Source organism: Macaca thibetana, chromosome 5 (assembly GCF_024542745.1).
Source record: "Macaca thibetana thibetana isolate TM-01 chromosome 5, ASM2454274v1, whole genome shotgun sequence".
Lineage (NCBI taxonomy): Eukaryota > Metazoa > Chordata > Mammalia > Primates > Cercopithecidae > Macaca > Macaca thibetana.
This window is the reverse complement of record NC_065582.1, coordinates 173367059-173655416: the sequence shown is the minus strand read 5'-3', so window position 1 is coordinate 173655416 and position 288358 is coordinate 173367059. Positions and strand designations below refer to the sequence as shown.

Below are 288358 nucleotides of genomic sequence, written 5' to 3'. Positions count from 1 at the left end.
AAGGAAGTACAAAAAATAGAAAGTAAAAACTGCTACCAGCCACTGCAAAAACACACTGAAGTACAAAGACCAATGACACTATAAAGAAACTGCATCAGTTAATGCAAAAAATAACCAGCTGGCATCATGATGACAGGATCAAATTCACCCATAACGATATTAACCTTAAATGTAAAGGGGCTAAATGCTCCAATTAAAAGACACAGAATCACAAGCTGGATCAAGTCAAGACCCATCCGTGTGCTGTATTCAGGAGACCCATCTCTCATCCAAAGATAAACTGGCTCAAAATGAAGGGATAGAGGAAAATTTACCAAGCAAATGGAAAGAAACAAACAAACAAACAAACAAACCAGGGGTTGCAATCCTAGTTCCTGACAAAACAGTCTTTAAACCAACAAAGATCAAAAAAGACATGACGAGTTGATAGGTGCTGACGAGTTGATGGGTGCAGCACACCAACATGGCACAAGTATACATATGTAACAAACCTGCACGTTATGCACATGTACCCTAGAACTTAAAGTATAATAATAATAAATAAATTTAAAAAAAAAAAGACAAAGAAAGGCATTATATAATGGTAAAGGGATCAATTCAACAAGAAGCGCTAACTATCCTAAATATATATACACTCATTACAGGAGCACCCAGATTCATAAAACAAGCTCCTAGAGACCTACAAAGAAATGGAGACTCCCACACAATAACAGTGTAGACTCCCACACAATAACTCCCACACTTTAACATCCTACTGTCAGTATTAGAAAGGTCATTGAGATAGAAAATTAACAAGGATATTCAAGACTTGAACCCAGGTCTGGATCAAGTGGACATGATAGATATCTACAGAACTCTCTACCCCAAATCAACAGAATATACATTCTTCTTGTCATCACATGGCACTTACTCTAAAACTGATCACATAATTGGAAGTAAAACACTCCTAAGCAAATGCAAAAGAACTGAAATCATAACAAACAGTCTTTGAGACCACAGTGTAATCATATTAGAACTCAAGATTAAGAAACCCACTCAAAACCATACAACTACATGGAAATGGAACAACCTGCTCCCGAATGACTCCTGAGTAAATAATGAAATTAAGGCAGAAATCAAGAAGTTCTTTGAAACCAATGAGAACAAAGACACAACAGACCAGAATCTCTGGGACACAGCTAAAGCAGTGTTAAGGGAGAAATTTATAGCACTAAATGTCCACATCAAAAGCGAGAAAGATACTAAATCAACACCTAACATCACAACTAAATGAACTAGAGAATGACGAGAAAACAAACCCGAAAACTTAGACAAGAAATTACTAAGATCAGAGTGGAATTGAAGGAGATAGTGACATAACAAAAACCTTAAAAATCAATGAATCCAGGAACTGATTTTTTAAAAAAATTAATAAAATTAAATAAAATAGACTAGCTAGACCAATAAGGAAGAAAAAATAGATGAATCTAATAGACTCAATAAAAAATGATAAAGAAGATATCACCACTATCCGCAGAAATACAAACAGCCATCAGACGATACTATAAGCACATCTATACAAATAAACTAGAAAATATAGAAGAAATACATAAATTCCTGGACAGATACACCCTGCCAAGACCAAACCAGCAAGAAATTAAATCCCTGAACAGACCAATAGAAAGTTCTGAAATTGAGGCAGTAATAAATAGCCTGCCAGCCAAAAATAAATAAATAAATAAACAAAATAAAAACCAGGATCAGACAGATTTACATCTGAATTCTACCAGAAATACAAAAAGGAGTTGGTGTCATTTCTTCTGAAACAACACCAAACAATTGAAATGGAGAGACTCCTCCATAACTTATTTTATGAGACCAGCATCATGCATCATCCTGATACCAAAACCTGGCAGAGATACAACAAAAGAAGAAAACTTCAGGCCAATATCCCTGATGAACATTGATATAAAAATCCTCAATAAAATACTGGCAAACCGAATGCAGCAGCACATCAAAAAGTTTATCCACCATGACCAAGTTGGCTTCATCCCCAGGATGCAAGTCTGGTTCAACATACACAAATCAATAAATATAACTCATCACATAAAAAGAAATAAAGACAGAAACCATATTACTATCTCAATAGATGCAGAAAAGGCTTTAGATAAAATTCAACATCCCTTCATGTTAAAAACTCTCTATAAACTCGGTATTGATGGAACATAATTTAAAATTATAAGAGCCATTTATGGCAAATCCACAGCCAATATTATACTAAATGGGCAAAAACTGGAAGTGTTCCCCTTGAAAACTGGGCAAAACAAGGATGCTCTCTGTCACCACTCCTATTAAACATAGTATAGGAAGTTCTCGCCAGGGCAATCAGGCAAGAAAAAGTAATAAAAGGTATTCAAATATGAAGAGAGGAAGTCAAACTTTCTCTGTTTGAAGATTACATAATCCTATATCTAGAAAACCCCATAGTCTCAGTCCCAAAGCTTTTTAAGCTGATAAGCAACTTCAGCAAAGTCTCAGGATACAAAATCAATGTGCAAAAATCACGAGCATTACTAAATACCAACAAGAGACAAGCAGAGATTCAAATCATGAATGAACTCCCATTCACAATTGTTACAAAGAGAATAAAATACCTAAGAATACAGATAAAAAGGGAAATGAAGACCTCTTCAAGGAGAATCTAAACCACTGCTCAAGGAACTCAGAAAGGACACAAACAAATGGAAAAATATTGCATGCTCATGGATAGAAAAATCAATATCATGAAAATGGGTGGTAAGGGCTATTTTCTATAAAGTAATTTATAGATTCAATGCTATTCCCACTAAACAACCATTGACATTCCTCACAGAGGAAAACAATAATGAACATTGGAGACTCAGAAAAGTGGAAACTGGGAGGAGGGTGAGGTATGAAAAACTACCTATTGGGTACAAGGTACAGCACTTGGGTGATGAGTATGCTAAAATCCCATGGTGCACCACTATACAATTCATCCATGTAACCAAAAACCACTTGTACTCTGACATCTATTAAATTAAAAAATTAAAATAACTTTAAAATAAAACAAAATGAAAAAGTAAATTAAATGTGTGTGAAGCACTGGAATGTCTATTTAAGTATAGAAATGTCTATTTCTCAAAAGAAGACACATAAATGTTCAAGTATATGAAAAAATGTTCAACATCATTACTCATTAGGGAAATGCAAATTAAAAGTGCAATAAGATATCACTTCACACCTGTTAGAATGGCTTTTACCAAAAAGAAACAAGGTGTTGGTAAGAATGTGATGATAAAGGATCCCTTGTTCATTGTTATTGGGTGTAAGTACAGCCATATGGAAATAGTATAGAGGTTTCTCAAAAAATGAAAAACAGAACTACCATATGATTCCTACTTCTGAAGGAAATAAAATCAGTATGTCAAAAGATAGCTATACACACTCCTATGTTCATTGCAACACTATTCACAATAGACAAGATATGGGCACAACTTAAGTGTCCATCAGTGGATAAATGGATAAAGCATATGTGGTATATAAACATAATGGAATACTATTCAGCCTAAGAAAAGAAGAAAGTCTTGTCATTTGTCACAAAATGAATGAACCTGCGGGGCATTACATTATGTGAAATAAGACAAGCACAGAAAGGCAAATATTGTATGACCTCACTTACACGTGAACTCTAAAAAAGGTCAACTTACAGAAGCAGAGCATAGACTGATTGTCACCAGAAGCTGGAAAGAGGGCAAATAGATGCTGGTCATAGGGTATAAAGTTTCAGTTAGACAGGATGAGTAAGTTCTGGATACCTATTGTACAGCATGGTGACTACAGATAATAAATAATGTAGAGTGTATTTGGAAATTGCCAAGAGTGTAGACTACAAATATTCTCACCACACACACAAAAAGATAAATATGAGAGGTGATGGATATTTTAATTAATTTGACTTAATCATTCCACAATGTGTGTGTGTGTGTGTGTGTGTGTGTGTGTGTGTGTGTGTGGAAACATCACATTGTACTCCAAAAATATATATGATTTTTAATTGTTAATTATTAATAAATAAAAGTCCATATACTTCACAAATCAATTCTCTTTTTAAGAGAAACTAAGTTTCATAGTGGTCCACTTTTGAGAGAATAACATATTTGGAATTCTAAGGGAAATGGCCAGACTTATCAAATGTCACCCAAAGATCCTGGCTTGAAAGTAGCACAGAAGCATGGGGAAATCCAAAGTTAGACTAAGTGTGGAGAGCAGAGCATCTCTCATCTGTTGGTGGTGGAGTTTCCTGACACGTGGCTACAGCAACAGATCAAGTCACCCTTGCATAGATCTGCCACCTCCCAGAGAAATACAACTTCCATCAATTTACGTTCTCATGATGGGAGGAGGGAAATCTTTTCCAACAATTATTGGGTGTAACTCTGCAAATGGATGTCACAATACATGAAATGGGAAACTGTTTAATTACTGCTGTTAGCTCTGATACCTTCTCTCTACAGATTTCTCACCAAGACCAAGCCAAAATAACTTAGCCCTAGCAGATCAAGAAAAACAGCCAGCACCAAATAGCCTCAGCCCTTCCCTAGCACAACCTTCAAATATTCATGTGCTAGACCCTGGGTGCTTCTCACCACCCCACACAGCCAGGCATCTCTCTGCCTTATGAACATTCGCTGTTTCCAGGGCTCCCTTGAAACACATTCCGGGAAGTGTACCCCATAGATGCCCTGATGTTGTGTTTTTCAATCAATGTTCAAACAAACCAAGACATTTTTGTACACTAGTTACGAGTGTGCTCTATGGAGTCATACTGGCTGTACCTCATCAGCTATGTGACCTTAGAAAAACGATTTAACAGGCCGGGTGCCGTGGCTCACGCCTGTAATCCCAGCACTCTGGGAGGCCAAGGCGGGTGGATCACAAGGTCAGGAGATTGAGACCATCCTGGCTAACACAGTGAAACTCCGTCTCTACTAAAAATACAAAAAATATTAGCCGGGCATGGTGGTGGGTGCCTATAGACCCAGCTACTAGGGAGGCTGAGGCAGGAGAATGGCATGCACCTGGGAGGTGGAGCTTGCAGTGAGCCGAGATCACGCCACTGCACTCCAGCTTGGGAAACAGAGTGAGATTCTGTCTCAAAAAAAAAAAAAAAAAAAGAGAGAGAAACAATTTAACATCTCTGTGTCCAGTTTGACCACTGGTAAAACAAGGATAATAGAAGTATCTAATAATAGCATAATTTTCAAAGAAAATTTAAAAACATGACACATACAAATTTAGATTGCATAGCTCTCAAAGCTCTAACTCATTAAGTAGGAAACCAACAGGGTAAAAGTAGTTCAAAGAGCATTTGAAGAACTGACATTTTATAGACACTAGAATATCAGAATAAGATTGTTAGATTAGATACAAAACTGGTTAATGTCATAGAGGAAATATGTTCATAAACTTTGGATTTATCTTTTCCACTAGACCGAAAACATTTGCATCTCAATCAGACAAAAACCTACACATTGATGAATAAGTTAAAGAGTCTGGGCCCTATTTAGTCAATAGTAAGTGATACACAGGTACACACCCTACAGTTGCACTGTCAAATATGGTAACCACTAACTTCATGTAGCTATTTAAATTTAAATATAAATTAAATAGAAATAGATAAAACTGAAAATTCAGTTTCTCAGTCACTGTAGCCACATTTTATGTGCTCAGTGCCAGCTGTGACTAGTGGCTTCTGTGTTGGAGAGGACAGAATGGAGCATTTTGGCCATAGGTCAATGTTCTAGTGGACAGCACTGGCCCTAGAGAGTTCTCAAGTGAGTATATTAGCTTTCTGTTCGTGCTGAAACAAATTACTGTAAACAGCAGCTTTAAAAAACACACACACACAAATTCATTATCTCACAGCTCTGTAGGCCAGAAATCCAGGTTGGTTCAATTGGTTTCTCTGCTTCAGGTTTCCTAAGGCCAAAACCAAGGTGTCAGCCAGTTGAGCTCTAATCAGGAGGCTCTAGGAAGAAAGCACTTGTAGGCTCCATGATACTTAGTTGTAGGACTGTGGTTCCTGTTTCCCTACTGGCTTTCAGCCAGGTGGCCTTACTCTTAGAGGCTGTTTACATTTTTTTTCTCCTGCTTTCTATGTGTCCCTCTCCAACAACACAACTCAGGTCCCTCCTGCCCTTCAAATCTCTGAATTCCCCTTCTGCTCTTGATGCACACCAGCTGAAGAAAGTTCTTTGCCTTTAAAGGGTCAATTGATCAGACTGTGTCCACATTGATAGCCTAGGATAATCTCCCTATCTTAAATTCTATCAGCTTTATTACATATGCAAAGTCCTTTTTACCTGTAACACAACAACTTACAGGACCCAGGAATTAGAGTGTGGACATATTTGGAGAGGTCATAGCGGTCTCATTTGACAATGTTGAGTGTGACTTTAAAAGAATGTGCAACCCTCTTTTTGCCTTATTTCTAAAGGTTGGCTAATTTTTTTTTCACAACCTCCTAGGGCTATTGTAAAGACTAAATGCATATAACATATATATATAACATATAACATATTGTAAAGACTAAATGCATATAACATATATATATATAACATATATTGTAAAGACTAAATGCATATAACATATATAACCATATAACATGCTTAGAATAGATCTTGGTGTTATATGATCATTAACCTTTCTGTATCTACCAGCTGTTAGGTTGGAGTAGTAATCGTTTCTTCAGTATGAGGCTGTTGTGAGATTTAAAATGTTAACATATTAAGAACATATTACAGTGCTCTACACATAAAAATGCCTCCGAATTCCTTTGGTCTTGGTGAAGAACCAAAGGTGGCATGCTGACAAGCAGTGTTTCTGCCTGCTGGAGGGGTAGAAGAAAGAAGTTCCAGTACGTCTCCTCTCCACCCACCCTCTGGTGTCCTATATTCTAGCCACACACAGGGATGATACTACAGTCTGAAAATTTGTGCCATCAAAATTCACGTGTTGAAGCCCTAACCCCCAATAACTACATTTGGAGATAGGGCCTAACTTAAAATAATTAAGGTTAAACAATATCATAAGAGTAAGGCCCTGATCCAATAGGATTAGTGTCTTTATAAGAAAGGAATGAGACACCAGAGTTCACAGGTCAGGTGAGGACACAGTGAGAAGGCGGCTGTCTGCAAGTCAGGAAAAGAGCTCTCACCAGCAACAAAATTGGCCAGCACCAAGATCAAGATCTTGGACTTCCCAACCTCCAGAATGGTGACAAATAAATTTCTGTTGTTTAATCTGCCCACTCTATGGTACTTTGTCATGGCAACACAGGCTGAATAAAACCAAATCCACAAAGCCTCAACGAGGATGACTCAAAGTGAACACCACTCGCCCTCAATGAGCTGTTGTTCTCCAGTGAAATATCCCTCCCACAGAGGAAAATGGGAATCTGCTTGACTGTAGGCCAGAGAGGACAGAGGGAATAAAGACGAGCAGAATAATGCCTGTGTATTTCCTCCCAGGGAAGCCAAATCCACCATTACAGGTTTAAAGTCATCCTATTTGTATGTAGCCTTTTGAGGTTAACATAAGGGCCAAAGGGCAGATTTTTATTGGCATCGTGTTAAAACCTAAGCTGAAGCCATCTTTTAATCTTGATTTTGGCCTTGTCTGTGACGCCTTTCCATCTTTAGTGTCCCTGAAACACCCCCCTGGGACTTCCAGCCACTGCAACTCTTTCACTTCATTTTACTCATTTTTGTTGCAGATGCAAATCAAAAGACAAGAATCCATGTATGCAAGAAATGTGCCTTTCTCTTGTAAAATTCTATGTAGTTTTTATTCAAAGCCCCTATTCACACCATGAGGCTCATATCAGTCAACATAGGATTCCCTACCCCTCTCTCCCCGGTATCTTAAGCACAACTTGAGTTTCACATTGAACCAAGGCTATAGGGACTATGTAAGGTTGAGAGGGTAGCAGGATAGGTGGCCTTTGACTGCCACCTAACCACACCCCTTCAGCTGGCATGTTCAGCATCCAGGTTCATTCTCAGTAGCTTTTCCTGCAGGACCCTCGTTAGCCATCAGTAGTTGCCTCCTAAGAGTGACTTTCCTGTAAGTCTGTGCTATCCTGAGCACATAGAATCAGTTTACAATTCCTCAGTCACGCTGGCTCTAGGTCTCTTCAGAGTTATCTGAGACCCATCTTCTGGGGAACCTCTTGTAGTTGCTTTTACTTGACTCATGAACTGTCTTCTGGAAACAGTCTCCAAGCACAAGTATATCCATGCACACAGTCCTCAACACTCCTTGCTGTTTCTCCTTAGAATGTAGCCAGCCAAGCCTTGCTTTCCTGGCCCAGAAAGGTGAGTGCTCCAAGACTGGTCACATGGATAATCACTTAAAACTAATTCCTCAATTGTGTCAGATAGATAGCCCCTAAACATCTGGTTCAGATAATCCTCCCCTCACCCCAGCCCGAAACATTCCACCAAATGTTGCAAAGAAAAAAATACAACCTGTGCAGCATTGCAGCTGGTCGGTGACCCAACGCTGCAGACTGACACCTGGGAACAAATCCACACCAGGAAGGAAGATCTGATTTCAGTGTGTTCATTTCCATGATTCAGGAATAAAGTCTTCTCTCACCTCTTGTATCCCCAAAACCTTGAGAGAAGAATGTCACCCTGAAAACAGACAAAAACCTTAGGGGATGCTGCCACCAGTGAGGCTGCCCCAGGGCTTTGTGATATGAGCACTTAACATCTTTCAAGTGATCCCGCCAAGGCACCTGGCTCCATTTATTTATTATTGTGTTTCAAACCTTTATTGGTATTCCCAATGCATGCCAGGCTAGATCCGGAGTGACAAAGAGTAAGAGTTTCAGAGAAAATCTAAAAGAGCACTGACTACAAACTCCTGTTGTTACAGATTCATCCTGAGAGGGAAGGTTACACACCCAGAGTCACAAATTGCTTAAGTAGCATAGCTAGGACTAGAAGAACCTAGTATTGCTGACGATTCACAACCATGGGAAAACTGAGGCCTGAGGCTTGCAAGTACAGCTGGCTGAGAGGTCAGCTTAGATGTACAGACTTTCCATCCTCTTCAAAACCAACATTAGCTTCCAGGACAAAGGGAAAAAAAAAATGTCAATTTTATTTTGTTCTGGGTGTTTTTGTAAGAAGGGCTTCTGAAAGCCAAAACAACTCCCTTGTTGCCAGAAAAGAGATCTTTGTTAGTAATCTGTTTGCTAGTCAGCTGATCTTAAGATCTTCCAGAAGCTCCAGGGTGTCTACTATGTTGAGATTTATCCAAGACTTATTGGCAGTTGTCACTTCACTTGCTTCATCAAGAAGGCTTCTGCCCATGAGGAGCTGCTTAAAAAGAACCTCACCATTAGGGGTGTTGTGCCTCTTGCATTCATTTTAATTCTCTGTGTTTACTCCAAACTCTATTACAGTTAATCATACACATGTCTATTTCCTCTTGTGGATATAGAGTGCTCTCCCTTCATCATTTCCTGCTTCACTCCCACACCCCTCTTTTCACACACCACTGCAACCACTTTCTATCTGATCTCTTGGTTTCCATCCACCACCAGTTATCAAAATGATCTTTGTAAAATGCAAAGCAACTCAAGTCTTCACCCCACTCCATCCTTGCTTAAGTGCTCCTCATGATCTCCTGCAGCCAGAATTAATTGAAGAATTTACTTCGAAAGACCCTCCATGATCTTGCACCAAGCAGATCTAATCAGTTTTATCTTCTAATAATGCCTACATCCTCCTCCTAACCCTATGGACCGGTGAGACTAAAGACCACACCATTCTTCAAAACCATCACCCTTTTTTGTATTATCATACCATGCCACATGGCTAGAAAGTCTTCCTTCCACACCATCACATAAGTGTCTCCAAATCAACCTTCACCCAGTTCAACTGTCACCATGTTAGTTAACTATTTCTCACTGCCCTTGGAAAGTGACTTACTTCCCCTATTCCTGTGATACTGTACCCATTTATCCACCATATTCTACACTGTTGGCTAAAGCAAACTGAGAGTTCTCAAAGAGTAGGAACTGGGTGTTGTTCATTACTCATTACCTGGGTTCTTGATAAAATTCTTTCAATAAGTCTATGGCAAGACTTGCATCATTAATCTTTCTATTCGTAAGTCTTAACATAGTATCATGTCATACAGTAAACACTCAAATTACATCTAAAAAAAAAAGAGAGAGAGGAAGGAAGGAAGGAAGGAAGGAAGGAAGGAAGGAAGGAAGGAAGGAAGGAAGGAAGGAAGGAAGGAAGGAAGGAAAAGAAAATGGGAGGGGAAGGGAAGGGAAGGGAAGGGAAGGGAAGGAAGGAAGGGAAGGGAAAAGAAAGGAAAGGAGAGAAGCCTGTCACCCAAGCTCACCTATGAGTTCTTCCCTTCATTTCCACTCTCTGCCTGGGTCAGTAACACTACTTGTTCTTTGTGCAATTCCCTAACTTTGGGCTTCTCTGGATGAAGGTGCTGAAGCCATATTTGCAGTACATGACAAAAAATTTTCCTGTATTCTCCCATTAAGAGCATCAGTAAATTAGATTAGTGGTTTTGACATTTTTCTGCCTGCTTGTTGACCTAATCCTCTAAATAGAGCCTCTATATTCCTTTCTCATGGCCCATCTCAGTGTTTATAAGGTGGTAGAAGTTGTGGGACTTACCTGTCGCTGGGCCAAGGTCAGAGAGAGCAAAGCACAGCTTTATTAGACCTTGGAAAAGTTCCCAATAGGAGGCTCCTTCTCACATACATAGGTTGTAACTGGTAAAATATCCTGTAGCAGCTTCTAACTCCACTGAAAAGGCAGACCACGGCCAGTAACCCTCACCTAATATATCAATGTAAATCTTATTTCTTTCACCTTTTATTCCTCACTCCTTTCTGTGCCCAAGCTGTATGAGGTCACTAGGAAATTGTTTGAGTTTCCTTCCCCAAGTATGGAGGAACCCACTTCACATTGCCTCTTTTTTTTTTCCTCTGCTTAGATTCACTACCAGTTGGGGATTAAAAGTTTTATGTCAATGTTATGGCAGAATTGGAGGCTTCTAGAACTTGGGGTACCTTAAAAAGTTATTTGTCTGGGTTTCTCATTACAGTGGAGGATGCAGAGGGTGTACAAGAGAATAAGTCCACTGTTGTCATTAAGCAGAAGTAAACTGGCTAAAGAAGTACTCTGAAAACTGCTACCCACATGGTTTTCCTCACTCTGGCGCCAGAATCTTAACTGAAATAGACAGTGCTGTTCAAGCAGCTCAGGTGTCTGTATAGAGCAATGCGTGGAGGGGTCTTAAACTCAGGATTTTTATAATAACAGTTAATTTTAAAAGATTGACTTCCATGCTTTATGTTGAAAACTAGCTATAGTTGTCTCCATTGACAATCTAAGCTTGTATTCATTAAAAAAAAAACCTATCAATTTTAGTTCTTCCTTGCTAAGAAATGTTAGAAAGTTTCTAGCTGGACAGAGTAAAGAAAGACTCCTAGCTCTGGTCCACTCTGGATTTTTCGTCTTCCTCCAGGCTATGTTAACCCTCTTAGGGCCCCACATTGTTTTCTTCCCTTGTGATCTGCCACTTCCTTTCCTGAGTCAAGGTCATATTTTCAGTTTCAGCTTGTGCTTTTCTCTAAGCTTTTTTGCTATGGTAATAAAAGGCCAGTTTTATATTTGACAACTTTTTGTAAAATGGTCAACTGAGGGGGGTCTAACATACAAATGGATTTGCTCCATTGGCTGGAAGCAGGGTGACTTGATATTTCCTGTGTAATGTTAATAAGTATTTGCCTTGTGTGGAGCAAGTCAGAATTTTTCCTATTTAACTATTTCATGCCTCTGCTCCCTGGATTACATTAGCAGGGAGGAATGAGTCCTTTGGGAGTGGTTAGTACAATAGGTTTTCGTTTCTAATATAGCTTGACCAGTTGCAATAAGATTCCAGAAGAAAAAAAAAATTGCCTAAATTAAAAGCATGATTTCTCCTGGACAGAGATCTAAATCCCAGTCTAATGAGGCTTAGTTCCTTTAAAGAACATTTAATCTGGGTAAGGATATTAACTCCTTACACAAAAGACACTCAGCTAAACAGTTTACATTATTATTTCATTTAATTCTCACAACATCACAATGAGATAGATATTATTATTATTACAAATAAAGATTCTAAGGCTTAAAGAGATTAAGTTGTGCAATACTACACATATATTAAGTGGCAGAATTAATTCCATATATACATGTGGTTCTACAGCAAAAACTTAGCATTTAACCATTGTACTAAAATGCTCAGGCACCCATAGGCATGGATAGTGCTGAATCTCTGTATTGCAATGGGAAACAAACCTATGCTTTAGATGCAAGCCAGGGTACTTAGAATACACTGGCAGTTTCTGGACTGCCAGTTTAGGTGCCATCCTTTTAGAACTGGCTAGTAATCTCTTAAATACTTCCAAATTTGATATCTCTGAGCTATTTATCTTCAGTCTTTCAAAGTCTCAACACTTTTGCAAGCTTACCTCTTGATGAGGGTAGAGATGAAAGTAGAATGTGTTAGACACCAGGGTTTATCTGTAAAGGGGAAGGAGAGATTATGACTTGGGTGATTAAGTGGGGGTGGGGGGTGTATCCTGATGAAAGAAAATCATATCAGAAAGCTCAGCTGAATGTCTTCAAGATCTGAAGACACAAACATGTGAACCGCTTTGCCTTTTACAAATTCCTTTTGCTTAAACCCATCTTGGCTTCCTATTTTCTATTCTCTAATTATTCTCAGTCCCAACTCATTATACTTTTCATACGGGATTCCATACTTCAGACTTATTTTATTCTGATTCTTTTTGTGCACTGTTCTGTGTATGCCTATTAAATCTAGTTGAATTTTAGCATTGATGAAGTATTCTAGTCCCATACTGATTTTCTTCCCAATTGTCCTATTCAAATTGAGGCACGAAAATCTCCAACTATTATTATTGAATTGCCTATATCTTCCTTCGATTCTGTCAGTTTTTGTTTCATTTGTTGTGGGACACTGTTTTTAGGTTTATTTTAGTTATATGTTTATAATCATTATATCTTATGGTAAATTGACATTTTTATTAATATATAATGCCATCATTTGTCTTTTGTAACAGGTTTTTACTTAAAGCCTTTTTGTCTGATATTAATATAGTCACTCAGCTCTCTTGGTTACTGTTTGAATGGTATAAATTTTTAAATTATTTTACTTTCAGCCTACATGCTTCTTTGAATTTAAGGGTGTCTTTTGTAGGCACCATATATTTAGATAATTTTTATCCATTCTGCGGATCCCTGCCTTTTAATTGAAGTATTTAATACATTTACATTTAATGTATTTACTGATAAGGTATGATTTATGTATGCCATTTTGCTATTTGTTTTCCATTTCCTATGTTTTTTTTGTTTCTCTATCCTTAAATCATTGCATTCTTTTGTGTCAAGTAGGTATTTTTTTAGTCTGCTATTTTATTCCCTTTGTTTCTTTCACTTTTTTTTAAGTCATGTATTAGTGTTGTTCCGGTCATTACAATATTGTATTTTGACATAACATTCCAGCTGAGATTAATATCAACCTAATTTCAATAGTATATAAAACTTTGTTCCCTCATCTCTCCTTTGTGCAGTTATTGTCATACGAATTGTCCTTATGTGTCATATGACCATCAACATAGATTTATAATTATTGCTTTATACAGTTGTCTTACAAATTATACAGAAGAAAAAAGTTACAAATAAAAAATACATTTATACTTTCTTTTGTATTTACCTATTTAGTAACCTTTACTGATGTTATTTCTTTATGAAGATTTGAGTTACTCTCTAGTGTCATTTATTTTAGCCTACAGCATTCCTTTAGTATTTGTTGTACAACAAGTCTGATAGTGACACATTTTCTCAGTTTCTGTTTATCTTGTAATGTCTTAATTTCACCTTCAATTTTGGAGGATAGTTGTGCTGGACACAGAATTCTTGGCTGACAGTATTATTTCTCATCACTTTGAATAAACATTCAGTTGACTTCTGGAATCACAGTTCCTAATGAGAATTAGCTGTTAATCCTACTAAGGGTCCCTTGTACATGGCCATTCACTTTTCTCTTGCCACTTTTAAGAGTCTCTCTTTGTCTTTGATTGTGATGTGTCTAAGTGTGAATCTCTTCAAGTCTGCACTACTTGGATTTCATTGAGCTTCTTGGGTGTCCACCTTAATATATTTTTATCATATTTGGAAACTTTTCAGCCATTATTTCTTCAAATATCCCATCTGCCCATTCTCCTTTCCCTTTTTCTCTCCTCTCCTCCCCCTTTTCTGCTGACACTTCTCATCCTTTTCCCTTTCTTTCTCTTTTCTTTCTTTCTTTCTTCCTTTCTTCTTTTCCTCCTTCTCCTTCTCCTCCCCTTTATTCTTTTTCTTCTTTTTTCTTCTTTTTTCTTCTTCTTTTTCTTCTTTCTTCTTCTCCCTGCTTCCTCCTCCTCCTCTCCTCCTCCTCCTCCTCCTCCTTCTTCTTCTTCTTTTCTCTCTCTCTCTGTCTCTCTGTGTCTCTCCCACTCTTTCTCCCCACCCTCCTCTTTGAAGACTCCTACTATGTGAATACTGATATGGTTGATGGTATCCCACAGGTCTATCCAGCTCCTTTCATTTTTTGTTGTTCTGTTCCCTTTCTGTTTCTCAGAACAGATAATTTCAATTACTTGCATTTAAGTTTGTATATTATTTCTCCCACCTGTTCAAGTGTCCCTATGGTGACTTTTTATTTCAGTTATTGCACTTTTCAACTCCATGATTTTGATTTGGCTGCTTTTTATTATTTTTATCTTTACTGATATTTTCAATTTGTTGAAAACTCATTCTTCAGCTCTCCTTTACTTCTTTAAACATGTTTTCCTTTAGCTCTTTAGATATACTTTAAATAGCATGTTTAAAGTCTTCCTCTAGCAAGTCCAACATTTGAGCTTCCTCAAAGACAGTTTCCAGTGACTGCTTTTTCCTGTGTAAGAGTCAAACTTTCTGGATTCTGTGCATATGTCATAATTTTTGTCAAAACTGAACATTTTAGGTAATATGGCAATCCTGGATTCTACCCTCTGCCCCTAACCAGGGTTTGTTGTTGTTACTGTTTGCTGTTATTTCTATTGTTTGTTTAGTAATTTTTCTGAACTAGTGCTGTAAAATCTGCACTCTTTGACATGTATCGACACGGAAGTCTCTGCTCTGTTAACATAGTGGTCAACTGAACAGAGATGTCCTTAAGTGCCTGGAACCAATAAGCCCCCAAGTCTTTGACAAATGGTTCTATGTGCATACTGAACATGCCTTCAACATTTAGCTAGACAGTTAACTACTCTGTTTTAATTTTCAGTTTCCCCTAAGTGAAGCCTCAAAGTCCGACACTGGTGAGAGCTTAGAACCTTCTAGGCCTTCCCTGAGCATTCATACATACCACAGCATGCACATGGCCTTCTAGATACTCAGGAATGTGTCAGAGCTCTTTAGAGCCCTTTATGGACATCATTTCAAGCATTTCCTGTTAAGCTGTTATTTGCCCCAACTATTATTCACTACCACAGGCAGCCATGATATTAAACAAACGCTCCTAATTGTTTTTCATAAATGACCCTAAGAAAAAAGCTATTCATACTAGGTGATCTCTGAATCAGTTAAATAAGACTGCTTTGAGAATGGGGTCTTCCAGGGAACCACCAGGCAGGTCAAAAAAAATAACAATTCTCCAGAAACAGGATTTTGAGAGTTCCAACCCTCTTTTGCCCCCTCTAGTGGCAGCCAAGCCTGGGGTTTTTACTGTGTTCATAGTCTGTTGGTTTTCAAGGTTACCATGGAGCTGGAAATGAAGGGATGAGAATAGGAAAAATTAACACTGCACTGTTCATATCAGGTTTTAAAATTCAGCTGTTCTTCTTAAATGTTCCCTGAATTTTCCCCAAAACTTTTATTAATTTCTGCAGTTTTTAAAAAGTTAATTCTGAAAATGTTTGCGCTTGTTCTTATTGCTTTTACGGAGGAGAGGACTTTCAGAGGCCCTTATTCTACCATTTTCACTGATACCCAAACCAGACTCACTTTATGTCAGTGTTTCTTTACTCTGTTTGACCCACTTAAGCTTCTGAGTGCTCTTTATATTCTTTTTTATTCCAATTTATTCATTGCCCATTTTCAATCAAGACTTGTTTTTCCTATCTAAAGTCTTTCAAATATTTTTTTGCTTCTACTGCTGTTGGCCTTAAGTAGGAGTTTTATCATCTGTTACCCAGATAACTTCAACAGTGTCCAAACAGGTCCCTTTGCAGCATGTCTTATACTATTCTAATCCATTCACCACCCCAGACACATTGATCATTTTGAAACATAAAACTGACTTTCTCTTTTCTTATGTAAGCTCTTCCATAGATTCACATTATCTCCAGAATAAAGTCCAATCGTGGCCACGGCAGAGTATACAAGACCTGCTTGATTTGGCCCTAAATCTCCCCTCTGCCCTTGCAAAACCTAACCCAGACATACAAATATGTGCAATTCATATCAATTCTGCACTGTCTCGTTAGTATTCTTGTCCCTTGTTCCCTTAGTGAATCAATCAATCAATTAATTTGGTACATATTTTCTAAGCATTTACTATGTGTCAAGCCCTACACAAGGCACAAGAGAAAAGAAAGTGAATAAGAACAACAATGTTCTTCTTCCTGTGGATTTTATATACAGAGTTGGAGACAAGTAAATAGATAAACAAACTGAATAATTACAGAATGCTGTAACTGCAATGCAGAGAGTAAATGGAATGGTTCTATGGGCATACTGAACATGCCTTCAACATTTAGCTAGACAGTTAACTACTCTGTTTTAATTTTCAGTTTCCCCTAAGTGAAGCCCCTAATAGAAACAGGAGAAACTTTTTTATTAATCAGTGTGAAAAGCAAATTTCTCTCTAAAGAAGAAACATTTGCACTGATACCTAAAGGATGAAAAGGAATCAATAAAGCAAAGACTCCCATGACAAAAGCCTGAGACCAAAATTAAAATCAAAGTGGGACAAAGGCAGAGACTAAATGAAAGGCAGATAAAAATAAAAGTAGAGAAAAGTTGTCCCAGAAACCCCCACACATTCCAATGAACACATACACACACACATGCATACACACACACATGCACACACACACATGCACACACTCCCACACATGCCGCACTTAACTTAGATTCCTCAAGTGAGTAACTGCTGGATGCACCAGCTGACAGATGGGAAATCCTTGCACAGAGCTACGACAAGGGGAAGTCTGTGGGGAAAGGTGCTGTTATTTAGCTAGCCCACCCCTGCTGAGTGAGTCCAAAGTTTCCCTTGGATTCATTCCCACCTGAACTTCCACCCTCATGAGTTAAAAAGGCCTTTTACATGCATGTTTTACACAAAGAAAGAGATGAGGATTAAGTAGCAGCTGCTTAGGTTTGGGTGTAGAGAAGAAACACATACATATATATGCTTGGCTGTAAAATGATTATATTTTGAAACGAAACTTAAAACCTTCCAGCTATGCTTCTCGGAGTTGTGATCCAGCTAAGGAGTGTTGGGTAAGCAAAGCCCTTTATGGGAGATGGCAAGAGGAGTGAGAACGTGTTCCACAAAGAGAAGTGTTGATGGAGGAGGTGATAGACTCTTGCCACTGACTGAGTATCCAGCCCTCAGAAGCAGATCCTGCTGACGTTGGGGATTTCTTGTAGAAGTAGATCCATGGCCTGATGGTCCTGAGTAAATTCTTCCTGGTTCCAGTACATTCTTCATTCATTCACTTAACAAATAACTACTGAGTACCTACAATGTGCCAGCCCTTGATCTAGGTCCAAAGATACATCTGTGAACAAGTACAGATCCCTTGTTGAATTACGTTCTAGTGAGGGGAAAGACAGATGGCAGGTAAATAAATGGGTAACATAGAGAATGTGTTGGATGTTAATAAGCACTATGGAGAAAAGCTAAAGCAGGATAGTGAATTAAGAAGTGCTGAGGGGTTCTGCATTTAGGCAAAATTGTGTAACAGGAACCAGATTTACCCTTCCATTTAAAATAACTGAAAATCTGGGTAGGGGAGAAGTATATGAAACAATGGTTTTCAAGTCACTGGTGATAAATGGCAGTGATCCCTGAGTGACAGAAAACAAATTAAGTGAGGTTACTTCTTGGAGAGAGTCCCTAGACTGGGGTGCAGAGAGAAAGAACACAGGCAGAGCTGATTTGAGAATGTGATGCTGAGAGTTTGGCGAGACCAAGGCCATGAAAGTTTTTAGGAAAGAGTATCAGAAAGAACAGAACTGTCCAGAGAGAAAATTCTGAAGATCTTCAAAGGATGCATGTTGAGAATTTAGCAGAGTACTGATCACCACATGCATGTGAGGAAACTATCCAAGGCAGGGGGAAGAATGACCTTGAGGTAAAATGTGCCTGGTGTACTCCAGAAGCCTAATGCAGCTGTAGTGATCAAGGAGAGAATAGGAAACACAAAATCAGAGAGGTATTGGGGAGCAACTCAGGTGGGGACTTACAAGCCATTGGAAAAACCTTGGCTTTTGCAAGTGAGACAGGGATGATGGGAGGATATTAAGCATAGGAGTGGCATAATCTGACTTATGTTTTAATTTAAAATAGTTGCTCTGGATACTGAGTGAAAAATAGATTTTCAGGATAAGGGCAAAAACAATGGAGCACTGTGGAGGTTACTGTTATAATACAGGCAGGAGGTGATAGTTTCCAGGGCCAGGATGGAATAGTGGAGGTGTTGAGAATATATCAGATCCTGGACATATTTTTGAAGAACCAACAGGATTCATTAACAAATTTATTCCAGAAAGTGAGACTGCTTAATATTAGGAAATCTTTCTAATAAACTTGCCTTGCATTTTATTCCTTTCGATCTCCACAATAGAACTCACAAGCTAACTTAGGCCTTTCTCCAAAGAACACCATCTATTCTCTTCTATGTTTTCTTTTCCTGGGACCAGAGGGTAAAGATCTGATATGTGGTCTGGGTGTTGAGTACAATAAAATAGAAAGAACAGTTGCCTGCTTTAGCAGGCAGCCTAACTAGCTTAGGAAAAGTTGGTGTTTACTATGACCCAGGCTTACCCTCCAGGGTTCTTTAAATTATCATATGATCTTCTTTGTAATTATTCCTTGTGCATATTTTCTTCTTAGAAACTTCATTAGGAAGAATGGAAATAACTTGAGATAAGACTCTGATATTCCCAGTTCCTCAAACCAATTCCCATCTAATGTTACTCCAGATTCATACATTACCTCTAACAACATGTTGTTTATATATAATTGATCACCTTAATAAATTAATAGAAAAAAATTTATTTCAACAAATGTTTAAACATTATGTGATAAAATTTTAAATTCACTGTTTACCTTAAATCTTAATTAAAGAGAATAGAATATTTTCTTAACAAGATATATGGTATTGATCTTAAAATTAATTAACAGAATCATCCCCAATTGTGGTACCTCAGATAAATTCCTATTAAAGTCAAGCATAAGACAAGAACAATCAGTACTTCTACTTTTATTTATCATTCTTATGGAACTTTTAAACAATACCATACACTGCAATAAAGAAATAACTCACAAATGTTAAACATAGAGGGCAGAGCTGTATTTATTTACAAAATATATCATAGTATACCTGTAAAGCACAAAAGTAATTGAATGAAAAGCTGTTGAACTAATAGGATAGTTCAATAATGGGACCAATTTTGAAAAACATATTTTTAAATAATTTTTTCTATATAACAAAAATAATATATTATAAAATATAATATAAAAATCCCTTTGGCAATAACAAATAGATTGTAAACTCCAATGAATAGGCCTAAAAATAAATGTGCTGGGGTCATATTATGAGCACTTATATGCTGCTTATAAAATTTATCCTATAGTTGATATAATACAATGTGTAAAGTTAACACTTTGAGCATGGAGGAATCAAAGGAAAAGTGACAGTATTAGAGGATGGCAGGTCAGCTGAAGGTCCACTGGTATATTTTAGGCAAGACATGCTAAGGCTCTGAACAGAGTGACAATAGGTAAGGTGAAGAGGAGAAAAATTGACCAATATTTAGTAGCTAGAACTGACAGCAGGTGGTAAGCAATTAAATGAGAAGTGAAGGGAGTAGTCCAGGGCAGTTTCTAGCCTTCTAGAACTCATTGACTGAGACAGGAAACACAGAGGGAGGAATAGGACCTAGGGAGGAAGAAAAGATGACTCTTTATTGAGATGTGCTGGATTGTAGGTGCTATGAGATATCAAAATGAAAGTCCAAGTACCTTTGATGTTTGATTCTAGATGTAGAGTAGAATTTATTTTCATTCATTCCATTTATTAAATGAGTATTTATTGAGATTTTAGCCAGAAATGTAAACTTAATAGTCATCAGCCTATAGAGTTTCAAGAATAGAAGTGATTATGGAGGAAGAATGGATACAATGAGAAGAGAAAATGGGGCAAAGGACAGATCTCTAAGACTCATCAATATTTAACATCAAGCAGAAAAGAAGGAGCCATACAGGAATATAAGAAGGAGTGATAAATGAGATATTTATCAAGAGATAAAATGGAAATTCAGGTTAACATAGTGCCACTGAAACTAGAGATGAGAAGGAAGGGGCGATTAATTGTACCTAACTGTAGGGAGTGGTTAAGTAATACGGGATTTTAAAAGAGCTTGTTGTATTTCAAAATCAGGAAAATATTGGTGATTTTCATTTAAATACTTGTAAGGATAAATAAGAAAAAAAATAAAAGAGAGATCAAAAGATGAAGAAAGCAAAAGAAAAAAATGAGGTATGTCTGTGAGAAAGAAAGGAAGTTATAAGACTGAAACCATGTGCAATAACAGTCAAGGGAGTTTTTAGTATAAGAATCATTGTCTCATGGTAGTTTTATGGGAATCCTTGTTCAAAGATCAAAGGCGATTCCATTCTATTTACCATGCTTCCAATCAATTAATAAATATTTCTAAACTAAGGTAGCAAATAAATAATTTAGAACTCATAAAGGGAGACATAAGTGATATAGAATTAATTAAAAGAAAGTTTCCTTTATTTTCCATTTAAGATAATGTTATATAATATCCCGAAGTTGCCCACAATGGTTTCTAGAAAGCTACCAAAACTTTCAAATGCAAGCCCAAATCTTGAGAGAAAACTTCTATTTTAACTCCAAAAGCTTAGCTTTGAATATCAAGAGCGAGGCCTTTAAATATTTATATTCATAAAGTTAATACTGTAAATTAGTGTTTTTTAAAATCAATGTAGTAGGTTACAACTAGATTTTTTAAATGAGGGACAAGAATAGAATAAAACACCAGGGTATGTTATACATAATGATCATTATGTTTCTTGATTTTTTTTACTTTAAGTGTGGTATGTATATATGTGTGTGTGTGTGTGTGTGTGTACTGAGCCTTAATGTGAAACATATTACTTACTGTGAGCTGTGTCAAATTAATTTGGGAAAACTTTGAAGAAAAGCCTGATTGCCCAGCCTCTCAATAGATAAATGAGCCCCAACTGAGAGAATGCATCAAACAAGAGGTGACCAAAGTCATGAAAGAATTGAAAAAATGGAATAGCAGGAAAGATGCAGCCGTAGGCTAAACCTGAGATAGACATTTGGGAGAACGGAGAGTATTCCCAGAAAAAGGAGCAGCAGATATAAAGATGAGAAGGTATGTGTCTTAGTTTATTTGAACTACTATAACAAAACATCCTAGATAGAATGGCTTATAAAGAGCAGAAACGTATTGCTTACAGTTCAGAAGGCTGGGAAGTCCAAGAACAAGGCACAGTAAGATTCAATGTCTGGCGAGGGCCTCCTTTCTGCTTCACAGATGACACCCTTTAGCTGGGTCCTCACATGGCAGAGAGGTGAGACAGCTCTCTGGGGTGCATTTTAAAAGAGCACTTATCCCATTTTTGATGACTCTATCATCATGACCTAAGCATCTTCCAAAGGTCCCACCTCCTAATACCATAACCTCAGGAGTTAGGATTCACATATGAATTTGAGGGAACACAAATATTCAGGTTAGAGCAATGGAAAAATATAATGTATACACAGAAGTTAAAGAATAAGTCCATCTAGTTGGAGCCAAGTTGGACTGAATGATGGAGAACTGAGGTGATCAAATTGCAAGCTCACATAGTAGGTAGGCTTTTTGGTGGTCAATAGGGAATCATGGAATACGTTTGAGCTGGCAAATAATATGAAGATAATAGGGTGGCCTGGAGGGAAAAAAAAGCTGGAGGCAAGAACTTTTAGAAGTCTGGCAAATATCCAGGCCCAAGGAAATAGACAAGATTTGCAGCTGGGACCAAATAACAAATATGATGTGTCTTAGGATGAAAGCCTTCAAAGTTCTTGGAAATGGAAATCATTTCTAAGAATAAAAGTCTCCATCTCTTGGGCATTGCAAATAAATCTACTTATTAGTATTGCTAGAATAATTAGCTAGCTCCATTAATATCATAAATAAATATTTTATGCTTCTCAATGTGCTTTTGTATCCATTAGTCATTTCATTTTCATAATCACCTTAAGAGGAAGCAAGATGATATACTAATATCTCCATTTTAAAGATGAAGAAACTGTAGTCTAGAGGGGTTATCTAGTTTCCCAAGGTCACACAGTTAATGACAGGATTAAATTCACCAGATCTTCTCACTCTGAGGCCAGGATTCTCCCACTTGACAATAGGTGACACCACTCACGTTGTCATTCTCTAATAATGACCCATCAACTTGTTGACTAAAATTATTCCAAGAATTGAATTGGCTCAATATTTCAGGAAGAAAGCCTATTCAAAAGGTCACTGTGGCTTGGTGTAAGTTTATTTAATAAATATTTTTCTTATTTGGAGGTTTTAATTTTAAGTATGTGGTCTACTCTTTTTGTATGATTATTTGCTCAAAAAAATTTTTAGTCAGCAACACACCTCATAAAAATTTAATATGTTTCAGAGCTCTTTTTACTGTTTAAAAAAGCACAAATCAGGCATTCTTGCATTTTGAATGTGGCGCCCCTATAATTGGGCCCTCTCTAAGGAAGGCCCTTCCACACTCTGTAGGGGAATTGCTCTTTTAAAATAGAAACAACACTCAAAGAAGGGTTGTCCGAGATGATTCCTCCGTTCACACCACAAGTCTCAATACCAACCACTCCGATGTGCCCTGGCTTTCCTGGTCACCTGTATATTTCTTTCTTCAACTTGAAAAGACCTGCTGTCAAGTGTGTCTTTGGCTTTCAGGGCAGTAGAGCAAGATGATGACTCAAGTAGAATGGCCCTGGGTTCGAATCCCAGCTCTGGCTCTCACTAGACACGTAACTGTGAGCGGGTTAACTCGTGTCCCTGAGTATCATTTTCTCAGCTCTACCATAAAGTGGTTACATTTCATGTCACAGAGTTATTACCTGGATTTAAGGTAGCAAACTTGCAGCCACTGAACCTGAAGTGGCTTCTCATTGAATATTTATTACCTAAGAGCCAGTGACAAGATTTACCAATAGAACACTCACTAGGTTCATAATGGAGAGTTAGTGCTTTCGCCTCTCAGAGAGTTAGTGCTTTCGCCTGCTCCTTTATGAGGCCCAAAGATTTATGCACATGGGCTCTGACCTGGTCAGATTCTATAACCAAATGCTTTAAGCAATGAGCAGGTAAAGTTTATTCGAAGTTGGAGAGCAACAATCCTGACTTCTTTATTTCATTCCATCAAAAAATATTTATTGGGAACTTACTGTTGTTCTGGGCATTGAGGATACAAAGATTAAAGAACATGGCAATGTTCTCACTCTCTTGAAGCTTATCTTACATTAGGGAATACAGGCAATAGGTAGGCAAGCCAGTAAACAAGACAGAATATCAGATAGTGATCGGTATACTGCAGAACATTAAAATAGGGTGGCGTGATAAAGTATTAGAGTCTACTCTAGATAGGGTGGTCAAAGAAGGTCTTTCTAAGGAAGTGACATTAAATCTGGGAATCAGGTGATAAGAGGGTTCAGGCCCAGGTAAAAATCAAGGGAAAGAGCAACCCAGGCAGAGGGAACAGCTCATTCAAAGGGCCTAAAATGGAAATCAGCTTGGAGTTCTCATGGACCAGAAAGAGCACCAGTGTGGCTGCATGAAAGTGTAGCTGTAATCTCAGGGAGAGGAGGGGATAATAGAAGATGCATGTAAGGAAGGAAGTAATCAGCTTATGCAGTACCTTGTAGGGCATGGGAAAGAGGTGGGATTTTGTTCTAAGAGGAATTGAGTTATTTATAGGATATTAAACAGAGAAGCACAATGACTTAAGTTTTCTCAATGTTCACTAAGTCTGCATTTTGGAAAGCAAGGACAGTACCAGCACATCTCTTGGAGGGTAGTACAGAGGTCCAAATGGGAGAAAATGGTGATCAGACTATGAAGGTCACAGTGGTAATATAGAGAACTGGATACATTCAGAAATTATTTAGGAAGCTGAGTTGACAAGATCTGGGAGGTAAATGTGATAAAAGAGAAACCAAGGCTAGCCCTAGAATGTGGGTTTGACCAAGTGGTTGAACCATGGTGCTGAAGAGAAAGATAGGGAAGGACTGGATAGAGGAAAGGAGAGAGGAAGAGACTTAAATGTTCTCTGTGGGCTTTATTATAAGACTGAATCTCAGAGAAGTTGGGACTAAATCTATATATTCAGGATCGGTCCTCTTTGTATCCCCAGGACAGAGCCTAGTGCAACACATGGCCCAGGTATTTCAGTAAGTGCATTCATGTGATGGAGACAAAAAAGAGCATTACTTGAAACTGAGTCTGTTGCTTTATCCACAAGCCTTTTAATTTCTTGGAACTTCAATTTCTTCTCTTATAAAATTGGAACAGGAAGACTTACCTTGCCTAGTCCATGGAATGCTGTATGAAAATTAGATAAGTATGTAAGCATTATGAAACTATAAGCCACTTAGCAAACACTGTTTTGTGAAAGGGATTATTATGATTCCATGTTAGAACATCAGCATCACAAGGATAGGGACTCAGTCTACTTTGCTTATTATCTCCAGCACGTAGAATGGAGGTTCTCAATAAATAAGTGTTAAGTGAATGAATTAACGAATTATAGTAGATCCTATGAAACACAAGACTGGAGGTTGTGAGCACCAAAAATCCCATAACATTATGGTATAATTAGTTTGCTACACATCTGCCTTCTCCAGAGCCCAGGAACCAACTTCATTCATCTCCAAAGTTTCACTATTAAGTCCAACACACAGCAACTCTGTGAATAACTAATGAATTGAATTCTCTGCCAACTAGACTAAGAGCCACCAGCAGCTAACTAACAAGTACAGTGCCTCAGCAGACAGGTGCATTGGTCAATGCCCTTGGACATCTCCTGCTTCTTGAGATCGGCAGCCTCAAAACAAAAATACCCCATCTCTTAAGTCTGACTTGTTCACGAATATGTATCCAGTGCTTGGGCGTAGTTTGTCCTCAAAAAAAATATTTGTTGGCCGGGTGCAGTGGCTCACGCCTGTATTCCCAGCACTTTGGGAGGCCGAGGCTGGATCACCTGAGGTCAGCAGTTTGAGACCAGCCTGACTAACACGGTGAAAACCCATTTCTACTAAAAATACGAATGAATATATATATATATATATTCGTTGTTGCAAAAATTAGCAAATAAATTCATGAGTGCATATTAAAAACACATGGAGAGATTATGAAGCAGGAATTATATATTTTTAAAGATAAATAGTATTCTTTTTGTTCTCCATCTGCTTGGTAAATCTTCCTCCATCCCTTTATTTTGAGCCTATGTATGTCTCTGCGTGTGAGATGGGTCTCCTGAATACAGCAGACTGATGGGTCTTGACTCTTTATCCAGTTTGCCAGTCTGTGTCTTTTAATTGGAGCATTTAGTCCATTTACATTTAAGGTTAAGATTGTTATGTGTGAACTTGATCCTGCCATTATGATATTAACTGGTTATTTTGCTCGTTAGTTGATGCAGTTTCTTCCTAGCCTCGATGGTCTTTACATTTTGGCATGTTTTTGCAATGGCTGGTACCGGTTGTTCCTTTCCATGTTTAGTGCTTCCTTCAGGGTCTCTTGTAAGGCAGGCCTAGTGGTGACAAAATCTCTAAGCATTTGCTTATCTGTAAAGGATTTTATTTCTCCTTCACTTATGAAACTTAGTTTGGCTGGATATGAAATTCTCGGTTTAAAATTCTTTTCTTTAAGAATGTTGAATATTGGCCCCCACTCTCTTCTGGCTTGGAGAGTTTCTGCCGAGAGATCTGCTGTTAGTCTGATGGGCTTCCCTTTGTGGGTAACCCGACCTTTCTCTCTGGCTGCCCTTAAGATTTTTTCCTTCATTCCAACTTTGGTGAATCTGGCAATTATGTATCTTGGAGTTGCTCTTCTCAAGGAGTATCTTTGTGGCGTTCTCTGTATTTCCTGGATTTGAATGTTGGCCTGCCCTACTAGGTTGGGGAAGTTCTCCTGGATGATATCCTGAAGAGTGTTTTCCAACTTGGTTCCATTTTCCCCCTCACTTTCAGGCACCCCAATCAGACGTAGATTTAGTCTTTTTACATAATCCCATACTTCTTGCAGGCTTTGTTCATTTCTTTTTCTTCTTTTTTCTTTTGGTTTCTCTTCTCACTTCATTTCATTCATTTGATCCTCAATCGCTGATACTCTTTCTTCCAGTTGATTGAGTCGGTTACTGAAGCTTGTGCATTTGTCACGTATTTCTCGTGTCATGGTTTTCATCTCTTTCATTTCGTTTATGACCTTCTCTGCATTAATTACTCTAGCCATCAATTCTTCCACTTTTTTTTCAAGATTTTTGGTTTCTTTGCGCTGGGTACGTAATTCCTCCTTCAGCTCTGAGAAATTTGATGGACTGAAGCCTTCTTCTCTCATCTTGTCAAAGTCATTCTCCGTCCAGCTTTGATCCATTGCTGGCGATGAGCTGCGCTCCTTTGCCGGGGGAGATGTGCTCTTATTTTTTGAATTTCCAGCTTTTCTGCCCTGCTTTTTCCCCATCTTTGTGGTTTTATCTGCCTCTGGTCTTTGATGATGGTGATGTACTGATGGGGTTTTGCTGTAGGTGTCCTTCCTGTTTGATAGTTTTCCTTCTAACAGTCAGGACCCTCAGCTGTAGGTCTGTTGGAGATTGCTTGAGGTCCACTCCAGACCCTGTTTGCCTGGGTATCAGCAGCAGAGGCTGCAGAAGATAGAATATTTCTGAACAGCGAGTGTACCTGTCTGATTCTTGCTTTGGAAGCTTCCTCTCAGGGGTGTACTCCACCCTGTGAGGTGTGGGGTGTCAGACTGCCCCTAGTGGGGGATGTCTCCCAGTTAGGCTACTCAGGGGTCAGGGACCCACTTGAGCAGGGAGTCTGTCCCTTCTCAGATCTCAACCTCCGTGTTGGGAGATCCACTGCTCTCTTCAAAGCTGTCAGACAGAGTCGTTTGCATCTGCAGAGGTTTCGGCTGCGTTTGTTATTGTTTACTGTGCCCTGTCCCCAGAGGTGGAGTCTACAGAGACAGGCAGGTTTCCTTGAGCTGCTGTGAGCTCCACCCAGTTCGAGCTTCCCAGCAGCTTTGTTTACCTACTTAAGCCTCAGCAATGGCGGGCGCCCCTCCCCCAGCCTCGCTACTGCCTTGCCGGTAGATCACAGACTGCTGTGCTAGCAATGAGGGAGGCTCCGTGGGTGTGGGACCCTCCCGGCCAGGTGTGGGATATGATCTCCTGGTGTGCCTGTTTGCTTAAAGCGCAGTATTGGGGTGGGAGTTACCCAATTTTCCAGGTGTTGTGTGTCTCAGTTCCCCTGGCTAGGAAAACGGATTCCCTTCCCCCTTGCGCTTCCCAGGTGAGGCAATGCCTCGCCCTGCTTCAGCTCTCGCTGGTCGGGCTGCAGCAGCTGACCAGCACCGATCGTCTGGCACTCCCCAGTGAGATGAACCCAGTACCTCAGTTGAAAATGCAGAAATCACTGGTCTTCTGTGTCGCTCGCGCTGGGAGTTGGAGACTGGAGCTGTTCCTATTCGGCCATCTTGCTCCGCCCCCTACCGATAAATAGTATTCTTAAGGAAAGATTTTTAAGTTTGAAGTAGGCCACATCTAGCTATGCTGCCCAGATTCTCATGGGAACAGAGGGTCTAAAAATTATCAGCACTTTGAGTGGCATAATGTGTGTGAAAGGGGATTGATATGGTTTTGCTGTGTCTCCAGCCAAATCTCATCTTGAATTGTAGCTCGCATAATTCCCACGTGTTGTGGGAGCGACCTGGTGGGAGATAATTGAATCATGGGTGTGATTTCCCCCATACTGTTCTCATGATAGTGAATAAGTCTCACGAGATCAGATGGTTTTATAAGTGGAAATCCCTTTCACTTGGATCTCATTCTCTCTCTCGTCTGCTGCCATGTAAGATGTGTTTTTTACCTTCTGCCATGATTGTGAGGCCTCCCCAGTCATGTGGAACTGTGAATCCATTAAATCTCTTTTTCTGTATAAATTACTGAGTCTCAGGTATGTCTTTATCAGTAGCATGAGAATACAGGGATGAAAAATGCAAAGCATCAAATACAGGTGTAACCTAGAGGCTGAAGTCCGGTCATACTCTCTCTCAAGACTATCCCCAGCCCCTCCTAACTTGGCACTTCAGGAATTCACCCTCCAAAACTGAAGTTCTCTAACTCAGCACATAGCATGATGAGGAAATAATGGGCCATGCTTCAGGGCCACAAGATAGTCTACTTGGCTGGAACTCAATGCATTTCTGAACATTTTCTCATCTTAATATGGGGAACTTTTCTCTTATGAGTCATAATAGTACTAAAATTATATTGGAAGATCCCTTACTCCTTAGAAATACATATTGGGATATTTAGGAGTGAAATCTCACAACAACTATACTTCAAAATAATTTAGCAGGGGAAAAATGAATGTAGAAAATTGAGCATTACTGCTAATCTAGATGAGGAAAACATGGGTGCTTATTATGCTATTTCAAGTTTTCCATATGTTTGAAAATTGTCATGCTAAAATTGAAAACAACATAAAAATGGCATACTGATTTGGTAAGATTATTGATAGGATTAAATGAGATACTTATCACACATTCATAGTAGGTGTTCATTAACATTATGTTTAATGTTTTATTTAACATTTATTTTTATTAATTATATATTATTTTATATTAATATTAATGCCACAGCTCATGAGCTTACACATGGGCACACATTCAGCACCTTCTCCTTTCAAAATGTACAGAAACTCTTCCTTTTGGACAACATGATAAATCATGTAACTTAATCCTGTTTCAAAAGATTGTATGTAGATCCCCTTGGGCATAAGGCCTGATGGCATTGGTGACACTAGTTCATACATGTATTGTATTGTTCATTTCTTTCTGGAAAGATGGATAAGGCAGAGATGACAGTTGTACCTTTGAGGTTAGGCAGATGTGGGTGCACCCCTTAGTTCCACACATATTAATAGCATGAGCTTCAAAAACGTACTGGCTTCATGGAGCATTAGTGTTTTCAGCAACACAACAGGATCATTATGCTATCCAAGGAACCACCCTGGAGGTTACGTAAGAGCTCATGCACAAATGGGCTAATATGTTCCACACATAGTAGGTGTGAACTATTAACTGCCTCTCATCCCCTCTTAGAGACCCAAAGGATGAGCAAAGGCCTTTTTGGGGTAGCTTCTTAAAAAGTTTGGCACTGAGTAATCACTGTACCCATCAATCTTTGGTTAGCATCAATCATTTGCGCCTTAATCATTTAAGGAGAAAATCGGAAATGACAAGAAAAGTTTATTGAAACAAGCCACTTTTAGACATGTCCTGGAAGCAAGAGTAATTCTAAAGAAAACCAATATTTAGCATGATGGGTAGGACAAGTCTTGGGGTGCTTATTTTACAGTTAAAGAAACTGAGTCATCAACTGGCCAGAAAGTGGGAAAGTAAGGCCAAACCCTAGGTAGTGGGAGTAGATCCAAGCAGTCTGAGTTTTCCAGACACAGGAAGAACAGGCAGGACAAAAGAAAAGTGGATCTTTTTCTCATTCCTTCAGCATAGAAGTGGCAAAGCCACAGCAAGGAAAAGCATTCCAACCATGCAGTTGCAAATAGGGGTGATATTGTGAATGCATGGAGCAGCCGATTAATTGGGACAGGAGATCAAGTATCAACAGTCCTTTGAAGATCTGGAGCAGAGCAGTGAGGACCCCTGGGATTTGTGAAGCTCTGAAGCAGGCTGGCAATAAATAAGACCAGGCCTGAGGACTGGAGTTCCCAGAGATGCCCCTTCTCTGAGAGGGACAGTTGATTTTTTATCGCTAGCCTGTGGGGTAGAAGATTCCCATATACAGCCCCAGGAGATGGAGGTGGGGAGAATGTACTTCTGGGAGGCTCAAGTCACATTCCAGGTCTGCTTTCCACAAAGGAAAGATGTTTCTGACAGGTGTGTGTTCCTGCTGCCCCACTGTGTGTGCTGAGCACAGGGAGGCTCCCAGGCACCACAGGTGAGCCTTCTACTAGACTATCAGAAAGAGTCAACAATGAGCCAAAGACATATCCTTAGCTGCAAAACCTGGAGGTGAGTGCAGAGAAGTGAGCACAGAACTTCCAGCCCCCATGTCAGACCCTCAGAGAGGCACCCACACATTTCTTTATTCACCCATCCTTGCAGCAAATACCCACTGAGCATTACTGCATGACAGACACCAGGCTAGGTGCCGAGGGATTTGAACACTGCAGCTGATCCTCACTCAGTCAGTCGTTCATCCACTCATTCATTCATTCTGCAGGCATTACTGAGCACTGCTCCACACTACTTTCTGAAGTTGCAACAATCAGCAAGACAGATCTTATTCCTGACCTCATGGGTTGACAGTCTAATGACTCTCTGGGGCATTCTGGGGGTCAATGGACCTCAACTTAAAGCCCTTGAACAAGTAGCTTGGCCTCTCACAACCTGTGTTTCTTAACCTATAAAATGGACATTATCCTACCTCTTTACTTATAAAATAGGCATTATCTCACCACAGGGATTCTGTGAGGTTCAGAAATAAAAGATGTGAATGCATGGGAAAAGCCTCAATCCAAGACTCACAGTTGGTGATGACTGTTCTTGGGACATGGGGGAAAGGCTTGTAAACTCCCCCTGAGCTATTTACCTACAGACAAAGAAGGCACCAAAAAGCTGTATCAAGTTACATACTCATAAATGCAGGATGGGGAATTTCATAAAGAGACCACTGTGCATGCAGTGACTTATTGAGTGTAGAAGACGGTTGGGGCCCGGCAGAAATAATTTCCAATTACATTTGAACAGCATTAGGGGGTTTACAAAGGCGTTTTTGTAAACTGTAGAGCACCTCAACAAGAGTTGGCCTTGCTCAGGTGTGATTCTGTCGGGGCAGAAGCTGCTTACCTGGTTTGCCCACTCTGGAGGCAACAAAACAACTCCAGTAGCCAGAGAAGATCTTTATACCTGATAGGAGTTGTTAAGAATAAATAAATCCATGGAAAACAGAACTCTATACAGGTCTCTACACATGTGATGTAAAACAATGTCTACACTACAAAAATCCATGAGTTCTTGGGCTTTTTCATGCCACCATGCTGCTACAAACACACACATGCCTATGAGTAATACTCCTTTGCATGTAGTAATTTTCAGCTAGTTGAGATAAGGGAAAAGGAGGTGGGGAGAGGGATGACACAGGGGGGAAATTCACTAAAATCTATCAGGGTTGGGGAAGCAGAAGTCACTTGATAAAGTCTTCTTGGAAGTTGCAACACTTACCCCCGACCACTGCAGCAATTTGGGAATCATTGCAGTACAGAGGACCTTTGACGTTAGCCCTGCCTCTCTGATCACAGCTTGTTCAGTGCCTGAACCTTTTTGCTGCCCTAATACTACATCAGTCTCAAGTCCTCTCAATGTCCCATCATAATCTGTTTTTAACCCAGTCTGCATAGGAACAGATGTTTGATATAGAAACAGACCCTGCGACTGAAGTGCCTAATTGATGAGAATTCTGTCTCTTTGTCTGAAATTGCTTAGTTTTATTGTGTGTTTGTTTGTTTGGGATTTTTTTAATGTATTTTTATGGTACTTACTGTTGCTTTCCTAATATAATAGCTGTAGCATAGCTCCTTATAATGACAAAACTCAGAGACACCCACCATCCTCCAGTAGACACTCCACAAAGATGCCCGCTGCAGTTATCAGCAACCTGAGGGTGACGTCTCACTATTCATCCCTGTGGTGCAGCAGCAGGAGGCATAATATGGATTTCCTCATTTTCAGCACCAGCAGAAAATTCCACCCAACTGTATATACATCAACAATTCTGTATTATTTCCAGTACCGAAAAAAGAGAGAGATAAAGACATGTTTGTTCCCTGCCTAAGGCAGGCTGTGACTTTCTTGTTGACCTTTTTCCCACTCATGTGTGGGCCATTTTTAGTCCACTCATGTACCCATCCATAGCTGATACCACAACAGAACCTCAAGAAAACACTATGTGGTGACCAAGAGACATAGAGCCATACCAGTTAAAAAGAAACAAAATTGATCTTATCCTTCCATGTCATCTAGTTCCAAGCGTACTGAGAGCCTCTAGTCAATACTTAGGTTCTGTCAGCAAGCCTCCCTGACCCTCGGTGTCTTCATCTTTATATAACCCAGATGTTCACTGTCTCTTCATCCACACATGCTGTTTCTGCTTTGACTTTGGCAACAACTTGATGAAGAAATCAGCTTCTGTGCCAGACTCCACAAGAAATTCAGTAACAGCTGGAAGTTCATGGCTTTGCAAAGAACTTATCCAAAGATTGGTAGAGCCCTGGGAAGGAGGTCAGATCATGCAAACATTCCACTACAGAATCCATACTCTCCAAGGGTTCCTTTAACGGTTATCTCTCTCAGCTTTTTCCCTCCTCCATACAGCTTCAGTGGACTCTCTCCACACCCAGGCACCTGCCTCCCACAACACCTTCTACCTGGAGAAGATGGTAACCTGTTCCATTTGTCCTCAGAGCATGTCTTCTCCAGCCACCCTTCCCAGGACTTACTTAAATGTTTCTCCGAACAAAGACAGTCCATCCTAGAAGGTGGAGTTGTGGATACAAGTCTTTCCTCTACCGCAAGAAGAACGGAAAGAGTAATAACATATTCCTCCCCATCCTAGGTTATAACAGAGGACTATGTGAGGGAGGGGGTATAAACAGTTCTTGCACAATGTAAAGTAGTAATCAAATATAAAATATTATGGGCCAGACGCGGTAGCTCACGCCTGTAATCCCAGCACTTTGGGAGGCCAGGGCGGGCGGATCACAAGGTCAGGAGATTGAGACCATCCTGGCTAACACGGTGAAACCCTGTCTCTACAAAAAATACAAAAATTAGCCGGGCGTGTTGGTGGGCGCCTGTAGTCCCAGGTACTCGGAAGGCTGAGGCAGGAGAATGGCGTGAACCCAGGAGGCGGAGCTTGCGGTGAGCCGAGATGGTGCCACTGCACTCCAGCCTGGGCGACAGAGGGAGAATCCATCTCAAAAATAAATAAATAAATAAATAAATAAATAAATAAATAAATAAATAAAATATTATGATGGTGGTAGTAGCTGTAATGTAATATTAGGAATAGAAGGACCAGTCCACTGTTTTTCACACATTTTTGACCACAATGAACAATAAGAAATCTATTCTGCCACTTGTACATACTATACACAAACATACATGCATGAAACAGTTTTCACAGCTGAAACAGGTTTCACAAAGCAATCCCTACCTTGCTATGTGTAGTTGACTTTAATTTTTTACTCTACTACCTTCTGTTGCATTTCAAATGCTAGTTATGGCCTATAAAATTCATTTCACAACCGGCCAATGAGTCACACGCCTTGCTTAGAAGAAACCTGAAGAAGTCCCACTCTCATTCCTTTTTTTTCTGAGACTGAGTCTCACTCTGTTGCCAGGCTGGAGTGCAGTGGCGTGATCTCAGCTCACGGCAACCTCTGCCTCCTGGGTTCAAGCAATTCTCCCGCCTCAGTCTCCCGAGTAGCTGGGACTACAGGCGGCCACCACCACACCCGGGTAATTTTTGTATTTTTTAGTAGAGACGGGGTTTCACCATGTTGGCCAGGCTGGTCTTGAAATCCTGACTTCGTGATCCACCCGCCTTGGCCTCCCAAAGTGCTGGGATTACAGGCGTGAGCCACCGTGCCCAGCCCCTACTCTCATTCTTTAACGATGGAGAAGTTGCAGTTCGTGCATTTTTTTAAAGCAAACATTTACTGACAATCTACTCACAAACACGCTGTGTTGAACTGGGGGAATGAAGAGATAATTGCTGCCCTTGAGGGCATCATAGTCTAGTAAGGGTGAAGAGGCAAAGCTGGATAATAACCTGATCAAGTTTATCCTATACCAGGGAAAGAACTAAAATTAATACTAATACTACCCATCTTTTTAAATTACATGTCTATAGTTTTTAAAAATAGCAAAACTCCTCTTTTAACTGTATTCTTACTATTTTTTTTATTTTTAATTAACATAAAAACTTGGATATATTTATGGTATAAAACTTGATGTTTTGACATATGTATATAATGTGGAATGATTTATCAGTTGAATTAACATCTCCATCACCTCATGTATTGACCAGTTTTTATGATGAAAACATTTAAAATCCACTCTCCTAGCAATTTTCAATTGTATAACACATGATTATTAACTATAGTCACCATGCTGTAAAATAGATCTCCAGTCTAACTGAAACTTCCTATGCTTTGGCCAACATCTCCCCACAGTTGAGGGGAAAAAAAAGAAAAAACCATTTTCATAAATGTTCATGACTTTTGCTCTGTGAATGTAAATCTGCTAGAGGGGGAAGACAAACCTGAGTAGCATAAGACAGAATGCCTGGACTTTAGGAGCCAAAGAATACAAATTCCTAGTTTTTTATAGCATTTTATAGCTTAAAATACTCTTCCATATAACAGTGTTTGTTTTATTTCAGTCTTCACAACAATCCCATTGTATTGCTATTCCCATTTTATGGATAGGAAGCTGAAGCTCAGACAGTGACTCACCTGACGTCACTCAGCCAGTGAGTGCAAGAATAATAAATCCTTCATGGATTGTAATGGGAAATAGGAGGCAGCGGAGTTAGGTCCATTTTACAGGAGGCCTCGGTTTCTCTTGATGCAATCGATATAAAATGCTTCAATCCTTCCTAAAAATCAATAAACTTAAAATTATTATAAAGATCACCTCGATGTGTCAATATATCATAAATGGTCCCCATAAACTCTGGTTTATCACCCCTTTCCTGGCACGGATTTCTAGTCTGGGGGTAGATGTCAGGAAGCAGGACTCCAAGACCACTCCCAGCTTCAAGTCTTAAAGTAAGAAACCTACAATGTAAACTAAAAGTTCATTTCTCCCCCGGCCAACCATGGCACTGACTCATATTCTCCACTCCCATAGTGGCTTTCCTTCTCCAAGCTGTTTATTTATTTTCAGGAATTCTCACAAGGCTAATGGCAAAAAAACTGACATTTGTCTAAAAGAGCTCAGACTGAGAAAAAATGCAAAGCCCCTGAAGGGACAGTTGTGTGAACTTGAGAGAGGGGTTTTAAACCCCAGTGGCAAATCAGAGCAAGGGGTCATTGTTAGAATCAGACAGGAGACAAGTTTGACTACAGTTGATCTATGCAAGGCCTAGAATACTTGTAGAAAAAAATGTAAATAAACAGAGAATATATAGTACTTCTATTTGTTGGCCTTACAGAATAATTTTCTTTCTAAATTCCTTTGTCATTAACACACACACCAATACACATATTTACACACAAACAGTACAAATGGAATTTGAAGTGGACTTTATTAAGAATAGTTTATACATTTATAAAGGCCATCTCAAGTCCAATAACTTGTAAATTGCTTTCTTTGTGGAAGTAGCTGCAATAGTTATTTATAATATTAAATGCAAGATTATAATCGTGTTTTAAATGCCAAATATTTTCAGTACAGGATGGAAAAGAAGACTGAAAAGGCAGGCAAATGTCAAATCAAAAAATGTTTTATGTGGCACATTACGGAAATTATCTTGTAGAAAATAAGCAGTCATTGAATAATTGTAAGCAATGCTACTTGCATGACACTACTTGCATTATGAAAGATTACCCTTGCAGCAGAGGGAGGATGTGCTGGAAGAGGGTAAGACTAGGAAAAACTTGGGCATTTGGGCAGATGTTGTAAAATTCCAACAGTAAATGTCAATTGTCCTGAGGAGGTGAGGAGAGAGAAACCTTCATGGGTCTCCTTAAGTGTCTACAAGTCTTGTAAATGAGGCTTTGATTGCTCTCTATTCCAGACCATCTCTTCAAGGGTTTTTGTATATTGAACAGCATTGGGAGATAATAGATCGTGTCTCCTCCAGAAAAAAGAGGAGGTGTGCTTACAACTGTGGAGGATAGCGGTATTATCTAACTCCTACCCTGCTCTCCAGCAAAGAGTAGGCATGTTTACGACCCATTATAAAAGACTTCGCTTCCCCAAACTCAGGGTGTCTCTCCTGCACTGCACCTCACTGTGTATGCAGGTGTCTTCTGGCTCTCTGTGCATTATCCTGTGGGAATCGGTGCTTGGGAAAATGACACAATAATGCTGACACTGGTGATTGCTTATACTGTGAACAATAAATTGTCCTTTGTCTTTGACTCCTGGGTCTTGAGTCTTCTACCAGCATCCATGAAACTGTGATGGTTTGTCTTGTTCACCTACAATTAGGAGGAAATTTCAGTCCCTTCACAGTCCTTGACACTGGGCTATAATTGCTACAGCCAGGAATGGAGAGAAGGGAATGAACAGGAAAGAAACTTAACTGGGTTTGGACAGTAAATAAAGAAAAATATTAAATTTGAAATAAATGCATTTTTCCTCTTTAATACTTCCCTCCTTCCCAAGGACATGTCTGTGAATCTACTCAATTCTTAGTCTTTTGTGTTGCTAAAAGAAGTAGGAATGAGAGAGAAATCTGAGAGGTACATAAGGTTATGGAATTGATTTACATCAGAAAGAGTCCAGAGTAAACCATGAAACAACAAATGAGAAGGGGTAGTAAAAGATCTTGGGTTTGAGGATAGTTGCAAGCTGGGTTTGAAGAGAGGAAGTTTTTCAGGGAAAGGGGAAAAAGGAACTCTTCAGGTATAGGATAGAGGAAGAAAGACATGTAGCTATAGATAAAAATAAAAACAGAGAAAGGCAAAAATGAGAAAAGCAGATTTCAAAGTTCGCTGTGCATTATGCGTGGAATATTTTGGGGGGATTCTTTAGAAGATTCAGTAATAGTTTAAAATGTTTTCATTTTTATTTGTTCTGCTTTTTTTTGTTGTTTGTTTCCAGACTGCTGTTTATTTGTCTATGTTTACAATTAAAGGCTCACCTTGAGACAAGAGCTAACAGGCCAAGATATAAGTGGGTTACAGATGCAAAACTGATGAGACAGTGATTGAGTAGCTGAGCCAAACTTTTTTAAAGGAGGAATCTGTTATAGCACTCAGGTTTCTATCTTAAATATATGATTTTATAGGGTGCCATTTACCACACTAGATTATACAGGTGGAGGAGCAGGTTTGAGGTGAATGTTATAGAGAATGATCTTGAACTTGTTGAGGTGGGCGTGCCTAACGAACATGCAAGTAGAGTAGCCCGAGCTGGAGTCAGTAGCAATGATAAAGCACCTGCAGCAGTGGAATTGGGTGAAAGATTGTTGCCAAGGGTGGATCTCTGGATCATTTAACAGAGACTGAGAAAGGCCAGGGAGGTAGAAGAAAACTGGGAGAAATGGTATCATGAAAGCTAAAAGAAGACTGCATGTCAAGAAAGAGGATCAAACACCGCAGTAGGATCCAGGAAGACAAAGACTGAGATTGTTCCAATACTTGCCAATCAAGATGACAGTGAAGTAATATTTAAACACTCATTCTTATCTAAAAAATAAAAATAGCAATAGGAGATATAAAAGATATTTTTAAAAATTTATTTTAGACTCAAGGTGTACCTCTATGGGTTTGTTATATGGATATATTGCATAATACTGGGGTTGAGGCTGCTATTGAACCTATCACCCAAATAGTGAACATAGTACTCAATAGGTGGTTTTTCAACCCTTGCCTCCTTTTCTCCTCCCCCTCTGTTGGATTCCCCAGTGTCTATTGTTTTCATCTTTATTACCATGTGAACCCATTGTTTAGCTCCCACTTATAAGTGAGAACACACAGTATTTGATCTTCTGTTTCTGCATTAGTTCACTCAGGATAATGGCCTCCAGCTGCACCCATATTGCTGCAAAGAACACAATTTCATTTTTCTTATGACTGTATACTATTCCAGGGAGTATAGGTACCATGTTTTCTTTATCCAATCCACCATTTTGGGGCACCTAGGTTGAATACATGACTTTGCTATCATGTTGCAATAAATACATGCGTGCAGATGCCTTTCTGATAGAATGGCTTATTTTCCTTTCAGTAGATAACCAGTAATGAGATGCTGGGTCAAATGGTAGTTATACTTTAAGTTCTTTGAAAAATCTCCAAATTATTTTCCACAGGGTTTGAACTAATTTACATTTCCACCAAAAGTGTATAAGCATTCCCTTTTCTCCATATTCTCACCAACATTTATTGTTTTGTGACATTTTAGTGATAGCCATTCTGACTAGTGTGAGATGATATCTCATTATGATCTTAATTTACATTTCTCTCATCATTTGTAATGCTGAGCATTTATTCATATGTTTGTGGGCCACTTGTATGTCTTCTTTTGAGAAGTGTCTATTCATGCCCTTTGCCCATTTTTCAATGGGGCTATTTGTTTTTCTCTTGTTGAGTCGTTTATGTTCCTTATAGATTCTAGATATTAGTTATTTGTTGGATGTGTAGTTTGCAAATAATTTCTCCCATTATGTAGGATGTCTGTTTACTCTCTTGATGGCTTCCTTTGCTGTGGAGAAGCTCTTTCACTTAATTAGGCTCCAACTGTCTTTTTGTTTTTGTTTTTGTTGATTTCATTTTTGAAGTCTTGGTTATAAATTATTTGCGTAGCCTGGTGTTCAGAAGAATTATTTCTAAGTTTTCTTCGAGGATTTTTATAGTTTGAGGTCTTACCTTTGAGTCTTTAATCCATTTTGAGTTAATACTTGTGTATTGTGAGAGGTAGTGGTCTAGATTTTTTCTTCTGCGTATGACTCACTAGTTATTCCAGCACCATTCATTGAATAGTGTCCTTACCTCATTGTTTATTTTTGTCAACTTTGCCAAACATCAGTTGGTTGCAGATGTGTCTTTGTTTCTGGGTTCTCTAACCTATTCCATTGATAAATATATATATATAAAAGCAGTTACTATAGCCTTGAAGTATAGTTTGAAGTTGGGTAATGTGATACCTGTGGCTTTGGGTTTTTTTGTATTTTTTGTTTTTTTTTGTTTGTTTGTTTTTGTTTTTGTTTTGCTTAGGATTCCTTTGGCTATTCAGGCTCTTTGGTTTTACATAAATTTTAGAATTACTTTTTTTAATTCTATGAAAAATTACATTGGTAATTGGATAGGAATTGCATTAAAACTCAAGATTGCTCAGTGAAGTCTCAGGATACAAAATCAATGTGCAAAAATCACAAGCATTCCTATACACCAATACAAGATAAACAGAGAGCCAAATCATGAGTGAACTCCCATTCACAATTGCTACAAAGAGAATAAAATACCTAGGAATACAACTTACAAGGGATGTGAAGGGCCTCTTCAAGGAGAACTACAAACCACTGCTCGACGAAATAAGAGAGGACACAGACAAATGGAAAAACATTCCATGCCCATTCATAGGAAGAATCAATATTGTGAAAATGGCCATACTGCCCAAAGTAATTTACAGATTCAATGCTATTCCCATCAAGCTATCATTGATTTTCTTCACAGAATTAGAAAAAACTATTTTAAAGTTCATATGGAACCAAAAAAGAGCCCATTTAGCCAAGACAATTCTAAGCAAAAAGAACAAAGCTGGAGGCATCATGCTACCTGACTTCAAACTACACTACAAGATTACAGTAACCAAAACAGCATGGTACTGGTACTAAAACAGATATATAGGCCAATGGAACAGAACAGAGGCCTCAGAAGTAACGCCACACATCTACAACCATCTGATCTTTGACAAAGCTGACAAAACCAAACAATGGGGAAAGGATTCCCTATTTAATAAATCGTGTTGGGAAAACTGGCTAGTGATATGCAGAAAACTGAAACTGTGTCCCCTCCTTACACCTTATACAAAAATTAACTCAAGATGGAATAAAGATTTAAACATAAGACCTAAAGCCATAAAAACCCTAGAAGAAAGCCTAGGCAATATCATTCAGCAAATAGGCATGGGCAAAGACTTCATGACTCAAACACCAAAAGCAATGGCAACAAAAGCCAAAATTAACAAATTGGATCTAATTACAGCAAAGAACTTCTGCACAGCAAAAGAAGCCATCATGAGAATAAACAGGCAACCTTCAGAATGGGAGAAAATTTTTGTAATCTATCCATCTGACAAAGGATTAATATCCAGAATCTACAAGGAACATAAACAAATTTACAAGAAAAAAGACAAACAACCCCATCAAAAAGTGGGCAAAGGACATGAACAGACACTTCTCAAAAGAAGACACTTATGTGGCCAACAAACATATGAAAAAAAGCTCATCATCACTGGTCATTAGAGAAATGCAAATCAAAACCACAATGAGATACCATCTTATGCCAGTTAGAATAGTGATTGTTAAAGAGTCAGGAAACAACAGATGCTGGAGAGGATGTGGACAAATTAGAATGCTTTTACACCGTTGGTGGGAGTGTAACTTAGTTCAATCATTGTGGAAGGCAGTGTGATGATTCCTGAGGGATCTAGAACCAGAAATACCATTTGACCCAGCAATCCTATTACTGGGTATATACCCAAAGGATTATAAATCATGCTGCTATAAAGACACATGCACACATATGTTTATTGCAGCACTGTTCACAATAGCAAAGACTTGGAACCAACCCGAATGCCCATCAATGATAGACTGGATAAAGAAAATGTGGCACATATAAACCAAGGAATACTACGCAGCCATAAAAAAGAATGAGTTCTTGTCCTTTGTAGGGACATGGATGAAGCTGGAAACCATCATTCTCAGCAAACTAACACAAGAACAGAAAACCAAACACTGCATGTTCTCACTCATAAATGGGAGTTGAGGCCGGGCGCAGTGGCTCAAGCCTGTAATCCCAGCACTTTGGGAGGCCGAGACGGGCAGATCACGAGTTCAGGAGATCGAGACCATCCTGGCTAACACGGTGAAACCCCGTCTCTACTAAAATACAAAAAAAATTAGCCGGGCGAGGTGGCGGGCGCCTGTACTCCCAGCTACTCGGGAGGCTGAGGCAGGAGAATGGCGTGAACCCAGGAGGCGGGGCTTGCAGTGAGCTGAGATCCGGCCACTGCACTCCAGCCTGGGCAACAGAGCCAGACTCCGTCTCAAAAAAAAAAAATAAATGGGAGTTGAACAATGAGAATACATGGGCACAGGGCAGAGAACATCACACACTGGGGCCTGTCAGGGGGTGGGAGACTAGGGGAGAGATAGCATTAGGGATACCCAATGTAGATGACAGGTTGATGGGTGCAACAAACCACCATGGCATGTGTATACCAATGTAACAAACCTGCACATTCTGCACATGTATCCCAGAACTTAAAGTATTAAAAGAAGAAGAAAAAAAAAAAAAAACCTGAAGATTGCTTTGGGTTGTAAAGACATGTTAAAATTATTGATTCTTCTAATACATGATCATGAAATGTATTTCTATTTGTTGGTGTCATCACTGAGTTCTTTCATCAGTATTGTCAACAAAATAGCACACTGAATTCAGCAATACCTCAAAAAGATAATTCATCAAAATCAAGTGGGCTTTATTCCTGGAATGCAAGGATGGTTCAACATATGAAAATCAATAAATGCAATTCACTACATAAACTGAAAACAAAACGAAAACCATATGATTATCTCAATATATGCAGAAAAAGGATTTGATAAAATCTAATGTTCCTTCTTGATAAAAATTCTCACAAACTAGGCATCAAAGGAACATATTTTAACTTAATAAGAGCCATCTATGACAAACCCACAGACAACATTATACTAAATGGGCAGAAGCTAAAAGCATTTTCCCTAAAAACTGGAACAGGAAAAGAATGACCACTCTCACCACTCCCATTCAACATAATATTGGAAGTCCCTGACAGAACAATTAGGCAAGAAAAGGAAATAAAAGGCATCCAAAGAGGAAAAGAGGAATTCAAATTATCTGTGTTCACTGACCATATGATTATACCTAGAAAACACTAAAGATTCCTCCAAAAGACTCCTAGATCTGATAAAAGACTTTAGTAAAGTTTCAGAATAAAAAACCAACATACGAAAATTGGAAGAATTTCTATACACCAACAGTGTTCACAATGAGAACCAAATCAAGAACACAATCTCATTACAGTAGTTACAAAAAAAAATACCTAGGAATGCATCTAACCAAGGAGGTGAAAGACTTGAAAAAATAATCATATTTTTAAACAAGGTATGCAACCCTGTAGGCCACATGTGGAAGAGAAGCACCTAGCAATAAGTGGTAAGAGAAATGAGGTCTATAGAGCACTGGATCAAAAGCCAGCAGGGGCAGTCCAGACTTCATAACTGAGATGGGCAGAGGCCCATGGAGTGTGATGGGATGGGATCCAGCATCAAACTCATGAAACCTGGGGCTGACCAGGAATCTGCCACACATAGAAGATGACTAAGAAAGCTATGTAGCAGATATCAAACTGGTGTCTGGGTCAGCCAGGAGCAGAGGCAGCCCTGAGGCCAGCTAGGTCCACTGTAGATCACCAGTATATTATCTCCGTGCAGTTCTCCCTTCTCCAACGCAAGCATCCATTCGCCTTGGCCTTCCAGAACTCCCAGCTCTGTTATCTCAACTAGGGAAACCACAGACTCTGCTCAGCTCACCCATCCCTTCATCACATCCTGGAAACTCTCTCCAGGGAGTAAGCAGAGAAAATCATAGCTCACCTCACATGCCTCCCTACTCTTAGGGATCACTGCCCTGCATTGCCTAATGTCTAGTATGTGAAAAACATTTTCTTATATTCTCTACAGTTTTCCATTTTCTTATGTGTGAAGGTAAATCTGGTCCCTATTATTCCACCTTGGCCAGAAGCAGAAATTGCTCCTAAATGTAATCTGTCTGTACATGGTTCACTCCCAAATTTATACTTCCAGCCCTTGCCTCTTCCTCACACTCTAGTTATCCATCTGACAGCTTCATTCAGATGCCTAATCATTACCTCAAACATAGAATGCCTAGAAGAGTCTCGTTGATTTACTGCCTGAAGTCTGAACCTGTTTTTCCCCTCCCTTGCCCCAGTTCTCCTCTCCTTAGTCTGTGGCATCCTTGTCTTCTGACTTAGGCAAGGAGTTCATGATCCTTTCCATTCCCTCCACCAAACCCTCCCCACCATACACACATACATACTCACAGTCAAATAATCAACAATGTCTGAACAATGAAATCAATATGTATTTTTATTTCATCACAATACATATTGCATTTGTCCTCTACTTCCTGCTTTCATGCAAGTTCAGACTACCAGCATCTCTCACTTTGAATATCACTGTGGCCTCTCACTGGTCTTCTTTGTTCAACTCATGCCCCTTCCACACTATGTTCTACATAGCTGATGGAATAATATTTTTAAAATATTTATCTAACCATTCTAACCATATCGTTCCTCTGCAAAAGCTTCCTCAACATCTTTTCACTGTGCTTTGAGTAAAATCTGAAGCCCTTGCTGTGGTCTCCAAGGCACTGCATAATCTGGACTTTGTTCCCATCTCCTATCTTTCCCACAGCACACCAAATGCACTGGCCTCTATTCCATTCCTTGAGCATGCAAGGCCACTTCTGCCCTAGGGTCTTTACATGTGCTGTTCCCTCTACCTTAGAATGAGTACTTATTTAAATGCAATGCCCCAGCTGCCTACCTTGCCTCACCCTTGTCCTGACCCTGGGCAGCAAGGATACTGTTGGGGAAATTAGGAAAACAGATCAGATAAGAGGAGACAGTGCCCGAGGTAACAGACAGAAGTAGGCCAGTCTGGAGAAATGGAGAGACCTGGAACTACCAGTGCTCCCTCTGCAGTTCACATTACACCTACCTCCTCACTCACTCTGCCTACAAGCACCTTAGCCTTTCTTTCTGTCTTTTTTTTTTCTTTTTTTATTATTATACTTTATGTTCTAGGGTACATGTGCACAACGTGCAGGTTTGTTCATATGTATACATATGCCATGTTGGTGTGCTGCACCCATTAACTCATCATTTACATTAGGTCTATCTCCTAATGCTATCCCTCCCCACTTCCCCCACCCCACAACAGTCCCTGGTGTGTGATGTTCCTCTTCCTGTGTCCAAGTGATCTCATTGTTCAATTCCCATTTATGAGTGAGAACATGCGCTGTTTGATTTTCTGTTCTTGCAATAGTTTGCTGAGAATGATGGTTTCCAGCTTCATCCATGTCCCTACAAAGGACATGAACTCATCCTTTTTTATGGCTGCATAGTATTCCATGGTGTATATGTGCCACATTTTCTTAATCCAGTCTGTCATTGACGGATATTTAGGTTGGTTCCAAGTCTTTGCTATTGTGAATAGTGCTGCAATAAACATCCGTGTGCATGTGTCTTTATAGCAGCATGATTTATAATCCTTTGGTTATATACCCAGTAATGGGACGGCTTAAGTGGATTGTTTATCATTTTTTGTAAGTCTTCAGAGTCAATTATTTTAGTCATTTATCACCTCACTAGTCACAAGTGGCATTTTTCGCTAAAAGGGAGCTCCAAAAACACGTTAGGAAAGGTTTGGGATTCACAGACTCAGAATTCTGGGGCATGATAGCAGAAAAGAAATAGGAAATCATTCATATAGTCTGGAAATTCTTGAATCACAGCCCTGCAAAATGCTTCTGTCTTGGTGCTAGGCAAGGTGTTCCAGTAGGAAATCTAAAAATTCATAAAATCTTCCTAGTCTGTAGGTAGTGTGGTTTGAGTTAGGGGGAATTAAATAAGTATATTAATAATTACTGAATTTAAGTTTTCCTAAAAAGCATTTTTCTACCATATTTAATGTTTGTCTCCTGTCTTTATTTCATTTTAGATAAATGAGACTTAGCAGAATATCATGAACAGTTATTTATCATTTAACACAATAACTCCTGAATTCTGCTAGGAATAATAGGACCTTCAAGAGCTCTGTCTCCAGAGCATGACTGAGAAATAGAGATCTATCCCTCCTTGATTTCCAATATAATAAATTGAGATGCCCAAGTTCACCACATAAGTTGACAAATCTGGGACTCCCACTCCAACCAGTACTATTCCTATTACAATCCATCCTTTTCCCAGTTATTGCTTGTCCAAGCAGGTTTGCTTCTCCTATCAGTCAGGATGGCCTCAGTTATGCTGCAGTAACAAACAGCCACAAAATCTCTGAGGTACAAACACATTAATATTTTGCCTTTATGCCCACCTCCAGTGCAGGTAGATATGGGAGGAAATGGAAAGAGGGCTCTGTCATCCTAATCACTCAATGATCTAAGTTGAGGGATGCTTCACCTAGATCCATGCTTGCAAACGTGAAAAGGGAATGTGCAAAATCTGCACTGAATTTTTAAACTTCTGCCCAGAAGGGACACAGGCCACTTCTGTTCAAATTGTATCGGCTAAAGCAAGTCATGGCCATAGCTGATTTCAAAAAGGACCAGGAAGTACACATTTACCATGAGGAGAAGCATTTGGTAAACAGCTCTAAAGATTATCACACTTCCCTATACACTTTTTTTTTTTTTTTTTTTTTTTTTATATATATATATATAGAGTCTTGCACTTGTTGACCAGGCTGGAGTGCAGTGGCATGATCTCAGCTCACTGCACCCTCCACCTCCTGGGTTCAAGCAATTCTTCTGCCTCTGCCTCTGCCTCCCAAGTGGCTCGGATTACAGGTGCTCACCACCACACCTGGCTAATTTTTGTATTTTTAGTAGAGACAAGGTTTCACCATGTTGACCAGGCTGATCTCAAACTCCTGACCTTGTGATCTGCCCGCCTCGGCCTCCCAAAGGGCTGGGATTACAGGCGTGAGCCACTGCACCCGACCCCCTACACACTTTATAAAGGAGGGAGGAGGAAGTAAAACGGAGGAAGAAGAAAAAGAAGGAGGAGTAGAGGGAGGAGAGGGACACAGACAAGGAAGGAGGGCAGCAGCAGAGGAAGAAGACAAGGGGAGGGCAGCAGCAGAGGAATAAGAAAAAGAAGTAGATGGTGGTGGAAGAAAAAAAGAATGAGAAGAAAAAAAGGAGAAGAAAGAGGAAGAGAATAAGAAAAACAAGAGGAAAAAAGGGAGGAAAGATAAAAACTGATGCGCTAAAGGATTAGAAGGGTTATATTAATATTTTCTTAGTAAAATGTATGATCCTGGATAATTTGCTGAATCTCCCAAAGTCTCAGTTTCCTCACCTGTATAGAACTAATAGTACCTACCACATACAGTTATTGTGGAATTCAATTAAATAGTTTCTGCAAGATGCTTCCCATATTTCCTGGCACAGAGTGCTTAACAAGTATCATTTGTCTCATATATTAAAGTTTTCAAAGCACTTTCAAGTACATCAGCAACTAGCCTGTAAATGCAATAACAGGAGATTATTGTTATCCACAGTTCACAGATGTGGATATGGAGGTCAGCAAAATCGAGGTGCCCAAGTTGTTACATGTAGGATGAGGCTGGGGAGGAGCTCAGGGCCCAGGTCTTTGGACTCTAACCCAGCACTCTTGCCTGTATGTTTTTCTCCTCCCTCTCTTTTCAAGGGTCCTATTTTTAAAACTCACTTACGACTGATGAATATTAAGCATATATCAAAATGAATGACTGAAAAATTAAAATGTAAACTTGTGGATTTGACTCGGGCCAGAAGACATAACACCTGTGTTAGCAGAAGTCAGTGGAAAGCCTCCGGACATATTTCAGGAACATTTTTCACACATGTTAACAAAAAACTCACTTGGCTGCACACAGAAGACAGACATGCCCAAGGACTTCAAGGGTCCCCGAGTGAGATCATACCCTCCCAGGAAGGAGGCCCTGGAGACAGGGAATCAGGCTGTTGTGTTTTCCATTCAGGGCTGCATGCATTGTTGCATTTGGTAAATATCAAGCCATCGACTGTGTAAAAGGATGAGCTATGCTGAAAGGCAGCTGGAAACAGATGTGACACGAACACATTTGCCTTTCTGTCTTAGTCTGGGGAGAGACTGATTTCTTAGTTCTGAAAGTGAAAGTAAGTAAGTAAGAGAGAGCTCAGCCAGGCACGGTGGCTCACGCCTGTAATCCCAGCACTTTGGGAGGCCAAGGCGGGTAGATCATCCAAAGTCAAGAGTTCGAGACCAGCCTGGCCAACCCGGAGAAACCTAGTCTCTACTAAAAGTACAAAAATTAGATGGGTGTGATGGCAGGTGCCTGTAATCCCAGCTACTCAGGAGGCTGAGGCAGGAGAATTGCTTGAACCCGGGAGACGGAGGTTGCAGTGAGCTGAGATTGCACCATTGCACTGCAGCCTGGGCGACATAGTGAGACTTTGGCTCAAAAAAAAAAAAAAGAAAAAACCAGAGAAAGCCCAGACCCTCCAGATAGACAAATGCAAGCTTCCTTGCCACCTCCTACCATTCCCAGCCAACTGCTCAGGGAGAGAAAAGTCTCTAGGCCAGGACTGAGTAAGAGTTGCAGCTCTTACCCTCCAGCCAGGATCTAATGACACAGAGAAAGTAGAGCATGGGTTGGGTATTGTCCCAGCAGCCCGCACATCCTAAGAAGCACATTCTGCCTCCCTTCTGAGACCTCCGGAGCTCTCGAGAAACTCATCTCTGGCGCCACCTCCTCCAGTGTTCCTGCCCCACTGGCTCCCATCATCCTCATTTCCTTTTGCCTCACAGTGACCTCATCATTGATACCTTGGTGGGTCTCTGACTGTTTCATGTGTAATGAAATATGGGAAAATGCATTTCCCTCAATATCAGGAGATCTGGGGAAGGTTAGGCCAGCCAGGTGAGGTTGAGGTTCAAGTGAAGTGAGCTTGAACCTTTTACACTAGAGGAGCCATGTACAATGGGGTGTAGACCTGTCTGGGGTGGGTGATTTAGAAAACATCAGACCTAACGTCGGAAGCCTACAAGGTGGGAAAAGCTGGGTGCTAAAAACCAGAATTCTTATCCTTTACTCTCAAATATTTCTTAAAGTTACTAAACCCACAAAATGTACCCATACGAGTAGATATTTTTTAATAAATAAAATGGCAAAGGAGCCAAGGTCTGTTTCCCAACTGGCCCAGATCCAATCCCAGATGGTACCCAGAGTTGCAGGAACAGAAACAGAGGAGGCCATGAGAAAGATGATCAAGAATTTGCAGAAATTTCAAGAAAACGCTCTGGATTCTCACCACCAAAAAGACTGGATGTTCAAACTAAGTCTACCTGAAGTCCCAAGGGACAGCTGAGTTACTTTTGTGTATTTTCATTAATTTAGTTTTCCCATAAGCTTTTTGAGGATAGAAATCAAATCTTGATTAGCACTGAATTACTACCTCCCCAATACCTTTGCACACAGTTGGTGTTTAATGACTACTGATGCATTCAATTGTTTTCAGAAGCCCCTATGCACCCAGCTCACTAAAGTATTGACAATAGACAGGAAGATGAAATAGCCACCAATGCCCTGAATTAGGAGAACAGACAGCTGGGGTTTTCATTGCTGCTCAGTTCTTTGCTAGTTATGCCACCTGGACAAAGTGCTTAGCCTCTCTGAGCCTCAGTTTCCATAAGTAAAATGAGCATTAAAAATCTAATTAAAAGATTGAGTAAAACAATGATGAAATTAAAGAGATGCATAAATCATAAATGGCTATACAAATAGTTTCTTCATCTTATTATAATATTGCTAACATTTTGAGGGTGCCACTAGGAAAGAAATGAGTTTCAGTACAAGCCCTTTGCATGTCTGCATGTCTTTGAAACATACTTGCTCGTAACTACCATGCAGACACAGAAAACAAAGGCCTCTAATGCAGGGTTCCCCAACCCCTGGGCTGTGGACCGGTACCGGTCTGTGGCCTGTTAGGAACTGAGCTACACAGCAGGAGGCGAGCAGCAGGTGAGCAAGCATTACTGCATTACTGCCTGAGCTCCACCTCTCCTCAGATCACAGAAGGCATTAGATTCTCATAGAAGCATGAACCCCACTGTGAACTGTGCATGTGAGGGATCTAGGTTGCATGCTCCTTGTGAGAATCTAACTAATGCCTGATAATTTGAGGTGGAACAGTTTCATCCCAAAACCATCCCCACCTGCACCATCCATGAATAAATCGTCTTCCATGAAACAGGTCCTGGGTGCCAAAAAGGTTGAGGACCACTGCTCTAATGTGTCTTGCAAAAACGTTCTTTGCTCAACATCATCCCATCCTTGCCTCTCTTGCCAGCCCTATCTCTATCTCCATCTCTCTGTGTCTCCAGATCATCTCTGGGTCTGAGCATCTACCCTACTCTCCAGCTCTTCCGTCCTCTGCTCTTGGTTACAGTGTCTCTGTGTCCAAAGCTCTTGCCTTTCTAATCCTGTTGTTGCCAGTCAGCACCTGTCTTGCTGCCTCTTTTGCTTCCATCTTTGCCTCTCTTTCTCCATGGCCTTATAACTCCCTCCTCTGTGCATCTCTGTCTCTCTTATGTTTCTATCCTTTCACTGTCTTTCTTTCTTGCCCTCCCACCCTCAAGCACCACCTCTTTTAGAGCAGAAGTTTTTATTTTTTGTAACATTCAACTTATTTTTTTCTTTCATTGACTTTGCTTTTGGTATTGTATTTAAAAACAAATCACAAACCCAAGGTTATAAAAATTTTCTCCTGTGTTTTCGTTAAAAGTTTCACAGTTTTGCATGTTATGTTCTCATCTATGATCCTTTTTTTTAGCTTTATGGAGGTAGAGTCCATATACCAAAAAAAAAAAAAAAAATGCACACGTTTAATGCACACATCTTGATGTGTTACCTCTCTATTTAGTTCTGCCTCTTTCTCTCCTTGTCCCTCTCCTTCCTCTGTTCCTCTCTGTGTCCTTATCTTGTTTCTGGATCATTCCTGCCCATTACTCTGTGTCAGGGCCCACCTCTCTTTCTTTCTTCTTTATTCAGTGGCGCCCACAGAGACTGAGCTCTCCTCAGCAGTGTAACTGTTCATGCCAACCTCTCCCTGAATTCCCCACACTCCGTAACCATCCCTCACTAGATCTCTCAGGTCTGTCTAAATCTCTCGTTTTCTTTAGGCAGGAGTGAGGCTTGTGTTCAGACATATAGCAGAGCCCTGGTCAAGACACAGAGGGAAGGCACATTTCAGCCCCCACTCTGCCTGGGGGAAAAGCCCCAAGAGAAAGTCAGTTCAGGATGGGTCCAAAACCAGGCCACCCAGAGGCTCCACAAACTCGTGGATAGCATTTATCTTTCATCAACCTCAAGATATTTTTTCTATATTTTTCTGACACCCCAAATCATATGTGCATACAGTAGAAAATTTAGACAGTATAACAGGCTGGGCATGGTGGCTTATGCCTATAATCCCAGCACTTTGGGAGGCCAAGATAGACAGATCACTTGAGGTGAGGAGTTCGAGACCATTCTGGCCAACATGGTGAAACCCTGTCTCTACCAAAAATACAAAAGTTAGCCTGGCATGGCAGTAGGCACCTGTAGTCCCAACTACTTGGGAGGCTGAGGCAGGAGAATCACTTGAACCCGGGAGGCAGAGGTTGTAGTGAGCTGAGATCACACCATTGCACTCCAGCCTGGGCAACAAGAGCAAAACTATGTCTAAAAAAAAAAGAAAAAGAAAAAGAAAAGTTAGACAGTGTAAGAAACAGTAAAAGCATAGAAAGAAAAGTGACTCATTTTCCGACCACTCAGAGGAGACCACTGCTGTCATTTGCCATTATTTTCCTCAGGCTTTTTCTCATGCGTATTTTTTATCCTTACATAAAACAGATCACAGTAGATACAGAATTATGTAATCTCTTTGTTGTTTTAATATCCTACCATATTTATTTTCTTTTATCCTTGAAACTTTTTCACAAATATGGTTTTCTTTCCTCATGGGAGGGGAAAAAACGAGAAACTTTCAGTGCTTCCCCATTTCTCACAGGAGAAATCAAAATATTTTATCATGGTTACCATTATAGCACCATCCATTATGATTCCAAAACACCATAGTCTGCACTACAGCCACATGAGGATCTTTCTGTTTCCAAAATGCCTAAGTTCACCTTTCCCAGGGGGCCTTTGCAGAAGCTCTTCTCTCTGTCTAAAATACAAGTGCCTGCATTTCCTCTGGAAATCTTCCCTGATCCCACAAGTTTTGCCTCTCCCACCTTGACATCTGGGAAAGATGCCCCATAATATTGCATGCTTCCCCACTTGGGAAACTTGTCTCTGTTCACTTGATGTTGCTCTCACAAAACCATGAGACCCTGGAAGGGTATCTGTACTAAATGATACCCTTGGTCATTTCCACATGGCTGCTTGGGCTGCTCCACTGATGGAAGATGAATTCCAAAATAAAACATTCCAAAAGCAATCATACCAAGGACATGGCCAGCACTGAGCAGATGCTCAGTTTTAGTTAATTCATATATTAGAAACTTACCCAACCATTCCTTAAAGTTGGACTTGTAGGGGACTTTTGGTTTTTCCGGATGATAAATAACACTATCAAGTGGCTTCTACAAAAATCTTTGTCTGTGTTTCCACTCATTTACATAAGCTAAATATTTCCTGATTCTGTAAAATATCATAGTTAATGTATCATCATTATTTAATGTTATAAAACATTCTCTTTGACAACTTAGGATCCCTGCTACAGATCTTTTCCTAAAAGCTCTCTGATGAATTGACAGGAGGTAAGAAACATTAAGTCCGTGGAATCTAAGATTAGAAAGATTTCACTAAATTTAAAACAGTTATAAATAAGAATGCTTGAACTGAGAAAGATTCCACAGATCCTATGCCTCAATATGAGGAAAATGAGCGTTCCCTTTTCTTCACAACCTTGCCACTGTTATTTTTTGCCTTTTTAATAACAGCCATTCTGACTGTTGTGAGACGACATCTCATTGTGGTTTCGATTTGCATTTCCCAGTGATTAGTAATGCTGAAGCATTTTTTCATATGTTTGTTGGCCTCATGTATGTCTTCTTTTGAGAAATGTCTGTTTATGTCCCATGTCTGCTTCTTAATGAGGCTGTTTTTTACTCATTAATTTGTTTGAGTTTCTTATAAATTCTGCATATTAGACCTATGCCAGATACATAGTTTACAAATATTTTCTTCTATTCTCTAAGTTGTTTCTTTACAGTGTTGATAGTTTATTTTGCTGTACAGAAGCTCTTTAGGTCTCACTTGTCAATTTTTGTTTTGTAATTGCTTTGGGAGTCTTTGTCATGAAATATTTGTTAAAGCCTATGTCCAGAATGGCATTTCCTAGTTTTCTAGGGTTTTTAGCTTTAGGTTTTACATTTAAGTAATTAATCTTAATTAATTTTTGTATATGGTGAAAGGAAGGGATCTAGTTTCAGTCTTCTGCATTTAACTAGCCAATTACCCTGGCATCATTTATTGAATAGGGAGTTCTTTCCCCATTGCTTATTATTGTCAACTTTGTCAAAGATCAGTAGCTGAAGGTGTGTGATTTTATTTATGGGTTCTCTAACCTGTTCCACTGGCCTATGTGTCTGTTTTTGTACCATGCTGTTTTGCTTACTGTAGCCTTTTAGTATAGTTTTAAGTTGGGTAATGTGATGCTTTAAGCTTTGTTCTTTTTGGTTAGGATTGCCTTGGCTATTCAGGCTCCTTTTTCATTCCATATGAATTTTTAAATAGTTTTTTTTCTAATTCTGTGAAGGATATCATCGGTAGTTTAAAAGGAATAACACTGAATCTGTAAATTCCTTTGGAAACTATGGCCATTTTAAAAATATCGACTCTTCCTATACATGAGCATGGAATATTTTTTCATTTATTTGTGTCATCTCTGATTCCTTTGAGCAATGTTTTGTAATTCTTATTATGGAGATGTTTCACTTCCCTGGTCAGTTGTATTCCTGGGTATTTTATTCTTTTCGCAGCTATCATAAATGGGATTGCATTCTTGATTTGGCTCTCAACTTGGATATTATTGTTGTATGGAAATGCTACTGATATTTGTACATTGATTTTGTGTTCTGAAACTTTGCCGAAGTTGTGTATCAGATCTAGGAGGCTTTGGGCAGAGACAATGGGATTTTCTAGGTATAGAATCATATCATCTGGGAAGAGAAATAGTTTGACTTTCTCTCTTCCTATTTGGCTGCCTTTTATTTCTTTCTCTTACCTGATTGCTCTGACTAGAACTTCCAGTAGTGTGTTGAATATGAGTAGTGAGAGTTGGCATTCTTGTCTTGTTCTTGTACTCAAGGGGAATGTTTCCATCTTTTGCCCATTCTATATGATGTTGGCTGTAGGTTTTTCATGTATGTTTCTTATTACTTTGAGGTATGTTCCTTCAATGCCTAGTTTGTTGAAGGTTTTTAACATGAAAGGATATTGAATTTTATCAAAAACCTTTTCTGTATATTTTAAGATGATCATATGGTTTTTGGTTTTGGTTCTGTTTATGTGATGAATTATATTTTTTTGATTTGTGTATGTTGAACCAACCTTGCATCCTAGGAATAAAGCCGACTTGAATCATGGTGGATTAGCTTCTTGATGTGCTGCTATATTTGATTTGCTAGTAATTTGTTGAAGTTATTCATCTACGTTCATTTGGAATATTGGCCTGAGGTTTTCTTTTTTCATTGTGCCTCTGCCAGGTTTTGGTATCAGAATGATGTGACCTCATAAAATGAGTTAGAGAGGACTTTCCTCCTCCTCAACTTTTGGGAATAGTTTCAATAGAAATGGTACCAGCTCTTCCTTATACATGTGGTAGAATTTGGCTGTGAATCTATCTGGTTCAGGAATTTTTCTGGTTGATAAGTTTTTTATTACTGATTCAATTTTTGAACTCATTATTGATCTATTCAATGTTTCAATTTCTTCCTGGTTCAATCTTAGGAGGTTTTATGTTTCCAGGAGTTTAGCCATTTCTTTTAGGTTTTCTAGTTCGTAATAGTCCCTGAGGGGGTTTTGTATTTCTATGGGATCAGTAGTAATGTCTCCCTTGTCATTTCTGATTGTGATTATTTGGATCTTCTCTCTTTTTTACTTTATTAGTCTAGTTAGTGGTCTATCAATTTTATTTATTCCTTCAGAAAACCGATTTTGGGTTTCATTGATCTTTTGCATGCTTTTTTGTTTTTGTTTTTTGAGATGGAGTCTCACTCTGTCTCCCAGCCTGGAGTGCCATGGCACGATCTCAGCTCACTGCAAGCTCCGTCTCCTGGGTTCACACCATTCTCCTGCCTCAGCCTCCCGAGTAGCTGGGACTACAGGTGCCTGCCACCATGCCCGGCTAAGTTTTTGTATTTTTAGTAGAGACAGGGTTTCACCATGTTAGCCAGTATGGTCTCCATCTCCTGACCTCATGATCTGCCCACCTCAGCCTCCCAAAGTGCTGGGATTACAGGTATAAGCCACCACACCAGGCTGATCTTTTGTGTGACTTATCACACCTCAATTTCATTCAATTCAGCTCTGGTTTTGGTTATTTCTTGTCTTCTGCTTGCTTTGGGGTTGTTTTCTCTTGTTTCTCTAATTCCTCTAGATATGATGTTAGATTATTAATTTGAGATCTTGATGTTAATATTTACCACTAGAAACTTTCCTCTTCACACTACTTTAGCTGTGTCCCAGAGATTCTGGCAATGTTTACTTTGTTGTTTTTTTTTTTCATTAGTTTGAAAGAATTTCTAGATTTCTGCCTTAATTTTATTATTTACCTAAAAGTCATTTAGGAACAGATTGTTTAATTTCCATGTAATTGTATAGTTTTGAGAGATCTTCTTAGTATTGAGTTCTATTTTTACTGCACTGTGGTCTGATATTGTGGTTGGTATGAATTTGTTGAGAACTGTTTTATGGCCAAATGTGTGATTGATTTTAGAGTACATGCCATGTATAAATGAGAAGAATGTATTATTTTGTTGTTGTTGTTGGATGGAAAGTTCTATAGATATCTCTTAGGTCCATTTGGTCAAGTGTTGAGCTTAGGTCTAGAATGTCTTTATTAGTTTTCTGCCTCAGTGATCTGTCTAATAATGTCTGTGTGGTGTGGATATCTCCCACTATTATTGTATGGTTATCTAAGTCTCTTCACAGGTCCCGAAAAACTTGTTTTATTAATCTGAGTAATCTGAGTGCTCAAATGTTGGGTGCATATACACTTAGAATAGCTAAGTTTTCTTGTTGAATTGGACCCTTTATCTTTATGTAATGCTATTCGTTGTCCTTTTTTTATTACTGTTGGTTTAAAATCTGTTTTGTCTGAAATAAGAATAGCAACTCCTGCTTTTTTCTGTTTTCTGTTTGCTTGATAGATTTTTCTTCATACCTTTATTTTGAGCCTATGAGTGTCATCACCCATGTAAAATGGGTCTCTTGAAGACAGCATACAGTTAGGTCTTGCTTCTTTATCCAATTTGCCAGTTTTTCTGTCTTTTAAGTGTGGGGGCAGGCAGGGTAGCCAATGTTTGTTAAAGGTTAATATTTACATGTGTGAATTTGATCCTGTCATCATGTTAGCTGGTTGTTACATAGACTTCATTGTGTAGTAGCTTTATAGTGTCAATGGTCTATGTACTTAAGTGTGTTTCTGTTGTGGCTGGCAATAGTCTTTCATTTCCATGTTTAGAACACCCTCAAGGATCTCTTGTAAGAAAGGTCTGGTGGCAATGAATTCCCTTAGTACTTGATTGTCTGTAAAGGATTTACAATTAAAAAGTATACAAATGAGGTGCTTTACAAGTTGCCCAGTTTTCCTTTTCCATAATGTCTGCCAAGTTGCATTGAGGTCTGTAAAACTTGTAAAAGGTCATGTAATATCAACTCAGTCTAAAGTGAAACTATCAATGAGTTTCAGATGATGGTTCTTCCAACTGGATTAGTGAAGATGAGGGAAAAAATGTGAGCAGGTATCATAAATTATTGATTTCATTGACAGCAGCTACTTTGCATTAAGTCCTTGCTACATGCCACACCCTGTGTTAAGTGTTTTACTCACAGACATTTTTTTCCAATAATCCTGATTCCAACCCTATAAAATAAATGGTGCAATTATTTCCAATTTACAGGTGAGGAAACTGAGTCCCAATGTCACATAATTACTACATGGAAGAGGTATGATTTTAACAAGATCCTAACTCAAAATCATGTGCTCTTCTATTCACAATAGCAAAGACATGAAATCAGTCTAGATGCCCATCAACCGTGCACTGGATAAAGAAACTGTGGTACATATACACCATGAAATACCATGCAGCCATAAAAAAGAACAAAATCATGTCCTTTGCAGCAACATGGATGCAGCAGGATTATCCTAAAATTAACACAGAAACAGAAAACCAAATACCACACGCTCACTTATAAACGGGAGCTAAATATTGAGTACCGTGGACACAAAGAAAGGAACAATAGACATAGGATCCCTTTTTTTTTTTTTTTTGAGTTGGAGTCTCGCTCTGTCGCCCAGGTTGGAGTGAAGCACCTGAAAGTCAGGCAAAATATCAAGAAGTGGTTTTACAGTTAATGAGACTTTACAAACAGTTCTAGGAGGAGAAAAATATACGTGTTCATGAAACTGAGTCTCACCCAGAATGAGAACCCACAGAACCCACAGAGGAAGTAGCCATCACAGAGGGTATGGGGGAGCGGAACCTTCATCCTTAATCACTCACTTGCTACCCTCTCATTTACTTTGCTGTCTGTAAAGACTTGCAAGCAGACATTCAGGGAGGTAAACAGAGTTTTAGGAAAGATTATATAAGAAAGACTTACAACTAAGAAAAGCTCGTCCAGCAGAGCACAGGGCTGAGAGTGAGACCTCCTGAACTCCAATCCTGGTTCTCCAACTTCCAAGCTGACTGCATAGCTCAGTTTCCTCATCTGTGAAGTGGGAAGAATATTTCTAAATACCTTCAATAGCTATTATGAGGATTAAGTAACACATGTAATGCAATAGAACAGAATACCTTTAATGTAAGTAACCAATAAACAGTAATTATTATCTAAATAACACATGTAATGCACTAGAACAGAGTACCTGTAATATAAAGGTACTCTAAAAAATACTGTTAATGTAAGAGTATCTTTAATATAAATAGTCAATAAATATTAGCTATCATTTTCTTATCATCATAAATTTGCTTTTCCCTCAAAATTGTATAGGCCTGCCATTATTCTTGGTTTGAACATCCATGTTCTATAGGATCATGTATGAGGACATCACTCTGGATTAATATGTATACAGTACTACAAAGGATTGCCCTGATTTGATATTGATGATCTCAGGGGTTTAGGACTAAACAAGGGTATAGGGAAAGATTAGAAATTTTCTTCCAATAATTCTGTATTTTTGGTTTGTTAAAACTGCATATATCACTGTTGTAATTTTTTAAATCTAATAACATAAAAATCAAGTTACCATGACTTTAAAAATCAAAAAGTAAAATCATGATTACCTTTTCCAACACATCCCATATTCAATAACATCAAGGTTTGTGTCCGTGGGGATGGAGAGGTGATAATAATAATAACAATGGCTGAAAGCACAAGGCACTGTGCAAAAAGCCTAACACAAAAAAAGCTTACTGGAGTTGTGACACATTACACAGATCTCAAGATATAAAGCCTCCATTGCTGTGTTTGCAAAAAATAAATAAATTTTAAAAAAGTAAAACAATAACAATAAGACATTTCTGCATTTCTGACAGAGTTCTCTTGTTCCTGCATTTTCCTTATGATTGGTGGGCTTTGCCTTCAAGCATCCCCTGCTCCCACCCATTCCTTCCCCTCCCCTCCTCCCTCTCCCCCTCCCCTTTCTCCTGCAAACAAGTCAGAGGAGGCAGGGAGTGCGAACACAGTACATGGGAGGGGGAGGATAGAGTTCACTCTGTTAAAAATCATTAATCATCTTGAGGTCACCAGCCCTGAACACATTTCCTTCTCAAAGGCTGTCCTGTGGGCGATCTGTCTCCTAACAGGTTTTGTAATGCTGAGTTGTAAAGCGTTCCTGATGAATTATTGTTGGCACTCAGTCCAAAGGCTTGAAGTCTCAAGTCCATGAAAAGAAAAAGCAGACCCTCTCTCATGCGCCTGTTGTCCATGGGGCCAGCACAGGGCTTGCATTGTGCATGTCAGTGGATGGCCTGGAGGCCCCTCATCCCTCCAGCACAGACTCCTGGAGGGGACTGAGACAGATTGGCTTTTATCACTACACATAGGAGCTGGGTGTTTCAGGCAGGTCACGCCTACTCCATGCCCCCTCATAGCATACCTCTGGGAAAGGACAGGATTTGTATTCCCATTTGACAGACAAGGAAACTGAGGCCAGGGCTATATTATGGCATGTCCAAGGCAACCCAGCTACTTTGTGGCAAAGCTAGGATTAGAACGTAGCTCTCCAAGCTGCTACCTATTTCCTTTTCTCCGCGCCACTTGCCCTGGGCTACATGGCCTTTGGCGATGTGGGGTTCTTTTCCCTATAGGATCTCAACTGACACCACTGCTGCCTCACCTGGAGCCTCTGTTCCAGCTCTCCATCTGCCTGAACTGCTCTGCTCCTAGACCCTCCCATCTGCTTCTAAGACAAATGTAAGGTCCCACTCAGAGAGGCCGTCCTGACTACCTGGTCTGAAATCGCCACATCTCTCTTGATTGCAACACCCTACTTCACTTCTTCAGAGCACTCAGCACTTTCCAACATTCTCTTGTTTATCTGTTGTATATTTGTCCTCTTTGTCTCTTCCTCTGCCATCCAGCTCCACCTCATTCAGATTATCAGCTCAGGAAGGTGGCCACATGTCTCTCTTGTTCTCCACTTATGGCCAGCACTGAAATAGCAACTGCCTGGTGCTCAATAAAACTGTGGTTAATTAATTAATGAATCAAAATGAAATGCAGATCATTAACAAAGCCGTACTTTTGCATAAAGCCTTTTGAAATGTGCTTGTGTGTGGGGGGATGGCTCTTCTCTCTCACCCCATATATTTATATATTCTAAAGCACTTTCACAATAACATTTTATTGTCACTTATCCCACATGAGGTAGGAAGAACAGGCATTATTATAACCATCTTACAGATAGGAAATTTAAGCCTCAGAGAAATTTGGTAACTTTTCCTCTCGACCTTAATTTCTTTTCTTTTTTTTTTTTTTTTTTTGAAACAGGATCTTGTTCTGTTGCCCAGGCTACAGGATAGTGGCATGTTCATAGCTCACTGCAGCCTCAACCTCCTGGGCTTAAGAGATCCTCCCAACCTCAACCTACTGAGTAGTTGGGACTACAGGTACACATTACCATGCCTGGCTAATTAGTTGATTTTTTTTTTTTTCTAGAGACAAGGTCTCACTCTGTTGTAAAGGCTGGTCTCAAACTCCTGGCCTCAAGTGATTCTCCGCCCTCAGCCTCCCAAAGTGCTGGGATTATAGGAGTGAGCCACTGCACCTGACCTTTGACTCAAAAATTAGAAGACCAGGATGCTCCTACAAGTTGCGTGTTAGGTAACCTTACAAAGGTCATTTTCCTTGCTGGCGCCTCAGTCTCCCTATAATAAGGGATTGTAAATTAAAAGATCTCTAAGGTTCTCTCTGGGAATAATATTCTTGGATAATGTTTCCCAAACTGTGTGCTTAGAACCCTAGTATCTGAGGAGATGGTAACATGTTTTCTGTGGAACAGTTTGGGAAACACTGTTCCAGTATTGGCTTTAAGTTTACTTCAGGCAGGGACTGGATCCCTGGGTAAGATGTGCCAAGGCCTGGAGCAAAGAAGTGAAAAAGGAACTAAATATCTCAGCTTCTATACTGTCAACCACATGTGACTACTTCCCTGGCATAATCTCATTTGACATTCAAAGTCCCTAGAAGTAGGTATTCTTCTTACTTCCACTTCACAGCTTGGCAAGTAATTGAAACTCAGGAAAGTCAGTGAGATCATGTGTATGGCAGAGGATGGTTGTTCAAGGAATTGACCTCAAAGGGTCCATTCATAAACTTTAAAGGGGAAGTAGAAAGCTTTCTTGACTTGTGTTTGATTTGCCATCAATTACATGGAGCTGCTGCTTCACTTCCACCTTCCAAATGTCAAACGAGTGTATCTACTAACTGAAACATAGCTCACACTCTAGCTGCAAGGGAGTCTGGGAAGTGTAATTCTTTATATCCCTGTAGTGCAGGATAGCACACATAAGAAGGGTGGTATTGGTGTTGAGTGCCAATGACCACATTCATCATTTATCCTACAGTGAATTTGCTTTCAAAGCTGCTCTACTCCCGGACTCTAAAAGTCTGAGATGTGAACTGGAGAACTGAGGACAGGGAATTGGTGTAGGAATAAATTTGGGGTAGAGGTGGCAATCCAGGTCAAGATGAAAACACAAAGCTCCTGCCCAGCATTGCAGCAAAACAAAAGAAAATTGAAGAGAAAGAAACGGAATCCAAGCAGCAGTGAGGGAAGGATTCGTTGTCTCAGATGGAAGCCACCTGAGGGGTTTCATCTGGACTCCTCCCTTCCTCACTGTGTGATCTCTGGCATTCTCTCTCTCTCTCTCTCTCTCTCTCTCTGTTTCTCTCACTCTCTCTCTCTCTCTCTGAAACACACTTCCTTTATCTCTTTTCTTTTCCCTTTGGTTTTAAGAATCAACTGGGTCACAGTACACAGACATGATTTGTTTACTGTTAAGGAATGCACAGATGAAAAAAAAAATGATCATCTCCCAAACAGCAAAGCCAAGTGGACTCACCCATTTGTCTTTTAAGCTGCACTCATTTAACCTGGAAAGTCCTGTAAGTGGCAGAGGCACATTTCAACATAATTTCAATTCAGAAGAGCAATTGAAATCTGATTTCTAAGAATCAATATGCCTTACCTTTATAATTTAAAAAACTAAGTTAAAAATACAATGTCTTGATCAAAATAAAATGCCCAATTGTAATCTGTAATCTCTCTCTCTCACACACACACACATACACATATTTTTACAATCACAACTGTGACTTAGCATTTATAGCATGTTTATGGGATCACAGAATGTTTGAGCCAGAAGGATCTGAAAGCTCATCTATTCAACCATGTTCTGAGGACCCAATAAATCCACAGAGAATGTGAAGAGCCCCCAGAGTAGAAGGGATGGTAACCCAGACCTCTCCTCCTGCCTTCCCCAGAAAGTTTGGCTTTCATCAATTTTATATTTTAAATTTGCCTGCATGACTCCATTTCAAAAAGAAATCTCACTGCAACACACACAAATATGAAAACCAGTGGATGGGCTCAAAGCTTCATAGCTCTGCCGTTTCTCCAATGGGGAAGCCGAGGCCAAGAAAACTAAAAAGCCCATGTGTAAGTCCCACAGAAGCACAAAACGGGGTCTGGAACTGGAATTCTGAGGCCTAACCTGCTTTCCCCACCGGAAGAATCCCAGGCTGGGTGACCAGACAGCCGTGGCTCTGATCCGAGGGGCAGATCGTTATTGGTGCTGCTTGTCTGCACAACATATAGTATTGTTTAAGTCCTGAAGCTCAGCGACATCCCCTGGCAAGAATCTCTGAACTGGAGCCCAAAGGAGAGCGCTGTGGTGGTGGAAGGAGAGAGCCCCGGCGAGGAGAGGGTGGCTCTTTCAAGGGGGCGGTGCGCTCTGCCGTTCCGCGTCATATCCCTTGGCAGTATTGTAAACACAAGTCCACTGTATGTTTTTAAAACGTGAGAAGAAGCAGGATCCTGCCCTCGTGTTTTGACATCGCCTGCAGGGAGGGAGAATGGGACGAGCAGATCTGGCCTGTGCAAAATGTAATTGTTTTTCCCATCTGATGGTTAATCTCAGGCGGGACGGGCTGTCCCACAGGCTCTCAACCTGAGCCGCCCACACCCGGGCGCAGGGCGAGGGCCCTGGACTCAGACCCGCGGCCACTGCAAAGTTGCCACTCGTGTGCTCTGGGAATTTAGGGGTCGTTATTCTCAGCTGAAAAATGAGAGTTGGCCTAGATCAGGGATTTCAAGCTGTCAGAGAGACTCTGGTTGGATCCATGTTACAAAATGGGTGTCCTGGTAAGATTTAGGTTGAAGTTTCCGCTACGAAAAGGAAGATGGAAATCCAGGAGACTGAATGTTTCTCACAGCTCTTTCTCTCTCAAGTATTCTAATTCAAAACTTGTCGGCCGGGCGCGGTGGAAGCACTTTGGAGGCCGAGACGGGCGGATCACAAGGTCGGGAGACGAGACCATCCTGGCTAACACGGCGAAACCCCGTCTCTACTTAGCCGGGCGAGGTGGCGGCGCCTGTGGTCTACTCGGGAGGCTGAGGCAGGAGAATTTTGCAGTGAGCTGAGATCTGGCCACTGCACTCTGGGCAACAAGCGAGACTCCGTCTCAAAAAAAAAAAAAAAAAAAAAAAGATTCTACTTGTCTTTAAGGTGAAATATGAAACTAAAAGAAGTTTCATCTCCACCCAAGAGAGATGAAGAAGGCATCCTCAGTGCTCCAAAAGTCCACTGAGGAACTCGGGGTCTGTGCAGCTGAACCCTGCCAGCCCACTGACCTCCCCGGAAAACCCACAGTTAGTTGCCCCCTCCTCTCCCCTGTGTCAGCACTTCATGCCTTGCACCAATAACACTGCTACACAGCTACTGTGTTGCACTGTCCCACCTTTCCTGCCACTTCCTACCTTCATCCTCTATGAGCTGCCTGAAACCCCTGGCTGTGTCTTATTCCTAGATGAAACCCCCATATCCAGCATGTCAGGCCTCTGAGCCCAAGCTAAGCCATCATATCCCCAGTGACCTACACGCATACATCCAGATGACCTGAAGCAACTGAAGATCCACAGAAGTGAAAATAGCCTTAACTGATGACATCCCACCACGGTGATTTGTTTCTGCCCCACCCTAACTGATCAATGTACTTTGTAATCTCCCTCACCCTTAAGAAGGTTCTTTGTGATTCTCCCCACCCTTGAGAATGTACTTTGTGAGATCCACCCCCTGACCCCAAAACATTGCTCTTAACTCCATCGCCTATCCCAAAACCTATACGAACTAAGGATAATCCCACCACCCTTTGCTGACTCCTTTTTCGAACTCAGCCTACCTGCACCCAGGTGAAATAAACAGCCATGTTGCTCACACAAAGCCTGTTTGGTGATCTCTTCACACGGACATGTGAGATACAGCACAGTGTCTGGGACATTGTAATTGCTCAATAAACGGATGTGGAATTGAATTGCATTCTCAAAAATTGGCCTGACTCTCAAACTCAGCATTCTAGGGCTCACTTTTAAATATATGCACTTTCAAAGAAACATTATGGCCTGGTATAGAGACAGAATTTGTTCAACCACTAAGCAGATGTTGAGTGTCAAGTATAAGCCAAGTGCTGCTCCAAAGTAGGGGATACATTGGAGACTAAAACAGTTTCAGTCTCTGGTGGAAAACTATTATAAAAGAATAACAGAACTGTATATCTAGTGAGGGTTGAAAGGGCCTCTGTGCCCAGAGAATATATCTTTCTGCTGTCATGGTTCACATGCAGAAGCTGAGGCTTCAAGTCCAAAGCCTCAGGGAAGGAGACGTCACCAGCTTTGGTTTCTTACTGACACAAGAGGCTCCCAGATAGGTGCACTGAAATATTGAATGCAGTTTGGTTGAAGAGGGCACCACAGAGAAAATACGCAAAACAAGAGAGAAAGACTGGGTATCTCCCATCTCGTTTCCTATCCCAAAGTCTGTGGCAAGTGGCAGAAAAACTGAGGATTTTGACAGTCCAAGTTGCCTTAACCTCTCTGAGAATGTTTTGGGGGAAAGGACGTGAATTTTGTTGGTGATGTGTTGAGCTGGAAGTGGCTCTAGGATCATCAATGATGGGATCCAGAAGGCAGATAAACAACCAGATCTGGAGTTCAGCAGAGGTGTTTGAACCAGAGAGAGGGATTTTGGAGTTGATTTGCATGTATGGGCTCCTTGAAGCCATTGTTTTTTGTGATGACATCTAGGGGCAAGAGGATGTAAAGAGAAGAATGGAGGCACTGTAAGTAAGGAGCCAGGAGGAGCACTCTCATTAGAAAGGCCCAGAAGATAACATTCCTAGGAGAAGAACTTTCTCCTCTGTGCTCCTGCAGGGCCTCGCTTGAGCAGCAATTGTATCACTCCTATCAAACTGCCCAGGGAATCATTGTTTTGATGCCTTTCTCCCTCTAACTATTATAAAATCTTTGATGGCAGGCCAAGGTTTAAACCATCTTTGCATTCCCAGAATCTAACCCAGTGTTTTTTTGTTGAATGAATAAAGGGATGAATGAAGTCTAGAAACCACATCCTGTGAGAAACAATAAAAGGATCTGTAAATGTTGTCTTGCGGAAGACTTGCTTCAGGGAACCCAGAAAGAGCTGACATATGGGAAAAGGCAGAGCATCATCATGTTATTGATGAAAGAAAATTATTTTAGCTCAGGATTGGAGCTGTCCAGTGATGGAATAGGCCATCTGGTGAAGTAGTGAGGTCTTCAATACTGAGAGCATGTAAGCTGTATTAGTCCATTCTCACACTGCTACCCAAAGACGTACCCAAGACGTACCCAAGACTGGGTAATTTATAAAGGATAGAGGTTTAATTGACTCACAGTTTAGCATGGCTGGGGAGGCTTCAGGAAACTTACACTCATGGCAGAAGGGGAAGCAAACATATCCTTCTTCACATGGAGGCAGGAAGAAGTGTGGAGCAAAGTGTGGAAAAGCCCCTTGTAAAACTATCAGATCTCATAAGAACTCACTCACTATCACAAGAACAGTATGGGGGAAGTGCCCCCACGATCTAATCACCTCCCATGATGCCCCTCCCCCAACACATGGGGATTACAATTCAAGATGAGATTTTGGGTGGGGACACAGCCAAACCATTTTATAAGCAAAGATAGGTGTCATTCTCCCAGGATGAGTGCATTGAATGGGAGCCCGACCACAGCTTCTAAGAAATGTAGCTCTGAGAGTCTGTGATTCCAACATGACACTCAGACAACTCCCTCAACTTTGCCAGTTGACTTCACAAGGGAAAAATGAAGCCCATCATTAGCAAACAAAGAAGAGAGCTCTGAAGGTTGTGGAACTCATTCTATGGAATTTCCAGGCCAGCTGACCCAACTTTTCCCTGAGCATTTGAGGCCCTGAGAATATGGTCCCTGCCAGTCTCTTCAGCCTTCCATCCCACTAAACATCATGATACTGGCATATGTCTACTTACATATCTCTTCCACTCCCAGCCCTGACTCACATTTGATGGGAAGCCCTTTGAGAGACAGGACCAGACCTCAGGTACTCATCAAACAGCTGTGTTGCAATGGTGAAGAGCATGGTGCCATAATTATATTATCTTCATTCCTTAGTCTGTGAGTCAGACACTTGTAAGACTATTGTGAGGATTAAAGGGTTGATACCCATAAAGTTCTAGCATGGAGTAAGTTCTCAAAGCTCATATTATTATATAAGTTTCTTCCGTACTTGGCAAAGTGCCTGTCAATAAAGGTTTACTGAACTTAAAATAAATATACATATATAAACAATTAAATATGGTTGTTGCCATCACTGACCAATCAAGAAACATGTATTAATCTGTAGTATGCACCCAATACCTCACTGGATACCGAAAAAAAAAAAAAAAAAAAGAAGTGAAAAAAAAATACACAGTTTTTTATTTCCAAAGATTTTGCAATCTGGTGATAAAGACAAATATCATTATTTTTTAAATTAATAAATCAAAAAACAAAATCTAATAAAGCCTTTTAAAGTAACACATACTGAGCACATACCATGGATCAAGCTCTACAAGCCTTCATAGGTTATCTTATTTGATCAAGTTTTGAATTGTGAGGAACCTTCAATTAGTGCTTTGAGAGAGAAAGGGAAAGTCATGTGGGCTTCCTCAATAGGGAAGGTTTGGACTTTCTTGAAAAGTGCCCTTCATTTATTTAATATTCTTCCAGTTGCCCTGAACTATCCCAACAATGTAAACAAGGCAAGATGGGGATGTGAGGAAAGGGGAACTATGCCCTGGCAATGCGATTCATATTTAGGGCTTAAACCCTTTATCAATGTTAGTTCATTTCATCCCAATCTTAAAGCTATTAAGTAGGTATGGTTTTCCCCTGGGGGACCCCTGAAGTCAATCTTCTCACTCCTCACCAATGTGAATAAAGATCTACAGAATTGGAAATAAGAGGGAAATGTCAGGGGTCCTGTCCTCTGACCTACCAAGAGCCATAGAGCACAGTGGGCTTTGGCCAGTCACACAGAAAAGATTCCCTGCAGACCCAGCTGGTGATAGGATTAGTGGGAATTCACCATCAATGTCCTCACAAAAGAAAACATAAGCACCATTGATTACCTTCTAATAACTATTTTATTACCCATTTTATATTTATGAAAGGGCACTGGGAGAGGGCTGTTACTATTTTTCTAATGCAAAGCAGATGGGCCTGACAGAGGTAAATGGGGCTTTCTGGGTGTGTCCCTGAAAGTTTGTGTTTTCCCGGAAGGTTTTGAGCCAGAGCCAAGCCAGACCCAGAAGTTCCCATCCAACCCTGTCTCAACACATGACTTTCATTAACAAAATTGCATTGCTCTTTTTTGCAGAAAGTGGTACTATTACTATAATAAAAACATGTCTATTATGGATCAATTGCCACCTACGTGGTGGTGAAGGGTACTCAGCAAGGAGAGGACAGGAACTGAGGAGAACAAAGAAAGGCTGATCTTGCAAGAAGGCCTAGCCACTGGGGCTGGACAAGAATGAGATGGATCAGATTCCACCTCTAGCATGATCACCCTGGGCTAATCTACTGCAGAGAGAACTTGGCCCTCAGAGAGCTTTCATTCTAATCATGAAACCAGCCCACCCCACTTGTGTGCATCTTGTCAATGGAAGTCAGTGCAAGCACCACCAGTTGCCTTCCTTCTAGGTCCACCTTCTGGCCCCTCTTGGACTTTCTTGCTTTGTTCCTGACTTTGCTTTCTTGCTGTATCCTAATAACAGCCCATTCAGTTTCTAGCTTCATGCTCACTTTTAAAAATTTAATTTGCATTACTTGACTTGGCCATGGTCATGCTTTGTACCACTAACAGGTTCTACCACCCCTGATCTGCTCAGGTTGACCCTTGCCTGACTAATACCCACTCCTATGCCCCCACCCAGAGGTCAGCCTGCCCAAGTCTTCCACCCATTCCTAACTTAGCCTGTTACCTTTGCATGGTAGAAGACACTGATTATCCTCTAAGCATATTCACTTCTTAAAGAAGATTTCCTTAGACTCTGAAGCAACTTAAACTTTTTATAATCTAAGATGTCCCATGTTGGTGGAAGTGTTTTTCTCTATATACCTATAATTCTTAAGCTTTTGGGTGCATGAAAATCAGCCAGGGAGAGGCAGAAAAATGAATTCCTGAATACTATCTTCAGAAATTCTGATTCTGTAGGTCAAAATGGGCCAAGCATCTGCATTTCTTGTGGAGAAATTTTTAAAAATCTACATTTCCAATGTAGGCAGAACCTGGGGCGTACTTTGAAAAGCACAGCTTCGACTGTGCGTGGTGGCTCATGCCTGTAATCCCAGCACTTTGGGATGCCAACACAGGTGGATCACTTGAGGCCAGGAGTTTGAGACTAGTCTAGTCAACATGGTGAAACCCTATCTCTACTAAAAATACAAAAATTAGCCAGGAGTGGTGGCATACACTTTTAATCCAAGCTACTCAAGAGGCTGAGGCACAAGAATCACTTGAACCCGGGAGGCAGAGGTTGCAGTGAGCCAATATTGAGCCACTGCACTCTAGCCTGTATGACAGCAAGACCCTGAAGAAAGAAGGAAAGAAGAAAGAAAAGAAAAGAAAAAAGAAAAGAAAAGAAGAGCCTTAAATTGACCTCACTTGCCTGCACTGGTAAGTGGGCAGATGGGGAAATAATGACAATCTTTTGCATTTGTACAAAGCAAAACCTTTTTAAACATCACAGCCATCTGTCCTTTCTATCCTCTCTCTTTCTCTCTACTATTAAGGGTACTATTATGTTTATTTTACAGATGAGGAAAACAAGGCTCAGAGTATGTGAATCTCCCAAATGCTGGTACTAGAATCCGAGCACAGGTTCCTGTCTCCAATCTGGAGCCTCTCCTCTGAACTCTACATAAATATACACCCAACCTGCTCAACATCTCTGCTTGAAATAGCTAATAGGTGTCCAATCTTAACATACTCACAAATAAGCCTCTGTTCTTTTCCCCAGATGTGTTCATCCTGGTATCTTCATCTCATTAATGGCAACTCCATCCTTCCATGGTATCAGCCCAAATCCTCAAAGTCATCCTTCATCTGCTGTTTTACAACCCATATCACTCCCTTCCAATATATCCAGAATGAAACTTCTCACCACCTACCTCCCAGCTACACTCTATTCCACCATCATTTATCTCCTCGTGGGTTTCCCTGCTTTCAGTTCTGCCCCACTGTCTTAGTCAGCTCTGGCTGCCATAACAAAATGCCATGGAATGGGTGGCTTCAGCAACAGACATATGTTTCTCACTATTCTCGAGGTTGGGAAGTCAAAGCTCAAGGTGCCAGCAACCTCGGTTCCTGGTGTGGGCTTTCTTCTTAGCCTGCGGACAGCCGTCTTCTGTCTGTCTCACCGGGCTGAGGCAGAGAGCTCTGGTTTTCTTCCCTTGTTTTTAAGGACACTAATCCCATCATTGGCACCCCATCTCCATTATTTCATCTAAATCTAATTCCCTCCCAAAGGCCCCATTTCCAATAACTATCACATTGGAGGTTAGGGCTTCAACACATGATTTTTGAGGGGACATAACTCATTGCATAGCACCACTTATGTCCATTCTTAACCCAGCGGCCATAGTGAGTCAGTTATATCATGTTCCTCCTCCACTCAAAGCCTCCAGTGACTCTCAATCACTCTCTGAGTGAAAACCAAACTCCTCAAAGGGACTCCCAGGCATGGAGCCATCCGGCCCTCATCCCTGCCCTCATCTCCCACTGTTCTGTCTTTATGTCCTCCAGTCCAGGCACACTTGCCTACCTGTTCCTCCAACATGCCAGCCACAATCTTGCCACAGGCCTGTCCTACCATCACTCCCCTCTGCCTGGAATGTTTTTCCTCCAGAGATCCCTGTGGCTTGCTTTCTCACCTCCTTCAGTTCTTTACTCAAATGCCATCTTAGTGAGGACTTCCTGAACTGAAAATTGTTGCTCCCCCTCCCCCTACACACTTACACATTCATGCACATATATATGCCCTTTCCCTCTTTATTTTCCTCCACTACATATCAACCCCTCATGTAGAATATGGTCTGTTTAATTGTGTTGTTCCTGATCTTTCTATCCATTCCAGGCCATCAGCTCCAAGAGGATGTGGAAATGTACTGTTCCCCACCATCTCCCCAGTGCCAGGAACAACCTGGCTGACATCAGGCACTTACTCAGTAAATATCTCTTGAATGAATAAACTAAAGAATAACCCAGGACTTGACCAGTGGCCTCTCTGCCTGCCCCTGTCTCTCTGTCACTTTAACAAGGGCAGCACCCTCTCACTGCCCCTAAAGCAAATGCTCAGGAAAGAACCTACTCTGAGCCCTTGACCGTGGGCTCCTTGAGGACAGAGACCATGTATTCACCTCCGTGTCCTTCCAAACATCTGAGATGGGACCCAGTCCCCATTAGGTGCCTGAAAACTCTGTGTTGAAGTGTTGAATGTGACTTTTTGTAGGGTTATTTGCATTAGAATATAATTTCTTACCCTAAATGAAAATCTACTGTCTGTTGGAAGAACCTCAAGCCACAGAAAGAAGGTAGGAGATGGCCCCATGGTGACATGAGAGGCAGCTTTTGTTGGGAGCCCACAGTAAGTTCAGAAATGTAAAGAATCCTGTGGCCCCAGGGATATGGACTTTGGAGCCAGGCAGGGTGTGACTTCCGGCTCTACCCATTTGTATTCTGGTCACATTTACAGTCAACTTCCAAATTTCAGTTTTCTTGTCTATAAATAGAAACAATCCCTCCCTCATAGATTGAGAGCATTAGGAAGCAAATTTTTATAAAGACTAGCACTGAATAGGCACTCAGTAAATGGAAGTTTTATTACATTCTGGTCCCTGACTTTAAAAATATAATCTAATTAGAGAGAGAAGACTAACATACAGGAAACCATTTAAGAAAAATGCAAGTCAGGGCTTGGCCCAGGACTAAGCAGAATGGTGCTCACTAGAGGAGCTGCAGGAGTTTGGAGGGCAGCAGCAATTCGGAAGGGCTCGTGGAGGACATGGGACTTCCTTGGCCCTCAAAGTGGGAATTTAGGAAGCCAGAGAATGGAAAGGATTCTGGCCTGGGCCACAGCAGGATGGCATGATTCATTAAGAGGACCATTTGGGAAAGTGAGCTTTAAAAAAAAAAAAAAGAAGAAGAAGAAGAAGAAAGAAAGAAGAAAAGAAATGTATGCCTGATTCAATACAGAAGGGGTTTGAAAAAAAAAAATCAGGACTGGAAGAATTTTTTTTTTCCAAATGGAAGTCAAGACTAAAATAGGAAAATCCAAATATGCACATCATGAAGGCTATATTACAGTTGTTTGGGGGACAGGGGTTGTGGATTTTACCCTGAGCATCCAGGCAACCAAAGGAGAAAGGAAACTAAAGGCAGTTCTATAGTGTTTTTATGTCAAAGAGAAGTAAAAACACATACTGTTTTTCAGAAGATGGAATAATTTTTCCTAGTATTGGACTGTAAAGGAAATTTCTCATTGGACTTATTTCAAAGCTTTAAATCTTCAACATGATTCATTATATAGAATGAGGTCTATAAGGCTAATATTGGAGAGTTTCTCTATAAAAGATGCAAATATAACTCAAAATCCAGCAGGACAGAGAGGACAAGATGACATAGCCTCACGTCCGTCTTCCTGGTGTTTGGGATTAAGTCAGCCCCAGTGGAGCTGCATTGCCCACTTCTTCCTCCATAAGCACTGGTGTTGATTTCTTTTGGAGGCTTCCTGCTGCTCTTTTCACAGAAGTCCAGTCTCCCTACCATGGCCTGCAGGGATCAGCACAGTCTAATTCCTGCTCACCTCTCCAGGGTCTTCTTCCCACCACACTCCAGCCACACTGGCCTTTGGAAAAGGTGCCAAACTCTTCCCCACCTCCCACCCCTTGTACTTGCTCACTCTCTGAGAGGGTTCCATCCTGATCTTTTCATGTGGTCGCTGCCGCCTTACTCTGCAGGTCACAATTCACTATCACTTCCTCCAAAGAGTCAGCCAGCCCCTCTAAAACAGGTCTCTCCAGCTCACCTGTCATGGCCAATGACAATCTGCACACTATTTATGCATTTATCCATGTATTGGTGTCTCCCCACCAGAATGGAAGAGGATAAGGATCTTACCTGCTTTTTCTCCATCATATCCCTAGGGCCCAGTATAGCACCTGATGTACAAGTACTTAATACAGATTTATTGAACAAATGAAAAATGCAGTGCTCTCCAGTGAGAGCCTGGAGGGCAGGTTTTTTGGCATTAAATCTTGGCTTAAAAGATCTAACTTCAAGAAGAGACCCTTCCAAGGAAATCAAGGAACCCAAAAACAACATTCACTCCAAGAAGAGCTAGCCAACTCTAGCACAAAGATAGCTCACAGATCCCCACAGATGAGGTCAGATGCCTCTCAAAAACGAGTTCTGGGTAGGGCCAAGTTTGCTCTTCACTGCAGGCTTTGGCAGGGGTGGGATGGGGTGCAGCACACAGAAGGACAGTGGGATTCTTTTCTTGTATCCCTTCCAATCCAGTCCCCAAAGAAAAGTTTCCCCAGCAGGATGAAAACATACCTCTATTCCAAAGACACCAAAGAGTACTACATCGTGTAACAAAATTAAAAAGAGACACTGTCTGGATACGAATGAAAAAAAAATCCTTCATTTGGCCCTTTTCTGGTACTGGGGTCTACTGACATTAATATGCAGGTAAGGGCAGCAGCCTCTCTTGAAGCAAAGCTTCTACCCCAGCCCCGCAGAGAGGAGCGTTAACCAGGGGAGAGGCCACCCACCGGTGTTAGCTGTCCAGCTGAAACTGAAGGCTTATTATCACACCCCAGTCCTCTCTGTTCCCTTTGGTTTCCTCTTTCTTTCCCACACTCTTCCACAGCTCCAAATGGGACACCTGGTGCCTACACCCAAATTCCTATGCTCCAGTCTGTCCTTCTCTCTGCAGCCACCCGGAGCTAGGACCGTGTCCCAGAAAGTTCTCCAACTGGAAACCAGGGTGATGTGGTCAGAGACTTAATTCCTGCTTGGCCACTCTCAAGCTCTGGGACCCTGAGTAAAACTCTTTCTTGCCTTAGTAGGCATCTATAAAATAAGTAAACTGTTCTCATTCATGTACTGCCTTCATGATTTCTACCATTCCTTCCTATTACCCATTCTATTTTTAAAAACATAATTATCTAATGTTTGTCTTTATGCTTACACACTTGTTAAAAAATGTCTGTGAAATCATAAGTATGCCATGTATATTTTTCTAATGTACATTCAAAATAAATATTAAAAAATTAATCCATCTTCTACCAAAAGTTATTTTGTATTCCATCAGTCTAACATAAGCACATTTTTAGAAATATTGGATTAATTAACTGATCTCTGAAAGAAGTTCCTATAAGCACATGACTCTAAGTATAATTCCAGAATGTAGAGGAACTAGTTCTAATTTGTGAGGGTATAAATTTAGTCACCAGATCCACCACTGATGGTAACAAGACTTAAGGGTGAAGGTCTTATTCTTAGCATAACTTGATTGGTCTTGTGTGTAAGCCCCTAATATGTGTCATGTCTGATGCTAGGTGCTCAGAAGAAAAATATTAGAAGGCAGAGGTCTGTCCCCATTAGGTGTAGCAGGAAGCAATTTAGCAAGAGTTACCCATATATGCTAAAAATTCCATTATGGCATAGTAAGAAGACCAGGCCACAAACTTCTTGAGAGCAGAAACCAAATATTACTCACCTGTGAGTCCTAGGCCCTGGCACAGTGCCCTGCACATAGTGGAGATTCCCTTGGCTTATCTGCTGAAGTTCTGCAATGGGATATTTACTAAGCACTCCCGGGAAAGAGTGAAAAGATTCATTCTTTATAGGGAGCATCATAGAAGGCTCTACTAAGCAGGCTTTTGAAAGATGAGGTGTACTCTTATGAGAAAGTCCGTCCAGGAAGACAAAAAGCCTATGCAAAGACCTAGAGGAGACAGAAACAAAGGCATGTAGAGACCTATGAGTCATTTAAAAGATCAGGACAGTGGTCTCTGTGCAGGGGAGGTGGGTGGGGATGATGAGGGCTAAAGATATCCAGGTAAGTTGGTCACATAGCAACCTGGAGGTGAGCTAAGGGGACTTGAACTTCATCTATTGACCAGGCATAGGGAGTGTTAAGCAGTGGGGCGCTAAGTGGAGATAGTTTCCTGGCAACTGAGGGGTGATGCATTAGAGAGCTGAAACCCCCTCAACCACTGTGAAAACTGCTTCAAAGTCAACATATAGCAATTCTCCTGGGTAAACAACAAACATGTCACCATCCCTATGCTCTGAGTTTAAATTTGAATGTTTCATTTGCTGAACAACACTGTTAACTGACTTGACCTAATTGGCATTTACCATGTCCAGTAACATCAGAATATACTTGCTTTTCGGGAACACATGGAACACTGACTAAAATAGATTATATGCTGGATCATAAAACAAGTCTCAATGAATTCAAAAGAAATAATGAATTTAGAGTGCATTCTCAAACCACACTGGAATTAAATTAGAGATAAGTAACAAAAGACATCTAGAAAATCCCTAAATATTTGTAAATTATTGCTAGATAATCCAGAGGTTTAACAAGAAATCAAAAAAATGGAAAAACATTTTCATTTAAATGATAAGAAAACATAATTTATCAAAATTTATAGGATTCCACTAAAACAGTCCTTAGAGGGAAATTTATGACATTAAATGAACATGTGTTCTCAATGAGTATTGATGCAAAAATCCTCCACAAAATATTGGTGAACCAAATTCAGCAGCACATAATAAAGCTGATGCACCAAAACCAACTCAGCTTTATCCCTAGGATGCAAGGTTGGTTCAACATACCCAACTCAATAAATGTGATTCATCACATACACATAACTAAAGACAGAAACCACATTTTCATCTCAATAGATCCAGAAAAGCCTTTCAATAAAATTCAACACCCCTTCGTGTTAAAAAAAAAAAAAAAAAAAAAAAAAAAAACCTCAATAAACTAGGTATTAAAGGAACATACCTCAAAATAATAAGAGCCATCTATGACAAACCCACAGCCAACATCATACTTAATGGGCAAAAGCTGGAAGCACTCCTCTTGAAAACAATGATGCCCTCTTTCACCACTTCTATTCAAAATAGAATTGGAAGTCCTAAACAGGAAAATTAGACAAGAGAAAGAAATAAAGGATATCCAAATAGGAAGAGAGGAAGACAAATTATCCCTGTTTTCAGATGACGTGATCCTATATCTAGAAAATCCCATAGTCTCAGCCCAAAATCTTCTTAAGTTGATAAACAACTTTTAAAAAGTCTCAGGATGCAAAAATCAATGTGAAAAAATCACTAGCATTCCTATACACCAACAGTCAAGCCAAGAGCCAAATCAAGCACACAATCCTATTCACAATTGCCACAAAAAAATAAAATATAATAAAATACCTAGGAATACAGCTGACTAGGGAGGTGACAGACCTCTACAAGGAGAACTACAAATGTTGCTCAAAGAAATCACAGATGACACAAACAAATAGAAAAACACCCCATGTCCACGGATAAGAAGAATCAATATAATAAAAATGGCCATACTACCCAAAGTAATTTATAGATTCAATTCTATTCCTATTAAACTGCCATTGAAAGTCTTCACAGAACTAGAAAAAACCTATTTTAAAATTAATATGGATCCAAAATAGAGCCCAAATAGCCAAGGCAATCCCAAGCAAAAAGAACAAAGCTGAAGGCATCATGCTAGCTGACTTCAAACTATACTACAGGGCTATAGTAACAAAAAACAGCATGGTACTGGTACAAAAACAGACACTTAGACCAATGGAACAGAATAGAGAACTCAGAAATAAGGCCACACACCTACAACTATCTGATCTTCAACAAATCTGTCAAAAATAAGTAATGAGGAAAGAATTTCCTATTCAATAAATGATGCTGGGATAATGGACTAGTGATATGCAGAAGATTGAAACTGGACCCCTTCCTTACACCATATACAAAAATTAACTCAAGATGGATTAAAGACTTAAGTGTAAAACCCAAAACTATAAAAATCCTGAAAGTCAATCTAGGCAATACCATTCAGGGCATAGGAACTGGCAAAGATTTCATGACAAAGATGCCAAAAGCAATTGCAACAAAAGCAAAAATTGACAAAGGGGATCTAATTAAAGAGCTTCTGCATAGCAAAGGAAACTATCAACAGAGTGAGCAGGCTACCTACAGAATGGGAGAGAGAATGTTTGCAAACTATGCCTCTGACAAAGGTCTAATATCCAGCATCTATAAGGAACTTAAATTTACAAGAAAAAACAAACAAACAACTCCATTAAAAAGGGGCAAAGGACGTGAACACATATTTTTCTTTTTTTTTTTTTTTTTTTTTTTTTTTAATTTATTTATTATTATTATACTTTAAGTTGTAGGGTACATGTGCATAACGTGCAGGTTTGTTACATATGTATACTTGTGCCATGTTGCTGTGCTGCACCCATCAACTCGTCATTTACATCAGGTATAACTCCCAATGCAATCCCTCCCCCCTCCCCCCTCCCCATGATAGGCCCCGGTGTGTGATGTTCCCCTTCCTGAGTCCGAGTGATCTCATTGGAACACATATTTTTCAACAGAAGACACATACGGCTAACAAGCATATGAAGAAAAGCTCAATATCACTGATTATTAGAAATGCAAATCAAAACTGCAATGAAATACCATCTCACACCAGTTAGAATGGCTATTATTAAAAAAAAAAAAAAAAAAAAAAAAAAAAAAAAAAACAGATGCTAGTGAGGTTGCAGAAAAAAGAATCACTTATACACTGTTGGTGGGAGTGGAAATTAGTTCAACCATTGTGGAAGACAGTGTGACAATTCCTCAAAGACCTAAAAAGAGAAATGCTATTCCACCCAGCAATCCCATTACTGGGTATATACCCAAAGGAATATAAATTGTTCTATTATAACGATACACACACATGTATGTTTACTGCAGCACTATTCACAATAGCAAAGGCATGGAATCATCCTAAATGTCCATCAGTGACAGATTGGATAAAGAAAATGTGGTACATATATACCATGGAGTACTATGCAGCTATAAAAGAGAATGAAATCATGTCCTTTGCAGGGACATGGATGGAGCTGGAAGCCATTATCGACACCATTCACAATAGTAAAGACTTGGAATCAACCCAAATGTCCATCAGTGACAGACTGGATAAAGAAAATGTGGCACATATACACCAAGGAATACTATGCAGCCATAAAAAAGGATGAGTTCATGTCCTTTTTTGGGACATGGATGCAGCTGGAAACCATCATTCTCAGCAAACTATTGCAAGAACAGAAAACCAAATGTTCTCATTCATAGGTGGGAATTGAACAATGAGATCACTTGGACATAGGAAGGGGATCATCACACATCAGCTCCTATTGTTGGGGAGGGCGCGGACAGCATTAGGAGATATACCTGATGTAAATGACGAGTTAACGGGTGCAGCACACCAACATGGCACATGTATACATATGTAACAAATCTGCACGTTGTACACATGTACCCTAGAACTTAAAGTATAATTAAAAAAAAAAAAAAAAACTCTTGGAGGAAGAGAAAACCAAATACTGCATGTTCTTACTTTTAAGCGGGAGTAAAATGATGAGAACACATGGACACAGAGGGGAGCAACACACGCTGGGGCCTTTCAGAGTGTGGAAGGTGGGAGGAGGGAGAGGATCAGGAAAAGTAACTAATGGGTACTAGGCATAATACCTGGGTGACGAAGTAATCTGTACAACAAACCCCCATGACACAAGTTTGCCTGTATAACAAACTTGCACATGTACCCCTGAACTTAAAAAAGATTTAAAATTTTAATTCAAAATAAATAAACAAATGGATATGTTAAATGCATTCTCTTAAGATGCAGCATGTGTATTCTTCCCTATTTCTCCCACTAAATATAGCCAAGCCCCTGGATATTATATAAATTTAAAAAAAAATGAGAAAACTCTGAATGGTGGAGAGAAGAAGGTCGATTGCCGCCTCTCCCACCAGAGTGGTGTCAGAAGAGTTTAACTATAACTGATTTAATTAAGATCCAGACTGTCGTGATATAACACTTAAGATGTCCAACTTTTCACTAGGAAATCCCTGTTTCAAGAACCAGGAACATCTCAACTTGAATGAGCAAAGACAAACAACAGATACTCACATCAAAATGAATACCGATGATAAAATTATGTGACCAAGATTTTAAATCAGCCATTGTGAATGTGCTTCAATGAACAATTACAAACTTTCCTGAAAAAAAATGAGAATCTCAGCAGATAAATAAGGAAATAGAAAAACTACATGGAAATTTAGAACTAAAAAAATGCAATGGCCAAAATAAAAAAGAAGGAAGATTCAGAAACCAATGATCTAATCCAGAGGTCAGCAAACCATGGCCTCCAAATCAAATTCAGTCTGCTGCCTATTTTTGTTAATGGTTTTATTGGCACACTGCCATACTCAGTTGATTACACAGTGTCTATGACAGCTTTGCACTACAATGGCAGAGTTGAGCAGTTGCAACAGAGTGTATGACCCCAAAAGCCTAAAATATTTACCATCTAGACCTTTATAAAAAACGTTTGTCAACCCTAATCTAAACCACTACTTCTAGAAGCTGGAAAAGAAGAGCAAATTCAACACAAAGAAAATAGAAGGAAATAACACACATAATGAAATAATCAAAACAATAAAGGATTGTCTTAGTCCATTCCTGCTGGTATAAGAAAATATCTTAGACTGGGTATTTATAAATAACAAAAATTTATTGCTTACAGTTCTAGAGACTGGGGAGATTAAGGTACCAGCAGAGTGAGTGTCTGGTGAGGGTCCATTCTTCATAAACGGCAATTCCTGCATCCTCAAAAGGCAGAAAGGGTGAATAAGCTCTCGCTAGCCTCTTCTTCAAAGTACTAATCCTTTACAACAGAACTTTGCCCCCATGACCTAATCACCTCCTAAAGGCCAAACCTATTATTCCTATCTAATTGGGTGATTAGGCCTCCACATATGAATTTTAGGGTGACACAAATATTCAGACCATAGGAAGGGTAATGAGAGAAATTTAGAGTGAGGGAAATGCTCTATATCTTGACTTACATAATGGTCTCATAGATTTCACATTTTTCAAAATATGTCAAATGATACTCTGAAGACCTGTGCGTTTTACTATAGCTAAAATATGCCTCCAAAATTTCATAGGTCAGATCACGTCACTCTTCTGCTCATAACTTTTCAATGGCTCTCAATTTCACGTCAAGTAAAAAAGACTTTCTAGTGGCCTCAAAATCCCTAAATGATCTGCCCCACTTCAGTGCTGTCCGCCCACCCTTTCATTTATCTGAATACATCTTAGACACTCCCTCTTGTTCACTGCACTCCAACGACATCAGTCTCCTTGATGTTGCTTGAAGATTACAGTCACTCTCCCTCTTCCGGGCATTGGCCTGGCTGTTCCCTCTGCCTGGAACGGTCTTTACTCAGGTACTCAAATCATTTCCTCCTTTATCTCTTATAAATCATTGCTAAAAGTCATCTTCTCTATAAGTTCTACCTTGATGACCATGTTTATTTTTATTTATTATTTATTTATTATTTTTTGAGGCGGAGTCTCGCTCTGTCACTCAGGCTAGAGTGCAGTGGCGTGATCTCGGCTCACTGCAAAATCCATCGGCCTCCCAGGTTTAAGCAATTCTCATGCCTCAGCCTCCCGAGTAGCTGGGATTACAGGCACCCGCCACCATGCCCAGCTAATTTTTGTACTTTTAGTAGAGACAGGGTTTCACCATGTTGGTCAGGCTGGTCTCAAACTCCTGACCTCAGGTGACCCACCCACCTCGGCCTCCCAAAGTGCTGGGATTACAGGCATGGGCCACCACACCTGGCCTGATGACTATGTTAAAATGCAACCCACTCCCCTTTCTACCAAAAGGACTCCTGATCCCCTTAACCCACCCTACCTTTTTCCCACAGCATTACCTTGAAATATGTATGACATAATTTACCTATTCTTTATGCTTATTGTTTGTTGTATGTATTCCCCCACGGTGTCAACACATACTAGAATGAAAGCATACAGGAGGTAAGAATGTTGTTTTACTCACTGATATTTCTCACCTGCTTACAGTAGCACCTGACACATAGTAGATGCTCAAGAAATATTTGCTGAATAAGTAAATGAACCATAGATAAAGGTTGTGAAGATCATCAAATTGGAGCAAAGTATATGTAACCTTCATATAAATACGGTAGAGTTAAAAATGGTGGTCCTTTACCCTTGGCATTCACTCCTTGTTTCTGTTCCTTCTCATGTTTTAAAAATTATTTTTAATTTACGCATAGTTATTATACATATTTATGGGGTACAGTGTGATATTTTGACACATGTATACAATGGGTAATGGTCAAATCAGAATAATTGGCATATCCATCACCTCAAACATTTATCATTTCTCTGCGTTGGGAATATTAAAAATACACTCTTCTACCTATATAAAAATACACAATAAATTATTGTTAACTATAGTCACTCCAAGGTGCTTAGAACACTAGAACTATCCCTCCCATTTAGCTGTAATTTTGTATTCATTAATGAAACTCTTGCCATCCTGCTTGCTCCTCTACCCTTCCCAGGATCTGGTAACCACTATGCTACTCTCTGTAAGATCAGTTTGTTTTAACTTCCATATATAAGTGAGATTGTGTGGTACTTGCTGTTCTGTGCCTTGCTTATTTCACTTAACCTAATGTCCTCCAGACTTTCTTATATTGCTGTGAATTACATTATTTCATTATTTTTATGGCTGAAAAGTATTTCATTGTGTGTATGTGTGTGTGTGCGTGTGTGTGTGTATGTGTCACATTTTCTTTACCTACTCAACTGTTGATGGATGCTTAGCTGAATCTATATCTTGGCTATTGTGCTACAATCCACATGCACAATCCACATGCTACAATGCACATGCACAAACTTTGCATAGTTTGTAAATATCTTCTCCCATTCTGCAGGTTATTTATTCACTCTGTTGATTGTATCTTCCGTTGTGCAGAGGTGTTTGTTTGATGTAATACAATTTGTCTATTTTTTGCTTTTGTTATCTGTACTTTCAAGATTTTATTTATAAAAATTTTTGCCCATACCAATGTCCTGAAGTATTTCTCTTATGTTTTCTTCTAGTAGTTTCATAGTCCCGCAAAGGGGCTACAATAAATATGGGATTGCAGATATTTTGTTGCCACACTGATTTCCTTTCCTTTAGACACATACCCCTAATGACATTGCTGGATCATATGGTAATGTATTTGCAGTTTTTTGAGGAATCTCCATACTGTTTTTCACAGTGGCTGCATGAATTTCCATTCCCACCATGTATATGAGTTTCCTTTTTGTCACATCTTTGTCAGCATTTGATATTTTTTGTCTTTTTAATAATAGCTATGCCAACTGGGATGAGATGATATCTCATCGTGGTTTTGATTTACATTTTCTTGATAATGAGTGATGCTGACCATTTATATAAACCCATTGGCCATTTGTATATCTTCTTTTGATAAATATCTATTCAGTTCATTTGCCTTTTTAATCAGATTTTTGATTTTTTGTTGTGGAGTTGAGTTCCTTATGTATTCTTGATATTAATATTTTGTCATAGTTTTTGAGTATTTTCTCCCATTCTGTAGGTTATTTCTTCACTCTGTTGCTTGTTTCTTTTGCTGTGCAGTTTTTCATTTGATGTAATTCCATTTGTCTATTTTTTACTTTTGTTGTCTGCACTTTTGATGTCTCATCCATAAAAATCTTTGCCCAGACCAATGTCTTGAAGCATTTCTCCTATGTTTTCTTCTAGTAGTTTTACAGTTTCAGGTCTTCAGTTTAAGCCTTTAATCCATTTTGAGTTGATTTTTGCTTATGGTGAAAGATAAGAGTCCATTTTTATTCTTCTGTGATGTCCAATTCTCCCATACCATTTATTGAAGAGACTGGCCTATCCCTAATGTATGTTCTTGGTGAATTTGTCAAAACTCAAGTGGCTGTAAACATACGGACTTATTTCTGTGTTCTCTATTCTGTTCCGTTGGTCTATGTATCTTTTTGAATGCCAGTACTATGCTGTTTTGGTTACTATAGCTTTGTAGAATAGCATATTTTTAAGTCAGGTAATGTGATGCCTTCAGCCTTGTTCTTGTTGCTCAGGATTACTTTGGCTATACAAAGCCTTTTGTGTTTCCATATAAATTTTAAGATTTCTTTTCTGTATCTGTGAAGAATGTTATCAATATTTTGATAGGATTACATTGAATCTGTATAGTGCTCATTTTCACATTATTAATTCTTCCAATTCATAACCATGGGATATCTTTCCATTTGTTTGTGGGTGTGCCCTCTTCAATTTCTTTCACCAGTGTTTTTTAGTTTTCATTATAGAAATATTTTACCTCCTTGGTTAAATTTATTACTAGACTTTTTTGTAGTATTGTAAATGGGATTGCTTTCTTAATTGCTTTTTCAGCTAGATCATTATTGGTGTATAGATATGCTACTGATTATTTTATGTTGATTTCATATCCTGCAACTTTATTGAATTTTTTATCAGTTGAACAAGTTTTTTGTTGAAGTCTTAGGTTTTTCTAAACATAAGATGATGTCGTCTGCAAACAAGAACAATTTAACTTCTTTTTCAACTTGGATGCCCTTTATTTCTTTCCATGTCCTATTGCTCTGGCTAACACTTCCAATACTATCTTGAATAAAAGTGTTGATGTGGGCATCCTTGCCTTGTTCCAGTTGTTAGAGGGAAAGCTTCCAACTTTTCCCTGTTCAGCATGATGTTGGCTGTAGGTTTGTCATATATGGCCTTTATTGTGTTGTGCTACATTTCCCCTATACCTAAATTTGGAGGATTTTTATCACAAATAAATGTCAAATTTTATCAAATGTTTCTTCCATGTCTATTGAGATGATCATATGGTTTTTGGTTTTTATTCTATTGATGTGATGTATCATGTTTATTGATTTGCATATGTTGAAATCTCCTTGCATTTCTGGGAAAAATCCCATTTGATCATGGCATATAATCTTTCTGACATGCTGTTAGATTTGGTTTGCTAGCATTTTCTTGAGGATTTTTGCATCTATGTTTATCATATATATCAGCCTGTAGTTTTATTTTTACATTGTGTCTTAGCCTGGTTTTGGTATCAAGGTAATGCTGGCCTTGTAGAACAAATTAGGAATAACTTCCTTCATTCATTTTTTTTTAAGTTTGAGAAAAGTTTTTTGTTGTTGTTGTTTTGTTTTGTTTTTTAAGTTTGGTAGAATTCAGCAATGAAGCCCTTCTGTCCTGGGCTTTTCTTTTTTAGGAGACTTTTTATTTCAGATTCAATCTTGTTACTCATTATTGGTCTGTTCAAATTTTTTATTTCTTCCTGGTTCTATGCTGGTAGTTTGTATGTGTCCAGGAATGTATCAGTTTTCTCTAGTTTCACAAGTCGTTGGTATATAATTGCTCATAATAGTCTCTAATTATTCTTTGTATTTATGTGATATCAGTTGTAATGTCTTTGTTTCTGATTTTATTTACTTGGATTGTCTGTCTTTTTAATTAATCTAGAAAATGTATTGTCAATGTTTTAATCTTTTCAGAAAACAAACCTTTTATTTTCTTGATCTTCTGTAGTTTTAGTCTCTATTTTCTTTACTTTTGCTCTGGTCATTGCTGTTTCTTTACTAATTCAGGGTTTGGATTATTCTTCCATTTCTCATTCCTTGAGATCCATTATTAGGTTTTTTATTTGAAAGCTTTCTTAATTAATGTAGACATGTATTGCTATATACTTCCCTCTTAATACTATTTTTGCTCTATCCTATAAGTTCTGACATGTTGTGTTTCTATTTTCATTTATTTCAAGAAATTTTTTAATTCCTTTCTGTGAATTTCTTCCCTCACCCACTGGCCATTAATTTCCATGTTTTGGTACAATTTCCAAAGTTCTGCTTGTTATAGATTTCTAGCTTTATTTCATATTTGTCAGAAAAAACACTTGATATGACTTCAATTTTTAAACAATTTGTTGAGACTTGTTTTGTAAGCTGACTTACAGTCTATTCTGGAGAATGTCCCATGTGCTGATAAGAAGAATATGTATTCTGCAACCAGAGGATGAAATGTTCTGTAGATGTCTGTCAGGTTTATTTGGTCTACTGTGCAATTTAAACCTGATGTTTCTTTGTTGGATTTCTGTTTAGATAATTTGCTCAATTCTGAGAGTAGGGTGTTGAAATCCCCAACTATTATCGTATTAGAGTCTTATCTCTCCCTTTAGATCTGATAACATTTGCTTTACACATCAAGGTGCTCCTATGTTGGGTGCATATATATTTACAATTGTTATATCTTCTTATTTAATTGACCCCCTTACCATTATATAATGACCTTTTTGTATGTTTTTACAATTTTTGTCTTAAAGTATATTTCATCTAAGTATAACTACTTCTGCTCATTTTTGGTATTCATTTTCATGAAATATCTTTTATCATCCCTTCTCTTTCAGTATGTTCTTTCAGTGTCTTTACAGGTGAAGTGAGTTTCTTGTAGGCAGTATATAGTTGGGTATTTTTAATCTATTCATCTAGTCTTTAACTTTTAATTAAGGAATTTAATCTCAAGGTTATTATTAATTGGTGAGGACTTACTCCTTTCAGTTAGTTAGTTGTCTTCTGGTTGTTTTGTATATCTCTTGTTTCTTTCTTGGTCTTTTATATTTTATCTTTGTGGTTAGGTGGTTATCTATGGCAATAAGATTTTCTTCCTTCTTCTCTCTCATTTATATATTTTCCCTACTAGTAAGTTTTATATTTGTGTGTATTTTCATAATAGTAGTTATCACCCTTTCATCTCTGAATGTAGGGTTTCTTTCTGCAGAGCTGGTCTAGTGGTGATGAAGTTTTTGCTTGTCTGAAAAACTTTAATTCTCCTCCGTATATGAATGATAGCTTTGCTGGGCATAGTATTCTTGGCTGAATATTTTTTTCTTTCAGCACTTTAAATAAATCATCTATATCATCCCATTTTCTACTGACCTGTAAGGTTTGTGCTGAGAAAGCTGTTGTTAGTCGAATGGATATTTCCTTGCATGTGACTTGATGCTTTTCTTTGTTGTTTTTATAATTCTCTCTTTGACTTTTTAGAATTTGACTATGACCCTCAGAGAGGGTCTTTTTGGGTTGAGTCACAGATTTCCTTTTTGAATCTGGATATCCATATTTCTCCCAAGACTGGGAATTTTTCAGTTATTACTTCATTAAATATGTTTTCTATGTCTTCTCCCATTTCCTTTTCTTCTTTAACTACATAATGTGAACATTTACCACTTGATGGTGTCCCATAAACCCCATAGGCTTTCAATATTTTTGTTTGTTTGTTTTTGTCTCACTGGGTTATTTCAAAAGACCTCTCTCTCTCTCTCTCTCTCTCTCTATATATATATATATATATATATATATATACATACACACACACACACACACTTCAAATTCTGGGATACATGTACAGAATGTGCAGGTTTGTTACACAGGTATACACATGCCATAGTGGTTTGCTGCACCCATCAACCCGTCATCTATATTAGGTATATTAGGTATTTCTCCTAATGCTATCCCTTCCCTAGCCCCCCACCCCCCGACAGGCCCCAGTGTGTGATGTTCCCCTCCCTGTGTCCATGTGTTCTCAGTGTTCAACTCCCACTTGTGAGTGAGAACATGCAGTGTTTGGTTTTCTGTTCTTGTGTTAGTTTGCTGAGAATGATGGTTTCCAGCTTCATCCATGTCATATGCACATGTATGTTTATTGCAGCACTGTTCACAATAGCAAAGACTTGGAGCCAACCCAAATGCCCATCAATGATAGCCTGGAAAAAGAAAGTGTGGCACATATACACCATGGAATACTATGTAGCTATAAAAAAGACCTGTCTTAAAGTTCAGAAATTCTGTTTTTCTGTGTGATCTAGTCATTGTTTAAGCTCTTACTTGTATTTCTATTTTATTCATTGAATTCTTTAGCCACAAGATTTCTGTTTGGTTTCTTAAATGATGTCTTTCTCTTTGTTGAATTTTTTATTCAGATCATAAATTGCTTTCCTGATTTCATTGAATTGTCTATTTGTATTCTCTGTATGTCTCTGAGTTTCCTTAAGATCACTATTTGAATTCCTTTTCAGGCATTTTATGTATTTTCTTTTCTTTGGGGTCTGGTACTACAGAATTATTGTGTTCCTTTAGATGTATTACATTTCCTTGCTTTTTCATAGTTTTTTATATCTCTCAATATCTGCACATTTGTTGGAAGTTGCCTCTTCCAATTTTATGGAGTAGCTTTCAATGGAAAGACTTTTTCCTATAGATGTGTCCTATACTGTTGATTGGGTAAGGCACTTTGGCTTTGGTTCTGGGTGGGTGCAGTAGCATAGTCTCCCTGTGATTTCTTGGCTGTAATCAATGTCAGCAGTATCTGCAAATGCCTCAGTGGCTTAGACTGTGGGTGTTTGCAGAAGCAATGGTGTAGCTTTGCTGGGGCTGGGGGCTCCCAAGCAGGCTACCTCAAGCCCTGGTGGGGTTGGGGTGTGCCAGGCACAGTGGCTACACTGGTTGTGGGCGCAGGGTTATTGGTGGTAGCATGCACCAGGTGGGCTTGTATCCAAGTCACTGAAGAGTGCAAACAATGCACAGTGGCTCAGGCAATTCAGACAGCGAGAATGCTGGCAGTAGTAGGCATTGGACAAGTTCTTGTGCCAGTTCTCAGGCCTTGTGGAAAGTATGTGTCAGCTCTCTTAGTCTTAGGGGCATCCTCTTCACTGTGCTGAGCTGCCCATTACTTGGAGCATAGGGTGCTGTGTGTATTCAGGTACCAATGTTGCAGCTGTACTGCTGGGTCTAGCTGGGTCCATGGCATTTCGGTTTTTTGTGAGGGTGTGTTGAAATGATAGCACAGCCCCAAGAATGTGGAGATGCAGATGGTATTTGGCTCCAGAATAGAATGGATTCCAGCAGTGGTTCTGTTTTTAAAATGGCACCAAACCATAAAAACTTGCATTCCAGGGAGTGTGTTGTGGTGGAGTGTGAGAAGGACCTAGCATGAGTTCCTTCTCTGGAGTAATGCACCCATATGAACTCCAGACAGCTTCCTGCACTGGGCTCAAGGTGTGCCAAGATTATGGGGCTCTGCTGTAGCCGGAATTGCAAGTATTCACACTGGTAATGGGGTAATTCTGGAGACCTTTTCCCCAGAATACCTTTTTCCCACAACGGAAAGTCTTCCTTGGTTCCAAGCCAGTTTCAGCTGGGTGTTTTTGCTTCTCTTTCTATGCTGACATCTTGAGTTTCTGTGCTTCAGAGTGTTTTCATCTCTTCCTTGCTGAGTTCCAGTGTTCTCCCTTAGATACTCTACTCAAGGTGCAGTTATTTATGTGTTGTTTTGGTTCTTCTTTATGGAGTAGGTGAGTGTTGGCATCTTTAGTCAGCCATCTTGATGATCCTGTTCCTTCCAGTCTTGACCTAATGCTTACAGATCCCACACTCTAAAAATCTACATTGTTTTATATTTTAAAAGTACCTTGTTACTCTACAAGTGGTAAATGTAGCACTTTTGTCACCTGGTTTCTTAAAGGATTAAAGGATGCCCAAAATGGCAGAGTCATTGTCCCTCTCAAAATAACATGAGGTTTTGATATATTACGGCACCACCATGGTCTCTACTCTTTCCAAAATTCTATTTAAACAGTTCTACTTGCATTTACTACTATTAATATATAATAATTTTCAGTACCTTTTAAAAAAGGTGTTTCAAATATGAGAGGTGATTATCAACGTGTGGCAGTCATTTCTATACTTATTCCATTATGTTGCAAAATAAGGACCAATCTCTCAGATCTTATTTCTTGTACTATTAAGTGCTCAGAAACTTTCTGTGTAACTTGTGAAACAGCAGAAGTAGTCTTTATCCTAACCAGGGGAAAATGCTTTTCTAAGACTGGAGCACATGTTACAAAAATTAGACCAAAGATAAGCTAATGGGCTCAGCAGGAAAGAAAAATTAGCAAAGCTGATCAGTCAGGGTTCTGTTTAAATTCTGACTGCCAGCTCTCATCGTGGTTTGAACTCCTGTCTATAATTATTGTAGGCCCAAATGCCTATTCGTTCTGTGTTTCTCAACTGGGATCCAAGCTCAGTCAACATTTTCATAGCAATAGTGAACTGTAATAATCACCATTTATGCTACTGCCCAAGTCACAAAGACCTTCCATTTCTGAGAATTCATCTCCTCACCTGCTGCCCTGGCAAACATGTTTGTGTTTCTGACTCTATATCTCTCTCTGTGGTTGCTGGAACCAAAATGGATGCCTGACCCAAGCTCCTTGTATTTGAACTAGGATTCTGAGACAGTCTTTGCATGTGGTTGCAACCGAGGAGATGTAAACTCAAGACCTTGAAAATAGTCATCATATTCCCACTGGAGTAGAGAGAAGCAAGGCAAGCAATTGGCAGAGAGAGAATAAAAACAGATGTACAAAGAGGCAAAAACGAGAGGAGAATAAGGACTGCCTAGGTTCCTGCTCACTTTCCAATTCTTAATTCCAGTCCCTTGAGAGCCCCACTGCTGCTGGGTTCCAGGAACTACATAACAGTCTTTTTAATGATGATGCATTTTTGCTTAAGCCCACTCATGCTGGTTACTTACAATAAACAGTTTGTGCTAAGAATTAAACATTATAGTTACAGTTGAGCAAATAAGGCTACACTACCCAAAAGAATGAAAAGTAAGATGCTACCTATTTACCAATTTTTTTCCCTGGTTTGTATAATAAATCTAAAAATCATACTAAAATTCTTCATAAAGAATTCTGATTGCAATACTGTCAAAATTGGCCACCCAGGTTCCCACCTGTTCATCTGTCAATGTATCCTGCCCTCTGTTTCTTCCCTAAGCACAAGGTTTATCAAGTTATTTTCCACATCTGAAATTTTGACCAGTCCCTCATTGTCTTCAAAATAAATCTGATTCCTCTTGTGACATTTGCCATCAGACAACCATCAGCCTTTCTCCCGCAGCTCTTTTACTATCCTTCACTCAGCCTACTCACACCTACAAACGAAGGACTCTTGGTGTCCTGTGATATGATCATTATGCTGGTGTTTCCTATGGCTACACTGACCAATATGACTACCACTATTCACATGTGGCTGTTTACATTTAAATTAATTAAAATTAAACAAAATTAGAAGTTCGTTCTTAAGTCACACCAGCCATATTTCAAGTGTTCAAGCAGCATATGTGGCTCTCATATGGGATGACACAGATATTGAACAATTTCAGCACTGCAGAATGTGCTACTGGACAACACTTCTCTAAAGTGCCCTTTCTTCTCCCATCTCTACCTGTCCAATACTTCTTGTCCTTTCAGGTCACCATCTTAACTGCCTCATTCTTTCCACATGAAAGCCCTCAATATAATAGAATTCCAGAATCTTTCATTTCTTTGTCTCTTCTGGTTAAGCATCCAGGCTCCGAATCCTGGCTGGAAACCTCTTCCCTACTCACACGCTGTGTGGCCTTGAACAATTTACTTAACCTGTCTGTGCTCACTCTCTTCATCTGTAAAAGAGAAATGATAATAATATTTTTCCAGTTGCCTTGTTATAAGCATTAAAGTTATTCATATATATATATATGTACAGTATTAATGTGTGTAAAGGCTTAGACCAGAGTCTGACACAAAGTAAGCTCCCATGGAGTGGTCCCTGTGAGCAGCAGTGACAGCACAGATCTTTCATCATTTAGGTACGAGTCTCGCCTACTCTTTGTTCTACATTCTCCCTTCCCTGAATGAACGATGCAAGTCTAATGTGGAGTTACGATAGAAATAAAAGAATGACTCCAGAGGAAGAATGTACCAAAATAATTATGATAAACATAAAAAAGTCTAAGGACCATTAAAGTTAGTGTCTAATTTAGACATTGGCATTTAAAGAGCTCTTTTTCAAAGAGCCCTTGTTTCTAGCACCTAACATATGTGGAAATGACAATGCCAACCTTGTATATTTGCGTGGCAATTGCTAACAACTGATAAGACTTCACTCCTAACACTCACTGCTTGGCTGCCACTGGCTTCTGACACACATGCCCTAGGGAAGTGCCAAGAAGTGAACTGTGAGAAAGGTCAAAGGGAAAATCAGGTTTGATTGGAAGTGGCAAGCCTTTTGCTCTTTGAAGGCACCTCATGCCACAGTTCTCAGGCCAACTTTAATGGGCTTTTAGCAACAGGATTTACACTCAAGACTCAACTTGCCCTGCTGATCAGCTTTCAAAGGCATTCGCTTCTAAGAAAGCCTGAACACCTTGGAATGCAGGCCCTCTTAGCACTAAGATCACAAAAAATAAAGAGGAAAATGAGAAGAAAAAGAAAGGGAACTGGGCCAGGTGCGGTGGCTCATAGATGTAATCCCAGCACTTTGGGAGCCCAAGGCAGGCAGATCACTTGAGGCCAGGAGTTCAAGACCAGCCTGGCCAACATGGTGAAACTCTGTCTCTACTAAAAATACCAAAATTAGCTGGGTGTGGTGGTACTCACCTGAAGTTCCAAGGCGGGCAGATCACTTGAGGCCAGGAGTTCAAGACCAGTCTGGCCAACACGGTGAAACTCTGTCTCTACTAAAAATACAAAAATTAGTCGGGCATTGTGGTACTCACCTGAAGTCCCAGCTATTTGGGAGGTTGAAGGAGAATCGCTTGAACCTGGGAGGCGGAGGTTGCAGTGAGCCGAGATCACGCCACTGCACTCCAGCCTGGGTGACAGAGCAAGACTCTGTCTCAAAAAAATAGAAAATATAAAAATTAAAAATGAATAATTTTTTAAAATTAAGAAAAAGAAAGGGAACTAACATTGCTGGGTTCCAGGCTACCTACAGGCCAGGTGCATCTGTTGGTTTTTCATCCTCATTCAATTTATGCTTCCTTTGATAATAAATGAGTAAGTAAAATGAGACTTAAAAGCATGCAGAAACTCTTGTTTTTCATCTCACCACTAGTAAAACATGGCCCAGTAAAAACTTTCTGAACATCTCTAAGGTCTAGAGGTTTTAAGTATGGGATCTGACAACCTAAAAAGACTGGATTTTCACTTTGTTCATTCATTCACCAATATGTTCACAGAATTGTTCTAGCCAATGGAGATAACAGCACCAAATAAAACAAAGTGCCTCATATACACCATGGAATAGTATGCAGCCATAAAAAAAAGTGAGTTTGTGTCCTTTGGAGGGACAAGAATGAAGCTGGAAACGATCATTCTCAGCAAACTAACACAGGAACAGAAAACCAAACACTGCTTGTTCTCACTCATAGTGGGAGTTAAACAACGAGAACACACGGACACAGGGAGGGGACATCTCACACCGGGGCCTGTCAGAGAGTGGGGGCCAAGGGGAGGGAGAGCATTAGGGCAAATACCTAATGCATGCGGGGCTTAAAACCTAGATGATGTGTTGAAAGGTGCAGCAAACCACCATGGCACATGTATACCTATGTAACAAACCTGCACGTTCTGTACATGTATCCCAGAACTTAAAGTAAAATAAAATAAAAGTGCCTAGAGGAATAAGTTTTCATGATCTACTGCACAGCATGTCAACTATAGTTAATAATAATGTATTCACACTTAAAAGTTACTAAAAGAGTAGATTTTAAATGTTCTCACTATAAAAAGATGGTAAGTAGGTAAAGCGATAGGTATGTAGATTAGCTTGATTTAAACATTTTACAATGTATGCATATATCACAATGTCACATTGTACTTAATAAATATATATAATTATTCATCAATAAAAGTAAAATATTTTTCAAACATATCAAATCTCATGGAATTTTTTCTCTTCCTTCCTTCTTTCCTTCCCAGAAATATTTGTTGGGCACCTACTACATGCCAGATATGGTTACAGTTGCTGGGAATAGATCTATGAACAAAATAATCCATCATGAAACTCATGTTCTAATGGGAATAGACAGTAAATAAGTAAATTATATAATATTACAGTAAATAAATAAATAAACAATATACTATTAGAAGGTGATAAGTGCTGTGGAAAAAATAGAGCAGAATAAGGAACAATTTGAGTAGTGATGGTAGGGGGGCAGTGATTGCAACTTGAATGGGGTGGTCAGGATAAGCTTTATTAAGAAAGGTAGCAAAGACCCTTTCTTATGCAAAGGTGCTAAGGGAGTGAGAGATGAAAATGTCTGAGGAAGAGTGTTGCAGACAGAGAGAACATCTGTATTTAAAATACAGATTTGTATTTAAATTAAATTATTTAAATTAAATACAGATTTGTGTTTAAAATACAGATTTGAAATATTACAACAGTGGTTCTCAGTGTGATCTGGGGACTCCTCAGGGTGCTGAAGATCCTTTCAGAGTCTGCAAGGTCAAAACTCTTTCTGACATGTTATTTGCCTTTTTCATTCTCATCTTCTCACAAGGGTACAGTGGAGTTTCCCAGGAACCACATGGCTTCTCAGTTTTTGTTTCCCCCCCATGGTCTAATACCTAGATATGGATAACACCAGAAGGCTCTACTACAGTTGTCCATTCAGAAATGACTTTCCTACTTGCAGAAAGAAGATGAGTAAGTTCTGAGGATCTAATGTACAGCATAACTATAATGTACAGCATGACTCTACTTAATAATGTTGTATTGTACACTTATAATTTGCTAGGAGAGTAGATCTTAAGCATTATCATAACATACACAAAAAATGGTGATATATGTGTTAATTAGCTTGACCCTGATAATTATTTTACAATGTATACATATATGAAGTCACTACATTGTACACCTTAAATATATACAATTTTTATGTCAGTTACACCTCAATAAAGCTGGGGGGGGAATGACTTCCCCAAAGTCACAGGGCTAAGCAAGGATATTGACAGGATGGACACCAGGTTTGCCCAACTCCAAAATCCACACTCTCTCCACCACAACCCACTCTGCCAGAAAGGACTCTTTTGAAAATAAAGAAAGCTCCTCTCAGATCCAAATGGTTGCTGAGTAAAATCTGAGTCAGAAGCACTTCTGAGAGCACTATCCAGAATCTGTTCAGAGGAAGCTCAAAGGAACGTGATCACACATGGCACAGCACAGAAGGGCTTTGTATTATTCTAGTCCTTTTTCACACTGCTGACAAAGACATACCTGAAACTTGGGAATTTATAAAGGAAAGAGGTTTAATTTACTCACAGTTCCACATGGCTGGGGAGGCCTCACAATCATGGCAGAAGAGGAAGGAAGAGCAAAGGCAAGTCTTACATGGCAGCCAGCAAAGAGAGAAATGAGAGCCAAGCGAAAGGGGAAACCCCTTACAAAACCATCGGATCTCGTGGAACTTATTCACTACCATGAGAACAATATGGGGGAAACTGCCTCCATGATTCAATTATCTCCCACCAAGTCCCTCCCATAACACATGGGAATTATGGGAGCTATAATTCAAGATGAGATTTGGGTGGGGACACAGCCAAACCATGTCAGGCTTCTCCCCAGACTGAACACTAAGGTGACTTGACCATGTCTTCAGAACGAAAACATCACGTCAGATGCTCTGGGAATGGCTCCTCTCAGCAGCATTCTCTGCTTATTGTCAATAACCCACCCACAATTCCTGGGGCCAGGACTGCTGGGAAAACGTCAACCACTCTGTTCCCTTACCTCTAGTCATATAAAATTTCTGGTTTGTGTCTCTTTTATTGTACAGCTGCAAAAGGCAGCATCATTGCTCTGGCATTCTGACGCTTGAGCAAAGTCCAAGACCAAAGGTAACCTGCGTGTCCAGAGGACTCACTTCTGCTCACTCAGACTATCCAGAAAATGCTGTGGTTGTTCCCCAGTCCTGCAACTGGAGGCCCTCTGGGAACAACAAATAGTTTCTTTGTAGACAAGAGCCTGGTAGAAATGAATAACTTTTGATAAATCTCTCAAAGACAATGAAAGTACTCACAAGAGGACTCTGCAGAAGATCTCATTTTAAACATATGCTCTATAAAATGGAAGCCAAAAACCTAAGTGAGTGTATGCTTTAGGGGAACTATGGTAGTTTATACTTTGTTGCTTTAGAAGAGTTGGTTCATCTCAATGCAAGTGCATAAAACTACATCTCCTGACTTCCTCATGCTACCTTCAGTGTATTTTTGGTGGCTAGGTGGCACAGAAGAAGAATCCTGTCTTTAGGAACCAAAGTCCCAAGTTCAAGGCCAAGTGCTTCACTCTAGCTATGAGACCAGAGCAAAATGGTTCAGTTGATCCATGTATAAAATAAGGGTAAAATTACTGCTCACTGCAAACTTGAATTAAATGAAAAATAAAATGACACATAGTGAAACACCTGGTCTATAGTGACAATTCAATATGCAGTAATTGTCTTCTTAGGTACAGTGATTATCACTGATTTTTTTTTTTTTTTTTTTTTTTTTTTTTTTTTTTGAGACAGAGTCTCGCTCTGTTGCCCAGGTTGGAGTGCAGTGGTGCAATCTCGGCTCACTGCAGCTCCGCCTCCCGGGTTCACACCATTCTCCTGCCTCAGCCTCCTGAGTAGCTGGGACTATAGGCACCTGCCACCATGCCCGGCTAATTTTTTGTATTTTTAGTAGAGACAGGGTTTAACTGTGTTAGCCAGGATGGTCTCGATCTCCTGTCATCGTGATCCACCGCCTCGGCCTCCCAAAGTGCTGGGATTACATGCATGAGCCACCGCGCCCAGCCTGATTTTTTAAAAACATTATAGGCAGTGAAGTCAAGGTGACTTCAGAGGGTGACCAGCCAGTTGCGGGCCCTCATGCGGCATCTCATTCCGGAATGCATCATGATCCTGGCTCTGGTCATCAGTCTTTGAGGTTTAGAAACTGGTTCAGCACATCCAGAGAATCCATCTCTTGCTGATACACTGGATGAATGGTATGAAAGTTAATTCCCTGTCAACTTGACTGCATCATGGGGTGCCAAGATTAAACTTTACTTCTGGGTGTGCCTGTGAGGGGGTTTCTGAATGAGGCTGGCATTTAAATTGGTGGATCAATAAAGTAGATTGCCCTCCCCAATATGGGCCAGTATCATCCAATGTGTTAATAACAAAAAGGCAGAAGAAAGAGGAATTTGCCCCTTTTGCTTCCTGTGTGTCTAAGTTTAGACGTGGGTCTTCTCCTGCCCTTGGACTAAAACCTACACTATTGACTTCTCTGGTTTTCAGGCCTTTGGACCCAGGCACATCCAGAGAATCCATCTCTTGCTGATACACTGGATGAAAGGTATGAAAGTTAATTCCCTGTCAACTTGACTGCATCATGGGGTGCCAAGATTAAACTTTATTTCTGGGTGTGCCTGTGAGGGGGTTTCTGAATGAGGCTGGCATTTAAATTGGATCAATAAAGTAGATTGCCCTCCCCAATGTGGGCCAGTATCATCCAATGTGTTAATAACAAAAAGGCAGAAGAAAGAGGAATTTGCCCCTTTTGCTTCCTGTGTGTCTAAGTTTAGACATGGGTCTTCTCCTGCCCTTGGACTAAAACCTACACTATTGACTTCTCTGGTTTTCAGGCCTTTGGACCCAGGCATGCAGACAGCAGATATGGCACTTCTCAGTCTCCCTAATCATGTGAGCCAACCTCATAATAAATCTGTGTGTGTGTGTGTGTGTGTGTGTGTGTGTGTGTCCCATTGGTTGTTTCTCTGGAGGACCTCGACTAATAACAATGTCTTTATCCTGGGGTCACTTTCTCTTTTTTTTTGAGACAGGGTCTTTCTCTGTTGCCCAGGCTAGAGTGCAGTGGCACAATCACAGCTCACTGCAACCTCCACCACCCCGGCTCAAGTAATCCTCCCACTTCAGCCTCTCAAGTAGCTGGGACCATAGGAGCAAAACACCATGCCTGGCTAATTTTTGTATTTTTTGTAGAGACAGGGTTTCTCCATGTTGCCCAGGCTGGGCTTGAACTCCTGGCCTCAAGTGACCCGCCCACTTTGGCCTCCCAAAGTGCTGGGATTACCTTGTGGTCATTTTCTTAATTTGCAAATAAACTTATCCTTTTACTGGGATGAGACAAAAGCATCCCTTTCCTAAATATCAAGGATCAGCCATCAAAATCATCAATGGTCATGAGAACAAACGTACAGAAGGTCTTAAGCCAGATGTCGCCTAGACTACTGTCCTCCAAGAATTACAATTGCATTTAAATTTTGTGTTTTCATTTAGGTTATAGTCTTTAAAACATAAATATATATTCTAGATTTGCACTACCACATGTGGATACTACCATTTTAAATTCATATTATTTAAAATTATTAATAAATAAAGTTTAAATTCCAGTTCTATCCCATTGGCCACAATTCAAGGGCTCAATAGCCACACGTGGCTGGTGGCTGCTGCACCCCTCAGTGCAGAAAGTCCTATCAGACAGGGCTGTTCTCAGTCATCTGGATTGTTTGGACAACACGTGTTACCATAAGATTTCAGACCTCCAATTAGGATTCGTGTTCACTGACAAATTAGAGCCCAATAATACCACTTTGACAAAGACCTGAAAGAGAACCAAGTATCTAATTAGCATAATACATTCCCTTCGGCAGCCATATTAAAAGGTGCCATAGTACCATATTTGTGGCAGAACAGGGGTGACACCAGGTGGGGGAAGGGACATGGTAACAGTATCTGCAACCACTGCAGTAGGAGCAGCAGCAGCAGCAAAGGTATCATCTGTGGCTTCTCAAGCCACCCGAGCCTGACAGCAAAATAGAGTCTACAGTAATAGTGAGAAAACAGGACTGTCAGGCTCTGTGGGAGCCCCTGCCTCCTAAATTCCTCTCAACCCCTTCTGAAAGTCTCCACGGAGTGTCTCCTGTGTGCCTGAAAACATACAGGCTGTTGTTTGGAAACCAAGTCCTCTTGGCTGTGGGACAGAGCCTGTCATGCTGTCTTCCCCTGCTGGACCCGCTCAGGTGACACCCTCTGCCACTTCCTGCTCCAGGCGATGGATCCCCTGGCTCACACTCAGGCCCCTGTGCCTAACCCCAGCCTGGAGAAGACAGATTGCTGCCTCCTAAGGTAGAAGAAATATCTACTATCTGTACGGCTTTGTCTCAGTAAGCAATATCTTTCAGGCATTTCAGCGACGCATAATTTTACTTTAGTTTTAATTGTTGTATCTTTCTCTTTTCAGACACCAGCGTAACAGCCCAGCAAGAAATAGGGCAAGAAGACTAAACAAGTGCTAAGTACCATGCTACACTCACCCGTCCACTCCACACCTAAAGACCTTGAAAAATAATGAGCATTTTCATTTTCTTTTCCATTGAGGGGCACTCCTTCAGGCTGAGTGGGGGAAAAATATAAATAGAAACAAACTAAGAATCTAAGATTCCCTCCATATAGAACTGTTAAATATACATTTATATAAGAAGGAAAGAAAACAAATTAGCTGTGGTTGTATCTTGGGTAGTGGGGTTCAATTTTTCGACAAGTATTTATTGAGTGCCTTCTAGGTGCCAAGTACAATTTAAGTTATTGAGGATATGGCAGTGAACATAACAGACCAACATGTCTAACTTTATGGAATTCAGTGGGGAGAGACAAACAGTAAAATACGTAGTTAAGGTATCAGATTGTTCCATATACCATGGTTGAGGCAGGAGAATAGGGTCTGGAGGCAGGGAACCTAAGGCCGATTCACACTGACTTCCTAGAAATAAATTGAAAGGAAAACACCAACTTTTCATGCCTAAGTAACAAAAGGACCAGAGGCTACTCCCTTTGCAACTCCCTCCCTCCCCTTTTGCTGTGTGGCAGATGGAAAATTGAAAGTCCCTCTGATTGGTTGCTTTCCACAACCAGTCAGACTAATTGTGTGCCAAGTCTTCATTTGCATAGGCATGTAACTTTGTAACTTCAATTTAGCCTCTAATTGGCAATTAGACATTTGCATGGGTATAAGTTTGTAACTTCACTTCAGCTTCTGATTGGTTGCTTTCTACAATCAATCAGACTGATCTCGGGCCACGACTTCATTTGCATGGGGTGTACATCAAGTGGCCAATGGACAACCTCTAGAGAATATTTGGACCTCAGAAGATCCTGTAACCAGGGTCCTTGAGCTGTCGATCAGCCCACTCCTACCCTGTGGAGTTTACTTTCATTTTCAATAAATCTCTGCTTTCATTGCTTCATTCTCTCCTTGCTTTCCTGTGTGTTTTGTCCAATTCTTTGTTCAAAACATCAAGAACTTGGACAACTTATAGTCAAGACACTCACCAATAACATGGAGAGACATGAAGCTGAGATGGAAGCTGGGGCCAGATGTGAAGGTAGGGGAAAGGTGAGTACTATCGCAAACAACGTTCAGCAAGGACCCTGCTGACAAGATAGCAGTTGCACATGGGCCTGAAAAGGGGAGCATCCCGAGACCAGCGGAGATTGTAAAGTTCCTTCTTGGCCCTCTCTTCTCAAAATCCTCTAGAATCATTTCTGTTTTTCAAGTGTCACCACCTCCCACGATTTTGTTGAGCTTTGTTTTCAGGAATTTCCATTAACAAAATAGTATCCTGAGTTGTTTTGTTTGTTTTTGCAGCACTCCAAATATAGAATTACGTTCTAATATTGGGTACATTCTTTCACATGAAACAGTGACTGCCTAGAAATGCTGATAGGCTCTCTGTCCCCCAAATAGCTGCCTAATCAAAAGCAATATTTATGGCAGTTTATATTTTTCCAAAGCCCTCTTCAGGCTTCTGTCTGAAACATCTAATATTTTACATTCTGTCTCACTCATAGACACATTTACTTATGTAAAATCTTATTAGGGGTAGTCAGCATCAGTCAGAAAAATATACTCCAGGTATTTCACATAAAAAGGGAAAGAGATGCTAACAAAATCCTTAGAAGAGACGAGGAGGAAAGAACTAGAGAAAGCTCCCTCCAGCTCTCAGATTCTCCCCAGCTCTTGGAGGACTCGGAAGTTGAAAAAGTCACAGAATGGCTCTCGAGTCACTCTGGCACAGCGTTTGTGCTGCCTGTGTGTTGGACAACCAGCCCACCTTACTCTCTAATATGTGCAAGCCTTTTCTTTTCAATATGCCTGAGGAAGTGCACCATGGAGAGAAGGAAGTGGAGACTTTTGCCTTTCAGGCAGAAATTGCCCAACTCATGTCTCTCATCATCAATACCTTCTATTCCAACAAGGAGATTTTCCTTCAGGAGTTGATCTCTAATGCTTCTGATGCCTTGGACAAGATTCACTATGAGAGCCTGACAGACCCTTCCAAGTTGGACAGTGGGAAAGAGCTGAAAATTGACATCATCGCCAACACTCAGGAACCTACCCTGACTTTGGTAGACACAGGCATTGGCATGACCAAAGCTGATCTCACAAATAATTTGGGAACCATTGCCAAGTCTCGTACCAAAGCATTCATGGAGGCTCTTTAGGCTGGTGCAGACATCTCCATGATTGGGCAATTTGGTGTTGGCTTTTATTCTGCTTACCTGGTAGCAGAGAAAGTGGTTGTGATCACAAAGCCCAATGATGATGGTATGCCTGGGAGTCTTCTGCTGGAGGTTCCTTCACTGTGCATGCTGACCATAGTGAACCCATTGGCAGGGGTACCAAAGTGACTCTCCACCTTAAAGAAGATCAGACAGAGCACTTAGAAGAGAGGTGGGTCAAAGAAGTAGTGAAGAAGCACTCTCAGTTGCTAGGCTGGGATACATCACCCTTTATCTGGAGAAGGAACGAGAGAAAGAAATTAGTGATTATAAGGCAGAGGAAGAGAAAGGTGAGGAAGAAGAGGAAAATAAAGATGATGAAGAAAAGCCCAAGATCAAAGATGTGGGTTCAGATGAGGAGGATGACAGTGGTAAGGGTAAGAAGAAGAAAACTAAGATCAAAGAGAAATACATTGATCAAGAAGAACTAAACAAGACCAAGCCTGTTTAGACCAGAAACCCTGAAGACATCACCCAAGAGGAGTATGGAGAATTCTACAAGAGCCTCACCAATGACTGAGAATACCACTTGGCAGTCAGGCACTTTTCTGTAGAAGGTCAGTTGGAATTCAGGGCATTGTTATTCATTCCTCACCGGGCTCCCTTTGATCTTTTTGAGAACAAGAAGAAAAAGAACAACATCAAACTCTATGTCCATCGTGTGTTCATCAGGGACAGCTGTGATGAGTTGATACCAGAGTGTCTCAACTTTATCCGTGGTGTGGTTGACTCTGAGAATTTGCCCCTGAACATCTCCCAAGAAATGCTCCAGCAGAACAAAATCTTGAAAGTAATTCACAGAAACATTGTTAAGAAGTGCCTTGAGCTCTTTGCTGAGCTGGTGGAAGGCAAGGACAATTACAAGAAATTCTATGAGAAATTCTCTAAAAATCTCAAGCTTAGGATCCACAAGGATTCCACTAACCTATGCCGCCTGTCTGAGATGCTGTGCTATCACAGCTCCTGGTCTGGAGATGAGATGACTTCTTTGTCAAGTATGTTTCTCGCATGAAGAAGATACAGAAGTCCATCTATTACATCACTGGTGAGAGCAAAGAGCAGGTTGCCAACTCAGCTTTTGTGGAGGGAGTGTGGAAGCAGGGCTTCGAGGTGGTATATATGACTGAGCCCATTGATGGCTATGTGTGCAGCAACTCAAGGAGTTTGATGGGAAGAGCCTGGACTTAGTTACCAAGGAGGGTCTGGAACTACCTGAGGATGAAGAGAAGAAGAGAATGGAAGAGAGGAAGGCAAAGTTTGAGAACCTCTGCAAGCTCATGAAAGAAATCTTAGATAAGAAGATTGAGAAAGTGACAATCTCCAGTAGGCTTGTGTCTTCACCCTGCTGCATTGTGACCAGCACCTACAGCTGGACAGCCAATATGGAGCAGATCATGAAAGCCCAGGCACTTCGGGTCAACTCCACCATGAGCTATATGATGGCCAAAAAGCACCTGGAGATCAACCCTGACCACCCCATTGTGGAGACGCTGCAGCAAAAGGCTGAGGCAGACAAGAATGACAAGGCAGTCAAGGACCTGGTGGTGCTGCTGTTAGAAACTGCCTTGCTCTCTTCTGGCTTTTCCCTTGAGGATCCCCAGACCCACTCCAACCGCATCTACTGCATGATCAAGCTAGGTCTAGGTATCAATGAAGATTAAGTGGCAGCAGAGGAACACAGTGCTGTGGTTCCTGATGAGATCGCCCCTCTTGAGGGTGACAAGGATGTGTCTCGCATGGAAGAAGTAGATTAGGAATTCATAGTTGGAAAATTCACCATTGTGTAGTGTCCCCACAGATCCCATGGCAGCCCCACTTGGTTCCTCCTGCTGATGTCTATTGTTTTTTTTTTTTTTCTCCTGTCCTTGTGTTGAAGGCAAGAAACAAGGGTGTCAAGTTCCCATTCCCTCCCTACTCTGACAGCAGAATTGGGTGTTATATATTCTGGGGTTTTTTGTTTATTTTGTTCATTTTGTTCTGAAATTAAAGTATGCAGAATAAAGAATATGCCATTTTTATACAAAAAGAAGTCTCAGAACAATCACTGATAGAACAACTGCCAGCAGCAAGAGACAGATCATTCAAGGTTAACACTTGCAGGCCACTGCAGAGGCTCACAAGCAAAGGCCAAAACCCATGCATCTGCCCACAACTGCCAGAGGAGCAATAATATTGATTTTGCTTCCACTCTTTTTCTTTTTTTGGACTATTTTGTAAAACTACTTTTAATTGAACATATTCATGGGGTACACAGTAATGTTTCCATATGTATAACGTACAGCAACCAAATCAGGGTCATTAGCACATTAGTTGTCTCAAATCTTCCTTGCAGCTATTTGAAACTATATATTTTTGTTACTATAGTCATCCTACAGTGGTATAGAACACTAGGACTTATTCCTCCTATCTAGCTGTACATTGTATCCTTTCACAGATCTCTCCCCATCACCCTGAACCCATCTGATCTCATCTGCCCACTTTCTAACCACACCTTAGTGCCCATCATGGATTAAATCTAATCTGAAACCTTGCTGCAAGAAATTCTGGAAAATACCATTCGCAGGCTTCAGCCCCTGTGATTTAGGGAAGGGCATAGAGTCTATCCCAGATGAGTGGGAATGGTGCTGACATTGGTATTCGACTCTCCTTCACAGTCAATTGTACCATCCCAGCAATTTTCAATTGAAAATGTTGCATATAGAAAGTAAAGTTCCTTCCCTATTATCACAGTTCAGGGTAAGCCCAAAAGCCAAGTTTCCACCCATAGGTGAGAAATATAGCTTTTATCACCTAGGTATGCACAGGTCCCCTGAATATTACAGTTGTCCTGAGGAAATAGCAGGTAGAATTCTCCCAGTTGTAGAATTCTATTCCCTGAAGGACTGGACAGCTGGTGAGCTATTGATACAACATTGCTCCCCTCAGACAAAGTGGTTGGCCAGCACTGGAACCAATACACCTGGATTTCAGGATCTTTTCCCACTTTTCCTCTCTTCCTTGCTGCTCGATAATGCCAGCTCATCCCATTTGACCTCCAACACAGAATACCCTGGAGCTTAATTAATATCCTTCCCAATGGACCCTAATGTGCCATCAAAAAGATCCTCAATGGGGCATTAAAATAGACTCCCTAATTAAAAGCAATGGAAGCCTACTCTTTTTTCTTTGAAGGCCCCCTCTGCACAAATTATCATCTCATTTCTATTTTCCTGGTGAGAAGTTTTCTATCAGTCCTGGGAAATATTAGTCTCCACTTTAGAATGGCCTAAAATATTACTTATTTTAATTCTAAAAAGAAAGACAAAAAAAGTTGTGTGTTCACGTAATTCTGTAAAGATATTAAGCCATGGTGCATGTGCTGCTACTGAAGAATTCCCAGGCACTGAGATTGAGGCCAAGAACAAACAACTGTGGATTGGACATCTCTCTGGATTAGTACTCTCCTGAGTTCTGATTGATAAAATTCGTGACAGTCATTCAGGAACGCACATTCACAGAAGGGCAGCCGTGATCAAATCATATCATGTGCAAATTATATTTTACAGAAAACAGAATTGTCTTTATTTGTTCCAAGTAAATTGACAACTTTCCTATCAGTAGGCTATGCAGATGAAGTGAGCCCAAAGGCCAAACACATTTATATTGCATAGGGAGTATTCAAAGCACACTGATGAAAAAATATGTTACTGTGTGAAAACCAAGTACTTTGCCTTCTTGAGTTAGGCCAGGAGAGTGTTTCATGCAATCTACTAGGAGATCTATAACATAGCCTTTGCTCCTAAGAAAACTTTTGTTGACCTTTCTGAAACAGTTCCCTTGAGAATCTGGGGAATGGTGGATCCCCAAAAAATCTGTTTGCTAGAGCTTCATCTGCTCCATGTACTTCCCAACGCCCTTCTCCTGGTGCCTTTAGAGAACTCTTCTCCAACTCTATGTGTTCTGTAAGAATGTCAATATCAATGTTTAGGGGCAGGGTGCAAAGATGACTCAGGCTGATCAACCAGAATGGCTCAACACCCTAGGCCCAGTGAGTGGTGATGGCCATCTATATGACCCATGTAGGGACTGAGAGTCATTTTCTTACCACTGGGTGGTACTAAGCTGGGAGGTATGAATGTGTGGAGTCATCCTTGTGTCTTTTTTGTCCACAAAGTAAAAAGAACCCCAAATCAGAATGAAGTCAGGGGCAAGCTGAGTCGCAAGGCATACAAAAACAGAAACAGCGCAATTAGATTCAGCCACTCTGGAAGTTGTTAGGGAGTGGGGTATGAGCTCCAGGAAAATAAGCCAATAAAATACTTTTATGTTCAAGGTTTGTCTTATCCAGCCAGTCAAGAAAGTCCAGAATTCAACAGATCCCCTCCCTAAAGAAAATGCATGTAACTACCCATGCATAAAATAATTCATATAATTCCAAGAGCTTAATGCATACAATGTCAAAGCTAAAAACCCTTTTGTGTTGTTGTTGTTGTTGTTGAGATGGAGTTTCGCTCTTGTTGGCCAGGCTGGAGTGCAAATGGTGCAATCTGGACTCACTGCAACCTCCACCTCCCGGGTTCAAGTGAATCTCCTGCCTCAGCCTCCTGAGTAGCTGGGATTACAGGCGCCTGACACCACACCCGGGTCATTTTTTTTTGTATTTTTAGTAGAGACGGGGTTGCACCACATTGGCCGGGCTGGTCTCAAACTCCTGACCTCAAGTGATCCGCCTGCCTCGGCCTCCCAAAGTTCTGGGATTACAGGCGAGAGCCACCGCACCCAGCAGGTTAAAGCCCTTCTAAGGACCTCAGGTTAAGAGCCCCTGCTCATTGAGTTTACTAGGTGGCCTTAGGGTTGATTTTACCATCGAAACCTTCTTCCTATGCTACAAGGTTCTTTTACATGTTAAAATGTTAGACCCTTGGAAGGTAAACAACACAGACCATTAACAGTCAGTAACAACCATTAACAAACAGTCCAAGGATAATAACTATGATTCAGAACAACCTGCATAGAGTTGTTTGGCCACAAGATGATGAACAAGTGACATGTGGCTCTTATGATTTGAGTTCGAGCAAGTTATTTTTCCCATCTGAGAAATTTTCCTATTTATATAATAAAAAGTTTTGACAGATTTCTAAGGGTCCTTTCACTAATGGATCCGTTAAATTAACCACAAGTGCTTCTCCCATTTTCAACTGTAATACAATTTAAAGCCAAGTCAACAAATGAAATATTTTTTCCATGAGCACGGCACTTTTCCCATCCTCCATCTGTGAGTCCCAGTGTTATAAAGACCAGCTTTGGTTTCTTATTCACCCAAGGAGTTTGTTAGAATAGTATGCAGAGGAGCCTGGCAGAATAATAAATGGATCCCATTACCCTTTAGTGGCTGTTCTTTTATTTATTCCAGGAAGACTCCAATCTCAATTCAATCTTCTAGTTCAGCAATCTCCCTAGGAGCGTTTGGAAATGAATGTGTTAAGATGTATATGTCAACCTATTAAAAAGCAAAGCAAAGAATTTTAAGATGAAATGCCAGAATATGTTGGAATATTCTCATTGGAAAAATAAAATTTAGATTTTGCTATTTAAAACATGTAAGTACCTTTGTGCTAGATTCGTCTCAAGAGAAAAATTAGTGAATGAATAACTGTAGCTGAAATATAGTACTTTTATTGTCAAAATCATGGAGTAGGATCCCAGTCTGTATGCCCACCCTGAGATTTATTCATAGCTGGCAATGATGGAGGAAGAGTGTGGACTCGACAGGATGTCTTTTAATATGGGAGAAAATAAGAGTATCCTGGTAGGGGAACATTCACCCTAGGGACTGTGCACTCCTTTCTTCAGCTTTGGCCAGACAGCAATGTGTTCACATCAGTAGGGTGGGTCTAAGTGCCGCTCATGTTATCAGACAGCCCCTAGGTCCTGTACACAGGGCTCAGGCCTGATTTGTGGTAAGGCAGATGCTGTAAAAGAGCAATACAAGTCAAAAGAATAAGACAAGTTAAGGGCAAGGTGTCTTTGTCTTGAAGCCAAAGGCCTAGGCAACAGTTGGACATGATGTGTTTGTGACCAGTCTCTGCAGCTTTGATGCAGGCACTGGTGGTATTAGCAGCTGTTGTGAAAGCTTGGGTCGAAGACATGCTGCTTCAGAAATCAAGAGTGATTGAGGAACAAGCTGAAGGCAACAATTCCAATAGGACAGGTTCTAGAACATACAAGATGTATCTGCTTCTCAGTATTCTCAGAACGATTTGGAAAACTTGGAAGGGTACTTGAGAAAGTCTGGAGTTTTCCCCTGGTAAAGCAGAAAAAGCTGCTTTGCTTTTCATATTCCATGGCATTTTATGCAGAGAGTCACCCTGTTTTCCCTCAAAATGGTACAGCCTGGAGAGCTGAAGTACCAGTAAGGGAAACCAAGTAGAGATTAGCACAACAGTGGTCGGAAGATAATTAGAACATGGAAATCTTTGTTTGGGTTCTAGCATTTCAGGCCCACTGTCCAAATTGACATTAAATATTCAAACTGAGACCAGCTGCTAGATTTCTAAATCTCCCCCCTCTCTGGATTCGCTACTTCTAAACAGATGCTATAGTTTGTACAGATGCCTTTTTACAGAAACACCTGGTGACTGTCAAGGTGTTGAAATGAGATTGCAGACACACATCGATGTAAATGATACTTTATACCCTTGGGCTTGAAATGAGGGAAGGGTGGGTAGGTCAGTTTGCTGGTTAATTAACACTCTCCAAGTCATGGTTATCATTGTTATGTGGTCTGTAATTTGAGAATCTGTACTTTATACAACTCAACAACAACAACAAAAAACAAACAAACAAACAAAACAGCTGAAAAATAGGCAAAGAACAGAATGGACATTTCACCAGAGAAGACATACAAATGGCCAATAAGCAAAAGAAAAGATGTTCAGCATCACTAATCATTAGGTAAACACAAAACAAAACCACAATGAGATTATACCTCACAACAGATGAATAGATCAGCAACATACAGTATGTACATACAATAGAATATTGTTTGGCCATAAAAAGGAATGGAAGTCTGACATGTGTTGCAATGTGGAAGAACCTTGAAAACATTATGCTAAGTGAAATACACCAGACCCAAAAGGACGAATCTTATAAAATTCTACTTACTTTGAGGTACCTAGAGGAGTCAAATTCATAGAGACACAAAGGATGTTGCCGAATGGTGGTTGTCAGAAGCTGAAGGGAAGGAAATGGAAACCTAGTGTATAATGGGGACAGAGTTTCAGTTTGGGAAAATGGAAAAGTTCTGCAGATAAATGGTGGTGATGGTTGAACAACAGTGGATGTGAATATACTTAATGCCACTGAACTGCATAATTAAAAATGGTTAAAATAGTAAATTTTATGTTATATATATACCAAAATGTTTAAAATGTACTTCTCTTCCTTTTGACATGTCTTTGAACAATGATCATGCATGTTGGTTGAGTCTTTGACTTTTGCTGGCCCTACGCCATTTGTTGAGATGGATGCCCTGTCACCAAGATGTGGCTTAAATCACACTGATGAATAAAGTTTACACTTCGAAGGCTCTCATTTGCAGATGTGACTAAGTGGATTCACATGATCCTGTGCAACCTAGGCTACCACCAAGTGGCAGAGAACAGGAAGAGACAAAGAAAAATTAGACAACAATGTCAAAATGTTAAGCCCCTGCTGTCCTGAGTGGCTGGAGGCACCATTAGAGGCTTGGAGCCTACTCCAAGGGCCAGGTATTTTGTCAACAAACTTCTTATCCTGTTCAGTTCTCTCTCATAGATGCTGGCTTCATATATGCAGCACATGTGGTTTACAAGAAAGAGAAGCAACAGCAAAAACTCCTCACATCACTCCATATGTTTATGAAGCTCTTGTTTAGAGAGGCTCGAAAGGGAAGGAAGTCTATAATATGTCTTCCTTGAAAATTCTTTCCAGGCCTCCTCCAACCTTAGCACTATGTAGAGATGCCAAGCATGTAACCGAAACACCTCCTGTTTTCAATACATAAACTTATGTTTCTGGCGGTGAAGCAAAGCTTTTATGGGTAGTAAATTCTAAGATGTCTCACCTTTTTATAAAAGGAATATTCAATGGCATAGTCGATATTGTCCACATTTCTATGGAATACAAAAAATTTTATCTGGTTCTTTTCCAATATCCACTGCTTTCCTGTTGGAGACATACCTTAGTGACACCACCAGACCATTTTCTTTTAGATTCTATCCTCTTTACAGTGGCCAAGTTGGAAATCAAAAGATCTTTCAATAATAATAATGTATCATATTTCCTGTCATGTAGAAACAACATGCCATACTTCCTATCATATTGAAAAATTCAGGTACCATAGCAAAGTCAGTGAGGAGCTATTTTATCAGCCTGAACCATAAAGTTCTTCCTCCCTGTAGGTAACTCTACTATTTAAGTCAACATGCCTGACCATCAGATGTCTGTGGCTGCCTAATCCTTTACCCAATGCCCTCTCCCATTACAATGTCTAACAATTGAAAAACAGGCAGAAGAGTTATGTAGTATAAGTTTTCCAACATGAGTAATTGTGGATTGATGAGGAAAACTGGTCAAAATGCAGCATTTGATTCCCTGTTCCATGATTTGAAGGGATAGTGAACAACATCCCACCACAGTGTGTCAGACACAAAAGTGAACATAGAAACCCATCTCCTTGGTCTACTACAAGCCAAAAGACAGGCTGTGAAACTTGCAGGCCCACAGAGGCAGAAGAGAGGAGAAAGGAGGGGAAGGAAAGGGAAGAGAGGTAAGAGGTGGAGGGGAAGAAAGGAAGCATGTGTGAGCAATGACCTTTGGTATAGTCAACCCAACAATTATTACTTTGGGATAATAGTCTATTTTTAAAACATAATTTCACTAAGTCAAGCATCAGGCTGTGAGGTGTAGACCCATTTGGCTATGTATTATTTCCTACTGTGGCAGCCAATATTGGTTGGGTGACCCAAATGTTATTTCCAGCCCTAAATGTCTTACATGTATTTTCAAAATTGCTCTAAAAGCTAAGACTTGATCTCCCAGCCTGCCATGCAACTAGGGGTGGCCTTGTGACAGCACACCTCCAGACAGTGAGATATGGAAAATAGTCCCTGGGGAGAGTGTCTGTGGTAGGCAAATAATGACTCGCAATGTTATTCACATTCTAATCCCTAGAACGTGTGAATATGTTACCTTCCTTGGCAAAAGGGATTTTGCAGCTGGAATTAAGGTAAGGATCTTTCAACGGTGAGTGATATGGTTTGGATGTTTTGTTTCCTTCAAATCTTATCTTGAAATGCGACCTCCAATGTTGGAGGTGGGGCCCAGAAGGAGGTGTCTGGGTCATGGGAATGGATCCCTCATGAATAGCTTGGTGCTGTCCTTGCAGTAATGAGTGAGTTTTCTATGAGTTCACATGGGATCTGGTTGTTTAAAAGAGTCTGGCACCTCCTCCCTTTCTCTCTTGCACCCTCTGTCACCATGTGACACAGTAGCACCCCCTTTGCCTTCTGCCATGATTGGAAACTTCCTGAGGCCTCACCAGAAGCCAAGTAGATGCTGGTGCCATACTTGTACATCCTGCAGAACCATGAGCCAAATAAACCTCTTTTCTTTATAAATTACCCAGCCTCAGGGATTCCTTTTTAGCAATGCAAATGGACTAATACAGGGGGATTCTCCTGGATTATCCAGGTGGGTCCAATGTAATCACAATGCTCTTCATGTGGAAAAGGGAGGCAGAAGAGTCAGAGGAAGAGAAGTGACAACAAAAGCAGAGTCAGAGTGCTGTGATATGAGAAAGACTCAACCATCCATTGATGGCTTTCAAGACAAAAAAGTCCCACAAGCCAACAAATAAGGGTGGCTTCTAGAGCTGGGAAAGGCAAGGAACTAGATTCTCCCCTAAGGCCTCCAGAAGCAGGCCAGCCCTCCTAACAAAGGACCTCCTGCATCCAGAACAATAAGTTAACAAATGTGCATTGTTTTTAGCCACTGTTGTTTTGCGTTAAGTTTTATGATAATTCATTACAGCAGCAATAGGAAATGAATACAATGTCTTTTACCAAATAAACACACTTCGCGCTTTTCCTTCTCCCTTGTTGCTCCATGGCATGCAGACATGGAGTGGATGGAAGCCACCTCGCAATCTTGAAGCCATTTGAACGAGGATGAAGCCTTTGTGCTTGGGACATCAGAGCAGAAAAAAAAGAGTCTTGGTTCCTGATGAGCCACCAGCCCTCAGATGCTCATCCTTGAACTTCCTGTTACACAAAACAAAGGAAATGTGTTGTGTTTAAGTCACTATAGTAGGATTTTATGTAGTGGTGTGTCAGAGCTGACTCTCATCAACTTGTGAAAGGTAATTGTTAAATTTTTCAGAACTTTATAGTCAATTGTTAAACACAGACATTATTAAAAATTAAGTTGTGGAATCTTACAATTAAATTATATTTAAAATGAGGGTTGTAAATACTCAAAACTCATTGCTTCCTAAATGTTTCACAAAATGTACTATTATCTATAACTGTGCTCTAGTCTATTATCTCTGCTCTTGGGTTTATGCACATCTATTGTGTATGAATGGTGGAGATATCATATGTCTTCATTGCTATACACCATATACTAGATACTATGTATCTTCCCAACTCTGCATTCAGTGACACCACATTGATAGCTTGAAATCAGCCTTGGTGGGAGTATTTACTTTACAGAAATCAGTGAACACTACAAATCAGAGCTTTATTTTTCCCCCAGAGAGTCCATTATTAAACATTTACTGGCCTACCACTGGCTTATTGTTTCTGCAGCCAACTACATTCCTAACTGATGCATCCATAATGGTTTTTAAAGTCTTACTAAACGTGCTTCTTATAGTAACATAGCCACAGTTTGTTAATGCAAATAATATTTACACAAAGTTGGATTCTCCTAGTTTCTCTTTTAAATAAACATTTAGGTACCAGGCACAGGGCAAGGCAGCCTCTTTCTTATTCTGCCTCACATAATCCTTGATATTTTCCTGAAAGGTAAATATTATAACCACATTTCACAGATGAGGAAACCAGTACTGAGTCATTCAGGGGTATGCTAATGATCTGCGGCCAGTTAGGGGCCAAGAGAGGATTTGAACTTGCTTTTGACTGATTCAGAAATCTGTGCTCATTCTCTAGGGGAAAGAAAAAAAATGTGTTTTAAACATGGTAGGGGCTAAATAAATGTTTGCTGAGTCATTTAAACAAAAGATAACTCTTCCAGAGTGTTGAGGAACCCAAAATGCTCAGCTCATGTGCAAGGCGGGGTCCTCACCATATGTGCAAAAGACATTGGCACCAGGCTGCTTTTCCTGAACATCAAAGAGATCCCTGAAACGCTTATGGTTAGAAGATTGAGTTTCATAAAAGTATTAAATTTATGTTTTTTGAACAGCATCACTGGGGGAGGCACCGTGGTTACAACTCTCTCATCTTGAAAGAGACAGAGAGTAATTTCCTCCTTTGCTGGTTGTCAGCCTGGCTCCCAATCATTCCCCCTAGAGTTGGCGGAATTTCAATGACTCTAAAATTAATCTGTTGGTCAGAGACTCTGTCCAGTGCTTGAAATTCTGGGAGCTTTGCTGTGGTCTCAAAGTCAGTGACTGGGATGAGAGGTCGAGAGGTCAAAGGTGAAGTAGCAATTCTCTGTCCATTTGGGAAATCTCTGACAATCCTGCAGATATGTTTTTCCCCTGGTTTTATGATGAGAAACCCACCAAATTATTCTGAACAGGAGTGTTGAGTAACTAACATAGAATTGCTAGGCACACACATAGGATTTTAAAATGAATTTATTCAACATTTATTTGAATTCCTAAAGAAGACAGACACATAAACAGATACACAACATGATGTATGTAGTTACAAAGAGATGTACAGGCTACTAGGACCACACAGAACCTCGAGCTGACTAAGCCCAGGGAGGTGAGAAAGGAGAGATCAGGAAAAGCTTTCTGCAGAAGATGCCAGAGGTTGGGCTTATAGAAAAAAAAAATGGAGCTGGATGGTGAGAAAGTAGAAAAGGTGATTATAGAAAAAGAGGAAATGCATCTAGTAAGCAATAAACTGGTTAAACTACAAGCAGTTCAGGTGTCAAAACCCGTAAAGTGTAAGACACAGAAGGCAGAAAGATGGCTAGAGGAGTAAGCCAGGAGAGAACCTGGACATCATACTAGGATAACTGGACTTTATCCCACATGCAACGGGAAGCCACTGGGAATTTTAATTAGGGAGTGGCATAGCCATGTTGGTGTTTAGGAATCATCCTAGAGGCCTTGAGATCCATTAAGAGGTCATTGCAAAACAATAAGCAATGGATGCAGACAAAGGACATAGCTGTGGTGGAAGGGGAGAGGGCTAGCATAGAGATTCAGGAATATTTGTTGACTGAATCATGAAGACATAGGGATTGAGGTTAGAGCTAGCCCAGAATAACTCCTGTGTTTCTGGATTGGGCAACTAGCTGGATGGTGGTGCCATTAATTAAGCACAGGTGGAGGAGCTGATCTGTGTGGGAGAGGAGTTATAGGATGAGTTCAATGTAAGTTGTGTGTATGTCATTCAATTGGAGATGTCCAACTGCAAATAGATGTATGAGTTTTCATGGAGGATTCTTCTTGATTTGTCTTTGAATGCAATCTAGAAAAAAACATTGGTACCCAAAAGGCTCTTGACAAATATTTGTAAAATGGAAGGATGGAAGCCCGATTATAGGAGAAGGATGAGGTAGGAGAAGGGTTAGAGTTAGAAATAGAGGTATTTAGAGTTAGCAACTCACTGAGTTGCTGGTTAATTGTATGTGTCAACTTGAGAGGGATAAAGACACCTAGATAGCTGGTAGACATTATGGGGGTGTGTCTGTGAGAATGCTTCCAGAGAGAGCAGCATTTAAGTAAGTAAACTGAGTAAAGAACAACTACCCTTGCCAATGTGGGTGGGTATCACACAATCCACTGAGGGCCCAGATAGAACACAGAGGCAGAGAAGAGTGAATTTACTCTCTCTCCTTGAGCTGGGTCATCCATCTTCTCCTGCCCTTGGAGATACTGGTTCTCAAGACTTTGGACTCCAGGACTTATATCAGCCACCTCCCAGTTTCTCAAGCCTTAGACCAAATTACACCACTGACTTTCCTGATTCTCCTACTTGAAGACAGTAGTACCTTGGTATGTCTCAGCCTCCATTATCACATGAGCCAGTTCCCATAATAAATCTCCTAGATTGTCTGTCATCTATCTATCTGTCTATCTAATTGGCTCTGTATCTCTGGAGACTCCTGACTAAGACACTGAGAGTGGTTGAAACTGAGAATGAATAAAACTCCAGAGAAAGAGAGAACATCTCTTGGGTGAGAAGTAAACCAAGAACGGGATTCTTGGGAGAAACAATGTGTAAGTAAAGGCAGACATGTGCAAGGAGATAGAGACTAAAGACACAGAGCCATTAGAAAGGAACAGAAGGCAAGGATGCAGGGATATCAGAAGATGAAGAAGCCAAGTCTTAGGATATAGCCTGAGAAAGGTCAGTATAAGCCCTCTGGGGGCATTTGCAAGGGTAGTTCCCATTGGCTGAAGGGGACAGGAGCCAGGAGACCCTGAGATGCAACCCAGGGGTGAGTGGGGGAGTTCTGGGGGTAAGAGGGAGACTCAAGGCCAAGGGGGTAATGTTTTAAGACAGGAAAGCCTCACACCTGACTGTAAGTGTTTAAGAGTTGAAAATACAGGAAAGAAAAGGGGTTAAATACTCTATAAGACTTCATACAGGCAGGAGACTGGCAACACACGTGGAGGTAATGGCCTGAGACAGAATGAGTGATGCAGCTTTGCCTGAGACTAAGCAAATACAGGCTGGGCATGAAGACTCATTTGAGTGTAGAGGATGGAAGCTGTATCATTTACTATATCTAAAAAGTTGAGGAAACCTTCTATCTCCAAAAATAGGAGAAAAGTTGTATAATTATGACATATTTACTCAAAGAAACATTTTAACTCATTAAAAATAATAATTATGAAACTATTTGGCCCTATTTAAAAAGGCATTATAAACTGATATGAAGTGAAAAGGACAGAAGATTATAAATACAAGTTCTAGAATAAAAATATTAACAGCAACTGTGAGGTATAACTGTTAAGGTATAGTGGTTTTGTGGGTGCTTCTAGTGCATTTTTATTTTCTACAATTTTCTTAAATTTATTCTGAAAATTCTAAAAACCAGTTAAAATTGGACTGACTCGATAGTCAAATTTTCCATCGGCAATAGTTCTCATTCTTTTACATGAATTTATCCAAGAATCAGAGCTTCAGGCAGCACTTCCCTCTAAAGATTTCTCTGGAAATCTTTCTCCCATTCTTCAAGTTAACACATGATGAAATCTCTTCTGCCTCGTAAGTTTCTCCTCACCTTTTCCTTCACAGTCCTTCCCCTGGAGAATGTGAAGGCTGCCCTGGCATGAATACAAGCTTTTAGTCGGTGCGTCCAGAGACCTGTGGCCAACCCACAGGAAACCTGTTCTCACCACAGGGCAGGTGGCCCAGGTGCCAGTCAGCCCTGAAGTTAGCCTATGTTCCATTTGACACTTTGTTTAATAAATGACTTTTATTTTATTTTATTTTTTGAGATGAAGTCTTGCTCTGTCACCCAGGCAACACTCCAGGCTGGAGTGCTCATCACAACCTCCACCTCCTGGGTTCAAGTGTTTCTCCTGCCTCAGCCTCCCAAGTAGCTGGGATTACAGGTACATGTCGCCATGCCTGGCTAATTTTTAAATTTTTAGTAGAGACAGGGCTTCACCATGTTGGCCAGGCTGGTCTTGAACTACCGGCCTCAGGTGATCTGCCTGCCTCCACCTCCCAAAGTGCTGGGATTACAGGTGTGAGCCACTGCACCCAGCCTAAATGGCTTTTATTATTATAAAAGTGTCTAGCACATGGAAGAAGCAAAAAAAAAAAAAAAAAAGGGTAATACTATGTCTTTTTACAAAAGCAGTACAATTACAATCAGGAACATAGATTTAGTCTCCAGAGTTAGCAGGCATTACAAAGTTGTTCTCAAGTTGTCTTCTATTTTAGAGTCAGAACACTGACTAACACTGACTAAACTAAACTGACTATGACAGCTTGTGGAAGTGTTAGAGACCTTAACAGCCAGCAGTGAGAATAAAACCCTATAGTGTCAGACTATAAAGGCTATGACAAATTGGAGAGAGGAAGCATATGATAGAGACTTATGCAGGGAAATCTCCCTAGAGCAGGTCAAATATTTGAGTTTGGCTGCAAAGAAGAGCATTGTGACACTTGTTATCAATGGCACTCATCATCTTTTGAATATCTTTCCTACTTTATGGTAATTTCCTACGTTACGAGTCCCACCTCTTCAAGTTCTAAGCCAGAAAGCTTCTCTTCCCAGGCTTCCTTGCAGTTAGGAGGTCAGCACATGACCTCAGCTCTATCCATCAGACATATTCCTTCTATCCGGAGGGAACGATGTGAGTAAGGAGGTACCATGCAGAATCAACTTCAGGGTGAGAATAGCAGCATGTGGCAGAGGCAGTTCAGCAGAGGGGCAGAGATCTTAGAAATAGTGCCCCGCATTCATGTGTGGTGCCAATTGTGGTATCTGGGCCCCACTACCATGAGATTGCAGCTGTGAACCATGGAGGGGTGTGACGTGAGTGTTCCTGCTTGCATTATCCCTGAGCACGGCTCTCTGGCCCTCCCAAAGACTCTGAAGGCGACCAATTAATGCCTTCTCTGTTTAAAACACAGTGGATTCTGTTGTTTGCAACTGAGATGCCAACTGATGCAAAAAGAGAGAGTGCTTCCATTGGAGCACAGCTCACACTTCACTGTGTTGTGTTGTGGGATAATATTTAGAAAAATGAACTGGGTTTTTATTCTCATACTCTTATTTACATGTGTGCCTTCCTTCTTCATATTCCGTCAAAAGTAGCATCAGTCAGTGTCCATTATTTTAGAGAAATCATATGAAAAAAAAGGCCAAAAAAGTGTCTTTTTAGGTTTTCAGTGTTAAGATCCTAGGTTGTGAGAGAAATTGGTAAGATGCAGCACAGATAATAGACTGAGGAGAAAGCAAAATGGGCAAAAGGAACTACACAGAGGTGCACACCTGCATGATAAAGATACTCCAATTTAAGAAATTGTAGTGAGTCAGAAGGAAAGTGAGGAGTGCAGAGAAGTGCAGTGTCTCTGAAAAAGGCTCTGGGTTTGATTCTTGGAATGAGTCCCAAAGACACTTTGCTGGATCTGAAAGAAAGGGAGATTTATTCCTCTTCACCTGGATCAGAACCAGGGCAGCAGCAAGGTCTGAATATAGACATGGTTGTGGAGATGTCTCAGCAATCAGACCGAGACAACTCACTGATGTTTTCAAGTCCGACTGCCTTGGTAGCATCAGAGTGATACACATGTGTCCAAGAGTGGCCCAGGGGTAGAGGACAGAACTGCTGGCTTGAAGAAACCTTACTCAGGCCAATGAGACATCTCCAAGGCAACCTGTTCAGACCAGTGACTGAAGATGAAACAGTATAATGGGGGTGTCTCTGTGGATGCTGGTGAAGATGGATACCTGTGAAGACCAAATGGACCTGCCTCTTTATAAAGCTTCCAGAACTTGTTCGTGACCCTGAGAAAATAAATGAGACAGACCACACAGGTACAAGAAGGGCTTCAGACAAAAATTAAGTTTATTGTAGAAAAATAAAAGAATATTTCTTTCATTCCTTAGTTTGTGAGTCTGTGCACTGAACATTACATAGTAATTTGGGTGGGAAGGTAGAAGTGGAGTTGGCTGGCAAGTGTGGAGGCAGATGGCCAGACAAAACTTATGTTTCATTCCTAATCAAATGTCCTTATTTTACAAACCAGTAAATGGAGGGCCTGAGAGACGACGCAAATTGTTCATAATCATATAGCAAACTAGAATTTGGGTCTTCTAACTTTCAGGCCCACACTGTCTCCCAAAATAGTTTGTTGAAGTTTTTCCAAAAGCAATAGAATGGGAGTGCCATGCCCTAGGTTGTAATGAACCAAAACACTGAAGTTGAGCCATTTCCCCAAAGTGCAATTGCTTGGTGTCTCAGCCTTAAGGAAAAAGTCTTCCTGGGAAAGCAAAGCTAACAGTCTCTACACTTCATCCTTTAGTTATGTTTGAGGACAGGTAACCAGTGCATCGCAATGGTTGCCCTGAGGAATTTTCATTTCTAGAGTATACTTGCATAAGGTTTAGTTCAAACAAGTGATGGCCTGGGCCTATGAATATCAACTAATTCTTTCAGCTCTGTGGCCACTTAAGAATACAGGGTTTATTCTTAAGGCAGGACTGCTTGTGAGAATCCCTGCTAAGGAGTCTATCTTGAACTCTTGATCCAAGTGACACAGGACCATTTAATAATCTAAATTGTTGTGTTGCTTAGGACAATTTTAGTTGCAGTGATGGAAACCTGCCCTGAACTAGCTTAGGTAAGCCTATGAGCTTTTCACATGGATGCTGGGTCTCACAGAACTTAAGCATAGATATATGTTTGAACTCCAGGACACAATGGAACCAGGGATTTGAATGCCATCAAAAGCTCTACCTCCATATTCATTTCTAAGCCACTGTGTTATTCTTAAGCTCTGTAACCCTAGAGATGGATTCAGCCCTGAGCTGACCACATTGGCTAGAGACGGTAAGTCACACTGGAGTACTCCTGCTTTTGCTTCCATTTAAGGATGAGGTAGGGGCAGAGAGGACCACTGTAGGCACCAAGTGCTAATTTTACTATTTATTAAGTACAGGGCTCTGTGCTAGGTTCTGGGAGAGAAGGGAAGCAAGAGAACCAAAAAATTGAAGAACCAGATTCTTCCCTCAAAGGGTCTCCCACTTTAAAAGGGAAAATGACATAGTATGGCCTGACAAGTGCCACCACTACGTTGGGTAGATAGCATGAAAACCAATCTTACACAGGGCTTGGATTCTGAAGTCAGCAAGCCAGGCAAAAGGAGTCCTACAGCCAACTATGTATGCCCAAAATACTTGAATCACACCCAACACAAGATATTCATGGCATGAGTGACAAGCAAGGACCAAAATTGACTCAGACAACTGAGTTCCACATCTCCCACCTCTCATTCCAGGTTATATTCTTCACTGAATAGACTGGAAGTCAAAATCATCCACACTATTTATAGCAGTCTCTCTCCTCACTCTCTTTTACTATGTGCATGGAGTTAAATCCACAGGAGTTAAAAGTATATGAGATGTGACTCATTAACTTGGCAAAGCCATGCAGCATTGAGCTTGGGAACTAGCATCCAAGGCCAGGGGTGCATAACTTTTCAGTCCACAATTCCAGCCTTTACACCAGGCAGTATTCCAAAGTTACCATATCCCCCATTATCTAAGTCATTTAAAGCTGGAGGTTCTCTCGGGCTCTTCCTTGGGAACCCCTGACCCCCACTCCAGGAGTAGTACAGAGCTCAGCTCAGGTGGGTCCACATGAATTGGGCTGGGACAGTCTGGGCTGAGCTGAATTGAGAGGTCATCTGGACGAGCACAGAGGAATATTGACTCCAGGGCAGCTGGTGGGATGCCATTCACTTTCCTAGGTTGTATATGCTATGAAGAGCTTATCAAGGGGATGTTTACAAATGGGGGACCTTGCTGTTTTTAACAGATTAACTGTAACATATTGGTTCAGTGACCTGACAGCCCATTTACATGAAAGTGTTAGTTTACACTTGACTCTTTCCCTGTACAGTAGGCAGATAGAGAGGCCACCGGGTTGACAGGGAGGAGGCTGGCCAAGCCCAGAGCTTCCATTAAGCAGTTAAGCATGGGCTCTTTGGAGTCTGGCATAGCCTTGAATACAGCCAGACCTCACACTTCACTCTTGCCTAAATAGTGATATAAAACCTTCCACCCAACCTTGCCTATGACCCTTTCTGAACAATCCATGCCAAGGTTCCTGCCTAACAACCCAGAGGAACATTACTGTTGTTGCTTTCATCATGTATTCAGGTCACAATCATGTCAGACAAGCCAGAGACTCCAGGGCAGGCCCATTATATTTTCTGATCTGGACTAAAACAATCAGCCCTCCAGGAAGCTTTAGTTTGTTAGCTTTGCTTTCCCAGGAAGACTTTTTCCTTAAGGCTGAAACACCAAGCAATTTCACTTTGGGGAAGTGTCTCAACTTCAGTGCTTTGGCTCTTTGCAACCTAGAGCATAGCGCTCCCTTTCTATTACTTTTGGAAGAACCTCAGTAAACTATTTTGGGAGGCAGTGTGGGCCTGAAAGTTAGAAGACCCAAATTCTAACTGACATCCATTGTGCCCTAATCTGTGTCAGCTGCTCTCATTTCCTTGATCTCATTTAATCTCAACGTTACTCTAAAAAGTAGGTATTACTCTCTTGATTGTGTGGATAAGAAAATGGAGGCTCAAAGAGATGAAATTTACCAAAATGATGCAGATACCAGTACAGGTAGCAGAACAGGAATTCAGACTCAGATCAGTCAGATGATCAGTCAGATTTGAACACGTGTTCTTTTCACAATACCACATGGCCTAATCCAGATATCCTAAATTTTCTAGGAGAAGGAGATGTTTGTTGTTTCCAGAACCCTTGTGGTGATTGGGCTGGCAGTGAAATCCACTAGGCAACTATTTTTAATCATCAGTGAGCATAAGAATCAACTAGGGATCTTGTGGAAAGTGCACACTCCCAGAGATTTAGAGACTGTGGATTTGTAGTTTAGCCCAGGGATCTGCATTTTCAACAATGAGCAGCTTCACTGATTCTAGTGCTGGTTGACTGGAAAGCATTTCACACCTTTAGTGGGTATCATTGACTCCAGGACTGCAGGGTCTCAGTGGGAGGGGTTATCCATTCCTATCCCATTGCTTCTTTCAGATTCTTTTGGATGTTCACCCAGTAGTCATGGTCCTCTTTCTAGAACTGCAATCTGGTTCAGATGTCCTGTGGCCATGTGCTTCAATGAAGGCTTAAATGCTCTCTCTCCCAGAAGGTGAAACTTGGGTGGTCTAAACCAATGGTTCTCAATCTTAGAGGCACATCAGAGCTCCCTGAAGTGTACACATGTTCACACACACACACACACACACACACACGTGTGTACAAGACCCCCCATAAACCCAATTAAATCAACCTCTAAGGGCAGAACCTAGACATCTGTAATTATTTTAAAAGATGCCCAATTTGTTCCCAGCTAGAGTTGAGAATCACTGGCCCTGCCTATTTCCCTTACCACTGGTCTGGGATAAACATTTGATAAAATTCTGACCCAAAAAACTGATGAGAGGTCTTCTGGGAGGTGGTGCTTTGGGGAAATTCATTTCCTGTCTTTGAAAGAGATGTGAGGATAGAATGTGCCTACTTTCCTCTTTCTGACTTTGCATTTTGTGATGTAAAGGTGTGAGGCCTGGAGTTATTGCAGCCGTCTTGGGATCATGAAGGAGCCAACCTAATAGCCACAGGCTAAGGATGGCAGCAAAGAAAGAAATGGGAACTTGGTGGCAACTTGGGGCAAGTTAATTAAACTACTCTGCAATCACCTTACCCTGAGCATATGTTTTATGAGAAGTGATTAATATACATATACATATATATATATATATATATATATATATATTTTTTTTTTTTGGCTCACTGCAACTTCCATCTCCCAGGTTCAAGCAATTCTCCTGCCTCAGCTTCCCAAGTAGCTGGGATTACAGGTGTGCACCACTATGCCCCCTCATTTTTGTATTTTTAGTAGAGATGGGGTTTCACCGTGTTGGACAGGCTGGTCTCGAACTCCTGACCTCAAATGATCCACCAGCCTCAGCCTCCCAAAGTGCTGGGATTATAGGCATGAGCCACCGTGCCCAGCCGATTAATATTCTTAAGACATGTTAAGTTGGATATTATTATTTGCAGCCAAAATAATCTCAACAGATACAGCTACCAATGAATTTCACCTGCTTACTGCCTGCACTATTTCTAAGAGCGGCATAAGTACATCAGCAGCTGGGGCCCACAGAACAAGACGACCAAGACTCAGTCTTGATGGCCAAAAAACTTTAAGTTCAGTGAGCCCTGGGTACTGCCACTAACCTGTTGCCTTGAGAATTATTCCAATAATAACTGTGACATTTATTATGCATTCACTTCATGCCAGGTATTGTACAATGCAAAGTGCTATAAGTAAGTCATCTCATTCCATCCTTAACATTACCCAGGGAGATATGTATTATTATTCACATTTTACACATTAGGAAACTGAGAACCAGAAAAGCTAAGGAATTTGGCCAAGGTCGTATAGCGCATGAGTGGCAGAGACAGGATGCCAACCCCAATCTGTCAGACTCTCAAGATATTTCTTGTGGTGACCATGTTGTTTCATTTCCCGATGACTTATGAAGCTCTGTGTGTTCACACATTCACCGAAGTGCTTAACTATGCGAATAAAAGGCATTCATCATTGTAATCCTTAATGGAGATAACAGAAATATTAGCAAAGGCCGAAGTGAAAACAGTTCAAGTGAGGCCTAATTTTTTACATGCCAAGGAATGATTTACTTTATCACAGCAAAGAATTTTATTTGACAAATGCATACTTTATCATCTCTGGTCTGCTGAAAATGTAAGTTTACATTTTCCTAGCCATAAAATTAAAATAATTTTGGCTCCAAAAACTGAAAAGAAATCTCATTCTAGGTTCAGGTCTTTCTCTGGAAATTCGAATGCTAAATATGGAGCCTGAAAAAATGCCATTTCTGTCAGGCAGGACAGACTCAAATCAGTAAGGTCAGGGTTCAGAATCTGGTTCTGGCTCTTGCTGACCGTGTGACCTTGGACATGACATTTCACTCCTCCAAGTCTCAGCTTCCTGATCTGTAAGATGAGAATGACAACTCTCACTTCAGGCCTGGGATGGGGATTAAATCAGACACTCTGTGTAAGTTGCCTGGCAAACCAGGAGTGCTATCAAGGCTGGCTGTTCTTAAAATATATACAAAGGGTCCAGCATGGAACCTGGTGCGTAGCAGCTACTTGATAAATCTTTCCGCCCTTCCCTCTATCTTCCCTTTTCTGTTCCTCATCTTCAACTGTCTTCAGGGGTGGGCCTCCAAAGACAGAAGCAAAACCAAACAGGATGAGGTCCTTCTGTACTTGGTTGTGAAAGGAGTAATGAGACAGCGTCCACATCTTGGTTTGCTCTGCATTCTGGCAGCTTACTACAGCATCATCCCTACACCCTGACCCAACATAGGGAAGCTAGCCAGTCTGCTAGTGGGCCACCTGCCAATTGGAAGACAAATTTGAGAAAAAGTCAGAGGATCAGAGTAAGGGACAGAAGAAGGGGTAGAGTGGAGTGAGAAGAAATGGTTAAGTTGGCTCAAGAGCCAAGCGTCTCTGGGAAGCTGGAGAGAGATAATCTTCCACACCCAGGTTAGATCAGATTTCCATAAGGGAGGAAATATTTCAAGGGAATTTGGATTGCTAGTGAGAGAAGCAAAAGACAGGGCCTCAGCAAAGGATTTCCTATTCATAATCAAAGGGGAGCCACAAGTTCTCAATTAGGGTTGGTTAGTCAAAACTATACTCCAAGTCCCACTGAAAAAAGCAGACAGAAAAGACCAGCAGTTCACATACTTGTTTAGAACTGTTGTGTTTTGAGTTCCTTCCCCTCATAATTAGAACTTCTCCTCAGCCCCATGAAGTTCTTAGGGCAGCCACCATGGTTATCATCCCCATTTTATAGATTTGCAAACTGAAGCTCACTGCTGGCAGTATGTTCTTGGTCAAATAATGGGAAGGTAGATATAAAGATGAGTTTGTCCAGTGGTTTTTAAAAGAACCCAGAGCCCTGTATCTGGTGAGGATTCCGGGTGATTCTGATGATCAACCAGGTTTGGGGACCATTGATATCACTCAACACACTCACTGCAGAAAGAAACAGAGCCGGACAGAGGTGGAGGAAATCTGCCTAAGGTCACTCAAATGAGTGGCTGAGACAAGTTTAATCCTTCAGCTTACTGTCTCCATGACAGCTCTTGCCAGCTCACTCCATGGGCTGTTTAGTTACTCATGACAACCTACAATATAGATTGTATTTATTCAATAAACTTTTACTGGGGACATCTTTGGTGCCAGGTGCCAGATTCTTGGCCTTAGAGAGTTCATGGTCTAAAAGAAAATGGGACAAGTAGCCTCACGGCTGCAGGATGGCATAGCGGTACTACCAGAGAAGGAGGTATGATATACAAGCGAGGGGGTGTAAGAGGGGTAACTTCTGACCAGCAGGCTTCAGAGGAAGGGAGAAAAACATCAGGAAGACAAAGGCTCCTCATATGGAAGGTTGGTTACCTTTGTTTTAATAAGCCACTGGTGTGCTGTGACTTTATACAACTCAAGTTAGAATAAACGATTTTGAATGAAAGGTTTCTAAGGATATTTACTGGGTGTAAAAGAAACAATCTGACATTACTAAAATATGTTCAGACCAAAATAGAGGCACCAGGAAGACGTCCCTCTAGGCATGGATCTTCACTACCGTGCAGAGATCATATCTGCCTCTGCTCACGATTATTGACGAAAGTCAGTTCTCCTCAGTGCCATGTAGGAGACCAGACAGGCCAGCACACCCACTAAACTTAACATGCGGAATTTACTGTTTCTACTGTTGCCAAGGTCACAGGGAAGTGGACACTTTCATGTGCAATTAGCAATATAAGTTAGGACAGTATTTCTGAAGGACAGTTTGGCAAAATTTATGAAGATATACAATACTTTCAAAATACTCTTTGAACCAGCCATTCTACTTCTAGGAATTTATCCTGAGGGTAATTATATAAAAGAAAATATAGAAAGATATACATAGGGTGTTCAACAAAACAGTTTCTAATAATAGTAAAAACTTGGGGAAAAGGGAAACGTCCACATAGAGGAGAATGATGAACTAAATTATCATAAAACTATATACTTGAAAACCATTGTCAATAATAATGATGGATATGTATACTTAGAGATGTAGAAAAATGCTTGTATCACTCAGTGAAAAAAGCAAATTTCAAATTAGTTATTTAATATAATGCAACTCATGTGTAAGTATAGCTTCCAGATATGTGTATTTATATCTAGAGAGAAACCTGGAAGATGGCTTTTAACCAGAACGTCAATAATGTTCAGCAGGAGAGGGGGTGATTCTAATTTATTTTTCTGTGTATTATTTTACAATATTTATATAATCAGAACAAATAATAGGATTACTTTCATTGGAGACTAAAATTCTTTTGTTCTTTACTTTATTCTTGAGCATAAAGTTTTCATTTTAGGATACTAAAATTTTTGAAGAAATTACTCCTAAGCAATAGGAAAATCCAACCTGATTTAATGAGATTGAAAATTTTCATTCTTAATTTTTATGGGCTCCTTTTCTAAATATATACTTGTGCAATTGATTTATATACTCAGTCATAAAAACAGTTTGTTTGTTCACTTGGAACTATGTAATAAGCACCTACTCTGAACGTGGCAGAGGGACACTGAGGCATGAGGCGTATAATGTGATGGGTGAGAAGTCAGGCAGACCTGGATTTGCATCCCTGTCCTGTCACTCACCAGTTCACAACCTCAGATGGGCTATTAAACTGCTCTGAATCTCATTTTCCTCATCTGTCAGAGATAATACAAATAGTATTAGTGATCTATTGCTGTGAAGCAAATTACTCAAAGACTTAGGGGCTTACAAGAACAATGATCATTTATTATCTCATAGTTTCTTTGGATCAGAAATTTGGGGGCAGTTCAGCTAGATGTTTCTAGCTCTGGGTCTTTGGCAAGGCTGCAGTCACATGAAGGCCTAACTGGGGCTGGAAGATCTGCTTCCAAGCTGGCTGTTAACAAAGGGCTGGCAAGTTGGGGGTGGCTGTTGGTGGGAGGTCTTCTCTCCATAGCCATCTCCACATTGCTGCTTGAGTGTCCTCACAGCACAGTCTCTGGCTTCCCCCAGAAGGGGCAATTCAAGGGGCCAAGGAGGAAGTTGACAATGCCTTTTATGACCTCGCCTCGAAAATCACACACCACCTCTGTATGTATTCTACGGATGGCAGGTTAGCTCTGATTTAATGTGAGAGGGGATTCACAAAGGTGAATACCAGGAGGCAAGGATCATTGGAACCATCTTGAAGGCTGACTACCACCTATGTGAAATGAGAAAATGCTTACAAAGAGCTCAGTGCACCTGTAGTGCACCCATAATAAATAAGCCATAGTGATGAGAAAGAGTGCATATAACTGCATTCAACAAATAGGTCCCAGATCCCTGCTCTTGTCCAAAGTCCTGTTTTCTTCAGATGAGGAAACCGAGCCCAGAGAGGGTAAGTGGTTTGACTAGTCATATATGAAGTTGGTTTTGGAGCTAGGAAAAAAAGCAGGTTTTCTACCTTGCCCTATCCAAGGTCTTTCTTCCCCTAGAGAAAATCTCTGCAAAGATGCAGACTGAGGAACCACTTGCTAGAACAAAGTGCTCACCAGAGTTGAAGATGAATAGATGTTTTAGAAAGAAGGGTAGGGAAGCTGTTAAGAGGATTCTGAATTTCAGGCTGAGGAATTTGTCTTCCTTTGATGGGAAAGGCAATAGGGAGCCATTGAGGGGTTTTTGAATGCAAAAGTGACCTAAACACAGCTGTGTATTCAGCAGATTGTGGACGTCTCTAAAGAGAAAGGCTGTTGGAGAAGTCCAGGCATCTGGGGACACAGGCAGCAGTAGTGGGAAAGGAGAAGGGACTTGAGAGTCACAGTATCTAGGAATCATATCCCTGTGCAACCTGTGGATTCCAGATTAATTAAGGATTAAGGGACCAAGTCAAGAGGTTTAGGTGAGGGCAGCTAAAGAGCTGCTGTACAGGCTGTGCCAGTGATCTCTGCCCAGTCTATGGTCCTGAGTCAGCCTCAATCTACCATGTGGGAGGCCTAAGAACATTCAATATGACTTGGAAGACGGGCTTTAAAACAAATAGTCTGCCTTTCCTCTTGTTTCCAGCTCTCCAGCATGAAAAACTGATGCTACAAAGGGCTAGGCAAAATGGAATGTGTGTGGTTCTGAGCTCAGCCCAAAGGGCCCTCCGCTACTGAAACTCTCACTTCCCAGGAGAGAGGATGCCACGATGTAAAGGTTGACACACTCAAGGTTTTCTCTCCAAGCCTCACCTCCTCTATTAAATCTGTCCCCCCACTCCTCTTTAGGTAGAACTGACCTGCTGTCTGCCCTGAATACATATACCACAGATGAATTCTCTCCTGACACCTCGAGTGCCATGATGCCCTGCGAACTCACCTGCTTCCTCCTCCAGCCCCAAACCTCCCTGAGGGTAGACGCTGTGCCTCCCATGTTCCTAGGGTCTTCCTAGCCTGAACACTATGATTTTGCTCTCTGAAAATGTTAGACAAATACTTTTCTCTCCTAATTTCATCAGCTTTACATTCAGAAACAGGTTTACAGTCACAAGGGTTGTAACCTGGGCTCCAGAGGGCTGAATCCAGTCCATCCATAGGGCTACTACCATAGGGCTGTGAATCCAGTCCATCCATAGGGTCCTACAAATCATGGGACCCTGCCAACCATAGGGCCACCAGTGTTGTAGATTTATCACCCATTTCCAGGACAGTAAAATGCCTTGTTTTTAAAAAGAAATAGTAAGACGATTTTCTAAAAGAAGGAAATAAAATGAGAAAGAAACACATTTTTTCTAACTGGCACAAAAGCTCTGTATAGGCTAGTCATGGCCCTATCCATATACAGTTTTTAGCTGGTCAATATAACTTCAAAAATTGAATCAAAATGACTTTAGGCAGGGACATGCTCTCCACCTTGTCAATCCCCACCACTCCCTATGGTCTTATACTCTTAACCTCTGTTATATTTATTTACCACCTAGCCCCAGAAGGCTTATAAGTTTGCAACCCTGCAACATGATATGAAATCTCATAAAGCAATCTCTTCCATCTTTGGGAAGCAAATGTTTTCAAGGTTCTTTATTAGGCTGAATGGAAATCTTCCCAAAGCCTCTGTCTACCCCTCTTATTTCTGGGGTACTCTAGGTCCTATAGTACAAACATAATGTTTTTCTAAAGCACACTCTCTTACTTATTTGAAGACTATCAGCAGAGTCTGTGTGAGGCCTTCTCTTTTCCATATTAAACATACTGTCTTCCTTCAACTATTTCCCCACATTGAATTCCTTCACTGTAATCCGAATGTGACTTATTATCCCCTTTTTAAAGAGGGGCATCCATACAGGCATGGTCTAATCCCTTGCAATTCAGAGTGTAATCCAAAAGCCAGTAGCATTTGCATCACTTGGGAGCCTGTTACAAATGCACAACCTCAAACCCACCCCACACCTACTGAATCAAGATCCACAGGGGATTCATATGCACACACCTAATTAATGCAGGCTAAGATTATGCTAGCTTGTGAGAGCAACTGTGTTACACTGTCATCCCTGTTTCCTGTTATTTGAAATTCCTGTTTTTTTCCCACACTCACTGCTAAGTTACGTCTTGTATTAGTTTGATTGCAGTATGTGACAATCAGATTACATTTTGATGAGTTACCCACATGCTTAGACTATGAATTTGTGGGCAAAACACAGATCATATTCATCTCTATTTTGGGTACCAAGCAAAGGCCCTAGTACATAATAGGTGCCAATATAAGAAGTAACCAAAAAATAAAATAACACTGGTCTAAATGATTAAATAATAATAACTCTCTGCTGAACAGTTCAAGGCATGGCTGGATCCAGGGCTCAAAGATGGTGACAGGGACTTGGATCATCGCCGCTTTCCACCTCTGCTTTCTTGGCATCAGCACCATCCTTGGTCCAGCTCTCCCTTGTGGCCTCAAGATGGCTGCCAGTGTCACTCAGAGCCACACCCTTTCTCATTCTAGTCCAGCTGGCAAAGAGTCTTCTGAAAACTTACGGGGGTAAATATTTCTTTATTCTTTCCTTTTTCAGAAACCTTAGCAAATGTCTCCCCCAATTTCATTAGCGATGATGGAGTTATCAGTTCATTTCAGAGCCGACTACTGGGCCGAGGGGGTTTAATATCCTAATGGGTTTATTTCAGTGAGGACCCACTCATGAGGAGCTAGAAGCAGTTGAAAATTGAGGGGAGGGCTCTATCAGGAAATTAGGAAACTGTTTGGAGAGGCGACATGTGTGCTGGGGAGGTGACCCATGGATTCTACCATAATGTTAAACAGGTCTGCATTTCAGTTTCTTTTAAATCTTGCAACTGTTGTTCAGGATATCCAAGATTACAGCAACCACTAGCACAGGTTATGGCCAGAAAACTCTTCTATTTTTAAACGACACACAAACTCTTCTGCGCCATCACATTGTTTCAGTGATCAACTTTAAAGGGCCCTGGCTTACCTCCTCCTGGAATAATAGAGGAGTCACAGGAGTGCTGTGGGCCACTCCAAAAACCACTCCAGAGTGGTTTGCCACACATAATAGAGGGTGCACTTGAAAGGCAGCATCCAATGACCAGTTCTGGTTGAAGACTTTTGTGTTTTTCAAAAGCCCAATAAGCAGCAGAAGTGACCACAATGTGTTTGAAACTCTATAGCATGTGTCTTCAGGAGACAAAGTACCTAAAACTAGATGGAAAGACTTGTAATTTTTTAAATTAAAAACTATAGACAGGAGAGGTAACAAAGTAAAATAAGCATGAATCCTACATTTGTTTCAAAAATAAAACCCGAGGTATGGGGAAAATTGTAATATGGAATTCAGAAGTCCGCTTTGGCCATATGCTGTACTGCATCTGCTTTCCTTGAGGCAAAAGGCTCTCAAGGACCAGTCATGCTCAGCTGGGAGAGACATAACGCCAATGAGACTGAAGGCGGGCAAGAGGGTACAGAGGGGAAACTGCTGTTTCATCTGAGTGATCAGAGGGCAAACTTCCCACCACCAGCCCCTATGGACACATGCTACTGGTCAAGGTAGTCAGGCAGATGGACCACACAGGCCCATCGCCACTTCTCAAAAGAACAACTTAAACTAAGACCTATTTAACTCTCAGGAAGGGCATGAGTTATGTGACCTTCACAAATGGAAGGCAGCCTAAAACCAGTACCAGCATAGTCCATTCTGTCACAGAAACATTTTGTGTAGCCCCCGGCTCTACCCCTTATTGAAGGAAGGCCTTTCGTATAATCACTTAGTCTCAGCTTAGGTTTCCTCTATGAGAGGAGGCAATAATTCCCCTCTCACAGATAGATGTGAAAATAAAACAGTCCATGTAACAAATGCCTAGAAATGTCCAGGCCAAAGAACGCCTACTAACATCATTTTCTTCCCTGGCCCCTGCTCAGTCCCACGCAGTGCTCTAAGTTTATAAACACACCAGTAAAAAAATTTGGTCTCGTAGACCTTCATACATATGTGTTAAGTCATACTTTATCGTACTGCAGTAATTGTATTGGGAGGAAAAAAATTTTTTTTAAATCCTTCGGTTTTCACATAGATGGAAGTGAAATCAACACAAAATGACCAAACAGATCATGGCCTCACCTTTTACTAAATGTAAAGCCTTGGGCAAGTTTAGTTTAATAGAAGGCTTCAATCAATCACAGCTTTTAAAATAGCAGCAGCAACAACAAACATCCCTCCCACTAGACTGTAAAGTCCTGAGGGTTGAGAGCTCATTTGTTCAACTTTATATTCTATTAACATCCCTAGTCAACTGGCCCGCACATATCAGGAAGATAAGCTGCAGTGGCTTGAAGGGTTTATCACTTGAAGGGTCTAAAAGTCTGCCCAATTATAAAATGAAAAATATAAAAATCAAAGTAGAAAGAGGCTGGACCCACTAAGAAGTAGAGTTTTCAAAATCTTTTTTTAATTAATTTTTTTTTTAATTTCTCGGCCTAGAGACAGATCTATCAAGTCTAGCTCTATGATTTCATGATTTCTGGCAAGTTACTTTTTCTGTCCACACTTCAGTTTCCTTAGCCACGTAAGGAAGTGAACAAAGTTTTCCAAAATCCCTTACACCTCTAAAATTAGGTATCCAAATTTCTACAAACACTTGTGGCAAATCCATGACAAAGGCATGCTGCCAGGCACTGTAAGAGACATGAGAGAGAAGAGACCAGAGCTACCCTTCAATGAGCTCATGGATTATTAAACAATAAAAAACAGGGGCACAAATAGCAGCAATTCAAGGCAGAAAGGGGCAGTGGCTATCAGAGAGGTAGTGATGTGGAACTGTGAGCTGTGGAGACAAGGACTGGCTTTGTGGAGGGGTGGCTTTTGTTCATGCTTCAATGTAGCAAATATGGAGCACCAGTCATGCCAGGCATTGTATCTTAGCACACATACACAAAAAAACCACACACACACAAAAACCACACAACTATGACCAAGACAAACAGAGTCCTGCTCTCACAGTGCCTAAAGGTTGGCTGGCAGGAGGCAGACATTTGGAGAAGGAGGAGGAATTCCCAGCAGAGGGACCTGTGGAGCAAAAACAGGAAAGCAGAGCATCACAAAGCAAATAGGAATGAGTCCATAGCTGTGTTTGCAGAGGAGTGATGATGGTACAGTGGAGTGGCATGAGAAAAGGTAGAAAAGTAGGAGGCAGCTGATGTGAAGTCCCTGAAATGCCAAGCTATGGAGTATGGATTTTAATTGGTCCAACAAAATAACCTAACAATTCTAAGTGACTGACTATACATTAAACTTCCCAGAATCACTAATTTTGTATCCAAATACACACTGCCTTTCTGTAACAAAAAGGAAGACGTTTGAAAGAAAATTGCCAAAAGAAGTAATTTAAATAAATTTATTCATGAAAGAAAAACATCTGAACATCAGGTACAGTCTGATCCACAATGTCGTAACTCATTTGCGGGAGTACTCTTATGCAGTTTGCAAGAGAAATTCCATGTGGAGCATCAGCTGAACATTTATCAAAATTCAGAAAGCCTTCAAACCTGAGTATTACACAATACATAATGACAATGATACAGTAATAAAAATACAATATCAAATACTCACTACTTTGTGAGTTACAAACTACAATATAAACAATTTAGGCCCTTTTTTAAAAAATGAAAAAATATTTCTATTACAGCCTTATTTCAAGCATTTTCAGTTAGATACAGCTTTATATACTTTTAGTCACAATAGATAGCTAAAGAATGTCTTCATAAGTATCTGTAGGTAAAATATATTACTTGCTTAATGTTTGCACTCTGAAGTATACTTTGACACATACAGGTTCCGATAAGAGAATGAAATTGCTGTGGCAAAATCCTGGCTGATGATCAAGACTTGGATAGTTTTCATATTAAGTTAAAAAAATTTACATCACTGAAAAAAGAAGCAAGGGCATACAAAGAAGCATCATCATCCTTTTGCAACGAAGCAGTCTAAGTCCAGGGAATGGGTTTTCCATTTTGAATTCAAAGTGTGTGGTCCCAAAGTTGAATTCTTTCAAATCCAAGGAGCGGCCTGCCACTGTGAGGCAACAGCAATGATGAAGCAAGTTGGGAGGAAAGTGTTAACTGAACTACAGAGATGGTCACTGATAAAACAAGTTCCTAGAAGTCCTCAGGCCCACCCAGAGGTGAAGGGCAGCCAGAACTATCAACACAAAAGAAAAATGCGCTCACTGAACTGCACACATAGAGCTTCTAGGAGGGTTAACAGTTCTTGACATAGGTTCCTGGTTGTAGTTTACAATATCTGCCTTCACCACCCTCTGTCATAAAAGAAAACAGAGTTATTATCAGGACATCAAAACATTTAGAAAGAGCTCCTTAAAGTATATTTTTATTTTCTGAACTCTGCTGAGCTTCTGATGATGCACACCACAAATGAAGCAGGAGTTGATATTAAAAGAATAAGCCAGACAAACAAATGAAGCGTGCTTTTTGTTTTTTTGTTTTCAAGAAGAGAATGGCAACTCAGCTATGGAGTTGTCCCTGGTTTTATGACATTTAACTTGAGGTTATCATAAGTCTAACGAAAAACTGACAAATCAATAAGGAAAAATTAAACCCTGATAATAATTTAGAGCAAAATAATTTAAATGAATCATTCACATGTATTTTAAATCATAGAAAAGAACTCATCATTTCAAAGTAAAAAATAACATTATTGATTAATATTTCCATAAGCCATTATATTTAGCAATACCTTTTCATTGAATGTTTATAGCAGTTTGAGTTTGTAAGAAGACATTTAAATGTTAAAGAGGATTCACATATAAAGCAGAAACATTCTGAGCAACCCATTTTTAAATCTTTTCCAATTTCTAAAACTTTCCTCCAAAATCCCTAACTTATTTCCAAATGGCTCACTATTGGTTATGAATACAACTGTAACAAAATACAGTATAATGAAAAATTTAGAAAATTACTTCATATTCGTTTGTAAAATAATTTAAACCAAAAGATACTTTTAACTCTTCCTTCCTTCCCTCTAACACACACTTCAAGGAATATCTAAAATGATACATTTAGCAATATGCTTAATATTCATCTCTAAGTAATACTTTAAAACAAATCCTTTACTGTTTTCAACTCTACAAAGTCTGCACACACAAGCAGACAAAGAAGGGCAATTCAAGGCAAATTTTAAAAATACTCTTTCAATTACCAAGCTATTTCAGGAAAAATGGTAAGGAATGAATAATGAAATAACTGCCTCAATTCTCCACTTCACTGCACATGTAATAAACAGAACCATAAAGACAAATATGTTTAAAAGTAACTGCAATGTTATTTTAATTTGTTCCCAATTTCTTAATTCATGTCTCCTGGCAGAGGACCAATTTTTTAGTTCTAAATCAAGACTTAGACGCGATATTAATTTCCAATAATGTACAATAATCATCTGAACTTCCCTATTCATAAGGAATAAAGGACAAGATAGCATTCACTGTTTTTCCCTTCCCACCTCCCCAAACTGTAATAATTTATCCCTTAATACCTGCACTACTGTACTGAACAGATTCTACTCTGAGCAGAGCTGGTATGTTGATTATCTTCTTCCGGGTACTTCACTATTTCTGCCCTGACAATATGCTGTCAATTCCATACAACATAAATGAGACAAAGAATAAAGAATTAAAAAAAAAAAAGACAAAATGGAAAGTATGTTCAATGACTGAATATAGAAACACCAAAGCAGAAACATAAAATTAACATATAAATGTAAACATGTCTCTCTCTCTCACACACACACACACACACACACACACACACAAACAGCAGAATGTACACATACAAAAGAAAAGAAAAGGAAAGGAACAAAGGCCCAAGAAACATTATTCTTTGTAATTCTATTTAATTACTAAAATAGATATGACCACTAAACTTCCCAAATTGTGAGTTCCATTTTTGATAACACAATCATATATAACATATATAATGCCCAGAATTTCAGAAGACTATGAAGAATTATGAGGTTTTTCTATGTTAAAGTGCAATAAAAGGATTAATTCAATTTCCATTAACAAGATTTACTGAAGATATACTACGTGCCAGTCACTCTATACTGTGAATGTATGGGCGACTTACACAGAATCTATTCACAAGTTGCTGAGGACCCAATGGAAAGAGAAACACATATACAACTAATTGCCATACAAGTTAAACACTTAACTAGTGGACTTATAATATGCTGTGGGAACACAGAGGAAGGAGTAATTAATTTCTTTGAATGTGGGGAGAGGAATGAAGACATCAGAGGAAGCCATATGCCATTTACAATTTTTATATTTAATACTATTTATTACTTGTCCTAGACTTCCTTGTGATGCTCACTCCCCCATTCCTCCCAATCCTAACCTCCATACTTCCAAATTCCATACAGAAACAAACAAATTCAAAATGCAGTTGTAGGTCATGTAAAAAAAATTCACGAGGTACAATATTTAAGTACAACAACTGCTGCTTTCAAATATCTAAGAGTTTTACTAAATAAGAAACGATTTGTTTTTACCTTGTTATATTCGTAATTGCTATTACCTTAGGATAAAAAGACCACATGTGACAAATATGCATGACAGATATAACATGCTACCCAAATATTTTAGATTTAAAACTATCCTCGCTATCCATGTGATTGCAAATATCTTATTTCAGGACACTCATCCTTCATAATAGCATCTATTAATTTACTAAGATAGACAGAAAGGCATCTTAATATGAGCTTCTATCTGTGATTACATTTATAAATAAAGATTCTATAAACAATTGAGAGTAAATGAATAGGATGCTGAGGCATACGAACATATTAGCCTTGGGTGGCTTCTGCTTAAGTTCTCTAGCAACAAGCAGCATTAACTTTTGGACAAGACTCATGATTTACTAGGCACTCAGCCTGATGCTATCAACACAAGCATTACCAACTGCCAAATGAGGTATGAGTGGGGGGTACATCAGTGAAATATTGTATACCATTATCTAACCTCCCCAAACCTAACTGTTTCATGCCAAACTATGGGTTACAATGAAGAGATGGGATTTTCATAATCAGTAAGCAACTCGTTAATCCAACAAAATGTTGGTTTAAGTCTTATCCTAGAAACACAACCGGATTACTGTCCTGTGCTCTAGACAATTTGGTCCAAGAACTGACTAACGTAAATGACTTGGATTTCATTATTAATTTTCATCAAATTAATCAAGAATTAACAAGGCAGCATCACTCTCAGGGGCTTTGACTCTTTGACATAAAGCTTTGTAAAGTGTTTCCGAACTGTAACCCATAACCAAGGCTCTGCAGATTCCAAATTTCACTTACTATGATTAGAAAAACATAATTTCCGGCCGGGCGCGGTGGCTCACGCCTGTAATCCCAGCACTTTGGGAGGCCGAGACGGGCGGATCACGAGGTCAGGAGATCGAGACCATCCTGGCTAACACGGTGAAACCCCGTCTCTACTAAAAAATACAAAAAACTAGCCGGGCGAGGTGGCGGGCGCCTATAGTCCCAGCTACTCGGGAGGCTGAGGCAGGAGAATGGCGTGAACCCGGGAGGCGGAGCTTGCAGTGAGCTGAGATCCGGCCACTGCACTCCAGCCTGGGCGACAGAGCGAGACTCCGTCTCAAAAAAAAAAAAAAAAAAAAAAAGAAAAACATAATTTCCATGTCATAAACTTCACGGTAGGTGGTTTCACTGTAGTCAGCTTATTTAAAAGTCATTTATTGATGTTTTTAGAGAAAATGTTACCTACAAAATACCAACCTTTATTTTTAGAGCCACAAAGTACACTCAATTATTCTCTGCTATTAGTTGATGAAATGAAAATAATGAAGTGGCCCTAAGAGGAAAAGAGTTATATGAGTGAACACAAGCTTAACCCTGATATTTTCAAAGAGCATTTGCCAAGTGGATACTGGAAATGGAAGCGGTAGCAATGGACGGCATAAGCAAGAAAGCAACCTATGGGTTGGGGCACAAGGTGTAAGGAGTATAGATGGACTCTTGGAGAGATTAAACTAAAGATAAATTTGGTCAACTGTGCAATTGCACCTTACTCCAGATAATAAGGAACATATTTACCACTGCAAAGGCCATAGTTTGTCATGCCCAGGATATGGAGTAAACACACCCTGAAGGCTAAAACATTTGTCACTATCATTCATTCAAAGCCAACCACTGTCCCAGATATTGCAGACATTTAGGTAAATAATGCACAATCTCTGTTTCTTGAGATAATAAGAGTCTAGCATACAAAACAGATTTTAAACTATTACAGAATATTCTGACTGGTATACATTCAAAGTGCAACAAGATTACAGAATACAATTTAAAGCATGGATACAGGATACAACCTGTTAAAAAGTAAACCTACATGATCTCTAAAGTCCCATCTGGTTTTGAAATTTTACTTAAAAAATTAATTTAAAAGGTGAATAGGAAAGAGAAAAAATAGTATGTGATATGAAAATCCATTAAGCAACGTTCAATATCTGAGGGTTAGAGTAGTATGCACAAAATGAGAAAATATGCTCCTCAAGAAAACAAGTGGTCTTTAGGATAAGAAAGAAATCCCAGGACAGTTTTCATAAACATACTGGAGAAAATAATCATAAAAAATTAACACATGGGTAAGAAGAATCTGAGGAAGATCAATATTCAGGTAAAGCTAAAAAGCAGAAAGGACTCTTAATGGTTAAAAGGGTACTGTACAATAATATGCCAATTAAGATAATTAAAATCTTGAGTATGTCTATTACACGCCAAGCCCTACGTGAGATACTTTCAGATACAGTCTGAAAATAGTTTGAGGGGACAATAAGGAATATATATTTTTAGCAAGTTTAATGAATATCTCAGACATGATAGAAATTTTTTTTGGTATTTTAAAAACTAATACATTCCTAATTCAAATCAAGTAGATATTCATAGTTTATTAATTGGCAAGTAAAAATGTTGAGGCTTAAAAATGTATTAAGAACTCTTAACACCAAGTAGATACGGCAAAACTTCCTCGCAATTCAGTCTGAAGGACACAAGACAGGACTAAAAGGACTATGCTTTTTCTTTATCAATTATCTAATGCATTCTTAAAGAGCTGATGGCTGGATTTCCTAAACAACAGCAATTGTAAATTTATTTTTTCTCCCAAAAGTCTAGGCACTTTGCAAATAAAAAATCTGGACAATCTGGGAAACTGTAACACTTGTTAACAACAGTATCAATTCTTACAATATCTTAGAGGATAATGGTTGGTCGGGGAGAAAGGGGAAGACTACATAAATGATGCAAATGAAACTATTAACCAAATTGGGAATTGTGGAAAAAGGACCTATAGTGTTCACTGTTTAAATGTTTGGCTGCCGCACTTATTCCGGGAGCTCCTTGAGGATAGGGACTTTCTCTTATTCATTTCTCTATCCCCAGATTCTACTGTGGTCCCTGGCATTACACAGACCCTCAAAATATGTTTACTGTGTTAATAAATTGCATTCACTTTCTTTTCTCTCTCTTCCTTTTCCTTGCAAAGCTTACAAAGTGTGTTGATAACTCATTTTATATAACTCCCAAATAAGAGCAATCTAGGTTAGAAATAAACTAGCAGAATCTCTTTAAATAATCAGTGAATGGAACTAGGACTAAAACCTCATTGTAAACACTTATGTCGCAAAGTAAATTATTATAGTAGAGCATCAACATCAATGTGACTGGTGAGTCTGCCATTTAACTCCTTCTCTATAGAATAATATAAAGTACTTTCAAAGATTCCCTTGAATCCCCCCAGTAATCTTTCAAATGTCGCAAAAGCCACATGCAGTGTGTGTGTGTGTGTGTGTGTGTGTATATATGTATGTATGTCTGTGTGTATATATATGTGTGTGTATATATATGTGTGTATATATATATGTGTGTGTGTATGTGTGTATATATAATCTGCACTTCCTAGTCTTTTAGATGAAGTTGCAAAAATGTTTCCACTAAGAAATATGAATTGTAAAATCAATAATTTAATTGGCAAAAACACCAAATTCATCAGGATCAAGAAAGACTAATGAGGCTTCTTGCTATATACAAAGAATTTTGACAAACATATAGAAGAGTGCTGCAGTAACTTGAATTCCCTTTCAAATGAATGCATTAAGAGTAAATGCCACCAACAAACTGAAGATAGAATTAAATCTCAAAGCATAATAAGCAAGGTGGATGTGCAGGGAGGGTAGAGAATTATGTAATTAACACATCTAATATCTCTTTATTTAAAATACACCAGGATATTAAGCCCATATCCAAAGTCAAAATAGTAACTCTGTTGATCTTGCAACACGAGGGAGCTAATGTTAATAAAGCTTTCCCCAAATTTTGCCTCCAGTTGTTTCATCTCTCCAGAGGTCTCCTTGTATGTGATCACCGCTGCACAGCTCAGGCAGTACAAGGAATTCTTCCTCAGTGCGGCCCTCTCACCTGTGAAGCACCAGTCCACCATTCCCTCTTTCAGAAAAACCACAATCATTGGTTTCCCCTGTCTTCATTCCTCCAAGCAAGAAACCTCAGGGTTATTATCCTGGACTTCTATTCTCTCTTATCCAGTAATTCCACAAGTCCTATCAGTTCCCTCTTTCCCTTCCACCTTGACTTTGGCCATTTTCACATGGTAGCAGTAACTCAGTCTCCTTACTTCAATCTCCCTCCTATCCAATGACATACAAAAATATCCCATTAGATTAATTCTATCTAAAAACTGCTTTCATCTATTGCCCTACCTCAAAATGATTATAGGTCAAATAAAATTAATCAACTTGGCATTCATAAATCCCCAAAATCTGTTCTCAAACTCTTTATACTCTGACACAAATGGTCATTTATTTTAACCAAACTGCTCTTCTGTTTCTAAAATACAACCTAAGCTTTTCTACCCAGGTATATTGTTGATATCAGCTCCTCTTTCAGCCATTTTCTCCCTTCCCACTCCAAACTGCCCAGTACACTTTCCCCCAGTATAGTAGAGTGGAAACACCAAGGGCACTGGTGTCAGAGAGACCTGGGTGCAAATTCTGGCTCCACCAGTGCCCAACTAAGGGTTAGTGATCAAGTTACTGAATCTCTCCACAGTCTCAGCTTCCTGATCATAAAATGATAAAATTTTACCTGATCCAGGGAGTTATGAGGATTAACTGAGATAACACAGTCCCCCTGGCACATAACCTATTAATTTTCTTTACTGAAAGCAGGGACATTTTAAAGTCTTTTAATTCTTTTTTAGACCTACCACTATACTGAGTATACAACATATGACGAATAAATCACTTATGATAATCACAGACTGTCTAATTAAGCAGAGACAAACATTATTTAGACAGAGAAGCTAAAAAGCAAAGGAATTACTTGACCTCTGGGATCCAAGGTCTGTGTGATCAAGCAAATCATGGTGACTTCTCTTTCTTATATTCTCCTAGATCCAAACCAAGTAACCACTTTTTATGTGTCTGGGAGCTATTTAAACATCACAAAGTATCTTAGCACTGTATCTGGCCATACCAAGTGCTAAATAAAACAAATGTCTTTGAATGATGGGAATTAAAATTAGCAAATGTTTAGCATTTCAAATATTTTAATCAAGTCCTAGAAACATCCACATCAGTATAACAATTTCAAATATTTGCTTCAATCATTTTAAAACACACACATACACACACACACACACAGAGGGACCATGAGAAAAAGATACAGAACTAACTCTAAAAGAATTAAAGAAAAATTTAAGGATGGGAAAAGATAATCAGACTTTTTTAGTTGCACAGGGTGCGAATGGGGTGGAAGAAATTGAGGAAAAATGTAATTAGTTTGTTACTTCTAACCAAACCACTTCTGAAGCATAACTTTTTAGGCGCTTGCTCTGATTTTTCATTCTATCAGACATATGAATTAGTGGGAAATTATAGTGGTACTTTAAAGTTCTTGGCTACTGATATGCATGTTTCTTTCTTAGTCTAACAGAACTATCTAAGAATAGTGAAAAAACTTAGAAATCCTTACTAATTAATAACACAACTAAACTGACAACAAAACAACATCAAAAACTAATATCATTACAGTCAAGGATGTTTTAAAATTGAATAGACGCTCCATAAGGATTTAAATAAAGAAGTACCAAACAATGTGGTCAGCACCTAAACTCATTAGTTAACCACTAATAATTTTTTTTATACCAGTATCTTTTTCCCAACAAAAGAGACAAAATGAGGTTTCAAGGGTATCATAATTTGGCAAAAAGTTAACATAAAAAGTTAACATTCTCCATCTTCTGCAATAAACACTGAGTCATACATACAATCCATTCCCAAAGCTTTTAGAGACACGTACACAGAAGGCATAAATGGGTAAGAATTTATGAGTGAAAATTAATGCCTTGTAAGAAATTCATTAATTTTTTAAACATAAAGTTCAAGGTAATCACCTGTGACTGTTCTATTTCCGCTTTGTTTAATTTGATCCCAAGGATTTCAGCAGCAACTTTCTGAAAGCACAGGAAGACCTACATAACAAAAATGGGTTTAAATGATATAAGAGTCATGCTTAAGTTATCTTTAAATAAACAGAATTTTTTAAAAAATGATAAACAGCAATAATTGCAAAAATATGATATAGCAGGTGATTCCAAAAATACCTTTGTCAAATGTAGCAACATTTTAAATATAATACTTTTTAAATTATTAAGCCATAATTCAAAACTCTATCCAATTCAATGAATTTTCTCTAAACACACACATTAAAGATTTAACATGATGATTACAGCTACCGCTTTAAAAAACAACAAAACAATCTTACTTACTAGTATAAAAACTCCCATACTTACTGAAGAAAATAAAAATAATCTATACTTTACCACCCTACTTTTCATTGCCAATTTTATCTTGGTCCTTTTAGCCGCCTGTGGCCTATCTTAAAAGGTCTTGCTTTCTAACACTTTAATACTTTCTGTGACTTTCACATCATTCCGACAAATTCTCCATGTATCTCGAGTAAAGCAACTTGGTACTATTTACTATATTTTATCAGTTCAAAGGAAAAATATATGCCATTACGATTAAACAAAAACAGACAAATATTTTTCTATAAATAGCCTTTCCACACATAGCTAGCTTATGTCAGGTCTACTATAATTACTAGAGTTCCAATCCTGACATTTAGTGTAGTATAACTATCTTTTCTTCATAAATGTCCTACCATATTCTTATCCCTACTCATCACATGCTTACAGAATATTTATCAAAACTTTGTTAATTTTTATTTCTAACAAAAAATGGATACATATTTCTGATAGCCTTATGCCGTTTGTACCCTAAGAAGCATAATATATTTTAGTTCATTGATGGTCAATGTTCAAGGAACAATAGGAAAAGTACTGTGGTGGAGTGGAGAGAAAGAGTGGTTCTAAAAGAAGACGAGCAAAGAGATGACGACTGCAAAGCATGTAGAATCTGGTAGGCTACTGGAAGGACTTTGATGTTTATTCCAAATGAATGGAAAGCATGGGAGGGTGGCCCAATGTGACTTTTATTTTAACAGCATTAGTCTGGTTGTTTGTATTAACATTCACTATAGGAGACCAAGTGTACGAAAAGAGAATCAGCAAAGACACTAATGTAAAAGATTATGGAGGCTGAACCAAAGTGGTAGGAGTGGACACAGTAAGAAATAGTCACCAGGTTCTGGATATATTTTCAAAGTACAGCCAATGGGATCTGGTGACAGATGTGGGGTATGAGAGAAAAAGAGGAGTCAAGAAAGGCTCCAAAATTTTTTTGGCCTGAGCAACTGGTAGATCTGCTATTTATTAAAGTGGGGAAGACTGTGAGAGATTTTAGGAGGGAATATCAAGAGCTCAGTTCTAAACATGTTAAATTGGGCAGCCTATTAGACATCTAAGTGGAGATGCTGCACAAGCAGTTGGATATAAGAGTCTAGAGTTCAGGGGAAAAGTCTGAGCAAAGCCAGAAGACTAAATAAAGCCATTATGGGAATACATGTAGAAAAAGAGATATCAAAGGACTGAACCTTAGTTGGTTGGAGAGGTAAGAAAATTAGTCAAAGGGACTGACAGAGTAGTTAGTGAAGTAGAAAAAAAAAAAAAAAAAAAACTGAGGCATTGTATCCTGGAAGCTAAGTGCAGAGAGTATTTCAAAGAGGACAGAGTGCTCAGCAATTATTTATGTTGCTACTTAGTCAAGTAAGATGAGGGCTGAGTACTGATCATTGGATTCAGCAAAAAGGAGGCCATTGATGACCTGGATAATAGCAGTTTGGGTAAAATACTGAGGGCAAAAGTCTGCTGGAACTAGAAGAGAAATTGGGAAAAGAAGAACTAGAGACAACTCTTTCAAAACATATACTGGAAAGTGAAGGAAGGAAATGAGGCAACAGCTAGAGAAAAAATGTGGCATCAAGAGCTTTCTTGTTTTTAAGATAAAAGAAGTCATAATATGTTGTATGCTGAAAGAATAATCCAGTAGATGGAAAAAAAATAAAACATATGAAACAGAACTGCTAAAGCAATATCCTTGATTCAGCAAAGATAAATGGGACTAGCACACAATGGAGAAGTTGGCCCTAGCTAGAATAGATCCCATAGTAACCACAGAGAAGACAGAAGATATGAGAACAGATGGAGTAAGCAGGATGAGGTTAGACCTGGTAGCATCAGTATGTAGAAGTTGTCTTCTGTTTGTTTCAAATTTCTTATAAAATAGGAAACAAGGTCATCAGCTGATAGAATAGAGGAGGATAGTTTGAACACTTCTGAAGAGAGAAGAGAAGCTATGAAATAGTCATTGACTGGGCACAGTGGCTCACGCCTGTAATCCCAACACTTTGGGAGGCTGAGGCAGGTGGATCACGAGGTCAGGAGTTCAAGATCAGCCTGGCCAGGATGGTGAAACCCCATCTCTACTAAAAATACAAAAAATTAGCCGGGCGTGGTGGTGGGCACCTGTAATCCCAGCTACTGGGGAGGCTGAGGCAGAGAATTGGTTGAGCCCAGGAGGCGGAGGCTGCAGTTAGCTGAGATCACGCCACTGCACTCCAGCCCAGACGACAAAGTGATACTCTGTCTCCAAAAAAAAAAAAAAAAAAAAAAAGTCACCTAGCTGAGGGAAGAGGTGGTAGACTAGGGATATAGGGCATAATTACTGAGCAGTATTAAGGGCCCACTTCAGATTAGGGATTGTGAACTTCAAGTGAAACCTCCAGCATACCTCTGTGCTTTTCTCTGGTCATGTTCATGAGCATACCCATGAAAAAGCAGAGGCTTGGTTTAAACCAGAATTAAGATTTAGCCAAGCAGGTCTGAGAAAGTGAAAGAGGAAAAAGGGAATTGAGAGTATGTGCATGGCAATGATTTGGACTGGCCATGAGATTTAAGTTCAGAAGAGAGAAAAATGAAGACATGAAAGGAGGTTAAGATTTTGCAAAGGTGTTAGGATCAATGTCTTGTAGGTCTTGCTAGGGTTGAGAATGGTTGTGTTAGGACATTCAAGGATGTGAAACAGAAGATGGTTGGTGGTTAGTGATTAAGATGCCTGATACTGAGGTAATAGAAGAGCCACAGTAATTTGTAATGACGTGATCTGTGGTATGCAAGAGTGACTAAGGTGGAGTCAGGAAGAAACACGGATACTGAAATCACTAAGAATTATGACATAGGTAATATCAGAGAAAGAACAGTAAGCCAGGAGCTCAACTCCTCAAACAATGAGAGGAAGTTACCTGGAGCTAGAGATGATTACAAGTCTTAAAGTAATTTCATAAGAACAAACCATTTCAAAGTATCACTTAAAAAAAATGAAGTTTTTTAATAGTGGTTCAATATAAGCACACAAAAAACACTAAGTGGCAAAAAAAAATACTAAGTGGTTAAAAACAAGTGAAAATACTACAAGTTAAAATAATTCTGAAATAGCAAAAAGACCCCTGGGAAGATTAAGTGAGGGCAGAAGCCCAGTGAATCCATGGATGAATTTATCTACAATTATTGACATTACATTTTTTTCAAAGGCATAGATGGGTGCATATGTGCCCATATTCACATTGTCTGAGGCGAAAGGATTCCAAGAGTCCAAATTTTTTAATGAGTCTTACCAAAAGAAAGATCAAACCCCAGTCATATTATTTAATATTTATTTTAGGTATAAAACTATAAAGGATATTACAGAGAAAAACATCAAAAATATTAAACCACAGAAAAATTTCAAACTTCTTTTAGTTGAAAAATGTCAACTGGAAAAATAGTCAAATGGGGGTCGGTGAGGATTATTTGAAAAAACTGTGACACATGACTATTAGCACTAACATAAAGATGGTCATAGAAAATTTCTAATGCAATAGAAAATTATAACAAGTAAAAAGCACAAAGTGAATAACTAATAAAACTTTAAAAATTTCAACCTCAATTATAATCAAAGAAATTCAAATTTAAATAGTGAAGTATCTTTTTTCTTTTGGGGGGGCCTACCAATTTGACAAAGATTTTAAAATAAATACATAAATAAATCCTGAATGTTAAAAGGATGCAGTTATGGCAATCATACAATGCTGGTGATAGTATGAATTTAGTCTTTCTGCTGGTGATTTGGCAATGTTTCAATCCCCTTTCAAGGAATCTTTCTACCTGAAGAAAATAACCAAAACATCAAAAACTTATGGACAAAATTTTACATTAGAACATTATGTTCAAAACTTAACAACCTGTATGTTCCACAATAAGAATAAGACTGAATAAATTTTTGAACATTTATTAAATGAATTATTCAATCTATTATTAAATGACATGGAAACAATAAAAATATGAAGTAAAAAGTAAAATATAAAATTATTTCTATATTATAATCGTAATTTTTAAAAATAAATACAGGCTTGTGGTTAAGACTGTGAGTCCCAGAGTGTCACTATTTGCCTTTACAAATCCTCTCTCCTCCACTTATTAGCTGTGTAATCTGGACCCCATTACATAATTTCTCTAAGACTCCTCTATAAAACGGAGATAATCAGAGTAGTACAATGTCTATAACAAAGTAAGCACTCAATGAATGCCACCTCCTAGCCACAGGCAACAGTACTAGTATGAGCATCAGGAAAAGAGACTAGATGGAATCATATGAGGTTATGAGTGGTTACCTCTAGATACTGACATTATGGGTGGTTTATATTCATTTTAATTCCCTTTTTAAAAATAACCATAAAATTATGTTAAATAAATTATAAAAGTAATATAACCAGAATAAACATGTTATAACTAATCTAAGGAATTTCATGTTTTCAATAGGAATTAATTTGCTCCAAAGGTTAAATAATGGAAGCATACTTCCTAGGAATGTTAGTAAATAAAAGTAAAACATCACTTATAATATGCAGTATTCATTATTTTACTTACAGAGTCTCCTGTCTTGGCTGAGACAAAGTGGCTACTAAAACCATTTTCCTGGCAAAACCGTAAGTGTTTTTCAGGTTTTATTGTTCTCATATGCTCCAAATCAACTAGAAAGGTGTTAAAGAGAGAAAACAATTCAATATTAGAGTCTATCAATACATTTTTAACATGCTTGACTTGCTTTCCAATATTATATTCCAGTTTAGACACTAGCTGTGCAAGCTTGGACAATTTATTAAACCTCTTTATGACTGAGTTTCCACATCTATAAACTGGGAATAATAAATATACCTATTTTGTATAGAGTTATTTGATAATTAATCTATGTATAATGCACAATGACCAGCAAATAAGTGCTAAAAAAAAATGTGAGCTATCATTATTATTATCATCTGTATAAGTTCAGGCACACTGATGATGCACAAAAAAGATCTACTTAATATAGTACATTTAAACATGGTGATTAATTGAAGGCAAGTTGTACTTACCCAAGCATATTTGGCTTGAAACAGTTTAATTACTTTAATAATTAATAGTTAGCTCTGTAATCTCTATAAGTTTGAATGTTAGCACAAATACATAACTTTCTGCTTAAGAGATCAATATTACATTGGGTGTTTATATTAATTTATAGCCATAGTTTAATTTCACAAAGACGTAGTTCAGTTGTTTTCCATCTAGAGTATCCATTTTGAGAGTAAGGGGCAAGGATATATTTCCTTGAATAGTTGTAGGTGCTTTAAAGCAAACCACAGTACTCACATGCAATACTGGTTTTATCCAGCACAGTCTATTTTTCCAAATGTGATCCTTTATTTAACAGTTTCTCTTTTTACAACACTACAGACCCTATAAGGGTGTTTATTCAATGCCGTCAAATTATAAGGCAAATATATTCACAGGATTTAAGGACAACTAGGCTCTTTGAGTCACTATAGGAAAAAAAAACCTTAAACTGATTTCCTGAGGAAGGGACCCAACTGACTTGTAAAAACTTGTAAATTTGCAAATCTAGTAAGCCTACATAATAGTGCCAATTGATTATCAACTAAAAAACGCACTCATACTACATAAAAGACTTTATTTAAAATTATATTGAAAGTCTTTAGTTTGTAGGCTCAAGGGTTCTCTCTCTAGGAGATTTTTTTTTTTTAATCTAATGGGGTATTCCTGAGCCCCATTTATATTGTTTACCTTGGAAAATACAGAATTTTTTTTTTTTTTTGAGACGGAGTCTTGCACTGTCATCCGGGCTGGAGTGCAATGGCGTGATCTCGGCTCACTGCAACCTCCGCCTCCCAGGTTCAAGCAATTCTCCTGCCTTGGCCTCCCGAGTAGCTGGGATTACAGGCGCCTGCCACCACGCCCAGCTAATTTTTTGTATTTTTAGTAGAGATGGGGTTTCACTATGTTGGCCAGGCTGGTCTTGAATTCCTGACCTCAAATGATCCGCACACCTCGGCTTCCCAAAGCACTAGAATTACAGGCGTAAGACACCACGCCTGGTCTTTTTGGTTTTTTTGTTTGTTTGTTTGTTTGTTTTTTGCTTTTCTGGCCACAGTGCTATTCCTTAAACATCACTATCTCCTTATTTACAAGAACAGGCCAAGGAATGTCCAGATACCACAGGCATCAATTTGTGGAAGACTAAAATACTAAGCTATAAGCAATGACATTTACATATCCAATTTATCATAATATTGAAGCTAAAAAATTTTTCTAATTCAACAAGAGTAAGAACAAATCTTGTCGCCAGGAAAAATTCCCATTGAAGTCACCACCCATTTAAATCACCATCCATTAAATAAATAAATAAATAAATAAATAAATATAAAAGTTGTGTCACTTAATGTGTGTGTACATTTGTTTTTTCTAATGGTTTATTGTTTTTTCTTTCTCTTTCTCTCTCCTTCCTTCCAAATCTCCATGTATCACTTACTAATCAAACGAAAGTTTTTTTTCCTAACAAATATAACCATGGAAAACTAGTACTACCATTGGTCAATTTTTTAAAAAAATGATTTATTCAACAAACATTTATTGAGCATCTATCATATGCCAAGTATTGTGGTAGGTAGTGATATGGTTTGGCTGTGTCCCCACCCAAATCTCATCTTGGGTGGCTGTGTCCCCATCCAAATCTCATCTGGAAATGTAGCTCCCATAATCCTCACAGGTCTTGGGAGAGTTCTGGTGGGAGGTAACTGACTCATGGGGACGGCTTTTCCTGTGCTGTTCTCATGATAGTAAATAAGTTCTCATGAGATTTCAGGTTGGAAAGTAGTGCTCACAGCCAAGCACCAGCCTGTCTGCTCCCTCGCCCCACTGAACCCTGCCAGCCCCACCAGCTCCAGAGCCCTATCCCTGCACCAACACTGCTGCAAGAGTAAAACTAGGAAGGGAGAACAATGAACCTCCCCTACCCTGAGCAGCCACCCCCACCTGAGTGATCATGCACAGAGGGCAGACACAGACCTGCACCTGCCAGCACCAGACCCCCATGCTAACACCACCACCAGCATCACCGTGGACACAGTCGCCAGCAGCAGGGGCCCTGTGTCCCTCAAAGCAATAATGCCTCTGCTGCCACTGTGAATGCCTGCAGGGACGCAGGCACCTGCTAGCACCCTGCTGCAGTTGATGAGTGCGTACCCCACCGTGCTGCTGCTGCTGCTGTGCTGCTAATACATGCAAACAAGGACAAATCCCACTGCTGCTGCCTTACGAAACACTTTGGCTAGTACCACCCACTGAAGTGTAATGACCAATGGTCCAGGAATACGTAGGTCCCACCAGCACAGTGGGTTCCTACCCTCGACGAGTCAGAGAACAATGTTGGGGCTGGATACAAGTCCCCCAGATTTAGAGCATGAAGTCCAGAAGTTGGGAGCTGAGGTTTGGCCCCCTAAAATCTTCCAGAAATGAAGCCAGTTGACTGAGCCCACCTTATACCACAATTAAACTCTCAAGGTCAAGAAATAGGATAAAAGAAAAAAAAAATCCAAAGATCAGCAACATCAAAGATTGAAGGAACATAAGCCCACAAAGATGAGAAAGAATAAGCACAAGAACTCTAACAACTCAAAAAGCCAGAGTACCTTCTTTCCTCAAAATGACGGCACTACTTCTCCTGCAAGGGTTCTGAACTGGACTGAGATGGCTGAAATTACAGAAATAGAATTCAGAATATGGATAGAAACAAAGGTTATTGAGATGCAGGAATATGTTGAAACCCAATCCAAGGAAGATCCAAATGATACAGGAGCTGAAAGACAAAATAGCCAGTACAGAAAAGAATGCAGCCGACCTGACAGAGCTGAAAACACACTACAACAATTTCATAATGCAACTGCAACTATTAATAGCAGAATAGATCAAGCTTAGGAAAGAATCCCAGAGCTTGGAAACTGGCTTCCTGAAGTAAGTCAGACAAGAATAAAGGAAAAAGAATGAAAAAGAATGAACAAAATCTCTGAGAAATATGAGATTAAGTAAAGAGAACAAATCCATTACTCATTGGTGTCCCTGAAACAGATGGGGAGACTGGAAGTAACCTGGAACACATATTTCAAGGTATCATCTACGAGAATCTCCCCAACCTAGCAAGAGAGGCCAACATTAAAATTCAGGAAATGCAGAGAACCCCAGTAAGATACTTCACAAGAAGATCATCCCCAAGACACATAATCATCAGATCCTCCAAGGTTGAATAAAAGGAAAAATGTTAAAGGCAGCTAGAGAGGAAGGTCAGGTCACATACAAAGGCAAGCCCATAAGACTAACAGACCTCTTACCAGAAACCCTAAAGGCCAGAAGAGATTGGGGGTTAATATTCAATGTTCTTAAAGAAAAGAAATTCCAATCCAGAATTTCATATCTGGCCAAACTAAGCAAAAAAGAAATAAGACCCTTTTCAGACAAGCAAATGCTCAGGGAATTCTTAGCAGACCTGGCTTATAAAAGCTCTTAAAGGAAGCAGTGAATATGGAAAGGAAAGACCACTACCAACCACTACAAAAACACACTTAAGTACACAGACCAGTGATACTATAAAGCAACCACACAAAAAAGTCTGCATAATAACCAGCTAACCTCATGATGACATCCACATGCGAAAGAATAAAAACAGACTCTTATCTTTCACCATAAGCAAAAATCAACTCAAAATGGAGTAAAGGCTTAAATTTAAGACCAGAAACTGTGAAACTCCTAGAAGAAAACAGGAGAAATGCTTACAGACATTGGTCTGGGCAAAGATTTTTATGGATGAGGCCTCAAAAGCACAGACAACAAAACCAAAAAGTAGACAAATAGAATTATATCAAACAAAAACCTTCTACACAGCAAAAGAAACAATCAACAGAGTAAAGAAATAACCTGCAGAATGGGAGAAAATATTTACAAACTATGACAAAATATTAATATCAAGAATACACAAGGAACTCAAAAAACCCTGCAAGACAACCTAGGCAAAACCATTCTGGACATAGGAACAGGCAGATATTTCAGGATGCCAAAAGCAACTGCAACAAAGCAAAAATTTACAAATGGGATCTAATTAAACTAAAGAACTTCACCACAGCAAAAGAAACTATCAACAGAGTAAACAGACAACCTACAAAATGGGAGAAAAGTTTGCAAACGATGCATCTGACAAACATCTAATATCAAACATCTGTAAGGTATTTAAATAAATTTACAAGAAAAAAAACTAACCCAATTAAAAAGTGGGTAAAGGACCTGAACAGACACTTCTCAAAAGGAGACATACATGCACCCAACTAACATGAAAAAAAGCTCAACATCACTGATCATTAGAGAAATGCAAATCAAAACCACGATGAGATAACATCACACACTAGTCAGAATGGAAAAATCCAAAAAATAACAGGTGCTGGCAAGATTGCAGACAAAAGGGAATGCTTACATACTGTTGGCGGAAGTATAAGTTAGTTCAACCATTGTTGAAAACAGTGTGGTGATTCCTCAAATACTTAAAACAGAACTACCATTCAACACAGCAACCCCATTACTGGGTATATGCCCAAAGGAATATAAATCATTCTATCTTAAAGACACTTGTAAGTATATGTTCCTTGCAGCACTATTCAAAATAGCAAAGACATGGAGTCAACCTAAATGCCTGTCATTGATAGACTGTATAAAGAAAATGCAGTAGATATCCACCATAGAATACTATACAGCCATAAAAAAGAAGGAGATCATGTCCTTTGTGGGAACATGTTCATCAATGATAGATCAGATTAAGAAAATGTGGCACATATACAACGTGGAACACTACGCAGCCATATAAAAGGATGAGTTCTTGTCCTTTGCAGGGACACGGACACCATCATTCTCAGCAAAGTATCACAAGGACAGAAAACGAAACAGCGCATGTTCTCACTCATAGGTGGGAACTGAACAATGAGAACACTTGGACACAGGGTGGAGAACATCACACACTGGGGCCTGTCGGGGGTGGGAGCCTGGGGGAGGGATAGCATTAGGAGAAATTCCTAACGTAAACGATGAAATGAGTTCAGCAAACCAACCTGGCACATGTATACCTATGTAACAAACCTACACTTTGTACACATGTACCCTAGAACTCAAAGTATAATTTTTTTAAAAATTCTGAATCTAAAGCTATCACTTTTATCCTTCATTTGTCCCTGCTGATTCTAGTGGAACACTAACTCTCTAAATGTATGTGATGGTTCAGAATTTATTCACTTGGAGAATTTCCAGGATAAAGTGGCCTGTATATTAGGATATAGAGACAGATTTTGATGAGTAACAGAAAGTTTATTATATTAAATAGTAAACAATTCTGATTAAAATTATATCAAATATCTTTATAAAGAAAATGTCCTAACAGTAAAATATTTTCATATCCCAAGAGATGATCTCTGTTATCCAGAGATGATAGATTATATACAAGAACTTGTCCCATACAAGAAATAACTTTTCTCAACTTTGCATTAAGGTAAATACAGAAGAAATCTGGGCTGAATACAGTTATAGTTCTTCAGTTATTTACAGATTCATCTGGAAAGAAAGTAGTGCATAGTGATAAAGAACGCACTCTCCAACAGTGTGCAAGGGTTCCCTTTCCTCCACATCCTGGCCAGCATTTGCCATCTCTTGTTAATAATAAGGTATTGTATTCTCGAAAGTTGCTAAGAGAATAGATTTTAAGTGTTCTCACCACAAAAAAATGATAAGTATTTTCTTGAACATTGCTAAAAGAATAGATTTTAAGTGTTCTCACCACAAAAAAAATGGTAAGTATGTGAGGTAATACCTATGTTAATTAGCTTGATTTAGCCATTACACAATGTATACATATTTAAAAACATAATGCTGTAAACAATAAATATAGTAAGTTTCCTCATCTATAAAATGAGAACAATAATAGTACCTATCTCCTAAGGTTGCTATAATGGATAAAATGAATAAATACACAAAAGCAATGACTAGCATATAGCAAGACATTTTGTATGTGACTGGCATGTACTCAATAAGTATTAGCTAGTGTCACTGTGGTTTTTCCAGGCATTCATTTACTCACCAACTACTTATGTAGTGCTAAATGCTGGGAAGGCTAAGAGGGACACAAATAACAAGATGCTATATAATGAAATTCTGAATCATGAGAGTAACAAAGATCTGTATAAGACAATCTATAACAGGAATACAGAGACAGGAAACTTCTACAACTGCTTAGGGATGACAGGAGCCATGTCACAGAGAAAGTGATGCTTCAGTTACATACTGAAGGAGGAGAAAAAAGTAGTCAGATAGCCTTAAGGATAGAGAGGATGTACATTCTTTCCTTTTTTTTTTTTTTTTTACTTTATTTATTTATTTATTTTTATTATTATACTTTAAGTTCTAGGGTACATGTGCACCATGTGCAGGTTTGTTACATCTGTATACATGTGCCATGTTGGTGTGCTGCACCCATTAACTCATCATTTACATTAGGTATGTCTCCTAATGCTGTCCCTCCCCCTCCCCCCACCCCACGACAGGCCCTGGTATGTGATGTTCCCCTTCCTCTGTCAAAGTGTTCTCATTGTTCAATTCCCACCTATGAGTGAGAACATGCAGTGTTTGCTTTTCTGTTCTTGAGATAGTTTGCTGAGAATGTTGGTTTCCAGCTGCATCCATGTCCCTACAAAGGACATGAATTCATCCTTTTTTATGGCTGCATAGTATTCCATGGTATATATGTGCCACATTTTCTTAATCCAGTCTATCATTGATGGAGATTTGGGTTGGTTCCAAGTCTTTGCTATTGTGAATAGTGCCGCAATAAACATACGTGTGCATGTGTCTTTATAGCAGCATGATTTATAATCCATTGGGTATATACCCAGAGCAGGAGAAAGAAATAAAGGGTATTCAATTTGGAAAAGAGGAAGTCAAATTGTCCCTGTTTGTAGATAACATGACTATATATTTAGAAAACCCCATCATCCCAGCCCAAAATCTCCTTTTCAAAAGGAATATGTACAAAAGTGTCTGAAAGAACCTGGCTTCCAAGAGCTAGTGAAATCAGCAGGGCCTAGGCCTAAGGGTTTTGTATGTGTTAAGAAGTTTATGTGTGAATAGGTGATCATCTACACAGTTACTCACATATTCCAGCCTACCCGAGAAAAAAATATATATAAGCACAAAAAGGGAATTCTTGCAGGTGACATGTATCAGCAAACCTTACATTTTCCCTTGTTGGATTTAAATTACTTTCATTGACTACATGGACTGAAAACTCCTTGTTCTAAATTTAGAATCTATTCAAAAGAAAATTTTAAATGACAAAAAATGTTACCCTCCTATAGGTTTTCTGATTAGACATTTTCTTCTGTTTACCTATCTTGTATGTATAATTAACTATATCATAACTTTAAAAATAGAAGATGGCAAGTTTTATAATATTATATACATGTAGCTGATTATTTTTCCTCCTGAAAGTCACTACAGTTCTGCACATTAATCGACCTAAAGTTTATTCCGATTAACTGTACAGCTATAAAATCACAGGCTACAAAAAAAAAAAAAAAAAAAAACAGTACATGCACTTCTTTAAAAGAGGTAAAACAATACTTCAAATGTATTAAATAAATATGACCACCTGTTACATGTCAAGTACTATGCTAGTAAGCACAAGGGATAAATTAGCGAGCAATATAGACATTATCTTTATCCTAACACTAATGAGGTAGAAAGAATAATAAGTGAGGAAGCATGTAAATAAATGAGTCAATTACTACAATTATCATAATCTGAAAGTGGAGGAGGTGACCAGATAAGAGAATAAGAGAGTCAAAGACAGGAGTAGGAATCAGGACAGCAATGACAATTTTACATAGGATAGCCATGGAAGATCTCTTTGAGATCTAAAGCAGTGGACCCCACCTTTTTGGCACAAGGGACTAGTTTCATGGAAGACAATTTTTCCACAGATGGGGGTAGTAGGAGGGCATAATTTTGGGATAAAACTGTTTCATCTCAGATCATCAGGCATTAGATTCTCATAAGGAACACACAACCTAGATCCCTCGCATGTGCTCTTCATAATAGGGTTCATGCTCCTATGAGAATCTAATGCTGCTGCTGATCTGACAGGAGGCGGAGGTCAGGCAGTAATGCTCACCGCCCACTGCTCACCTCCTGCTGTGTGGCTGGGTTCCTAACAGGCCATGGAACAGTAGCAGTCCATGGCCTAAGGTTTGGGAACCCCTGATCTAAATGGTAAGAATAAACCAAACAAATTAAAAGGTAGTTGGAGGAAAACACTGTTTTAGTCATTGGGACAGGGATGAAAACCTAAAAGAGGAAAAAGATGGAGTACAATTGAGGAAAACAAAGAAGCATAATAAGCAAGAGTGGTACCTACAGCATAATGAGGATATTACTCAAATACAGTAACGGAAAACCATTGTAAGATTGTAACCAACAGCACAATAGGATTTTGGATTTTGAAAAAATTACTCTAGCTACCATGAGGAGAAAGAATGCCTGAGGACAAAAAAACAAGCAGAGAAACCACTTTAAGAGACTTCAGAAACAACCTAACCCTGTTTAAAAATTTACAAAACCCTTTGGGGCCTCATAACAACCTTGGGGAACAGGTAAGCATTATTCTAATTTCACACAGACACAAAAACTGAGGTTCAGAATGACTGAACCAAAGTCTCAAGTCTAGTCATCAGTAGCACCAGAACTACAACTATGCTATCTAATTCAAATCCGGCTGGAGGTTCTCAAAGGTTCTTCTTGAACATCAACTTTAGGGATGAATTAACAGTCACTTAACAGTCTACATTTCATTTAGATTTTTAATTAAAATAATAAAGACAAACTTCAAATAATCACTTCTTTAAAAATATGCACTACGATATAGCTAGTTTTATATTTGTTAATACATAAAAAGTATTAATTAGTAACAAATCATAAAAACCATCCCTTAAGCATCACAGAACATAAGATATGCTTTGCCTTATCACTTGATTATACAGTTATTTACAAAGAACTTGCAGCTGTGCATACAGGTTCTGAAACTTTACGTGAAATTACATAAGGTTTAAAAATGACCCATGAGTAGCTCAAACATAACAAGCAAAATTCCCTTAATAATGTATTCAATTTGATTCACATGTGGTTAAAATTATGTATACACTTTGACTTCTAAAACACACACGCTAATACAAATAGCCAAGTATACAATTACTTTTCTTTTTAGGTACTATTTGTTTACTGGCATTCAAGATTCCTTACTCAGGATCTCCACTGCATCCACCTATATGATTACTGATAACAAGGGAGAGGACAGTCTTAAAAGATACAGTATTAAATGTAATAAATATTTTTAAACTAGACATATCAAATGTATCAGAGCTACTGATAGATTTGTATCAGCTCTGTACATTTCACAGATCAGAGCTACTGATCAGACTAAATGTTGTAAAGTTTTAAGTACAATTTTAAAATTCTGAAGCACTTTATAAGAGTATCTATATTACACTGGCCTGAGGCTTTACAATGTTCCTAGTTTCCCAAGTATTTATTTTTCAACATGTTGTAAGAACATATTCTATAATGAACAAGACTTTTTCATTCAAACCAGAATGTTATTCCATGTATTTTAAAGAGGGAATATATTATCAATTAATTATATTATTAATGTCTACTTGCTGTCAATGGAAAAAACATTAAAATTATAAACTATTTTTGCTCTTCAGTCCACACATAATGGCAGGAACAGAGTATTCTCAGTGAAATTATTGTAAAAAATGTCACTGTCTAACTTAAAAGAAGTAAAAGCAAAATATAAATATAGCACTTGTACAGATTTCACAGTAATTTTTAGGTTATCAAGGAAACATCTTGAGTGTTGATCTGGTTATACTCAATTCAAACAAACTACTTGTCACATTAACTACCTCCAGGAAGTTACTCCAAACACAAAATAAACTGTTTATGCCCCTACTCAGATAGATAACATGACAGATTGTTATTAGTTGAAGACAGATGAAATACATTAATTTGATTGTGAGCATGTGTTTAATTTTACCCTGCCATGTACACTCTCTAATGCTGTCTTTCTATGATGACATAGTAAATCATGCCGTATTAGAAGAACTGCTAATGCAAGAAAATAAAAAATTAGCAGAATTTGACATTGACTGTGTAGATTCTTAAACCAACCTTCTTACAAATATAACTGCCTTGAAAATCCACGTGTTCCACAAACAGATGAAGAAAAAAGGTGTCAGCAAAGAAACTACTTTTGTTTCTAGTATAAATTTAAAGACCTCAATGCAGTTTAACAATTTTCCTGTATACCAGTTGTTATATTTCTTTAGAAGATGCCTCTTTTTTCCCACTTTCTAAATTGGGTTTTAAGTGTTTACCTTATCAATTTGGGTAAGCACTTTGTATATTAAGGACATCTGCCATATTCATTCCAAACATTCCCCTTAGGTTGGGATTCTCCTTCTAAACATTTCATGAGGGTTTTGATACACAGAAATTAAGACTTTATGAAGTCAAATATTCTGAGATAATAAGGTTGCTACTTTTGGCCTACACTTGTTTGGTTGTTTTGTAACATGCAGCTAAAAACAAAAACAAACAAATTAACAAAGTACATCATAAAACAACCACTCACAAAGTGTTGAGTGAAGAGAAATATTTTTAGGCTCTTAAAATAAATACAAATGATCAATGGTGTCTAAAATAATATGTATACCTGCATTTTACAGGAATACTACACAGGGCTAAAAATTAATGAACTAGAGTTTCACACCACAATAAGAATGAATCTCACATAGGTGGTGAGGGCAACATACAAAGGAATAAATAACTGCATTTATATAAAAATTTTAAAGGGCAAAACAACATTATTTGATGACACATACACATATTATGAAAACAGAAAAGAAAGAAAAAGATATGTAATACAAAAGAACATATATAAAAGTTTCCATTAAAATTTAAATTTAAATCTACTAATATATATTCCTACCACTAATTATTATAAAAGTCTTACTAAAATTATAACAATATGACATTCTTCTCTTCAAACCTAGTTTCTTATATGATCATAAAGAAAGGTCACTGTTGTAGTATTTATACATGGTTTTTATTATTTTTCACAAGGACCATGATTAATTCTTTAAATCCTCAAATCATATTCCTGTGACCTATCTAAACATGTCATGAAACTTGTGGATTTTCTCTTCAATTATTATCACCTGACTCTGCCAGACCTTCATTTGTTAATTTCTTTGATTCTAGCAATTCTCCAGCACTTCTATAGATTTTGCATACTGCTGCAAGATTTTCCTACTGAAATTGCATTGTGTTTATACTCTACAATCACATACATATCCACAAACGAACCTATAAGGATTCTAAGGGGATAATAATGAATCTTCCTAACTCCAAATAGCCACCAAAACACCACCATCAGCAGCAGCCAGTATCAAGCAGACAGAGGAGGGAGTAAGAATTCACATTATTTCCTCAATTTCATTAATTAGGTTACCTAAATCCCTTTTAGTAATGGCTAATACATAACCATTTCTCTTCTTGCCTCAGGTTAGAGGAAATAATAGGTCTAAAAGCACTATTTAGTTAGTAAATCTTTTTATATTTGTGGCTATCTACAACTTTTGTTGCCTGTATAACATTTGTGCATATATCATCAAAAGCCTAAAGGCACTGGAAAAATTAATAAACTGTCTTTTTATTTTATTCATGTTTTGGGCATTTACCACAGGAATTCCTATTAGACAATTTCATACTAGCACAGTGCTATACAGGTTCATTTGCAAACTTCTACATACTAGGTAGATACAATGAGGCCCAAATTCACTTATACCATTTATACATAGAATTGCATAAAAAAAAGAAGTGTATCTGTCTTACCTAGACACTAGCATACCCTGGCATCTCACAAAGTACACCAGCCATAGTAAGACTGCCGGCCAGGCATGGTGGCTGATGCCTGTAATCCCAGCACTTTGGGAGGCTGAGGTGGGCAGATCATGAGGTCAGGAAATCGAGACCATCCTGGCTAAAACGGTGAAACCCCATCTCTACTTAAAATACAAAAAATTAGCTGGGTGTGGTGGTGGGCGCCTGTAGTCCCAGCTACTCGGGAGGCTAAGGCAGGAGAATGGCATGAACCTGGGAGCTGGAGTTTGCAGTGAGCCGAGATCGTGCCACTGCACTCCAGCCTGGGTGACAGAGCAAGACTCCATTTCAAAACAAAACAAAACAAAACAAAACAAAAGACTGCCTCAATAAGGCAACTATATTATGGTTATTTAATTCTTCTTTATACTTTCCCATTACCAACAATGACCATATATTATTATTAGCCCTATTGGAAGATGGGGAGTGATAGAACATTATTTAAAGTAACAACGAAGTAAAGAGTAAACAGAAAACTGCCCAATCACAACAGAATTCAGAGTAGTAAGAATTGCACTTATACAGCATCACACTATTCTGTAGGCACTTTACACATATTAAATCATTTAATCCTCACTACAAACATCATTTGACAAATGAGAAACTGAGGTGCAGAGAAAGGGATAAAAGACTTTATATATGGGTACACAGCTAGTAAGTGGTGGAGCCACAACTCACCCCCAAGGCAGTTTAGCTCCAGAGTCTATTCTTAGCTATCACACTGCTTTCTCTTCATATATGTAGTCATCTGTGTCTGGCATTTTTCATGCATATTGTTTCATCCATGTCATCCCAATGAAGTACATATAGTTCATTCATTTTTACTGCCATATAACATACCTTTTTATAAATCTACCACAATCTATAGATCTTTTCTCCGACTGATGAACACAAGTTGTTCCCAACTGTTAGATACTAACAACAAAGCCATGAATATTCTTACTCAGTACATGTCACCTGATAATATGCCTAGCTGTCTAAGATACACAGCTGAGAAGAACTGCTGAATCATACTCTATGAAAGTTCAACTTTGCAGAATGTTAAATTGTTTTCAAAGTAGCTGTACCAATTCATAATCCATCTAGTAGTGAATATGAGTTCCTGTAGACTGACATTATCTGTCACTTACTATTCTTAGGCTTCTGGATTTGTGCCAATCCAGAAAGCCTAAGAATCTCATGTTCTTATTTTGCATTCCTTGATTAGTGATGAGACTGCACTTATATTTATATGTCTTTCTTCTTCCATGAAATTTCTATTTATGTTGTATGTCCTTTTTTTAATGAATGGCCTTTTTCTTGTAGATTTGAAAAAATATACCAGTCTTTTTCAGTTATTTTGTGTTACACACACCTTCTCCCAGTTTGTGGCTTGTCTTTAATTCTTTACTGTATCATTTCATAGAAACAAATGTTTATCTTCTGTAGTTAATATAGCCAATATTTAAATTTAGCAATTATGTCTTGTTTAAGAAACCCTTCCACACTCTAAGTAGGAAAGATCCTCTTTTTTTTTTTTTTTTTTTTTTATTCTGTATAGTTGTGCCATTAACATTGTAGCCCTTAATCTATTTGGAACTGATTTTTGTGCATGGTAATATGCATTTTCTTTTTCTCTATAAAAATAACAGCTATCCTAGGACTACTTATTAAGCATTCTCTTCTTTCTCAAAGATCTTCTATATCACCTCCACTATAACATCCAAGTTCCATTTATGAGAGGATTTGTTTCCAGTGTCTCAATACTGTTTACTTGGATGAATTCCCTATTGTCTTTATAAAAGCTGTTGCTAGTAAGTCTTGATAACTGGCATGGCAAATGCTTCTCAGAAGCATATTCTTATTCTTGGATTTTTAATCTTCCCTATACATTTTAGATACAGTTTGCTTAAATACCACACACAAATACCATTTGGAGTTTTGTGAAATTATGCTGAATGGATAAATCAATCTGAAGACAAGTGACATCTTTATAATATTGAGAGTCTTTGTATCCTTGAAAATGGTATTTGCTGTCTTTTATTTAGGTCTTGTTTTATCATTCGAGAATTTTGTATTTTATTTCTTCCTCTTCAATTTGTATGTTTTATACACCTTTTTCTTGTAGTTTTATAATAGCTAGGACCTTAAAAATAGTGTTGAATAGGAGAGGTGGAAGTGAATTTCCTTACCTTGTACCTAATCTTAGGTGGAAAGCAAATTCACTATTTCATCATTAAGTATGACATTAATCGTAGGGTTTTCACAGATGTCATTTATGAAATTGAAGAAGTTTCTTCTCATTTTCTCATTCCTAGTTTGCTGAGACTTTTATTAACTATAAATGGATACTGAATTGTATCAAATGCTTTTTATGTTTCTGTTGAGATCACCATATGGCTTATTTAGCCTACTGATATGGTAAGCTACATTAAATAATTTCAGATATTACACCAGCACTGCATTTCCAGGATAAACTCCACTTGGTCATAATATAGTACGCTTTGTATTGCTTGATTCAATTTGTTAATATTTTGTAAAGGAATTTTTTGTATCTATGTTCATGAGGAATATTGGTTTGTAGTTTTCTTATAGTGTCTTTATCTGATTTTAATAGATTATTATATTGGTGTCATAAAATAAGTTGGGAGGTATTCCAACACCTTTGGTTTTCTGGAAAAGTTTACATACAATTAGTATTATTTATTCCATACATATTTGGTAAAATTCACCAGTAAAATCATCTGGATCCATAGTATTCTTTGTAGTATTCTTTGTGGAAACATTCCAAATTATGAATTCAATTTTTTTCATAAATGCAGAAGTATTCAGATTATCTATTTCTAGAATGAACACAGTTTGTGTCTTTAAAGGAATTTGTTCATTTAATGAGAACACATTGACACAGGGAGGGGAAAATCACATATCAGGACCTGTTGGGGGGCGGGGGCTAGGGGAGGGAAAGCATTAGGAGAAATACCTAATGTAGGTGACGGGTTGATGGGTGCAGCAAACCACTATGGCATGTGTATAATAACTATGTAACAAAACTGCACATTCTGCACAGGTACCCCAGAACTTAAAGTATAATAATTTTTTTAAAAATTAAGGAATTTGTTCATTTATTCTAAATTGTCAATTAACAGAAGTAAATATTTTCATAATATTCACTTATATTCCCTTTAATGCCTGAGAATTTATAGTGATTTCTTCTCTTTCATTCCTGACAGTGTAATTTGTATCTTCTCTCTTTTTTTATTGTCATTTTGGCTAAAGGTTTATCAGTTTTATTAATCTTTTCAAAGAATCAGCTTTTGATTTCATTGATTTCTCTATTTTTTAAATTTCTACCCTTACCTTTACTTTTTTCATTTTCTGCTCACTTGCCTTTCATTTTCTACGTTCTTAAGGTGGAAACTTAGATCATTGATTGTGAAAACTTTGTTTTTCAAGTATAAGCATTTAATAATGCTAAACATATTTCTCTAAACACTGCATTGGCAGCATGCCATAAAGTTTTAAATGTAGTCTTTTTATTTTTGTGCAATTCAATGTATTTCCTCTTTGACCCACAGGCTATTTAGGAGTTTTTCAAATTCTTAATATTTGGGAATATTACAAATTTTTTTTTCTGTTACTGATTTCTAGTTTAATTCCATTACTGTCAGAGAACACATCAAATTCTTTTAAATTTGTTAATGATATTTTTATAGGCAAGAATATGGTCTCTCATGATAAATACTTCATTTGCACTTGAAAGCACATATTCTTCTGTTGTCAGATGGAACGTTCTATAAATGTCTGTTAGGTCTAGCTGACCGATGTTGTTCATGCCTTTCTATATCCCTACTGATTCTCAGTCTACATGTTCCACCAGTTATTGACAAAACATGTAGATATTAAGGATTGTTGAAATCTCAGCTTCAATGGTAGATTTGTCTATTTAACCTTTCTGTTCTGTCAGTTTTTGCTTTGTACAAGTTCTGCTGCATTTATATATATTGAGAATTGCTTACCTTTTTGTGAATTGACCCTTTGATCAATATGTAATGTCCTCCCTTATCTCTACTAAATTCCTTGTTTCTCACGTTAATAGAGTTACTTCAACTTTCTTTTGATTAGTCTTTACAAAATACACCTTTTCCCATCCTTCTACTTCTAAGCTACCTGAATCTTCATATTTAAAGTGGACTTTTATAGACTGTATACAGTAGTTGGCTCTTGCTTTTCCATCCAATATGATTTCTATATTTTAATTGATATATTTAGACCAGATATCAGCAAACATTTTCTGTAAGGGGCCAGACAGTAAATATTTTAGGCTTTCTGAATCATATATTATTATTATTATTATTATTATTATTAGTTTGAAACAGGGCGTCACACTGTCTCCCAGGTTGAAGTACAATGGCGTGATCACGGCTCACTGCAGCCCTTGCCTCCCAGTCTCAGGTGATCCTCCCGCCTCACCTCTCAAGTAGCTGGGAACACAGGCACATGCCACTGCACCCAAATAATTTCTGTATTTTTTAGTAGAAAAGGGGTTTTGGCATGTGGCCCTGGCTGGTCTCGAACTCCTGAGCTCTGATGATCCACCCACCTCGGCCTGCCAAAGTGCTGGGATTACAGGCGTGAGCCACTGCGTCTGGCCTCTGGCTCATATATTCTTTGAAGTAACTACTGAATTCTGCTTTTGTAGTGAAAAAGCAGTACTAGGAAAGATAGAAACAGATAAGTGTGGCTCTATTCCTAGAAAACTATTTATGAACATTTAATTTTGATATTCATATAATTTTCAGGTGTCATAAATTACAGTTTTTGTTTACATTTTTCCTATGATTAAAAGATGTAAAAAGCATTCTTAGATAGTAGGTCACAGAAAAACAGGTCGTGGGCCATAGTTTGCTGACTTGTGTCTATACCTCTGGCTCAAAAACCTTTAGTGGCTTTCTATAGCTCTCGTGAGAAAATCCAAACTCCTTAAACGATTCGGTCTATTTCCCAACTCTTCCTGCCTTGCACTCTGTTCCAGTTGTCACAAAATATTGCAAAGTCCCCTTATATTCCAGACCATTTGCTAACTTCTGTAGTTTTATTCATTCTTTTTTTACTTCTTCTTAGACTGTACTTTCTCACCCTTCTCTTTATGACATATTCCTGCATATTGCTTAAGATTCTGTTTCAGTATTATCTATGCTGTAAAATCTTCCTTGCCCACTTCTTCCTGTAAACTGCCCCGGCGTACCAAGTACATTATTTTAAGATAATGCTATCATACTGTCTCTCCTACTATTGTGCTTGGTACATAAAAGGCAATCACAAATGAGTAAATAAATGAATGAATACTTTAAAATCTAAGAAAATTGAATGTGTGCAAATGTTTGTAATACATAAGAACTAAGTCAAATTCCAACATATAGTTATACATGTATAATCATCAAAATGCATTTAGCCAAATTAATTTTAGAAAAGTTTTTAACTTCCCATAAAAATGAAACCATTGTCTCAATTATAAAACATTCCTTAGATTTTAATGTTAAACTGTAATGTAACAAACTCTCAGAAGATGGTGCTAGTTCAATATGACAATAAGCCAATAAATAAATAATAAGACAACTGTTCAAGAAAATGCTTTCTCTAAAAAAATAATGGCTCTTCTTGGCCGGGCGCAGTACCTCACGCCTGTAATCCCAGCACTTTGGGAGGCCAAGGCGGGAGGATCACCTGAGATCAGCAGTTTGAGACCAACCTGACCAACATGGAGAAACCCCGTCTCTACTAAAAATACACAATTAGCCAGGTGGGGTGGCACATGCCTGTAATCCCAGCTATTTGGGAGGCTGAGGCAGGAGAATCACTTGAACCTGGGAGGCAGAGATTGCTGTGAGCCGAGATCATGCCATTCCACTCCAGCATGGGCTACAAGAGCGAAACTCTATCTCAGAAAATAAATACAATATAGCACAGCACAGCACAGCACAGCAAAGACAAGACAAGACAATAAAAAAATGGATCTACTTAAGGAAAAGTTACAAGTAAAGATGATCCTAACAGAAAACCAGTTTTGAAAGAGGAACAATCCATTTCTCAATCTAAAATTAAATACAAAATTTAATCAATTTTCACAAATTCTTATCAAAATATAGAATAATGATCAGTAAACTATACTGCATAAAAAGGAAAAAAATCCTGAAGAAAGAAGGAGCTTAATTTCACATTTCACACCTAGAAATATTCTAGGCTTCAAACATCTCCATTGCAAAGAATTCAGTTCATTGTCTCAATATATTAGCATATCAAATTATAATTTATGGATATATAAATGGCAGTGGTAGGGAGGAAGCTGGAATATGGAAGGAAACAAAATTATACCAATTAACTTTGATGTCCATTTCTAAACCAAATAATACTTTTTTAAAAGAAACTAAAATGGACAAATTCAATTAATACGTTTTAACAATACTAACCAGCTTTTTTGTTGGTTTTCAGATACTCACCATTTTGCTTTGTTTTTAAGAAAGGTCACTCTGTACCTTTTTTTTTTTTTTTTTTTGTTATTCCCAAATTCCATAAAATTCTAAAATAGAATTTAATAATCACTCCTAAAGATTTTTAAACCCCACATTCAGATATTTATTTTTAAAAGATCCAACATTTTGTGTAGAATATCTCTGTCTCCTAATGAGAATTTAAACCCATACTTGAGAAGTAAATGGTTTGTGCTGGAAGATCAACTGAAAATTTTCTAAATTGGGAGGAGAAAAACATAACCAAAATCCCAATCTAAGAATATCTGATTTAAAACTAGCAGTCTTTCTTTCTTTTACTGGGGTATATTACTAAATGATACACTTTAACTTTGAAATACATATAGCACATTGTGCTTATTTAAAATTAAACCCCAGAAGTATATCTCATGGTTGCAATATGTTCTATGAAGCTGAAACAATAAACATACGAGTTTATACTGAAAAGCAGTAAAAGAAAGCTGTCAGCCTCTGAGAAATATATAGTAAATTAAAGAAAGTAAAGATAATACACTTGAAAACTACAGTTCTTTGGATAGGCAACTGTTCTTATGTTAATGAACCATCTGGTCCTAACTGAAACTCATAACATACACACCTTTCACTGACTACTACAAGATAAAAACTTTAAATCAGATAACTTGACAAGCATCCTTTCCAATATTTGTCAGAAATACAACCAACATTTATGGATAAAATTCATAAATTTCTTAATAAATATTATAATCATGGGAGAGCAATAGAAGAGGAACTATTGAACTCTGATTTCCATTTTTCAGAATATTCACTATTTGAAGAACAGAGGAAGATTATACTGTGAGAATTTAGAACAAATAAACATTACAGCTTTTCAGGTTAATGCACTAACAAGAGTTTTCTATTCCTCAGCAGCCAATTCTCTCACTTTCTTTGTTTACTGAGATCTATTATTCATTTAAGTTTGCCTTCTGATTCATTTTCACCTTTATAATATATTATAAAAGTTATTTTTTGAATTCAAAAATAATTACAAATAGAAAAATGAGAAAACTATGGGAAATCCAATCAATGGAAATTCTAGGTAGCTCTACAAAACACAGCTTTTTAAAAAATTATTATTATACTTTAAGTTTTGGGATACACATGCAGAACATGCAGGTTACACAGGTATACATGTGCCATGGTGGTTTGCTGCACCCGTCAACTCATCATCTACATTAGGTATTTCTCCTAATGCTATCCCTTTCCTAGCCCACCACCTCACTACAGGCCCCAGTGTGTGATGTTCCCTGTCCTGTGTCCATGTGTTCTTATTGTTCAACTCCCACTTATGAGTGAGAACATATGATGTTTGGTTTACTGTTACTGTGTTAGTTTGCTGAGAATGATGGTTTCCAGCTTCATCCATGTCCCTGCAAAGGAGATGAGCTCATCCTTTTTCATGGCTGCATAGTATTCCATGGTATATATTCGACATATTTTCTTTATCCAGTCTATCACTGATAGGCATTTGGGTTGGTTCCAAGTCTTTACTATTGTGAATAGTGCTGCAATAAACATATGTGTGCATGTGTCTTCACAGTAGAACGATTTATAATCCTTTGGATATATACCCAGTAATGGGATTGCTGGGTCAAATGGTATTTCTGGTTCTAGACCATTGAGAAATATCCACACTGTCTTCCATAATGGTTCCACAATTAGTTCGACAATGGTTGAACTAATTTACACCCCCACAAACAATGTAAAAGCATTCCTATTTTTCCACATCCTCTCTAGCATCTGTTGTTTCCTAACATTTTAATGATCACCATTCTAACTGGCGTGAGATGGTATCTCATTGTGGTTTTGATATGCATTTCTCTAACGACCAGTGATGATGAGCTTTTTTTCATATATTTGTTGGCCGCATAAATGTCTTCTTTTGAGAAGCGTCTGTTTATATCCTTTTCCCACTTTTTGATAGGGTTGTTTTTTTCTTGTAAACTTGGTTAAGTTCCTTGTAGATTCTGGATATTAGCCCTCTGTCAAATGGATAGATTTACAAAAATTTTCTCCCATTCTATAGGTTGCCTGTTCACTCTGATGATAGTTTCTTTTGCTGTGCAGAAGCTCTTTAATTAGATCACATTTGTCAATTTTGGCTTTTGTTGCCATTGCTTTTGGTGTTTTAGTCATGAAGCAATGAAATCTTTGCCCATGTCTATTTCCTGAAAGATACTGCCTAGGTTTTCTTCTAGGGTTTTTATGGTTTTAGGTCTTACGTTTAAATCTTTAATCCATCGTGAGTTAATTTTTGTACAAGGTGTAGGGAAGGGGCCCAGTTTCAGTTTTCTGCATATGGCTAGCCAGTTTTCCCAACGCCATTTATTAAACAGAGAATCCTTTTCCCATTGCTTGTTTTTGACAGGTTTGTCAACGATCAGATGGTTGTAGATGTGTGGGGTTGTTTCTGAGGCCTCTGTTCTGTTCCATTGGTCTATATATCTGTTTTGCTACCAGTATCATGCTGTTTTGGTTACTGCATCCTTGTAGCAAGATTTGAAGTCAGGTAGCGTGATGCCTCCAGCTTTGTTCTGTTTGCTTAGGATTGTCTTGCCTATACGGACTTTTTTTTAGTTCCATATGAACTTTAAAGTAGTTTTTTCCAATTCTGTGAAGAAAGTAAATGGTAGCTTGATGGGGATAGCATTGAATCTATAAATCACTTTGGGCAGTATGGCCATTTTCACGATATTGATTCTTCCTATGAATGAGCATGGAATGTTTTTCCATTTGTTTGTGTCCTCTCTTATTCCCTTAAGCAGTGGTTTGTAGTTCTCCTTGAAGAGGTCCTTCACATTCTTTGTAAGTTGTATTCCTAGGCATTTTATTCTCTTTTTGAATGGGAGTTCAATTGTGAATGGGAGTTCACTCATGATTTGCCTCTCTGTTTGTCTATTATTGGTGTACAGGAATGCTTGTAATTTTTGCACATTGATTTTGTGTCCTGAAACTTTGCTGAAGTTGCTTCTGAGCTTAAGGAGATTTGGGGCTGAGATGATGGGGTTTTCTAAATATACAATCATGTCTTCTGCAAAGGGAGACAATTTGACTTCTTCTCTTCCTATTCAAATACCCTTTATTTCTTTCTCTTGCCTGCTGCCCTGGCCAGAACTTCCAATACTATGTTGAATAGGACTGATGAGAGAGGCATCCTTGTCTTGTGCCGGATTTCAAAGGGAATGCTTCTAGCTTTTGCCCATTCAGTTTTATATTGGCTGTGGGTTTGTCACAAAGAGCTCTTATTATTTTGAGATACATTCCATCAATACCTTGTTTATTGAAAGTATTTAGCATGAAGGGGTGTTGAATTTTATCGAAGGCCTTTTCTGCATCTATTGAGATAATCATGTGGTTTTTGTCATTGGTTCTGTTTATGTGATGGAATATATTTATTGATTTGCGTATGTTGGACCACCCTTGCATCCCAGGGATGAAGCCAACTTGATTGTGGTAGATAAGCTCTTTAATGTGCTGCTGGATTTGCTTTGCCAGTATCTCACTGAGGATTTTCACATTGATGTTCATCAGGGATACTGGCCTGAAATTTTCTTTTTTTGGTTGTGTCTCTGCCAGGTTTTGGTATCAGGATGATGCTGGCCTCATAAAATGAGTTAGGGAGGAGTCCACTTCTTCTATTGTTTGGAATAGCAAAACAGAGCTTTTTAAAACTCTGTATAACAAGAAAAACAATGTGGGCTAAAATCCTTGAGGGAAAAAAATTACATGTGCAAAAAAATGAAAAAAATACAAGTATTAACAAGTGATTGGTTGTATGAGATACAAGTATGAGTGGTTTTTTTTCTTCACAAGTTTCTGAATTTTCTAAATTTTCTAAATTGACTATATACTGATCATTCTCTACTTTAAAATCCTAAAAAAGATATTATGAAATAATTGAAGAATAATCCCCACTCTATCAATGTTTTAGAACACATTACACAAATGATATATTTTGAATAATTTATTTAATAAGTTTATTAAAAGCATATCAATGATATCTTGCATGCTAAGAAGTTATGAAGTTATTCCACAAATATTTAATAGTAATTCTAATTAAAATTTAATATTTTTGGACCTGTCCATTTGCTTTATTATACTGTCTTTTAGACAAAAGCACATCAGAGGAAAATAAAGCATTATAATAAAATCTCATGTGGGGTCAAAAGTGACATTAATTAACCAGTATGGCTACAAACAATTCTGCCTATTTCCAACAAATCCAAGTCACCCTCAAAAAGCAAAATACATTATCTCTGATAGTAAATAATCATAAAAAAACAAGACATTGAAATCAATTCCAGTGAAGAATCACTTGTCACTGAAACAGGTGCTCAAACTTTACACTTGCCAAAAAGATAAGTCTTAGGCAGTACATTACAATTGATTACATCATAATACATTATATGTCTATAGCATAATGTAAAAATACGTCTGAATGTTAGTTGTTAACAAGAACTAGCAATAGAACTCACACCTGGATCTCACCAACTTTAATGCTGATACCAAGGGTGACCTATGGGAGAAGCTTGCACCAATCACTGGAGAGCTGCACAAGCAGTGCAAGTACTCAGAGGAGTTGATGGGAGAGATCTGGTAAGAGCTGGAGGAACTGGAGGAACTGCTGGTCCACACGATTTCTCACACCTACAAGGTCAGCTAGCAAATCAGTTACGAGTGAGAGTTACTACCATACCTGTTACTTAGGGCTGACCCGCAAAGGGTCAAAAAGTATGCCTAATACTTCACTTCCTCCTTATAAATCATGCAAAATGTCTCTTGTGGCCAACGCTAACCAGAACAATACAGATGAAGAAATTTTGGAAACATATTTCCACTTTAGTCAAATTAACCAAATATAATGCCACCACAGAAAGAAACAGGTCCCTGCCTGCTATAATTTGGCTTTGTGTCCCCACCCAAATCTCATGCTGAATTGTGATCCTGAGTGCTGGAGGTGGGGCCTGGTAGGAGGTGACTGGATCATGGGGGTGGTTTCTAACAGTTTAGCACCATCCCCCTAGTGCTATCTCGTGATGGAATCCTCATGAGATCTGCTTGTTTTAAAAGTGTATAGCACCTCTCCCTACCTCCACTGCCAGGTGAAGACATGCTTGCTTCCCCTTTGCTTTCCACCATGATTGTTTAAGTTTCCTGAGACTTCCCCAGCCATGCTTCCTGTACAGCCTATGGGACTTTGAGTCAATTAAACCTCTTTTCTTCATAAATTACCCAGTCTCAGGTAGTTCTTTATAGCAGTGTAAGAATGGACTAATACAGTATCCCCATGAAACAATAAGCTGATAAAAAGGTATAAAGAAAGAACAGCTGGACAGAGCAGTAAAATCCCCTAAATCAGTCCAAGGAAATTCCTTCCTCACTCCTACAATGGATAAGGGTCTTAGTTTGCCAATCTACTACTGCCTACCTACATATCCATTAGAAGCCTGATTGCCGGTATGTTACCAATACTCTATAATCAGGGAGAAATATACTGCAAACCCCACAAGTTAGCATTCAGGAAAAAACTTCTAAGGTAAGAACTTAGAAAGTTTGCTTCCAAGATAAAAACTAGAAATAAATAAATAAATAAATAAATAAATAAATAAATAAATAAAATTCAACAGGGACCTTGGTAATAAATTTTAAAACCCTTATCAGCTCCTATCAGATCTTAAAGAATAAAAAATACGAACGTGAGGCCACAGCGCTGTTAACCCTCAAGCAAACAGTCAATAAAATACTTGGGAAGGGGAACATCACACACCCGGGCCTATCATGGGGAGGGGGGAGGGGGGAGGGATTGCATTGGGAGTTATACCTGATGTAAATTACGAGTTGATGGGTGCTGACGAGTTGATGGGTGCAGCACACCAACATGGCACAAGTATACATATGTAACAAACCTGCACGTTATGCACATGTACCCTAGAACTTAAAGTATAATAATAAAAAAAAAAAAAGATTAAAAAAAAAAAAGAAAATAAAGAACAATGCAAAAGAAAAAACAGAAAAACAAAACTGTGTGTATGGTAGCGTTACAATCAACATTGTAAAAATAAGGCAAGAACAGGCTAAGTTAAGGAAAAGAAGGTTCTATCTTCATATTTAAATAGGAATGAGTAAAGTCTTTAGAACTTAAAGGTCTCTGCATTGTTCTGGTTAATTTAGAGCCATAAAGAATGTCTGTGGCAGATCAAATGCCTGTCTAATAGAAAAAAAAAAAAAAAACAGAAAGGGAGAAATAATAAAACAAACGCACCTAAATTCTCCTGAGCTGATATAAGGCACAGGTTTTAAAGACTGATAAGAGCCATTCAGGTACCACAGGCATTAAGTTAAAAAAGATCTAAACAACATGATAAATTTCCCAATACTCCAAAGAAACAGAGAAAAAAATCCTACAAACTCAATGAGAGGGAAAAATACAGAAGAATCAAGACTAGTATCGGATTTTTTTTTCATTTTCAATATTAAATATCAAAACACAACAGAATAATGACTATAGGTTATAAGGAGAAAAAGATTTTGAACAAAAGAAACAGCCCAAACTATTGTTCAAATGTTGGCAAAATAATAAATTTTCAGACAACAAAGATACAAGAAACATTAATTAATATAACTTTTGTGAATAAACAGCTGATGTACTCAGGCAAAACAAAAAGTTCATTGAATGCAAGCAAAGTTGATGAAAAAAGAAGTCAAGGAAACCCAGTGATATATGATATGATATGATATGATATGATATGATATGAAGCATATTGTAAAACTAATGTAAACTTAATAACAATCTGACAAGAAAAATTAAGATTAACAAAAATCTAAATATGAAGAGGAAGGTAAAAATCAAAAGTACAAGCATATTTGTGTTATTTTGGCTGAAGGCTATAGACACTGATTGTTTATGTTGCTAGGGAAATTCCAAATTATATGTTAAATGTAATAATTTAACACAAATGTTAAATGTTATTTAACTAAGAGTAATTTACTGTTAAAACATATTTTAAAAATAAAATCAGATTAATTATAATTAGAAAATAAAGAATATAATTTAAAAGAAAAATTTCCAAATCTCTAGGGGGAAAAATAAGTTTTTAAAATGTTAATTGATTATGAAAACAAGGGAGGAGAAAAAAGAAAAATATATTAGACAAATAACAGACTGAAAAATAAGATCAAATATACTATGATCTAATTAATGAAATGATTCAATAACCCACTTAACAGGCAAAGACAAAAGACAAGGCTTTTATCTGTATAAATTATGAGAGACAAAATGATTCTAAAATGTTTTTAGGGTTTTACTGTGTCAAGGTCAGAAAGTTTAGTTTTCCATTCAAAAGTCAAAAAAAAAAAAAAAAGATAAATGAAAATTTCTCCTTTGCTGAACCTATGAAACATCTACAGTCCCTATACCACAATTTGTTGAAGAAGGGAGTAAATTCAGTCAAGGTAAACAAAAAGGGTTTACACATGTAAAATCAAGAAAGGATGCCTATGGTTAAGAGCACAAAAGCTAACAGAGGAGAGCTATCCAGACTGCACAACACAGAAAACTGTCCTTCAGAACATCTAGAACTTCTGAGATCCAGGTGGCAGCAAGTTTCCCTAGATCACAACAGACCAAAACATCATTGCTCAGATTGCTAGTAAGCAATCTGTTCATATATTCAGGAGAGCTGGGGGTGGGAGTAGAAGTGGGGATCTATACACTGCAAGCAACTATCTAATGTCAATCTGTGGCTGGGGGGAAAAACAATTAAAATATTTATTTTCACACAAACAACCCCGTGTCTTAAGAAAAATTATTCTTAGCCTAGAACATGGACTTGACCTCTCTATTCTAAGAGCCTCTTAAAAAACACCGGCAAAAAAGGAGAGAGAAGTAGGGAAGATCTGGGGAATGAAACTTTCCTTAGACTTTTTGACACTCAATACTGAAAAACAGCATGGTGATACACACTTCTCAAGAAAATAAAGTGTGGCAAACTAATTTGCTGTCCAGCCAGTATGCTATTTCAACTTAAAACCAAGAATATTTCTGTACATGCAGTAACTCAAGGAATAAAGATCCTAGCAGCCCTTCTTTGTAAAAAGAAGACTACTCTTTACTGTGCTCTTGTCACACTTTAATAGTACCCCCCAAAATTAATGAACCAGTAGAGAAAAAAGCATAAAGTTTTAAAAGAGAAAATGAATGTTTTAAAAATTATGCATGATGAATAAAAACAAAAGATAGTAATAAATAAGAAAACAAGAGATAGTTTTTTATAAATTAGGAATGGAAAAAAAGGGGATATAATCCCAGATGAGGAAGGGATTTTTAAAGAGAGAGAACGCCAAGTATAACTTTATTCCAATAAACTTGTGCTAAAATGTTCAGACCCACAAAAATGACCACAGGCCACATTTGGCATAAGTCTATTCCAAAAGATAGAAGACAAGAACTATAGCTTGCCAGCTGGCCAGCATCTAGTCTTTCTCAGAGGGAAACTACAGATTACACAGCAGTCTAGGAGCTATTTTCTCCTCAAGTGACAGCAAAAATATGAGCATATGAGACTGACACATGGGTATAGGGTTAGCTCAAAAGTTCCCTGTCCCACAAGAGCCAATTTCTCTTGTAACATTCCATAAGCAAAGATTCCAGAGCCCCTCCAAGTGACAAGCCATGCACGAGCCTCCACAATCAGAAAAGCCCCAAAACTATGGTTTCTATCACTATTTATAGTTCATCTCTGGTCCCTCCCAGTCCAGCTGTTATTTACTAATCAGGTTTCATTTTTATCATAAAAATGTTTTGCAATAATGTTATTGACACATACTACCTTATCAGGTTACCATGGGAACAGAGCTACATTGTTTAATTGAAGATCAGACACTTAAGCTGTAAGGGAAAGTCGTTTGGCCATGCACCCATAATTCAAAAATCTAGATCAAATCATCCATGAAAATATAAATAATCAAAACTGACTAGGAATAAAAGAAGAAACACCAAATTCTAATATCAAAGAGGAACTATAACAGGTAGTAAAAGATCTAACTCTAAAAAAGGAACCAAAATCCTGATGATTTTACAAATAAGTTAGACCTACCTTCCAAAAATATAGTTCCTATGTCATTTCAACCAACTACAGTAAACAGAAACATATGGGGTATTTCCCAATTCATTTATGAAGCTGACATAATCTTGGTACTAAAACCAGACAAGGCTGGTACAAATTTCAGGCCAATCTCATTTAAAAGCAAAGACTGTACATAAAACATTAAATTGAATCTAGCAGTATATAAAAGAGAATATGCTGTGACCAAAAAGAAGTTTAATTTAGGAATTACAAGGCTGGTTTAAAATTCAATCTTTCTATGTAATCCATTATGAATAAGCAAAATGAGGAAAACATCATATATGCCTTCATTAAATAAAACTTAACTCATGTTCTTAATATGAAGATGAATAGCACAGGATGAAAACCAACTTCCTTAATTTGATAGAGAATATCGATTAGAGGCCAAAAACAAAATTCCTACTTCATGATAAAATACCAACTAAAGGCAATTCTTATAAAGTCAGTATTAAAGGTGCTTGGTATCATGGTAGTTATTCAAAACTGTTCAAGAATTTTAGACAATTCAGTAAGATAAAAATAAGAGGTAAGCTATAGGTAAGGAAGAAGACTCATCATTAATTGCAGATATAATCATATCATCAACAGAGGCTACCAGAGACTGACTTTTTTAAATATGCCAACTCAGTTCACAATCACATATAAATGCTGAAAAATATGTAGGTAGTATGTTTAACAACACAGCCAAGTTTAAAAGACAAATTCTAAGAGAATAGAAATACAGAGAAAAATTAAAGCCAGAACAATATAATGTATGATTCTATTTATATGAAATTCTAGAACAGGCAAAACCAATCCATGGAGTAAATAATTAAGAATGGGGGTGGGGATAAAGATTGAATACAAACTTTCTGAAGTAATGGTAATATTCTATATCTTGATAAGGACTTAGATTACATAAGTATATGATCTGTCAAAACTCATTAAATGTACACAAACAAAGATTCCATTCCAAGATGGCCAAATAGAAACAGCTCCGGTTTGTAGCTCCCAGCGTGATTGACGCAGAAGACAGTGATTTCTGCATTTCCAACTGAGGTACGTGGTTCATCTCACTGGGACTGGTTGGACAATGGATGCAGCCCACAGATGGCGAGCTGAAGCAGGGCGGGGCATCGCCTCACCCAGGAAATGCAAGGGGTCAGGAGATTTCCCTTTCCTAGCCAACAAAGCCATGACAGACTATACCTGGAAAATCGGGACACTCCCACCGAAATACGCACTTTTCCAATGGTCTTAGCAAACGGCACACCAGGAGATTACATCCTGCGCCTGGCTTGGTGGGTCCCATGCCTACGGAGCCTTGCTCACTAGTGCAGCAGTCTGAGATCGACTTGCAAGGCAGCCACCTGGCAAGGGGAGGGGCATCCGCCATTGCTGAGGCTTGAGTTGGTAAACAAAGCAGCCGGGAAGCTCGAACTGGGTGAAGCCCACTGCAGCTCTGCAAGGCCTTCTGCCTCTGTAAACCCCACCTCTGGGGGCAGGGCATAGCTGAACAAAAGGCAGTAGAAACTTTTGCACACTTAAACGCCCGTCTGACAGCTCTGAAGAGAGCAGTGGTCCTCCCAGCACAGTGTTTGAACTCTGAAAATGGACAGACTGCATCCTCAAGTGGGTCCCTGACACCTGTGTAGCCTAACTGGGAGACACCTCCCAGTAGGTGCCATATGACACCTCATACAGGTGTCCCTCTGGGACAAAGCTTACAAGAGGAAGGATCAGGCAGCAATATTTGCTGTTCTGCAATATTTGCTGTTCTGCAGCCTATGCTCGTGATACCCAAGCAAAAAGGATCTGGAGTGGACCTCCAGCAAACTCCAACAGACCTACAGCTGAGGGACCTGACTCTTAGAAGGAAAACTAACAAACAGAAAGAAATAGCATCAACATCAACAAAAAGGACATCCACACCAAAACCCCATCTGTAGGTCACAAGCATCAAAGGCCAAAGGTAGATAAAACCACAAAGATGGGGAGAAACCAGAGGAGAAAAGCTGAAAATTCTAAAGACTAGAGCACCTCTTATCCTTCAAAGGATTGCAGCTCCTTGCCAGCAATGGAACAAAGCTCGACAGAGAATGACTTTGATGAGCTGACAGAAGCAGGCTTCAGAAGGTCAGTAATAACAAACTTCTCTGAACTTAAGGAGGATGTTTGAACCTCTCGCAAGGAAGCTAAACACCTTGAAAAAAGATTAGATGAATGGCTAACTAGAAGAAACAGTGTAGAGAAGATCGTAAATGACCTGATGGAGCTGAACACCAGGGCATGAGAACTACATGAGGCATGAACAAGCTTCAATAGTCAACTCGATCAAGTGGAAGAATGGGTATCAGTGATTGAAGATCAAATTAATGAAATAAAGAAAGAGGGGAAATTTAGAGAAAAAAGAGTAAAAACAAATGAACAAAGCGCCAAGAAATATGAGACTATGTGAAAAGACCAAATCTACGTCTGATTGGTGTACCTGAAAATGATGGGGAGAATGGAAACAAGTTGGAAAACACTCTGCAGGATATTATCCAGGAGAACTTCCCCAATCCAGCAAGGAAGGCCAACATTCAAATTCAGGAAATACAGAGAACACCACAAAGACACTTCTCGAGAAGAACAATCCCAAGACACACAATTGTCAGATTCACCAAGGCTGAAATGAAGGAAAAAATGTTAAGGGCAGCCAGAGAGAAAGGTAGGGTTACCCACAAAGGGAAGCCCAACAGACTAACAGCGCATCTCTCAGCAAAAACTCTGCAAGCCAGAAGAGACTAGGGGCCAATATTAAACATTCTTAAAGACAGAATTTTCAACCCAGAATTTCATATCCAGCCAAACTAAGCTTCATAAGTGAAGGAGAAATAAAATCCTTTACAGACAAGCAAATGCTGAGAGATTTTGTCACCACCAGGCCTGCCTTACAAGAGCTCCTGAAAGAAGCACTAAACATGGAAAGGAACAACTGGTACCAGCCACTGCAAAAACATGCCAAATTGTAAAGACCATCAATGCTAGGAAGAAACTGCATCAACTAACGGGCAAAATAACCAGCTAACATCATAATGACAGGATCAAATTCACATATAACAATATTAACCTTAAATGTAAATGGGATAAATGCCCCAATCAAAAGACACAGACTGGCAAATTGGATAGAGTCAAGACGCATCAGTGTGCTGTATTCAGGAGACCCATCTCACGTGCAGACACACACATAGGCTCAAAATAAAGGGATAGAGGAAGATCTACCAAGCAAATGAAAGTAAAAAAAAAAAAAAAGCAGGGGCTGCAATCCTAGCCTCTGATTAAACAGACTTTAAAACAACAAAGATCAAAAAGGACAAAGAAGGCCATTACATAATGGTAAAGGGATCAATTCAACAAGAAGAGCTAACTATCCTAAATATATACGCACCCAATACAGGAACACCCAGATTCATAAAGCAAGTCCCTAGAGACTTACAAAGAGACTTATCGACTGCCGCACAATAATAATGGGAGACTTTCACACCCCACTGCCAATATGAGACAGATCAACAAGACAGAAGGCTAACAAGGATATCCAAAAGTTGAACTCAGCCCTGCACCAAGCAGACCTAATAGACATCTACAGAACTCTCCACCCCAAATCAACAGAATATACATTCTTCTCAGCACCACATCACTCTTATTCCAAAACTTATCACATAGTTGGAAGTAAAGCACTCCTCAGCAAATATAAAAGAACAGAAATCACAACAAACAGTCTCTCAGACCACAATGCAATCGAATTAGAACTCAGGATTAAGAAACTTACTAAAACCACACAACTACATGGAAACTAACAACCTGCTCCTAAATGACTACTGGATAAATAACGAAATGAAGGCAGAAATAAAGATGTTCTTTGAAACCAATGAGAACAAAGATGCAACGTACCAGAATCTCTGGGACACATTTAAACCAGTGTGTAGAGGGGAATTTATAGCACTAAACGTGCACAAGAGAAAGCAGAAAAGATCTAAAATCAACACCCTAACATCACAATTAAAAGAATGAGAGATGTAAGAGCAAACAAATTCAAAAGCAAGCAGAAGGCAAGAAATAACTAAGATCAAAGCAGAACTGAAGGAGATGGAGACACAAAAAACCCTTCAAAAAAAGCAATGAACCTAGGAGCTGGTTTTTACAAAAGATCCACAAAATTAATAGACCGCTAGCAAGACTAACAAACAAGAAAAGAGAGAAGAGTCAAATAGATGCAATAAAAAATGATAAAGGGGATATCACCACCAATCCCACAGAAATACAAATTACCATCAGAGAATACTATAAACACCTCTACACAAATAAACTAGAAAATCTACAAGAAATGGATAAACTCCTGGAAATATACACCCTCCCAAGACTAAACCAGGAAGAAGTTGAATCTCTGTATAGACCAATAACAGGCTCTGAAACTGAGGCAATAATTAACAGCCTACCAACCAAAAAAAGTCCAGGACCAGTCAGATTCACAGCCAAATTCTACCAGAGGTACAAAGAGGAGCTGATACCAACCCTTCTGAAAATATTCCAATCAACAGAAAAAGAGGGAATGCTCCTTAACTCATTTTATGAGGCCAGTATCATCCCGATACCAAAGCCTGGCAGAGACACACACAAAAAAGAGAATTTTAGACCAATATCCCTGATGAACATCCATGTGAAAATCCTCAATAAAATACTGGCAAACCGAATCCAGCAGCACATCAAAAAGCTTATCTACCAAGATCAAGTCCGCTTCATCCCTGGGATGCAAGGCTGGTTCAACAAATGCAAATCAATAAACATAATCCATCACATAAACAGAACCAATAACAAAAACCACATGATTATCTCAATAGATGCAGAAAAGCCTTCGACAAAATTCAACAGCCCTTCATGTCAAAAAATCAAGAAACTAGGTATTGATGGAACATATTTCAAAATAATAAGAACTATTTACGACAAACCCACAGCCAACATCATACTGAATGGGCAAAAACTGGAAGCATTCCCTTTGAAAACTTCCACAAGACAGGAATGCCCTCTCTCACCACTCCTACTCAACATAGTGTTGGAAGTTCTGGCCAGGGCAATCAGGCAAGAGAAAGAAATCAAGGGTATCCAGTTAGGAAAAGAGGAAGTCAAATTGTCCCTGTTTGCAGATGACATGATTGTATATTTACAAAACCCCATTATCTCAGCCCAAAATATACTTAAGCTGATAAGCAACTTCAGCAAAGTCTCAGGATGCAAAATCAACATGCAAAAATCACAAGCATTCCTATACACCAATAACAGACAAATAGAGTGCCAAATCATGAGTGAACTCCCATTCACAATTGATACAAAGAGAATAAAATGCCTAGGAATCCAACTTACAAGGGATGTGAAGGAATTCTTCAAGGAGAACTAAAACCACTGCTCAACGAAATAAAAGAGAACACAAATGGAAGAACATTCCATGCTCATGGATAGGAAGAATCAGTATCGTGAAAATGGCCATACTGCCCAAGATAATTCACAGATTCAATGCCATCCCCATCAAGCTACCAAGGACTTTCTTCACAGAATTGGAAAACACTACTTTAAAGTTCATATGGAACCAAAAAAGAGCCCGCATTGCCAAGACAATCCTAAGCCAAAAGAACAAAGCTGGAGGCATCACACCACCTGACTTCAAACTATATTACAAGACTACAGTAACCAAAACAGCATGGTACTGGTACCAAAACAGTTATAGACCAATGGAACGGAACAGAGCCCTCAGAAATAACACCACACATCTACAATCATCTGATCTTTGACAAACCTGACAAAAACAAGAAATGGGGAAAGGATTCCCTATTTAATAAGTGGTGCTAGGAAAACTAGCTAGCCATATGTAGAAAGCTGAAACTGGATCCCTTCCTTACACCTTATACAAAAATTAACTCAAGATGGATTAAAGACTTAAATGTTAGACCTAAAACCATAAAAACCCTAGAAGAAAACCTTTGCAATACCATTCAGGACACAGGCATGGGCAAGGACTTCATGACTAAAACACCAAAAGCAATGGCAACAAGAGCCAAAATAGACAAATGGGATATAATTAAACTAAAGAACTTCCGCATAGCAAAAGAAACTACCATCAGAGTGAACAGGCAACCTACAGAATGGGAGAAAATTTTTGCAATCTACTCATCTGATAAAGGGCTAATATCCAGAATCTACAAAGAACTTAAACAAATTTACAAGAAAAAAACAAACAACCCCATCAAAAAGTGGGCAAAGGATATGAACAGACACTTCTCAAAAGAAGACATTTATGCAGCCAACAGACACATGAAAAAAGGCTCATCATCACTGTTCATCAGAGAAATGCAAACCAAAACCACAATGAGATACCACCTCATGCCAGTTAGAATGGCAATCATTAAAAAGTCAGGAAACAACAGATGCTGGCGAGGAAGTGAAGAAATAGAAATGCTTTTATACTGTTGGTGGGACTGTAAACTAGTTCAACCATTGTGGAAGACAGTGTGGCGATTCCTCAAGGATCTAGAACTACAATTACCATTTGACCCAGCAATCCCATTACTGGATATATACCCAAAGGATTATAAATCATGCTACTATAAAGACATGTGCACACGTATGTTTACTGTGGCACTATTCACAATAGCAAAGACTTGGAACCAACCCAAATCTCCATCAATGATAGACCAGATTAAGAAAATGTGGCAAATATACAACGTGGAATACTATGCAATCACGAAAAAGGATGAGTTCATGTCCTTTGCAGGGACATGGATGAAGCTGGAAACCATCATTCTCAGCAAACTATCATAAGGACAGAAAACCAAACACTGCACGTTCTCACTCATAGGTGGGAAGTGAACAATGACAACACTTGGACATAGGGCAGGGAACATTACACACGGGGGCCTGTCATGGGATGGGGGAAGGGGGAGGGATAGCATTAGGAGAAATACCTAATGTAAATTACGAGTTAATGGGTTCAGCAAACCAACATGGCACATGTATACCTATGTAACAAACCTGCACGTTGTGCACATGTACCCTAGGACTTAAAATATAATTTTTAAAAATGAAAAAAAAAATGCCTATCAAAAAAATGTACACAAACTTTATTTCATTTCAATGTAAATTTTACCTCAAAATAAATTAAACTCTAAGTAATGATACATTCGAGGAAGTATTTAAAGTATAGTGTCTGCAACTTATTTTGAAATGCACCAAAGAGAGGGTGAACCACTAGACTGACAGAAGGATGTTTAGATGGATACATATATGAAAAACCAAACAAAGCAGGCTTTTAATTGTGGACTCTAGGTCAGGGGCAGCAAACCGTAGTCTGTGGGCCAAATCCGCCACTTTTTGTTATGGCCCATGAGCTAAGAACAGTTTTAACCTTTAAAAAGGGTGAGAGGCCAGGTGCAATGGCTCACGCCTATAATTCCAGCACTTTGGGAGGTCAAGGTGGGTGGATCGCCTGAGATGAGGAGTTCAAGACCAGCCTGACCAACAGAGTGAAACTCCGTCTCTACTAAAAATACAAAAAATTAGCTGGGCATGGTGGCGGGCGCCTGTAGTCCCAGCTACTCAGGAGGCTGAGGCAGCAGAATCACTTGAACCCAGGAGGCGGAGGTTGCAGTGAGCTGAGATCATGCCATTTCACTCCAGCCTGGGCAACAACAGTGAAACTCCGTCTTGGGGGGAAAAAAAAAAGGTGAGAATAAGTTAAAACAATAATTCATGATGTGAAATATAAAATTCAAATGTCAGTGTCAATAAATAAAGTTTTGTTGGAACACAGTCATACTCATTCATTTAGGTATTCATAGCTGCTTCTACACTACAGTGGGACAGCTGATTAATTCCAACAGGCACTGTAGGGCCCTTGAAGCCTAAAATATCTGTTTTCTGGCCCTTTTCAGATAAAGTTTGCCTACCCCTGCTCTAGATAGTGAGAATACAAGTAAGTGTTCACTGTAAAAGTCTTCCAACATTTCTGTAGGTTTGATATTTTTTAATAGGATATTGAAAAATATCAAAGCAATAATTATAAGCTGAGTCTACAGTGGATCACTGGGGAGGGAAAGGGAGTTCTATCAGTTCTAAGTGCTGCAACCAGCTTTTTGAAAACCTGTTTGGACAAAGTCATAAGCTTGGAGGTATAAAAGGTTAAAAAAAAAAACAACTGTAAAGACTAGTAAAAAGCTAGGAAGGTATAACAAATGCTCTGTCCATTAAAAATGGGCTAAAAACATTCTATTCATCGGCCAATAAAAATGTCAAGGAAGCTTACTATTATGTAAAGTGTTGGATGAGAAAACGAAAAGTTTTTTAAGTATCTATGAGAAATCAAGTATCAATCCTTTCCTCATTTTCAGTTGAATATTGCATTTCATAAAGCTACCATAAGAAAGTACTACAAATTAGGTGGCTTAAAACAACAGAAATTTATTTTCTCATACTTCAAATCAAGATGTTGACAGGGCCAAGTGCCGTCTGAAGGCTCTAAGGAAGAATTTTTCCTTGCCTCTTCCTAGTTATTTGCGGTTACCCACAAACTTTGGCATTCCTTGGCTTGTAGCTGCATCACTCCAATCTCTGCCTACATCTTCACATAACTTTCTTCCTGTGTGTCTGGATCTCAGTCAAAATTTCTCTCTTCTCATACGTCATTGGATTCAGGGTCCACCCTAATCAAATATTACCTCATCTTAACTTGATTACATCTGCAGAGACCCTAATTCTAAATAAGATCACACCCACAGGTACTAGTGGCTAGGACTTCAGTATCTCTTTTGGAAGGAGACAATTCGACCCACACAAAAAGACTAGGCTTCCTATTTCACTGAGAACCTGGAGTCAAGAGACTTTCCAAATGTCACCAGATCTACACATCAAACACAGTACACAGGCAACTGCCTATACTTATGTTATGAACCAGTAAGTGATCCATGTTCTTAAAGTTAAACCCTCTTTTTGTATACTAGATCCTACCTTATTCTCAATTACTTAATGACATCACTCCAGCAATTTTAACCTTTCTCTCCTATATCATCAATTTCTCTCTCTACTATTTCCTATCAGCATGCAAACATATTTCTCCTATCTTAACATTGAAAGCAAAACAATTTAAAAACTTTTGACCCCCACCTCTGCTTCAATTTATCTGAATTCTTTAAAGCAAACTCCTCAGAAGAATCACCTACACTTACTGCTTCTAATCTGGCTTTTATTTTCACCACTTTACCAAAATTGCTCTTATACAGATAAGAAATGAGTTGTTGCTAACTCCGACAGTAAATTATTGATCTTCTTTTATGTACCTATCAGCAGCATTTGACATATTGATTCCTCCCTCCTTGGAATATTTTCTTCATCTGGATTCCAGAGTTATACACTCTTGGTATCAAAGTTTTTTGATACCAACACTCCTGGTATCAAAACTAGACAAGAAACATTTTTTGATGTTTTAGAAGTGCACCAAATATGGTACTTTTAAGAAATTATTTGATGTTACAATATGAATTTTATCAAGAAGATCGGCAAGCAGGCAATTGATTCTGGAATCAAAGAAGTTCCCTTAAACTAATACTTAAATTAAGGACTGAATTTCATGTAAAACTATTTCAACAAACACTATTTCCTAGAAGTCCTTCACAATAATTTAACACAATATTTCTGCTTCAGAAACCCCAACACTGGCATATTCAATCTCTAGCATCATGAAAAAGACTCAAGATCCTACATTAAAGTTGTGGCTAGGTGTGTGCACGCATGCACATACATATGTACACATGCAACTGAAAAGGAGAAATTCTTAGCAAATGGCAAATTTGGTCCATATGCATTTCTTCGAGATCTTGAAGATACTGTCATTATAGGGGGATTAATTTAACCTCTGGTAAAGTTCTTGGCTTTTCTAAGCCCTGGTAGTCTTGTTTTGTTTTGCTTTAGTTGTACTATTGTTTTAGCTGCTTATATTTGCTTTAGTTGTATTGTTTGTTTGTTTTGGTTTGGTTGTAACACATGTATACAAAGTTCTGTGGCAACAAAAATATGACAGTACAGTAATCACAGTTTGGAACTGCATCAATTCTAAACAATATACATGTGATTGTCCTCAAAGGATTAGCACTATGAGGTACTACTTCCTGCAACCATTCCTGCTCAACACCTGCTTGTTTTATAGCAGTGAAATATAAAAGAAAAATAAATTAAAGGTTAAGTTAAAAGCAAGATAAGATTTTAAATGTCATATTGATAACTTTAAGTTTTATGACTATATGACCATCAAATTTATCTCTGGAGATTTAAACATGAGATAATGTTCTAAAATGAAGATTTTACCTAATTGCTTAACTTAAAACTAGAGATCATCTCTGACATTTTCATCTTTTTGACAAAATTCTCATGAGATTTTCATAAAGATTCAATGCAAAAGCCTTACTGAGGAAGGCCGGGCAAAAAGGAATTCATCCTCTTGTTAGTCTCAGGTTACCACCTCATCTCATTCAATTTTATAAGATTCACATACTAATGAGGATGCAACATCAGAAACGAATCTCCGAGGAGGGGACCATGAAGGAATAACTTGAAACAATGAAAATTATGAGGGAAAAAAATAGATGCTTTCAAAAGACCTCAAAGCATGCTATATCCATGTCTACAGCTTTGACTTTTGCTCCAAAATACTTACATGGTACTGATCCTTTATTTTGATTCATATTTAATATCCCACCTTCCCTTGCATGTCCATAAACTGGCAACTGTCCATTTTTAATACTACAAATCCAACCTTCCTCATATTTTTATGGCTATACCTTGAAAACTATCAGGTCCTTAAGAATAGAAGCTATGCCTTATTCATTTTTAATTCCTAGTATTTAGCATGATTCCTAGATATAACAGGTCCTCAACAGGTATTTGCTAAATAAATACATTACCTTATTATATTGATGAGATTACAGTCACATTATTCAACAGAGTTAATCAAAACATTTGGCTGGCCTTCAAAATATTTTACTATTAGTTTTATTGTTGGTAATCTTTACTCTCAAGATTATGACTAATGAGAATATTTTCACCTGTACAGCTAGCTTAACTTGATTCCGAGGATATAACATGTACTTTAGAGGTTTGAGTTTTCAAGGCAACTGCCTAATAAAACTTTGGTTTGCGTAGGTTATTAATCATCATTAACATCCTCCTCTACCTCCTTATTTTGCCTGAAATCAGGACGTGTATAGTGTAAGAAAATGGCTCAGTTTCATGATCCAAATGATCTGAATTCCCCATAGACCTGATATTTTAAAGTGAACTTATCCATTATTGAGGTTTTTCTCATTGTTTCTAATTTCTGAAACTCTCTTCATTAAAACAGCTACCCCAAAAGGTGGGTAGGTGAAATCTATATTGTACTTGATATGAACATTCTGAAGATATAAAATATTTGAAGACTTAAGGGCCTTCTTAAAATACCACTGCTTCCAGCTTTGACACAATAACTAGGACAAGATTTTCCTCTTGCAATAAACAAATGGCAAATTGGACAAAATATATAATGCAATTGATTTCACATAATGAACATCAGACAAGACAAACATGTGATCCCTTACTCAAGAAACAAACAAGGTGAGCTTTATAGTCACTCCTTCTACCTATAGGTACTTTCTAGATCTACTAAAGAGGAGAAAACAAGGAGAGTATGAGCTTGCAAAAAGAGGAAGCCAAGATAACAATTAAAAATTAGCGGAAACACATGGGATTGTGCCGCGCAAATTACCAAAAATGAGAGATCTACAGAGAAAAAAGGTCCAGAAATCTGTATGGGTTTCCTTCAGTATCTTTTTGACTACTAACTATTCACATGAATACAGCAGAACTCCATGAGACTGAGCAAATAAGAACCAGGAAGCTGCAATCAGAAAAATTCCCAGAATGCAAACAGACCTGGGAGAAAGGAAGAAACTCACTGAATGCTCAGGGCATTCAGTGGAGAACAGAGAAGAGTAACACCTTTGGAATAGGGCTAAAGTAACCCTAGATTGTAAGTGGAGCAGGACAAGCTGCAGACAAAACCCCTCAGACACCGAGTTAAAGAAGGAAGGGCTTTATTCGGCTGGGAGCTTCAGCAAGACTCATGTCTCCAAAAACCGAGCTCCCCAAGTAAGCAATTCCTGTCCCTTTTAAGGGCTTACAACTCTAAAGGGGTCCACGTGAGAGGGTCATGATCAATCGATCTGACCGACTGAGCAAGCAGGGCGTACGTGACTGGGGGCTGGATGCATCGGTAATCAGAACGGAACAGAACAGAGATTTTTCACAATGCTTTTCCACACAATGTCTGGAATCTTCTTTAACCAGGTCCAGGGCACGGCACCGGGCTGTCTGCCTATGGATTTCATTTCTGTCTTTTAGTTTTTACTTCTTCTTTCTTTGGAGGCAGAAATTGGGCATAAGACAGTATGAGGGTGGTCTCCTCCCTCATAAGCACCCTAACAAAGCATGACGAGTTGATGGGTGCAGCACACCAACATGGCACAAGTATACATATGTAACAAAACTGCACGTTATGCACATGTACCCTACAACTGAAAGTATAATAATAATAAATTAATTTTAAAAATTAAAAAAAAAAAAAAAAAAAAAAGAAAACAAGTCTTGGGGGGGGCGGAGCAAGATGGCCGAATAGGAACAGCTCCAGTCTCCAACTCCCAGCGCGAGCGACACAGAAGACCGGTGATTTCTGCATTTTCAACTGAGGTACTGGGTTCATCTCACTGGGGAGTGCCGGACGATGGGTGCTGGTCAGCTGCTGCAGCCCGACCAGCGAGAGCTGAAGCAGGGCGAGGCATTGCCTCACCTGGGAAGTGCAAGGGGGAAGGGAATCCCTTTTCCTAGCCAGGGGAACTGAGACACACAACACCTGGAAAATCGGGTAACTCCCACCCCAATACTGCGCTTTAAGCAAACAGGCACACCAGGAGATCATATCCCACACCTGGCCGGGGGGGTCCCACACCCACGGAGCCTCCCTCATTGCTAGCACAGCAGTCTGTGATCTACCGGCAAGGCAGCAGCGAGGCTGGGGGAGGGGCGCCCGCCATTGCTGAGGCTTAAGTAGGTAAACAAAGCTGCTGGGAAGCTCAAACTGGGTGGAGCTCACAGCAGCTCAAGGAAACCAGCCTGTCTCTGTAGACTCCACGTCTGGGGACAGGGCAATAACAAACGCAGCCGAAACCTCTGCAGATGCAAACGACTCTGTCTGACAGCTTTGAAGAGAGCAGTGGATCTCCCAACACGGAGGTTGAGATCTGAGAAGGGACAGACTCCCTGCTCAAGTGGGTCCCTGACCCCTGAGTAGCCTAACTGGGAGACATCCCCCACTAGGGGCAGTCTGACACCCCACACCTCACAGGGTGGAGTACACCCCTGAGAGGAAGCTTCCAAAGCAAGAATCAGACAGGTACACTCGCTGTTCAGAAATATTCTATCTTCTGCAGCCTCTGCTGCTGATACCCAGGCAAACAGGGTCTGGAGTGGACCTCAAGCAATCTCCAACAGACCTACAGCTGAGGGTCCTGACTGTTAGAAGGAAAACTATCAAACAGGAAGGACACCTACACCAAAACCCCATCAGTACATCACCATCATCAAAGACCAGAGGCAGATAAAACCACAAAGATGGGGAAAAAGCAGGGCAGAAAAGCTGGAAATTCAAAAAATAAGAGCGCATCTCCCCCGGCAAAGGAGCGCAGCTCATCGCCAGCAACGGATCAAAGCTGGACGGAGAATGACTTTGACGAGATGAGAGAAGAAGGCTTCAGTCCATCAAATTTCTCAGAGCTAAAGGAGGAATTACGTACCCAGCGCAAAGAAACTAAAAATCTTGAAAAAAAAGTGGAAGAATTGATGGCTAGAGTAATTAATGCAGAGAAGGTCATAAACGAAATGAAAGAGATGAAAACCATGACACGAGAAATACGTGACAAATGCACAAGCTTCAGTAACCGACTCGATCAACTGGAAGAAAGAGTATCTGCGATTGAGGATCAAATGAATGAAATGAAGCGAGAAGAGAAACCAAAAGAAAAAAGAAGAAAAAGAAATGAACAAAGCCTGCAAGAAGTATGGGATTATGTAAAAAGACCAAATCTACGTCTGATTGGGGTGCCTGAAAGTGAGGGGGAAAATGGAACCAAGTTGGAAAACACTCTTCAGGATATCATCCAGGAGAACTTCCCCAACCTAGTAGGGCAGGCCAACATTCAAATCCAGGAAATACAGAGAACGCCACAAAGATACTCCTCGAGAAGAGCAACTCCAAGACACATAATTGCCAGATTCACCAAAGTTGAAATGAAGGAAAAAATCTTAAGGGCAGCCAGAGAGAAAGGTCGGGTTACCCACAAAGGGAAGCCCATCAGACTAACAGCAGATCTCTCGGCAGAAACTCTCCAAGCCAGAAGAGAGTGGGGGCCAATATTCAACATTCTTAAAGAAAAGAATTTTAAACCCAGAATTTCATATCCAGCCAAACTAAGTTTCATAAGTGAAGGAGAAATACAATCCTTTACAGATAAGCAAATGCTTAGAGATTTTGTCACCACTAGGCCTGCCTTACAAGAGACCCTGAAGGAAGCACTAAACATGGAAAGGAACAACCGGTACCAGCCATTGCAAAAACATGCCAAATTGTAAAGACCATCGAGGCTAGGAAGAAACTGCATCAACTAACGAGCAAAATAACCAGTTAATATCATAATGGCAGGATCAAGTTCACACATAACAATCTTAACCTTAAATGTAAATGGACTAAATGCTCCAATTAAAAGACACAGACTGGCAAACTGGATAAAGAGTCAAGACCCATCAGTCTGCTGTATTCAGGAGACCAATCTCACACGCAGAGACATACATAGGCTCAAAATAAAGGGATGGAGGAAGATCTACCAAGGAAATGGAGAACAAAAAAAAGCAGGGGTTGCAATACTAGTCTCTGATAAAACAGACTTTAAACCATCAAAGATCAAAAGAGACAAAGAAGGCCATTACATAATGGTAAAGGGATCAATTCAACAGGAAGAGCTAATTATCCTAAATATATATGCACCCAATACAGGAGCACCCAGATTCATAAAGCAAGTCCTTAGAGACTTACAAAGAGACTTAGACTCTCATACAATAATAATGGGAGACTTCAACACTCCACTGTCAACATTAGACAGATCAACGAGACAGAAAGTTAACAAGGATATCCAGGAATTGAACTCATCTCTGCAGCAAGCAGACCTAATAGACATCTACAGAACTCTCCACCCCAAATCAACAGAATATACATTCTTCTCAGCACCACATCGTACTTACTCCAAAATCGACCACGTAATTGGAAGTAAAGCACTCCTCAGCAAATGTACAAGAACAGAAATTATAACAAACTGTCTCTCAGACCACAGTGCAATCAAACTAGAACTCAGGACTAAGAAACTCAATCAAAACCGCTCAACTACATGGAAACTGAACAACCTGCTCCTGAATGACTACTGGGTACATAACGAAATGAAGGCAGAAATAAAGATGTTCTTTGAAACCAATGAGAACAAAGATACAACATACCAGAATCTCTGGGACACATTTAAAGCAGTGTGTAGAGGGAAATTTATAGCACTAAATGCCCACAAGAGAAAGCAGGAAAGATCTAAAATTGACACTCTAACATCGCAATTAAAAGAACTAGAGAAGCAAGAGCAAACACATTCGAAAGCTAGCAGAAGGCAAGAAATAACTAAGATCAGAGCAGAACTGAAGGAGATAGAGACACAAAAAACCCTCCAAAAAAATCAATGAATCCAGGAGTTGGTTTTTTGAAAAGATCAACAAAATTGACAGACCACTAGCAAGACTAATAAAGAAGAAAAGAGAGAAGAATCAAATCGACGCAATTAAAAATGATAAAGGGGATATCACCACCGACCCCACAGAAATACAAACTACCATCAGAGAATACTATAAACACCTCTACGCAAATAAACTGGAAAATCTAGAAGAAATGGATAATTTCCTGGACACTTACACTCTTCCAAGACTAAACCAGGAAGAAGTTGAATCCCTGAATAGACCAATAGCAGGCTCTGAAATTGAGGCAATAATTAATAGCCTACCAACCAAAAAAAGTCCAGGACCAGATGGATTCACAGCTGAATTCTACCAGAGGTACAAGGAGGAGTTGGTACCATTCCTTCTGAAACTATTCCAATCAACAGAAAAAGAGGGAATCCTCCCTAACTCATTTTATGAGGCCAACATCATCCTGATACCAAAGCCTGGCAGAGACACAACAAAAAAAGAGAATTTTAGACCAATATCCCTGATGCAAAAATCCTCAATAAAAATGATGAACATCGATGCAAAAATCCTCAATAAAATACTGGCAAACCGGATTCAGCAACACATCAAAAAGCTTATCCACCATGATCAAGTGGGCTTCATCCCTGGGATGCAAGGCTGGTTCAACATTCCAAATCAATAAACATAATCCAGCATATAAACAGAACCAAAGACAAGAACCACATGATTATCTCAATAGATGCAGAAAAGGCTTTTGACAAAATTCAACAGCCCTTCATGCTAAAAACGCTCAATAAATTCGGTATTGATGGAACGTACCTCAAAATAATAAGAGCTATTTATGACAAACCCACAGCCAATATCATACTGAATGGGCAAAAACTGGAAAAATTCCCTTTGAAAACTGGCACAAGACAGGGATGCCCTCTCTCACCACTCCTATTCAACATAGTGTTGGAAGTTCTGGCTAGGGCAATTAGGCAAGAGAAAGAAATCAAGGGTATTCAGTTAGGAAAAGAAGAAGTCAAACTGTCCCTGTTTGCAGATGACATGATTGTATATTTAGAAAACCCCATTGTCTCAGCCCAAAATCTCCTTAAGCTGATTAGCAACTTCAGCAAAGTCTCAGGATACAAAATTAATGTGCAAAAATCACTAGCATTCTTATACACCAGTAACAGACAAACAGAGAGCCAAATCAGGAATGAACTTCCATTCACAATTGCTTCAAAGAGAATAAAATACCTAGGAATCCAACTTACAAGGGATGTAAAGGACCTCTTCAAGGAGAACTACAAACCACTGCTCAGTGAAACAAAACAGGACACAAACAAATGGAAGAACATACCATGCTCATGGATAGGAAGAATCAATATCGTGAAAATGGCCATACTGCCCAAGGTAATTTATAGATTCAATGCCATCCCCATCAAGCTACCAATGAGTTTCTTCACAGAATTGGAAAAAACTGCTTTAAAGTTCATATGGAACCAAAAAAGAGCCCGCATCTCCAAGACAATCCTAAGTCAAAAGAACAAAGCTGGAGGCATCACGCTACCTGACTTCAAACTATACTACAAGGCTACAGTAACCAAAACAGCATGGTACTGGTACCAAAACAGAGATATAGACCAATGGAACAGAACAGAGTCCTCAGAAATAATACCACACATCTACAGCCATCTGATCTTTGACAAACCTGACAAAAACAAGAAATGGGGAAAGGATTCCCTATTTAATAAATGGTGCTGGGAAAATTGGCTAGCCATAAGTAGAAAGCTGAAACTGGATCCTTTCCTTACTCCTTATACGAAAATTAATTCAAGATGGATTAGAGACTTAAATGTTAGACCTAATACCATAAAAATCCTAGAGGAAAACCTAGGTAGTACCATTCAGGACATAGGCATGGGCAAAGACTTCATGTCTAAAACACCAAAAGCAACGGCAGCAAAAGCCAAAATTGACAAATGGGATCTCATTAAACTAAAGAGCTTCTGCACAGCAAAAGAAACTACCATCAGAGTGAACAGGCAACCTACAGAATGGGAGAAAATTTTTGCAATCTACTCATCTGACAAAGGGCTAATATCCAGAACCTACAAAGAACTCAAACAAATTTACAAGAAAAAAACAAACAACCCCATCAAAAAGTGGGCAAAGGAGATGAACAGACATTTCTCAAAAGAAGACATTCATACAGCCAACAGACACATGAAAAAATGCTCATCATCACTGGCCATCAGAGAAATGCAAATCAAAACCACAATGAGATACCATCTCACACCAGTTAGAATGGCAGTCATTAAAAAGTCAGGAAACAACAGGTGCTGGAGAGGATGTGGAGAAATAGGAACACTTTTACACTGTTGGTGGGATTGTAAACTAGTTCAACCATTATGGAAAACAGTATGGCGATTCCTCAAGGATCTAGAACTAGATGTACCATATGACCCAGCCATCCCATTACTGGGTATATACCCAAAGGATTATAAATTATGCTGCTATAAAGACACATGCACACGTATGTTTATTGCAGCACTATTCACAATAGCAAAGACTTGGAATCAACCCAAATGTCCATCAGTGACAGATTGGATTAAGAAAATGTGGCACATATACACCATGGAATACTATGCAGCCATCAAAAAGGATGAGTTTGTGTCCTTTGTAGGGACATGGATGCAGCTGGAAACCATCATTCTCAGCAAACTATCACAAGAACAGAAAACCAAACACCGCATGTTCTCACTCATAGGTGGGAACTGAACAATGAGATCACTTGGACTCAGGAAGGGGAACATCACACACAGGGGCCTATCATGGGGAGGGGGGAGGGGGGAGGGATTGCATTGGGAGTTATACCTGATGTAAATGACGAGTTGATGGGTGCAGCACACCAACATGGCACAAGTATACATATGTAACAAACCTGCACGTTATGCACATGTACCCTACAACTTAAAGTATAATAATAATAAATAAATTTTTAAAAAAAAAAGCAAAGCAAAACAAAACAAAAAAAAAAAAAAAAAAAAGAAAACAAGTCTTAAAAAGTATCAAGCCACAAATAACTTAAGTGTCTGCCAAAGTAAAAAAGAAGAAAATCCAGTTCTCAAGAGTATAAAATGTTCAAGACTCAATAAAAGGGTATTACACATGTAAAGTACAATAAAATATGAGCAATAAACTGGATAAAAATCAGAAACATCCAGAAAGGACAAAAAAAATTGAACTAATCAGTAAGCACTTTTTAAATGAAAGTTTTAAAGAGTGGCTCAACAGCAGATTCTAGAATGCAGATGAAATAATCAGAGGATTGGAAGATAGATCAATTGAGATTATGGTGTAAGGCCATGGAATACTATGCAGTCATAAAAAAGGATGAGTTTGTGTCCTTTGTAGGGACATGGATGCAGCTGGAAACCATCATTCTTAGCAAACTATCACAAGAACAGAAAACCAAACACCGCATGTTCTCACTCATAGGTGGGAACTGAACAATGAGATCACTTGGACTCAGGAAGGGGAACATCACACACTGGGGCCTATCATGGGGAGGGGGGAGGGGGGAGGGATTACATTGGGAGTTATACCTGATGTAAATGACGAGTTGATGGGTGCAGCACACCAACATGGCACATGTATACATATGTAACAAACCTGCACGTTATGCACATGTACCCTACAACTTAAAGTATAATAATAATAAATAAATTTAAAAAAAACAAAAAAAAAAAAAAAAAAAAAGAAAAAAAAAAGAGATTATGGTGTAAGGAATGGAAGGAAAAAAAGTGAACAAAAATTGTCAAAGCCTCAAAAAACAGGGAGAGCACCAAGTATTCCTCTCCAGTAGAGGAAAGAAAAAAGCAGAAAGGTTATTTGAGGAAATAACAGCCAAAAATTTCCCGAATTTAGTGAAAAACATTAATCCACACATCAGAAAGTTCAGCAAATTCCAAGCAGGATAAACTCAAAGAGATTTATACCTATACATATCACAATAACACTGAAATAAGGGTGAGAAAAAGTAAATGATCATCTAAATAAGTGCCGAAGGAGCATTTGACAAAAATTCTAATATTCTAATTTCACTTTTTTTTTTTTTTTTTTTTTTGGAGACAGAGCCTCGCTCTGTTACCCAGGCTGGAGTGCAGTGGCACAGTCTCAGCTCACTGCAACTTCTGCCTCCCAGATTCAGTGATTCTCCCGCCTCAGCCTCTCGAGTAGCTGGGATTACAGGCGCCCACCACCGTGCCCAGCTAATTTTTTTTATTTTTAGCAAAGGCAGGGGTTTCACCATGTTGGCCAGGCTGGTCTTAAACTCCTGATCTCAAGTGATCCACTCGCCTCAGTCTCCCAAAGTGCTGGGATTACAGGCATGAGCCACTGCGCCTGGCCAATTTCACTCTTTATTTAATGAAGTTCTAGCTGGGGCAATTAAACAAGAAACAAATCAAAAGGCATCCATATTGAAAAGGAAGAAGTAAAATTTTCTCTGTTTGCAGATGATGGTCTTATATATTGAAAATCTTGAAGAATCCACAAAAAAACTATTAGGGGAAGTAAACTAGCTCAGCAAGGCTGTAGAATACAAGTTCCACATACAAATGTCAGTTTGCTTCTATACACTATCAATGAAAAATTCAAATATGAAATTAAGAAAGCATTTCCATTAACAATTTTACAACAGCATTAAAAATGATAAATTACACAGGAATAAATTAAACAAAACAAGTGCAATTTTATACTTCAAAAGTGAAAAAACATTATTGAAATAAATTTTTTTAAAACTAAATGAACAGAAAGACTTCCCACATTAATGGATTGGAAGAAAATATTGTAAAGATGGCAATATTCCCCACTTGATCTACAGTTTCAACACAGTACCAATAAAATTCTCAGCTGACTTATTCACAGAAAAATAACAAGCTGATCTTAAAATTCACATGGAAATGTAAGGGACACTGAATAGTCGTAACAATCTCAAAAAGAAAAGTAGAGAGAACCATACTTCCTGATTTCAAACTTACTACAGTAATCTAATTTATTCAATACAAACCTAATAAACTGTAAAACTGATACAGTAATCTACAGTAAGTTACAGTAATCAAGACAGTGTTATACTGGTATACGGATAGACATATAGATCAATGAAACAGAAGTGAGAGTCCAGCAATAAACCCAAACATCTGTAGTCAATTGATTTTTGACAAGAATCTGAAGACCACTTCAGTGGGAAAAGCATAGTCATTTCCAGAAATAATGCTGAGACAACAAGACATCTGCACACAAAAAAACTGAACCCCTACTCACATCATATTTAAAAAAAAAAAATTACTCAAAATGGATCAAAGAGAACAAAGAGCAGAAAATAGCTGTCTAGGGATATTGGATGTCAGTTCTCCTCAGAGACAAGACCAAAGGTATCAGTGAATAGACACATTCCAAAAGGAAAACTAAAGGAAGGGAGCAGGATCTGTTGGAATGCCTAAAGGAAGAAGCTGGGGTGCAAAAAAAGGAAAGCAGAATGAGGATAATAGAAATTGACACCCAAGAAACTCAGAGTCCCATGGAAAGGGTAGGTGGGGGTGCTTCTCCACTCCCCTCACCTCTGTGACAGTCTGCCGACCACCAAACTGTTTAGAAGACTCTTTGTCCTCATGACTCAGGGCAACACTATTGGTGGCGATTTGAGTACTTACCGGGAATAGAGAACCAGGTGACCAGCTTGCACAGATGTGCCTACATTCCCTTCAAACCTGAACTGAGACAGTGGGTGCCATGATGGTTGTGTACCCATGGTGCCACAACCTTGCCTAGGAATCTCCACCCATGGTGCCAATGGTATCTCCAACCTTGAGCCACTGTCTCACCAGATGCACCACAAATACACCCATAACCCACTCTGACTTTGGCAAGCACAGGGGACCAGAAGCTCCCCAGGGAGCTGTGGTACCCCAAAGATCTAACCCTAAGCCTGTCCCACCACTAAAGGTGGAGGGAAGTACAGCCCACCAAAGCCCAACTTGGGACAAAGGAAACGAGTGCAGCACCAACCACTGAATGGGCCAGCACTGACACCCAGGAACAGACGCGGAGAGAGGGTCATCTCCCGGCCTCCCCTAGTACACTGTTGTGGAAGCAGCAGTGTTCTTCCTGCCACAGGCTAGTGGGCATGCCTCAAAGAAAGTGTCTTTTGTGCTTGTCATGGTAGCTCCATTGCAAAGAAAGTCAGTCCAAGACCACTCAGGCTTTCACAAAGGGCAAGCTGACCACCACCTTCTTACAAAAAGTGGCAGCACCCCGGCAACAGAGGACAGAACACAGAGTTGACTGCCCTGGACTGGGAATAAAGGCTCTGCCTCCTCAGCCCCATTTTAGTAGTAGTAGTCAGAAAGGCTTATCTGTGGCCCACAGCCACACTGAATCCAGGGACAACTGAAGGTTATGAGCCCTGCAACAAGGGCATGATAAAGAAGCAAATCACATTCCTAAGGGCTCAAGATGAAGAGCTGATGCACCCCCTGCCCCTTCTCCCAAGACCTTAGTGCACCCCCTCACGATTTTCTCACCAACCCCATCAGGGTGGGCACATCCACATGGCACAAAGCCTACCTGCCGGCTCTTATTTTTAAGCGCCATCTACTGGATTATACCCAGAACTGCACCATGAAATTAAAAACCTACTACCAAAAGAGCTTGGTGTTAGTCCACGAGATAAGATTCCAGAGACCTCCACACCATCAGGCCCACAGAAGATAGTGTGTCAGCCCTTATATCCAATATATCGCTACAACAAGCAGCATCTGAGAAAGCCACCACACAGAAACTACCCACAACCAAGGAGCCCAAACAGCCTTGGTCCCCCGAAAGGACCCAGAAACGAAGCCAAACAATCATACACCATATACACCACAGTAATACCCTCAAGGAAAAAAAGAATTAAAAAAGCAAAAAGCCCCGACAAAACAATAGCAAATCCAAAAATAAGAAGTGACAATACCTCAGATGAGAAGGAATCAGCAGAAGAATTCAAGCGGTACAAAAAGGCAGAGTGTTTTGACACCTTCAAAGGATAGTACTACCCCTCTAGCAATGGACCCTAACCAGACTGAAATGTCTCAAATAACAGATGAAAAATTCAAAATATGGATTGCAAGGAAACTCACTGAGATCCAGAGAAAGCTGAAATCTAATACAAAGAAACCAGAAAAACAATTTAGGATATGAAAGATGAGATAGCTATATTAAGAAAAAACCAAGTGGAACTTCTGGAATTGAAAAATTAAGTACAGGATTTTCAAAACACAATGGGAAGCTTTAACAATAGACTAGACCAAGCAGAAGAAGGAATTTCAGAGCTTGAATACTAGTCTTTCAAATTAACCCAGTCACACAAAAATAAACAAAAAAGAACTTTAAGAAACAAAGCCTTCAAGAACTATGGGATTATATAAAGTGGCCAAACCTATGACAAACTGGCATTCCTGAGAGAGAAAAAGAAAAAGTAAGAAACTTAGAAAACATACTTAAGGAAAACATTCAGGAAAATTTCCCTAATCTTGCAAAAGAGGTCAACACCCAGAGAAAGGAATTAAGAGAACTACTAAAAAGTAGGCAAAGGACATGAACAGACACTTCAAAAGACAGACGAGTAGCCAACAAACATATGAAAAAATGCCCAACATCACTAATCATCAGAGAAATACAAATCAAAACCATAATGAAACATAATCTCACACCAGTCAGCTATTATTGAAAAGTTAAAAAATAATAGATGCTGGAGAGGCTGCAGACAAAAGGAAACATTTATACACTGTTGGTGGGAATGGAAAGTAATTCAGCCACTATGAAAAGCAGCTTAGAGATTTTTCAAAGAGATAAAAATAGAACTACCATTAGACCCAGCAATCCCATTATGAAGGTATATAACTACTGGAAAATAAACCGTTTTACAAAAAAATATATATATATATGCTCATATGCACATTGCAGCCCTGTTCACAATAACAAAAACATGGAATCAACCTAGATGCCCATCAATGGTGGACTGTATAAAGAAAATGTGTACATATACACCATGGACTCCTATGCAGCCATAAAAAAGAACTAAATCATGTCCTTAGCAGCAACTTGGATACAACTGGAAGACACTATCCTAAATTAACATAGAAACAGAAAACCAAATGCCACATGTTCTCACTTATAAGTGGGAGTCAAACATTGGGTACACATGGACATAAAGAAGGGAGAAAAAGACACTAGAGACTACTAAAGAGGAGACAGATGGAGGTGGGGTAAAGGCTGAAAGACTACCTACTGGGTACCACAATCAGTACCAGGGTGATGGAATCAATCATATCCCAAACCTAAGCATCATGCAATATGCCCATTTAAGAAACCTGCAGATGTGCCCCCGCCAAATCTAAAATAAAAATTGGGACAACAAAAGGGCATTATATCATGATAAAGGGTTAAATTTGCAAGATTTAACTATGCTAAATATATATTTACCCAACACAGAAGCACACAGATTTATAAAACAAATACTACCATACCTAAGTGAAGTAATGGAAAACCATACAATGGTAGTGAAGAACTTCAACACCCCACTGACAGCATTAAACAGATCAAGGCAGAAACTAACAAAGGAATTAAATTGGACTCTTGGCGTAGTCTTATAGACAGTTCACCCAACCACCACAGAATATACATTGTTATCATCTATGCATGGAACATCCTCTAAGACTGCCATGTGCTTGGTCATAAAGTCTCAAAAAATTCAGAAAAATCTCAGAATACAATGGAATAAAATTAGAAAACAACACAGGCCAGGTACAGTGGCTCACTCCTGTAATTCCAGCACTTTGGGAGGACGAGCTGGGTGGATCATTTGAGGTCAGGAGTTTGAGACCAGCCTGGCATACATGGTGAAACCCTGTCTCTACTAAAAATACAAAAATTAGCTGGGCATGGTGGCGGGTGCCTGTAATCCCAGCTACTCAGGAGGCTGAGGCAGGAAAATCACTTGAACCCAGGAGGTGGAGGTTGCAGTGAGCCGAGATCACGCCACTGTACTCCAGCCTTGGCAAAGAGCAAGATTTCATTTCAAAAAAAAAAAAAAAAAAGAAGAAGAAGAAGAAAAAGAAAAGAAAGCAATACAAAGAGGAACTCTCAAAACCAAACAAATACATGGAAACTAAACAACTTGCTTCTAAATGACTTTTGGGTAAAAAACAAAATTAAGGCAAAAAAATTTCAAAAATTAGTTAAAATAAATGAAAACAGACAATATACCCAAACCTCTGGGATACAGCAAAAGTAGTGTAAAGAGTAAAGTTATGGTACTAAATGCCTACATCAAGAAGACAGATATCTCTCAAATTAACCAATTAATGTCACACCTAAAGGAACCAGAAAAACAAGAACAAACTAAACACAAAGGCAGCAGAAGAAAAGAAATAACTAAGATCAGAGCATAACTCAATGGAATTGAGACAAAGAAAAAAATACAAAGGATAAATGAAACTGAAAGTTGGTTCTTTGAAAAAATAAACAAGACTGATAGACTGCCAGCTAAATTAACCAAGAAGAAAAAAGATCCAAATAAGCACAATCAGAAATGACAAAGGGAACATTACAACTGACAGCACAGAAATACAAAAGATTCCCCAAAGACTACTATGAACACGTCCATGTGCACAAACTAGAAAGCCTAGAGGAACTGAATAAATTCCTGGAAACACACAACCTTCAATATTAAACCAGAAATAAATTAAAATCCTGAACAGACAAAAAACGAGTAACAAAATTGAATCAGCAATAAAAAATATATCAAACAAATACTGCAGTGGACCAGACGGATTTCACAGCCAAAACCTACTAGACATACAAAGAAGAGCTGGTACCAATTTTACTGAAGCTATTCCAAAAAGTCAAGGAGGGATACCCTCCCTAACTCATCCCATGAAATCAGTATCTTCTTGATAACAAAATGTAGCAAGAACAACATAAAAAGAAAATTACAGGCCAACATGAACATAGAAGCAAAATTCCTCTACAAAAACAGTAGCAAATCAAGCAGCACATCAAAAACATAATTCACTAAAATAAAAGGGCTTTATTCCTGCATTCAAGGATGGCTCAGCATACACAAATCAATAAATGTGATTCACCACATAAAAAGAATTAAAAATAAAAACCATATGATCATCTCAATAGATGCAGAAAATTCAATAAAATGCAACATCTCTTAATGATAAAAACCCTCAACAAACTAGACATCAAAGAAACATGCCTCAAAATAATAAGAACCATCTATGACAAACCCAAATCAACATCACACTCAACGGGCTAAACTGGAAGCAATCCCCATAAGAACTGGAACAAGAGAAGGAAAGTCACTCTCATTACTCCTATTCAACATAATACTGGAAGTCCTAGCCAGAGCAATCAGACAAGAGAAAAAAATAAAGGGCATCCAAATCAGTAAAGAGGAAGTCAAACTGTCACTGTTCACCAATGACATAATCCTATACCTAGAAAACCCTAAAGATGTCTCCAAAAGACTCCTGGACCCAATAAGTGACTTCAGTAAAATTTCAGGATACAAAATCAATGTACACAAATCAGTAGCATTTCTATACACCAATAATGTTCAAGCTTAGAATGAAATCAAGAACAAAATCAGATTTGCCATAGTAACAAAAAATAAAATAAAATACCTGGGCATACATGTGACAAAGTAGGTGAAAGATCTCTATGAGGAGAATTATAAAACACTGCTAAAATAAATCACAGACGACACAAATGGAAAACATCCTATGCTCAAAGATTGGAAGAATCAATATTGTTAAAATGACCACACGACCATACTGCCCAAAGCAGTCTACCAGTTCAAAGCAATTCCTATCAAATTACCAAGGCCATTTTTCATAGAATTAGATAAACAATTCTAAAATTCATATGGAAACAAAAAAACAGCCTGGATAGCCAAAATAATCATAAGCAAAAAGAACACCGAAAGCATCACATTACCCAACTTCAAACTATAGTATAAGGCTATGCTAACCAAAACAGCATGGTACTGGTATACAAATAGACACACCGACCAATGGAACAGAATACAGAACCCAGAATTAAAGCCACACACCTACAACCAACTAATCTTCGACAAATTGAGACAGATAAACAATGGGGAAATGATATCCTATTCAATAAATGGTGCTGGGAAAGCTAGCTAGCCATATACAGAAGAATGAAACTGAAACCTTCCTTACCTCTCGCCACATACAAAAATCAACTCAAGATGGATTAAAGACTGAAATGTAAGACCTCAAACTATAAAAATCCTAGAAGAAACTATAGGTAAAACCCTCCTGAACATTGGCATAGGCAAAAAATTTATAACTAAGACCTCAAAAAGCAAATGCAACAAAAACTGACAAATGGGACTTAATTAAACTAAAGAGCTTCTGCAAGGGTAAATAAACTATCAACAGAGTAAACAGGCAACCTACAGAATGAGAGAAAATATCTGCAAACTATGCATTGCCAAAGAACTAATATCCAGAATCTGTAATGAATTTAAATCAAGGAAAAAAAATAACCACACCAAAAAGTGGACTAATGACACATAACACTTCTCAAAAGAGGACACGCAAGCAGCCAACAAACATGAAAAAATGCTCAACATCACTAATCTTTGGAGAAATACAAATTAAAACCACAATGAGATACCATCTCACACCAATCAGAATGGCTATTTTAAAATCAAAAAAATAACAGACATTGGAGAGGCTACAGAAAAAAGGAAATACTTATCCACTGTTGTGGGAATGGAAATTAGTTCAACCTCTACAGAAAACTGTACAGAGATTTCTCAAAGAACTAGAAATAAAACTACCATTCAACACAGCAATCCCACTACTGACTATCTACACAAAGGAAAATAATTCATCGATAAAAGATACCTGCATTCTTACGTTTATCACAATACTATTCACAATAGTGAAGTCATGGAATCAACCTAGGTGCCCATCAAAAGTGGACTGGATAAACAAAATGTGGTAAATAATCACCATAGAATACTACACAGCCATAAAAAAGAATAAAGTCATGTCATTTGCAGCAACACTGATGCACCTGGAGGCCATTACCCTAAGTCAAATGTATTGGAGAAAAATTTGAAGATTAAGAGAGGATCTTGGAGTTTTGTATGCATGATTCAAAGTTTTGTTGTCCATGTATTAATCCAGACTGGTAAAATATAAATCAAAACAATTTATATCACCCTATAAGACTATAAACCATATTATTTTTAAAACTGTTTAAGATTATAGTTACAGAATCTTTCAAAATGGAGACATAATTCACATATCATAAAATTGAACATTTTAAAGTGTATAGTTTTTAGCATATTCACTAGGTTGTGCAACCATCACCACTATCTAATTCCAGAACATTTTCATCACACCAAAAGTAAACCCTATAGTTATTAGTAGTCATTACCTTTCCCTCCCCTTCTTGCTTTCTCCCCAGCCCCTAATCTACTTTTTCTGTCTTTATGGATTTACTTATTTTGAACACTTCTTATAAATGGAATCATGAAATACATGGGCGGCCTTTTCTATCTGGCTTCTTTTATTTATAATAATCTTTCCAAGATTCATACATGTTATAGCATGTATCAGTATGTCATTCCTTTTTTGGCTGAACAATATTACTTTTTGTTTCCAATTTACCCATTCTTCAGTTAACAGAAATGTGGACTGTTATTACTTTTAGGCTATTATGAATAATGCTGTTTTGAATATTTGTATACAAATTTCTGTGTGGGCATACATTTTCATTTCTCTTAGGAAGATACCTAGGAGTAGAACTGTTAGGTCATAAGGTAACTCTGACTTTTTGAGGAACTGCATAACTGCAATTTCTTCAGGAGCTGCCAAGTTGTTTCTCACAGCAGCTGCACCATTTTACATTTCCACTGGACAATATATGAGGGTTCCAAGTTATTCACAGCCTCACCAGCACTTGTTATTCTATTCTCTTTTTTATTATAGCCATCCTACTGGGTGTGACATGGTGTCTTATTGTGGTTTTCACTGACATTTTCCCAATGATTAATGATGAGCATCTTTTCATGTACTTCATGGCTATTTGTATATCTTCTTTGGCGAAATGTATGTTCAAATCTGCTGCCCATTTTTAAATTGAGCTATTTGTCTTTATATTGTTGAGGTTCAAGTATTTTCTATAGGATATTATACTCATCAGACATGATTTGTAAATATTTTCTCTACAGACTGTCTTTTTATCTTCTCGCTAATGTCCTTTGATGCACACAAATTTTTTATTTTGATGTAATATTATTTGTTTTTTTCTTTGGTTGCTTTGCTTTGGGTTTTATATTTAAGTATTCAAGACACTTTTTGCACTTGTTGCTTTAATCCAAGGTCATATTGGTTTTATTTTTGTTTTTGTTTTTGAGAAAAAGTCTCGCCCTGTCATCCAGGCTGGAGTGCAGAGGCACAATCTCGGCTCAACGCAACCTCCAACTCCCAGGCTCAAAAAACTCTCATGCCTCCGCCTCATGGGTAGCTGGGAATATGCCACCATGCCCAGCTAATTGTTGTATCTTTAGTAGAGATGGGGTTTCACCATGTTGGCCAGGCTGGTCTCAAACTCCTGGCCCCTAGCAATCCACCTGCCTTGGCCTCCCAAAGTGCTGAGATTACAGGCATGAGCACTTGGCCCAAGGTTATGTTTACTTATACCTATGTTTTCTTCTAAGATTTTTATGGAGTTAGCTCTTACGTTTAGGCCTTTGATCCATTTTTTGTTGTTCTTATCTTCTTTAGATTCAGAGAATACATATGCAAGTTTGTTACATGAGCATATTGCATAATGCTAGGGTTTGGGCTTCTGTTGAACACATCACCCAAAGAGTGAGCCTAGTACTATAATGCCCTCAAACACAATTATATATGTAAGATTCCCAAAGCACTAGCTGTTATCTCCATCCATGTCTCTCTTTAGACATTATATCAGAATACAAAGTAGTATTATTTATATATTTCCATCTACCTTATTAGTAAATTATTCATAATTTATAATTCATAATTTATATATATTCATAAATTATAATTCATAATTCAGAACACAACTAATCATAACATATTAAATGTGTCATGACTATCTTGCTGCACCTAAAATTTTTCTCCAGGACAATCCACTTGGAAAAAAAGCTATCTACATCAAAATCTTTGTTTATATAGAGAGTAAAAGATTGCAACAATATGAATTTATTGTGTCCAATGGATTCTTAATTTATACCTCATATTCCAAAAATAACTTAAAGATGATATTTCATATGCTTCATATTTATTAGGCTTGATACAAGTCATTAGAAAGCAATAGTTCAAAATGAAGAGAAATAACCAAGCTTTTGAAATCAACTCACTTTCACTCTTCTTTTGGCATCCATTAGAAGTATCAGGATAGAAAAAAAAGTGGGGAGGCACCATTTACTTTCACATTTACGTTTTCTTCTTTAATTTGCATAGCATCTGTATTTGATTTTACTGTTATCAAAAAAGTTATTTAAATAATTTAAGTAATTAATCACAATAATCAATATTTTATATATGTAAAAACTGTCTAAAAATTTAAATCCCTTTTTAAACCAAAGGGCTCTGTTTTTGGTTTCCTTATTGGCAAATAAAATAGAATTACAAGATTAGAAATTATTACCTTTCTACATGCTTCTAGCTTCAACATTCTATGATTATGTGAGATTTACTTATAACATCAGATCACAATGGCTCTGATGTGGACTGAATTGTATCACCCCAGAATTAAATGTTGACAACCTAATACCTAGTACCTCAGAATGTGAATCCATTTGGAGACAGGGCCTTTAAAGAGGTAATTAAGGTAAAATGAGGCCATATGCATGGACCCTAATTCACTATGACTAGTGTTATAAGAAGAGATAAGGACACAGACATGCACAAAAAAAAAAAAAAAAAAACATGAGAAGACAAAAGGAGAAGACAGCCACATACATGCCACTGAGAAAGGCCTTAGAATGAAACAAATCAATTAGGAATGTGGAATAAGGATTAAGGTTAGGAATGTGAAACTCAAACTGGAGCTTTGCAAAATTGGTAGGGTCTGAATACATAAATGGGAAGGAATGAAAAAATTCCTTAATGTTTTCCCTCCCTGTGAAACAAAAGTACTAAATTAGATATTGTCTTTCTTTTGTAGACTTAAAGTCTTGTTGTGGAAGTAAGATGGACACAATGCCATGTACTCACAAAGGAAAGTTAATATGCATTAACTGTGTTAAATAATTACATAAAGTTTGCTACTGCCTTGCTATGCTTCTTAATTTAAAGGCATTTCAAAGTAGGGAAAACTGAAAACATAGCTTTAATACATATATTCAATCATACACAAAGTTGAAAGCATCCTAAAGAATCACTCGATTTAGCCTAATTACCTAAAAATCCTTTAAAAAGTAATTAAATACAGATCACAATATTTCTTATATTTTCCACTGTAATCAACATAACTTTGTTACAGTCTACAGCAATTAATCTCTACCATTCCTTAAATGATAATGACAATATATTTTCAAAGTAGCCATTGGTGACAATTCTATAAATCAATGTGCTACAGTGATACCTAAATAAAAGCTTATTTCACTATAATGATGCTTCCAGGCTTCCCCCAAGTCAGGTGGTTACTTGCAGTTAATGATCTGTGACATACCACACAAGTAATCCTAAAAAGACTTATTATCCATTGCATGTGCAACAATATTTGCTTTATGGATGGCTAAATGAATGAAGACATTCAATGTAACTGTAAAAGTAAAATCAAAAGAAAACTTACAAGTAACATGTTTTCTTTAAGTAAAAGGGCTGTGACCATTTTCCATTAATACTTAACCTTTAGCTGGAGCAGTCCAACCACATAACACCCAAATCCATAAAGCCCAAGAGCTGTTCTGGGTTAATGCTAATTAACTGCCCCCAATCAAAAGAGCAGTAACTTTCCAAAAATGTGAGCTCATCGTCCTCTATTGTTGGCATCAAAGTCACATCATGAACTCAATGAACAGTAAAAGATAAATATGCTTTATACATAACTTGAGAGCACATTTTAAAATCAAATTTATACTACATATACCACACAAACTCACCAAAAAAGAACTGTTATACACAAAACAGGGTACTCTCAAATAGTCAATCCTACATGGCTGCCAGGCTTTGTAGGCATTCACATTTACCATTTATAATTTTATTTCATTTAGTAGACTCAGCTTTTGTCCACCATATGTCCACTATGGATTAACTATTCCCTCAGGTACAATTAAGGACTTTCCATTTGTTGTAAGAAGAGCTAAGTATGAAGGACACAGCCAGAAATAACATTTATACCTCAACCAAAAACAGAAGCACATTCAAACTCAAATGATGGTTTATGCAGCATCTTTTTTTTATTATACACATGTCTACATAGCAAAATAAACTTGAGATAAAAATTCATGGCAATAGCACAAGAGCTTTCACCATTCAGATTAGATATCAAATTATATCACCTCCATCAGCAGAATTTAACCAAATTTCCAAAAAAAAAAAAAAAAAAAAAAAAAAAAAAAACTTCTAAACTGTAACTTAAATGAAGGCTTGGCTTCTAAATATTAATTATAACCAAAATTTTAATCATTGTTTATGTATTTCATAGATATTTCACAATATCAAGTTTTTGATTTTTAAATCTTTATATTAGAAAAAAATACATATTTAGCAGGACCTCCTCCCATTACCCATAAGTAGAAGACAGGATTTGAAGCAAGAATGGGAAAGACAATAACAACTAACACATATAGCACTATTATATAACAGATATGGTTCTAGAAGCTTTATATAGTTTAAATTTTAAAAATTCTTAATTTTTTTTTTTTTTTTTTTTTTTTTGAGACAGAGTCTCCTATCACCAGGCTAGAGTGCAGTCACACGATCTCAGCTCACTGCAACCTCCACCTCCTGGATTCAAGCAATTCTCCTGCCTCAGCCTCCTGAGTAACTAGGACTACAGGAGCACGGCACCATGCCCAGCTAATTTTTGTATTTTTAGTAGAGACAGGATTTCACCATGTTGGCTAGGATGGTCTCCATCTCTTAACCTCATGATCTGCCCGCCTCAGCTTTCCAAAGTGCTGGGATTACAGGTGTGAGCCACTGCACCTGGCCAAAATGCTTTTTACATAATCTTATGTGCTACTAAATCATAAACACTAAGTGAGGTGCTTATTTTCCCCTCAGCTTTGTTAAGGTATAATCGACATCAAAATTGTATATATTTACCTTGGACAATGTGATATTTGGCATGTGTATACTTGTAAACAATTAAATCAACCTAATTAACATACCTATAACCTCACTTATCATACTTATTTTTCGTGGTGAGAACACTTAAGATCTACAAAGAACTACTCTCCTCTCAATGTTCATGTCTATGTTTTTATTAACTATAGTTACCATTCTGTACAACAGATCCCCAGAACTTATTCATCCTAAGTGATACTTTGTATGTACCCTTTGATCAACATCTACCCACAGTCTTCAGCTGGCATAGCCCCTGACAACCACCATTCTATTCTTTGCTTCTAAGAGTTCAACTTTTTTAGATTCCACATAAAAGTCATATCGTGCAGTGTTTGTCTTTCTGTGCCTGGCTTATTTTACTTAGATAATGTTCTCCACGTTCATCTGAGTTGTCAAAAATGACACGATTTCCTTCTTTTTTAAGGCTGAATAGTATTTGTGTGCATGTGTGTACACATATATATATGCCACACTTTCTTTATTTTTCCAATGATGGACACACAGGTAGACTCCACATCTTGGCTATAGTGAATAACGCGGCAATGAGCTTGGGAGTAAAGATTCTCTTCAACATACTGATTTCATTTCCTTCAAATATATAACTAGAACTAGAATTGCTGGACCATATTTTTTGAGGAACCTCCACACTATTTCCCATAATGGTTGTGCTAACTTACATTTCCAACAGTATACAAGGGTTCCTTTTCCTTCACATTCTTGCCAATACTTACCTTTTGTCTTTTTGATAACAGCCATCTAAGAAGTGTGTGGTGATATTTAATTGTGGTTTTAACAAGACATGGGTGTAACTCAAAGCTTAATCTTTAGACCTCATCTCTTTTTAAACTCACTCCTTTGGTAAAGGTCATCCAGTCGCACTGGCTCTAAATATCATCAACCTGCTGTTGATTTCCCAACTTTTATCTCTAGACCACAACTTATGTGTTTTAGGGTTGATCTTCTTGTGGAGTATCTTAGTGGTGTTCTCTGTATTTCCTCAATTCGAATGTCGGCCTGTCTTGCCAGGTGGGGAAGGTCTCCTGGATAATATCCTGAAGTGTGTTTTCCAATTTGGTTCCATTCTCCCCATCTCTTTCAGGTAATCCTATCAATCGTTGGTTCAGTCTTTATACATAGTACCATATTTCTTGCAGGTTTTGTGCATTCCTTTTCATTCTTTTTTCTGTAATCTTGTCTGCATGCCTTATTTCTGCAAGATGGTCTTCAAACTCTGATATCCTTTCTTCTGCCTGATCAATTCAGCTATTGATACTTGTGTATGCTTCAGGAAGTTCTCATGCTGTGTTTTTCAGCTCTATCAGGTCATTTATATTCCTATCTAAACTGGTTATTCTAGTCAGCAGCTCCCGTAACCTTTTATCAATGTTCTTAGCTTCTTTGCATTGGATTATAGCTCAGCGAAGTTCATTATTACCCATTTTCTGAACCCTACTTCTGTCAGTTCATCCATCTCAGCTTTAGTTCCATTCTGTGCCCTGGAGAAGTACTGCGATCATTTGGAGGAAAAGAGGCATTCTGGCTTCTGGAATTTCAGCATTTCTGCATTGGTTTTTCCTCATCTTCCTGGATTTATCTACCTTTGCTCTTTGAGGCTGTTGACCCGTGGATGAGGTTTTTGTGGGGGCTTTTTGTTGATATTGTTGTTATTGTTGCTTTCCACTTGTTTTTCTTCTAACAGGCCCCTCTTCTGCAGGTCTTCTGCAGTTTGCTGAGGGTCTACTCAAGGCCCTGTTCGCCTGGGTATCACCAGTGGAGGCTGCAGAACATCAGGTTGCTACCTATTCCTTCTTCTAGAAGCTTCATCCCAAAGGGACACTGACCTGATTCCAGCTGGAGCGCTCCTGTATGAGGTGTTTGTCAACCCCTCAAACACCTGGGAGGTCTCTCCCAGTCAGGAGGCACAGGGTCAGGGACCTGCCTGAGGGAGCAGTCTGTTCCTTAGCAGAGCTGGTGCGCTGTGCTGGGAGAATCTCCCTTGTCAGGATCAGCCACTCTCTTCAGGGCCAGCAGGCAGGAAAGATTAAGTCCCCTGAACCTGAGTCTGCAGCCTCCTCTCCCCCCAGGTGCTCTATCCAAGGGAGATGAGAGTTCTATCTGAAAGCCCCTGAATGGAGCTGCTGGATTTCCTGCAGTGATGCCTTGCCCAGTAAGGAGGAATTAAGAGAAGCAGTCTGGCCACAGTCACTTTGCTGGCTGTGGTGAATTCTGTCCAGTCCAAACCTTCGAGTCTCCTTAGCACTGACGGGAAAACCGCCTACTAAAGCCACAGTAATGGCGACAGCCCCTCCCTCAACCAAACTTGGTCCTCCCAGGCAGACTCCAGACTGCTGTGCTGGCAGTGGGAATTTCAAGTCAGTGGTTCTTAGTTTGCGGGGCTCTGTGGGAGTGGGACCCACTGAGCAAGATCGCTTGGCTCCCTGGCTTCAACCCCCTTTCCAGAGGAGTGGACAGTTTTCCTGTCTCACTGGAGTTCCAGATGCCACAGGAGTATGAAAAAACTCCTGCAGCTCAGTGCCTGTCCAAACAGCCACCCAGTTTTGTGCTTAAAACCCGGGGCCCTGGTGGTGTAGGCTCACAAGGTAATCTCCTGATCTGTGGATTGTAAAAATCCATGGGAAAAGCGTAGCACCCAGGGTAGGTAGCACAGGACCTCACCGCTTCCCTAGGCTGGGGGAAGAGGATCCCGGCTCCGTGCACTTCCCACATGAAGCGATGCAAAAACTAAGAAGACAAGGTTTAAACTACAAATGAAGTTAAAATCAAATGCTCTTAAAACTGTCTGGCAATAACCATGTTCAATTAAGCAACCTTAAAACTAAACATAGCTTGGGTCATCAAATTTTAGGGGTCAAAGATGCTTAGGTATTACTCAGTACTATCCTCTCATTTTATGTAAGAGGATGACCGTAAGTGGTTAAGGAAATTGTTCAAGCTCCTGTAACTAGATAAAATTACAGCACCTAGAAAAATATCTAAAGTTTTCTGATACCCAGTCTAGTGTTCCTTTAAACTATTTTGGCTTTTTTCCACAACCACTGCAAATACAGACTAAAATACATTATTAAAGGAGTTTAAATTATATTAATAAAATTTTCCAAATTCCTTTTTCACAAAGAAATGTTTCTATAGCTCTGTGTTCTTTATTTGATATTAACATTTAATAATTTCTTCTAAAATTTAAAATCAAAGATTCATCCTAAAAGAAAACAAATAAGATGAATTATGCTTTCATTAGCATTTAATAAATCTTCTCTATTGTGACAAAAAGGTGGAGTGATATCATATAAACAAATTGTTATGATCAAAATGCTTATACAACTCCTCCAAAACCAATGAAAACATAACCACAAAAACCATAATACTGCTCAGGCAAAGTAAATTATAGTACTGTCAAATGGTTTGGGGTAGGCTATCCAAAAAAGTAACTATGAAATAACAAAATAAAATCACTACAACAACTGTCAGATGAAAAACAGTTTTTGATTGATATTATGAAACAGCACTCATTTGATATTTTATTCCCCAATAGTTGTCAGTAACAACAACAGTCTGAAGGCAAGCTTATGCATTTGATTTGGAGATACTACTCAGCCAATTAAACTTGAAATGCTATCAACATGTCCTTAAAATACAACAGGAGTGTGAAGTATCATGTGAGGGAACAGCTTTAAGTAAATACAACAAAATACTTTCTCTTTCAATACATAGAATGATCTCAGTATGTTCCAGGAAGTAAATGATCACAGTTCTATTTGAAAAATTTACATGTGAAGACAAGTTAAAAAAAAAAAGTTGCAGTAGCAGCAGCAATAGAGACAGAAATATTGGCTCCATCTGAAAAAGACACTTGGTTCTGATACTTCGGAATTAGTATTATCTGGAACAAAAAAGAAGCAAAGTAGTAAAAGAAATGGTGAAAAGGCAGAATGTTTTAGCTTAAAATGTGTAAAGAGAATGAACTTCTCAAATCCCCAAAAGAGTTTTTGTTTATGCTTCATAAATTAGAAGCTCTCTTAAACAAATTGGTAACAATGACTTGTTCACTTTGGTAGAATACTGTAGGTGATAAATTTTACATAAGTTGATATGAATCCTTCAAAATAAATTAAATATTACCAATTTAATAGTTTCACATGTCTGTTTTACAGATAAAGAATTTTTGAAGACTCAAAAGAGTCACAGTATAGGCAAGTAATTTTATATAAATTTCAATGGTGTTCAAACTGGACATATAACCATTTCTTATACTTCCCTATTACTGAGGAAAAAAGTCTGTTTTAAAAGCCTACTGATAATTGTATTGAGACCATAAGTAAAATTTTCAACTTGAAGTTTACTTATTTTACTAATACGTTTTCATTGAGTTCAGGGAACACAACTTATAGGGTACATTAAAATGTAACCTTTAAACTTTCCAATGTAAAACATCACTTCCTGGACAGAGATAGTACTCCAAGAACTATCAATCACTGTTAAGAAGAATATACACTCAACATTCTTAATTAGTGTTGATGCACTCTTCTCTATGCCCTCATCTGTCATGAAGATTGTTTAAAAATCTGAGTTATTAGTCTTTATTTGCAAAAGGATCTGGTTAACATCTTTAAGAGCAGAAATCATTCATCCATCCACTCTATACTGGAGCATGATAATTCCCACCCCTAATACAAGTTACCGATAACCACCACCCCTCCACTAACTAAAAAGCTATAAATCAGGAAGAGGGCAGCTTCTATGCAACCCCTGTTAATTCTGTTTATAATCTATCCAACTGAGAATGTTAGCTAGTCAGGGGAGAAACTAGCTGATGGATCAGATAGTATAAAGGCATAATGGATTAAAGATAGAAAATAACAAAATGACAAATTAAAATGCCATGTGGTTATAAAACATTGAACTTAAAATTAATCTTTTTAAAAAGTTAATATTCCTGAATTTCCATTTCATTACAATTATACCCTTGCCTGAAACACTGAAAGAAAAATTAAAACTGTAATTCATTACAGATTATGATTTTTTTAATTAAACACAAAAAAATCGTAAATAAAAAGTCAAAAGCTTAGATTCCTAACATATATGTAAAAGCCACAAGTTAGGATTTAAGAAGCAAACTTCCTAAATCTTTCATATTTATTTAACCTGAAATTATAACATAAAATCTGTGAAATTTTATTTCAAAGATGATCTAGTATAAAACTATGACGTATTTCCCAAGACACTGCCTCTGACATTACTCATCAGGGTGGAATTCAATAGGCCACTTGGCCCTGAAGGCCATCTAATGGATTCCCTATATCTACATATGTATTTTCCTCATTAAAAAAAAAATCATTTTCCCTGAATAACACAGCCAGGGCCAAAAACACTTATAATTCCAACAGTATTCATGAAAAGGCTTTTATTCATTCATTCGGTATTAGTTCAAGCACTGTTGTAAGTGATGAGGTCCTTAGCTTTCTGAGTTTAGATTTTAGTGGTGAAATACAGACAAGAAGCAATATATCGGATGACAATAAGAATATGCAGATAACTGAAACTTTATGGCTTGACAAACAGGAAGACTGGATGGCTCCTTGAAAAGGAAACTTTAAAAAAATGATACTGAAGGTGAGATGTGAATGACAAAATTGAGCTAGCCAAAAGCAAAGACAACAGGGAAAATCATTTCAAGCATAAGAAATTCTAAGTATGATACAAATGAACTTGGAATGTTTTGGGAACAGAAAAAAAAGAAATAAACATGCCTTGCACTTATAGTGGACAAAGAAGCATGTGGAAGATGAAGTCTGAGTAGTAGGTAAGGGCTCAATCCCCTAACATTGGTAAATTTGGGTAAGGAGTTTGGATTTCATCTGATGTAATCCAACCAAAGAGTCTTAAGCAGAAAAGTCTTATAATTTGAACTGCAATTTGGGAACAGAACTGTAGGAAAGCAAACCTAGGAGCAGGAAGACCACTTAGGAAGCTAGTACTGTGGTTTATATGAGAGGTAATAGTGTACATTAGGCCATGGCCAGGTTTACCTACGATAAGCCCTTAGGTGGACATAAATTAAAAAAATCTCTAGGCTCTACAGTGTAGGCTCTTATCAAGTGAGAGTGCCCCAATGCTGGAAGAGCAAGAAGGCCAAAGCCAGCAAGCCTGGTATTAGGCCTGGTAGATCTGGCTCCCTGCCTTGCAGAAGTTGTCTAATATGAAAATATAACTGTTTTTGGGTGCTTATGTGGCTGGATCTGTAGCTTTTCAGACATCTCACACCACATAGAGTTCAAGAGATTGTTAAATTTCAGCCAAACTTCTGTGATATGCACAGAATAAATCAATAACTAACCCTCTTACCCATTGTGAAATTTACCTACCAGAAATTTACTTTTTACCTCACTAAAATAAAATCATGGCCTTCGATGGAGATTTGAACATAACTGTATTTATTTTTTTCCAATATTTTAAATTGAGGAATAATAATTGTACATATTAATGGTGATGTTGCTCTCTATATATAATGTATACTGATCAGATCAGTGTAATTAGCATATCCATCATCTCAAACATTTATCATTTCTTTGTGTTAGAAACAATCAATATCCCCCTGCCTTTTTTTTTTTTTTTTTTTTTGAGACGGAGTCTCCCTCTGTCGCCCAGGCTGGAGTGTGCAGTGGCGCGATCTCAGCTCACCGTAAGCTCCGCCTCCCAGGTTCACGCCATTCTCCTGCCTCAGCCTCCTGAGTAGCTGGGGCTACAGGTGCCTGCCACCACGCCAGCTAATTTTTTGTATTTCTTTTTAGTAGAGATGGGCTTTCACTGTGTTAGCCAGGATGGTCTCGATCTCCTGACCTTGTGATCCGCCCACCTTGGCCTCCCACAATATCCTCCTTCTAACTACTTGAAATCATACAATATATTATTGTTAAGTATAGTCTTCCTACAGTGGTCTAGAACACTAGAGCTTATTACTCTTATCTAGCTATAATTTTGTATCCTTTAACAAATCTCTTCCTAACCCTTACTTTCCCCTACCCTCCCCAGCCTCTAGTATGATATATTTGTGACTTCTATAAGATCAACTATTTTTAGCTTCCATATGTAAGTGAGAACATGTGGTGTTTAACACTCTGTGCCTGACTTACTTCACTTAACATAATGTCCTCCAGCTCCATTCCTGTTGCCACAAATGACAGGATTGCATTCTTTTTTTTTTTTTTTTTTTTTTTTTTTTTTTTTTGAGGCAGAGTCTAGCTCTGTCGCCCAGGCTGGAGGGCAGTGGCGCAATCTCGGCTCACAGCAAGCTCCGCCTCCCGGGTTCACGCCATTCTCCTGCCTCAGCCTCCTGAGTAGCTGGGACTACAGGAGCCCGCTACCGCGCCCGGCTAATTTTTTGTATTTTTAGTAGAGACGGGGTTTCACCGTGGTCTCGATCTCCTGACCTTGTGATCCGCCCGCTTCAGCCTCCCAAAGTGCTGGGATTACAGGCGTGAGCCACGGCGCCCGGCCTGCATTCTTTTTTATGGCTGAAAAGTATTCCATTTTGCAAATATACCACATTTCTTTATCCATTCATCTGCTGTTGAAAATCTAGGTTGATTCCATATTATTAATAGTGCTGAAATAAAAATGGGGGTACAGATGTCTCTTCGATACACTGATTTCCTTTCCTTTGGATAAATAATCAGCAGTGGGATTGCGGAACCATACAGTAGTTCTATTTGTAGTTTTTGGAAGAACATCCATACTGCTTACATTCCCACTAACAGCGTATAAAGAGTTCTTTTCCTTTACATTCTCATCAGCATTTGTTATTTCTTTTGTATTTTTGGTAAGAGCCATCCTAACTGGGGTTAGATGATACCTGATTGTGGTTTTGATTTGTATTTCCCTGATGATTAGTGATGTAGGAACATTTTTTTTCATGTATTTGTTGATCATTTCTATGTCTTCTTTTGAGAAATGTCTGTTCAGATCATTTGCCCATTTTTTAAATTGGATTAGGTTTTTGGGGTGGTTTTTTTGTTTGTCTTTGTTTTGTTTTCGTTTTTTGTTGTTGAGATGTCTGCATTCCTTGTATAATTTGGTTATTAATCCCCTGTTGGATGAGTAGTTCACAAATTTTTTTCCCAATTTGTAGATTACTTTTTCACTCAGTTGGTTGTTTCCTTTGTCATTCAGAAGTTTTTAAATTTGCAATAATCCCACTTGCTTACTTTTGCTTTTGTTGCCTATGCTGGTGGGATCTTACTCATAAAATCTTTTCCCAGACAAATATCCTGAAGTGTTTTCTCTTTGTTTCCTCTAGTAGTTTTAGTTTCACATCTTGCATTTAGGTTTTTGATACATTTTTAGTTGATTTTATATTTATTGTGTTTGTATAGGGTGAGGGGTGAAGGTCTATTCTTGTTATTTCACATATGGATATCCAATTTTCCCAGCACCATTTATTGAAGAGAGTGTCCTTTCCCCACTGAGTGTTCTTGAACATTTGTTAAAAGTCAATTCGCTGTGAATATGTGAATCTATTTCTGTATTCTCTATTCCATTTCGTTGGTCTATATGTCTGTTTTAATGCCAGTACTGTGCCACTTTGCTTACTACTGCTTTGTAGTATGTTTTCGACTCTAGCAGCAGATCTTCAGCTTACTTGCTTGATTTCTTTATTAAGCTCAAAACTGTGTATAGTTGTTCACTGGAGTCTTTAATGATCCTTTTTAGTCCTATGGTATCTATTGTGACATCTCCTTTTTCATTTCTGATTTTATTTATTTGAGACTTCCCTTTTATCTTAGTCTATCTAATAGTTTGTTGATTATATCTTTAAAAAAAAAAACTTTTTCTTTTGTTGAACTTCTTGTTTTTTTACTATCAGTTTCATTTACATCTGCTTTGATCTTTATTATTTCTTTCCTTCTACTAGTTTTGGGTTTGGTTTGTCCTTGCATTCTATTTCCTTGAGATTCACTGCAGTTTATTTGAAATCCTTCCAGCTTTTTGATGTAGGCATTTATTAATATACACTTGCCTCTTAGTATTGCTTTTGCTGTGTCCCATAACTTTTTGTATGTTGTGTTTCTACTTTCATTTCTTTCAAGAATTTTTTAAATTTCCTTTTTAATTTATTCCTTCACCCACTGGTCATTCAGAATACTGTTCAATTTCCAGTTATTTGTATAGTTTTGAATGTTCATCTACTATTGATTTCTAGTTTTATTCCATATAGTCAGATAAGATACTTGATATGATTTCAAAGTTTTTAAATTTTTGGACACTTATTTTATACCCTAATACATGGCTCAATCCTTGAGAAAGTTCCCAGTGCTGATGAAAAGGTTTATTATGTAGTTGTTGGGTAGGTGAAATGTTCTGTAAATGTCTGTTAGGTGCAGTTTGGTCTATCATGCAGTTTAAATCCAATGTTTCTTTGTTGGTTTTCTGTTTAGGTGATCTTTCCAATGCTGAGAGTAGGGTGCTGAAGTCAACTACTATTACTGTATTGGAGTCTATCTCTACCTTTAGATTTAATAATATTTGCTTTATATATTTGAGTGTTCCAATATCAAGTATGTATATATTTACAATTGCTATGTTCTCTTGCTGAATTGATCCTTTTATTACTATATGATGTCCTCCTTTGCCTGTTTGTGCGGCTTTTGACTTGAAGTCTGTTTTGTCTGATTTATGTATAGCTACTCCTGATTGCTTTTGGTTTCTGTTTGCATGGAGTATCTTTTTCCATCCTTTCACTTTCAGTCTATGTGTATCTTTAAGTTTCTGGTAGGCAGCATATAGTTGGGTCTTGTTTTGTTTATTTGTCTTAACATATTAAATAAGTCTATCTTTTAAATGAGAAACATAATGAGTTTAAATTCAAAGTTATTATTTACAGGTGAAGACTTATACCTGTCATTTTATTGACTGCTTTCTGGTTGTTCTGTATACCCTTTGTTCCTTACTTCCTTGTGGCTTATTCTTATAGTTGAATGATTTTCTGTTGTAATAAAATTTCTTTCTTTCTCTTTTTCCTCTGTGTATTGGCTCTAGCAGCAAGTTTTATAGTTTCACATATTCTCATGATGGTGGTTACTGTCTTTGAACTTTCAGATGTAAGAGTACCTTGAACATTTTTTGTAAGGCCAGTCCAGTGATGATGAATTCTCTCAGTTATTGCTTGTCTAAAAAGGATAGCTTTGCTGGGTATAATATTCTAATATTCTTGGCTGACAGGCTTTTTTTTTTTTCTTTCAGAACTTTCAATAGGTAACTCTATTCTCTCCTGGTCTGTAAGGTTTCTGCTGAAAAATCCACAGTTAGTCCACTAGCAATTCCCTTATATGTGACTTGACACTATTCTTTGCTGTTTTTAGAATTCTCTTTGACTTCTGACAATTTGGCTATAATGCGCCTTGAAGAGGACCTCTTTGGGTTAAATCTACTTTGGGTTCTTTGAGTTTCCTAGATGTGGATGTTCATCTGTCTTTCAAGATTAAGAAGATTTCAGCTATTCTTTCAATAAATAAGTTTCCTACAACTTTTCCCTTCTCTTTCCTTCTGGAACTTCCATAATATAATTATTTGTTCACTTAATAATCCTATATTATTTTGCCCCTATAGGTTTTCCTCATTTTTTTTTCCTTTTTTATTTATTTATTTTTGTCTGTGTTATTTCAAAAAGCTTGTCTTCAAGTTGCAGAATTCTTTTTTCTCCTTGGTCTGAATCTGTTGTTGGACCTTCTGATAGTATTTTTTATTTCATTAATTAAATTCTTCAGCTCTAAGATTTCTGATTGGTTCTTGGTTATATCCATCTCTCTGTTGAATTCCTCATTCATATAATGAATTATTTTCCTGATTTTGTTGAATTTTCTATCTATATTCTCTTGTATCTCACTGACTTTCCTTAATATTATTATTCTGAATTCCACTTCTGGTGTTTTGTATATTTTCTTATGATTAAAGTCTGTTACTAGAGTACCATTATATTCCTTTAAAGGTGTCATTTCCTTGCTTTTTCATGTTTAATGTGTCCCTATGCTGATTTCTAGGCATCTGGTAGAAGAATCACCTCTTCTAATTCTAGGGAGTATGATAAGAGACTTATAAAGATGGGCCCTGGGTGTCAGTTCAGTGAAGGTGCACTGGGTGTGTTTCTGGTTGGACACAGTAGTGTTTGTCTATGCAGTTTCTTCAGTTGTAATCCACACTCATGACATTTATAAGTGGCTCAGTGGTCAAGGCTGAGAGAGTATGTGGCAGTGACGGTACAACTTTGCCATGGGTGGGCTTGCTGGGCTCTTTCTCAGGTCAGGGTGCATGCATGCATATGGTAACTTGTCCAATTTAGGGTCTGGTTTGCAGCCTGTTATTCTGGCTGGGGGCACAGGTGCACAGCTGCTAGGCCAGCCTGAGGGAGTGCCTGCCAAGGGCTGTTTCTAAGGTCTAGTACATGGCTACACAGCTTCTCAGCTGGCCTGGGTGTGTGTCTGCTGGAGGCAGCCCACAGGGCTATTTCTCAGGCCTGGAACAGGTGCACACAGCTGCTCGGCTGGCCTAGGGGCATTTCTGCCAGAGGTGGTCTGCAGGGTTGTTTCTCAGACCCAGAATATCGATGGCTAGCCTGGGAGGGTATTTGGTAGGGGCAGCCTATGGGGCTGTTTCTCAGACCTAAGACAAGGATGCACAGCTGCTAGGTCAGCCTGGGGATATATTTGCCATGGGCAGCCTATGGGGCTGTTTCTCAGACAGAGGATGCAGACACACAAATGTTCGGTCAGCCTGGGACTGTGTCTGCCAGAAGTCACCCAATGGGCTGTTTCTCAGGCCCTGGGCACAGACACACAGCCACTCTACCAGCCTGAGGGTGTGTAAGCCCCTCAGTGGTTCAAGGATCTCTCCTGCTCAGGGGAGGGTACACAGCAGTTTGTCTGGCTCAAGGGCAGGTTTGCCCTGGGAGGACTGCCGGACTTTTCCTCTTGTTTGAGTGTGGGCAGTAGAGATTGGTTTCCCTGCTGCGCAGGACCACAGTCACAGCCAATCATGGGCCCAGGCTCTGAGCAGCTGAAGCTGTGGTGTTCAGCCACCCATCTGGACTTGGTGGAATGAAGATGGAGTCCCAGTGCTGGAGAGGTCCAAAGGCTAATGATACCCAGAAGAGTGCACACTCCAGAGATGGCTCTGGTCTCAAGATGGCACCATGCTGCAGCAGCTTGACTCACAAGGGGTGGGTGGGGAGTGAGGAATGCACACCTTGTACTCCTAATCTGGAGCAAGGCAGTTGTGTGAATTCCTAGGAGCTCTCCAAATTAGAGTCAGGGTTTGCAAGAACTGTGGGATTCTCCCGTAGTAAGGAATGTAGATGTTTGTGGTAGCAACGGGGACTAGTAGGAATCTTCTGCTTACCTTTTCCCCACAAGGGGAAGTCTCTCCTGTTTGTGGACCAATCTGACCTGGAAAGGGGAGACGGAGCTGCAGAGGCTGGGTGTCTCCACACTGCCCTTCTGGGCTTCCATTCACCAAGTGCCAGGTTCTCTATTCAGTCATCTTGCTAAAGCTCTCTTGCTAAAGTCCATAAGTGTATTTATTAATCTCAACAACCAGATAGAGCAAAACAAAGACATTTTTTTTTAATTTGAAGATGGCAGAGAATAAGATTAAGATCTAGTTGGCAGGTTCCCATCACTCCTTAAAGACTTTCTTTGTCTCAACCTTTCAGCAAATTAACAACGGCTAGCTTAATACACATAGCAGACCCTCAAAAATGTTCAATGAAAGAATGGCCCTACCCAACACATAATATAAGAACTATCAATCTCTGGTGGGGTGGGGTAGGGGAGAACAGAAATAAGATGGTAATAAGGAAATTCTCTAATAAACATTTTCTCCAGGAAAGTTTCACAGAACATGAATTTTAGCTCTACTAATTTGCAATTTGTGATAAATCAAGTTGAAGCTATCTATGCTCAGTACTTTTAAAAGGCCATTATGATTAATAAACTAATTCATAGTTACTGGGCACTTACTATGCAAAAGACCACAAGCGCAGTGCTTTTCACACATTATCTCATTTAATCTTTAAATCAACTTTATCCAACATAAACTATTACCCTGATTTCCAGATGCGGGAAACTGAGGCATAAAGACGTAAAGTAACTTGTATGATGTCACACTGCTCTTCTGTGAAGAAAATGGGCTTGTAAGCAAAGTCTGTCTAAATCCAAAGCTCTATGACCTCAATATTTCATTTAATACTTAAACAGTAAAACAACACTAATTAGCATCTGATAGCCTTTAAAAACGGAACACAGAAAACTTCATTTTAATAAATGTTAATTTTTAAGAATTATATATTGACATAATGTACTAGTTGCCAATCGTTCTTTCACTTCATTAAAAGAAGCCTCTTCCTCTATTTGCCATTTCATTAACCTACTCTAGTTACTCTGGATATTTAACCATAAAATTTAACTTTTCATAAAAATGAGTCCATAATTCATCTTTGTATCAGAATATCCTCTATCCTCAGCCCGAATTTCTGAAGGTTTAATGTATTTTAATAAAAAGCAAATAATCTTGTAACGTGTATGGAGATGTGTATTCACCCTCTCTTTTTCTCTCCCTCCTTCTACTAACTAAAAGCTGGCTACTGCTACCAGTATCTCCACAGCCTACACATTTCTTTTCAACATAGGCATTCTATCTAAGTTGTAAAGAAAGGTACACAATGATAAATTTTAAAACCACATTTAGGAAGAAGATGACTATGTTTATGTAATGAGGATAATAATCCAGCTTCACATGTCTTCCCATCACATCTCTTGCTTTGCTTTTAACCAGTGTGAAAAATCTTTGTTAATTGTATTGCTTTTTAATATAATTATATCCCCCACAAAAGAAAATAAGTACATACTACTATACCATACCAACATAACATTAATTTGGAAATAGAAATCATAATATATTCAGGAGACTTAGGGTTAAAGCCCTAATAGGTTTAACTGCAGAAGGATCTTTCATTACATGATCACATGAAATTGGGTCAGTGACAGATTATGTAGTAAATAATATTCAGGAAAATATTTATCTATAATCTCTTTATCTTACATATATAACATTCTGTGTGACTGCATATACTGATATATAATCTCATTCTGAAAGAGTATATTATAAATACATACAAAAAAGGGGTTATAGCTATGCCAAAAGTTTAAAAAAAAAAAAAAAAAAAAAAAGTCTTGTCTTTTATGCTATTAAATCTCCAACATAACATTGCATCAATTTCTTGCATAAATTCAAATAACTTGTACAAATATTTGTTTTTAAAACCTGGGCATGCCACCACCAGTCCAGTCCAATAGCCCATCTACTCTAACAGCCTGTCTTTGACAGTGACCAACAGTGGATGCCTCACAGGACAGCATACACATAACATAATGTATATAATTATGCATCACTACACCATTATCCCAAGTGGTAGTTAGATTATATCCTGAAAAAAATTAAAACAAATTATAACCCGTCTCCCACAGACACTCTATAATTTCTCATAAGGTAATGTGAAGCCTCCTTTATAAAGCACATACTTAACCATAATATAAGCCAACGCTTTGTATGACAACTAAAATGAGAAGCTGAACCCAGAAATAGAACTTAAGCTCATCAAAACATGATTTGTCAAAGGGGGATTTTCAATGAAATGAAAAGCATCTGATTCGCTCAATTAAAAAGAATCATTTGCAAAACAGATGAGCAAAATTTAACTAAAGGTTTTTAAAAGCAAACTACAATTTCTAACCAAGCCATAACATTTCATGATATGTAACACTATTTTCCAGAGCATATGATAATGCCTGTATTTTTAACTCCTCAGAGAAATGACATTCACACCTGTGTCATCATGGTTTTAAATTAAGCTTGAACTTATTAAATGCTCATCCAGTGTGCAAAGCCACATAATGCAGAAATCTTGGTTTGGTCTTTCAGGAAGCACTGCTTCCTAAACAATTACAGAGAAAAAAAAATGTACTACATTTTTTAAGACCTTTGGAAAAGATAATTCTCTTGGTAATGTATGTAGGTATTGATTTAACAACCCTTGTAGTCAGGAAATAATACCTAACCTAAATTCTCCATGGTAAAATTTGAAGTAATTTTCTCTTTTTCTGACCTCAAATAAGTTGGGAAACATCGAGTCATACAATATTTCACATACATTCATGTGTTGCATAACAATGTTTCTATCAACAATGGGCCACATATATGATGGTGGTCCCATAAGATTGTAATGGAGCTTTTATAACATATTTTTACTGTACCTTTTCTATGCTTACACACATAAATACTCACTATTGTGTTATAACTGCCTACAGTATGGTAACATGCTATACAAGTTTGTAGCCTAGGAGCAATAGGCTGTGCCATATAGCTTAGGTGTGTAGTTGGCCATACCATATAGGTTTGTCTAAATACACTCTATGTGATGGTAAATATTCAATGTCAACTTGATTGGCGTGAAGGATGCAAAGTATTGTTCCTGGGTCTGTCACTAAGGGTGTTGCCAAAGGAGATTAACATTCGAGTCAGTGGACTGGGAGAGGCAGACGCACCCTCAATCTAGGTGGGCGCTCTAATCAACTGCCAGCATGGCTAGAATAAAGCAAATTTGCTGAGTCTTCCAGCCTCCATCTTTCTCCTGTGCTGGATGCTTCCTGCCCTTGAACATGAAACTCCAAGTTCTTTGGCTTTTGGACTTTTGGACTTACACTGGTGGTTTGCCAGAGGCTCTCAGCCTTCAGCCAGACTGAAGGCTGCACTGTCGGCTTCCCTACTTTTGAGGTTTTGGGACTCGGACTGATCCACTACTGCTTTCCTTGCACTTCAACTTGCAGATGGCCTATCGTGGGACTTTACCTTGTGATCATGTGAGTCAATTCTCCTTAATAAACTCCCTTTCATATATACATCTATCCTATTAGTTCCATCCCTCTAGAGAACCCTAATATATACTCTATAATGTTCACACAATGAAACTGTCTAACAATACATTTCTTAGAACATACCTGTTGTTAAACAACACATGACTATATTTGAAAACCTTTATTAATGTCTCTTTTTCTAAGTCACTGCATTGCAGAACTAGGAACCAAAAAACAGTCATGTATTGAGTTCAGTTTTATAATTTTTCTCTGCTATCTATCATAGCCCAAGAGACCGGTCTCAAAATTACTAGCAAACCCGTAGTTTTTACCAAGAACTTCTTTTCTCCCTAATACACTCTTCCTCAAAAAAAAAAAAAAAAATTATATTTCAGAACAAACCCAAAAATGTAGAAGAGGAAGTTTATAAGAGACAGGAGCAAGAAACAATGCATATAAAATTCCAATGTAGACACTTCTTTCTTACCTAAAATAGGGGATCATTTAATGAAATGTATTGCTCAAAACCTCTGGGACAGAGCTGAAACTGCAATGCAATATCATAAAATCTGCAGCTGTGTTGCTGTTCTTAATAGTCCATGTTGCTTTCTTAGACCACAGGAAGCCAAAACACACACTGTCAGACCTAAACTTACCTTCACAGGAATTGACCAAAGCAGTGGAGCCGTTATGATAGACCATGCAGCAAAACAGTTATTGAAAAGATTGTACACACTCTTAGGAATTTTCTACTCAAATAATTTGCTCACTCTAGAAAAGCTGTTTCCAAATATCAAATCTTTCTTTGTAGGAATTAAAACTACAGGATAGGCAAATGTCTCAATAAGTCCTCTGTTTGGGCTGCCATAACAAATGACATAGACTATGGCCTAAACCACAAACATTATTTCTCAAACTTCTGGTAACTAAAGTCCAAGATCAAGGTACTGACAGATTCAGGATTCAGTGAGGGCATTCTTCCTGGTACACAGTCAGCTTCTTGCCTATTTTCACATGGCAGAAAGAATTATTCTCTCTTGTGTCTCTTATGAAGGCATTAATCCCATTCTCTTTTTTAATTAAATAGAGACAAGGGTCTCACCATGTTGGCCAGGTTTGTCCCAAACTCTTGGCCTCAAGCAATCCCCCTGCCTTGGCCTCCCAAAGTGCTGGGACTACAAGCATTAGCCACTGCGCCCTGCCAGATGTCATTCTTAAGGGCTCCACTCTCATGACCTAATTATCTCCCAAAAACGCCACTTTTAGACACCATCATTTTGGGGATTAGGTCTTCGACATATATATTGGGGGTGAGGGGTGACACAAACATTCTGTCCACAACAGCAAGTAAACCGTACCATACATAAATAAGCAGTAATAACTTACTTTTATTGCCTACCAAGGCAACCAGTGGCTGAGTTTCTGACTCCTCGCTCACTTTCTTCACCACAGTATACCAATCTTCTAAATTCTCAAAGCTTTGATAATTTGTAATATCATATACCAAGAGGACTCCCTGTCACAAAAGAGTTACAAAATATCTGTAAAGTACTATTTGGTGAAAAAAATCTTAATGAATACTTGAGTAATGCTTCAGATATGTCAAAATGGATGTAAAAATACAAATGTGTATTATATATAAACTTATATAAAATGTGTTTTATATATAAACTTCCATTTAAATTGCTTACTAGCAGATTGATAATAGTGACTGTTTTCATTCAAGACAAATCCAGCAACTAAGATGCAATGCAAGCTAAAACATCATTTTATCAAAATTGTAAGCAGTCTTCCAATAAGATATCTGGAATATGCTTGGTAAGTTACAGTAAATATAAGAAAATCATATCAAAGAAGTAGAAAAGGCTACAACATCTACAATCCTACCTCTCACTTTCATGAGGTCAAACATTAAAACTTTTCAATAAATATTCATCTGCTGCTACTCTTTTTAAACATTTTCAAAAACAAAGATTCCATGATATCCCTTGATAGACAATTTCAGTGTTTAATACAATTTTCTTTAAATGAAATGTCGATTTCCTCTTTTAGTCCACTGTGCATTTGGAGAACCTGAGAGCATCTTTCTTAAACTAACCATTCATATACTTGAAGATAGTTAAGTAACTCCTCTACCATCTCCTTTCCAGAGTAAACAAACTCAGTTCCTTAAACTTGCCTCAAAGGGCCTATTTTTCTATCCCTCTAATCATAGCTGCTGATTCTTCCCAGGACACACTACATATAGTTTTTTGACATCCTCTTTAAAATGAGCAATGTAAAACCTGACATAATACTGTAATAAGAGTCTGAGCAATGCCAAATATAACAGAAGGATTGCTTCCTGCCTCTTATATATCATATTCCTTTTAATTTATCTCATTATTTTGTGTGGGAAGGAGAAGTATATATACACACAAAAATAACAGTACCACATTCCTGATTCTCATCCAGTTTGTGGTCAAACACTTAATACAAAGCTCTACATACAGTATAAGCCTGAACCCTAATGGCATTTATGTCGACTTCTTAGGTTATAACAGTAGTAATCAACTACTTCTGTGCACCTACTGTATACCAGACACACGTCAAGGTCTTCTCATTAATACTCACACCAATCATGAAAGGCTGGTATTATGATTTCCATTTTAAATTATAAACAGAGGTTAAAATAACCAACGTCATACTGATAGGTAAGTGATGGAGCCAGGATTTGAACCAAAGACTAAATAATTAAAAACATTTGTCTGTCAACTAAACTCCAAGTATTGTGCTGGATTCTACAGATGTAAGTTCCAAACCATAAAGAACTCACAGTCTGGCAGCAAAACTAAACACATAAATAAGTACAGAACACAGAAGTCATAACTAGTGAGACACTGGTAAATATTAATCAATTGGCTTGGGGTTCAGGGCCCAGCAGGGGTGAGTTTGCCATAATGTTTGCCAATTTTCATGGTGTAAATGCTAGCCTGTGGTCATTTTTAAGCTATCAATATGACACCCACTGAACAGAGTTGGGGAGGTCACCAATATAAAACATTTCCACCATATAGATATAGCAGATGTAAACAACCTCGAGAACACAGATAACAGAAATACATAGCAAAATAATTAGTGATAGAGATTAGGCATATAAATACCTTTGTTTTAATACAATGTGTGACTTTATATGTAATTTTTCATTGTAAAAGTTTTTAATAACTGGCTCACAAAAACTGCTAAAAATTTAACAATTAACTCTCTGAAGCTAGAGCAAGCCAGCCCTAGCATACTTCTGTTATGACCTTCCAGGATTATTATTCTCTTTTATTAAACCATATTGGCCCCCAAGTTACCTAGCTTCTCCATGTCTCAGGTTTCTTAACTCTAAAATTCGATATTTGAGTTAGATGGTCTCTAAGATCCCTTTCGCTTTAAATATTCTATAATATGCAAAATCACTCATCGGGTTCATTTTGGTCACTTGAACATCTATTTCTGTCTGTCTTCCAAGATGGTTTGAAATAATGCCCAACATAGAATTATCTAAAACAAACAGTATCTCACTTTTCTTATTAAGAATAAAGCCCCAGAACTAATATCTGAAGATTAATCTTCAATCTACTGGCTCCATGACATGGCTCCAACTGCCATGGGTGATATCATACATTATTTGTTGAAAAGAGCTCTACACTGGAACTCAGGTTGCTGTTGGATTCCAGTCCTGGTCCCATCTATTGATCTTGGGCAACACTTGTTACCTCACTTTTAAAACACCTGATATGCCTACATTATAAAGCGAAATGATAAAAGTACTTGTTTTAAAATTAACATACCACATGCAATTGTAGATTTTTTTTTTGTTATCAACTAAGTGAAGAAGAATCACATTTTTATGGCAACTTTGAGGTAGGTTTTAAACTCACAAATAGAGCCTGGACCTCTGCGTCTTAAGACCTTTTGAACCCTTTTGATTAATATACGAAAACCTTTATCCAAACATGGGACAATACCTGAATATGGTAAAATATATGCAAATAAAACATGGCCACCATCTACTGATATTCAGTACAGGATGAGAGCTATGGAACAAAAATATTAAAAACTGTTCTTCTAGACCACAAATTGGTAAATATGGCCATGGGTCAAATCTGGCCCACACTGTGTATCTGTAGATAAACTTTTACTGAAATATGGTCACAATCATTTGTTTAAGTATTATCAGTGGCTGCTTTTGTGCTACAACTGCAGAGCTGAGTGGCTACAACAGAGACAACATGGCCTGCAAAGCATAAAATATTTACTATCTAGCTCTTTTCAGGAAAAATCTGCCAATCTCTGATCTAGACAAATGTGTCCCAACATTTTTCAGTTGGTGATTCCTAGAAATCTTTCAGGATTCACAAAAAATATAGAAGGATAAACTCCTGTTCACTCACCTAGCTATCTAGCAACACAAACATCTCCTTGTTCATATTCTCAGTACCATTTATAATGTAAAAAGTATTATTTTTCCTTGTTCTTGCCATCATAACTAGTACCACTGTGGTGAAATTCTGAAATGAAAAAATGAGAAAACTAAAAATGTTAAAATATAAAAGGAATTATAGGACCTTCAATTTCAACTCTGACATGTAAAAAAAAAACTTGGAAGTCATCACTCCTGTCCTTACAATAAGAAAAAGGCAGAACAAACAGAAAAAATCAGTGACTTTTCTTGGATTCATCAGAAAATTGATATTACAAGGCAAATCATCACCCTGAAATCTGGAAAGACAAACAAATCCAAAAAGTTACAGCCAACATCTGCCTACCTGGAGTAGCAGCCTCTAGAAATAGTAGTGATAATTCTGACAAACTGCTGGAGGCTGACTGAGGTCTAGCTTAGGAGTGAGCAACTCCTAGAGGGCCCCTCAGTCTTAGGGGGCTACCTCCACACTTGCATGGATATACGACCAGATTCCAGATATCCCACCAGATTATCAGTAAAGAAACAAGAAAGACCCTCTCAAGGCTCTGGCATGAAGAGGGGAGAAAAGTAACCATTGTGAAATATGCCCAGAGCATTATCCACAAAAAAGGCAAACTCTCCGGAAGAAATGGCTTAATCAGAACATTGTATTCCATCTGGAAAGAGAAGTTCCCAACTCCAGCCTCCCGTAGCCAGTCTGTCTCATCTAACCGGGAGGAGAAAGAAACACGAGTGAAGGTCACAGTACCGAAATACAAGCTCACTAAAGACTAAAAGTTTATCATAAAAATATAGCATGCTTCTCCTCCCTCATACTTTACCACACCACCACCAGGGCACCAACATCTGAAAGAGCTGCAAGACAGATTTCACCTAAAGAGTTTCTGGAGATACCAAAAAAGACTGTGAGGCAAAAACAAGGATACTAGAGGAATCAATGCCTCTGGCACCCACAGCTAAAGTAAATATGAAATACAGCACAACATAAAACCTCACACCAAGTCTATTTACCTGAATCTTATTACTCAGTATACCATGTCCAGCTTTCAATATAAAATTACAAGGAATTTCAAAAGGTAATTTGAAGACAGAAACCAAGCATCAAAACCAAACTATGATATGAAACAGATTTTGTAATTACTAGACAGGCAATTTTAAGTAACTATGACTAATGTGTTGAGGGTTCAAAAGGAAAAAGAAAACATTATGCAAGCACAGATAGGGATAATAAAACAAGGGATAATAAAAACAAAATGCTAGATATCAAAAACACTGTAACAGAAATAAAGAATGCCATTGTTGGGTACATTGTTGGACACAGCATAGGAAAAAAAATCAGTGAACTTAAAGACAGGATAATAGAAACTTCTACAACTGAAATGCAAAAAGAACAAAACAATGTATAAAACAGAACACCAAAGAACAGTGGAACAGTCCGAAGTGGTGCATCACACACACAGCTGAAGTATCAGAAGAAGACAGAATCAAGTTTAGGGAGTATTTGAAGTAACAGTCACCAAGAAATTACCAAAATTAATTAGACACCAAACCACATATTTAAGAATCTCAGAGAACACCAATTTGCATAAATACCAAAAACTCTATATCTAGGCATATATTCAAATTGCTCAAAAGAAAAAAAAAATGAGAAATCTTGAAAGAAGCTAGAAGAATAGGGAAAATATCCATAAATGAAAAAGCAGAAAAATTACAGAGAACACCTCATCAGAAACCATGCGAATAAGAAGAGAACGAAGTGAAATCAGCAAATGTAAAAGAACAGAAATTATAACAAACTGTCTCTCAAACCACAGTGCAATCAAATTAGAACTTGGGATTAAGAAACTCACTCAAAACCGCTCAACTATATGGAAACTGAACAACCTGCTCCTGAATGACTATTGGGTATGTAACGAAATGAAGGCAGAAATAAAGACGTTCTTTGAAACCAATGAGAACAAAGACACAACATAACAGAATCTCTGGGACACATTTAAAGCAGTGTATAGAGGGAAATTTATAGCACTAAATGCCCACAAGAGAAAGCAGGAAAGATGTAAAACTGACACCCTAACATCACAATTAAAAGACCTAGAGAAGCAAGAGCAAACACATTCAAAAGCTAGCAGAAGGCAAGAAATAACTAAGATTAGAGCAGAACTAAAGGAGATAGAGACACAAAAAACCCTTCAAAACATCAGTGAATCCAGGAGCTGGTTTTTTGAAAAGATCAACAAAATTGATAGACTGCTAGCAAGACTAATAAAGAAGACAGAAGAATCAAATAGATCCAATAAAAAATGATAAAGGAGTTATCACTACCAATCCCACAGAAATACAAACTACCATCAGAGAATACTATAAATGCCTCTAGGCAAATAAACTAGAAAATCTACAAGAAATGGATAAATTCCAGGACACATACACCCTCCCAAGACTAAACCAGGAAGAAGCTGAATCCCTGAATAGACCAATAGCAGGCTCTGAAATTGAGGCAATAATAAATAGCCTACCAACAAAAAATGTTCAGGACCAGATGGATTCACAGATGAATTCTACCAGAGGTACAACAAGGAGGAGCTGGTACCATTCCTTCTGAAACTATTCCAATTGATAAAAAAGAGGGAATCCTCCCTAACTCATTTTATGAGGCCAGCATCATCCTGACACCAAAGCTTCGCAGAGACACAACAAAAAAAGACAATTTTAGACCAATATCCCTGATGAACATGGATGCAAAAATCCTCAAAAAATACTAGTAAACCGAATCCAGCAGCACATCAAAAAGCTTACCGACCCATGGTCAAGTGGGCTTCATCTCTGGGATGCAAGGCTGGTTCAACATACACAAATCAATAAACGTAATCCAGCATATAAACAGAACCAAAGACAAAAACCACATGATTATCTCAATAGATGCAGAAAAGGCCTTTGACAAAATTCAACAGCCCTTCATGCTAAAAACTCACAATAAATCAGGTATTGATGGGACGTATCTCAAAATAATTAGAGCTATTTTTGACAAACCCACAGCCAATATCATACTGAATGGGCAAAAACTGGAAGCATTCCCCTTGAAAACTGGCACAAGACAGGGATGTCCTCTCTCACCACTTCTATTCAACATAGTGTTGGAAGTTCTGGCCAGGGAAATCAGACAGGAGAAAGAAATAAAGGGTATTCAATTAGGAGAAGAGGAAGTCAAATTGTCCCTGTTTGCAGATGACATGATTGTATATTTAGAAAACTCCATTGTCTCAGCCCAAAATCTCCTTAAGCTGATAAGCAACTTCAGCAAAGTCTCAGGGTACAAAATCAATGTGCAAAAATCACAAGCATTCCTACACACTAACAACAGACAAACAGAGAGCCAAATCATCAGTGAACTCCCATTCACAACTGCTTCAAAGAGAATAAAATACCCAGGAATACAACTTACAAAGGATGTGAAGGAATTCTTCAAGGAGAACTACAAACCACTGCTTAATGAAATAAAAGAGAACACAAACAAATGGAAGAACATTCCATGCTCATGGATAGGAAGAATCAGTATCGTGAAAATGGCCATACTGCCCAAGGTAATTTACAGATTCAATGAAATCCCCATCAAGCTACCAATGACTTTCTTCACAGAATTGGAAAACACTACTTTAAAGTTCATATGGAACCAAAAAAGAGCCCGCATTGCCAAGACAATCCCAAGCCAAAAGAACAAAGCTGGAGGCATCACACTACCTGACTTCAAACTATACTACAAGGCCACAGTAACCAAAACAGCAGGATACTGGTACCAAAACAGAGTTATAGACCAATGGAACAGAACAGAGCCCTCAGAAATAATACCATGCATCTACCAACCATATGATCTTTGACATACCTGACAAAAACAAGAAATGGGGAAAGGATTCCCTATTTAATAAATGGTGCTGGGGAAACTGGCTAGCCATATGTAGAAAGTTGAAACTGGATCCCTTCCTTACACCTTATACAAAAATTAATTCAAGATGGATTAAAGACTTAAATGTTAGACCTAAAACCATAAAAACCCTAGAAGAAGACCTAGCCAATACCATTCAGGACATAGGCATGGGCAAGGACTTCAAGTCTAAAACGCCAAAAGCAATGGCAACAAAAGCCAGAATTGACAAATGGGATCTAATTAAACTAAAGAGCTTCTGCACAGCAAAAGAAACTACCATCAGAGTGAACAGGCAACCTACAGAATGGGAGAAGACTTTTGTAATCTACCCATCTGACAAAGGGCTAATATCCAGAATCTACAAAGAACTTAAATAAATCTACAAGAAAAAAAAATCAAACAACCCCATCAAAAAGTGGGCAAAGGATATAAACAGACACTTCTCAAAAGAAAACATTTATGCAGCCAACAGACACATGGAAAAATGCTCATCATCACTAGCCATCAGAGAAATGCAAATCAAAACCACAATTAGATACCATCTCACAGGAGTTAGAATGGTGATCACTAAAAAGTCAGGAAACAACAGGTGCTGGAGAGGATGTGGAGAAACAGGAACACTTTTACACTGTTGGTGGACTGCAAACTAGTTCAACCACTGTGGAAGACAGTGTGGCGATTCCTCAAGGATCTAGAACTAGAAATACCATTTGACCCAGCCATTCCATTACTGGGTATATACCCAAAGTATTATAAATCATCCTGCCATAAAGACACATGCACACATACGTTTATTGCGGCACTATTCACAATAGCAAAGATTTGGAACCAACCCAAATGCCCATCAATTATAGACTGGATTAAGAAAATGTGGCACATATACACCATGGAATACCATGCAGCCATAAAATGGATGAGTTCATGTTCTTTGTAGGGACATGGATGAAGCTCAAAACCATCATTCTCAGCAAACTATCACAAGGACAGAAAACCAAACACCGCATGTTCTCACCCATAAGTGGGAATTGAACAATGAGAATGCTTGGACACATGAAGAGGAACATCACACACCGAGGCCTGTTGTCAGGTGGGAGGAGTGGGGAGGGATAGCATCAGGAGATATACCTAATGTAAATGACGAGTTAATGGGTGCAGCATACCAACATCACACATGTATACATATGTAACAAACCTGCACATTGTGCACATGTACCCTAGAACTTAAAGCATAATAATTTAAAAAAAAATACTGGCAGAAAATTAAAATTAAAAAAAAAACTGCCTAGAATTCTATACCCCTCAAAATTATCATAAGTAAAGGAGAAATAAAGATCTTCTCAGAAAAACAAAAATAGACCATTCATTGTCAGCAAACCTGCTCTGAAGGAAACATTAAAAGAGGTTCTTCAGGGAGAGGGAAAATGATATGGGTCAGAAACTAAACTCTACATAGGAAAAAATGAGTAGCATGGAAAAAACTCAAATAACCAAGGCAATCATGAGCACAAACACATAAGAAAAACAAAGCTGCAGGCATCCCACTACTTGATTTGAAACTATATTACAAAGCTATATTAATTATAGCAGCACGGTACTGGCAAAAAATAGACACACTGACCAACATAACATAATAAGAGAGTCCAGAAATGAGCCATACATGTACAGTCAATTGATTTTCAACAACAGAGCTAGAAACACACAATGGAAAAAGGACAGCCTCTTCAATAAATGGTTTTCGGAAAACTAGATATCCACATGCAGAACAATATCTCACAACATATACAAAAATCAACTCGAAATTGAGTAAAGATTTCAAAGACCAGAAACTACAAAATTACTACAAGAAAATTTAGGGGGGAAAACTACAAAATATTGGTCTGGGCAATAATTTTTTGAATTTCACTCCAAAACCACAGGCAACAAAAGCAATAGCCAATACGGGAAAACTAAAAAGCTTCTGTGCAGCAAAGGAGGAAAAAATTAACAGTGTGCAGAGACAACCTACAAATTAAAATATTTTCAAGTCATACATCCAAGAAGGGGTTAACATCCAAACTATACCAGGAACTCAAACAACTCCATAGCAAGAAAACAAAAAACTAAATTTAAAAATTGGCAAGAGACCTGTAAAGACATTACTCAGAAGACAAATGACTAACAGATACATTTTTTAAATACTGAACATCACCAGAGAAATGCAAATTAAAAGCAAAAAAATTATCCTCTTACACCTGTCAGAATGGCTATTGGCTATTATCAAAAAGATGAAAGATAACAAGTATCAGCGAGGATATAGAGAAAAGGGACCTCTGTACACTCTCAGTGAAAATGTAAAGAAGAATAGCCATTATGGGAAACTGTGTGGAGGTTCCTCAAAAAAAACTAAGAATATGATCCAGCAACCCTACTTTTGTGTATTTACCCAAAGATTTGAAATCAGTTTGTCAAAGAGGTTTTTGCACTCCCATGTTTGTTGCAGCACTGTCACAATAGCCAAGCTATGTAATCAACCTAAGTGTCCATTAACAAATGAATGGATAAAGAAAATGGAGTATATATGCATAATGGAATACTATAAGCCTCAAAAAAAGAAAAGTCTCTCACTTGCAACAGCATGGATGGAACTGGAAAACATTAAGCTAAGTGAAATGAGCCAGGCACAAAAAGACAAATGTTGCATGTTCTCACTTATGTGAAATCTGAAGTAATCAAACTCAGAAGTAGGGAGTAGACTTGTGGTTGCAGAGGCTAGGGGTTGGGGGAAATGGGGAAATAGTCAAAGGGTACAAAATCTCAGGAGATATAAAGGTTTTTTTGAGAATCATTGCACAGTGTGGTTAAAACAGTTAATAATTACATATCATACATTTCAAAATTGGTAAAAGAGTAAATTTCAAATGTTCTCAACATAAAAAAGTTATAAGGACTTGAGATAATGAATATGCTAATTGGCTTGAATTAATTATTCCACATTGTATTCATAAATCATAACATCACTCTGTACTCCATAAATATAACCAATTATAAACTGCCACTTCACAATAAAAGTTAACATTTTTTAAATAAAATCATACAGAATGTAAAAAAAAGAGTGAGTGAATATCAGAAAAGGAAAAAATGAAGATAACATAGTATCAATTATTTTTCTTACTGTTAATTGGTATAAAATACAACTGTTTAAAGTAATAATAATGTACTGGATGATTACAGCATATAGATAAGTGAGATGAATGACAGCCATGCCATAAGGGACAAAAAGGATGAACTGAGAATATTCTGAGGGACCTGCACTACACATGAAGCACTAAACTTAGTTTAAAATATATATTGCAAACTCTAGAATGATCACTAAAAAAAATTTTGAAGTATGATTGATATGCTAAAACAGGAGAGAAAATACTCAAATAAAACCAGAGAAAGTAAAAAAGAGGGGATAAACAAAGAAAACGTGCAAAGAATAGAAAAAGAACACGAAAGATGTTAACCCAGCTATCCCAATAACCACTTTGTATGTGAATTTAATACACAAGTTAAAAGACAGATTGTCAAAGGAGATGAGAAAAGAAGAGTCGACTATACATTGCCTACGGAAAATTGACCTTACATATAAAGACACAGACAGGTTAGCAGTAAAGGGATAGAAAAGCACCATGAAAACATTAACAAAAAGAAAGCTGGAGTAGCTATATAATTTGAGACAAAGCAGACTTCAGAATAAGGAAAATTATCAAGTTTAAAGACAAGACTGGCATAATGATAAGTCAGTCATCCAAGAAGACATAACAGTCCTCTCTATATATGCACCTAATAACAGGGCATCAAAATATATGAGGCCAAAACTGATAAAACTGCAAGGAGTTCCAAATCTGCAGATCCCCCTAGAGTTGAAGACTTTTTTCATTAAGCAAACAGAAAATCAGTAAGGGTATAGTTGATCTGAACAACACTAACAATCAACTTCATCTAATTGACATTTATAGACTACTGTATTCATTAGAATATGCACTATTCCCTAGCTCTCATGGAACATTCACCAAGACAAACTACATTCTGGGCCATAAAATATACCTTAACATGTTTGTAAAAACAGAAATCAAAAAAACCATGTTCTCAAACTATAACTAGAAATCAGTAACAGTAAAATAGCTTTAAAAACTCAAAGTATGTGAAGATTAAACAATATATTCTAAATAACACAAGCATCAAAGAAGTCTCAAAAATAATTTTAAAATAGTTTGAAGCAAAAACAAAATATATGCAACCTACCAAAACTTGTGGAATACAGAAAAAGCAGTGCTTAGGGAAAGTGTTTAGCATTGAATGCATATATTAGAAAAGCAGAAAAATCAATAATCTAAGCTTCCACTGTAGGAAACTAGAGGAAGAAGAGTAATTTCAGTCTAAAGCGAGCAGAAGAAAGTAATTAAAAATTAGGGAAGAAATAATTGAAATTAAAGAAGAAAACAACAGAGAAAAATCAACAAAGCCAAAAGCTGTGTTTTTAAAAAAAGATCAGTAAAACTGACAAACCCCTAGTCAGGCTAACCAAAAACAAAGGGAGGGAGAGAGAAGACACATATTAACAACATTAATTAATAAGGGTCTTCACTACCTATTCCACAGACATTAAAAAAATAATATAAACAACTTTGTGACCACGAATTTGACAATATAAATATAATGGACCAAATCTTTAAAAGACACACATTATCAAAACTATTGACTCTCAGGGCCTCTACTCACCAGCCTCAAAGCCAGACCTCTAAGTACTCACCTCTTCAGGAGCCTCAAATCCCTCAAATACCAGCACCCTCAAATCCCTAAGTCTCTGACCACATCAACAATCCAGAACTCTTCTGATCCCTTCCAGAAAACTATCGGAATCTTCTCAGCCACAAGAAAGTACAACTCCCTCAAACATGGAATACATCTTGCAACCTACCTGGGAACTTCTGGATCTAATTTTCTTGGCAATCTTATGGTCATCTAAATCCATCGCCATGTCTCATGTCCCAGATAACTTTTGTTATCAACCACATATCTGACATTTATCCCTCTCCTATGTCTTCAACCCCATACCATCCTTTCCTTCCACTTCCCAATTTACCTTTCAGCTGCTGCTCTTCTTCCCAAATCTTCTACATGACCCTTTGGAAATCAGATTTCAAGTTTAATAAATCCCTCTTCAGCAACAGTTTCCTTCATTTTATGCCTTAACTGCCTTCCTCCAACTTCGATTCCAAGAAAATACTACCATCCATAGTATTTTGTAAACATCAAGATTTTTAGTAAATATTATATAATGTTAGTTTATATGGTAGTTTGTTTTCATCTATTGCACTCACCACCATATCTAATAAGCATGATGAGAGAGTAAATCAAATGGATACCATTTTCAAGGTAATAATTGACAGCATTTTTTTAAGAGATGGGGTCTTGCTCTGTTCCCCAGGCTGGAATGCAGTCATGGCTCACTGCAGCCTCGAACTCCTGGGCTCAAATAATCCTCCCATCTCAGCCTCTCTAGTAGCTAGGACTACCGGCGTATACTACAGTGCCCAGCTAATTTTTTAAATTTTTTGTAGAGAAAGGGTCTCACTATGTTGCTTAGGCTGGTCTCATGCTCCTGACTTCAAACAATTATCCTGCCTTGGCCCTCTAAAGCACTGGGATTATGACCCACTGACCTGGCCTTGATAGAAGTTTTGAAAGAACAAACACTGATGCCTACCAAGTAACAGTCTTGTAAAGCATTGCATAGATATAGTTCTTCAGTGTAACATGTGCTAAACACAGTACACACACTGTTACTGTTTAACATTCTCAAAAAATGAAAGGTTTCCCAGTCCCAAAATGCAGGTTATTTGTTTTCTCCCTTATATGCAAGACAAATAATCTGCTTTAGTTTTTTAGTTATATATAGAAATGAATTAAATCATACAGATTATATAATAGCCATTAACAACATATATCTTGCTTTATAAGTATAACCTGTAAGAAACACGCAAAGAAAGTGCACAAACATGTTATAAGTTGGCAAATATCCAACTAAAAAACTTACAGCAAAAGAGAGCAGAAGGTCTTGCAGAGTCCAGTTTTAAGATGCACCCTCTCCCTAGCTGTCATGTAGGCACCAAATCCTTTTGTTGGTACTTAAAAAGCAGGCACATCTGTGTGGGGCCACTGGTACATAATAGTGGTTATGTTCTACCTCACAAGTGACTACACTTTCATTGAGTTTATGCTCAGTGGGTCAGTGTTTGCAAACCACTTAGATTCCAGGACAGAAAGAGCTACAAAAATGAAACATCCAGTCCTTCTCTGAGGTTTGTTATTAGCCTCTGTTAGCCACAGGTTACAGGGCACTAAACACTATGTACTGTGTGTTTGCTCTCAACCACTATGAAAAATCGCCTATAACATCTTTCTAAAGACTCCTAGAAATTTTTAAGTTAATTTAAAATCTGGGAATTTAACTGGGACATATTTCAATTCTTAGAACTAGTTCTTGTCAAAATACCTCACTAATTCTTTTTGGGGTGTCAATTCAATTTAGTTTTCACCAACACTTTCAACAGGCTACTGCTAACGTTTAAATGTTGCTGGGGGTAAGGGGAGTGAAGAGGGTAAAATAATCGGTTTTATTTGGGTCCAAGTTAACTCCCAGCCTACAAATAAGCTTCTATGCAGATGTTAAGAAATGCTTTAAAGAAACAGATTGATTAGTTTAATGACCCAGACATGTATAATTCTTTCTATATACAATACAGAAGTTACAGAAGTTAGAGAACCTAAAATAAACCCTAAATAACACATTAAACCAATATCCTGAAAAAGCTTGTCTCAACATTTCTGTGGAAGATTTCTGTCCTGTAGTATACCAAAATCTAAAGTACTCATGAGATAGGTAATATAAAGTATCTATAACTCCAGAAGCAATATAGATCTACTTTGAAGAATAATTATATTATTATATAAAATTATTGAGTTTATTAAAATGCTATCAGGATGTTTTTGAAATCACTGGTTTTGAAAAGTAACATTTTCTCCAATTTATAGTAGTAAATAATGAGTCACAGCCTCTCTAGCCTGGATATAGAATTTAAAAACAGTTTAACAAAATAGACCACTGGTCAATGACTTTATGTACTTAACACAGCATTTATTTGGAATCTCTGGAAAGCAGAAAAAATTATTATATTATCATCCTTTTTTTTTTTTTCTTTATAAACTGAGTCTCGCTCTTTCACCCAGGCTGGAGTAGAATGGCATGATCATAGCTCACTCCAGTCCCCAAACTCCTGGGCTCACGTGATCCTCCCATATCAGTCTCTCAAGTAGCAAGGACTACAAGTGCCTGCCCCCATGCCCTATCATCTATTTTTAACAATTCATTTCATCATCTCAGAATTCCCAGTTTTGTCAGGCAATTTCATAGAAAGATTCATGAATTTCTCAGAAATACTGTACATTGTTGTTTAATAAAAACACAGTACATGAATATAAGTGTCACAGCAACCGTAAAGTATAAACAATAAAACGCACTACCAAGAGAGAAAAAAGTCAGTATGTACCTTCAAGATAGAAACTTTATACAACAAGTTCTAAGAAATATAACATTCACTTTCTCCCAAGAAATAAAGTACCTTAAAAAATAATGAAGACATTTTACTAAATTTATGGACTTTCAAAAAAGATGGAAATTCTTGAAATGTCTACCAATGTTCTCATTAATGTCTGCTGATTGTAGGCAGCTTTGTAATAACATAAAATATATACTGTCAAAAACTGACTTAAGGAAATGGTCACAAAATACTGTGAGTACACTAAATGATACTGATTATATAATTTATTTTTTATTTATTTTGTTTTTTAAAGATGGAGTGTCACTTGTCACCCAGACTGAAGTGCAGTAGTGTGATCACAGCTCACTGAAACCTCAAAATCCTGGGCTCAAGTGATCCTCCCACCTGTGCCTCTCAATTAGCTGGGATTACAGGCATGAGCCACTGCGTATAGCTGATTATACACTTCAGAATGGTTAACTTCATAATACACAAATTTCACATCAATATTAATTTTTATATAATAGTAATAAATTTTAAATAATTTAAATAAATTAGATAATAAATTTTTAAATGATTTGAAGATAGAATTGATAGAATTCAACACATGGGCATAATATTCCCCTAATTTTTAAGGAAAGAAAAATGTATTAATTGAATTATATATTATTATTTACCCTGAAATGCATAAAGTCCTCCTGTTCTCCACTAACTCTGGTTGCACCTATAAATCATAAAAGACTATTCCATTTGACACCAAGAGTCAAATTTCATTAGAAGTTAGATCGAATCTTCATTTTCTTAAAAATCCTATATGTGGCCTTATAGACAGATTTTATGGAACAAAGATAAGAGTGTTATTTTCCCATGTTATCAACCACATGAATGAAACAAGAACTGTGGCTTCCCACAAATCTCTGTCCAGCAAGTTTTATCTAGCTTAGTATCCATTTTAATCAGTTTAAAACAGAAAAATAAATAAATAAAACAAAAAAGCCATACATAAAATTCTGAGATGTACTTTTTAAGAGAAAAATGAACATGCATAAAATATCAAGTCACTTAACCACAGATGAAAATGCTATAAATGTGAACAGAAAAATTTTGCAGGAGACAAAGAACCATGTATAAAAGATAAGAGCATTAAGAGCCAAATCTCTGTATCAGCAATGCAAAAAATCAAAACTCTAGGGCCTTTATATGTGATTCAGAACCATATTAGCCTCTATAACCATACTGTCCTTCTCTGAATATTTTATAAAATAAATCAGAATCTATTTTTCATCCACAATCAAGGCAATGGTACTTGACATGAACCAAACTTTGTACAGCAGTGCTTAACCTACTATATCTCCACCCTATAGAATCATTTATTATGAGCAACATGGTTCCACATAACCAAGTTATATTTGTCCCACTTAAAATACCAAACTCTAATAAAGAACTAAAAATTTTTACTACTACCCCTATGTCTCCAGATGATGTAGAAGATACACACCAATTAAAAAAAGCAAAAATAAAGAAATAGCACATCAAGTATTACATACAGAGCTCAGTAAGCACAACGTACTTAATATTTGGCTATATACCATATTCTCTACTTCATCGGATGATTACTTTCAATAGTATTACTGCATTTCTAAAGTGTGTCATTTAATCAAAAGCAATCTGCCAAATATTAAAAAGACAATTCTTCAGTGAACATGCTCAGAGAGAAATGATTAACTTTTTAAAGTATATTACCACCCTGTATATTTTCTATTTGTATAATAACTTTATTTAAAATCTTATAAATTATATCAATATAAGCTCATGGAGAATATAAGCTCATGTGGCCAAATTTATGTAATTATTCAGGTCATTTTTCATTTTTCACTTTCATTTTTCTTGCTCTACATGGATTTTCTTCTGAAAATACAGCATTATCATAAATTATTGTACGTGTTTCACATATACACTGTCATATTTAGTTATCTGATAGAAAATATTGACATGTCTATTAAATCTGAAAAGCTATCAATATTCATTACACAAAAATATAGACATATAGATATGCTTTTAGTCCTTGTAACTTAAAATGAAATTAAATTTTCATCCCTGTATTTTTCATTCAGTTTATTTGAAAGTAGTCACTATAACCAAACCAGCTAATAAATATCAAAATATCATTTATCACTGCATTTATCGAACTGCTAACAATAACACCTAGTAATATAAATACCATACGAAAGCTGTTAAAGAGTTTTCCTATTCCCTCACCCAAATCATTCCAAACATAATTTGGAGAGAATGAAACCAAAGGACTAGCACAAACATAAAATTATTCTCTCTACATATCAGATAAAAAGTTAGAAAGAAAGTATGTGTGTGTGTATGTGCATTTGGGTGTAGATTTGCATATGTGCTTGTAAATGCTATACTTTCAATACTGGAATAATCAGAATTCATATCATACCTGTGCTCCATAGATATATTTATCCAACATTTTGCCTCCTATTGTCTGCCCTCCTATATCCCAAATTTGAAGGGTAACATTCAAGTTTCCTAGAATATAAAAAATGAATATAAAAATATCAAAAAAATTAAGTAACAATACAACAGCTGACACAGTATCACAGAATACTAAGTCACAATAAGAAACTGAGCCCAATTTGCCTTTATGTACAGGCTCACATGATATTTGGAATTGTGAAAACAATGTCAAAAGAAATCATAGTGGAGAATCTAGTTTTATCCTTTTACTCCATTTCCATGGAACCATATTTACAACCACTTTCAAAACAAAACAAAGTAAGCTTTAATTTATAAACTTAAGCCTCAGAAAAACGTTTTTCTTAGAGAATAGAATGAAACACACGTCCATGGAGCAAGAAATGTACTTTAGAAATAAAAACTGAAGCTTTGAATACTCAACCATCCAATCATATATATGAATTTTGTTGTAGGTTCTAAACTCTATGGGTTCTAAAACTCATGGAATAATAGCAAACTATAAAAATGCACCCATAATTTCAGCTCAAATTAATGAATCTTTTTATAATGTGATTGTCAGCTACTCTAGGATATGGCAAACATAAGCAAAAAATTATGTTTTCAAATTTAACCCATAAAATAGAAACACATTTGATAGCCCTATTCAGAACAAATGTAGGATACATACCATGTATATCACTAAATATTACAATGTATTCAAACTTGTTCAAAGCATTTCCATTTAAACAAACTATGTATACTTCCAAGCCTTCATAAAATAGTGTAACTAATCATCTTCCCCTATGAGCATTATAAAAGCATTCTAAAAGGGAATCTTTAAAATCCTTTCATGCATTTTGTAAAATATTTGGTTGATACAAAAATTTATGAGATAAGCTGTTCTCTCTTCTCAATGCAACTGATGAGTATGCTTACAAAAGCCAAACTATGCTATTTAGTTGAACATTTTAAACTATATCCCTCATAAGATTATGGAGTTTTCTCCAGAGTCTCAATTAGCACTTTCTGAATGATTTGCAAATCAAAAGAAAATAAAATAAAAGGTTAGAAACTGAAAAATGATCTCATTTCAAAAAAAGATTATAAAGATATATATTTATACGCCAACATAAAACACTAAAATCTGAGACAGTTAGTCATACCATTTAACTATGCAACTGAAAAGAAAAAGACATTTGATTAACCAGCACAGTTTTCTAAATTTTGGTGAGTTTGTATTACAATCTTTCCATTATTTAAACATAGGTTGTTCCATCTGCCACCGTGCAGAGGATTTCCACTAGGAACTTCCATTAGCATTAATGAGCGCTAATGTTTTATCACCACCATTATTCCTACAGACACATACTTTCTACACTTACACTAATAACCAAAATGTTCTTAAAGCCCTATGAATACAAAAACCAAAACGTCACAGACTAAGATGTGTCCAAAAACTTATACAAATCGAATTTCTTAAAAATCTAAATTTTTTGAGATTCAAGGCTGAAATAATTCTTCTATAATGCTGTCTCAAATTAAGCAGATAAGAAAGGGCTAGCCATCACTAAGAAGTATATATAATAGTTTCAGAAACCCCTAAGCAGGCAGTAGGCTATTCATTTTACTTGCACAACTCTTTAGAGTTATTTGATTACTTCAAAAGACAGTGCTTAACAATACTAACTTTTACAGAGGAAGATTTTAGGCAATACTAAATAAGCACTAAAAGGTGTTTAATCCCATTTTTTCAGAGTCAATAGTCCTTATTGCTTAACCTCACAACAAAAAATATAAAGCTTTCTTCTTTAAGTTCTGATATTCAGATCCTATCTGAATGAGGTGTTGTGAACACTTTGACTACAATTTCAGGAACATGATCTTCATTACATGTTTTCAAATTCTGACTACAATCATATCAAGACCCTAAATCATCTATCTATCCAATTGTCTCCCATATTCATGTGTTGAGGATACTTTTTAAATGCATGCCTTTCCAAATAAACTCTGTTGTCAGTGTTTGCCTGTTTTTTTAAACATATAAATTATAATGACTCAGAAATAAAAATAGCTACGAATTACTGATAGTCCACTAATATAGAATGCTAACAAAAAATTACTATCTTTACAGTTTCAACAAATGATATTAACTTCATATTACTTCTTATATCTAGAAATATATTTTTAACTCCACATTTTAATTTTAGGATTATTAACACATAAAACTAAAAATAAAATGTAGATTCCTTATTTAAGGAGCAAAATCGCATGAGGATATGATTCAAATCAATATTCATTTTTGTTTTTGCAGGCATAAACATATGAATTCTCCTAGTATATTTTCAAGATGACACACCTATAAAGCTATATAAGAATATTCAAATAATATTATAATTTTGTTTAAATCAAGAATCTATCTAATACAAATTTCTAACCGATACAGAACATTAAGGAAATTGTCAGAAATCTAATCCCAAACCCAGAATGCTACAAAATTCCTGCTCCTCTGTAAGAAATGACATGTAACTAGAAGAAAAAATAAAATAAATGAGGTGACAAAACACAGGTAAGTTGCTTTTGGTATGAATTAAAGCCACCAAGAGGATTCAACAGTGACCTTGTAAAAGTACACTTGGTGCCTTGGTTAACCTTACTTAAAGTGCTGCATAGTCAAGATGGAACTAAAAACACAAGTCTGCCCACTTCTTGTACTAAAGACTTAGAAATCTTTTTCACAGTAGAACGCTGTTTACTGGACTGTACCCACAAGCTTCCTGAAAGTATTTTGACTAAGACTCTTAAGAAGCTCTATCAGCAGAATCTCTGACTAACAGATACACTATTTTAAGCAGTAAAATCTGCACAGTGGTTGCATCCAGACTATACAGCACACCGGATCATGAAATATACTAAAATGGATGAGTATTTGCAAAGTAATGATCTTGAAAACTTGCATGAAGAGAATGTAAATAGATGGACAGGAGGTTTACACCCCTAACAATCTAACTGGTCAGAGGACTTACTAGACTACTAACAAATATTAGATTCACTGACTATGCTATAAATTCAATAAAGCTACCTGTAATGTTTTATTCAGCTAATGATATATTAATGATCCTACATTTGACAGTTATAATGAATTTAAAGTATTTAAAGAATAATTATAAACCTTGTAATTTATTCACCTCATTTCTTAATATACTTATTAATTATATAAAAACAAAATACATTAAAATATTTTTTTCTTACTGAAATTTCTACCATAAGTTTGAGTCTGTTAAGTAGCATAAAACCAACTGCGTTAAAAAAAAATAGAACTTTTCTTCTGGAACTTTACCATCAAAATAAAAACTTAACTAGGAAAATTAAAATATACATTCATTAAGAGTATACATGCCCTAATTTCATTTTTTAACCTAAGTACTGTGTAAGTCTAAAATATTATACTATTAATCTAGATTTCAAGAATATCAAATATTTTTTACAAAGTAATCAAAATTTTTAAATTGGTAGTGCTGTGCTACAGGTCAGAAATCATCACATATATCGCCTGTATGAAACGTCTAAAAACCAGTCTTTGTTTTTAATATTTGAGTAGGTACTTGTTTCTTTATTTAAGCTTTTCAACTAAAAAATAAGAAATATTAAAAGTAATGAGACAAAAAGTTGGTGTGGTGGTTTTTCAAATTAAGCATCAAAACAAAATAGCTAATAGCAAAATATTATATTGAGACTCTCTGCGTACAACTGGCATCTGTGAAAAAAACTGCTGCAAAACTAAGCTTCCAGCCTCTTTATTATGTGATTTGTGTATGTATTCGGCTAGTGACTGCTATTAAGAATTCTGAATGCAGCATAGATTATCGGTAAGACGAAGAATAATAAAATTAAAATGACGTTTTCAGTTTTGGATACATTAAAAGAAAATACAAATGAAACAAAGTACGCATATGTTTCTCCTTAAACCTCTTGCTGAACAATAACCCAGTAATGGAAAAATTGAAATTATTTTTTTTCTCATGGGATATCTCCTAATCTATTTTTCACTGGTAGCCAAATACAAACCATCACAAAATATAACAAAGTATATTACTAAGGAGATAAGAAGAATACCTCCATTACCAAGAGTTTTCATTAGCTACTCTAAAACTTTCATGGGGAGTTGTCTGATAGATGGGGTGTCTGAGAGGTTAACATATTTCAATAATAATTGGAATGTATTAAACCCCTTCCCACTATATCACTCACATTTCAGTACATGAATCTGACATTACACTTGCAACTGTTTTCTCCAAATGTGCTTCCTCACAGAGGAGAGGGACGGATGGTTTATAAAGTCAATCAAGATAAACTGCTTTTAATAAAATACTTTAAACATATAATTTAACCATTGAAATTGAAAGGACAGCATTTTAAAGCCCCAATTGTTCAGAAACTAACTTAAAACATAAACCACTCTTTCTTTGTTATTATTTCCCCGTATTTCCCACAAAATGTGCTGCAACTGGCATCTAAATAGTTTCTTTGCATGGTGAAGTGAAACATCTTGAATGCTCAAACTGTATTTTTATGAGTGCCTAGGGACCCTAAATTTTAGTGGTCTATTAAATGCCAGCAATTTCATGCTGCCTTGCATAAAACAGCATTCACATATTAGAGCACAGAAGTTCCATAGCTACATTATACTTCTGTTCCAACTTTAAACAAAAAAACTAAAGTAGAGGCAAATCAAAATAATATTTTAAAAAATAATCCTTCCCAATCTTTTCACATTTTGTTAATACAATATCTGTTGACAAATGTATAGCACTTAATTTTTTAAAAGCTTTTCAGAATTTTATAAGCAACCATTGTTTATCCTCAAAAAATGTATAGTAGCCAAAAACAGGGAAGGAGTGGGAGAGTATATAAACTTTTTCTCACACCCGTGGACAATATGCCTTCATGATAGATTGTGATGAAAGTTAACCTCCCTAAGATAAATATACTGATTCTATACATCTTCATGTAGAAGCAGCCCCAAAATTTTACACATTTCTTTCTTATGGCATTTATTGTAAGATTTTTTTATAATCTTCTACGTTAAGACTTTTTAGTCTCTTACCTGGCAATGTTATCCTTCTCAAAAAGAAATCCAGTCCTATAGTTTGTTTGTACCGTTTCCCAAAAGTTTCTTGAGCAAAACACGTAGCTAAGGAGGTCTAAAAAATTGACGCACAGAATGTCAAAATTAATTCATTAAAGAAATGTAATCATAAGACCACTACTAAATCTTATTAAGCAATCTTAACATGTATACTCCAATTAATCCAACAAGCAACTTTAAGTAGTTCTAATCAGTTACAAGGCCGGGAGAGACTTAACACCACCAGGTAAATTTCACTTGCCTGCAGCTATCGGTAGGGACAATAAACTAATGGGTTAGATCTCTTTAAATCCCCTGCTTGTCAAGATCCTTTTCCTTGCTGAAAATCAGAATTTGAGAGTTATCAACAGAAAAAAAAATAATAATAATAATAATAAAGATCTGAATTATTTTAAAACATAATTAAAGATATTATCTAACTTAGATCAGTTTCTGAGGCTAAATATTCTAAGGGTAGCTGAGCCCTCAGCTAATAATAAGAAGCATTAATTAAGGAGGGAGAAACCTGCTTACAGAATTTTCCTTTTCCCCACAGGAAAAGTATCATGTGTAATTTTTCTTTATTTTTAAAGATGTTAATTGAAAATGACCCTAAAGAATGACTGTGACAATATGTATCTTTTAAATAAAGAAGTTGGTATTTTGAAGATTAATATAAAGTAGACAAAATGAATATTTTCCATCCAAGAACCATAATGCCAAGAAGTCACAAGCTATTATAACCAGAACAGATATACATTTTTTTAAATAGAAACTCAAAGTTTTAGTCAAAAACTCTGGAGTTTTCTTTTTAAAGTATCATTTCTTATCAAAGCAAAAGAAGAATTTTCTAGTAACAAATAAATAACAATAACTCAACAAATTCTTAAACATTTTAAATGCACTATTTTTATTTATAAACTTCCTCCAAAAAAGAGAAAGGCAACTTCACTTAGCTTTTATGCTCTTCAAGACAGACTCTCTATGTTAAGAGAAAATAGCTGTTTTCTATTTTAAAAGTTAAAATTACATGTCAACTCTTAAAATAATGAAAACTAAGATAAAATTTCTAAGACAGCTGATTACAGTTCATTATGACATAAGTAGTACAACAGTGCAAAAGAAAATTTGGCCAAACTTCAATTCCTTTTAGCAAGTTCATCTAAATTTCCTTTTACACAGAACAATATTTTTCACACAAATGGCAATTTGGACACCGTAATTCCAAAAATTTTTGTGTTTAAACACCCAGCATTTGTAATAAATTTCTAAGATAATTGGCCAAGTATTTGTTGAGCACTACCATGTGAAGGATATTCTGCTAGACATCTAGCAACAAACACAGTTGTTGTATTTTTGACACATGTAACAATATCAAAACTGAGAGATCAGAATTGAAAAGATAGGTATTTCTTTTTAGACTTTTGTTTCTCATTTACACTATATTATTCTACTGACCTTATCTAACTTACACCACAAAATCATCTTTGATGAGGTTCAGAATTCTAGAAAAAAATAACTATCACTACTTATATTATTACAGGTAATTCAAAATATTTAATAGACTGATAGTTAAAGGTCAAAGAGAAACTGAAGGCATGTGTAACATCCACATAATATCATTTGAGATAATTTTTCATTTTAAAGAACCGCAGAGTTCAATATTTTCATATTAAGGAGTATTCAGAAAACTTCTAAGGAAGTTTCTTTTCCTGAAAAAGTGACTTCTAGATTTTGAAAGCCCTGCTTTCACACTTTTGAGGCAAATATAAAGTTGGGATTTTCAACTGGAATCGAGTATAAACTGTCAAAAATACAGGTTACTGGGAACATACAGAGTATTAAAGCAAGTTCTTACTATATCATCTCCTAATATCTTGAGATAAAAATTGAACAGAGAATCAACTGAACCAGTGTTGGTCACTTTCTCTTCAATTATGTAGACTGCATGCAATCTTACACATTCAATAATTTCTCAAGTCACTCTATAAATATCCTTCTTAATTACAGGTATTAAGTGAACAACTAGCTTCCATATCAGAAATATTTTTATCTGAATCTTTATATTTTTTGATTTGGAAAATTTCTACTAACATTTTTGATTTGGTAAATTTCTACGAACATTTTTTAACCATACTACATTTACAAACACTGGAAAGACAGAAAAAATGAATATTTTGCCTCAAAAAGCTCTTAAGAGATTATGTAATAAAAGAAAAAATATGAATCAGAAAAGGAAAGAAATAGAAACACGTGATACTGGAGGGAGGAGCTAAATTTCTCTTGGAGAAACTGTTAAGTCATCATCTCAATACTCTACTGCATCTGTCAGTGTGTTGAAAAATGCTCAGAGTTAGATTGAGCAGGAAAAACAAATGCTAGGAAAAAAGAGCCAAGAGTTAAGTCAGGATACAAATAAGAATGAAAGAGAGGCTGAGTTCACAAAGAAAACAACAATAAAGGAAAAAGAATGGGAATGTTGGTGGCTGCCAAGTATTTGAGAACTTAATAGGGTATGGAGAAAAAAATTCTTGATTTAAGAATAATGAAAGAAGGTTAGGTGTCAGATGTCTGCGTCCGGAAGTTCCTATTAGAAAAAACTGTTACAGTTTTAAAATAAGTTATTTAGGCAAGATGATGAAGATTAAGTCAGAGCACCATAAAAAATATTACTGTTATCCTTTGAAGCAGAATGATAATACTAACTCTAAAACATGGAAGTGAAAAAAATTATGCTGTCCTATACCAGAAAAAATTTTAAACAGAAATAAAAAACTGTAATTATTCACACTAAATTAGCAACAAAGGGAAAACGTGTATGATAGATTAAATAAAAAACTCAGACCCAAAATTATGAACAAATTTCACTGAGTAATATATGTACAATAAATACTGTTAGAAAAATGAACAAAAGTTTAAAGAATTATGATAGCATATAGGATAACCAGCAATTTTTGTGTCTTTTTACAAATGTATTATGTTATGCGTTGTCATTATCATTTTAAAAGGGAAATAAGAACAGTTATGAATTGAATACAGTAAAATTTAAGAGCCAAAACTGTAGACAGCCTTCAAAAGAAAATCTAAATGATGAGGAAACTATAAAAATCTAACAAACTTTTTATTGAATAAAGGTGTTAGAAACAATGATGATTTATTTATAGCAATTCATTCATTCGAAAAGTTTACTGAGTATACAAAAATTAATATACTTTAGAAAGAAAAGTTACCCCAAGTTCCTTTCTTCCCCCAAAGTTTAAATGTAATCATAGCATATTGTTTTCCTCAGCTTTAAAAATCTGTAACAAAGGATCCAAGAAGACAAGAAAAAAAACCAACAAAATACTCCAAATTTTGCATATGAAATATTACATCTTTCCCAGGGGACCTCGAAACTCAAATGTCAGAACCAAAGGCAGAAGCAGCTATGCCAGGGAGGATGCAAAGAGAAGTCGTCACCAGAGAAACCAGGGTCCAAACTGCGACCAGCAACAGGGAAATGTGAAGCCTTAAACAGGAAACAGAGCCTGGGTTTCTTTAGACTATGGTTGGGATAAGGGAGGGGAGTAGAGGGGAGATAAACTTTAGCAATAATCCCAGAAAGTGTTGGCGCCTGACAGAAGCATGGGTAAGAAGGCATCCGGGTAGAGGCTCTTCACTTTGTTGGTGGAGGGATCATAGACCTCTCTGAGATCTTATGGACCGTCTCCCCAGAGCAAGCACCGGGCAGTTTTCAGTCCATTTCAGGAGTTTCACAACCTTGGGGTAGGAGCCGCTGCCTAGGAGATAATAAGACTGATGCTGCCTGATACTCTCATTCATTCGACCAGGGATCCCTTCTGTCACGCAAGCAGCTCTAGCCTCAGCATCCTGCCCATAACAGGAGCTCCAGAAACACTTGTTGACTGACTGCTTGTACGGAGTGCTGAGCTGGAAACAGAGGTGATGAACAGGTATGATATTAAAACAGCAACTAACGTGTATAGAGTGGACACTGTGCTCTAAAGGTTTTATGTGTATTTTCACATTTAATATGTATTTTCACATTTCTCCCTTTGCGGCGGCCCTTTTCAATACCCATCTTACAGATAAAGCTCAAACTGATTAGCAATTTGCCCTCCAATGACTCGACGACTAAGTGGCGGAGCCCCCTATTCTCACCCGGGAAATACTGATCCCAGAGTCATGCTCCTGGGGGCTCACGGTGCAGTGGAAGCATCAGAAACGGTAAAGGGGGTGGGAGGGGAGGAGCAAGTGTGACCTGGACTACAAGTAAGAGGAGCTAAGATGCCTTGGCAAATCCCTGCCAGTCCTGAGAGGCGGGAAGCTGAAAGGCTGGCCTGAGTCTTGCAGGAGTTCGCAATCCAGACGGCGAGTTAGGAAGTGACTTTTTTGTAAGGGGGAGCTGGACAGCGTCGGCCTTCACCAAGCGCCCATTTCGTGTCTGGCCTCAGGCCACACAACCAGACGGGCCCGGGCCTAGAAGCCCGAGAGCTCGGGGTAACTAGGCGACGCCGGGCGGCGGGGAGGAGGCCGGGGAGCGCCGGGGTTCCTGCAGGCCAGGGACGGCGGGCCTGCTCGAGGACTGACCTTCCCGGAGGCGCCGTCCCCCAGCACGACGATTTTCAGTTGCCGGTCCTGGCTCTCCTCCTCAGAGTCCGACATGGTGTCCCGGGAACCAGGCCCGCCCCCCGAGGTGGAGGGGGGAAGGGAAGGAGGAAGGCTCCGGGGGCGGGGGAGAGGAGGAAGGGAGGTAGCGGCTGCAGGACCCCCGCCCCGGTGTCTCCGCGCCGGCAGGAGGGATCCGAGGAGAATCACTCCGCAGGCGCCATCTTGCCCACCTCCCCGCCCTCTGCGCGCGGCCCCGCCCCCTACGCGCACGTCGGGCGCGCGCCCCCGCTTCAGAGCCAACCCGCGCCGACCGCCGGCCTCCCTGACGAGCCGAACCACTCGCGGCCCTGGACTGGTGGGGGGGACATGCTGGCGGGAGAGGCGAATTGCCGCGTTGCCCTTCAGGAGGTAGTTGGCTAGAAGAAGAAAAGAAGTGTTCGTTCAAATTAAGGAGAGAAAACGGCAGCAGAACAGCTTTCAGGCGTTCCATCAAGTTCCTTTTTCTCCTTCCCTCTTGAGAAAGTCTCTGAAGGGAATGGTTCAGCCTGACGGGGTGGAGCAGTGACGCCCGGGCTATGCGCCAGGGTTGCCTGGCAGCCAGGAGTTCGAGGACCGGCGGCGGGGCGGGGCCTGTCTCCGGGCACCAGGGACGCCGGCAGCCTGGCGGGGCGCGCCAGAGATGGCCCCTGAAAAACCAGACTAGGGAAGAGGATGCCTCGGGGCGGATGAGGGGACATCTGCTAAGGACCGAGGCTGCCGGGATGCCGCAGTAGCGGCCGTGAATACAGTGGAGCTCTGGCGCTGCTTATTTCGGCCCCTTTAACTCTCGGTTTCCTCATCTGAATAACCCCAGGCTCCCATGGTTCGTTCATCAAACGCTACTGAGCGCCAACCTCCGGGCACCCCATCTTTACCCTAAGGCAGCAGTTCTCATAAAGTATGGTCTAGGGACCCCAGGAAATCCCGATGACCTCAGAACAATTTTCATGATAATACAGACAAGTATACCGTTTCCTGGAGGATATGCTTTGTGTACGACGTCATCACTGGCAGCTAAGGGAGCTTGTGTTTGTTGTTTTTAAACATTTCTCAGTTTTCATTTCAATGCAGTAGTCATAGGTGTAACCCACATAAACATAAGCTCTTTGGAGGTCACAGTAATTCTTTAACATTATAGAGAGGCCCTGAGTCCAAAACATTTAAGAACTGCTGCCCTGGATAATCTCAGTCCAGGATCGTAGGTAAACGGCATAAATGAAAATTATAATATAGTGAGATAAATTCAAAGGTAATAATGCTGTCCTGCTATGTTTGTTTCATTGTTAATCACTTTAAATTTATTATTACCTTTACTACTCTTAGGAATTATAAAGTGTAATTATCCCCATTTTGCAGATGAAGTATCTTAAGTTAACAAAATGATTAGCCCAGAGGCAGTAGTCTTGGAGACCACATGGGCATTAGAACAGGGAAGCAGAACAGTGTAAAGAAATGCCCAGACCTGGAGGCAACACTGGAGTTTAATCACAGGTTTACTAGATACATGTCGTTGAGCCTCAGTTTGTTCATCTATAAAACAGACTACTGCCTTTGTAGGGTTGAAAATTAAATGAAATAATCAGCATAAAGTAGATAGTACAATGCCTGGTGTGTAGTAAGCGCTCAATATTAACCAGTGTAATTATCACCGTCATCGTCACCATCATTAGATGACGATCCGTGCTGGAAGCGTCACTACTTTCTACCCAATTTACCTTATACAAGTTTTGTATGTAGAACCTCAGTCTCTTCATCTGCAGGTAGGACTAGCCCACAATTATAGGTACCCAGTTAAGTATTAGTACCCAATTCTTTCCCCAGTCCCCCACCACCATTGCCACCACCCATTTTCGATTCACCAGATTTGTTCATAAGAATTCGAAGAAAGAGGATATGTACTTGTTAGTGTGAAGAATCTACTTCCATTGGGGACAGACTTAACCCCTTCTTGTACATAAGGGCAGTTAAAATGCAAGAAAATTTCTTTTCCAGTCTTCCTTAGATGGCTATGTGATCCACCTGACTAATGAGACAGAAGACAGTGTCCTTCGGAAGACATTTGTAAAAAAAACCCTCCCCCCACTATTTAAAAAAAAAAGGAAAAGAAAAAAGGAGAGATACAGAAGAGTCCTCCTCCTCCTTTCCTTTGCTGTTATTATTGGGTAAGAACAGGATTTTTGGAACTACTACACTTTTTCAGCCTATCTTCTAGGTTTCTTGTTATGGAAAATAATAATAAGGTACCTTGGTAGTGTATTTTGTTACTTACAAACAAAAAAATTCCAACCGACATAACTACTTTGGCCAAAAACTAGATTTAGCTAAACTCATAGGCCTAGTTTTCATATGTGATTTTATATGAAGGGAAGTCTAGAAGAAAATTTCTCATTTTTCACTCATCAATTTCTGAGATGACTGCTTTGATTAAGAGACATTCATTTGGATATGGGTACATCAATAGGATAATGTTATACAAAACAAAGTTGCATTATTTTAGTGATCATATTTTACACATATGGTAAGTTTCTGGGTTAAAAGTTATAATTTAAAGACTTAGAGCCATTTCTGTAAAAAAAAAGAAAAAAAAACTTTCTATGTGAGGAGGACCATGTTAGCATTGAGAGCTTCCAGTATGATACTCTGACATACTAAAGAAAAATAGAGCTGATCCAGCAAAAAGAATATATCTTTGTGGATTGTCATGTACAATGCTCTTAACGGGGTCAAAAATTAGAGGAATGGTCTTCAATGTTTTTAAAACTAATAGACAAAAGGTTTATAAGAATTCTAGACCTTGTATAAAATATCTTTTATAGCATCTCTAACGGATAATTATTCAAATGTTATTTGAATACATCCACATTCAAGGAGTTTCTTCCTTTATGAAACAACCTGGCCTGTAGGTGAATAGGCCTGGTTATTAAAATATTATCTCTGATGATAAGCCAAAACTTATCACTATAAATTACAGCTAATGGTAATAGGTATGTCTTTCTCAATAAAACAAAAACTCCCCATTCCACAGGAAGATGATCAAAGTGATTCATTAATATTCAGTGACTGCTAGACATGGTGGCTCATACCTGTGATCCCAGCACTTTGAGAGGCCGAGGCAGGAGGGTTATTTGAGCCCAGGAGTTCATTACCTGCCTGGGCAACATAGGAAGATCCTGTCTCTAAAAAAAACTTTAAAAAACAAAAATTACCCAGCCAGGCATAGTGGTGGGTGCCTGTGGTCCCAGCTACTCGGAGGCGGAGGTAGGAAGATCACTTGAGCAGGGAAGGTCAAGGCTGCAGTGAGCAGTGATTGTGTCACCACACTCCAGCATGGATGACACAATGAGACCCTGTCTCAAAAAAAAAAAGTAATTAAATTTACAAATATTTAGTGACTGCCTACTGTGTACCAGGCATTCTTGTTCACAATTCCTCTAAACACTGAAGACACAGAAGTAAAAAAAAAAACATACAAAGGCTCTGTTCCCATGGAATTTACATTCTGGTAGAGGGATGTGTAGACTGAATAATAGCCACGTAAAGATATCAGATCCTAATCCTTGGAAACTGTAAATGTTAACCTTATTTGGAAAAGCATCTTTCAGATGTGATTAAGTTAAGGATCTTGAGATGGGAAGATTATCCAGGGTTATGTGGTGGGCCCTCAGTGCAATCACAGGTATCCTTATAAGAGAGAAGTGAAAGATTTGACCCAGACATAAAAGGAGAAGGCAATATAACCACAGAGACAGAGACTGGAATGATGCAGCCACTAGCCAAGGAGTGCTGGCAGCCACTAGTAGCTAGAGGAGGCAAAAAAACAAATTATCCTCGAGCTTCTGGAGGTAGCCCAGCCCTGCTGACACTTTTATTTCAGTGCAGTGACACTGATTTGGACTTACGGCCTTAAGATCTGTGAGAGAATAAATTTAGGTTGTTTTAAGTTACCAAGTTTATGGTAATTTTTTACAATAGCCATAGATAACTAATATAAGGATGACACAGATATTTAGTAAATCATCAAGACAGTTTCAGATTCTGGTACATTAAAAAGAGAGTAAAACAGGTGACAGATGAAATAGAGTAAAAATATCTTAACATTATTATTCATCACTAATGAAGGTGGGAAAATGGTAAATGAATCAGGGAAGAAACTAATTTCAGAAACTACCTGTCTCTGACATCTTCTTAACAAATCCAGTGTCATCCATGAGTTGTCTTCATCTTTTTGCACTACTTCACAATTTTGAAGATGTAGATCCTAGGACTAATGTCTGAGTAAGGCTAAATAGTGGCCATGCTCCCAGGTTGTACACTTGGTATTTCTGTATTTCTATACGCCTGCTGAAAAACTAAGAAAAATATAGAACTGATCCCTAGAATTAATTGGTTTGTTAAACTCCTTGTGGACAAAATTTTTAAAAAATAAGGCTTTCTTCCTAAAATTCTCTTCTCCCATGGGTTGTATGCACATCTACAGAGATATACATGTGCATGTTGTATGTGTAACCACCATCTAAATCAAGACATAGAACAATTCAGAATCTCAGCACACTCCCTCATGCCACCTCTTGGTTATTACCTCTTCAAAGATTACTGTTATGATCTCTCGCCCTGTAAATTAGTTTTACCAGCTTGTGAACTTCATACAAATAGATTACAGGTAGTATGTTCTCTTTGGCATCTAGCTATTTTCACTCAATAGTATTCTATAAAGTCATCCATGTTGTTATGTGCATCAGAAGTGTATATTTTCTATTGCCACATACTATTCCATTGTATGAATCCATCACGATTTATCCACTCTCCTGTTGATGGACATATAGGTTGTTTCCAATTTGGGAATACTATGATGAGTGCTCCTCAGTATAGCCTACCACTCTTCCAAAGGAAATCTCTGTCCACAATTAGCACTCTCCTCTCAAAAAAAAAAAAAAATCCTCCATCTACATTTTATACTCTTGAGATGGGTGAGGCATGCAACAGTCATGGAACTGGTTCTTGGATATGAGTTTTGACATCTGCATTTGATTATTTAATCTAGGAGTAGCTCATCTACTATATCATGGTCTCTACTCAAAACTTCAAACTTCAATTTTCACATATTTTTGTCACCATTATAAAAATGTGACTTCCATGCACAAAAATATATTAAGCCCGGCCAGGTGCCGTGGCTCAGGCCTGTAATCCCAGCACTTTGGGAGGCTGAGATGGGCGAATCACGAGGTGAGGAGTTCGAGACCATCGGGGCCAACATGGTGAAACCCCATCTCTACAAAAAATACAAAAATTAGCTGGGTGTGGAGGTGCATGCCTATAGTTCCAGCTACTTGGGAGGCTGAGGCAGGAGAATCACTTGAACCCGGGAGGCAGAGGTTGCAGTGAGCCAATTGCGCCACTGCACTCCAGCCTGGGCAACAGAGCAAGACTCCATCTAAATATATATATACACACACACACACACACACACACACACACACACACACATAGCAAGAGAGCACCTACTTTCTATCAAAACCTTCCTGACTTTTTTTTTTTTTTTTTTTTTTGGTTGACAGAATGATGCTGAACTTCATATGTAAGAATAAACACATGACAACCAGGAGAAGTGAGAGGAGGGGCAAGAAATGAAGGGGTCATTACTATTTTTTTAAAACTATTTATAATTGCAACAGTATTGTGCAATATCTGGAATTAATCTCAAAGCAAATATTGTATTTTATGAGGGAAAAAACTACAAAACAATAAAATACACTAAAAACTAGATAAATGGAGAGACATATCCATGGATAGAAAAACCATAAAATATATCAGTTCTACCAAATGATCTACAAAGTTAATGCAATTCTAATAAGATTTTTCATAGAATTTGAAATGGCACATATGGAAGGTAGAGATCCAAGGACAGGCAAGATATTCTAGAAGAAGAAGTTCCTAGAACTTTCCTTACCATATATCAAGACTTTGTATGAAATTATAATAATTAAGATATAGTGTATTATTGGTGCAAAGATAAACAAATTCACCACAATAACATTGGAGAGCCAAGAAATAGGCTGCCAGACACATGAAACTTTCTATATGAGAAAGTGTATCGAATAGTGTATCAAAGAGGAAAGGGGTGACAGTTGGAAACCCATAGGAAAAGAAATGAAATTGGAACTCTACATTTCATCATACACACAAAAAAATAAATTCCAGCTGAATAAGAATCTAAACGTGAAAGAAATCTCAAATACCATGAGAAGATTGCCTTTCTTTTCTTAGATGGAGAAGACTTTCATAAAGAAGACACAAAGAGTTCTTCACAAAAGAATATCAAGAACATTTTATTAAAATTTAAAACTACTGTTCATCAAAATATACAATAAAGTGAAAGTATAAACCACAGACTAGGAGGAAATACATTCAACACATAAAACTTATTAACAATTGGTATCCAGAACCTCCAAAGAACTACAAACAAGTAAGAAAAAAAAATAGAAAAATGAGCAAATAGAATGAAAAGACATTTTACAGAAGAAGAAACCGTATGGTCAATAAACATATACAAAAATATTCAACCCTTCTTAATGTAATCAGAAAAGCACAAAAAGGGTTTAATGAGATACCATTTCATACCTGTAGATTGGCAAAAACTAAGAAGTCACAATATCAGTCAAAAAAATGAAAAACATAAAGTTATGTTAACAGAGAGAATTAATATGGGGAATTTGTTACATGGTGTTGAAGTACAAAAAAAACAAAAAGGAAATACAGGGGGGTAGCACAAAGTCACTGCAGGAAGCAGTTACTACCTCTTACCTCTTAGACTAAAGGAACAAAAGAAAGTGGTAGGGGTTATCGTAACTTCGAAGCTGAAAGAGACAAACTAGAGAGTTAGGACCCAGACTTTTGCCTTACTGCTGCTGTTTTTCAGGAGTACAGAGGAAGGACCCAAGGAGCAAGACGCAGAATTCTGAGGAGGGTGTTTCATTGGCTGCTACTGGCCATACTTTAGAACATCAGAGGAGGGTTCACACGGAGCTGGAACTCTCCTCTGAGGAGAGGATATTGCTCAGCTGCTTCTCATGCCTCCAAGTGAGCACGATAAGGTGGAAACTAGAAAACCACAGCTATAACCAACTGCTGCTGCTAAGGTGAGATCCCATATTTGGAATTACATTGACAAGAATGCCAAACAAACAAAAAAGAAAGTCCCTTATGCCTCCTCCTACTTTCCAAACTCCCTCATGTACCCAACCTTAGCAGAAACCAAAAGGAAGCAAGCTGGCAAACCAACAAACAAACAAAAACTTTAGTTTTGAGCATACTAGCTCCACCAATAAGTCAGTACATACCTTTACAATCTGCATGATACCAGTTGTTGCAGAGAATGTGGATCAGTGGGAACTCTGACACATTCCTTGTAGAGAATACATGAAACCAGCTGGGCATGGTGGCTCACACCTGTAATCCCACCACTTTGGGAGGCCGAGGTGGGCGGATCACCCTGAAGTCAGGAGTTCGAGAACAGTCTGGCCAACATGGGCAAACCCTGTCTCTAATAAAAATGCAAAAATAAGCTGGCCATGGTGGGGCATGCCTGTAATCCCAGCTACTGGGGAGGCTGAGGCAGGAGAATCACTTGAACCCGGGGAAGTGGAGGTTGAAGAGAGCCGAGATCATGCCACTGCACTCCAACCTGGGCGCCAGAGCCAGACACTATCTAAAAAAAAAAAAAAAAAAAAGGGAATACATGAAAAACCACTTTAGAAAACAATTTGTCTTGGGCCAGGCTTGGTGGCTCATGGCTCAAGCCTGTAATCCCAGCACTTTGGGAGGCTGAGGTGGGTGGATCACTCAAGGTCAGGAGTTCAAGAGCAGCCTGGCCAACATGGTGAAACCCCATCTCTACTAAAAATACAAAAAAATTAGCCAAGCATGATGGTGGGTGCCTGTAATCCCAGCTACTCCAGAGCCTGAGGTGGGAGAATTGCTTGAACCTGGAAGGCAGAGGTTGCAGTGAGCCAAGATCGTGCCACTGCACTCCAGCCTGGACAACAGAGTAAGACTTCCTCCCAAAAAAAACAAACAAAGAAAGCAATTTGTCATAACTGTGTAAAGTTAAAGATGTGCTAGCCTGGTGACCCAGCAATTCCACTCCTAGGTATGTACCCTGGAAATCTCATGTAAAAATGCAGCAGGCGAAACGTGCAAAAATTGTCATAGGCTCATTTTCATTAAAGAAATAATCCAAAGGCCATTCGACAACAAAGTGGGTAGATTTTGGCATATTCACACAAGGAAATACTATATAGCAGAGGAAAATGAATAAACTCCAGCTATGGAGATTTATCTTAGAAATACAATATTGAGTGGGGGGGAAAAAGACTACCTAATGTATGATACCATATTTATCAAACTCTAAAACAAGAGCACAAAAGTAAATGTATATACATTTATACATGTACATGTAAGACTAATAAAACTGTCCATAAAGAGGAAGGTAAAAGAAGATGGAAAAGAAGAAAGAAACAGAAAAAGAGATACAGTTTGTAATTTTTTTTTAGGTTGTGTTTTGTCTTAGTTCATTTTCTGTTGCTCATAACAGAATACCTGAAACTGGATAATATATAAAGAAAAAAAATAATTATTACAGCTATGGAGGCTGGGAAGTCCAAGGTCAAAGGGCTGAATTTGATAAGAGCCTTCTTGAAGCACAGAGTATCACATGGAGAAAGTGCTGAGTGTGTTCATGTGTCCGTGTGCTCATGTGTGAGGTCAGGGCTCTGTTCCTCTTCTTATAAAGCCACCAGTTCTCTCCCATGATAACCCATTAATCCATTAACACATTAATCCATGAATGGATAAGTCCATTTATGAAGGCAGAGCCTTCATGATCCAATCACCTCTTAAAGGCCCCACCTTTCAATACTGCCTCGGGGATTAAGTTTGAAGAAGTTTTGGAGGGCACAGTCAAACCATAGCAGATGGTGATTTCCCAAGTATTCATTATATTATTATGCCATGTAACTTACTCATAACTTTATTAAATTATTTGCTATATATCTAAAAGAAAAATAAGTGAAGCTTCCCAAAGTTTTCAAGTATTGAAAAAAAAAATGAGAGCTTCCAGATATTTTTTAAAGTATTATTAAACTACCACTAAAACTGTGTAGAGTAGGCATTGAAATAGATAGATGGGTTTTTTTCAACAGAAAAGATTAGAAACGTCTCAATATATGAAGAAATTAACCAGTTAGTAAAGGTGATGTTTCTAATCAGTGGGGAAAACATGGGGGTAATATGTAAAACAGTATTTTCTCATTTCTTCAAAATGAATTCCACATGAAGTTAAATCATATTTCTTAAATGAAGTCATAGCAAACTAGGAAAAAAGTACATAGATTTCTATAATGTGAAGTGGAAATAACTCCTCTAAGCATAGCATGGAGGTCAAGTCACTGAATTAAAGACTGATAATGTGTGTACGTAAAATTTTAAATATTCATGTGGCCAAAAGCACTATTAGGATCATATAAACTTCCAGCAAAGACAGGATTTGTGCCAGTCTTCTTGCTGAGGAAACCTAGAAAATCTAGGCACAATATTTTTTAATCTGCTTGAAATTATCAAAGAGTTACCAAATTATGGCATGAGAATTTATGGGGCTAAGATTTAGGTGAAGAATAAAGCCCAAAGAGCAGGAGCCAGCTTTAGGGGCAACTCTCCCCAGATAGTATCTGCTGATTCAGGAAATAGAATTGAGACATAGGAGAAGTAGCATTTTTAACAGCCTCATAAAACTGGGAGGAGAAGGGGTAAACATCGGAGTTCAGGCCGTGTCAAGGAGGAAAGAGCCTTAGTAAGCCAGCCCACATTCTTTGGGTTGGGACCCTGAAAAGCTACATTTTAGGAGAAAGAGTGAGTGAACCAGAAATAGGCAGTCTCCATAGGAAGTGAAGCCAAATTTTTGGTTATCTCAATTTTTCATTAAGATAATCTTGGGTTGCTAGTTTTCTTAAGTGAATCACATGCAAGAAGTAAAAGTGTATTCTTTCTGGAAGAAGATAATATCAAAATATCTCTATAATTTTCCATAATTAATATCTGGCACTCAATCAAAAACTTTGCATTAAAGAACAAGACTTTCTGACTGAAAATCAAAAGAAATTGTGAATAAAAGAAGTACAGCACAGGGATCCAAATAATGGAGATATAAACCATGAACTTTAAACACTAATATATTTATGGGATTAAATGACAAGGTTGAGAATTTGGTCTGGGAAGTTGAAATTCTAAAAAAAAATGGAAATTAGCAATACAAATATATTAACTGAAATTAACCCAATAAATAAATGTTATGCCTAGTTACACATAGCCAAAGAGAGAAATAATAAAGTAGAAGTAAGTCAATAAAATATTCAGACTAAAAGACATAAAGACAATGGAATAGAAAATACAGAATATGCAATAAGAAACATATGGAGTATGGTCAAAATGTATAATTGGAGTTCCAAGAGATGTATTGTTTTCTTGATTCATCACAAAGTTGGCATTTCAGAGCAATGAAAAAGGGCCCTCTTTTCTTTCTTTTTTTTGTTTTTTGTTTGTTTGTTTGTTTGAGGTGGAGTCTTACTCTGTCATCCAGGCTAGGGTGCACTGGCACGATCTCAGCTCACCACAGCCTCCACCTCCCGGGTTTAAGTGATTGTCCTGCCTCAGCCTCCCGAGTAGCTAGGATTACAGGCACGCACGACCACACCCTGCTAATTTTTGTATTTTTAGTAGGGACGGGGTTTTACCATATTGGTCAGGCTGGTCTCGAACTCCTGACCTCGTGATCCATCTGCCTCAGCCTTCCAAAGTGCTGGGATTATAGGTGTGAGCCACCGTACCCAGCATAAGGGCCCTCTTTTCAATAAATTGTCTTGAGCCAATTGGATAGTCATTCAGAACAAAAGTGAATCTTGAATTGTACGTTATACCGTATTAAAAAATCAGTTCTGGCCATTTTATAAAGCTAAGTCTGAAGGTGAGAAACTTTGTAAAAGATTACATAGGGAAATATTTTTGCGATCTTGCAGTGGGTGAAAATTTTTTAAAGAAGAAATGAAGAAACCAACCTTTAAAGGAGACATTGAGTAAATGAATTACATTAAAATTTTAAAATTCTTCTCATCAAAAGATACATTTAAGCAAATTAAAATGAAAACCACAGAACAGAAGAAAATGTTTTCAGTACATATAATTCAGACGCTTGTATCTGGAATTGGAACATTTACCTGCAGCCATAAGAAATTGACACAAATAATCCAATAGAATGTTCGACATGAAGCTTGAATAGGCACTGCATGAAATGGCCAATAACATGAAAAGGTTCTTAACTTCATTAGTAATCAGTTAAATGCAAATGCAAACTATTAAAAGTTACCACTACACATACACCAGAATGGTTAAATTACAAAGGCTGATATTGCCAAGTATTGGAGAAGATGTGAAACCATTAAATTTTCTATGCACTGCTGATAGGAGTATATATTTCTGTAACCACTTCATAAACCTGTTTGGCATCATCATCTAGTAAAGCTGAATATACACAACCTATAGTTCGGCACTTTGATTTCTTAGTATCTACCCAAACAAAATGCAACCAAAGGTATGTACAAGAATGTTCATGGCAGTATTATGCATAATACCCCAAAACTGGAACCAGTCTAAGTGTCCATCAACAATTGGGATGTTGTATATTCACACAGTGGAATATTATACAGCAATGAAAATGAATGAATTGCTACATATTGCAATATGAAAAAAAAATCATCAATATAATGTTAAGTGAAAGAAGCCAGACACAAGTGAGAACATCTTCTGTTATTCTGTTTTCATAAGGTAAAAACAAAAAAAAAATATAATGGTATTAGAAGTAAAATACTGGTTACCTATGAGTGAGGTACCAGTACTTTTGAATTACTGATAATATTCTATTTCTTGACTTGAATGGTGGTCACATGGATGTGTGTTCTTTCTTATAATTCACTTGGCTATGAACTTGATGTGTACAATCTTCTGTATGTTTTGCTTATATAATTATAAATATATACATATATAATTGATAGCAAATGCCTATAAAATATCTAGAATAATACAAACCAAGCTATGAATAGTTATTATTAGTAGAAAGATTATAGAGAACTATCCCTTTCCATTTAAACATTTTGATATTGTATGAAATTTGTTACAGTGAACATAAATTTGATTTTAAAATGGAAAAGAAAGGATAAAAATAGTTCAACAGTAACAAAAGACGAATAATAAACAACAGTCCTTTTCACAGTAGGCAGATGAGAACTTTGTCATGTGATTAGTATATTCTGCTAATACATACAAAACCTGCTAGTTTAATAATCATCTAAAAGCCTTTGTTTGAAAAGAAATAACTCTTGCTTGTAACAGAACCCCAAACTGGTTTGTGAGCTGCTGTTTTCCAGCTGTCCACAGTTCTGCCTCATTGCATGGGGATGTGCTTCATTGATTCCTAAAGCATAGCTCCAGACAAAACCAAAAATCTGTAGAGCAGAAGAGTTCTCAAATCACCTCTACAGCTGTGAAAACCAGACCTATCACAACTCACCAGCAAGGCTGGCATGGTTAGATAAGGTAATATGTGTAGAAGTGTTCTGAAAAATAGAAGTTGTGGTACAAACACAAACCATTATTGGAAGCTTGATTGTGGGAGCTTTGAAGGTGTGAATTTCCCTCACCATCAAAAGCCAGCATAAAGATTCCAGTGATACTAGGGAAATGGCATTTCCAGAGTCCATGGGATGCAGCGCTGCAAATGTTCTCTAACTCCTAATATCCTTTACTTTGATCTCTTCTGAAACCTTTTTTAAACAGCCCTCCTCCATTGCATAACTGCTTTATCTATGATGGTCCTTAGCTGTGTCATCTGGGTTTGCAGTTTATCTACGTTGTAAAATTTAAGTTTAAGACATTCAGACAAGGGAGATACTGCTATTAAGTTTTATCTTAATCTTGAGAGGGCATTTCCCAAAAGTGAATTATTTGGGACATTAGTCCAGTGAATTGCTGTTAAGTAGTTTGAAAACAGCTATAGCTACTTTACTTTTGGAAGGTGACAATGCACTTGAACAGACTATATTGTGAGAAATACTGCAATAAATAATCTCTGTCGACCTTTTAAAACCCAACATTACTTGATAAAGGGTTATCTAGTCAAATAAATTTCTGGAAATTCCCTGAACTTATTTGACCAAAGAACCCATTTTCCAAGTAATATTTACTAATATCATATAGAACTAATATAACTAATATTGCATAATATATTATTTTAGAAAGCGTACTTTTAAAAACTCCAGAAAAAAAATAAATTGTATGCATAGTTAAGAAACTTAGTTCTAATACTGAAATCCCCATTATAGAAGGGCTCATATGCAAAAGGTTTCAATTTCTCCTTAAATAGATGAGGAGCTCAGTATTATGATATACAAATGTTTTGATTCAGAATGTGTTTAAAACTTTCTCAGTATTTTAGTCATTATTACTAAAATTAGTATCGTAAGAACATGAAGAGAAGCTCAAGTGTGGTGGTTAGCAGTAGCACAGATTTGAATAGATCTGATATCCATTTGTAGTCATGTTTATGACATTGGACAAGTAATCTAAATTTTGTGAGTTTCAGTTTTCTCACCTATAAAATAGAGATTGTAGTAATAGTGCTTCATAGGATTTTTAAAAAGCTTATCAATATATATACAGTGCTTAGTATAACACAATCTATATTAGAACCTTTTATTAAAGTGTCTCATTTTCATATTAAGTAATCACATTAGTGCATAAATATTCAAATGAATTTTGTCTATAAAGCATTCGTGATGGCAGCCTATCCAGTTAAGCCTGTGATGCTAATTTTTTCAAATATCTTTTTTGCGACGTGAGTAAAGGGAGGAAGAGTAAGTGTTCTGACTAAATATGGATAAAGTTTGATGTGATACAGGAGAATCATTTTCCTAAAGAAATTTAACTGAATTCAATAAAAAACACTAGATATAGCCCCTGTACACACAAAGCCATAGATTAATACTACATGCTGTGTGATAGTTAATTTTGAAAAACAAGTTTCCTGAAGAAGAAGGAATTCTACCTTAAAACTGCAACAGTCTAGAAATCCTGCCTGAATTTCCAGCCAGCGGCTTGCCCTGCAAATTTCAGACTTGCCAGCACCCACAATCTTATGAACCAATTCTTTAAAATTCTTCTCTCTCTCTCACTATACACACACACACAAACACACACACACACACACACACACAGTGGTTCTGTTTCTCTAGAGAACCCTGATTGATACATGCTGTGAGGGATACCAAGGTGAATTATGACTTTATTTGATTAGTATTTATATTGCCTTTGCAAATAAAAGAATTTTTCAATTCCTCTTTTTTTTTTTTTTTTTTTTGAGTACCCATTATGAACCAGACACCTCATGAGGAACTTACACATGCATTATCTAACTTCATCTTTATAATGATCCAACAAAAGTAAGAAGTAAATCTTAAAATATTAGAAACTGCAATTTGTGAATTACTTTACAGAACGTAAGACCCCAAAAGAAGGGATACAAATATAGAAAAAATAAAGCAGGAAGTGAGGAAATTCATAGACATGAACAAAATAAGTAGGAAAAAGAAATTACTTTGAAATTTCATTGTCATTTACTCAAGAAATATTTTGAGTTATCCTGGACTAAGCCTACTTAGCTTTTTCCAAAAAGAAAGCTTAATTTCTTATAATGGATTTAGCACATCTTTCCCTAATTACTCGACCCTCCACTACTCCATAGTATATTCATAACAACTATTTAACAATGTATACTTAAATAAGAAAAAATATGGCTATAAGGAGAGAAATAAAACATGAATTTAATTTCAGCTCTACTTATTACTAACTTATATGCCTTGGCTAGGCTTCTTAGCCTCAGTTTTGTTACTCATAAAATGGAAATAAGAATAAACACCTCACAAGGGTATTATGAAGATCAAAATACTAGTATTTTAAAGAAATGCAAGGGAGAGGACAGCACAATGCTGTCAATAAAAGCTAAGTTTCTGAAGTTTTTGCAATTATGCAAACTGTATACAAACTCTAAATTCTTCTCAACACTAAACCAAAACTTTTTAAAATTAAACCTTGGTTGTTTTTTTAAAGGAAACTTTTAGAAATGAAAATTACAATCACTGAAATTAAAATATTAGTGACTGGATTAAGTAGTACATTTGAAACAGCTCAGTAACTGGAAGATAAATATGATGAAATTACCCAGAATGTACCACAGATGTATCAGGATATTTTTTAAAAATGGGAAAGAGATGGAAAAATACGAAGAACAACATGGGGAGGTGTAACATACAACTAGAGTTGAAGAAAGAGAAGAGAGAAAGGATATGGAAGAGGTAATATGCTGAAAGGTAAAGACTGAAGATTTTCTAGAACTAATGAAAGACATTAAAATGCACATAAACAAAACACAATGTGCTAAGCAGAATAATAGAAAGTGACACCTGAATTCATTGTATTAACATTCCATAACCTACCAAAATGTGAAAAGAAAAGTTTTTTAGGTTATATCCTGTATATGCTAATCACAGATTAAATCCTTTATATGCTAATCACAAATTAATCTATGTTTCTTGTAACTAGGAAAATACAAAATAATAACGTGTCATAATGATACATTTAATTTCAATTTTAAAGCATTTGTTGTTTTTCTTGTAGGTGCGTACATGCATGCACGTCTGTGTGTGTGTGTGTATGTTTCTCTCTGTATCAGGCCAATTCATTACTTGCTGGAAGTCATACCACAAAGCATTTTTGCCAACTATTTATGTTCTTTCCTTACTTAGGTAAAGTAAATCCCATACTTTCTCAGTAGGGTTAAGGTCAAGACTCTGAGGGGAGCCACTCCTTCCTAATTAGTTCCCCAGACTCCTCTTTTTTTCCCCCTTTAAATGGCCACAACAGTCTAGAAAAATGTTTGGAGTCATAATCCCCCTGATAAATGAATCCCTGATCAAGCAGCTGGTTTCCAGAAGGGACTCCTTGCTGTGCTGCAATTATGTTGAAGCTGAACTCCAGTAGTTCAGGTCACAGCTGAAGTACTGAAGGGAAAAATACCTATCTCAGAGCTCCACTGTATGACACAGTAAGCTACAAGACTCCTGCTTCTCCTCGCCAAAGCCCTCACCCAAAGATCAATATTCTTGTTAGCTAATGAGAAAAATACTTAATGATGTGAATGCACGTGCAGGTCCTTGACTGGTGACCCAGGCAGAAGAGATTCATGCCTTCAGAGTGTACTGGCAATTTAAAACCCATCCTAGAAACCTTGAAAATGATTTTCTATTTATTCAATAATACACTTAATTTTTCAGTTACTAGTTATCTATTAACAGTGGAGTCACGTTATTTGAGATTTCACAGGCAAAAGGTATAAAGGAAAATATTCATAAATACAAAGTTAGATATCATACTAAGAGTTAGGAAAAGCCACATCTTAAATATTAGAAATGAAACGGCGCTTTCAAACACACACACACACACACACACACACACACACACACACAGAGGAACATATACAGAATTTTTCACCTGAGCACTACCTGATCGTATAGATTTTCGGGTACCTTTCCATAATTCTTACAGACTTATTTTCCCTCCCTGATTCTGCTAGGATAAAAAAAATGTTCTGTTCGTGTTCCACATGAAGGCTCAGTCCTTCCTCATTTAATACTGTCAATAATGTTAGGTCAAATATGAAGTTGATTTGTGTTTATGCGGAGACAATGTTAACTTCTCTACTTTAAGTATTTCTAACTAAACATACTCTTCCATGAGATCGCTATGCATCCTCCTTTACCTTAATTTCAGAAAAATAATTCAAATCGTTCCAGAAAAAAAAAAAATGAGATGTTTTAGAAGGCAATGAGACTCTTACTGTATGAAAAGAGATGACAGTTACCCTATGCAAAGTAAAAGGATGAGAGACTGTAGAAGAGGTTTACAACACATAAAATAGAAAAAGAATCAATAATCAGAATAAGGAATGCCTACTTCACTAGGCTTTCCTAAGGCTGCCACAACAAATTACCACAAATTGAGTGGCTTAAAATAACAGAAATGAATTCTCTTACAGTTCTGGAAGTAGTAAGTCCAAAATTAAGCTGTCAGTAGAGCCACACTCCCTCTGAAGCCTCTAGGGGAAAGCGCTCCTTGGCTTGTGTCTACATAATTCCAATCTCTGTCTCCATCTTCACTTGACCTTCTCCTCCATCTGCCCATATGTTCTGCCTTTGTGTGTCTCTTGGGAGGACACTTGTTGTCCACACTTGCTGTCCATTTACAGCCCACTCAGATAATATAGGATGATCTCATCTTGAGATTCTTAACTGAATCACTTCTGCAAAGATGCATTTTCAAATAAGATTACATTCATAGTTTCCAGAGGTTAGAACATGAATATATCTTTGTGGGGTTGGGTCCTAATTCAACACGATACGCCTGCCAGATTTTTAGTTAAAAGCTTATAGAAGCTTTGATTTGAGGCAATCTCCTCTACTATGAACATATAAGATTAAATAGAGAAAGTATAAAAAGAATTCAAGATGCAAATCATAGTGAATCAGAAGATTAAAGCAGTAAATAGCTGGGCGCGGTGGCTCGCGCCTGTAATCCCAGCACTTTGGGAGGCCGAGGTGGGTGGATTACCTGAGGTAAAGAGTTCAAGACCAGTCTGGCCGGCATGGTGAAACCCTGTCCCTACTAAGTTCACAAAAATTAGCCGGGCGTGGTAGTGGGCGCCTGTAATCCCAGCTACTCTGGAAGCTGAGGCAGGAGAATTGCTTGAACCTGGGAGATGGAGGTTGCAGTGAGCCGAGATCACGCCACTGCACTCCAGCCCGGGCGACAGAGCAAGACTCAGTCTCAAGAAAAAAAAAAAAAAAAAGCAATAAATAAAACTGAAACTATGGGTGTAAATGACTTGAGGTCTTCTTGAAAAGACAAATGAATTTAACTCAATATTACAGGACCAATAATAACTACAGAACAGTGCAGTCTAAATGGTGGGCATCCTTGTATCATCTCACTATCAGAGGGAAAGTTTTCAACATTAAAAAATTTTCTTTCTAATCCTAGTTCTAAATAAATGCTAAATATTATCAAACTTTTTTACTGAGGATTTTTCCTATTAATGTTGTTTAGTACATTGAGTTAATAATTTCTGAAATAAATTCTATCCATTAAAAAATTTACAGAGACCTAAATGCATTAACAAAAGTCTGTATTCACTCATGATTTTAAAAAATAGTAACTTCTTGAAAATGAAGAATAGAAGGAAACTTCCTTAATCTGATTTTTAAAAAGAACTCGCAGAAGCCTCTGTAAACATCACACTAAGTGGGAAAACTTCTGAAGCATTTCTAAATTGGGAATAAATAAGCAAGTTTGCTTGCTATTATCTTCTGTATTCACCACCATATGGGGAAGAAATGTTGCAAAGGAAAAGACAAAACTATCTCTATGATGATATGATCACCAAGATAGAAAAGACAAGCAAATCTCCTAATAAAGTCATAGACCTAAAAAGAGTTCATTAAGCTTGCTAGATACAACAAGATCAACATACAAAAATTAGTGATATTTCTAAACACCAGCTACATCAGCGAAATCAACAAGAAAGTATAAAGAAAAAAGGTATCATTCACAAACACAAAAACTGTAAGGTAACGAGAAACAAAAGATGTTCAAAAACATGTGGACATAGCTGGGCATGGTGGCACATGCCTGTAGTCCCAGCTACTTGGGAGTCTGAGGCAGGAGGATCATTTGAACCCAAGAGTTAGAGATTGAAGTGAACTATGATTGCACCACTGCACTCCAGCCTGAGCAACAGGGCAAGACCTCATCACCAAAAAAAAAAAAAAAAAAGAAAAAAATTATTATGGTAAAATAGTCCCAATTCTATATAAAATCACATAAATTCAATTGCAATTAACATTGTAATCTTGTTTTAATGTGGTACTGAAAAGATGATCCTAAATTTTGATTGTTAAATAATTTTGAAAAAGAAGAAGGCCTGCAGACAGCGTAGAGGTAAAGGCACCAGTAGAACAGAGTAGAAACCCAGAAAGACTCAGACATACATGATAATTTAGTATTTCAATTCAGTGAGGAAAGGATTAAGTATTTAGTAAATGGTGCTTGGACTAATGGATATCTATAGGGAAAAATCAATAAATTTTCCATCTCACAGTGTAAATAAAAATATTTTACAAATGCAAAAATCAAAACTTTATAATATTTTAGATGACAATAAAGAATGTATAACTTGGAGCAGAGAAGAAGGTCTTAAGACATACGAACCAAACTATGAAGAAAATGCTAATGCCTATGTTAAAATTTAAAAAAAAAACACTTTAGATCAATTTTTAAAAACACTGTAAAGAAAGTTAAAAGGCAAACTAGGAGGGGAGACATGCGACACGTTATCACTGATGAAATTCAAGCTGGCAATTAGCTTAAAGTGGGTCTCCAATCTTAATGCCCCTAGACACACGGAAGAAATAAAAGCAATAATTTCTGGAGGAAGGCACCTTTAGTCTATGCCACAGAGAATCCACAGTTAATTTTCTAAGAAAAATGGGCAGTTCACAGATACAGATATCTCTGAACACATGGAAATAAATCACTATAAATGACAATTAGCTGAAACCACAAACAGCATAAACATCTAAAATGACTAATATAATGAAATTATTAACACAGGCAATGAAGAAATCATGCTTATTATGTTTAGAAATAAAAGACAAGCTTGAATATAGTTATGAGGAAGAATTTATTAAAAAGCAAATAGCAGATTTAAAAAATCAAATAGTATTTCTTAACATGAAAATTAAAATAATTGAGGTTAAAAACGCAAGTCTAGGCAACAAAACAAGACACCATCTCTACAAAAAATTTGAAAATTATCCAGGTGAGGTGGTACACACCTGTAGTCTTAGCTACTCGGGAGGCATAAATGGGAGGATCACTCAAGCCCAGGAGTTTGAAGTTACAGTAAACCATGATCACACTAATGCACTTCAGCCTGGGTTACAGAGTGAGACCTTCTCTTAAAAAAAAATTAAAAAGTAAAAAAGTAAAAAAGCAAACACACACACACAACAGAATTAACACATATGTAAAAAGAATTTGCGAATTAGAAGATGGTCTCTATGACAGTATCCAGAATGGAGCACAAAAATAAAAGAGAAGAAAAACATGAAATAAATGTTGAAAGACATGTAGAATGAAGTGACTAACAAATTTCACTCTTAGCTACAGAATACAATGAAAGAAAAAATAGAGGTGATGCAACATTTGTAGTGATAAGGGGTGAGAATTTTTCAAAAATTGATGAAAGATATTCATTTACTTATTCAATAATTACAATGAATCTCAAACAAGCGAAATTTTAAAAAATCTGAGTATGGCGCCATGGCTCACGTCAGTAAACCAAACGCTTTGGGAAGCTGAAGCAGGAGGATCCCTTGAAGTCAGGGGGTAGGATGATCACTTGAGACCTGGAGGTCGAGGCTGAAGTTAGCCATGATTGCACCACTGCACACCAGACTGGGTGACCCCGTCTCTGAATTTAAAAAAAAAAAAAATTAAGAAATCCACACCCAGGCACATTCTATGAAAATGCAAAACCTCAAAGTCAGAGAGGGCCTTAAAGTTGGATTATCATTATAGATGTAGCATACTAACCCTTGACTTCTCAACAGCCACAGTGAAATTCAGACTCAGAAAAGGGATCTAGAATATTCTAGATTTCTATAAACAGAGAAAATGTTATGCAAGAGTGGAGATAAAGGTATTTTCAGTCTACTAAAAAATTATTTACCACCATTAGACTCATTCGAAAGGAAATTTTACAAGATAGATTTTAGATGGAAAAACCAATCCCACGTGAAGAACAAAGAAAGTGATAATTATGTGGGTAAATAAGTGAACATTGAGTATATAAAATAATATCCTGTGGTGTTTGTAAGGGTAGGATTAAAATACATGAAAATAATAACATATAAGCTCAAGAAAGAAAGGCGTAAGTGAAGTGAAAGTGGTTTAAAGTCATAGCTGGGCACAGTGGTGGGCACCTGGAGTCCTAGCTATTTAGAAGGCTGAGGTGGGAGGACGACTTGAGCCCAGGAATTCCAAACCAGCCTGGGCAACATAGTGAGACCATGACAAAGGAAAGGAATGTAAGATTGGCTTACATTTACATTATAAAATTAAATATTGTGGTCGGGCATGGTAGCTCATGACTATAGTCCCAAAGATTTGGGAGCCCAAAGTGAAAGAATTGCTTGAGTCTAGGAGTCTGAGACCACCCTGGGAAACATAGGAAGACCTCATATCTGTAAAAAATAAACAATAAAATTTTAGGGGCCAGGTGCGGTGGCTCAAGCCTGTAATCCCAGCACTTTGGGAGGCCGAGACGGGCGGATCACGAGGTCAGGAGATCGAGACCATCCTGGCGAACACAGTGAAACCCCGTCTCTACTAAAAAATACAAAAAACTAGCCAGGCGAGGCGGCGGGCGCCTGTAGTCCCAGCTACTCGGGAGGCTGAGGCAGGAGAATGGCGTAAACCCGGGAGGCGGAGCTTGCAGTGAGCTGACATCCAGCCACTGCACTCCAGCCTGGGCGACAGAGCGAGACTCCGTCTCAAAAAATAAAATAAAATAAAAATAAAATTTTAAAAATTAGTTGGGCATAATGACAGGCGCCTACAATCCCAACTACTAGAGAGGCTGAGGTGAGAAAATAACTTGAGACCATGAGGTAGAGGCTACAGCGAGTTATGATCATGCCACTGTTCTCTGGCCTAGGTGACAGAGTGAGACCCCATCTCAAAATTTTAAAAAAGTAAATAATGTATTAAAGAATAAAAATTATGACTATCTCAATAGATGGAGGAAATAGTTATAATTCAGTACAATTCAACATCTATTCATAATTTTTAAAACATTCTTTTAGCAAACTAGAAATAGAAACGCCCCTAATCTGATAAAAAGAATTTACAAAAAGTCTACAACAAATATTATACTTAGTGATAAAATGTCGGAAGTATTCCCATTGAGATTAAGATGATGTACTGGCAATCCTAGCTAGTAACATAACTTTGGAAAAATAAGTAATTATAATGAAGAAATAAAACTTTCATTATCCAAAGCTGATATAATTATGTGCACTGAAAATCCAAAAGAATTATAGATGAATTATTAACTTTAAAAAGTGGGTTTAGCAAATGTCTTGGATACAAAAATCAATACTCAAAAATCAATGCAGTTAGTTGCTATATACCAGCTACTAAGTAGAAAATTAAATAAAAAGGAAAGATAACGTTCACAATACTGTAGTATCATGCACTTAAGAATATATCTAAGAAAAGATATACAAGACTACTTTTATATATACTTGAAAATTTTCATAACAAAAAGTTTAAATAATATAGGCTTTTTTAAGAGGGGGTTCAATTGGCTAATCAAATAAAAGAAAAATAAAACTGAACCCCTTACCTAACACCCTACACATAACAAGTAAAAGACTTCAACATAACGTTATGCACATGTACCCTACAACTTAAAGTATAATAATAATAAATAAATTAAAAAAAAAAAAAAAAAGACTTCAACATAAATAGCAAAACTATAAAACTGTAGGAGCTAATATAGGAAAAATCTCTTTATTACCTCAGAAGAAAGAAATAGTTTATAAATCAAAGATAATAAGCATTGTGTATAAATAAAAATGTGATAAATAAAGCTACATTAAACCACGAACTTCTGTCTATCAGAAGATACCACAAGGAGAGTGAAAAGACAAGCCAGCGTGGGGAAGAATATTTATAATGCAGATAGAATTTTTACATCTAAATAAGACACTAAAAAAAGACTCACTCGTGCCCAGAATATATGACATATATCCATAAGCAAATGAGCAGTAGATTTGGAATGGGTACTTTGAAACGGGAGAAATTCGAATCGTCAATAAACATATAAAAATTTATTAATCTTCTTAGAAATCAAGACAATGTAATTTAAAACAGCAGCTATCACTTTGTAACTAGCAGATGGGAAAAAATTTAGAAGTCTAACAATACCAAATCATGAAGAGGATGTAGAGTAACAGGAACTATCATACACTACTGATGGAAATGCGAACTGATTTAACTAACTTAGATGATAGTTCAGCATTTTATAGTAATGTTAAAAATACAGTTATATTCATCTCCAAATTACAAATTCCAAGGAACATGGTCACTCTTTTCCAAAGATCCTATCAGTTATAAAACACAACTGTATTGGTTTTCTTTCAATGCGTAACATGTGACCACAAACTTTGTGACTTATAACACCAATTTTTATGCTCACCGTTCTCTTGGCCAGAAGTCTTTGCACGATATAACTGGGTTCTCTATTCAGGGTTTCACAAGGCTAAAATCAAGGTGATGGCTAGGCTACCTTCCCATCTGGAGCCCAGTGTCCTTTTTCAAGTTCCTGTGGCTGTGGCAAGGTTCAGTTCCTTGCAGATGTAGAACTGAAATCTTCATTCTCTTGCTGGTTGGCAGCTAGGGGCAACTTTCCCATCTGCTTCCTTTACCCTATGGCTCCCTCCATCTTTAAAAGCAACAAGAAAATCTCTTTTTGTGTTGAATCCCTCCCATGTTTCTAATATCTTTCACTAGGAAAAGCACAGTCCCTTTTAAGGATTCAGCTGATGAAGTTAGGTCCGTTCAGAATAATCTGTTCTTTAAGTCAATTGTACCTTAGAACAGAGTCTAATCCTGGGAATGACTATCTCATCATAGTCATATGCAAGGCGTGTAAACTAGGGTGCGGGGATATCCAGAGCCATCTTAAAATTTTAATTTCGGCCGGGCGCGGTGGCTCACACCTGTAATCCCAGCACTTTGGGAGGCCGAGACGGGCGGATCACGAGGTCAGGAGATCGAGACCATCCTGGCTAACACGGTGAAACCCCGTCTCTACTAAAATACAAAAAAAATTAGCCGGGCATAGTGGCTGGCGCCTGTAGTCCCAGCTACTCGGGAGGCTGAGTTAGGAGAATGGCGTGAACCCGGGAGACGGAGCTTGCAGTGAGCCGAGATTGTGCCACTGCACTCCAGCCTGGGCGACAGAGCGAGACTCCATCTCAAAAAAAAAAAAAAAAAATTAATTTCACACTAATTTTCCCAATTGTTTAGAATTAAAATGGAGTTTTGAGTTTTCTACTGTTTATTTATGTATATTTGGCCTTATTTTATGGACTAGACACTTTGCTAGGTGATGCATATTAGCTTATTTAATGTCTTAACAACTCGATGAAATAGGTACTATCCCCATTTTATAGATGAGAATGGTGAATTTTAGGTTGATGATGAGACTTGTCTAAGGTTACCCTGACAAAAATGGCAGAGCAAAGATTCAAACCAAGTCCTATCTATATTCCGAGTCCTCCTTAACAACCCTGCTAAACTCTCTCTGGCCAGTTTTCCTGTATGTAGTCTATCAAGAACAAATTCTCTTAGCTTTCAGCTGGCTTTGCAAACTGGAATCTGCTCTTACAACAAATACTTATTTTCTCTCTCTTTCTTTCATTGTCAAAATTCCACTTTTTGCATTTCTCCTTAAGTTTATAGACTTTTTCTCTTTCCTATTCTGATCATCATTAGTGAAATCTGTGAAACAAAATCAAGCTATTTCCCTGGCCCACTCAGGATAAATCCTCATTTTTCACTCCTATTTCATATCATTTCAACTAAGCCAATTCTACATTTTCTTTAAAGGGCTAATGTTTGCAACCCAACCCCTAGTACCAATACCCTTAGTTTGAAATCTTTCTTAAAGTAGTAGTATATGCTCAGCTCAGTGGCTTACACCTATAATCCCAGCACTTTGGAGAGACCAAGGTGGGAGGATCACTTGAGGCCAGGAGTTTGAGACCAGCATATAGCAACACCCCATCTCCACAAAAAATTTAAAAATTATGCATGGTAGTACACACCTGTAGTCCCAGCTACTCAGGAGGCCAAGGTGGAAGGATCACTTGACCCCAGGAGTTTGAGGTTACAGTGAGTCATTATCACGTAACTGCACTATAGCCTGGGCAACAGAGTGACACCCTGTCTGTAAAAAAAAAAAAAAAAAAAAACACTTAGTAATTCGTCACCAGGCTACAGGAATGTCCTACAAAACCAAAGGACAAGCATACAGCTAAGCCTCACAAGAGACTTTAAGCAGGACCCAGATATCCAAAAGGAAGCCCGAGAGTATTTTACCTCTCATGTTAATTTTTCTTCATTCATGTAATTTATTCCATTGTCTCTATTCAGCCTGGTATTCTCTGTTTCCTTGTCCCATCCTGGAAGACAGCCATGCCTCAGCTCTCAGACTTACAATACTGTAACTCCAATTGCTGCTTTAATGAATCCCAATGAATGAATCTCTGAGTGAATCCCAATTCCAAAGTATTGATGGAAAGAATCCGACTGGCTCAGTTTGGCTCAGGGGTTCATTCCAGGTCAAATCAACTTGAGCTGGGGGCAGGATTATTAGATAGGGTCCTGTGTAGGGAAGAACAATAGTCTGAGAAGGAGTGATGGCAACATGGTTTAAATTGCTCGTTCCATTGGGAACAAATCTTTTTTTTTTTTTTTTTTTTTTTTTTGAGAGAGAGAGAGTCTCTCTCTGACACTCAGGCTAGAGTACAGTGGCATGATCTCAGCTCACTACAACCTCCGCCTCTTAGATTCAAGCGATTCTCCTACCTCAGCCCCCCAAATAGCTGCGACTAGAGGAACTCGCCACTGCACCTGGCTAATTTTTGTATTTTTAGTAGGGAAGGGGTTTCACTACGTTGGCCTGGCTGGTTTTGAACTCCTGACTTCAGGTGATCCCCTGCCTCAGCCTCCCAAAGTGCTGAGATTACAGGTGTGAGCCATCACACCCGGCCACAAATCTTCTTTTACAGTATCCCATCCTTCAAAAGTTGTTTGAGCTTCCCTCCTAACCTGGATCTCTCCGTTTGGTCTTATTCTTCTGTGTAGCAGCCAACTACTCTGTCTTCCTTTTCTTTCTTTCTCATTTCTGCTAGAACTTTAGTTTCCTCTGTCTGTATCCTAAACATCCTCCCTCTCTGTGTTTTTGGTGTCAGCTTACATCTACATGTTAGGGTTGAGTATGTGTGTATGGGGTGGGGGTGGGGGAATGGGAAAGCATCACACTATTATATAATTCCTAAATATAGTACTATACCTAAAAGGTATGCTGGTGAACAAAGTTTCTCATCTATTCCCTTATTAATATTTGGTGTTTATCCTCTCTCTTCTTAAAAGTGATTTGAAGCAGTATACCTCATCTTTACATATCGTTTTCATTCTTTCTTACCTTTCTGCACCTTTTCTCCCAGTATTGGCTAAGTCGATGCTTAGCCTTAATGGTGGCTCTAAACTCTACAGGAATTACTCATTCCATTGACATCACCAGTGCTAAAAATCATTTCTTTTTCTGTCTCTCCACTTCCAATTCACATTGAGAAAGGCCTATGGGAAACCATCTGGTTTCTTGATTTGTGTTCTCTACTGTAAGAGACCAAAATATGGCACTGCAAACATACATCTTTAGCATAATTATTTTGAGTTGATTATTTTGACAAGAACAAAGACAGGAAAAGCTCTGAAAACAAAGTGTAAGTTACCTTTTTGTAAAGGAAATTAGGATTTGTGAGGGTGTCTCCCTCTCTGTACTCCTCTGTTAAATCTGTAATGCAGGTTTAAATTGGTGCCTTCTTTATGGATAAGAGTCTCGGGCACCGATTTAAACCGGCATTACAAACCACATTCTAGTTTTCCTGGTCACCTTCCCGTAACTTGCCGCCCCAAACCTTCTTCCTTTGTTTTAGCTGAAGATAATAGTATATAAGCTCAAATTTTAGCTACCTCTTTCAGTTACTCATCCCTGAGTTTCTCCCATGTATATTTGAAATATACATGTTAATATACTTCTGCTTGTTTTTCTCTCGTTACTCTGTCTTTTGTTATAGAGGGCCCAGCCAAGAACATAGAAAGGTAGAAAAATAAGTTTTTTCCTCCTCTACACTGGAAATAGACTCTGTGCCAGAGAATCATTTGCAGAAGTTTTATTGGCAAGTGCTCCTGTGAGGCGTTCTTGTAAGAAAGTTCCAAATGGGCAGAGTAAGAAGCTGTTCCTAAATACAGTTGTAGCTGAGGTCTCAGCCCTTCTACAAAGTGCTCTGAGCTGGAGCGGCTCTTCAAAGTTGTTCCAAATAGAACCAAGGGAGCCAGGTCTTTCTATTCCTGCAGCAGTGAATCATTTATCATGGGAGAACCTCTGGAAGGAAGCATAACCTTAGCCGAAACAGTGCCCGGCAGCCATGAACAATTCTCAGTGAGGGGTGCACCTGTGAGCTATTAAAAGCTGATGCCCCAACCTCTGAGGATGAGGATATTTACAATAGAGGAAGAATATGGACAAAGAACCAGAGTGGCCACTATACGGGATATCAAACAGAAAGTTCAGTAAACTAAATGTTGAGAGACCTGGGCTTTGGTCCTGGCTTTGCCAAAACTGTGTATCCTTAGGTAGACCACTTTATCTTTACGGACACTGTTTGCCTGAGTCACAACACAAGATAACTGCAGCATGGTCTACAGGTATTTATTCCAGAGAAGTAATACCACATATACATAAAAAGGGGCATCTGAGAGACATGGTTACAATAGTGAAATATTCAGCAATTTGAGGGTTGGGTGCTTAATAGTATGGACACCCCAATTTAAAAGTATTAGATGTATCTCTATGTATTAATTATAGAAAGCTCTTTAAGCAATACTGCAACACACACAAAAAAGCAACTTACATAAAAGGTATGGTATGATTCCATTTATGTGTAAAGTAAATCACATGAAACTATGTACGAAAATGTATTTGTGTCTGGAAGTACGAAAAACAAAGAAACCTATCCAAGATTGGGAAAGAAAGCAGGGCAGGGGAGAAGAAAGTGAATTACTTTACCTTATATAGCTTATGTGTTTTTAATCGCCACATATTACTTATGTAATTTGAGAGAAAAATAATAAATATAAAGTAGATTAATGTAAGGTTACTAAATGTGAAATCCAAAAGTTCAGCTCTGAAATTCCATGATTGTAAGGACCATTCCTCTATTTTAACTCCACCTCTCTCTCTTCCACAATGGTCCGCCAAACTATTGGTAACCCTTACAAGAAGAGGGGTTGACCTTGGCAGCCAATTCAACCCAAAGTGATAGAAGAAGGTGAGAAACCAGAAATAGAAATATTCTCAAATGTGGCCAGGTGAAGTGGCTTACACCTGTAATCCCAGCACTTTGGGAGGCTAAGTCAGGCCAATTGCTTGTGCTTAGGAGTTCAAGACCAGTCTGAGCAACTGGTCAAGACTCACCAGTCAAGACCAGTGAAACCCTGTCTCTACAGAAGATAAAAAATTAGCTGGCAGTGGTGGTGCATGCCTGTAGTCCCAGCTACTCAGGAGGCTGAGGAATAAGGATTGTTTGAGCCCTAGAAGGCTGCAGTGAGCTGTGATCATGCCACTGCACTCACCACCCTGGGTGACAGAGTGAGACCTTGTCTCAAAAAAAAAAAAAAATTCTCAGGAATGACTGTCCCTCAAATTTAAACATGTTAGCTAAGGAAACCTTAAGAACGTATTCAATATGTCCTTTATACTGAACTCTAGTTTTGATTCAGTAGATGTAGCAGCAAGAAGTGCTAAACTTGTAATAGTTTCAAATAGATGTTAGCTGATCCACACAGGTCTCTGAGAAAGGATTTTAACTTTTAATATGGAAAAGAGAATTAGTCTTCTAAAACGTGATTACGATCTTGGTAATCATATTTTTAAAATATGTATAAATTATTATGAGTGATTTTTGGTTTCGACCATTTTAAAAACAAGCCATTGAGTCTGAAGTTAAAATAGTTGCTTTACATCATCCTTTAAGGTACCCTAAAAGTAAATATTTTGAAAGAAGAATCTATGCATACATCACATAATACACATACTTTAGTTACTAAAGCCCTCTAATACTCATTTACAATGTTGAAATTCACTTTGATAATGCATTATAATACCCTCCAAAAATTTAGCCAAAGAAAGGATGATTGTCTGCTCTCTTTCTGCCAGAATGGGACTGTTTCAGGGGAAGGCTCCTTACAGTGAAGAAAAGGGTCAAATCCAATTAAAATTGCAAAGGAAACTTCGAGAGGACGAATGCCATTAGCCCAAACTGGAATGTGGCCAAAACTCAGGGTAATACTTCAACTCTTAGAAAAAGTGCCAGGGGGATATTTAACAACTGCAGGTGGCCAAATGCTTTCTCATAAGTCTCATCAGAAAAGTCATTTATAGCAATAGTATTCACCAAGGTAAAGTAATATCACTTGACAAACTGCATATTCAATTACTATGTTTAAACTCTGACATTTGTCAGGTATCAATTGAAACTGCTTCTCTCTGGGCAACATAGCGAGACCCAGTCTTTACATTTAAAAAAAATTTTTTTTTAACTGACTCTCTGTAGGACAAAAAAATATAGAAATGAAATGCTCCTGTTATTAACCAAATTTAGAACATAGAAAACAATCGTAATTTAAATCTAGCATTGGACTTTCCTTAAATGAAAAAATCAATTATCATTTTGGCCATTAAACTGAGCCTTGATATACACATATTTTAAACTGTCTTTCTAAGTTTTAGAAATCTTTATAAAATTTTAACCAAGATTTTGCCCTCCTCAATATTTTCTTACTGTATGCTTATTTTATATGGCTTCGATCAGTTTTATATTTTCCAGAATCTGCACAAGAATGAGCTTGACTAGCTTTTAAAAATGTACAAATTGAACCATGCTGTGAAATACTATACTGTTTCTTATTTCTTTTAAAATTTATTTTTCTTTTTATCTCTTCACTTATTTATTTTAAATAATTAAATTTGAAATATCCCCCCACTTCACCTCTCTCTCTCTTTCTCTTTCTCTTTCTCTCTCTCTCTCTCTCTCACTCTCTCTCTCTCTCTCTCCCAGAATTGTAAGAGAAACATTTTGTGAACTGTGATATAAAGGTGATGGAAAATGCAGGCCTGTTAGTGACATAACACATCCATTCTTGAATCCTGCAAAGGATATTATGTGAGCAAATGCACATAATGAAACCTAAAAAGGTTCCAGTTTTTAAATGCTGAATGCTAGAGAGCTCTGCTTTTACCTGCTGTGATTTAAAAGGCTAGAGGCCTCATTTTAAGCCACTAAAATTCAAAGTGACAGAAACCTACAAATTTTTATTGCTGTGCATTTAATAAAATTTACATTTACAAGCTGTCAGTTTGAAATGTTGAATAACTGGTACTTTTGCATTCAGAAGAGCAGATTTGGTTGTGTAGGGGGTTCATTACTACCTACTTACACGTTCCTTAAATACTCAGAATAATCCTTCAATCTATGACTTTTGATATCTCTTAATTCAACACTGCACAAAAACACCATTGAGTTTGCAGTAAGATCAACAAAAGGAATTTATTGTGCGCCTATAAAGCAAGACATAATTAAGAGCCCCTTTCTGCTTGTTGTAATGTGCTAATACGAGAACATTAGAACCAAGGTACAGTCTATTGCTAGGTGTCTGCAGCAGCTGCCTAGTTTTTTGGTAATTTACTTACTCAATTATGTCGACTCTCTTAAATCCACAACACTGGTGGGTGGTAAGGTAGAGGGATAATAAAAAAACATAGAGTAGGAAACCCCTTTAATGCATGTTTTATGTGCATCTTGGGTAACATTTTTTTTGTTTGTTTGCTTTTGAGAACAAGAATTAAAGATTGTAACTTTAGGAAACTCTCAGCACAGGAATAAACCTGCATGGGTTTTAGACACCTCTAAAAATTATGAGATGTCTAATAATCCTATGATTATGTGGTCTGTTCTGAAAAAGAATATTAAACTAAATGTTTGACTCAGTATTACAAAAACAGATTATCTAATGGCTTCCAAGGGGGAAATATGAGAAGGACCATTCATAAAGTTCCTTAATAGTAATAAATTATACACGCTTCCTTATTTTCCATGTAAATGCAAAGACAAGGAGAAACTCTGACAGGATGTGTTCTCACTGCTTTATAAGAACCACCTTTAATAAAATGTCTTCAAACTCCTGTCAATTTTAATCCAATATTCTTTCCAAATGAGTTATCAGAAAAAAATGCTCACTACACTTATGAATATCTAATTTTTTCTTAATATTCAAAGAAATTTTGAATGCCAGACTCAAAGTTTTAATTTTTAGAATGCATTTGTTTTGTATTCAAGTCAAAATACAAACTGGGAAAGAGTTCCAAAGTAGAAAATTCGTGCTGATTTACCTTGCCATTATTCAAATATGAAAAATTAAATTATTGTACCAAATACCAATTAGTGACTTTGAAAATTCGAATTGATTCATTTGAAATATTATTTAAATTATCTCTATACTTGAGGCATTCATATAAAAGGACAAATTATAATGTGCTGATATAAACTGCAACTTGGAGGAAAAACAGGTTAAGTAATTCTCTTCACATGTCAAAATTTATGTGGCACTCATAGTCCATTTTCTTTTCCATATGTTAAGTCCCACAAAACATCTTTGATAAACTGAATAATCTCCATTTTACAGCTCAAAAATTACAAAGGAATTTACAAATACTAAGCACTAGTTTTGATTGCAAATTAGATATCCTTAAACTTTCTGCCCTGGAACTTTTTATCCTCTTTTAGACAAGGTGGCATTATTTAAAATAAGGAAGAACAACCACCAAAAAACACCCCTATTTTGTAAAATTACCTTGTAGTCATTGCCTTTGAAATCACTTTTGTATCTTTTGCTTCTAGGACAATTTTTTTTTCATTTTTGTCTCAAAAGAACTGAAGGCATAAAATATATTATAGCCAATTAAGTCTGATGCAATAATATGTTTAGTAATACCTTTCTAAGTTTTTAAAAGCAATTTATGCCTCATTTTTTATTTGTAGTTACCAGAGGTGAATTAAATAGTTTGGAAAGAGGCCTAGAAAATTTTTGTTTTTAAAATGAAAGGTGAAATCTGAAAATGTCTGAGAGGCTACAAAATAACAGAAGAATGCGTAAGTCATCTTTTCTCTCTTTTTTCCCCCTAAATAATGAAGTCACTGAGCTAAAGGAACCCTACTGAGTTTTCATGGTGCCAACATCACATAACTGGCCTCTATTTGAATTATGTATGTTCATTCTCTACAACTTGAGTTACTTGATTTTCCTGTTAATAAGTCCATTCTGAAACAGTATACACTGCTCAGAAAATGTGGATACAAATAATATCTATAACAGAATAAGATAATTTCACCTTTTCAAAAAGTATGGTAAACACAGCAGTGACATATCTAAGATAACAAATACCAATGACTCATTGACTAATAAATGTAAAAAATTCAGTTTAGAGTAAAACATATAATAGAGGAGGATCTTTTGCCCTCTTTCATTAGCTCCAGGTGAGCTCAGGCTAAACGTTATTTTGAAACCTTTTCTCAAACACTTGATTTCAATGTCTGTTTAAATGCTAGGTTTATTGGTGTAATGTATGCATTGGGTATATATGGTCTCTATTAATCTGACTGGTTGCATTCAAGATAACTGAATTTTAAGTAACTAAAATAACATCGATATTAATATAATTGTATATACTAACCTCCTGCTACTCCTTCCAGCCTGGCATAAGTGTTGGAATTACAAGTCAGACAGGGCTGAGCAGCAATCTTCAAGAAAATTGCTCTAAATTGGCTTTCATTAGCTCTCATGGCACTGAAAAATAACTCCAGTGCATGCCTATGGAAGGTAAGCCAGTAGAAATAGCTCCCTATTAAAAAGGCAGCACACTAACCTGCTCAACGGGCATTCATCACATTCAATAAATACTATTCAATAAAGAATCTTCAATGGCAAAATAATTCTGCCATTTCTAAATATTGGGACTGCTAGGACCAAATTTAAAATTTACCCTTTAATGACATATATGTTAATTCCAATCACTTTTTTTTTCAATTGTAGAGCATTAGAGATTGTCGCCAAATTTTTAAATTGCCTTTACATTAGGTTCTTCAGATATAAATAATCAGTATTGCAGAGTAACAAAGAATAAAGAAACTAAAACTTTGAAAGAACGTCAAGAGGAAAATATATTTCAACACGAAGAAAAAATTCTTCTGTTTCATAGGTTCGCTTTGAAGAATATGCTCTTTCTTGACATCTGCATAGTAAAAGGGAGTTTAATTTCCTTGGTCAGCTCTCCTTTCTGAAAATCCTGTATTGGCAGACTTGGAAATGGAAGGAATTTTTCTCAGGGATTACTTCGCAGCTCTTCTTAACACTCAAATGCTGAATATCTTCAGTACACAAGCCAGGGAATGTGGACCTTAGAGTTACACTTCTTAGCAAACAGATGTTTTTAGAATATATTTTTTCAATAGAGAGACTACACAAAATCTATCAGTCTCATGAATTGTCTGACATGAAATTGATATGCATATTAATTTTCCCAGCTGAGCTCCCTCTGGTTTACAGCTTGAAAAAGTTCCAGCATTTTGTCCTTTATATTGGCATTTCCATTTCTAAACCTTACCACTGGTTTTGTTCCAAAAAATAACATTTCAAAACAGAACTGTAAAGTAAAACATTTTAGGCCTAGCAAATAAGACCACCTTCTTGAAAGCCAGGTCATTTTTCTCAAAGTCTAAGTTCATAGTCAATTCTACCATTTCAACTTGAACCATTTTAATTTAGTAAGCATTTTTAATAAAATATCAAGATTCTATGAATTCATTTGCCTGCTCAGTGAAGCATGGCTATTCATATCAATGGAAGGATGCAGTTTAGAGTAGTGGCTAAAATTTAGGTCATAAAGTCAATTGATCCTAGTTTTACTATTTACTATCTATATGACCTTAAGTAAGTCACTTACACTCTCTAAGGCTCAATTTCCTAATCTGTTAAGTGGGAATGATAGCAACAACTTTCTTAAGGAGGAAATGAAACAATACGTGGAAGACACCAAGCATGGTACCTAGCATGAAACAAGCACTAGTTAATGGCAGGCGTTACCTCCATATTCAAGTGGACTTTTTTTTTTAATTAAATAGTATAATTAGAGCTAAATGACCATTTACATGTTTTTTAAACTTCACTTATCAATATTTAATTCGGATGTTAATTGATTAATCATACACTGCCTATACATACCAGATAAAATGTGGAAACCTGAATCATGCAAGAAAATACTCTTCTACAAAAAAATATTTTTTCCCTCCAAAATATTTGGTTATCTGTTCCTGTAGCAGGACATAAAAGTGAAAAATAGCATTTTTCAGTTTTCTCCAAGCCTTTTGCCATCTTAAAAACAAGAATGTTTTTCTTTTTATACCACTTGCATGTAAACCAAATGGTATTTTAACATTTATTTCAAAATTCGTCTTGAAGCTGACTTTAATTTTTTTCTTACATAGTCCACAGTTAAGTAGAATTCTAAAGGCTTATTTTTTATTTTAATTCCAGATTCAAACTACTCTTTTGCTAAATTCCTATTTACTAAAAACAAAATAAAACAAAAATCTGTGAAAAAATATGTATGGAAGATAACAGTATGTATGGTTTTTTTCAGTTCTCTTGAACACATAAGCAATTTTTTAAAATACAGGTAATATAAATTATTGTACATTGCAACACCTATCATTAACCAAGAGTATTTATTTCTATGTCAGGCCTGTTCTTTACCAAGAAATCCATTTCTAGGGATATAATTATTTTATTAAAGTTATTTTCAATTTTATGATTGAGAATAAAGGAGTATAGAAATCCAATATAAAAGGTACAAATGGCCCTTTGTGTGAGGAGGGGGTGAAAATTATTTCAAACTCATTTGCATTAAGGGAGCAGGGCAGCCTCAATTTAGTTTTCATATTTATAACAAAGCTTTGAGTATAGCTCAGGTGAGCCAATGGCAAACAAACAACAACAAAAGAACCTTTCCAGTATAATGATGGACTTGCCATGTGGTCCCTGAAATGACCACTCAGTGAAGGAAGGGACACTGGCCCAGTTTCATGAGGAGTCTAGAGCTTCCTTCTGTCTTGGGGCCTGGGCCACTGTGGGATGCAGTTATTATTATGCCTATGCAGGTAACATAGATTTGGTCAGCTTACACTCAATGCTGCCATTTTCTATTTGCCTCCCTCCATCCATGGAGGTGGGACTCTAGAAGTCAATGGGAGTTCAGGGCACGTAGCATGTGTAAAGCATGCCCACACAGCCCAACCAGGCCCATAAAAGTCAGGAAATGAACAAGTTCAAGTTCTCATAGTGTGTTAATGTGCCCACAAATGTACCTACTTTATATATTTAACAGCTCATGTAGTAATGAAAAATGCCATGTAGAACATATAGCTGCATGTACAAGGTGGGCTAATTAATATACCTATATTTGCTCCATAATTGTTTCATTCCCTATATTTTTGGTTAGTGTAACACTGCAAACTTACATAAATAGTTTATATTTTATATGGAATTTCATGTAAAAGAAACCAAGGGGGAACGACAAATACGGCAAAATTCTAATGGTATTCTTACTGAATTTCATGAGCTCGATATTCCATTTTTTTTCCCCTATAAACTGCCAATACATTAACACAAAACTTTCAGTTCTAGCATGATCATTCAGCAAGTCTATAGCTTAGCAAAAGGAAAAAGCCCTGTGGAATTTTCCAAATCTATGGGCACTAACATTTCACATTTTGTCATTCCTCACCCAGGTTATCTCTGTACAACAGCCAGATATCGAGTTTGATATTTTGTCAGTTTGAAAACTAGGGAAGCCTGGGATAAAGAGTTGAATTTTAAAGTTGTCGTTATTACTAGTGAGGTCTGGGTTTAGGTTGTTTTTCTAGGACAAGCCAAAGGCCACTGAAGATGTTTCTCCATTAATTTTTCATAAGCATTTAAGCTAAAGGAGGGAAAAGGGATGGAAAGATGGGAGGACATGGTTTTCTTTGGGGAAGGAAATGAGAAGTCACCGCAAATAATTCACCTGGATAGGTAAAGGCAGGCAAACACTGTCTGCTTGTGAATCCCTGACAACTTCCTTACCTTCCTCCCGAGGGAGAGGCAGAGCCTCTCGCTCCATTTCAGACCTGCAAGGAAAGGGCTTTGAGAAGGGAACTGGGGAGAAGCACGTTCCAGGTGTGGGTTCAGCTCGGCGCTCGCCACAGGCCTCTGCAGGTGGCTCTCCTTGGCAGCGAGGCCAGGCGCAAACCCGCCGACTTGGGAAGCCTGACTTGACCCCCGCCCGCCAAGGCTGGCAGGAAGCGACGCCGGGGTTCTCTGCAAGAAGGCCGCCTCCGCGTGTCGGCCGCAGCCAAGCTCCTGTGCTCCGGGGCAAACATCTACAAAGTCCTAGTGAGGCAGAACTCGACCCCCCACACTCAGCAGCCTGCCGTCCACCCATCCACACCCCCGTTTCGCCCCCGCCCCAAGCTGGCAGATGCCTTGTCCCTCCTCTAAGACCGCACCCGGATAGGGTAGCTGTAAAGACGCTCGCCAAAGCGCCCAGAGCCCCAGGGAAGGGTGGCGCCTGGCAGCTCCCTCTCCTCTGGGAGATCTGGGGTGCCAGGGCTGCCGGGGCCTAGCACAGCGTGCGCCATGAGACTTAAGGATGCGAAAACTACTGGGAGGCCGAGAGAGGTCCCGGGAGCAGGGGCGCGAGGAGGCACCTAGAGGCTACGGACTTCGCGGCCGCGGTGGCCTCGCAGGAGGAAGTGGCTTAAATGAAGAGTCCTGACTCCAGGCTTGACTCCCAGCTAAATAAACGATCATCTCCCTGAGAGGAGGCCTTGGATATGCCGTTTTCCCAGCGCCCCTGGCATAGTGGCTCCCAGGACACGCTGATCGAGCAGAGGTCAGACACCATCCACTCGCTTCCCTACTCGCCCTGCAGCGATAGGCTTTGCTGTGAAGTCCCGAACCACCTGCACCAGGACCACCCGAAAAGTAAAAGTGCAGATCTCTGGGCCTCACCCTCATCTGCTGAAACCAAGCAATCTCTCCACTGTATTTTCTCGTGCGCTGAAGTTTGAGGCTTGCAAGGCCCTAACACTGCTCTGGGCTTTTTCATTTTGGAAGCGCCCTCGTCCCTCTTTAGCTTCACCAAGAGGTAGACATTACCAGCTCAGTCTTCACAGAAGAACTTGCGGCAGAAAGAAAGTTGGGGGTTTTTCAAAGGCCCACGCAGAAGGTGGCTTCTCAGCAAACGCAGCGTCTGGCACGGTCAAGCGCTGCTAGGGTTTGGGAAATTCATGGTCCCCTCTCCCGCGTATTTGAACCAACTTATCTTGCACTTGTCCCCACCCCCATTAATTGCCAGCGTTCGGGGGAATGGAGTGATTGTTGCGGGGCGGAAAGGGAGCGCCAGTGTCGAGAGCAGAAGCTGGTTACAGCCAGCTTCGCCTGGGGCTGCTCCTGCCAAGAGGGAAGTGGGGTGGGGGCTACGGGATGGAGGGGCGCGGGACACTGGCCTGGCTGCGCGGTACTGCCAAGTGGCCGTCTCAGGATCCTTCGCCGCGCCTCTCAATCCCATCCCATCCAAACCACGCCGCGCCTGCGGCCACTAGCCCATTTTATCCCACTGCGCCCCCGTCCCTCGCCGCCGCTGGGTTCCACTCCACGGGTGCCGGGGCTATGCCCCTCACCCACCCACTCCACCGATCCTGGCTACTGCAATCTCTACCCGGGCGTCCAGATTCCTGGCCTTGTCCTTTCTGCTGGAATCATCAATGGCATTGTGCTGCCGCCGCCAGGCAGTCCTACACTCCTGGCTAGTGCTCTGGGCCTTCGGCAGCTTGGACATCCCGCGTTTAGGGAATGGAAAGTGTGAAGTCAGTGGTGAGTAATCGGAGCATGATAGAAATAAAACTAAATCCGCACGTTCCTACCTCCAGGCCGAGAACCCTCAGCGTCGAGGAGCCGGGTCTCTAGCGCAATCAGCCCTGTCTCTATGCGGATGTCACAGATGCAGTGCTCTGCTTGGGACAGAAGGACCCGGGAGTTGAAGGCAGGGTGTGTCCGGCTAGAGGCTCTGGGCCACTATGATCACCGTTTCCCGTTCCAGACGCAGAGGGGAAGACGCACACCAACGCGGA

The 288358-nt window shown here is 38.2% G+C and overlaps 2 protein-coding genes and 1 pseudogene across 5 annotated transcripts; 2 read left to right on the top strand and 1 right to left on the bottom strand.

The window, feature by feature from the left end:
• Positions 1-99076: 99076 nt before the first annotated feature.
• LOC126955279 (putative heat shock protein HSP 90-beta 2) lies at positions 99077-100144 on the top strand. The gene has a single exon (XM_050791675.1). It carries the CDS (start codon positions 99077-99079, stop codon positions 99452-99454), a length of 378 nt encoding a protein of 125 aa, XP_050647632.1. The 3' UTR covers positions 99455-100144.
• LOC126955268 (heat shock protein HSP 90-beta-like) lies at positions 99473-101272 on the top strand (annotated as a pseudogene). Its single transcript, XR_007725863.1, has one exon. The product of XR_007725863.1 is annotated as a heat shock protein HSP 90-beta-like (transcript).
• Positions 101273-109609: 8337 nt separating this feature from the next.
• Positions 109610-250235, bottom strand: RAB28 (RAB28, member RAS oncogene family). Of its 3 annotated transcripts, none has more exons than XM_050791672.1 (7): positions 249948-250235; positions 245337-245433; positions 240216-240304; positions 223210-223339; positions 144500-144603; positions 139529-139606; positions 109610-109791 (listed from the first exon to the last, which is right to left on the bottom strand). In XM_050791672.1, the coding sequence occupies exons 1-7, from the start codon at positions 250020-250022 to the stop codon at positions 109777-109779; spliced, it is 588 nt and encodes a 195-aa protein (XP_050647629.1). In that variant the 5' UTR covers positions 250023-250235; the 3' UTR covers positions 109610-109776. The 3 variants fall into 3 exon arrangements, with proteins under 3 accessions (XP_050647629.1, XP_050647627.1, XP_050647628.1); XM_050791670.1 differs by lacking the exon at positions 109610-109791 and adding an exon at positions 130410-131344; XM_050791671.1 differs by lacking the exon at positions 109610-109791 and adding an exon at positions 132582-132671.
• Between the last annotated feature and the right edge of the window lie 38123 nt (positions 250236-288358).

Bases quoted from the DNA above. Each gene is read 5' to 3' on its own strand.
- RAB28 (XM_050791670.1), bottom strand. From the start codon at position 250,022: ATGTCGGACTCTGAGGAGGAGAGCCAGGACCGGCAACTGAAAATCGTC. The intron at 223,340-240,215 runs GTATGATATGAA...CTTTTGTGACAG, and splicing joins AATATATCTATGGAGCACAG to GGAGTCCTCTTGGTATATGA. The intron at 144,604-223,209 runs GTAAGTTATTAC...ACACCTTTCTAG, and splicing joins TGCCTTGGTAGGCAATAAAA to TTGATTTGGAGCATATGAGA.
- LOC126955279 (XM_050791675.1), top strand. From the start codon at position 99,077: ATGTGCAAGCCTTTTCTTTTCAATATGCCTGAGGAAGTGCACCATGGA.